This window comes from Urocitellus parryii, chromosome 6, assembly GCF_045843805.1.
Source record: "Urocitellus parryii isolate mUroPar1 chromosome 6, mUroPar1.hap1, whole genome shotgun sequence".
Taxonomy (NCBI): Eukaryota; Metazoa; Chordata; class Mammalia; order Rodentia; family Sciuridae; genus Urocitellus; species Urocitellus parryii.
The window spans coordinates 70,170,028-70,458,385 of record NC_135536.1 but is presented as its reverse complement, the minus strand read 5'-3'; the positions used below and the strand labels follow the sequence as shown (position 1 = coordinate 70,458,385).

At 40.9% G+C, this 288,358-nt stretch overlaps 2 protein-coding genes across 2 annotated transcripts; one reads left to right on the top strand and one right to left on the bottom strand.

Moving 5' to 3' along the window:
- Positions 1 to 31,638: 31,638 nt before the first annotated feature.
- On the bottom strand, positions 31,639 to 32,811 carry Tmem30b (transmembrane protein 30B). The gene has a single exon (XM_026385204.2). The coding sequence runs from the start codon at positions 32,698 to 32,700 to the stop codon at positions 31,639 to 31,641; it is 1,062 nt and encodes a 353-aa protein (XP_026240989.1). The 5' UTR covers positions 32,701 to 32,811.
- Positions 32,812 to 68,616: 35,805 nt separating this feature from the next.
- Positions 68,617 to 284,519, top strand: Prkch (protein kinase C eta). Its single transcript, XM_026385188.2, has 14 exons — positions 68,617 to 69,329; positions 132,919 to 132,982; positions 178,411 to 178,561; positions 180,798 to 180,832; positions 184,612 to 184,700; positions 186,222 to 186,351; positions 188,676 to 188,803; positions 192,237 to 192,380; positions 192,535 to 192,708; positions 216,833 to 216,987; positions 261,302 to 261,440; positions 262,089 to 262,277; positions 281,643 to 281,786; positions 283,238 to 284,519. The coding sequence occupies exons 1-14, from the start codon at positions 68,967 to 68,969 to the stop codon at positions 283,382 to 283,384; spliced, it is 2,052 nt and encodes a 683-aa protein (XP_026240973.1). The 5' UTR covers positions 68,617 to 68,966; the 3' UTR covers positions 283,385 to 284,519.
- The last annotated feature ends 3,839 nt before the right edge of the window (positions 284,520 to 288,358 follow it).

The window sequence follows — 288,358 nt, the reverse complement described above, 5'->3', positions numbered from 1 at the left end:
CCAGCAAATGCTCCTCACCAGAGTTCCTAAAGTCAACTGGGCACGTCTCAACCTCCAGGGTGTTTGAATGGCAGAGGGAACTGCAAAGCACACGTCTGCTCCTGGAATAATTCCGAGGTTTAGTGGGCTCTGGAGCCACTGAAGCAGGCATCTGGTAGTCAGCCTTCGCCTGTAATGAGGAGTTATTAAATATTCACATCAGGAATCGGGGCTTGTGTTGGTCCTCAACGGGTCTTCCAACCTGCTACCTATTATGCCTCACACTTTATATATCCCCGAATACAACAAGAAGGAACTTGTGAGCCTTCTATAAAACCTGCCACTGACATCAGGGTGGGTCTTTGAGGCTTATGGCTATCCTAATGAAACCAAGGAATGTGTAACAGGCTGTAGCCAGCAGACCACCAACTACTTTATTGTTTAAGCACAAAAGAAAAACTCTGGTAAACCTACTGTACCTGAAGCGCAGCGTGTGGCAGTTTCTTAACCCTTGAAGACTCGGCCAGGCACCCAACTTAAGATGACGTCTGTATGTTTCTTGTTTCCCTCCATGTGATGAGTCTACTTAGTTACATGCTAAGACAAGAAATAACTATTGATGGAGTGGTTATGGATTACAGATTGGCGCTTGCAAGTCAACTCAGAGTTGTTGTTTTTTTTTTTTTAAACATAAATTCAAACCAGATCTATGAGGCCAGCTTCTCCTTAGATAGCATAAGCATCAGGCAAATGAGAGGCATGAGCAGATGTGCAGTCAGGAAGTCCTTGATTGGTGGGAAGGTGGTCACCTGTGACCCCACTATCTTCTTTCTATATTTCTTCCTTTCCTGACCCTTATTCTCAGGGGCTCAATATCCTACTTCAACTGTGGTGCAAATGTAGGAAAGGACCCATATCAACAGGGGAATGGCAGGAGACTCTCTACAAGAGTTAATTGAGGAGAATTAAATAAGGAAGGGAAGGAGCTATTTAGAGATATGTGGATAAGCAATGGGAACAAGGAAGGGATGGGTGAGAGCCCAGGGACTATCACCAGTATGAGTTGGCTCCCATGCCTAAACCAAAGGGGACCTAACATGAATCTAGCAGGGGCTTCAGCAAAGGAATCCAGCAGTACAGCCTGCAGTCATCAGCCTCCTGAGGCCAGGAACAGATCCTGGGAAGGCAGAGGATGCATCTGAGGGGCCAACAGGAAATTCCCAGTGCAGATTCTGACATCATAATATTCCGTCTGTTGCCTTGCTCAGAAACCTAATAAATAGGAAGAAAATATTAAAAGTCATGCAAGTATTTTATTTTCAATCCCCACACTAAAGTGTTTTTAAGCGTTACTGAGAAGCATCATCTAGAAGGGGAGGTGGAAAGGGGATTCTTCTGTTTCCAAAATCACACCCAGAGGTTGATGGTGCCTGATCTTAGAGATGCTCAGTGGTGTGAGGGAGAGCATCCAGGCAAGACCTGACATACAACAAGGCACTGGGTCTCCCACCCCACGTGCTTTGATTCGGCACATGAATATTCTTAGTCTTGCAATATGTTTGCATATAGAAGAGAATTTTCTCATGAAGCTTGGTTAGTAATCATAATTTATAAACTTTTGACAAAGCCGTCTCAATAAATTCCCTGCCTCTGGTCTTCCTCTCTCCAGGTGATGACCTTCCACCTCACCATTAGAGGCTTTTATTTTATTTTTTAAATCTGTGCTGAAAATCCCTGCCACAGCTCCCCGTTATCTACAGTGAGAAGTGTAAACTCCAAGAATTTCTCTCAGCTACCTCTGCATCCTCATCTCTTTTCAATTCTCCTCCTTCCCCTTAGATACCAGCCATGTCAGGACTTTTGCTCATGTCCTTTGAGGCACAGGAGACTTTTGGCCCCATCATTGACCCACCTGAGTCCTCCTGGTTATTCTGAGAAGCAGCTCTGAGATGACACCTGCTAGTGTAATGCTGAGCCCCCTGTGTCACATTGAAATGCCACATCTCTCTCCTTGACTGGCCACTGTAAGGGCAGGAACCTATTCATTTATAGGTTCTCTCCAATACAGTGTCTGGTAAGAGGTGGCATTTGAATATTTTTAATGAACTAAATTGAAGATGACTTTCCAGAAAGAAAGTATCCTCCTAAATCAAATTCTCCTCATTTTTACACTTTTAAAAATGCTATAAGAACACAACATAAGTAAGTATTTAATAATTATTACTAGGTCTCTCTATATGTTTGTATACACCTCAGCCCCTCAAGAATTTACTTAAATGAAAAGTCTGCATCCCTAAATTTGAAAGCTGGTTGATCAAAGATATTTGATGGGTGAATGAAAGGAATTGAATGTGAAAAATAAGCCATAGAGCATCTGACTTATGGAGGCATTGAGATACCCTCCAGAAGAGGGGGTAAAGTTAACTGCAGATGACAGTAGAGATTATTTGAGATGCTGGCACTAATAGGCTGACCTCCCTGTCCCTGTGGACCTCATTTTTCTATAATTCTAAAATGGGTTCCAAACACAGGCTACTTCATCAGTTTAGAGGAGACAAAATCATTCAGTGTCATTTTACAATTGTGCAGCTATAGGATCAACTTGAATAGTTGCAGGGGGGGGGTCCATTACCTAGAAATGGGCGTGCTAATGACAAGAGTCAAACATACCTTGGTTCTCAGGAGCTATATCCACTGACAGCATGACTTCTCACCTAAATCAAAATCCCACCCATGCCTGTCTTCCTAACGTTCTCTGCACTCTTGTAACGGTGATTGGACTTAGTGGAGTACCTCCTCATCCATCTCTGGAGCTTTTCCACCTGGAGTTTCTGGGAAACTTGTATTTTTACTTTCAATGTGATATCTTAACCACCAAGGTAATCCCAAGTTGGTTTAGCTTTTGAAAAACTATTTGCTGCAAATCAAAATAATCACCAATCAGAGAAAGGATGTTAATGATAGGGAGACCAGAGTGGCATAAACAAAGCTGAGATATTGGCTGGCACCCCTCGGCCTGTGGAGGGGCAAATGCAGGGCCGGTGTTTATTGGCCAGGAGCTCTCAAACTTCATTCTGACTTACCAGTGCCCTCACCAGTGGCAACATCTGGAAGGATGGAACCAAGGAAAGCCATCTGGTCAAAAGGGGCAAAGACTTACCTCAGAAATTCCAACTCTTTTAAGAATGAGTCTGTTATGCTGGGAATCAAACTTACCACCAAATTATCCTATAAGGCATCACCCCCACTCCCACTGCAACACAGTATTGTCTTTTTTCTGGAATGTGAAGTTGAAACTTATCTAATTCAATGGTTCATGTATATGGGCTACAAGCAACTGGAAACCCCAGAATTCTAAGCAGTATATTTTATTGCACATGGTGTGGTCTAATTCTGAATAAACCACTTGTAAAACCACTTATCCCCTCATATGTCCCAGATGAAGAGGCTCAAAGAGACCACAGCCTCCTCTATTTTGCAGTTGCTTTCCCCCTGACAGTTATGGCTCACACACAGCACCCTTCTCCAGAAATGAATGCTGGATCCAGGGAACAAGGGAAGCAGGCAGTCCACCTCCACACCCACTCCAAACTCGAGAAGCCATCTGTTCTACAATTTTGAAGGTAAAGTATTAACAAACTGAAACATGAGAAAAAAAGTATGAAGAGCACCATTTGATCTAGCAATTGCAGTACTTGGTGTTTACCCAAATGAGCTAAAAACTCTTTTCACCCACACGCAAAAATATATCCGCCCAAAATAATCCGCACAAAGATGTTTAGTGCAGCTTTATTCATAATTGCCAGAGCTTGGAAGCAACCAAGATGTCTTTCACTAGGTGAGTAGAGAGACTGTTATTTTCAGACCATGAATATCGTTCAGCAATAAAGAGAAATGACCTGTCAAGCCATGAAAAGACATGGAGGAATCTTAAATGCATATGACTAAGTGAAGCCAGTCGGAAAAGGCCACGTGCTATATGATTCCAATTATATGACATTCTGCAAAAGGCAAAACTACGGAGATGGTAAAAGAATCAGTGGTTGCCAGGGGTTAGGGGTGAGGGGGGGGATAAACTGGCAGAACACAGAAGATTTTTTAGGGCAATGAAACTATTCTGTGTGATACTGTGATGGTGACACATGCCTTTGCACATTTTCCAATCCCAGAAACTGTACACCACCAAGAGTGAACCCTAATGTCAACTGTGGACTGTGGGTGGTGAAGGTTCATGGTAAACAAATGTGTCACTCTGGTGGGGGCTGGGATGGGGACGGCTGTGCCAGTGTGGGGCAGGGAGCATGGGAACTCTGCTTCAGCTCAATTTTGCTGTGGACATAAAACTGCTCTAAAAAATAAAATATGTATTCTTTAAAGTGTAACCTATTAGAGAGAGAGGGAGGAGAATGAAAGTTAGTGTTTAAGTAACAGAGCAGTTGAAAAAGAATGCTTCATTTTTAATGGGGCTTTGCGTCTTTATTGATGAAGTCCCATCATCAACAGATGGCTTTCCTCTCTACTGCGACCCCATGCCTGCTCTCTACAGTATCACATAAGAATCTGGCTGGTGTATTTCTGACTTGGTCTGCTCTATGGCTTCAGAGGAAGGCCAGCCATGCTGTATAGGAGGTAGGAAGACCACATCTCTCACCAGCACCTTTTCATACAGATACACAAACTCAGGACCCGGTCCCCACAGCCTATATGAACTTGCTCTGAGTCCCTAAAGGAGGAATTGCCACTGCTGAAAACTAACTTCCTCCTGAAATTGGACAATCACTATGGATGCCCAAAGGTTGGACTGCCCATTGTTGCTTTAATAAAGTTAATGGCTCGTGGAGGCCAGCTTCAACATTGTGATGGCATACCTGATTGAGAACTACCTGGACATGCATCTTGATTTCCTCTTTCCCTACTTGCCCAGCCTCATAACAACACACAGAAAAGAGACACAGGTCAGGCATAGGGGTGTACACCTATAATCCCAGCAACTTGGGAGGTTGAGGCAGGAGGATCACTAGTTCAAGGCCAGCCTTGGCAACTTAGTCAGACCCTTAGAAACTGAGCAAAACTCTATCTCAGAAGAAAAAAGTAGAAATGCCTGGGGATGTAATTCAGTGATAAAACACCCTTGAGTTCAATCGCCAGTTCAGAGAGAGAGAGAGAGAGAGAGAGAGAGAAGAAGAAGAAGAAGGAGGAGGAGGAGGAGGAGGAGGAGGAGGAGGAGGAGGAGGAGGAGGAGGAGGAGGAGGAGGAGGGTGGGGAGGGAGAGAGGCATGTGCGGGTTTAACAGCAAGAGTGGAGCTAAGCTCATCATTTTGCAATAGGAACTGACCAATTCATCCAATCAATTGAGAAGTTTAAAGTACAGACTTGGAGCCTACTCTTCATACACAGAGTCATTATTAAAGTATCCATTTCCCAAACATTGCAACCCCACCTCCAAAACCACAGATTCTTTTCTCCTCAGTCTCTCAGGCCTGAATGTCTTTGCCCATTTTTCTTCACTCTGCATGCAGCCTCACAGACAAAATCCCCTGGCACAGAAAGTAGCCAAGCAAGGGAGCGTTGCAAAAAGTATGGTGGGCAAGAGTGACCTCTGCTGGACAAAGGGGAACACACTAGCCCCGCCCTGAGCTAAGAGGAAGAGAACAAACATTTTTTAAAGTAATGCTTTCTTGGAAAAGAAAATTGCTTTGTCTGTTTTTAAATCTCCTTTTAAAATTTTTTTTGGACCAATAAAACACAAGCCATTAGACTCATCTTTTCAGGTTTCTAGAAACAAAACTTGTTGAGTGCCATTTCTACAGCCCTTTGATAATAAGTGATTTGTTGTTGTTGTTGTTGTTAATTAATTTCTTTACTTGGTACTGGGAATTGAACCCAGGGATGCTTTACCACCGAGCCACATCCTCAGACCTTTTTTTTAATTTTTAAGACAGGGTCTAAATTGCTGAAGTGCTCACAAAGATGCTGAAGCTGGCCTCAAACTTGATATCTGGCCTCAGCCTCCACAGTTGCTGGGATTATAGACATTCTATGTGCCCAGTTTAAGTGATTCTTAGAGAGTTCTGCATATTCTAGACACTAGTTCTAAGGGTCACTTCACTGCCCATTGTCTGCAATGCTCCAAGTTACTTGTGCCCAGGCAGGAATGTGTGAGGTATAAACCTGAAATTGTATGGTAAGTTTCAAGACTGGTTTTTACTACTCCTGAGCAAAGGGGAGATGTGCCAGAGACAGGTTGATAAGGGTCAAAAACACTAAGAGAAAACTTAATATGCCTTGCCAAACGTTTCCCCTTGGCTGCAATGGAATTTGGAAACTTTTAGAATCCTTGGTCCTTAATAGAATCTTTAGTCCTTAATTTGGGGTGGGGGGGAGCAGTGTGAGTGCTTTTGAAAAGAGTAAATTCCCTTATACACAGCCCATATCCCAACACATGAAAATCTGCTGTTGTGTTTCCCTCTCTCCTTGGTTTCAGGGCCATGGTAAAAGCAGTTTGTGGTTCACCTGGGCCTCTCACAGAATGCCTAATCACGTGGTTTCTCATCTGACCCTGCCACACTACTTATACAACTTTGAGCACATTTTCTAAATTTTCCAGGGCTCAGTTTCCTCTTCTGTAATATGGGTAGAGTTGTAGTGCTCTCTCCAAAGATTTGTTGGAAGAATTCAATGAGATAATGTATGATCTGTGCTTAGCATGGTAACTGGACTACAGTAAATGCCTGGTGAACATGACTTCTAGATATTGAAAGTGAGGGAAACACGCAAAATTTCCTCCCTCCCTTCTTTTCTTCCTCCTTCAACAAATAACTGTGGAGTTTCTATTGTGTGCAAAACCCTATGCTAAAGGAGTTAAGGAAGCTGAAAAGGACATATTTCTGTCTTTAAGGAGCTTTCAGTCTCCCTGATGGCTTGTCATGTGGATGTAGGTCAGTGATTCTAAAAACATTTGCTAACATCCCAGAATAATCCTGATTAGCTTTGGATGAAAATCCCCAAAATTCTCAAGAAAATTAAGTAATTAGAATTTTTTTGAAAAAAAGAATGAGCTTATGTCTTTCAAACCTTATAGGTGAAGACATTTAAAATAATAATAATAAATGTGAAAATTCACAATTGTATAATGTGAATTTTTGAGATCAAAGTCATTGATGGTAGGAAGTTTATAGGAAATCTTTTAGTTTTATGCAAGAATTAAAACAGTTAATTTTAAGATTTCTGTTGCCATATGAGCATCTCTACCAACAGACAGGTCCATAGACCTCTAGGGATTTCAGCCTCTTTTCTAGGGGGGATCAGGTCCTCTTGGTGCACACAGCATACCCTTCACCTCCTATCATCAGAGCAACATGGCTGCCTCCTTTATTACTTCGTCACCAGCTCTGCATTGCCACCTGCCAAGTACTAAGAGAGATGCTGTTATGATTTGAGTGCAGCTAGAGCCCCCCAAGGTCCATTGTGATTAAAATCTTGATCCCCAGGGGGCAGCACTGATGTGTGTGGGGGTGGAACCTCTAAAGGGTAAGGTCTGGTGGAAAATCCTTAGAACATCAGGGCTAGAAGTCAATTCTCCTGTGACCTTTTGTGTTCTTGGGACAGGGTTGTCATAAAGGAAGCAAGGCCAGCTTCTCTGTCCATTCTGCTCCTTGTTCTAGGTGTAATCACTTGCTTGTCCCCACCATTGCTATCTGCATCATGAGGGGGAGCAATCAAGGGGTGGCTCTTGCCATGGAGCCTGCTCTATGCCATTGGACTTTGAACCTCCACACTGTGAGCTAAAAAAACCTTTTTTTCATAAGTGGCCTGTGTCAAGTATTTTGTCATAGTGACATCAAGATGACTAACACAGATGGGGACACAGAAAAACCACGGAGAACTAGACAACATCCCTTGCCTATGAGAAGTGCGTGAGCTCTGTCCTTTCTCCAGTCCCAATTTCATGGCAGCCTGTCTCACTATGCTGACCAGGATTAGACTGGAACAGAACACACCAAGTCCTCTCAAACAATTTAGCCAACTGGTTTAGCCAAAGCAATTTCTCAACATCATCCTTTAACTGCATGACAGGATTAAGGGACTCTCTTTCTCTTCAGTAAGCAGATTGTGGACCTTACTTAAACCTAGCAGCAAAGAGGTTAATTGACAGGGTTTGGGTTGTTATTTATATGCCACATAAGTACCCAACTGGTCCTGGCCTTTACATTTGGCCATGTCTCAGCAGGGATTACATTACAGATTGAACTTGACACCTGTGAGGCTCCCAGGAGAGGTGAGAGTTGAGAATACATGCTTTTGAAGTATGCTTCCACTTCAATCTATTCTTTAGGCCAAATTCCAATAATCACACCTGTCTTCTTTGTGAGGCTGTGATGGTGTTTGAGGCAGTTTTTGCCCTTTCTCCCCAAAGAAGAGATTATTATCTTTAAAAAAAAAGTTTGTCTTATAAGAGGCAGGTTCAAATACAGACGAAAATAATAATACTACTTAGCATTTCCATCCCACCTTTCATCTATAAAACTCAAAGTATGTGGCAAACATTAATTAATTCTTAAAACAGATGTGGGGTGAGCAAGGGTATTATCTTTATAATAATATATAAATACTGCCTGATTCATGAAAGTAGCCACTTAAAAGGGACAACTCTCTAGGATCAGTTTCAAAAACAGTCTTCTCACCTGGTCTAGACTTAAAACTTTTGGGTAACACATTTGAGAGTGCCAACTTTTCTAATAATATGATCTCCTAGAATAAACATACCCTCCCTTTCAAAATGATTTCTTCAGTGGTTTTAGGCAGTCATATCTATTTGGAGGAACTTTTCAATGTTAAAAAATACTGATTGTGGCTTAGTCATTCAAAATGATGTCAGTCTCTACACATGAAAGAACTCCAAACTGCCCTAGTGCATAAAGTTTAATGGTGAAATAAGACCCCAGATCTTATTTCAAATGCATGTGGTTTGAAGGGGTTGTGATAATTTCAGGGTTTTGTGATTTTGAGCGTATTGCAAATCACAGTTATGCGACTTGTCAAAATGGGTATCAGTGTCTATGATAGACACTGAGATCTGGTAAACGCTGAGCAGGATTCAATACAATTGACTCCTGGATGCTTCATACAGAAAAGAGGTCTGTTTTTATTTTTAATCTTTTCCTTCTTTTGCTTCTTGCCATGACCCACCTTAGCAAATAGAATGATATTCTATTTCCTAGTTGCTAATCTGAATCTCTGAGTTGACTGCAGAGCCTATCTCCTGCAGGGGAGCCCACCATACATGAGCTGCCTCCTATTAGAACTTCTGTTTCATCTCATCTCCTTCTTCCTGACAATAATGTTCATCGTCGTCGTGAAGTTTGACTGGCTTTTTGATCCCTGAAAGTTAATTCTTTGGGTTAGTAGAAATTATCCTTTTTCTGTATCTTCAAACTCACTCCGCCTCTAGAATTATCTTGCCTCCAGGAAGCACTCAGGAAACATTAATTCAGGATTTACTTTATGTAAAAATTTCCCCAGACTGGCTGAAACCATTGTTTATTGTCTTGGTTGTATAAATCCTTTATGCTAAAATTTTATATATGTTGGCTGTGGATTTTCTACTTATTGATTCTAGTGAGTGAACTGTTCCACTCAACTGGGTAAGAAACCATATATACCACTTAACAGTGCAATATTGATCTGCTAAGTTTATCTGCTTGCCTCTGTCAATGGCCTCACTTAGTAGTCTCGAGAGAGAAAACCTGGTTTTGGTCTCATAACTTTGGTTGAGCTGATGGTCTCCAATCTCCAAAGTGGGATAAACCAGATTCCTTCACTGTGTTTATGTTGGCCCGCCATGTCTCTTTATGGAGAGAATGGTCCAAATAAAGTGCTTCCTCTGTGTATTTTGACAGGAAACACTACTAATATGCGTTCCTTTTGTTGTGTGCCTTGCTCTTTTCTCCCAGTGTTGTTTAAATATTTTCAGTACAATGACATATTTATTAATCCGCTATTCCCTGCATGGGGCATGAAATGATTGCTTCTTCTGGAAAGCCCTCTTAGAAAAAGTGGTTTCTCCAGTGAGAGTTAATAATATTACCACAATTCATGTAAAAAACGCTGAGACAATCTCTTAAAAATGGGACACATTTATCTAAAACAGCTGGTAAAGAAAGCACGCAGGCCCAGCCAGAGGCAGCGGGGTCAGGGGTCAGGGTTAACACCGATCTCGGTGGAACTTTGAAGCTGACGTTTTACAGATTATATGTGTCTCAGTGCACAGTGGGCATGGCATATAAATTGGACTTAGAGGCCCCTATTTGTTCTCTGCATTTTTATGAGCCCACAGAGCTCTTCTTTGAAGCAGCATACATAGAAAATAAAAACTCATTTTAATGTTGTGGAACTATTTACAATAAATCACATTTACATCCTGACTTGGCCTAAGTGTAAGCACGCGTGCACTCTCCCGCCCTCTCTCACCCAACACACACACACACACACACACACACACACACACACTCACACACTCACATTCACACTTTCATGGAATCTATTTTCCAACTGGGGTCACTTATTTTTTATCTTTATAATATTATAAATCCAGTTTTCTCTTTCTCTTTGCCTTGACTAAGGAATTAGACCAGAGACTTGGCTATATTTAGTACCACAAGGACACCTTTTGTAAGTCACGTGAGATGATTCAGCTAGAATGAGCTACACTTTCCCCCTAGAAAAATCCCCTGATACCATAAAATGCTTGCCATAGCATGGCACTTCAGCACTAGAAGAAAGCATCTGATTTCAAAGAGATTAAGTTCCACTCTGGAACTAATTATATCATTCGTTTTATGGATTTTTTTTTTAAGTTGCTAGGTGTTTTAACTGGAGAAGGCTGGCGACCCAGAGAGAAATGTGTCCTGGCAGAGACTCTGCCATGGGCACTTTAGCCACCTAATTAATTTTCAATAAAAGCTCACAATAGTTAATTTGCTCTCCACCCGATGTAAATCAAACAGAGACAAATAGGTTAAAATTAGAAATGTGTGATGGAAACCATGTTTATCGTCAAAATTACCTTTCACCCTGGAAATAACACAGATTGACAGGGAGAGAAAATGAGACCACACAGGTTTCTTGTTCAAATAGATTCTTAAGTGAATTAAAGATTTATTAAGGGGAAAACTGGACCCCCCCCAATTATCTGGGATCTATGAAATAATGTTATTTTAATATGAGTCTGGTTTAGAAAAAAGGTTACCTGAAAAAAAATCACAGAATTAAGATTTCTCCCCCATTATACCAAGATGCCCCTCAGTTTTTCCCAGGCTTAACATGGTGCAGGGTATAGTAATAAAAATACTATAAAGTTATTAAATTCCCAGGTCTAAATTGGCAGACATACCTACCCAGTGCCACATTCTTTTAGCTCCTTCATTTTAAAACATTACTTTCCAACATCAAATGACCATTTTTACTTTTATGAGAACACAGACATAGATTTCTTATGATTTTATAATGATACTTCAATCCTCCAATTAAAATACCCAGACAATATAGATATCTTTGGCCCAGTCCATAGGACAAATATTATTATTAAGCTTCTCTCCAGGACTTTATATTTGCAAAATATTTTGTGGCCTTTAATCATTTTAAATTGCCTAACTTTGCCCATTTTCTCCATGCCTTGCTGTTATTGCTCAAGCCACCATTTCATTTTAACCCTCCAGCTACTCGTGTGATACCAGGTGAAATAAGCTTAATTTTTCAACATACTGGAATGTTCGCCTCCGAGACTGTTAGCTCTTTTCTTGTCCTTTGCTAAACATGGCAATTTAAACCCCTCCTGGATTCTATTTTTATTTCACTTTTTGCCAAGTTCATGAAGTAAATTTTTCTTTCCCTCTCAATCTGGTTTTTCTTCCTGCCCCAAAGGAACGATGTTGTCACTGTAATGTCTTCTAATGCACTATAAATGCCGTGATGAATTGGAGGCAGGCTGGTTTCTTCTGAGTGGGAGTCCATTATCCTGTCACAGTGTTCCTTTCCTGTAACTTAATTTTTATTGTAACAAATGACTAAGTACCAAAAAATGAAACGATGTGATGGGCCGATCTAAAGTGGCCTTCCTCTGATGGTAAGTGGAGTGGAGTGACAATTGTTTGCAGCTGCTTTCCACTGGGCTCTCTGCTGACATTCACTACCCAAATTGGAGTTACCAAAAGCATTTTCTGGGCGTTTATGGAAGATCTTCATTTACATTGACTGACTAATGATACCTATATAAGTAAAGTGCTTTGCAAAAGAGGTAACGTTAAGACCAAGAGTGGAGGAGACGGATTCACAAACTTAACTGTGCATTAGAGTTGCCTGGAGATCTTGCTAGACTGAAATGCAGGGACCCAGCTCTCATCAAAGGACATACTGACTTAGTCTGCTGAGGCAGACCTAGGAACAAGCATTTTAAACCAGCTTCTCTGCTGATTCTGTGGAAGGAGTTGTTTAGGTTTTACTGTGAAAGACACTTTACCTAGAGCTTCTGGTCAATCAATGTTTTCAATAAATGCCCACTTATACACTTGACCTTTATAACAAGGAACATTTTTTTTCCTCTGCTTAGATTTCTAACTAAGAAACTAAGTTCTTTCAAATAGTTTTCAATTTAAGCCAGGTGCAATAGCCCACACCTGAAATCCTAGATACCCTGGAGGTTGAGGCAGGAAGACCACAAGTTTGAGTCCAGCCTCAGCAATTTAGTAAGGCCCTGCCTCAAAGTAACAAATTAAAAGGGCTAGGGATATGGTTCAGTGGTAGAACCTCCTAGGAGTCTGTCCTCTGTACCACGAAAAAGAAAAAAAAAGTTTCAATTTGAATATGATCTGTTTACTATTTATAACTGGTTAATTTTCTTTTCATTTATTTGATAAATGAATAACCATTGACATGTCAGGAGGATTAAAATTATTCCTCTGTTATAGATACGAGAATTTTAATCTGGAATTCCTAAATCCCCAGAAATTCAATAAGTGTGTCAATGACTAGAGTCCTTTCCTGTATCAGAAGGGTCACAGATTTCACCATCGTCTCAAGTGGGTCTGTGACCTCGGTCCCAGAACAGGGAAAGGACCACTTTCCTGAAAGTGGATAAACTTGATAATCTTAGCTTCATAAATATGAAGATTCCCCCATCGAATAAGTGTTTGGAATGTCTAAATCGTGAACTGATTCCATACCTAAATGACACAACTGATGTTTATAGTTTTATGATAGAAATAAAGCTAATGTCCACCCTTCTAAAAGGTCAGAATGTTGTCTGATATTTGAATTGAATATGTCATCGTGAGATCGCGTCCCAGGAAAAAGCACCTGAACTTCTGTCCTGAGTAACATTTAAGAACAAAGAACAGAATCTCTGGACTTACTTCAAGTGGTTTAAATGGAATCTATTCTGGAGGTAGAGCAGGACTGAATACAATCTAGAAGACCACAAATGTCAGCATAAATCTTTCCATCTATTACACATTTAGTGAGGCCCATTGAGAAAAATAAAACCTATCATATGGTTTCTGGCATCTGAGGCCAGCAGATTTTTGAAATATCCCAGGTTCATCCAAATACAGGTGCACTTGTGAACTCACATGGTGGAATTCTTCAGCCACTGAAATTTCAGTTGGTGAAATTTCAACAAAAATCACAAGAAAACTTTATCAATCCATGTAATCTGTGAGGACAAAGGGGATGGCTTAAAAGAAAAAGTTTGAATGTCGTGGTCTCACAGGCCAGGTGAGAGTGGGAGTTTATTGGGGGAAAGAAAACAATAGGATTGTTAATAAAAGCACAAATCTTTTAATCCATTGACTTTCACAGAATAAAAAAATCTATCCTTTTGGGGTATCATTGTTGATGTTTAGAAAACAATGGAATATACATCAAAGAAATATAAAGTATTCTGGCTATACCTAAGCTTCTGGTAATAAGACAAGATGCTCCTTTAAAGAGAACTCCAAGTATTTCATTCTGATGTCAAACCATGAGGTGTTAAAGGGGTTCATGAGGTCTAAACTCATTGTCAACTAATTATCTTTAAGTTGTTGTCATCAAATTTGAATTGTTATGCCTCTGCCAGCTCTACCACTGCAGGTATGTACCCCTGGAGCCACTGATTCCAAAAAACAACCCAGGAACAACCCAGGATGGCTTACCTAGCTGCTGTTTCATTGGTTAACCAAAACCATTGCTGTCACCAACACACACGTGGATACACACACACACACACACTTGCATGCAAAAAGCTTTTAGGAACTTTCATCTTTTTTTAAAAGGGCAGGGAAAAAAAATCAATAAAGTGGTAGCCTGACCAGCAGTATGGGCTGGCTGAAGCAGCATGGGTGGCTGAGCTGTATGAGAAACAGATGTAAGCTCTTTGGGACTAGGGTAGGCATTTCTCTTTACAACCAAATCAACTAGCCAATGGAAAGCAATTAATGTCCCTACCATCGGTCACCCACCCTTTCCCCCAAAGATTATTGGGTCTGGCTGTTGAGCTCAAGAGCAGAAAGAGGCATCCACCCAGCCAGAAAACACATGATTTAGGCTCGAACTTCACCCAAGTAGTATTCTTAAAAATGATTCATTTTTGTGGTCTGAATCAGCAGGGAAGTGCTTTCTCACTCTTCTGGTTTTGTACCTTTCTACCATCAGACAAGTCTAAATTCATCTGGTGCCATTTACATATATCTGTCTATCTATCTATCTATCTATAAATATAAATATAAATATATAATATATATTATCTTCGTTTTTTTTTTTTTTTATGTGGTGCTGAGGATCAAACCTAGTACCTCACACATGCGAGGCAATTGCTCAACCACTGAGCTACAACCCCATCCATATATATTTTTTAAATTTATTTTGCCTGGCTTCAGACTCCTTTTAAAGTTGGTAAAAAAACAAAACAAAAATGGACCTGATACAAATGGATACTTGTTGGTGTGGTTTCCTAACTGGAGTTAGATGTTATAGAATTAAGGATTTGGAATGATTCAACCACTTTGGAAAACTAGCAGTTTCTCATAAAGATGAACAAACATCTACCCTACAACTCAGCGATTCCACTCCTAGGTATTTATCACCCATGAGAAATAAAATGGTGTCCACAAAAATAATCATAAAAAATACTTATAGCAGGGTTACTCATAATAGCTCAAAACTAAAACCAAACCAAATGTGCATCCAAAAGAGAAAGGAAGGAGAATTAAATTTGCATTCCTATATCAGAATAAAGGACTGAACCATTGGTACCCAGCAACATGGAGAATCTCAAAAACATTATGTTGGTTTTAGGAAGTTGGATATAGAAAAATAGAGGCACTGTGACTCATTTTTAAGAGGTCCACACATGGGCAAAACTAATCGACAGTCAAAGAAGTCAGAAAGCAGGTTCCTGTGGCAGGGGAGTAACTGATTGGGAGGGAGACATACAAACTTTTGGGGGTGATGGAAATATTCTATATCTTGTTTCAAATGATGGTCATGGCTGTGAGTATAATTGATAAACTGCAACAAGCTGACCACTAAGATCTGTACAACTTATTGCATATAAATCATATCCCAAGGTTTTTAAAAATAAGAAAGTTAAGGATTGGGGAAATACAGATGGTGTAATAGGGAATGAAAACTGAGAAAATCAGGAAATAGGGGAAATTGATGATGCCAGGGCGGTTAAGCTAATTAAGAAGGAGAGTATATTTGGATATAGGTAAGAATACCCAGCCAACTATTGAGTGCTTACTAAGGGCCGTGCCCTATGCTAGTCACTTTATTACATGTTATCTCACTTATTCTTCTGTTTTTCTTTGACCTGTCAGTGCACAGAATTGGATTAGTCATATTCCTAGGGTCATGACCCACTGTCCTCATTTTTATGCATGACTAGTTTTGTGTAGTCCATTATTAAGTTTATAATATATACTCAGAAGCCCACTGCCCAAATGTGAACACCTTGACTGTAACCTATTATCTCACTCTCTTCCTCCCACTCTTTCACCTTCTTCCCCAGACATCATCTTGATCCCTGTGTTTATCATTCCTTTTCTTTTGATATATAATTTTGTTAATGCTCTGTGGTCTCATAAACATATAGAATTCCATGTTATCTAGCTTAACTTTATGAAAAAAATGTGCTGTACATAATCGTTGAGGATTTGCTTTTTCCCTTTCACATTATATTGCTAAGATTCATCTGATTTTTTTTGAGTTTCTGTATTATTTAATCATCACTGCAACCCTGAAAAATAGATATTATTGTCTACATTTGTAGAAGATACAGCTGGGGCTCAGAGAATCTAATTAACATGCCCAAGGACACACAGCTAGGAAAGGGCAGAGGCAAGATTCCAAACTGAAGCTTCACCAAGATGCTACCCTGCCTTCTCCATTCATAGTACCTGTCATTTGTAGCCATGTCTATATCTCTATCCATATCCACTGCTATGCCTGTTTATATGCAAACACAAATGTCAGCAGGGACACACATTATAGAAAAGAATCATTCAAGTCCACGTAATAATTTATAGGTGGTAGAGAAATGTAAATGTAAAAGGATTTAGCTCTCTAAAATTCAGAATGTGCAAGCAAAGAATATCTTAGGAAAAGCATTTAAAGACAGAGTAGGGTGCATTTGTGCACATGCACTTTCTGGACAATGTCTCAGAACAGCATCCTTATTTTATTTAATCTCATATGCTAAAAGGGACAATGCACAGGCATTGTTTAACCAAGTCCTTGCCCTGCACCTTATAACTGTGTACCAGAGGCCACAGAAACTGGATCACCCTCTCAGGATGCCATTACAGCCAAACAGAATCTCATTAAAAATCAATTCCTTGGGTCCATAAAGCCAGTTTATTTTATCTTCCTGGAGTGCCTGCTGCTAGCAGTCACACAGTTCCATTGTGTGGCAGTCTTGTCTGTTAAGAACATTGCACAAAAAAAAAAAAAAGCTATTTAAAGATTTCCCATTTTTATGTTAAACTTTATAATTTTACAGTAGTTTAAATTTACAGGGTTTGCTTTGCAAGCTTTGGGTATCTTGTTACCTGTGTTAGAATAGCATGGCCGGTCTGCTAATTGAGTATTTGCCTTTATAAACTGGATATTCTCTCATGTGAATGTACAGATGAATGGAGTAGCAGGGGTTCCAGAGCTAAGAGAGCCTGACTTGGCTGGTTTCAGCAATTTCCCATCTTTTGTGACTTTCTGATGGATGAGTGGTGTCCAGAGTCTTCACGGATAACAACACAAAAATCAGGTTGCAAATTTGCCCTCTGTAGTGATTTTAATCCTGGTACCTCTAAAATACCCTAGAAATCAATATGTATTGACCAAATTTTATAAATGGGGAGTTGAAAGCACATAGAGATTTAGTGACCTGTACAGGTCACACCCTGAATGAGCAACAGAAGTGGAAGAAATTGGAGAGGCTACTCTGGTCCCATCTGGAATCTTTTAACTCCCTCGACCCCCTTCCCATCCCCCTCCCCAGTTTAGGGATTGACTGATCTCAAAGATCTATGACCCTTTGGAATAGTGCCTGGCAATGAAACATAAAGACTTGAATTCCTTAGGTTTTGCCTGTTGGGGTCCATGGCACAGGCTTGGTTTGCATTTTAGAGGAGTCTGTGTTGTTTTCAAGGAGAATAAGAAGACATTGGATGCACTGGGAAGAGTTGGATGCATTGGGCTGGGATTGAAGTACAGACATCCAGTGCTCTGCTCTTAGCACATGTTGTGGAGTAGCATAAGCATGTCATTAAAAAATAAAAGAAAAAGTTGGACGTTGACATTGACATTGGAAAGAATCAAGTCCAATACAAACCTCAGTACATTACCTTTTCCAAATTCTCAGTAGAAAATAACAGGGATATTCTCTGCTGTGAAGTTTTGTAATTTTGAGAATTGCATTTCTTTTCGAGAAACCATCCCTGAAGCACCATTCCCTTGTGTGGAATGCTAACTCTGCAAGATGGAAATTGATGTAAGACTGAATAAGAGGCACTTATTCAAATATGTTTATCCAGCCCTATAACCTTGCTCTCCTTCAAGGAGATTCACAAACACCTTATCACACTCAGAGCTTTGAGAAAACCTGTGGGGGAAGAAATGTTATTTTAATTTGTTTGACCAGGAACTTTTCCCACACTACAGCAAAACGATACATGAAAATGGAAATAATCTGCAGAAGACATTTTGGGGAAATGAGTAATCTTTCAACATTAAATAAATCAAAAAGGTCTTATACCCAGTCCACTGTAAAAACTTCCACCTAAATCCTAAAGTGTAGCATTCTACTACAGGGAAAGAAACCAATGGTTTAGTCTGACCTCTTGGATTTAGAGGAGGGAGCATAGAATGTTAAATAACTCATCTAGATCACAGTGTTAGGCAGTGTCAGAAAATGGACCATCTCCCAGAATCACCACCTCCCAAACCAGTGCAGGTCCATGTCACAATTCTGCCTCTCAGAGCACCTCTAATTATCCCCCAAATTAGGATCATTTAAAAACTTAAAACCAAGTGTTGCCACATGAGTGTATTATAATGTTTGCCCAAGTTGAGATGAGGTTAGAAGACTAAGACCTAGACAGAGCTCCAAATAAGAGCCCCTGGAACTTGAAAAAGAGATGTTCCAGAGATGGAAAGAGTTCTTAAGACTACTAAGGCTTACTAGGTCCACGAAGTATGCAGTGACCAACAGACCCTGACACTGCACAAAGCAAGCAGGCGAGAAAGTGTTCAAAAGCAAGGTGCATTGAGGGTGCAGGGACGGTGGCTTGCATTGCAGGAAGACCTGTACAGAGGCCTTCATGAGACTCCTGACTCACTGGCTTGACTCAGCTCTGACACGTGGGTCTAGAGCAAAGACAGATGGAAACTAGTTTTACGAAAGACCAAAAGAATTCACAAGAATGTGAAACTAAAAATGCCTTTATATGCTTGGGCCCTCTGTAAACCTACTAGTCACCTATTTGTGTGTACATTTTATTCTAATAGAGCTTTAACATTGGCTTAGGAGTCTGTGTACAAAAAAGAAAAAAAAATCGGATTCCCTGGGCTTTGCTGAAATGGAGCTTAGGGTGGGAGATGAAGAGGTGGAGTTGGTTGGTGGGGAACAAGAAACAATTTTTGATGAAAAAACAAAAACCTGATTCCTGGGCAGGGTGGCAGAGGGTGGAGCTGAAGGAAGTCTTCATCCAAGCTGAGTCCAAGTAGACAGGGAGGCTTTTATTTGGAATTTGCCCTCGGCTATGTTTTATCACAGTATGGTTTCCATTCTTGGCTGAGAAGCAAACTTGGGAGGGAACCGAACTGGCTCAGTCTCAGCTCTGACACATTTACAATAATGGAAGACATCTTTTCCCTATAACTTTGAAAAACATGAAAGCAGATATTGGCTCTGAGTATGTCTGATAGGTGAACTTTATTTCCTGTCAACAGAAATAACTTTGATTTATATTTGGTCATCAACTTCACACACTCTCAAACAACTCGTATTGAGAGTGCACAGAGAGAGGTAATACTCAGCAGTGATGTATGCCTGCCCAGCCAAGCTTCCTGGTCCAAAGGAGACCTCAGGGACTGAGAGAGACACTTCAATATTCTCACTCCTCTGACACTCTATCCCCCTGTGCATCCTTCCAGTGAGGTATGTTGCATGGGCTGCAGATGAGCTACGTGTTGGCTTTGATCTATGCCCCCCTCACCTACCCTTCTCATGATCCAGAAGGTTGGTTGGCCTGCATCCAATAATTATAGTGAGATGCTGAGTGCTGAGGGGCTGATCCACACTGGCATCTGGCACATTATTTTATTCTTCTAATATTCAGGTACATCAGAGGAGTGAGAGATTCCATTTTCTTCTCAAAATTGATTGATGGTACAGGGAGCACAAATTGAGTGAATATACCTTTTCAGCTAATTCCATTTTAGGTAGTCTGGTTTTGAATTCAGAAGAATTCTTCCCACTGCCCTGCTAGATACTATATGATTTGTTGAATTTAAGATGCCATCAATCATAAGATATACCTTTACTTTATGTTCCACTAAGAAATAAAAAAATGCTGTGAATTGAAATATGACCTGCTCATTTCTTATGTTTACATGTTTGTACTTTGTTCCTTATCTAAAAGGTTTATTCTCCCCCCAACCCTCCAGAACTGGGGTTTGAACTCAGGAAGTCTCTCCCACAAGCTACACCCCCAGCTCTTTCTATCTGCTATTTATTTATTTATTTATTTATTATTTTGATACCAGAGATTGAACCCAGAGTCGCTTAACCACTGAGCAACATTCCTAGCCTTTATTATTATTATTATTATTATTATTATTATCATTATCATTATTAATTTTGAGACAGGGCTTCATTAAGTTGCTGAGGTTGGCTTTGAACTTGAATCCTCTTGTCTCAGCCTCTCGGCTGCTGGGATTATAGGCATGGGCCACCTTGCCCAGCTGTTATGTATTTATTTATTTATTGCTGTACTGAGGATTGAATCCGAGGCCTTGTACAGCCTTGTGCATGCCAGGAAAACTCTACTATTACACTATATCTCTAGCACCTTATTTTTAAGTTTTGAGACAGGGTCTTACTAAGTTGCTGAGGCTGGCCTCAAACTTGCCTCCTGTTTAAGCTTCCTGAGTCTCTGGGATTATAGTATGAACACTGCACCTGGCTTAAAAGGTTTCTTCTAAATTTATTTAGATAGATTTTTATGTATCGTGCTTGTGCAGTCATGAAAAGGGCAATGTGTGTAAAATAAATGGGCTCAAGTTTTCCAGAAGCTGTTTTTTTCTTTCTTTCTTTCTTTTCTTTTGGTACTGGCAATTGAACCCAGTGGGGGGTTTAACCACTCAGCCACATCTCCTTCTTATTTTTTATTTTGAGACAGGGTCTCACTGAGTTGCTTAGGGCCTTGCTAAATTGCTGAGGCTGGCTTTCAACTTTCAAGCCTCCTGCGTTGGCTTCCAGAGTTGCTGGGATTACAGGTATGTGTCACCAAGTCCATTTAGAGATGGAATGTTCAATGTCCATTTTATTGAACAAAATGCCATCTTTTCCCCAAAACATGATAGTATAGTACAATGACAACTCTATCAAGACTGTTACCTGATTGACAGTGAGCCTGGGAGCCAGCAATTATAAGATGCTATGGATTATAAGAAGCCAAGAATTTGAGACACACCCTGATTTTAGAGATGTTAAAATACAAGGGAAAAAAAAGTGAAACTTAGAATGGAAAAAATATGGTTTGGGTATCAAAGCATGGTACTAGACTCACCTATACAAAATATTTAAATTTCACACACACACACACACACACACACACACACACACACACACATATATATATATATATACAATCTCTTAAAATAAATATTTTACAAAACTTTCTGTTTGTCCAATTAAATATCAACCTTGGAAAAGTATGCAAAGTGCAAAATCATCCACATGTGAAGCATTTTGCTTAGATTGACTGTTTCAATAAAAGCAATTCACAGACTTCCAGGTGAGCAAACTTATTTTGCTTCTAGAGTCTCAAGACTTTCTTTGCAAAATGAGTGGCTGTTGGCAGGGTTTATCACTCAGTCCATCAAGCTGTGAAGCAATTTTATATAGTTCCTGGGAAAGGCACCTGCTGATATTTATCAGTCTTTCATTTTTAAAAAATTCAATTCTTTTTTTTTTTGTACTGGGGCTTGAACCCAGTGGTGCTTAACCACTGAGCCATATACCCAGTCCTTTTATGGTTTTGTAGTTTTAATTTTGAGACAGGATTTCACTAACTTGTGATCCTCCTGCCTCAGCCTCCCAAGTCACTGAGATTACAGGTGTATGCCACCATACCCCCCAAGATGCAATTTCTAACATAAAAAGACATATATGTGCCTATTTTGCAAAGATACTTGGTGAAAAGAAGAATATTATCAGTTCTTTTCTCTTTTTTTTTGTTCCTATGCTTGCAACAAATTGAATGACCTATACTTTTCCAACATTAGAGTCAAGAGTATTTTCTTTATGACATAGCTCTAAAACTAACACATTTTTTTTGAAAAAAGTTTTTATGGGGGGAAAAACAAAATTAGCAATAACCACTAGAATCATACTGAAAAATATTATATATTTGAATAAAAATTAAAGATAAACATGCCAGTTTCTCATTCAATTGTTTAATTGGAATGTGTTAAAACTCACAGAATTATTATCCAATTCATATTTTATTACTCTTAGGAACTTTAATATTTCACATATTTCACACACACAATCTCTTAAAATCAGACTTTTTTCTTTCCACTTGGATTAGATCCCATGGTAGTTAAATATTAAAGATTCTGTCTCTGTCCAGAAGAGGGCAGTAGCGCACATCAGTATTTAATTACGGATTGGAACTGCAGCAACCTGCAAAACAAACACTGCGTTCGGTCTCTGCAGTCAAGCTTAGGTCACAGTCCTTCGCAGGGTCAGCGAGACCCCGATGAAGTGACTTCAGGGGACCAGCTGGCATCATTGAAGTTTTCTCTTCCTAGCCTTGTGGAATGTTCTCTTCCAAACCTGAGGCATGCGGGTGCAACAAAAATGTGAGGTCCTAGGACATGCAAAGGAATTAGATTTCCTTCTGCTTTCTGCTCTGATGAAAGACAATAAGGAGATGTCGAGGTGTCGGTCCTCTGGCGGCATCCTATAACACAAAAGCCACCTCTCCACGCTAGTGCTGGCTGGAGTTTTGCTTTCTTCAGATGGTGTTTGCACCAACCTGGTATGCCAGCCCCACCGGAATTTCAAGGGACTGGCCAGCAGGCGTGTCTTTGTTCCTTTTAACTTTGAATTAAAATGAAGTGCATTGGGCAGTAGTCTACCTAATGTCATTTTTATTATTAAATTCAAAAAACATGGTAAATTAAAAAATTCCCAATCTCCTCAACGAGGTAACGAATGCTTAAGAATGAGTTATTGTAACTTTGTGGGTAAATTTAGTCTATAATAGTACTGGAAACAGTACAGAAATGAGAAATTAAACTTGTAATGAAATGTAGTCTCAGAACCCCACCACAGATTGTAACAGAGGAAAATGTCCAGGCTGTTAGTATTTTTTCAGTACTAGTAGTGCTGCATATAATATATGGATATATTAATATATTTTAAAATAATAGCAAAACAGATACCACTGTATCCACCTCCCAGCTTAAGAAATAGAATACTATTATGTCCTCCTCTCTCAGAGATTACCATACTCCTAAATGACAGCTTTCCTGTGTTTTTCCTTATGGATCTGTTCTGTTCCATTGGCCTAGTTGTCTATCCTTGCATAAAAATCACTCTGTCCAAAAGCCTTATAGGAATTCTTCCTTTGGGGTAGGTCAAGAGAGGATCCATTGCACCTCTGAGCTCCCCAACCCCCATTTTTTTTCCACAACCATCTAGACTGTTCTTGTTCTTTCATAGGATTAGTCTTGACAATTCATAGTTAACATGATTAGCTTGCCCCTCAGCCAGGGGACCTGGTTGGAATGCCTGCCTTCAGCTACTTTCTGTGCAGCCTTGGGCTAGTTATTTAATCTCTCTGAGCCTCAGCTTCCTCCTCTGTGAAATGCAGATAATAATAGGACCTACTTCTTAGATTTGTTGTGAGGATTACAATGTGATAATGTAGGCAACATGCTTAGAAGGTTGCCTGCAAAAGTGCCTGACAAACCTCAGCTATTTCCATTGTCTCCCCTGACTCTGAATACCCGGGAGGTTTCTGGAGTCTTATTTCCCTCAACTGGAATCCCAGCCTTCTCCCCCACAAGCTCTGTAACCTTGGACCAGATTCTCTCCAAACCTATTTCTGCATTTGCAAAATGGGAATACTATTCAGGTTGTTGTAAAGAGGAAGTGTGAAAACCAAGGGAAATCGCTTAGTCTGGCATGTGGTAAGTGCTCAACAATTTTATATAAGCATTTTAACTAGATTTGATTTTAAAAGTGGATTGCATCTTAATGCTAAAACTGTTTCTACATTTCCTAGTATCTACAAAAACATTTTTTCTGGAGCCCCTGGAAAAGAATGCTGGGGGAATGAGGGATTTGTAAAAGTACTCTGTGATCTTTCAACTTTTCTTTGTTTTCGTGTTTTTGAGGTTCAGGGAACTCAGGAGGAGAGGCTATTCCTTTTTCAGGGCCACACTCTCCTTCCTGATTTCTTTCTCTGCTTCCACAGCCTGCTTGGCTGGCTTAGGGAAGACTATGCAAAGCCATTTCTTAACTTGTTTTCCAGAATCAGAGGAAAGTTTAACATAACAGAATTTTATAGCTCCTGCCCAGGAACATATATTACTCTAAAAAAAATAGAAATACCTTTCCCTTATCATGCATTATTCTTTTACATGTACAATTTTCCTGACGTATTGAAGCAATATTCCATGGTTTGCTATGACTTGGAGGTTTATGGTCCTTCTGTGGCAGATCAGACTAAACATAATTCATTCATAGCTACTTAGTGCTCAGGGAAATAAACCCCTGAACTTAAATAACTATGGTGTGACCTCTGTAAAATATTATTTATGGTTTTAAAACTACTATTATGTAGACATCAAGATGTGCCAAATGTTATAAACCAAACACCAGCCAGCAAATGGGACAACTGCTATTCCATCCACTTTTGCCTTTCTTTGTAGTTATTTCTCTACAATGGTATTTTTGTTTAAATGGATCCTGGGGTAATTACCCAGCAGTGGAAAGCAATGTTCATTTACATTTTATAGAATAGTACAGTGCTCCTCTATAAAGAAGCACCACAAAAATGTAAACATTCCATTAACATACTACAGTTTAATAGGAAAGACATTGATTACCTTTGAGCATAAAGTAACTATCCCCACTATCAATGGACTAATGTAATCCATCTGCTATTCATTTCTGCAAATTAGTTTATGGAGGAAACCATGATTGTACATTTAGTTATCCAGATGGAAACTCTAAGCTTAGTGTTTCCGTGCTGTTAAGAATATATGAACATTCCCAGCAGTCCATATTCTAAAATTTTCAAACATTTAGAGTGCCATCTCTACTTCTTGTATGCTTCCAGAATTTTTTCCTATGCAATGAACTATACTGTGAAAAACAAGATTTTCAGTGGTAGGGAAGTAAGAGAATCATCAGTTTCCTAATTGTCTTTCAATAAATGTTTGAGGATTGACCATGCATCAGTCATGGCACTCAGTACTGGCAATAATAAAAATGAATGAGAAAGAAAAATCTCAGATCCTGAAGAATTCACAGTCTGAATATGGAGATGGTTATATAGATAATCAATTTGGCAGAGTGGTAAGTGCTTTAAGAGAGGAATAAAATAAGTACTGGGGAGGACTAGGCTAAGGACAGGAAATAGAAGAGGCTGAAGACAGGATGTAAAAGAGACAAGAAGGTTTTGCAGAGGGATGTCACAGAGGATGTGAGCATTGAGCCAAGCCTCAAGAAAGAATGAATGAGGGCTGGGGATGTGGCTCAAGCGGTAGCACAGTCGCCTGGCATGCGTGCAGCCTGGGTTCTATCCTCAGCACCATATGCAAACAAAGATGTTGTGTCCGCTGAAAACTAAAAAAATAAATCTTAAAAAAAAATTCTCTCTCTCTCTCTCTCTCTAAAAAAAAAAAAAAAAAAGAAAGAAAAAAGAAAAATTGTTGACCTTTTTTTTTTTAAAAAAAAAGAAAGAATGAATGAGTAGAATTGAGTGGTCAGGTGAATGGGCAAGACCAGTGCAAGCAAGGACATGAGGAGACATTGTGTTCTGGTCTTATCTAGTTATTTAATGTGGCTAGAATTTGGTGGGGTGTTAAAGAAAAAATGCATGAAGATTTGGAAAAAGACCATGCTTCCTGCTCAGGAGTCTAGACTTCCTCCTGTAGGCTGAACATAGACATAAGTAATTTTAAGTAGAGGGGTACCATGGTGAGGTTTGTGTTTTGGTAGTTCATTGTAGCTGTGATTAGAGAATCAACTGGAACCCAGTTAAGAGGCTCCTCCAACCTTCGAATGAGAAATAACAAAGCCCTGGGCCAGAAGAGTGATTAAGAGGAACTTGATTAAAAGTGTTTTGGAATGTTGAAGCAACAGAACGTCAAAACAGTTGGATGCAGGAAGAAACAGAGGAAGGAGTCAGTCAGGCATTTCAGGTTTTTGGCTTGAGTGATTCCGGGGAAGGAGGAGTCATTTTAAGCATCTGGTACCATACTTGGAAGGATGGATTTGGAGGAGAGGCCATTGAGATTAGTACTGACTTCCAAGAATATGTGGTGTCTGCAGGACATTCAAATGTGTCCAAGAGGTGGTTGGAAAATGTGAATCTATTTATTTATTTTATTTATTTGTTTATTTATTTATTTATTTATTTTTAAAGAGAGAGAGTGTGAGGAGAGAGAGAGAGAGAGAGAGAGAGAGAGAGAGAGAGAGAGAGAGAGAGAATTTTTTTTTTTTTTTTTTTTAGTTTTTGGCAGACACAACATCTTTGTTTGTATGTGGTACTGAGGATGGAACCCAGGCTGCACACATGCCAGGCCAGCACGCTGCCACTTCAGCCATATCTCCAGCCCAGAAAATGTGAATTTAAAGAGACAATAGGGCTGGAGACAAGAAGAATTGCCACTTATTATGTATATTCAATAATGTTTTTAAAGATTCATAAAAATGAGTACATGAGCTAATTTGCTCCATTAAGAAACATTTGAGAAATACCAAAGTTCAGTTGTTAGAAAAAATTATGTTGAAATAACACATAAGTCTTAATCCTCAAAGACTTGTAGGAAAAAAGGAGAAAGGAAAAGAATATTTTACATTCTATCACTTAATATGAAGAGGAAATGTTGCATCTCCCATATTGGGTGTTTTATCAAAAATGGGAAATGTGGGGCTGGGGCTGGGGCTCAGCGGTAGCACACTTGCCTGGCATGTGTGAGGCATGGGGTTCAATTCTCAGCACCACATATAAATAAATAAAATAAAGGTCTATCAACAACTAAACAATATATTAAAAATATTTTTTTAAAAGGGAAATGTGTTTTTACTTACTAAAATCATAACAAAAAAACCAATCCAGTCTTCCTTTAAAAATACTCAAGTGTTTCTTTTCAAGGACACACTGCTTCATCCAGAAGTTAAGCTTTTGGTTGGTTTTTAGAATACTACATATTTTTATGGTATTTTGAATAAAGCTGAGCAAAATAGGAAGGAATCTCTTTCTACCTCATTTTCTGGTCTTGAGGACTGTCTAAAACTCATGAGTTTTGATGGATAAGATTAATGAGACCACATAGTGTTAAGCACCTTGGACTTTCTGAACAAAGGGCTTTTAGAAGAACAAAGTATCATTATTAATGACACATCATTTACAGTTTTCATCAGTAATGTAAGGTTTCATCCACTTTAATGGGAACTTAGTTAAGAGATCCATGTGGAGGGCAAGTCTATTAGCTAAGGTTCTTGACAGTAATACCTTTTGCTTCTAAGGAAAAAGATAAATCACACTCAAATTGATCAAAAAGACAAGCTGAGGGGTTCAGAAGGAGGTGAGCCACTATCCACTTACAGAATTTCTGAAAGCCTTTTCATCAGAGTCCAGCTGGTGAGCCCTGCCCTCCGGGATGGGTTTCCTTAGCAGGCTATCCCTCACCTTCTAGGTACCCTTCGGCCTAGAAAAATGCCTTATGCATCTTCCCCTTTTATTCTTCCTCTCCTTTCCCTCTAGAGCCTCTAAACTGTCTAAACTGCCTATGTTTGATTCTATCACCTCAGGACTTTTCTCTGTCCTATGTGAGCTGGGACAGCCAGGTACCTTTTTTTTGGGGGGCGGAGGGTACTGGGAATTGAACTCAGAGGTGCTTAATCACTGAGCTATACCCCCAGCCCCTTATTTATTTATTTAGTGTGAGACAGGGGTCTTGCTAAGTTGCTTAGGGCCATGCTAAATTCCTAAGGCTGACTTTGAACCTGTGATCCTCCTGCCTTGGCCTCCTGAGCTGTTAGGATTACAGGCCTGCACCATTGCACCTGGCCAGGTACTTTAAATAAAGGAATGCTGGCCTGGTCCAATGACCTAATTGACATGAGGATTACTAATAATGGCCCTTCTAACACAAGGTGGCGAAGCAGCAGGGAAATATTTTTTCCTGAATACACATTTTTATCAGGAAAATCATGGAGGACACCTGTACACATAGCATCAATAATTATAAAATTGTTAGAAATTTTGCAAATTCTTTATAAAGTGCTGCTGTCATGTCAGATCTCTTTGGGACCTTAATGTGTTTCAGTCAGATTTGCTAATACCTTTTTAATGACTCTTTAAAAACAATCCTGTTTTTGTTGGAAGGGAAATAAGAGAAGTCTCCTAGAGAAAATAATAAAGTTAATTTTTAAAAATCACCATCCAAAATTAACTAAATTTTTATGTAAAGAAAAAATATAATAAACTTGGGGTGCAAAGAAATGTCCAATAAAAATAAGAGAGAATTTATTTTTATCATATTAACTGATGACTTGTTCCCAAGGGTTTATGTGAAACTGGTTGATGACATTGTAGCTCTATCAACAAACCTCTCTTGAGAAGTTATTAGAGCTATCCAAGATTATTGAGGTCACCAATGACCGGAAGAGGGCAAACTGAAAAGTGAGTGTATGTCCATATATACACATATATGGATATGTGTGTGTGTATGTGTGTGTGTGTGTGTGGTATTTGCTGATATTTATTTATTTATTTATACTGAGGCTTAAAACCAGGGCCTCACATGCTAGGGAAGTGCTCTACCAGTAAGCTCCATCCTCAGGCCTTTTAAAAACATTTTTATTTTAACACAGGGTCTCAGTAAGTTGCTGAGGCTAGCCTATAACTTGTGATCATCCTGCTTCAGTCTCCCAAATTGCTGAAAGTACAGGAGTATATCACTGTACCAGCCTGTCTTTGATTTCTAACAATTGTGTAGCCTGCAAATTGTTTAGTTGATTTGATTCTGTTTTGGGATTTCTCACTGACTACTTTACTCTCTTCTACTTGTACTTTTATTTTACAAGGTAGGTCAAAGCTCATCTCCAGTCCAATGGTGAAGTTCACTCTTTCCTAACCCGTTCTTAGAAAACATACCTGTAGCTAGGGAATGTTTACTGGGCAACATGGAAATTCAATCCCAATCAGAGCCCTGAAGTACCAGACAAAATGCTACACAGTACAGAGATAACTGCATTTCTAAAAATTATTTATTTACTTATTTTGTAGTGCTGGGGATGAATCCCAGGGCTTCATGAGTGCTAGACAGGTACTCTAGCACTGAGTAATAGCCCCAACCCTCTAGACTGTTGTACTCTTAAAGTTTCTGCTGCTTTGTAGTCCCAAATACATAAAAAAACAATTGCATTTCATGATTTGAGTAAAATGTAGAAGCAAGACTATTATCGCATTCTTTAATAACTTCTAATACTAAAACTTTTAAAATGTCACTCACATCTGAGGTGGTCATGGCTCAGTAGTAGAGTGCTTGCTTAGCACGCACAAAGCCCTGGGTTCAATCCTCAGCACCACATAAAAATAAATAAAATAAAGGTATTGTATTAAACTATAACTAAGAAATAAATATTTTTTAAAAATGCAAATCACATCTATCAAATTCAAATAATCATTGAGAATCATCTAATTTATGTACATGATATTGATATAAGTCAAATTCTATTTTAGGACCTTAACAATGAAAGATTGAGTTCACTTGGAACTTTATTCTGAAAGATGATTTTCTTGCTGCAATATAAATCCAATATTAACAAGTGGGGAAAATGGTTGGTACTGTGTGTACCTTTAAGATCATAGTTCAACAGAAATAAGCAAACTTGATAACAAAGGAAAGACAAACATAACCTTTATTCTCTTTCAAAAACCCAGAAAATAGGGCATGGAATTATACTCATTAACATTAATCAGAATATCTTAAGTTTTGTGCTCTAATTTAAACCTGTATAGTAATAGACTATTCTAAAAAGCAAAATACATGTTTTCTCTCAACTACCTGGCAGAAAAAAATTGTAAATTCTCTTATCCAACATAGCGGAGGACTGGGTTAGGGAACTGCTCAAATATTCATAATAAATAAAAATTACTAGAAGAACACATTTTCACAGCCTAAAATCACAATAATTGATTTGACAATCAAAGTGTGTCACATTCAGAAGGTGGGAAGCGAACACATTGGAATTACTGAAGCATTTCTTGTATATATATAAAAATAATGGGACAGAATATCCAAGGCAGATATCAATGACATACATGCATGCTGTCCATCCATCAGTAATTGACAAAGAACTAGAAGAGTATGATAAAAACAATGTAAACTATTTAATACAATTCAATATTTGACTACTAAAAACAATACATTCTTCAAGATCTTGTATTGTCTTGAAGGAATCAGAACAGTACTGGCTGGAGAATAGCTGTATATTACATCCAAGCATGCCCTGGAGAGTTCTGATAAATGCCAAATAACTATTTGCTCTCAGCAAATAAAACCTTTAATGATATATCACTTTTGCCAGTTTAAGTTGTTTTGCCATAAAAATTTTAAATAAAAATATGCTACTTTTTAAAATAAATTTAAACATATTGGTTTATTCTAGTTAATCAATAGTCAACAGAATGATTTTAGCATGATCTCAAAGGTTCAAATTAATCCTAAGATTCTAGTTTACGTATAAGATTTTTTCTTCAACATTCTATCCAAACATGATTATTAGAAACAAAAGTTCCATTTGAGAAAATAAATTTAGCATTTTCTAGAGATAGTAATTTTGTTCATTCATTCCATAAACCGAGAGCTTCCACTGTTTACAAGAGTGCTAGACCAAACTTGAACATTTTGAGTGTCACTGCTCCTGGCAACAAATTACTTCCTGAAAAACTGAACTCAGGTGACCGCTTTAGGCCCAACTAGTTCAGTGTGATGACCCCCATATTAGAGGGAATTGAGGAATCTTCTGAGGATCTTGTTAAAAGGCAGCGTCAAGGGAGGGGATCAATCTAGTCTTACTGTGTTGGAATGTCTGGGGTTGGAGCCTCCTAATCTACGTACATTTATAACATGTATGTTCTCCCTACCCCTCCTTGCCTCTGCAGGATATAAGTGGGCCCCACTCTCTATCCCACCTTACAGCCGTCCCCGATCCCTTGCCAAAAAAAAAAAGAAAAAGAAAGAAAGAAAGAAAAAGAAACCACCTGTACTGTAGTGGCAAAAGCTCCGGACTGACGCAACTCAGGAGCCAGTTGTTGGCTGCCTGCTCTTAATGATTTATTTAACACCGCTAGATCTCATCCCTTGGTCTGATAGAGGTTGACAAGGAGTGTCTGAGGTTCTTTCCACTCTGGAATGCTACAGAATTTAAGAACCTGAACTGTCAGCTGAGTAAATAATGAAGGAGTATTTGCACTCTGCAGCCCAAACACCCCAGCAGGAATCTGGCAGCCCCTGGGGAAAAAAGGGTTAATTCCTTTGTCTGCGCCGCTCATCCACAACAGGTGGCAAGGTGAGATGAGCTTGAGATTGGGCCAAAAGCAGCCCACAAGACTTTTGGCAAGAAGCAGGAGAGGTTTTTGAAAGGAGGCTTCACTCGTCGTCCTCCTCCTCCTCATTCTGGTCCTGATAGCGAATGTAGACCACCAGCATGACAAAACCCATGAGGATGCAGAGGGAGCCGACCACCAGATAGGCGATACCCAGGAAAGGATTCTTGCCACCCATCCACGAGATATTGCTGAAGATGATGAGCTTGTGGCCGCCGAAGATGCGCACCGGGTAGTTGTAAGTGATGTTGACACGGTAGGCGCCCCGGGGCAGCCCTGCGGTGTAGTTGCCCTGGCGGATGCGCGCGTACAGCTTGCGGAACGTGGGCAGCGCCGCGGTGCGCATCCACACCACGAAGTCCTGGTTGATGAAGCCGGTGTTGTTGGGGTCAGGGCTGAGCTCGTACACCGGCCGGTGCCAGTTGGGCGGGGGCGCCGTGCCGCGAAAGGCCAGCGCCAGGCTGCCATTCACCAGCGGCGGGTTGTGGAACTTGACGTGGTAGTCGGTCCACCAGGCGATGGCGGCGCGATCGAGTGGCACCTCGACGTAGGGCCCGCCTGGCCGGCGCTGGTGCCACAGCGAGAAGGAGTCATTGAAGAGGCTGTTGGCGATGGCGCCGCAGGGCGCGATGGGCAGGCCGGTCGCGCTGAACTGGTAGGGGGCGCACTCGTTGACCGGGTTGTGCAACGCGCTCTGCAGCCCGCTCAGCTGCGCGTCGTCGCGGGACACGCCATAGCGGCGGTTGTTCTGGTAGAAGTTGGTCAGCTCGTAGTAGAGGTAGACGGGGCCCGGGAAGAGCTCGGGCAGCGAGAAGTACCAGGCGCACGAGCAATTAGGCGGCGGCGCGCGGCCCTGGCCTTCGGCAGCGCACACAGAGCAGTTGCCGGTGCCTGGGTCGCCCGTGTAGTCGTACTCGAGCTCCTTGATGCCGTTGGAAGAGTAGTAGAGGCCCAGGCCCAGGCCGATGAAGGCCAGGCCTGCGCAAAAGAAGAGCGGTAGCGTGATGCTGGCGGACAGCAGCGGCTGCCAGGCGGGGAGGCGCTGCTGCGTGAACGCGGTGTTGTCCGGCTGGTGGGCGCCCCGGGCCGTGGCGCTCCAGGTCATGGCGGCCGCGCAGGGAGCGACGAACCGACCGGAGAAGGGTCGCTCTGGAGGGGCCAGCCGCGGGACTCCTCCCTCTCGGCGCTGGGCTAGCCCGAGGGCTACTGCCCGATCCGGTTTCCCGCCTGCTCAGGTGAGTTTTGGCTTTGGCCCCGCCTCTGTCAGACTCACCCAGGTGAGACTGAGTTCCAGGTTCCAGGACCAGACCTCTCAGTTCCGCCGCACCCCAGGTGCTCCGGGCCCGCTCCGCCCCAGCGGGCCACCGGGAACCGCGCCCCGCCCCTTCCGAGGTGAGCGGGCGGGCGTTCCTCACCTCACCTGGCTGGCCCAGGCTCGCGTTTCCTCTCCGTCGAGCTTTATCCCGGCGCCTGCTTCTCCTCTCTGGGAGGTGAGTGGCGGCCTCAGGCTGCTTCTGGGTGGTTCATACCTTGCTTAGGTATCACCTTCCCTTCCGCATTTCAGGTTGACTGCAAGTCCTGAGCCAGTTTTCCGGAAATCACATGCGCATCAGCCTCGGGCAGAAAGTTGCACTGAAAGATTGCACCGTGGTGCCTGAGGGTGGAAGATCTCAGGTTGTAATCCCTTTATATTTGGAGGAGGGGTGTCTGTAGATCCTTATGTCTTTGTAGGTTAACTTACCGACCCCCTTTCACTCAGTTTCCAGCCACAAATTGTAGAGCCCAGGGAATTAAGCTATGGCAAATCTGTTTCACATTCAACGCCTGCATTCAAATTCTAGTTTTTTTTTTTTTTTTTTTTTTTTGAGGGAAAATGATTTTCTGGCCAGATGCCCCAATCTGGCTGTGTAACTAGGAAAGGTGGAAAGTTCTCTAAAAATAAAATGACCCTTGAAAAAGACTGGAGAGGTTCACAGCCTTTAAATATCTTTCTAGCTGGTGGAAAAACCACCAGGGAGAAAAATGAGCAGGACCACATGTGATTTCTTTTTCTTTTCAGATTATTTGCCTGACTGGAGAAAGGCCTGATCCAAGGTTCTAGGGGACCTAGCTACTATCCACAGTCAAGGACGTTTGGAATGTTTGGCCTAAGAAGGAACTAACTACAAGGATTTATGGGTATATAAGAACTCCAATTAACTCTGAGGCTTGCCTGGGATTTTGGCTTTTGTGTCTAGGTTGGTACAACATACACTTGGGGGTCAGGGGCCATTTCATTTTGTGTTACATCTTTCCATCTTTCCTAGGTAGTGAAGTGTTCATACTTCTCCTCTAATCCATAAAATTCAAATAACTTAAATGTTTTCTCTATAGTACTTCCATAACTAGCATAATAAATTGCATTCAGGAATCAGTCAAAATCCATTGAAACTTGGAAAGTTAAAATCTTCATTAAACAATAGGATTTTTTTTTTAAATGCATCTTCCCAGTGCTGGACAATGCAGAAGACAGAAGAGAATTAGACTGAAAAGGATCCTGGACCTCAAAGCATTTGCAGTCTGATAATATATAAATAATATAAGTATATATTGCTTAGGAGTGAGAAACAATCAAAGTAGCCAATAGCCAGTGTATAATCAAAGTATATAGCCAAATTGTGCTTTACATGAGTCACACTAAAATTAAAAACTAGTATCATTTTAATAATGGAAAATTGATTCTGTTTTGTTGAATGAGTGCAGATTGGAAGCTTTAGCAACTAGAAAATACTGAGGGAAAGCCAAGTGACTTGAATCTCACTTCTTATACTCTAAGAAAGAAAATCCAACATTGTCAATAATTTCTCATAATATGATTCATTCATTCTCCATTTCACCTTTTTTGTTGTTGCTGTCAATAAGATAACAGTTCTACCCACCTTATATCATTGAATTGCCAATTTGCTTGATACAGTCTCCAAGAAGGAATTCAATTCTTACAACTTTATCTAGCAGATCCTAAGTCCACCAACTGCATGGCCACCACACCCCTAAGTATAAGCCTTCCTGTCCAGCTCAGTGCCTGTCTTTCTTTTCTCCTCTCCCTGGTACCTAAAGGCATTAGTTTATTCATTCCACAAATTAGGGTAATGCAAAGTTCCAAAGTAAAAAAGAGAAGAGTATTTCAAGACAGAGAATGGTCAACAGGATTAAGCACATTAACTGAGGGTTCAAGTAAGATAAGAAATAAGAAATAGCCATTGACTTTGATTTCTGTGGGAGCATTTAGGGTGATGGAGTAGGAGTGTTAGTCAACTTTTTATTGCTGTGACTAAAAGACCTGACATGAGCAACTTAGAGGAGGAAAATTTATTCTGGACTCATGGTTTTCAGAAGTTCAATCCATGATCACTAACTTCATTGCTTTGGGTCCAAGCACATCATGGCTGAAGGGTGTGGCAGAGGGGATGATGGTAAGGAAGCATAGGCTGTAGGAAGCACTGAGAGGAGGAGGACTGGGAGAAGGAACCAGCCAGGGATACATAAAGGGATACTGGCAATTTGATCTAGGGGAATCCTACAGCTCAGACTGGAGACAGCAAATGTCTGAACAAACCCAGCTTATAAGGGTTTTCAGGGCAGGTGGATTGAAAGCATAAAGCTTCAAGACATTGTGTCCTGTGGAGTGATGGCTCAAGTGACAGATCTTAGTATATAAGCCCAATGACAAAGAAAATGAAACTAAGCTGGTGGCTTAGAAGAAAACAATGGGACCAGTAGGCTGGTGACGTGAGTGGGCAAGGGGCATAAAAGCTGGAAGGGAAAAAGCACTGGTATGAGATGGATATTAAAGATTTTGGAGGTGAAGCAGTGCTGAGGCCTGTGTGTTCTCAGATTCACATCTGCAGATTCATTGAATTTTAGATTGAAAATATTTGAAGAAAAATATTGTGTTTGTACTGAACATTTATAGTTTTATCTTGTTATCACTCTCTAAACAATATAGTATGCCAACCATTTGCATTCCATTAGATATTATTAAAAATCTAGAGATGAGAATGTGCATAGGTTATATGCAGTTACTGTACCATTTTCTATAAGATACTTGAGCATCTCCAAATTTTGGTATCCTCCCAGGGAACAAGGGATGACTGTTCATATTTCCTCTACTGATTCACAAGTTCTGGGAGGTTAAAGACTGATACATATTGTCATGTCCCTCAGAGTTCATTGTATGATGAAGGTTTTGACCTTATGTCTTTCATTTTATTATACATGCTATTAAAGGATCTGTGGATCATGTAAACTTTTTCAGTACCAATAAAGTAAAGAAACAAGCCAGGCATGGTGGTGTACACCTATTATCCCAGAAACTCAAAGGGCTAAAGCAGGAGAATCTCAAGTTCAAGGCCAGCCTGGGCAACTTAGTGAGACCTTGTCTCAAAATAAACATTTTTAAAAGGACTGAAGATGTAGTCAGTGATAGAATGCTTGCCTAGCATGGGTGAGGACCTGGGTTCAGTCCCCAGTATGCAAAAAGAAAAGAAAAAAGTAAAGAAATTCATTTATTCTAAACAATTTTTTTTATTGTATCAGTATTATTAACAGGGAAAAGGAACGAAAAAGACATTTCTAAACTAAGTGCTCATAAAATCACTTTGTTTTAAAATTTTATCTTTTGAATTTCATCCATATAAATATTTAATTTTTAATTGGCTATAATTATGATAAAATACAATTATTATATTATTTCATTCTACTTGTCTAATTGCCTACTTTTGGAATGATAAGGAATGAAATCAATATTTGTCATGTTTCTCTTGTGTTTTTATTACACACACACACACACACACACACATTACTTTTCAGTGCTCAGGACGGAACCCAGGACCCTGCGCCTGCTGGGCAAAGGCTCCATCACAGAGCAACATCCCCAAACTGTCTTTATAATAAAATAGTTCCATAAATCATGGTCCTATCATATTTCACTGCTGTTTTATTGCTGAATGTGTAGATTATTTTCTATTTTTCAGTACTCCAAGAAATGTGGTTTTGAGCATTTCTATGATTAGAATTTTTCTTTTAGACTTTTTTCCTTAAGTTAAAAATTCTGAAAGTAGGGAGGAAAGGAGCTTAAAAGTCAAACTTTAAAAATACTACTAGTTTTTTAAACTGCCATAGCAATGTACAGAATATACTACTTTCACCAAAATTTTGCCATAAAAACCAATTGCTAACAAAGAAATTATATTTAGTCAATGCGAGTAAATTATCAGATACTAGATGAATGCTGTAGCATTGGGGAATGCTGGTCCTGCATTAAAGGAAGGTAAAATTTTAGATTTAAGAAATAACTGTGTGGTCCTGGTCAAATTGCTTAATTTCTCTAATTTCATTATTGCTTTTCTGTATGAGTATGTTTGCCAAAATGATGGTTAATATATCTTTCAATATAAGACTTCTTTCTGTTTTTAGTCATCTCAACGGGTCTTCCTTTTAATGACTCATTGAATAGTTAATATTTATTGAGTACCTTCTGTAAGCCAGTCATTTAAAAAGTTCTTTTTGATACTGAAGATTGAACTCAGTGATACTTTACCACTGAGCTACATCCCTAGCCCTTTTTATTTTTTATTTTGAGATAGAGTTTCACTAAGTTGCTATTTTTTATTTTGAGATAGAGTTTCACTAAGTTACTATTTTTTATTTTGAGATAGAGTTTCACTAAATTGCTTAGGACCTTGCTGAATTGTTGAGGCTGGTCTCAAACTTGCAATTCTGCTGCCTCAGCCTCCCGAGTTGCCGGGATTACAGGTGTGCACCACTGCGCCTGGCACTAATCATTCTTTAAGCACTTGACATATTTTATCTCATCTAATTCACATTACAAACCAAAAGGTCAGTACAGTTATCATACCCAGTGTACTGATGCAGAACCAAGGTTTAGGCTAATGCAATAGAGGCTGCCCAAGTTCTCATAGTGGTATGCAGAGGAAGGACGCAGAATTCAGTTTAATTCCAGTGTCCTTCATTTTAAATCACCTTGGCATATTTCCTCCTAAAAAAAAAAAACCTCAAAAGACTTCAACCTCAAACCAATTTTTTGTGTTGCAGTTCTCCTCTTATATCCTAAAGATAGGAGATTTATGTTCTATTTAGGCAAGGAGACCTAGAGCATCAGGGTTGCCTTTATTTTTGTTTTTCTAAAAGCTTTTGTTTTAAAGCCAAATTTAGTCTAGCATGCCTATTTCTCTTGTTAAAGTAAAAATAACTTCACTTGCCTGGCAGTTCTCAGTGTTTGTATTTATTTCACTTAATATATGACTATTTATCTTACAGTAACAGAACCTGGGTTTTTAATTGAAATTCCCTTATACAGGTTTATACTGCTGAAGATTGTTGCTTATTACTCTGCCCATGGGGCAGCTTTCATTTAAAAAGAGTCAAATTAAATTGCTTCATAAAATTACAGCATGTGTTCAGAAAAGTTTTTAAAAATTCAGTGTGCCTGCACTGAGCAGGCTTCCTGTTTCAAAGTTATGGGTTGGTACCCCCTAGTGGAAGATATACAGAACTTTAATTAACTAGCATTATAAATAGTAAAAGTACAAAAGACAGATACAAATTCTCTCAGCTCCTTGCTGCCTGTATTGATTCTTTGTCACTTAACTGCAAAACCGTGGAGGTCTTCTAACAGGTGAACTCAGAGTGCAGTTGGGTGAGTTGAGCAGCAGAGGGCAGTATAAAATAAAAAATGGAACTGAGATGAGTAACAAATTGGCCTTTTAATAATACATTCCACTATTGTCATGTATGTAAAAAATAAAAATAAATTTAAAAAATTAGTGCAAATTAATTTTACAGAAATTGGGCTTAATTATGGCATATTTGTATGTACATATAAGGTACTTTGGTCATTTCCTCCACTTCTTTATTCCCTAATTCCCTCTCTTAATAGTCTCTGTTAAACCTTCATGTCCTCTTTTTGTTCTCTTTTTTGTTTCCACTATGAGAAAGCATGTGATTCTTGTCTGTGCCTGACTTATTTTGCTTTATACGATGATCTCCATCCAGTTCTATCCATTTTCCTGCAATGACACAATTTCATTCTATTTTATGGCTGAATAATACTCCACTGTGTATATAAGCCTCATTTTCTTTATCTGTTCTTCTGTCGATGGGCTGTTAGGTTGATTCCATCATTTGGCTGTTGCAAATTGTAGCACAGTAAACATGGACATGCAGGTATCTCTGTGATATACCAACTTCAGTTCCTTTGGGTATATATCAGAGAGTGGTATAGCTGAATCATGTAATAGTTCTATTTTTAGTTTTTTGACAGACCTCCATACTGATTTCCATAGTGGCTATACTAGTTTAAATTCCTACCAACAGTGGATAAGCATTCCTATTCCCAGAATCTTCACCATCCTATAGACAACAGGTCTTCAATGGCATAGGCATTGGGTATGGGATGGCCAGGCTTAAAAATAGAGGACACAGGGTTTAGGGATGCAGCTCAGTGGTAGAGTGCTTACCTCACATGCTCAAGGCCCTGGGTTCAACTGCTGGCACTACAAAAACAAAACAAAACAAAAAAACAAGAGAACAGCAGACAGCCAGCAAAGGTGGGATTGGACTTGGACTGTGTGGATAAAGTTTGGCAGGGGAATTGTGCTTGGTGGGTTAGAGAGATCCAAACTAAGAGGAGGACAAGATTTAAGCTCCAGAAGAAGGAAGGGCTCTGTAACTGGAAAGGAGAAAGGAATTTGAATCAAAACGGGTACAAGGCCCCTCACTTGCCACCTGTTCAGGGTGGCAAGTGAGGGGCCTTGTACCCGAGGTGAGCACTGGAAGAGGGAAGGGTCTGTGGCACACAGAGCGGCTGTGGACACTAAGACACTAAGACAGCCCATCTATTGTAGTTAATGCATGTCCTCTGCCTTCCTATCTCTGATGGAATGAAACTTGCTGTTTGGGGAAGGCCTCACCTCAGTGATCACAGATTGATTCAGCCTTTTTTATATAGGGATAGAATCTATTTGAAAATTGAGGAATTCTTTAACTATGTATTAGTGGTAAATAATTGAATATTTTAATAATTTTAGAAAGTATCATATTTTGAAACAATAAATTATATATCAGGGCAAAGCCACGTTTTGTAACAAGCATAAACTAGGAAGAGGAAACTTTTGCTCCTTCCTTTAGGAAAACTGAGGCACCTAAGGCATGCTTAGTTACTCTTACTCTTAAACTGAATACAAGTACTTTCCATTTCATTATCTAGGCTGCTGATTCAGATGTTAAAATACCTTGGCATTCTGGGACCTGTGTTTGTCGTGTGTGCTGATCAATATTGACTTATTAATACTCATTCTGGAGACTGCATACCAGTGGGGGGCTGGGGAGGGTGGCTGACATTTTTCTCTGATTAGTAACTCTGAATTTGTGGTGGTTGGGTTGGATTTTTTAGTTTTCTTTCTGTAGGAAGAGAATTATTAGAATGGCTGCTTTGTATCAACTTCTAAACCAAAGTTTGGGAATTTTACTGGAACAAAGACCCTTCATTGATACCTTATTCAGTCGTTTCTAAAATGGCCAAGGAACAAAATGACAGGGAATGGAGGGACAGCTTTTAAAAATGCAAATTCCTGGGGGTTTCATTTTCCCTAACTCAGTCTTCAGGGCCTGGTGCCAGGAAGCTTACTCAGAGCAGTCTGATGATTGTCCAGCTTTGGGAGCTACTGGGGATTCTCTGGGATCTTAGTTGGGGGTTTCTGGGATGCAAAACACAGAAACACAGGAAGACAGCTTCAATAAAGAGGATTGTCGTTGTTTAGAGGTGAAGGAAGTACCAGGAGGCAGGAACTGAAGGGAGTATACCTGGCTCTCCCAGGAGTGGAAAGTCCACAGGCAGTTCCCGTCTCTTTGCAGTCTCTGACCTCTGCTTCTCTTAAGAGCCTTGCTAAAGATGGTCTGCCCCAGACACAGAGAGAAGCAGAGGTCCAAATCCTCCTTTGCACATCTTTGGGCACCTCAGCTCTCACTCTTGCACCTTACAGCTCCCGAGAGAGAATCCACCTAGGTCAGGGTCTGGCCATGGTCCAGTCAGTTGTGGTAGGGGTGGGGAAAAGGTCCATGACACACACACACACATTTGGCCACCACAATTCACTACTGAGTTCCAGCTTTGGAGATTGGGCTCCACTTGAACTCTCCTTTGACAAGCAACTCACCACTTTGGGAGGTCCAGCCCTTGTTGGAGAGTTTCCTTAGTAACCACATCAGGGATTTTAGGTCATTCTCTGGAGTAATACAGAGGAAATTTACTCCTTGACCTTCGAGAGCCATGAACAGCTATCATGTTCACCTCAATATTTGTATGTCCAGCTCAGACACACGTTGTTCCTGGTCCTCTTTGGATCTGGATCTTCATTGTTCTGGTTCCCTTTCTGTGCACATGACTTGAGTTGGTAGAGGTTCTTATTACGGAATTTTCTTACATCTAGTAGTGTTTTGAAAGAATTGGGGTGGTTTTAAACTATACAGTAGAACAACACACAATGATGCGCCATGGCACAGGAGTGAAGGCAAAGGAAATATGGTGAGCAGAGCTGAATGGAGCTGAGTTTGGAGTGGCCTTGCTGTGTGTGGCCTACAGAGCTGTTTCTTAAACTTTCTAATAGCTAGAAAAGGGCAGAGAGGGGGAAGAATACATCAGGTCATTCACAACAGAAAACCAATCATTAACTTTTTTTTCTACAAAGAATAGGAAATATTTTTCCCCTGGGGAGAAAAATCTTTAACAGCCTCGCAGTAACTATTGCAGTTATTTCCACTACAGTAAATGCCAGAGTGAGATGTAGTGGTGCTCAGTCAAGGCACAGTGCAGCAAAGCAATTTTGTGGGGACCCAGTGGTCCTGCCTGGTGGTGCCACTCTGGCTTTTTGCTCTCATGTCTGTGGTGGATGTTAGAGGACCCAGTAATGGTTTCCAAAATGTGCTCTGAAGAGCCCATCCCTTCCTAGGATCCCATTTTCCTGACCCTGGGCTTCTAAGTAAAACATGGTTTGAAGAAGGATTCTATTATTTAAAAACAAAGTTTGAGCTGGGCATGGTGATGTGATCCCAGTAGCTCAGGGGGCTGAGGCGGGAGGGTCACAAGTTCAAAGCAAGCCTTAGTGAGTCTGTCTCAAAAAATAAAAAGTAAATTTCTGGAGATTCCTTAGAAAACTTGGAATGGAACCACCATTTGACCAGCTATTCCACTCCTCCGTCTATACCCAAAGGACTTAAAATCAGCATACTATAGTAACACAGCCACAATGTTTGTAGAAACTCAATTCACAATAGCTAATAAGCTATGGAAGCAATGCAATGTAGATGCCCTTCAATAGATGAATGAATAAAAAGAAACTGTGGTGTATATACACAATGGAATATTACTCAGCATTAAAAGAGAATAAAATTATGGCATTGCAGGTAAATGGATGGAGCTGGAGAATATCATGCTAAGTGAAGTAAGCCAATCCCCCCAAACCAAAGGCTGAATGTTCTTTCTGATAAGTGGATGCTGATCCATAACAGGGATGGGGTGGGAAAAATGGAGGAACTTTAATTGAGCAAAGGGGTGGGAGGGTTGGGGAGGGGGCATGGGAGCAGGAAAGATGGTGGAATGAGATGGACATCATTACTCTAAGTATGTGTATGACTGCACACATGGTGTGACACTACATCATGTACAACCAGAGAAATGAAAAGCTGTGCTGCAATTGTGTACAATGAATCAAAGTGCATTCTGCTGTCATACATACTTAAGATTAATTAATTAATTAATTGATTCTTAAAAAAGAAATAAAAAGGGCTAGAGATTTTGCTCATTGGTTAAGTGTCCCTGGGTTCAATCTCTGGTACAAAACAACAACAACAACAACATAAAACAAACAAAACCCACACACAAAAAGTTTAAAAACTATTGACTGGAGCACTACTATTCTCCAGATGATTTTTCACAAAGAGTGCTCATTTCCCACAGTTTTCAATTATTAAGGAGCAACAGTGAGTTTTAAGATTAAGCATCCAGGTAAGTTTCTGGAACACAGAGCATCTCTGTTGCCAGTTAAATGCAGAGCCATATGTTTTAATAAGCAAACAAGGTAGGAAGGGATTGACAAGTTCTTATTAAATCTGACCATACCTAACAAGGACATATGGTGGACAGAAGGCTGCTGCACCTCCGCTTGGAGATGGGCTAAGAAAGGACCGTCTGGCATGTTCAGCTTCTCCTTAAGAGATAATTGATGTCTGCTGTAACAAAATGATACACAAAGTACAGCTTCAATGATTTTAGCCTGAAAAAAATTTAATTTCCTTGAACCAAATGTCTATTTTATTCATAAACAAATCTCAGTAAGTTACTCATAAAACTTCTAGCTTTTTATACTGAGAAGAGTACACATATGTTTAAAAATATAAACAAATTAGGAAGCTGATGGTTTTGCAGTTGAAACTCCTGACCCTTCTTTGTGCTAATAACAGCTAGGATCAGCTGTCTATTAATGACCTTCTGGTTCTTGATAATAAATCCATGGCATTGATGAAACAGAGAAAGCCTGTTCCTCTCTTCCTTGTAATTGGAGTAACCACTGTATCTGATCCATCAATGAATTGTTATTCTTGACCTTGAAACGCAGTGGTATTAAGTGCAGGTTTCTTATAAGCCTTTTGGGCTGAGGCCGGGAATGAGGATGAGAAATCAATATTGAGCTTGTGTATCTTGGCCTGTGACTGATTTCAGTCCTCAGAGTAAAGGATTATGGGAAGGTCAATAGAAATAGCAAGCACTCAGGTTTTTCTTATCAGAGTGCTTGGTGAAGATGACAAAGAGTGTAATAATGACAATGATGGAATGGCTGTGCCTGCATCTCACTGTGTGTAGAATGTTGGCCCAAGAGTCCCAGAACTTACAATTTATCAAACAGGAAAGTAGCATGCATTTTAGTGGACCACTGGTAAATGTGGAAGAAAATAAAAGATTACATGTAGGAAAAAACAGGACACATCAAATTCTAGTCCAATCAGGATGGAGGAATTTCTCATTAAAAATAATACCAGCAAGGGGTCTTCCTCATCTACTGGCAAAATCATTGCTGACTCAAGCTTTCTCTCAAGGGTTCTGTGGGACTCCTTGTTATTTATGGTAAAGAATGAAAGTCATTACACACATGTAAACAAGCACATCCATGTTTACAGCAGCACAATTCACAATAGTCAAACTGGAACCGGCCTAGGTGTCCATCAGTGAATGAATGGATAAAGAAAATGTGTATATACACGATAGAGTTGGATTCCGCCATAAAAACGAAATGTCATTTGCAGACAAATAGATGGAACTTGAGACAATTATTTTAAGTGAAATGAACCAAAGTCCAGGGTCATATGTTTTCTCTCATATGTGGAAGCTCGAGAGGAAAAAGGAAATGAAAGGTGGGGGAATCTCATGAAAATAGATGAAAGATCAATAGACTAGAGGAAAAGGGGATGGGAGGTTGGGAGGGAGGATGAAAGTGCTGGGGAGTGATGCTGGCCAAAATATATTGTTATTTTATGTGCATGTATGAAAATATGACAAATCCCACTCTTATGTACAACTATAATGTACCAATAAAAAATGTGGAAGAAGAAAAGAGTTCTGTGAGAAGAGTGTATATGTCTGAAGAACCGTCATGTATTACACCTGCAAGTAATTGAAGTGTGAGAGTGAAAAGTTGTAAAATTAATAAAATATAAGGTAAACATCCTCCAAGATGGCAAAAAAGAGGCACCAATGGTACCACTGTCTGTTAGTGCCTGGCTGACCACAGTAGCATGAACTGAACTTCCCGTCTTCATAGGGAGCCTGTCAGTTGCTGTCAAAAGCAGAAGGCCCTTTTTACCCTATCTCAGATGACAACAACAGGGACAGTGCATCAGAGCCTGAACATGACAATGACAAAGAATAGGCTTGTGAAGGATTGGTCCCAGGTCTGTATTCTAGAAGCAGGGGAACACACACACACACACACACACACACACACACACACACACACGCATGCACACAGTCCCCTTCCTGTTGGTCCACAAAGTCCACCTCTAACTGTTCTTACATCCAAGTGGGGATATGAAATCTCATCCCAACGTTAAAACAGCAAGGTTTCCTCTGTCAGCCATACAGACACACACCCAAGAGACCATATCACCCAGTTTCCCAAACACCTGAAGATTAAACAAGCAAAAACCCATCACTTTTTAAGTGAATAAGATCAGAGCTCTGTGTGAGAAGTGATTTGTGAGCAATAATAAATCTGAGTTTTCTTTAGGTTGATTTTTTAGAATGTGCTAAATAATAGAAGGCACTGCCACCTCCAGGTCTCTGTTCCTGACTGGTCCACAAACAGAACAGCCAGCCTCTGCTTGCAGGCTGTGATAGGTAGCCCCAGATAGCACCTCCATCCAAACTCTGCACCCTCTCCCAGGAGAGTCTCAACAGGACAGCTCTGCCTCAGAAACTGCCTGTTAACACACTGGATGACCAAGCTCTTTTGAGGAAATATGTTTATACCGAGTTTGACCTTTTACACATTTCTAGCTGGCCATTTCCAATTTTCTTTGTTTATGTTGTCCCAGTAATCTGACTATACTTGTTTGTTCCTGGTGCCTGACTGGACAGGTCAGTTGCGTGCCCTACCTTCACTCTCTTCCCAGAGAGTCAGGGTGTAACTCACTTGAGTGACACTGGAGGTATGCTGTTTGAAGTTTTACATTTGATATGAAAGTTCTTATCAATTTGGGGCCATAATTCCCATTCTTAAAAATTGTTTATGCTCTGATTCTTTATATCTAGTTAGTATACTAGCTATCCTTCCCAGCTTTGTGTCACCCAGGTATTTGATCATCATCCCTTTCATCAAATTCCCTAATAAAAATGTTCACTGTATGGAATATAAGGTGATGTAATTGATGGAAAATGAGTATTCAATATGTTGTTGTAGATCTTTTGGTTGTCATCATGAGATATCCATTGTACATTGAGAAAAATTCATCAAATATAATGTATTATGACATTATTTCGTAATGTGTTTGGGTCTATATCAACAGAAAAAGGTGCACCCCCCGCCCCCCAAAAAATAATTTCAGCATTTATCTCTAAATGATCAGGCTACTTTGATTTTTCATGTCTTTTTAATACCAATAGGTATCTTTTTATTTTTTATGTTTTACATACATGACAATAGTGGAATGTATTACAATCATAATTACCCATTCACAGCAACCATACCTTATATACAAACAGAGATATGATAAATTGTGGTATAAAGGTGTATTAAGAATTGTAATGGGGATTCCACTTCTTGGGTCCCCTTTTTCCTCCGGGAGAAGTCTTTTCTGCTGTCCTTTAATAAAGCCTCTACTTTCCACTCTAAAAAAAAATAAATAAAAATAATTGTAGTGCAAAATAATAATAATAATAATAATAATAAAGATCACGAGATCACGTATAATGGCGTAATTTGGCACGAACATACTTTTTTTGGGGGGTGGTTTTTATGCTGTGTCTTCAAGTTCACTATTTTCTCCCCCGTCAGTGTTCAACCTGTTATTAATCCCATTCTGGGTATTTTTTCATCTCAGACACTGTATGCTTCCCTTTATCATGTTTAGTTGGGGCTTTTTTGTATCTTCCATGTCTTAGCATACTCTTATTTTATTTTATTATTTTTTTTGGTTGTTCACAACATTACAAAGCTCTTGACATATCATATTTCATACATTACATTGAAGTGGGTTATGAACTCCCAATTTTACCCCAAATGCAGATTGCAGAATCACGTCGGTTACACATCCACAATTTTACATAATGCCCTATTAGTAACTGTTGTATTCTGCTACCTTTCCTATCCCCTACTATCCCCCCTCCCCTCCCCTCCCATCTTCTCTCTCTACCCCATCTACTGTAATTCATTTCTCTCCTTGTTTATTTTCCCATTCCCCTCACAACCTCTTATATGTAATTTTGTATAGCAATGAGGGTCTCCCTTCATTTCCATGCACTTTCCCTTTTCTCTCCCTTTCCCTCCCATCTCATGTCTCTGTTTAATGTTAATCTTTTCTTCCTGCTCTTCCTCCCTGCTCTGTTCATAGTTGCTCTCATTATATCAAAGAAGACATTTGGTATTTGTCTTTTAGGGATTGGCTAGCTTCACTAAGCATAATCTGCTCTAGTACCATCCATTTCCCTGCAAATTCCATGATTTTGTCATTTTTTAGTGCTGCGTAATATTCCATGGTGTATAAATGCCACATTTTTTTTTATCCATTCATCTATTGAAGGGCATCTAGCTATTGTGAATTGTGCTGCTATGAACATCGATGTAGCAGTATCCCTGTAGCATGCTCTTTTAAGGTCTTCAGGGAATAGTCTGAGAAGGGCAATAGCAGGGTCAAATGGTGGTTCCATTCCCAGCTTTCCCAGGAATCTCCATACTGCTTTCCAAATTGGACGCACCAATTTGCAGTCCCACCAGCAATGTACAAGTGTACCCTTTTCCCCACATCCTCGCCAGCACTTGTTGTTGTTTGACTTCATAATGGCTGCCGATCTTACTGGAGTGAGATGGTATCTTAGGGTGGTTTTGATTTGCATTTCTCTGACTGCTAGAGATGGTGAGCATTTTTTCATGTACTTGTTGATTGATTGTATATCCTCCTCTGAGAAGTGTCTGTTCAGGTCCTTGGCCCATTTGTTGATTGGGTTATTTGTTATCTTATTGTCTAATTTTTTGAGTTCTTTGTATACTCTGGATATTAGGGCTCTATCTGAAGTGTGAGGAGTAAAAATTTGTTCCCAGGATGTAGGCTCCCTATTTACCTCTCTTATTGTTTCTCTTGCTGAGAAAAAACTTTTTAGTTTAAGTAAGTCCCATTTGTTGATTCTTGTTATTAACTCTTGTGCTATGGGTTTCCTATTAAGGAATTTGGAGCCCGACCCCACAATATGTAGATCGGAGCTAACTTTTTCTTCTATCAGATGCAGAGTCTCTGATTTGATATCAAGCTCCTTGATCCATTTTAAGTTAACTTTTGTGCATGGCGAGAGAAAGGGATTCAGTTTCATTTTGTTGCATATGGATTTCCAGTTTTCCCAACACCATTTGTTGAAGATGCTATCCTTCCTTCATTGCACGCTTTTAGCCCCTTTATCAAATATAAGATAGTTGTAACTTTGTGGATTAGTCTCTGTGTCCTCTATTCTATACCATTGGTCCACCCGCCTGTTTTGGTACCAGTACCATGCTGTTTTTGTCACTATTGCTCTGTAATATAGTTTGAAATCTGGTATCGCTATACCGCCTGATTCACACTTCCTGCTTGGAATTGCTTTTGTTATTCTGGGTCTTTTATTTTCCATATGAATTTCATGATTGCTTTATCTATTTCTACAAGAAATGCCTTTGGGATTTTGATTGGCATTGCATTAAACCTATAGAGAACTCTTGGTAATATTGCCATTTTGATGATGTTAGTTCTGACTATCCATGAACAGGGTATATTTTTCCATCTTCTAAGATCTTCTTCTATCTCTCTCTTTAGGGTTCTGTAGTTTTCATTGTATAAATCTTTCACCTCTTTTGTTAGGTTGATTCCCAAGTATTTTTTTTTTTTGAGGATATTGTGAATGGAGTGTTTTTCCTCATTTCCATTTCAGAAGTTTTGTCGCTGATATACAGAAATGCCTTTGATTTATGTGTGTTGCTTTTATATCCTGCCACTTTGCTGAATTCATTTATTAGTTCTAGTAGTTTCTTTGTAGACCCTTTTGGGTCTTCTAGGTATAGAATCATGTCATCTGCAAATAGTGATAATTTAAGTTCTTCTTTTCCTATTTTTATGCCTTTAATTTCTTTTGTCTAATTGCTCTGGCTAGTATTTCAAGGACTAAATTAAATAGAAGTGGTGAGAGAGGGCATCCCTGTCTTGTTCCAGATTTTAGAGGGAATGCCTTCAACTTTTCTCCATTCAGAATGATGCTAGCCTGAGGCTTAGCATAGATAGCTTTTACAATGTCAAGGTAAGTTCCTGTTATCCCTAGTTTTTCTAATGTTTTGAACATAAAGGGATGCTGTACTTTGTCGAATGCTTTCTCTGCGTTTATTTTTTTTTAAGAGAGAGAGAGAGACAGAGAATTTTTTAATATTTATTTTTTAGTTTTCGGCAGACACAACATCTTTTGTTTGTATGTGGTGCTGAGGATCGAACCTGGGCCGCGCGCATGCCAGGCGAGCGTGCTACTGCTTGAGCCACATCCCCAGCCCCATGGCATGAACATACTTTATATACAGATTTACGAAAAATTGTGCTGTGAACCAGTAGGTAACATTTAAAAAGTAATTGAACTGGGCCAGGCATGTGGCTCATGTCTGTAATCCCAGTAAGAGAATTGCAAGTTCAAGGCCAGCCTCAGAAACTTAGCAAGGCCCTAAGCATCTAAGCAAGACTGTGTCTCAAAATAAATTTTAAAAGGATTGTAGTTCAGTGGTAAAGCATTCCTAACTTCAATCCCTAAATTAAATCTTTCAATACCAAAATATTAAAAATTTTTTTAAAAAATGAGCTGGGCACAGTGGATAAGTCTAGAGTCCCAGCTACTTAGAAGGCTGAGACACAACTTGAGTTCATAAATTTAAGAGTAACCTGGACAACGTAGCAAAACCAACTCTGTAAATAATTAAAAATAAGCTAATGAACATACATTACTTTTATAAACAGAGAACATAACGAAGAATTTTGTGCTTAAATATAATTAAAAATGGGCTGGGGATGTGGCTCAAGCGGTAGCGCGCTCGCCTGGCATGCGTGCGGCCCCGGGTTCGATCCTCAGCACCACATACAAACAAAGATGTTGTGTCCGCCAATAACTAAAAAATAAATATTAAAAAAATTCTCTCTCTGTCTCTCTGTCTCTCTCTCTCTCCTTAAAACAATATTTTAAAAAAATATATAATTAAAAAGCAAAACACCATAGAGAGTCCTTGGCCTGTTTTTAGTCTAAAGCCCTTCATCTAGGACCAATAGAGTGGCTCTCAGACCTTCCTGATATCAGAATTACTGGAAGGGCTTTTTAAAAACATCTCCCCCTGGAAAGTCAGCATATGATACTGATGTTGCCAGTCACTAGCTAGCTGGAGGACAGAGCCATTTAATTAGCTATGAGCACTCTCCTAACTCCTCTATTTCTTACCAGTTTGGGACTTCGGGTAACTTAAGCTTAAGAGAGAAAAACTGTTTTTTTTTTTTTTCTCCTGAGCTACACAATATAATATCAGTATCTTGAAGGGTGGTGGTGAAGCATGGGTGAAGTAATGTATGCAGTGTGCCCAATCCAGTGCGCTGACCAGGGTAAAGCCTTGTATATGGCAGTGTTGGTCTCCATAGCAGGCAGCCCGTGGATCTCAGCCTTTTTCCACAAGTCACTCCACACCACCCCTCTCCCTACTTTTCCCTTTGCAACACATTTCCCTCATTCTTCTTGGCTTTCCCATCACAAAAATCCCCCCTGAAATTCTGGTAATCCTTGATGCAACTGTGCATAAAGTAATCTCCTAGGTGATGTGTGAATCTTCATTCTCCAAATAACTTAAAGACAAGCAAAATAAACTAACCAGTAAAATATGAGTTTTCAGCATCATAATATTTTAGTGGAATTTGTTCATTTAAAATATCCCACTTGGGGGCTGGAGTTGTGGCTCATTGGTAGAGCACTTGCCTAGCATGTGTGAGGCACTGGGTTCGATCCTCAGCACCACATATAAATAAATGAATAAAATAAAGGTCCTTCATCATCTAAAAAAGATTTTTAAAAAATCCCACTCGATGAGGGAGAATGAAACAGCATACTTTATTTTTTATTATTGATTTATTTGTTTATACAGGGATTGAACTCAGGGGCACTTAACCACTGAGATACATCCCCAACTCCCCTCACCTTTTTTTTTTTTTTTTTTTGGTATTTTATTTAGAGACAGGATCTCACTGAGTTCCTTAGGACTGGCTTTGAACTCATGATCCTCCTGCCTCAACCTCTGATCCCCTGGAATTGCAGGCATGTGCCACTGCGCCTGGCTAGCATACTTTATTATTTTTTTAAAAATCTTTTTTCAATTAAAGCAGGATGTTTTCAAAGCAACTCTTCTGGGAGTTATCAATGAAAAAGACTGAGATCAGAAACCTAGCCTTGAACAGGCTACTGAGCTGGGAGTCCAAGTCTAAAATTTAGTTCTTGGGGTAACAAGAATGACTTCTCAACAGGGCAAACCAAGAAGATGGAACACAGCATGTTCCTTCCATCTCTTCTCCATATGGAGAGTACTACACTCCCAGTTATGCCCCCAGGGTTGGGTGGCATATGTGAGCAGAGAAAATTTCTTTTGACCCTATAGCTGAGCTATGCAAGGGTCACACCACAGGCTGTAGCTTTCCAATATAGAACCAACAGATCCCAGTTTCATTTCCCATCTTTAGAGTCTAAGATTCATTCAACAGCCTCATAATCCCCCCAGTATTGAGGGGCCACTGGGAGAGTGGTTGCAATAATTATATTCGTGCAGAAAACTGGGCACACATTAGTCTTGTAGAAATCAAAACCCTTCTAGATCCCCTTAATTTTATCCTCCCTTTAAAAGAAAAATAAGAAAGAACTATCCTAGTGGAACATATTATTTCATCCAAGATGTTTCTAATGATTTTGTGATTTTTTAAAAGTTGAATATGAGTTATGGTCTCAGATTTGCATGAGTCATTTAAATATAAAGTGTGATTCATAGTTAACCTACCAAATGTGATTCTTTAATAACCATGGGTCAATGCTTAAGGCAAAGGGAAAATCATTGTGTGCAAGGCCAGTTGACTAAACAATTTTGAAATTGAAATTTGCAAGATTTTGTTTTTATTATTATCATCACCATCATCATCATCATCATCATTTTAGTTTTGATTCTTTTTCTTCCTATTTTCATTTATGGTTTGTAGCCATTAGATGGCACTGTGTATTTCAAATATTTGAAATGCTTGAAATCCGCCTGCCAGGCTGGGCACAAGAGTCACACACTTTAGTTAACATTTTCATGTTGCTTCAAATGAGGATAGAAACATTTTATTTTTCATATAAAATTTACCAGTATTTTGTAGTTTATGAAACAAATCCAGGACATAATTTCATAGTCCTAAATGAAACTTGCATAGAGAAACTATTTTTCTATGTGATAAAGAATAATCTCAAAGGTAGATTTGGGTGTGGGACTCCAGAGTCAAATGAGAGCATGTAATTTCTCCCCTTCCTGCTTCAGAGCATGGAGCTGCTGGTTTTCTACAAATATTGATGACCTTGTATTAATTTAACTGTACTCTGTTATTTGGAGGTTTTTATCACCAGAAGCATTTACTTACAAAACAGGTGCAAACTCATTGACAGATTATTTGAAGTGATAGTTTTAAATCTGAAAAGAATAAAATTAATTGGCTTTCCTAGGGATCAAGGAGCTAGCTTCATTTCTCTCCTGTGTGACCAGTTAGCTAGTGGAAGGTGATGTAACTGAAGTTCATCCCCAGGTACCACAGCCTTTGCTATGCCAACAGTCTCCTTGTTCCCATTGATGTCCAGCCTTCCCTCCCTCCGTCTCTCCATTTACTCTACTTGCCGCTCTGTTGGCTGGACTTTGCATTCTCTCCTTCCTCAGCTCCCTGACCATCCTCACCTGCACACAGGACTTAGTTACCTAGTGTTGATGTGTCCCAGTCTGTGTCTTCCTTCCAAGTCTACTTTTATTTCAAGTCTCCAGGCACTTTTAAATGTAACTCATCTGAAACAAGACTCACCCTGCCAAACCTCAAACTGGTGTCTCCTTCCTTTTCTTGGGAGTGTTGCAGCTACCCCATGAAGAGATGGGAGGGTCAACCTCCCCCCCCCCTTGCTCTCATCCCCCAGCACAGAATATCCCCAGGCGTGCCTGTCCTGTATTCCACCTGGCTTTCTAGCCCTCCACTTGTTGACATTCACTGTGCTACTATATTGGTCATCGGTTGAACCACCTGGAAGAGGATCCATTGCTCTTTCTCTAGGTCTTGGTCCCTCACAATCCATTTTTTCATACTGTAGCCAGTGTGACCTTTGTATAATGTGAATAGCATCAAGTGTGGCTCCTTCCTGAAATTCCTAAAGGACTCTCCTCTCTCTCTGAAGACAGATACACACTCTTAACCATAAGGCACTAGACCCTCCCAACATCTCTAGTCTTATCTTTTCCACCTTAAACTCTGTACTCTGTCCTAAGACAAGCCTTTCAGCCCTTCAAAGCAGCTATATTTTCTCTAGCCTCCAGCCTCTGCACTTATAGTTCCTTGTGTTTGCAATTCTCTTCTCTCCACCCCCTCACCTGGAAACTTCTGCTGGAATCAGTCTTGACACCACCATCTTTGGGAAGGGATCCTACCACTGGCTTCTTCCCTGGATCCCTATCATAGCCCTTATCACATTGGGTTGTAATTGTTTGTTAGTCTGTCTACCCCTCTGACTGTAAGAAACAAATCTACCTATGGGTCATATTTCCACCATTCGGCCCATGCTTAACATACAGTAGGTGCTTAGTAAATGGGATCCACATGGCTCCCTGCTGCTCATTCTTCATAACCAGATCAGTTGTCTTCCCAGCTCCTCTGGGTGGGATGGAGCCTTTCCCCTCCATACTGTGGCACTTGGCATGGTCCTTCAGAGCACGAATGTTCTGTTGAAATGGCATCAGACGCTCCCATGGCCTCTGCCCTCCCTCATGCAGGAACAGTGTCTTCATCACATAGGTCCTGATGGTGTCCCTAAAAGGAAACAGATTTTCCTGCTTCCAAGGAAGTTTTCACCTGATTTGGGAGTTTAGGCTTTGTTTTGTTTTTATGGCTAATACCTCCCATTTTAGTGCTTTAAAAAATATTTTCCTTAGAATTTTGATGTGTGAAAACCTCAAATGTTCACTTGTTAAAAATTACTTGTGCCATCACTTGGAAACATCAACAGTTCCATAATATGTGAATGAGGTTATTAGAGTCGGGGTGCAGGTAGGGAATGTATGTCCATACTCCTGCTCACCTCTTCCAGCCACTCTAAGACTCACTTCCTTCGGACAGAACTGTTTATTTTTATGTAGTAATAAAAAAGTGTCTTGAGGAGCTGGGGATGTGGCTCAAGCGGTAGCGTGCTCACCTGCATGCGGCCTGGGTTTGATCCTCAGCACCACATACCAACAAAGATGTTGTGTCTGCCAGTAACTAAAAAATAAACATTAAAAAATTCTCTCTCTCTCTCTCTTTAAAAAAAAAAAGTGTCTTGAGCACATACTGTCAGACATCAGTGTAAATATTTTGCATGCATCACCTTATTTTTTTGAATAGTTGGACACAATACCTTTATTTAATTTATTTTTATGTGGTGCTGAGGATTGAACCCAGGGTCTTTTTTTTTTTTTTTTTTTTGAGAGAGAGAGAGAGAGAGAGAGAGAATTTTTTAATATTTATTTTTTAGTTCTCGGGGGACACAACATCTTTGTTTGTATGTGGTGCTGAGGATCGAACCCGGGCCGCACACATGCCAGGCGAGTGCGCTACCGCTTGAGCCACACCCCCAGCCCTGGACCCAGGGTCTTGCATGTGCTAGGCAAGGGCTTTACTGCTGAGCCACAACCCCAGCCCGAATTACTTTATTCAATCCTCAGAATAACTCTTTGAGAGAGGTACCATCCAATGTCATCATTCCTGTTTCAGAGATGAGAAACCCAAGGCACAGAAAGGGTTAGTAATTTTGTCAGGCATGAGAGGAGGAGCCAGGATTTGAGCTCAGGCAGTCTTGTCCCAGATCATGACCCCTCATCTACTACAGATAAATACAACTTTGTTGGGTGGACCTGTTTCAGTAAGTAGATATCTGTGAATAAAAAGGAATTTCATTTACACAACCTCTCTGCCCTGTTTACCCCAGCATCCTTGTCCCAAAACCCTGAAATAAACTTTGCAATCATTTGCTGGGTGCAGTGGTGCATACTTGTTATTCCAGTCACTTGGGAGGCTAAGAATTGAAAGTTCAAAGTTAGCCTCAACTAGTTAGTGAGACACTTTTTCGAAATCAAAAATAAAAAGGACTGGGGATGGGCTGGGGATGTGGCTCAAGTGGTAGCGTGCTCGCCTGGCATGTGCAGGGCGCTGGGTTCGATCCTCAGCACCACATAAAAATAAAGATGTTGTGTCCACCGAAAACTAAAAAATAAATATTAAAAAATTCTCTCTCTCTCTCTCAAAAAAAAAAAAAAAGGACTAGGGATGTAGCTTAGTGGTAAATCCCAGTACTGCATAAATAAATAAATGATAAACAAATTTGCAATCCTTTGCCTTCTTGCTTTTGTTCTATGAGAGAGGCAAGCAAAGCCTTGCTCCATTGTCTTCTGCACAAACTGTGCACCATCTTTATTGCTTTTCTTGATCATGTATCTCTAACTGCAATATTACTTTCCTTGTATCCTATAGATCCTAATTTAGAGACTCACCCCCACCCCTTAAGCTGGGGATTGAACCCAGGACCTCCCACTAGGTAGGCAAAGCTTTTCCATTGAGCTACATCTTCAGCTCCTCCCTTTTAAAATTTATTTTATTTTATTTATTTATATGTAGTAGTGAGAATTGAACAAAAATTGGCAAAAGAACAGGGAGAGCTTTAATGTTGTTGGTTCCTCATGTGAGGCAAGCGCTTTACCACTGAGCCACGACCCCAGCCCCATCTTCAACCCTTTTAAAACATTTTACTGTAAGACAGGGACTTGCTAAATTTCCCAGGCTGCCATTGAACTTGAGATCCTGTTACTTTAGTCTCTTGAGTAGCTAGGATTATAAGTGTGTGCCACTATACCCAGCTTGAGACTTCTTAAATTTTAACAGATCTCTTGCTAAAATTATTTATTGTGTCTAATAGTAAGCCACACATTTTGTATCTAAAGGGTGTGTGTGTGTGTGTGTGTGTGTATGAACATATATATACATATATATGTACATATATATATTTGAGAATAATCTATCATATATGAGAGATTAACTCATCTAATCTAAAATCAAACTAGAGCTCTGCAATCATAACACAGCTATAGAAGTTAACAAACTGCATTGTTATTTGATAACAAAAAAATCTGAGCATACAGATTTATGCATCATTAGAAAGCCTATTTTTAAAGATGTTTGGAAGAATAAATTATGTTTTTCATACAGTTGGAAAGTGATTTCACCTTTTGGAAAGTGATTGCATTTTAAAGATCCCTTTCTATATAAGTTTTTCTTCCTATTATAATCCAAAGCCTGTATGTATCTTTACCTTTTTTCCATCTTTCATTTTATATCAAACTGGAGCATTTTTGAGAATTTTGTTCAATATCTGATATTTAATATTTTTTTATATTGTATTTTACTTCTCCTCAGGGGTTCTCTGGCAGTACAGTGTTCTCTATTGCCATAGAATATCCTTCCTCAGATAACATGTAACAGGAAGGAAATCTTATTTAAAGGGAGGATGTTTAAGTACTATTTTCAAGACCAATAAGATATTCTGGCTCAAAAAAACTCCAAATGAATATAATTCAATCATTTGATCAACTAGCATTTATTGAGCACTTAGCTCAGCAACATGCCAGGCTCTGGGAAAATGAGATAAAAGCAAAGTCATTTGTTCTAAGATTACATAATGTAGAATAGGAGAGAATAACTCTATTAGACAATCTGAACACCTCATATAGGTACATAGGGAGATATAACTGGCAAAAGAACAGGGAGAGCTTTAATGTTGGTTCCAGAAAGATTACACTGGTTGGTCTTGCTAGGAAGTTAGAAACTTTATTAATCTTTCAATGAGCCAAAATGTTACTTTACTACCAACTACTACTACTACCTCCTCCTCCTCCTCCTCCTCCTCCTCCTCCTCCTCCTCCTCCTCCTCCTCCTCCTCCTCCTCTTCTTCTTCTTCTTCTTCTTCTTCTTCTTCTTCTTCTTCTCTCTCTCTCTCTCTCTCTCTCTCTCTCTCTCTCTCTCTCTCACCAGGGATTGAACCCAGCCAGGGGCACTTAACCACTGAGCCACATACCCATACCTTTTTTTAAGTAACAACTCTCACTGAGTTGCTTAGGACCTTGCTAAGTTGCTGAGGCTAGTTTTTAACTTGCAATCCTCCTGCCTCAGCCTCCCTAGCCACTGGGATTACAGGCATGCCCCACCACACCCAATAGCACCTGACATTTTTGAAAGATATTTTTAGTGCATATGGAATTCTTAGTCGATGACTTCTTTCAGTCCATTAATTATGTCATTCCATTTCTTCTGGTCTCCATCGTTTCTAATGAGAAGTCAACTGTAGTTCATAACCTTGTTTCCTGTATGTAATTGACTTTTTTTCCTGTTTTCAACACTTACACTTTATCTTTGATTGCATTTTTTGACTATGATTTAACTAGGTGAGGAATTTTGTGTGCATGTGTATATTGTGTGCATTTAGTTTGCTTGGGGATTTGTGGATTCTTCAGTATGTATGCTATTTTCTACCAATTAAAGGGAATTTTCAGCCATTATTTCTTTAAATTTTATTTCACTTCATTTTTCCCCCCTGGTGATTCTAATTATATATTTATATACTGGCTACTTAGTATTGTTCCAGAATTCACTGAAACACCCCCCCCCCCCCCCGCTTTTTTTTTTTCACACCCTGCAGCATGGGAGATTGAATCAGAGGCATTTGACCACTGAGCCATGTCCCCAGCCCTTTTTATTTTTTATTTTGAGATAGAGTCTTACTAAGTTGCCCAGGCTGGCCTTGAACTTGTGATCATCCTGCATAAGCTTCTCAAGTAGCTGGGATTATAGGGACACATCACTGCACTCAATTGGATAGTTATTATTCTTATTTATTTCTACCATATTCTTTCAGTTTATTTTTGTGTGGATACTTTTTATATGTTTACTAAATATATTCATCTTTTCCTATGCATCCTTAAATATAGTTATTAATAACAATTTTAGAAACTTATATACTAATTCCAACATCTGGGTCATCTTGGTTCTGCTTCTGTGAACTATTTCTTGTCTTCCTGCTTTTCACACATCTAATATTTTAAAATATTGTTGTTGAATATGGTTATAAAGGAGTTATAGAGACTGGATTATTGTATCTTCTTTTAAAAGATGTTGAGTTTTTTCCCTAACAAATCCTCTTGATTGTTCTAGGCTTTGCTTTATTGTTAGAGCAGTTCTATTTCAGTTTTTTCCTTAGTCCTAAGGCATGGCCTTTGTCTGGGGCATGGTACTAACTCCTAAGGTGTGGCTTCTTAGGAATTTCAATTGAATGTACAAGGCACTTAATAAGGTCTCTCCACTTTTGCTAGGTCAGTATTCTGGTATTTTCATCATTGCATTGCCTGTGATTGCTTGACCCCACTCCCTTTCTCACATTAGCCATTCTCTGCTGGGTCCCATGGTGTCTTGTCCTATAAACGGGCTGCCAGGGAACCCTCAAGAAGTCTTTATAGTCCTCTTAGTCTGCATAACTCCTTCCTTTTTGGTACTCTGCCCTACAAATTCCAGGGATGACAATCACTCTAACCTTTTGTTTGGATCTCTGCAACTCTGCAAGTCTTCCATATTTCTTTGGACTCTGCTTCCTTTTAGTCCAGTTGGTGTTCTTAGGCAGAAAGCTGGAGAAAATATGGAGATCACTTTGTATTTCATTTCTCTTAAGGATCACAGTCCTGCAATGTTTGTTATCAAATGCCTGGGATCATTACCTTGTTTCTGGTTGTTTTTACATGGGAGGGCAAGTCCAGCCCTGGTCATTCTACATGGCCAGAAGTGGAGGTCCTCTGGTTTATGTTTTGATATGGTACATATACCTTAATAAAGTACGAAAACACTAAGTCACGATGTTCTTCAATCTAAACTTAATAACCATTTGTTTATTGAAGTTCATTTAAATTATTCACATTTAGACAATTTAATGATTAATAATTAACATGAATATACATCTGCAAGATTCATTACAGTGTTTATCAAACATTGAAAGACAGTTGTTAAGGGTTTAGTACAAAATTATATTTTTATATGCTTCTATTTTTACAAATAGAGATACACTAAAATGTTGAGAGCCACAGTTGGTGTGACAAAGACGCCTGGCATTTTTGCCAGAGGGAATGGTTGAAAGGTGACCCTGCTCTGGGATTAGGGTGGATCCTGCTGGGAATAGGGCAGCTCTGGGATTAGGGGGGATCCTGCTGCCTCAGGTGCCTGCTACTTTGGAGTTCCCGTTGAGTTTTCGCAGGGTTCTGAGAGAATTGGGCGTGCGGAGCCCAGTGGAGGGAGTGTATACCCAGGAAGTGTGTGTAGAGTGCTGGTGAGAGTTCGGGAATAAAGAGTTGCTGTTTGAACCTACAAGGCTTTGTGGCAGCTTGGTTATTTTGTGCCCAGACAGACGGCGGCACTAAAATTACAAATTATCTATACAAACCTTGTTAACTGGTACAAAATTTAACTTTTTTTTAAATTCAAAAATAACTTTTTTTTACTGTTGATAATTTAACTGAGACATCAAAGGGAAATACCAGAAATGAATTTGCCTGACACTGATTTCTAAGAAAGCTGATATCCATCGCTGACTGCTTCATGACTTATGTATTTTACTTTATTGTTTAACAAAGCATATCAAAGCAATATAAATTATAATGCTGTTATATAAATTGATCAGTGATAAGGCCTGTGGAGTTAGTAAGTAATTTACTTGAGAATAGAATCTGCTCTTGGAAACTCTGACCTCATCTTCTGAAGAATCCAACAGCCTGGCAAATGCTCAACTTCTGATTCCACATCCTCATCTGTAAAATACAGGTATCATCTAGACTTTTCTACGCAACCTTTCTGTGTTCTTATGTCCTATAGTATTACAATGCTGTATTTTTGTCTTTTATCTTAAAATATTTATTCAATATTTATTTATTTTCATCTCAGAGTAATGGCAATCCTCAGATAGTTATCAATGGGAATAGCACCCCCACACACACACATTTGCAGCTAAATGCCAGGTTAAGTTTAATATTTAAAAGAAATCTAACAAGCCATGAATGTAATGCATTGAGTCTCTAGTTGTTGTTACAAAAATGAACCAAAACTAAGAGAAATAGCTTGCACGTTCACATGGAAACATAGATGCTAGAATGATATCACTGCCTGCCATCAGCTATCTCAAACAGAGTCCAAGTTTTTAAAGTCATTTCCTAACTAATGTTAACAAGTCCAGGTGTTTCCTGATTTCAGTTGCTCGAACTTTAAAAAAAATAAATAAAGAACTGAGTAACAGAGGGAAATGTGTAAGATTCCTTTGTTGGCTTCCTTTCTCCTGCATCAAGCCCTGCTTTCATCTTGGTACTCCATGGGGTTTTTGTATATCCATGCCCATTGAACCACAAGCTTATCCTCTCCCTTTCTTTTTTGTTACACTCAACAGAGTTCTTTTTCCTTTCATGCTACTCATGTTATTTTTTTCAAGTGTATCTCCATATTTCGACTCCATTTAAGTCACTATGGACTAAGGAGAACGTGCCACAAATCCTTCCTCTGATTTGAAGGGTCTTTGTCAGTGGCAGGGTTGGGCCCTCTGCATGGCTATGGGTCTATGCTTGGTCTGGGTCACCTCTGCCTCACTCTGGCGGTTGGGAGGGGGGGAACGGGACATGGCATTGAAAGTGAAGCAGCAAGGATGGGGTGGGGAAGGAAAGTGAGCAGCACGGTGAGGCAAGACTGATAATATTTACATAGAGCAGTGGGACTTTGCCAAGTGGTTTAAATTCAGTTTCTTATTTAAGCCTGTGCAGTAGTATGATTCGTCCAAGATCATCTAGTAATTTTGGAGGATGTAAACCCAAGTCTTTGAATGCTATCATTGCCTATGTTCTTAAACTTGAGTGAAGAAGAATCACCTGGGCTTTTCAAACATTGTTAAAAATGCCCATTCTCTAAATTCCCCACCCATCCCCCAAGGTCATGGTAGGAATAGCCCTGCTTTTTTGTGGCTAAAATTATGTTGACTGCATAGTGGGATTTCACGAAATTAGTGTGAAAATAAGCAGTACCTTGATTTACCTACTTTACTCTTCTGGTACCTAGAATAAACATTTGCTCTTTTTCTGTGTACAAAACAAATACCTCACTACAGTGTTCTAAAAGATCAGGCAGGAAGTCTGGCAGATTTTCAGGTAGAAATACATCTTCACTAGTTCTGTAGACAGTTAAAATTTTGTCTTTTCCATGAGAAAGATCACCAGAGTTGATGTGAAAATTTTACACTTTACCAGGATTTCAAGGACAAAACACTTTTCATGCCTTCTTACTATGAATGATTTGCTCTAGGGAACACAGGCCACCTGCTCTTTCACAATTGCAAAAGCAAGAAAACACTCAATTTAACCAGAAAGGTGACAGGAAATGATTAAAAATTGAAAAGGTTAAAGTCAACCTTATTGAGATTTGGTGTGCAGTTTTCATTTTTTTTAATATAAGCTTAAACATCTTGAGTACACACTGCTAAAACTTTCTCATTATTAAAAAATCACAAAATACAGGTAAGTGAAGAAAAAGCCACAAATAACAATAGACACTTACAAAATTTCTTACCATGTGCCAAGCCCTACCCCAAATGCTTTGGATAGAATAACTTCTATAACAGATGAGAAAACCAAGACACAGTAATGATAGGTGGAGCCTAAATTCATACAGTCAGGAAGGGCTAGGGATAGGATTTGGGTAGAGCTGGTCTAGCTCCAGAGTTCCTGCTTTCAATACCAGGTGGACTCTTCATTGTAATCTATGACCTGTGACAACCACAGTTAACACTTGGAGGTTAACCCTTCCAAATTTATACATACACACAACATGCTCATGCACATTTCACACCAAAGGAGATCCTGCTGAATGTGCTGTTCAATAGCCTGCTTTTTCTTCACTAACAATTTATTGTGAAAATCTACAGTGGCTTCAAAATTAATGATTACATTCTGGTGATAGTTAGGACTATATCCTAGTAAAATATTAATTTAAAGTGAAGCTCTCTCCCCTTGCATGACTATGAAAAAACAGTTAAGAAGAACAAAGTGACCTTGATATTAAGATCATTTGAGCTGATAAAAAGCATTTTGAGTATTAAATTTTATTACTATAAAACTATTCCATTCAAAGAGCATGCAGAAGTTCTTATAAATGACCCAAAAGGCAATACCACCAGACCCTGAAAATCCCAAGTATGAAGCCCAATAACCAGAATGGAACTTGTGATTGCATGAGCCATGAATGAACTAGAGACTTCCATCAACAAGGCACTGGGAAAACCCAGCAAGGAGTAAAGAGAAAGATGCTGTCAGAGCCAAGGTTCATCTTCCTTCACAGGTTTCTCACGAAAACCATACATCCTAATAACTTGGTTGCTACTTACAGTTAATGACCACTTGACATGTTAATGGACCTGAACCAAATGGGAAAAGTTAATGGAACAGCCTGACCATTAGCTATATTAATAACAGGTTAGAGAGGATGATTACTATATTTTAAACCATATTCACTTGCGTTCTTTCATTAATGCTTTTTAAAAATGCCCCAAATATTTAAAAATAGGAACTTGTAAGTACTGCATTCAGAATTAAAGAATTTTATACTATATTAGTTTGAAAAGATTTTTGCCTCATTTGGTAACATGTTTAAGATATTGCAGAAGAGTGGTGGAAAGAGAAGTTTGAGGTAACTAAGTGCAATTAGTTTTGGCTCCCCTACACTATCTTTTTTCAATCATGCACAAATTATGGTTTTTTTTTAATTGGCAAAACCATAATCAGACTTTTGTGAATCTGTTTTTTTATCCTTTTTTTGGTACTGGGGACTGAACCTAGGGCTTTCCCACATGCGAGGCAAGCGCTCTATCCCTGAGCTGTATCTCCAGCCTCTGAATCTGTTCTTAATAGAATGGCTGTAAGGTGTTCCGGGGTTCTGTATGACTACGAGAAAGGCATTTTAGTAATATAAATGATTCTGAATGATGATATTTTAATATGGGTAGATTCAGCGGGGTGAGTTAATTAAAAAAAATAAACCTAGTCATGGGAGAGATTTGTGTATGTGTTCTCTTTATGCACATAAAATATTTAACCTCATTTGATTTTCCTGTTAGAAAATAGTGGCAGAAATGTTTTATGGAGTCATTGCTCTGGATCACCAGGCTATGCCCAAGGAAATGTCAGTATCAAGTGTTACTAACTTGACTGCTCTTTATGGGAGTATTACTTTTATGTTTTCTCCTTCTGTTCTGATCCCCATCCCTGGAATCTGTCTTACTTAAGTGGATGTTTGAGGCAAATAGTAATTTAAGGCCTTTCCTTTGAGGAAGCCTGAGGAAGGGCAAGACGCTCTGCTTGTCCATTGGGTTTGCCTGCCCTTTTAGGACTTTTCCCCTTCAGACTTCCTTTCCTTTGTTTCCTCAGTACAAGTTGTTCATCCGATGACACCCTAACTGCCTGGTATGTCAGGACCTCTTGGTTAACTAAAGTCCCCACTACTCTGATCTCATTCTCCTACCCGCCCGCATGTTCCTGCTTCTTCCTTTATGTTACTGAAGCACTTCCCTTTCTCCACTAAGAAGCTCAGAAATTTCATAAGGATGTGTCTAGGTGTGGGTCTTTTCTTACTTGTTCAGCCCAATACACCATATTCTTTTCAACTATGAGATTAGTGTATTTTTCCATTTTGAGGAACATTACTGCATCTGTGCAAGATCTAATGTTTTCTGTTCTTTTTGGAACACCCATAAGTAGGAAGGACATTGTGGCCCCTGTAATTTAGATGTACCTTTCTTTGTATATTTGGAAATGGACAAGGAATGGCACTGTTATAACCTCCACCCTGCATACCACTCTCTCCTTCCCGCTGAGAGTCTCCATCTTCTCGTTCCTTTTGTATGCAGCACAAGCAGTAATTTTTAATCCTACTTTGGATTACAGTTAACTCTGGGAATGGATTTATGCAAGCATTTTTCAAAAACTAGGTCAAAACTCAGCTTCACTATGTATTAACTATATGATCCAAGTCACATAAACTTTCTGACCCTTGGTTTCCTTATCTGTAAAACAGAGATGTTAATAGTGTTCATATGATTGCCATGAGGATTAAAAGAATAATGTTTGTCAAGTGCCTTGTTATAATGCTGGTGGATGCTCAATAAATTATAATATGGCTGCCAACATAACAGCCAAAGTGCACCATGTGCCTGGCAGTGTATCAAATGCTTTATGTGAATTATTTTAGCTTCAAAGCCCTTTAAGGTAAGTGCATTTATTATTTGTTTACAAGCACAACACTCTAAGAACTGTTTCATTTATTTGTGTTGCATTCTGATCTTTATCCTTCCTTATACATATTTTATGTACTTCATAGTGTGTTTATACTTCTTATTCTGGTTTTTAAATGTTGTTTACTATTCTTTGGTTGTTTATTATATATAATTTTAATAATTACATAATATCTATTCAGTTGCTATTCTATAATTTATACATTCCACTATTGCTAGATATATGCAGGCATAAAACCCATTTCATATTGTGAACCTTTTCTTTATTGTTAATTGGTCTCCAAAAGCTGTGACATTTTATACTAACATGAAGTAGTTTTGACCTAGTTGTGTCATTCTCTAAATTCTCTAATTCTGGAAGTAGAATGGGGGTTGTGTGAAATGTTTCTTAAGAAATCAGAAAAAAATGATAGTGATTCAGTCAATCCAGCAACCCATCAACCAAAAAAGCATTTAGATAATATATTAGGAGTTATATATAAAGAAGTCCAAAGTTATGGTGTAACAAAGACAAGAAACAGTAGTGGTGATATGATCCTGTCAAAGGACCTATGATATAGATTTTAAACCAGTCAGTATAGATAAAATTGTATTGCAATATTAAATATTAAATATAAGTCACTAGTAAGTTGGGTGGGATGTGCAGAGAAAAGGGACTTTTTTGCTTTCCTGCTTTCCAGGGGGGTTGTCAGGGCCAACTCTGCATAAAAGTTGTTATATAGGTGAGGTTTGTATTGACAATACTTCTTATAGGTACCTTGTACCTGTCTGGTGTTCCCAGCTGCCACTTCATGACATGACATAAACTGGAGGCAATGGATTCATCCTAGGGATTGATTTAAAGAGGCTGGCTGAGAAAATCCTTGCTCTGCTGGGACTGTTAAGCTGGGACTACGGGAAGTTGGAGCTGTTAGTGATCATCTTTCCTGGTTGTATGGACAGAATCATTTGCAGGAGGAGAAAATGAGGTATGTAGGAGAGAGAAGCAAAAGAAAACCAACAGGTGATGCAGAGGGGGAAGGAAGAAGAGAAAATATAAGTTTGATAGAAAATACCATAGGTAACCTATTTTTGACATTTGGGGGGTTCAAAGAACTCATTCTAAATGTGTGACTTTAGTCAGACAATTTTGGACAGCAGGTTGACGGCCAAAGATTCTTATTTCCTCCTCCTCCTTCTTCATCATTAGCTAGGATCTGACTATGTGGCCCAGACTGGTCTTGAATTGTGAGCTCAAGTGATCCTCTTGCCTCAGCTTTCTTTGAAGTTGGGACTACAGGCATGTATCACTGTACCATGCTAGATGCTTCTTTTTAACTAGGGCTCCTCCCTTCAATTGTGTCCTGTATGGTACTCTCTTGTATTCTCAGAACTGTGATCTCTCTCCTCTCTTGATACCCATTCTAAAAAAGCCCTCTTCTTGCATTCTGTCTTCTTTTCTCAGCGTGCTCTCTCTTTCCTGTTCCAGCCAAAACTCTTGAAAAAGTGTTTTCTCCTAGTCTTTCCACCACCTTATTTTTCACCTCAACCAACTCCAAATGGTCTTTTACCCTCACCCGCTACTGCAACTACTCAAAGATTACCCAGAATCTGTCCACTGCCAACACCACCTTGTCCTTGCTTAATCTCTTAGCATCACTTGACCTAGCTCACCATTCCTCCCTGCTTGAACACTTTTTCTTTGATTTCTACAATGCCCGGACACCATATCCTTCTAATTTTCTTCCTACACCCCTAGATGCTGCTTCTGAAGCCCCTTGCCTGCATCTCCTCCACCTGTAAATGTTGGGAGTTTCCAGTGGGCTCTGTCCCGATTCTCTTCCTGACTTTTCCCATAACAGAATCCCACCCACTATTCTAGTTTCCATTACTATCTATATACACTGGCTTCTAAATTTATGTTTTTAGCTCAGACTGCCCCTCTGAGCATCACAACCACCTAGTCAATTGCCCAGTTCAGATTTCCACTTACGTGTATCACAGATATATCAAACTCGACAAGTTTTAAATTGGACTCTTCATCTCCTCCCACAAATCTTATCCTCCTGCAGGCTTTCTTAACTCCTTAATGACTTCTAAATTCACTCAAGCCATTTTCTGCAAGTCAGCCTTGATACTTTCCTCTTCCTCATTCTCTCCATTCAATCTATCCCCAAGACTTCAATTCTACCTCTTAACCACTAAATCTATTTACATTCATCTCCATCACCATCTTTCCTCCTTTTGGTGTTGGCAGTGTCCTCCTAACTGCTTTCCACAAACCCATGCTTTTTCCTTCCAATCCATTCACTGAATGGCCCCAGAGATATATTTTAAAACACAAATTGCATCTGGGCCTAGCTCTGTTTGACAGCCTTCTGGGGCTTCCAGTTGCCCAAAGGTAATGTGAAAAGAGTTTCCCATGACCTCCTACTCTGTTCATATGCCTATATTTTCAGGCTGATTTTATCCAATTGCCCCTTGCTTCTCTTGTCTTCAGCCACATAGAGTCCTCTCTGCTCCCAAACAGGTTAAATCATCCCTTCTTTCAGGTTGTCTGAGTGGTACCATACAGGGTACAGTTGAAGGGAGGGGCCCTAGTAAAAGTGTTGTTCACTTCTTCAGGGAATCTTTGCCTGATCACCAATGCAGGCTACATTCTTCTATGGCATCTTGAGCTTTTCCTTTACTGTACCCTACACATGTCATCTTCTATTTATTGTTCCTCCTTCCTATGGGACTGTAAACTCAGGGAGGGAAGGCACCCTGGCTGTCCTTCCTCCTATGACTCTGGCACTACTGTCCACCTGGATGCCTAATTGCCTAATTTCCAGCTGTGCAGGAAATCTTCAGTGGTTCTTAAAGTTCAACTCTTTGGAAGAGAAGGTGACAGTTGACCCAAACTATGAATTTAATCTTTTCCCCTGGAGCCCTAGGGCCAGAAGGTAGATGTCTTTACTTTATAAACTCCACCTAAAGCTATGGTGACTTTAGGGGGATGTATTATATCCCTGCCCTTCTCTTTAAAGAAGCTTTGGTGTTTTCAAGACAGGCCCTCCCCCCACCAATCCATTGTTCTTGTTTTCATTGTATAGTGTGCAGTTATTTCTGGCTAGTCCTCTATTCATTAGTGTGAAATGGCCAAGATCCTATTCAGAGAACCCATTAGGACACTGGAAGGAGGGGGCTAAAAGAAACAAACCACCGCCAAGAAAACCTATAGCAAGAAAGAGAGTAAGTATCTTAAGGATGGTGGAAGGAGACCCTCATCGTTAAACAAAATGCACGTATGAAGATGTGAATTTGGTGTCAACATACCTTATATACAAACAGAAATATGATAAATTGTGGTATAAAGGTGTATTGTAATGCAAAAAAAGAGATCTCATGTATAATGGCATAAATTGGCATGAACATACTTTATATACAGAGTTACGAAAAATTGTGCTGTGAATGGATAATTGTGATTGTAATGCATTCCACTATTGTCATGTATGTAAGAAAAAAAAAGAATGCTCTAGACTTTATGGAATATAAATTGGTTTATATTCCAGGCTGGCCCTCAGGGAGCACACCTTTCCGTGCAGCAGAGTAGACCAAAGTCCTCCCAGGGGACAAAACCTCCAGGAGCAGTTGGTGGGAAGGATCAGAAGGCTGCTCATTCTGACAGCAGTTAACACACTGTTCTTTGAAGAGGCATTTTTTCAGCCGCACGTGTTGGGGGACAGCCTGTGCATGAACATTTTCTGACCTTGCCAGGCAGGGCTGGGTGGACCAGGAACCACTCCGTAGAGGAAGAGACTTATTAGATCTCGGCCCTGTGTGTCTCTAGAAGAACCGACCTTTCCTGCTCTTTGTGCAAGGAGACACACCTCTCTGAGGAAGGAGGAGGACAGGATTTCCATCATTACTAACTGCCCTATTAAAAACAAAAACAAAAACAAAACAACTGTGTAATTACCCTCAGCAGGAAAGGCTCACAAACAGGATGAGCCATTCCTGTAAAGATTAGGAAAAAAAGAATCTCCCCGTCGCTGTGCTCCTGCCTTCGGCCAGGGCTCTCCCGGAGTGCCAGGCACAGTCACTAGTCTGTCGCAGAGGGTAGGAGGGAGGGTTCCCCGCTGTTTGTCTTCCACATCCTGCAGACCTTCCAGTCCTCCCCAGCCCTTCTCCTATGCCTCAGGTGTTTGATCGAGCTCGCTCACGAACCCTTCCCTTTTTTGGATCGCTCCTGGGGTGGCCCCTAGCTGGCCGCGAGCGCCAGACCTGGAGAGGGAGAAGGGAGCACGCAGCGAGGTGCGGGCGTTGGGCTCCTCCGCCGCGTGCGCCGGGGCACCCCACCAGCCGGGCTGGGTGGCGGTCTGCGCACCACGCCCCCAGGGTGCGGAAGGCGCGAGGAGTCGGCGCTGGGGTTCGGTGAACTTGAAGACTGGCGGCGGGAGGTTGCTGCTCGGGATGCGGCGGCAGCTGCTTCCTGGTTTGAAGCTCACCGAGTGGGGGAGAGCGTGAGCCCGCGGAGGCGGGGGCAGGAGGAGAGGCAAGAGGAGGCGGGGGAAGAGACGCTTGGGGCTGGAGCGAACCGGACGGGTCGCTCTCCCAGGAGAGGAGCTTCCCGGCCCTGGAGAAGGGGCGAGTCCCACGAGATCCTCCGGGAAGCGCCGCGCGCTCGAGAGGAACGGTCGAGCTTTCCCGGCCCGCGAAGGGCTCGGCGCCGGGCTCCCCTCCTTTCCACCTCGGGAGTCAGAGAGGGAGGGAAGGAGGGGAGGGGAAGGTCCCACGGAGGAGGCAGAATGGCCGGTCGAGGGGGGCTTTGGCGCTGCTTTTCCCTGGAGCTGCCTCCACTCCTGCGGCTGCCGCGAGGGCTGGCCTGAGCCAAGTCTCCGCGCTCTCCTGTGCGAGCCAGCGCGGCCCCCTGGGGCCAGGGCAGCAGCGCCGGCATGTCGTCCGGCACCATGAAGTTCAATGGCTATTTGAGGGTCCGCATTGGCGAGGCGGTGGGGCTGCAGCCAACCCGCTGGTCCCTGCGCCACTCGCTCTTCAAGAAGGGCTACCAGCTGCTGGACCCCTACCTGACAGTGAGCGTGGACCAGGTACGCGTGGGCCAGACCAGCACCAAGCAGAAGACCAACAAACCCACGTACAACGAGGAGTTCTGCGCTAACGTCACCGACGGCGGCCACCTTGAGCTGGCCGTATTCCACGAGACACCCCTGGGTTACGACCACTTTGTGGCCAACTGCACCCTGCAATTCCAGGAGTTGCTGCGCACGGCCAGCACCTCGGACACCTTCGAGGGCTGGGTGAGTAGCGTGGACTCCTCCTCTTTCTGTCCACTGGATCTCTTCTTCCATTACATTTTTCAAAAATCGCCCGGGTTCCGCTTCCCCATTGCTTAGCATCAGAGGGAATTCCCTCCAGACTTTGGTCCTCTCCCAGATGGCCGCGGCACTGGTGACGCGACCGCGGTGGGTGTGTGCGGGCGCAGGTGTGTCTTGAGGAAGCCGGCCTGGACCTGGTCCCTTTTCAGAACCGCGGTTTTGGGCTAACGGGAAGCTGGGAAGGGGCTAAGGTGGTCACCTCCCTCCTCCCAGACTTTGGGTTAGGCATCCCAACTCTCAGCCCACGGGTAGATAGGAAGGGAAAGAAAAGGGTGATATGAAAGTGCTCCAAGCGCTTCTTAGGAGAAAGCCGTACATTCTCGCGAGTATTATTCATAGTGTTTATGGATACATGTTGGTTCAGCCGTGCAGACGTGCACACGTGTTTCAGCATGCACATCCATTACATCCCAGAGGTACAGAAGCTACACTGGCAGGGATCAGATTGCCTGGGTTTGCATGTTGGCGAAGTTTTATTGTTTAGCAGTTTTCCAAGGAGATGAGCTTTTCATGGGTTAGCAACTAACTTCAATCTGATACGTGTGAGTTCTGCAATGTGTAGTGTCTGCAGCTGTGGGTCTGAGAAGAGACTACCAGAGCTCCTTAGAAGACTGTTGACCGCCCTGCCTCCCCGCCATCACCTGCTGGTTTTTCTTTGTATTGACACGTCGCTACCCGGCAACTTCTCACTTGCCTCTGCTTTCTGCATATTTCCCATGAGGCCAAAATTCTGCTGAAAATAAACTAAAATTTCTAGAGCACTCTACACAGTGTAGAAATGCTTTTGCTTCTTAATGCTAACTCTATCCTTGATGATGAAAGTGGTCTTGTTTGGCAAAGTGCAGTACCCGGGTTTGAAGACTAAGGAATTTAATGGTTTAAGTTGTGGAAGGGGTCAGTTTTGAACCCAGAATGGGAATCAGTATTGGAAATCTCTTTGAAATTAATAAATGATGAAATCAGATGGATAATGATGAAGATTCATTTAGATTTTTTTTGTTTTATACTTTGGGGAATTAGTAATTTCACCATGTGTTCTCTAAAATTAGAGATGGCTTGTGGAACTAACCCCTCTTCCTCTCCCCTCCCTTCTCCCTTCCTTCTGTCCTTGCTTCCTTTTGTGGAGCACTGAGGATTGAACCCAATGGCACTGTACCCCAGAGCTACATCCCCAGCTCTTTTTATTTTTTTATTTTGAGTCAGGGTCTTGCTGAGTTGCCCAGGCTGGCCTTGAGATCCTTATCCCTCAGTGTCCTGAGGATAAGGATCTTATGCCACAATGCTCCAGGCTAAAATCCACCACTTTTTTTTTTTTTTTAAACGTACTGAGGATTTAACCCAGGACCTCATGCATTGTAGGCTAGCACTCCACCACTGAGCTACATTCCCAGAGGCCCCCCCACCCCTGTCACTTTTTTTTTTTTTAAGAATTCAACTTTTTAAAATGTATTTGTTTTTATGTGGTGCTGAGGATCCAACTTAGTGCCTTACACATGCTAGGCAAGTGCTCTACCACTGAGCTACAACCCTAGCCCTCCCCTCCACCTTTTTTTAACAGAGGTCAAAAACCATCATGGCTGTTTAAGCACAATCATCAAATCATATTGAGTTCATTTTTCTTTTTTTTTTTTTTAAAGAGAGAGGGAGAGAGAGAGAGAGGAGAGAGAGAGAGAATTTTAACACTTATTTATTTTATCGGGGGACACAACATCTTTGTTTGTATGTGGTGCTGAGGATCGAACCCGGGCCGCACGCATGCCAGGCGAGTGTACCACCGCTTGAGCCACATCCCCAGCCCCTTGAGTTCATTTTTCTTTAACCAACTTACTTTGTGGAATTTAGAAGTGAACTAGAAAGGAATGACTAAAATACATGCATTTTATCCTGTGAGTTTCTGGATATGAAATAGAAGTGAGCATAGGAATCTGAATGGATTTACTGATTAGTGTCTGACTAGGAATTAGGTTGGGCAAAGTTCTATAGGAACTAGGTTCTGAGATAGGGTGGTACAGATGAGCCAGAGGTCATGAGAAGCTTGTCTCTTTGGAGAGAGCCTAAACTGGTACTTCTCACTCATGGTTTGAGGATTTGAATCACCAGGGAGCTTTGCGCCCACCTCCCCAATTCTTTATTCTGGGGATTGAATTAGGGCCTCTGCATACTAAGTAAACACTCTGTTGCTGAGCCACATCCTCAGCCCTTTTTATTTTCTGAGACAGGTTCTCACAGCTGACCTCCTTATTGTGATCCTCCTGCCTTAGCCTTCTGAGTAGCTGGATTTGAGGGCTGTACTATAGTGCCTGCTAAAGATCCCTACTTTTAAAGACTCTAGCTAGGAAGCTGTAGCTGTGGTACCCAGCAACAGTACTTACAGGATTCCCAGGTGATTCCAATGTCAGTCAAGGTTGAGAACCTGTAGCCTAAATGAAGACTAAGATATAAGACTGAAGATGGGAAGATGCAGGTCACTTGACTAGGTGGTGTACAGAGCTGGGTATTATACCACTGGATGAATAAAGATTTAAGTGTAAATTTAATTTCTATAATTGTCTAATTATACTTAAATGTTTAATACAACCGTTGGTGGTGTTTTGGGAAACATGAATGTTTGATAGGATAGGTTTAGCATTTAAATAAACCAACAATTTGTCATGCATTTATATTCAGTTAGAGGAGTGGTTTTTTTGGGGGGGGGTTCTAGGTATTTTGAAACTGAGGATACGGTAGATATTGTTTATTTTTGCTAAAAATATTCGAAAATATATAGAATGCTTACTTTTTAAACTATCCTTTATAGGTTAAAAGGTTCTTTGAGGGGCTGGTGATGTGGCTCAAGCAGTAGCACGCTCACCTGGCATGCGTGCGGCCCTGGTTCGATCCTCAGCACCACATACAAAGATGTTGTGTCTGCTGAAAACTAAAATAATAAATATTAAAAAAGATTCTCTCTCTCTCAAAAAAATATTTAAACAAATATTTAAAAGGTTCTTTGAAGTCAGAATTATAGAAATTCTTATCTTTGCCATATAAAAATGAAATATTTAGTTTATTCAGACAGTTACATGTGGAATAATTGAACTTACTCCACAATAAATTTGTGTGTTACAAGTGAAACGACAGATTGCTAACTTATAAAAAAAAACCCAAGCAATTTCATTTTTCCTACATCATAAGAAGAAGATCTAATGGTAGCTTTATTGTAAAACAGAAGATATAAAAACAGAAGATACTTTTATTATAAGACTATTGTTAGGCTTTCTTGCTTATGGTACTTTCTACTATCAAGAATATAACCATTAACATTGGTTTTAGTGTAAGTCCATTGGCATTTCTGCTAACCTTGATGGGAAGAAAGCATTAGATCTATTTTATGCAATATATACCTAGTGCCAAATTTTTGTTTACAGACTCTCTCTCTCTCTCTCTCTCTCTCTCTCTCTCTCTCTATATATATATATATATATATATATATACACACACACACACACACACACACATATACATGGATACATACACACACACACACACACACACACACACACATACACATATCATTTTATTCAATCCATATAAAACCCAAGGAAGTGGTGGGACACAGTTAAAGGAGTTCTTAAATGGAAATTCATAGCATTGAACACTTAAATTAGAAAAGAAGATCTTGAATCAAAGACCTAAGTTTCTACCTAGAAGACTAAATTAACCCAAAATAAGTGGAAAGAAGAAAATTATAAAGATAACAGAAATCATTGAAGTGGGAAATAGGAAAATGAAGCAAAGAGCTGGGTTTTTAAAAATAAAATTAATAAACCTCAAGCCAGAATGATGAAGGAAAAAAAAAGACAGGACAAAAATTACCAATATTAGGAACAAGAGAAACATCATTGCAGATCGAGGATAATGAGGGTATATTGTAAATAATTTTATGTCAGTAAATTCCACAATTTAGATGAAATGAACAAATACTTTGAAAGATGCAAACTACCAAAATTTCCTCAAATGACTTGAATAGCTTTATATCTATTAAAATAATTGAATTTGTAGTTAAAAATCTTTCACAATGCAACCTCAGCTCTCAGATGGCTTTACTAGTGACTTTTATGTTCATTTAAGGAAGAAATATTATCAGCTCTATATGGACTTTAATAAAATAGGAGATAATTTATTCCCAACTCATTTCATAGGTTGACTTTATACCAGTAATACCATTAAACCCAACACAGATGAAGACATTACAAAAAAGAAAGCCACAGACTGTTAGTCAAGAACATGATGCAAAAATTCCTAAGCTTTACCAAATCAAATCTAACACTAAAGTAAATGAATAGTGTCTCTTGATCGAGTGCAATTTGTGTGATCAGTACTTCATGGTTGACTTAACGTTTTCAGATTAGTCAGTGTATATTAATAGAATAAAAATGATCATCTCAATAAATCAGAGAAAACATTTGACCAATTCAGTGTCCATTCACAATAAAAATTCTCAGCAAATTGGAAATATGAGGGAACTTATGTAACCTGATAAAAGAAGGACATCTGTGAAAAGCCAATAGGTACCATCTTAGTGGTGAAAGAATGAATGTGATCAGGATCAAGGCAAGGATGTCTGCTCTTTCCACTTTTGTTCAACATAGTTCCTGCTCAGCAGGAAATAAAGCAATTTCAAGAAATAAAATGCATGTAGATTACAGAGGAAGAAGTAAAACTGTATTTATTTGCAGAAAAATGATTGTAGAAAATTCTAAGGAATCTACAAAAGAGCTATTAGAAATAACAAATGAGTTTAGCAGGGTCTCGGGATCCAAACTGAAATACAAAAACTGATTTCGTATCTATGGGCTATCAGTGAACAATTGAAAACTGAAATAAAAATGCTATTTATAAGAACATCAAAGATGTGAAATTGGATAAATTTGATAAAAGGTGCAAGACTTTTCATTGGAAAGGACAAAACATTGCTGAGATGAAGATATATAAATGGAGAGAGAAATACTGCATTCATGGATGGTATGATTCAATATTATTAAGAAATCAATTCTTCTAAGTATTCAATAGATTTAATGCAATCCCAACTAAAATTGCAGTGAGTTTTGTCATAGAAATTGACAGACTGATTCCAAAATTTATATTGAAATGTGAAGTACCTATACTGATCTAAGAATAGTTTTGAGGGAAAAAAAGTTAGGGGACTTACACTGTCTAGTTTATTGTCAATTATCATAACCAAAACAATGGGAATTGGAGTAAAGAATGTCTTATAAATCAGTGGAACAGAAGATGGTTTAGAAATAAGATCCACACATATAAAACCAGTTGATTTTTTTAGTAATAATTTTTTAATATTTTTTATTTCATTTATCTTTATGTAGTGATGAGGATTGAACCCAGTGCCTCACACGTGCTAGGCAAACGCTCTGCCACTGAGCCCAGATCAGTTGATTTTTGACAAAGGTGCCAAGAAGACAGTTCAGTGGAGAAAATATTAATCTTTTCAATAAGTATTACTTGAACAACTGGATAGTCACACACAGAAATACAAGCCTTGATCCTTATTCTCATACCATTCACAAAGGTTAATTAAAAATAGATTATATTCCTAAATGTAAGAATTTGTCAAATTTCTGTAAGAAAACATATAAGAAACTTTAAAACTCTTAGTCGGGCTGGGGATGTGGCTCAAGCGGTACCGCGCTCGTGGCCCGGGTTCGATCCTCAGCACCACATACAAAACAAAGGTGTTGTGTCTGCCGAAAACTAAAAAAAATAAAATAAAATAAAAAAAAATATATATATATAAAAGAAACTCTTAGTCACCTTAATTCAGGAAAAACATTTTTAAATCACACACACACACACACACACACACACACACAAACACAAACACAAATCCAACTTTTAAAAAAGCAAAAATTTGGACTTTATCAAAATTAAAAAATATTGCTTTCAAAGGATGCTTAAGAAATTGAAATCATAAGCCAAAGACTCAGAGAAAATACTTGCAAGATATAAATCAGACAAGGACTTTTAACATAACTATATGAAGGAACTCTTAACTGAATGAGAAAAATACCCAATTTAGAAATGGATCAGCTGAGGGTACAGTTACAGTGGTGCATGCACAATCCCAGTGGTTCCAGAGACTGAGACAGTAGGATTGCGATGCGAGTTCAAAGCCAGCCTCAACAATGGCAAGGTGCTAAGCTACTCAACTCAATGAGACCCTGTCTCTAATAAAATTCAAAATAGAGCTGAGGATGTGGCTCAGTGATCAAGTACCCTTAAGTTCAATCCCCAGTACCCGTCCTGCCCCACCCCCCAAAAGAAAATATGGATCAACTATTTGAATAGGCACCCTCTTGGCAAATAGCACATGATAATATACTTAAAATCATTAGTCATTAAGGCAATGCAAATGAAAACCAAAAATAACAATATGCTCCCACTAGAAAGGCTAAAATTAACAAGAATGAACATAACAAGTGTTGATGAGGAAGTGGAGCAACTGGACCTCTCACATGCAGCTGTTAGGATGTCAGATGGTACAGTCATGTTGGAAAACAGTTCATCAGTTTCCTAAATTATTGAATATATACTTACTATGTGACTTATCTCTTCCTAAGTATTTACCAAGAGAAATGAAACCATGCATACAAAAGCTTGTCTGTGAATGTGCGTAGCAACTTTATTTGTGAGAACTCCAAACTGAACACTTAAATGACAACCAACAAATGAATATTTAAACCAATCATGGTACATCCATACTTTGGAATACTTTCAATCAGTAAAAAGTGGTGAACTATTGATAATATGTAACAACATGGACAAATCTCAAAGTAATTAATGCTGATTGAAAAAGGACAGACCTCCCCCTGCTTCTGCCAAAAGAATATATACTGTATGATTCAATTTATTCAACTATCATGGGAAATGAAAGTGAGTCTGTAGTGATGGGAAGCTCATCAGTAGTTGTCTGGGAATGAGGGGTAGGGGTGAAGTCAGGATGAATTCCAGAGGAGACATAAGCAGCCGATGTCGGTGTGGGGGGGAATATAATCTGTAGTTTGGTTGTGATAATGATTTCACAGTTATATGTATGTGTCAAAGCTTATCAAATTGTTCAATTATGTGCATACTATGACAATCATGCATCAAAATGGCAATAGGAGAAAACAATAAGGATTTATCATTTTCTTTTTATAAAATCTATAAACAGATTTTTAAAAAATCTGTTAAATAAAATGCTAGTAAATAGCAGAATTATATTTGAACCAAGCCTGGCTTTTGAAGACTGCATTATCGTTTTAGTGCAGAAAACATTTTTCAGAGTAGGAGTGTAAAAAAACCAGCATCACAATAAAACAAATTTATTAAATTAGTTTCTGGTCTTTGGATACAGTTTCATTTTCTGAATTATCACTGTCAAGATTTTTTTTTTTCTGCTTCTAGAACTTGTTTATTTTGCATAATTTCTTGGACTGGTGAAGACTGAAGGTTTGCCTAAGTTAAAACAGTTTCCTCCTTTTATGTATTTGCTCTTGATTTGCTGACTTTTCAAATGGGGATTGGCATCTCCTACTTAATGCTGAGCGCTGTGGGGTGCGGGGAGCAAGGAGGAGCTGGACGCTGCATCATGGAAAGACCTTGGCGCCCCCTCAGGAAGGAAGCACCTTCTTGGCGGGATCCCAGGCTGTTTTCCTGTTCAACCCTCCTGAAGACATTCTGTTCTCTGCAGCCCTGTAGGACTGTTTTCTCTCAATTTCTCAGTAAGACACTTGTTTTGTAGTCCTGTCAGGTAAAGCCACCAGGTTACTCCTGAGCCATTGTTAGCCGTTCCTTGATTCTGGATCTAGGAGCATGAATTTATAGCACCGGTATTCTACCAGATTCTCTATCTAATGGCTCATTCTCTTATAGTTTATAGTTCAATTATTCATTCTCATAATTATATATATATTTTTTTTCTGAGCCAATTTGCAAGGAGTCCTAACACTGACTAACCCACAGTGTCTTAGAGGAAAAACTCATTCTAGAATCTCGAGGAAGGTCTATTCCAGTGTACGTGAATTGTATTGGTTATATGGTGTCTTTCATTTCGCTGCAGTGAGGTTGGCTTCTCCTCATCATGCAGGTTGTAGCTTAGATGTTTTCCCTCAGGAGCATCTTCCTGGCCATGTTATTATCTTGTCATCCTTTACTGTGCTCATCACTCTCTGAGATCATTTTGTTAATTGATTTGCTTATTACATCTTCCTCCTGTAGAGTATAAACACCTGGAGAGCAGGGACCCTGCCTCTGTTATTCACTGTTCTAACTCCAGCAACATGAGCAGCGTCTGGTACACAGTAGGTGTTAAATATTTGTCAAAAGAATGAGATTTGATGTGCTTTTTGGGATAAGTAAGGTATATGTGCTCTGGGAATGTCTTTCTGGAAGTAGTTTATTCATCTTTCAAAAAGAAATAACTGCAAATAATTGGGGAATAACCATCATCACAACACTTCTTTTTAAAATTACCTAAGACATTCTAATACGTACATGAAAGACTGGGCCAGATTTTAATGCCCCTTGAATATGGTAATGGTTGAAAATTCTGTGGATGAAAAATTCCCTGCCCTTTTCCTCTTAAAGCACACTTGTAATTCCAGTGGCTTGGGAGGCTGAGGCAGGAGGATCATGAGTTCAAAACCAGCCTCAGCAAAAGCGAGGCACCAAGCGACTCAGTCTCTAAATAGAATACAAATTAGGGCTGGGGATGTGGCTCAGTTGTCGAGTGGCCCTGTGTTCAATCTCTTGTACTGCCCCACCCCTGCCCAAAGTCTATGATTTTTAAACCACTAATATATGGTAAATTCCTGTGATTTTTCAATCCTAATGTTAAATTTGGGGTGCAGCAAGAAAAAAACCTCTTAAAGGTTGTGCTTCAGCCTTGGAGAACTAGTGAGGTTGGTGGGTGGAGCATGAATCATTTATCTTATGCAACTCTTAGCACAGTTTGGGTATCTAGCAAGTGTTTAGAATGGCGATTAGTGGTGATGGTAAAAGTGCTGTACGTTTTTATGAGATGGGTAGCATTTACTCAGAGTAAGAGAAGCACCTTGGATTTTCTGTAGTCTTTTTTCTAGTTTATAAAACAATTGTCAAGATCATATCCGCCCTGGGGTGCCCAGTTTGGGTTTGACCCTCTTCCTTCCTGTTGTCTCAGGATCTCCATGGCCTCCCTGCCTTCCATCCTGAAAGAATGGCCGTGTCAATGGATTGGCCTCACCTAGAACTGGGATGCATGTGGGAGTTCAGAGTATAATGGAATGGCTCTTGGGGCAGCTACCAGAAATGCCAATCCCTAGGTGAGCCTTCATTTACCACCAAGTCTCTCCTGCCTGGAGAGTCAAGCTGACCAAATAAACATGGCCCATTCTCTGAAGGGTCTTGTAGTTCCAAGTGAGAGATAGATTGGGGACAAAAAAATGAAAGCAACCAGGACGTTCTAGAACAGAAGTAGATACCCCGATGCAGGTAAGCAGCTGGTTTGGGAAGAAGATCAGGAACATCTTCCTGAGAGGGAAGATAGCTGATTCTTAAGGCCCCAGCATCGGCCACAGCCTACTTTACTTAAACCATGGAAAAAATCTTTCCTGGAAAGAAGAAAAGGAACTTTTGACCTGATAATGCTCCCCAGAGAGACATCACAGGTGCCCTGTTGAAGGGTAAATGTCTCTGACCCACAGATGTGTTTCCATCTTTGGAAAGTTTGGGAGGGAACTAAGTTTGTGAACAGGTACCCTGCCGGGACTTTTGACAAATTCCACCGTATTAGAACCATCAAATACTTACAGTTTTATGGATCATAAAAGAATCATAGATGTTGAACAGAAGGATCACCTAGTTCAGAACCACCACAATAAAAAAAAAATAAATCCTGGCAGCTCTTAGGCCCACAGACAGCCTGCAGGTGTATTCATTTGGCACAAATATTTTTAACATTGGAACTGAAGACTTTTAGTGCCACCCAGTTCACTACAGACCCCACCACTCCCTATTGTCAAACCAACCCTCTTGACTCATTACCGTGCTCAAGGTTTTGAGTTTGTGACACCATAGCTCAAGCCTTTGTTTGCAAATTTGTGGGAACCAAAGCTCCAGCCCAAGCATTATTAGTGCTCTGGCTCACAGGAAATGTGACACACACACATACTTCATATCTATTTGTATATTTATGAAAATGTAGATACACTTATTTAGATTTATTTAGATATGTATTAATTTGTAAATAATTCAGAGGCATATTTTTTAGATTTATATATGTATGTATATGTGTGTGTGTATATATACACACACACACATCCTAAAATTTAGAGAAAGCTAGCTTACTAGTACATATATAGGGTGTTACCTTTTATTGCCAAGTAGTATTTTATTAATTATCTCATTAAAAAGACTCTTTTTTTTTTTTTTTGGTGGTACTGGGGATCAAGCCCAGGGCCTTATGCAAGCTAGGCCAGTGCCTCTTTGTGTTTAGCAAGCAACTTCCAACAATATATAAGTGTTATCCATATTATACGGGAGTAGGGCGAGTTGGGCTCAAGGCATGACTTTGTCACTGATCAGCTGGGATCTAAGGCAAACCTCCATTTATCAGGGTCTCAGTTCCCTGACTTATATTATGAGGGAGTTGCACTAGAGTAGCTCTAAGGGCCCTTCCATCTCAAAACCTTCTGTTTCCATTGAATTAGGCAGTCACATCCTTTCTTCCATTTGGAATAATGGGCTTGGTTTTAATTCATTTAAAATGAATTATGTGTTATCAAAGTTAGTAACTTTCAAAAAATCAGTTGGCCCAAATCTAAATTGTTTGGAGACGATTTAGTGTGTATCCCAAGTGACTTGCTCAGCCCTGATGGTGATATTGGTATTATTTCCTTGGCTTAGAACCAGCCTTAAGGAAATACAGTGGGTCCTCATTTCAAGCTATGCAGTTGGATTTTCTTAGTTTACACTAATGCACTGCTTGCTCTGTGGAATGGTTGTAAGTTATTCCCGGTTATCTCGTGTCAGAGAGAGACTGAGAATCCCACTGCTTAAGCTCTTGCTAGAAGCCATTCTCACTAGCACAGTAATTAAATCTTTGTAGTCCCAAAGTGTCTGTAGCCACCAGTCTATATATTCACCCTAGGTGATGACAAAGACTATAAATCACTTGTTGGACAGACATTTTAATTAGATGGAGGAATGAGCCCAAGGGTATTGGCTATCACAGTGTTTAAATGCTGTGCTGAAGAATTTTATGAGACAGGAAATTTTTGTTGAGAATCATGGCACTATCCAGACTACTTTATCGAGATTGTTACGTTTGTGTGTTTCTGTAGCACCAGTAAATTAGAGCAATGATTGTGGAAGCTCATGGGACTTTTGTAGTAGGAAGACCACTTAACAAGGGACTCACTAGCAGTGCTTTTATCACATGCTGCCTTCTTGACAGCTCCTTTGATTTTATGTTTTACCTTTTCATATCATTGACCTCACAGGGAGAGAAATACTTAATAGGTTACCAAAGGTGTTTAGTTTGTACTTGTGGTAAGAAGTGAAGAAATTTGCCAGAGGATAGAACCATAGTGAACATGAGCACCTCATAATTGCTTTAATAATGCAAGTCATTTGGGGCCAGTGTGAGCATGTTCTGTATCCACCCCTGGATACCCAATTTCAGACCTAGGCCTTATTTTTCAGGCACCTGAACCCAGACCACAAAGCTGCATTTTCCTTTGTAAGTCATACGTATCCCTTATACTTGCATGATCTTTGCATCTCTCTTGGCCTCTGACCTCACACTGGACTTTGGTTTTCTTGTCTGTGATGTCACAGGGCTGGGCAGCCTGAGTGCTGTGCCCCTATACAGTGTCAGAGTTCAGTGGTTTCAATTAGGGTTCCATTGGACAATGGACATTTTGCCTTTCCCCTCTGTCTTTTGGAGATTGTTTTGCTGATACTGTTTGTCATGCTCGTGTTGACATCATTCCCTAAACAGAATGCATGTACTAAGTTTTGGGCCTCTTAGATGCTTTAATATGTATTTCTTTGTTTCATTGTGGTATAGAAAAGTTGAGAGCAGATTCTCAGTCAAGCAGTGCTTCTCAAAGTATTTCTGAGCTGTGGATCCTTTCTTTTTTTGGTGGAGGCAGGTACTGGGGACTGAACTCAGGGGCACTTGACCACTGAGCCACATCCCCAGCCCTGTTTTGTATTTTATTTAGAGTCAGGGTCTCACTGAATTGCTTAGCACCTCTCTTTTGCTAAGGTTGGCTTTGAACTCGTGGTCCTCCTGCCTCAGCCTCCTGAGCCGCTGGGATTACAGGTGTGCACTACTGAGCCTGGCTATGGATCCTTTCATTGATGGTGGAAACAATGAATGAATGCTGTTTCCAGAAAAATACACATATGTGCACATTGGCCATTTCTTGGAACTGTGTCACCAGATTAGGGGTTCTCTGAAGCTTGACATGGACATAGGGTCTTAGGTGAAGTCATTCCCCACTAAAAGGTGTGAAAAAATAAAGCTTTTATTAATTTCTAACTCTTAAGGCCTGATTCTAATATTTCCCCCTACATTTGAGGACATTTTTCATTTTAGTTACTTATGTAAGACAGTTAACTAGTAAACAAAAAAAGCTGTAAATTTTAAAGACATAAAGTTGTACATTAAAAAAAAATACAAAACGCATTCTCACCTAGTTCTGGCTCCTGCTGAAATACACTAGATGATGACCCACTTTAGGACCTATTTGGTTGTGTTATTTAGGTATTTTCAAAGCCTCTATTTTTGAAGGGGTTCTTTGAGGTTTGCAATAGATGAAAAGTTAAAAAAAAAAAAAACTAGGACAGTTTGAGTGACCTCGGCTTAGTCTGTTTTAGTAATATAATCTTTCCCCCTGTAAAACTAGATAGGGTTTATTTTTTTATAAACTTTTTCTTAAAACATTTATCCTTTTTTTGCAGCTATAATAGGCAGCGTAGTGCTCCACTGTGTTAGTCCAAGAGAGAATGATGAGATGAGTGATGATTGTCTGCGCCTCTTAACATCTGAGTCCTGGGTCCCTCAGGCCAACTACGTTTTCTGTTCTTCTGTTGAACTCCACTTCCCCTCACTGTAAGGTTGGCAATAACCTGAAGGTGGTGGACACTGAGCTGAATGGAGCAGCTATTAGTCAGAGGTGAAGCTGGAATCCAGCTCTCTGGACTGGAGGCCAGGATCCTTGCCTGACTGCAGGCTGGTGGTACAGGCAACAGGAAAGCTGTCTCATCACGGTTAGGTGTTTATGGAGCACCTGCTGGGTGCTGGGCTGTTCCAGGTGTTCCTGTAGGGCAGAGAACACACACCCAGCACTGTGACCCTCACAGAGCTGCTGTCCTCACATGAAAGGAGTCCATCCAAAGCAAGCAAACAAATGAAAAAAGAAAATAACACATGGTATGTAGGTGCTAGGTGGGAAATTCACACAGGCTGATGTGGTTGAGGGAGGCAAGGCAGCTGCTTACCTAGAGTGGTTAGAGGAGAACACACAGAGAGGGTGACATTTCAGCTGAGACGCAAGCAGCCGTGTGAAGATTAGAGAAGGCGTTCCGGGCAGAGGGAACAGCTCACGGAAGGTCCTCAGGGGAAGCAAGCTTGGCATGTGGAAGAACAAACAGAGGGTGGCAGAAAGAGGGGATGGCAAGCTCAAAGCCTCAGCCCAGCTTCATAGGAGTGTGAACAGTGAACACGTCCTTTAGTCTCTGAGTTTTCTGGTGCCAACGTTGGCTGCCTTATAGGCTTGGTGCCACAATTGGATTTCATACATTAATCATACCCTGCACAAAATAAGCCCCCAAGAAATGGTAGCCTTGGTTGCGTTTACTCTCCCAAGGAAACTGATATGTTGACAAAGACCTTCTGAAAAGATCACTGTGGCCAAGGAAAGACACCCTGCAGGTTGCCTTTAGGACATCTCACTTTAGGAGGGGGAAGGGTGGAGTCTTGTGTACCCCTCAAATGTCATCGCAGAGGCATTGGCTCATCTCTGTCCTCTTCAGTACCATGATAATGGAGAAAGAAAACAAGTCTGAAGTTTATTCCATATTTTTGAATTTCTGAAAGGTATATTGTCTTATACGTGCTCATAAATATCAATGGAAAATTTAATAATTCAGAGGGATTAGGGTAACTTGTATTGCAGTGGTAGAATTAATAGAGCCCTGAACTGTTTTTATTTTTTATAAAACTATAAGTTTATAGATGTGAGTTAATAAACATAGTGCCCCAAATCCTAAAGGAAGTAGAACCCCAGCCATTGAAACTAACTAGATAAAATTGATTCTTGCTTACTTCTGAAAATTCATTTACTTTGTTGATTATAATTTTATAAATTAAATCTTGATAATTTTGCCATCATGATTTTGAGTAACTTTGGGTAATGCCATTTTGGCTTCTCCCTGAACATTTCTGACTTTACCTTCAACATCCATTTGGTCTGTTTTTAATGTAAAAAGGCATATTAGCATTTGCCTATGCCACATAAATTAGGATGCAGAATATACAATTATGGACTAATAATACACAAATGTAAGCTTTGAGAAATATTTATTGGACAACAACCATAATTATCAGTGCATCATAGTGTGATGGTTTGATGTCACCCAGATTGGGGTTCAACTTATTAATTAGTTCTGCCTCTTAACAGAGGTCATTTAACCTCTGGGAGCCTCAGTTTTCTTATCCTCAGCATTGCATGGTCACTGGGCTATGTGGGAATGTAGCAAGGACTTTCATAAGGCATTAAGCACGGCCCATGACTCATACTACCACCATGGAAAATGTTATCAGTGTCACCATCACCACCACCACTCGACCCTCAGCACTTAAATATGAAGTCCTGGCCCAGCCCTTTTCTGAAATTAGCTTTGGAAACAGTAAGATATTTACTTACATAGAATTTGAGAGTTAGAAGGGATTTTTGAGCCTCCTGTTTTGGTTTTTTATTTAAGATTCTGGAATGCAAATCAATAGAATATGTCTAGGTACCAGAGGAAGAAAAGGCAGCCTCCTTATCCTGAAATCATAGGGATTCAGGGATAATTTCTGCACATATGTCCACTCTGAGAGATCTTGTAAGGAGCATGGGAAAAGGAGCTGGAATTACTATATAGCTACAGTGTTGCCCAGTTAGTCCATGGAAAATCTTGGAAGTGGAATCTGTTGGTTTGTTCATCTAACATTAGACATAGAGGGTTCTGAGTTGGTGCAAACCAACGAACAAGAAAAAAAAGTATAATATTTAGTTGCAAAGGACCTGAAGGAGCCCTTTGTAAAGCTGGACTGAACACTTTTATTGCTGAAATTAAGGGAAATGATGGTAAACAGCCTCTTTCAATTGGCATTAAAAGAGGTTTCTCTTCAGTTTGAACATCTCATAGTTGTTGAGCACGAATTGTTCGGTCAAGCTTTCAAGGAGGAAAACTCTAATTTTAAAAATGCATCATTTGAATGTGGATTTCTGGAAGAAATCAAGGGCACCAACAATTTTGACTTAGTTCACAGAAAATCTGAAGTTTTTGTTTGTTTGTTTGTTTTTTGATAGATGCACTCATTTTGAAGTTGAATATTTTTACTTTTGTCTGTTGACCAGCCACTTGTTTTGGGTCCTCCATGTTTCACAGTTGATTTTAAGTTTGAGGTTCCTGAACTGCACATATTTAATTTTTCAGAACAAAAGTTTCACTGGCTGCATAGGAAGGCATAACAGTGTTTGTATTTGATGTTTAGAACAGCCTTGGTTTGGGTGGTTCAGAAGTCTTTGTTAGCTGTTTGACTGTGTGGAGAATATATTGTTTTTGAGTCTCCCTGCTGGGCCTCCACGCCTTCTTATCATGCACATCCTGTACCTGAGTTGTGGTTGTATTGATTTGCTGGGGCGCTGCTGTTGCAGATGTCTGGGGTGAATGAGAATGTGTTTGTGGGTGTCTGCTCTTACTTTGGCCCTGAATTGCTATTTCAGCCCTGAAGTTCTGTCTGTGTAAACACTAGGGACCCTCAGCCTCCCCTACCCCTCCTGGCACTTGACAAAGTACCATGCACATGGTAGAGATTCAGGAAATAATGTTAGAAGAAATTCCTCATTGTTCTTATGTCTTGAATTTGAATAAGGATTCAAACACTATCATTGACACTCTTTGTTAAAACATTTTCCCTTTAAAAATTTGTATTTCAGGGCTAGGGCTGTAGCTCAGTGGCAGAGCGCTTGCCTAGCATGTGTGAGGCCCTGGGTTTGATCCTTAGCACTGTGTAAAAAAACTAAATGAATAAAGGCATGCTGTTCATCCACAACTACAATTGTTTTTTTAAATTTGCATTTCAGATACAGACATGACTACAGGCTTAGGAACAGTGTTCGTTTTCAGATAGAGTGAATATGCCAGAATGGTTGTTATTCCCTTGATTATTTAGGTAAGTGTAAATGACAGGTGAAAGGACTAGCCAAATCCCAGGCCCCCCAAATAAAACATTAGAACATTAGCAACTTTTGTTTGGGCCATAAGAGCTGGATTTCAAAACAGGAAAGATGGAGAGATTAAGTCATCACCTAGTGTACCAGATGTCAGGAATACATTAATGACAGCCAGCCTTTTTTTTTTTTTTTTTTCAGAATAGGACACCCATGAAGGGCATGAACTAGATTAAGGTACAACTGTGACCTTGAAGTGACAGTAGCTATGTAAACTCATTTTCCTTAAAATACCTTCTTCTGGCAAAATAAGTGACTCCTGAAGTAGCCTTGCAAGAGCTCCAGCGTTCATCTTCCCTTTTTACCTCTGAACTGAGTTTCGAATGGGTGCTGGTTGACTCCTTCTGCTGTGATCTAGTCCTGCAGAACTTCTAGTGGCCCAATCTCTGTTGTACTTCATAGTGCAGTTGTTCATTCCTAGAGGCTGGCCCTTGCCTGTCTCCCCAAATCCATCTCCCACTTTGTCTTAATGCCTGGTTCCAATAGAAAGATTAGGTTTTCTTGCCTCTGCTCATGTTTAACTCCATCCTCAGTAAATATCAGAGGAGGAGGGCGGTATGCCTTTGTAATTTGTGCAGAAGGACTTGTTGTATAATGTTAGAAAAGGTGGGAGGGATATAAAGGAGGTTCTATAGGAAAAAAAAATATGCCATTTTCTATGCGACTGCAAACACCACCTCAAATAGACCTGAGCATGCACAAGCACACAGCAACACACACTTCCGTGTTTCAATCCACAGCACTCACTGAGAGCTGCTATGGCCAGAGAGCATGTCTGGTGCTGGGGTAAAAAGCTCAAGGAGCTTGTGCTGTGGTGGTGGGGACGCACATACCTGCAGTTTCATTGCAGGGTGATTCAGGTCAGGAATAGAAACATACGTAGGATGTTGGGGACTGTGTGCCTGAGCATTCAGGGAGGACTTCTTGAAGGAGGTGATGCTCAAGGTCAGCCTTCAGGAAAAGTTAGTGTTAACCAGATTCATGGTGCTACAAACTCCTTTTCCTTTTTGGGATTTATATTTTCCCCTTGTAATTTGACCTATACTTGTCATTTTATACGGAACTAACACCTCAGTGCTTTTTAAAGGCAAAGTGCTTTGGTTCATACCCCTGGTAAGGAATTGCTTCACGAGGACAGAGCCTTTGACTAGGTCCCTGTCATTGAATTGTCATTGATTGAATTGGGCATCTTGAGGTGAGATGTGAGAAAGCATTCTCCTCTTTCCCCTGGAGGGGACAAATATTCATGTTACAGTTGAGTCTTGCCCCACCTCTTGACTGGGTGGCCCTGTGAGGCCCTAAGCCCAGTGAGGTGCTTCAGTAGAGCACCTGAGGTATCTAACAGGTGGGGCAGAGCCTGGTCTAGGTATTCGACTCTCTGTTCTGAACAGGAGTGCCAAAGTCATCTGGAGGTGAAGGAAAGGTCCTTTAAAGCCTCTACTAGTAATTAAATGCAAGCAGAAGGATGGAAAGGTGGAGCCAACTCATTTCTTAGCATATAATATGATCAACCTCTCTTGTGTAAATGTAGATTCTCATGGGCTGTCTTTTCCTAGTTCTCAAAAAGGCTTGGAGAGCTATGCTGGATTATGAGTTAGCCCATGGGCATCTGTTGGAAGATCTGAAAATGCTAGAACACGTTATATCAGCAGGCTTTATCCTTTGGTCACTCACAGATCTTCGTCGCCAGATGTGTGAAGTGGATGCTTGACTTGGTTTCGACTCTGAACCGTGGGCCCCAGACCTGCCATTCCATGGCACTTCATCACTCCATGCTATTGGGGGTGAGGCCTTTTTTTTTTCAGAGGCCTATTTCCACCCAAAGAATCGCACTGTAAGTGTTTCCACAGGAACTCTGCTCTTTGTCGGCGTTGGTGTTGTGGCTGTGCAGCAGAACCCACAGGGCGGAGGTGTCCTAGCTCTTGTGGGTAATGCAATAGATCTTTCCATCCCTCACTTCAAATTTTCCAGCGTGGTCTGATCCACTGTGGTATCTTAGAACCAGGTTTACTGATTGCCACCGGACTGATAATGAGAGGTTTTAGATGATCCATTGACAATCAGCACCCAGAAAGGTGGTTTAGTGTTTCCTTCTACCAGCAAACCTTAGGCAGTGCCATATAGAAGGTCTTGCAAGGTCATAGTGTCATTCTTAAGACAGCCAGGGAAGATGCACCTCTGGAGAAGGCAGTTCTGTGCCTCTGATTCCTCCATGGATCAACGGATAAGGATGCTTCACCAACTCCTCTTACATCACTTCTCTTTTCTTGGGTGGGGGGAACCAGGGATTGAACTCAGGGGACTCGACCACTGAGCCACATCCCCAGCCCTGTTTTGTATTTTATTTAGAGACAGGGTCTCACTGAGTTGCTTAGCGCCTCGCTTTTGCTGAGGCTGGCTTTGAACTCATGATCCTCTTACCTCAGCCTCTTGAGTTTCTGGGATTACAGGCATGCGCCACCGCGCCTGGCTGCACACTTCTTGTCTGTACTTTTCCTCCTTGCTCACAGGCTGACCTGGAATGGAGTCGACTCTTAACTGGACTTCATGGTTACTGTCTTGCTGGTGATGAGGGTGGAACAGTTTCCAAAGGAGTCTGGTATTTTGTATTGATAAATCAAAGGGCCTGGCTTGGAGGTTGGTGTGCTGTCAGCAGAAAGGACTTAATGTAACTCCAATTAAGAAATGAATGAATCTCAGATTATTACAACCCAGGAGAGAGCTCTTACAGAGGAATGGCCCTTTGAGCAAGAGTGACCAGCTCACTGAACAAGAAGCCCCTAGAATGGAAAGAGAAGGCTTGTGTGTTGTAAGCAATTGATTCTCATAAAACTGTGAAAGGACTAGACGATAAGGAAAAGAGGTTCTTAAATTTTGTGAGGGAGATTTTTCATTCATTCTGGAGCTAAATAGAATAAGGACTCTCAGAGAATGCAGGGTGAGTGACAAGTTTCTTTACACTTTTATCTTACACATAAAACATGTATCTTAATGTGCACAAGTAAAATATCATCTTTTTGTAATCAAATAATATTTGGAGTCATATTTATTATATAATAGATTGTGACATACTGTGAAAAAGTAAAAAATTGGCTTAAAAATATGTATGAGTGCAGAGATGTTTTAGAAGAGTCTGTAAATTGGTTAGGCTGAAATGGACAGCATTGCATTTGGCACCAGGATGCTACCTGGATAACTCAGGACAGCTGTCTTCCAGATTTGCCTCCTTTATGTGGAAGTACAGCTTGACCTACTGTTTTTTTTTTTTTTTCCCCAGTGTCCAGAATACTGACAGTTCTCATTCTCTGGCCCCAGAATCTGGTTACCTACATGCTGCCCAGGATCTATATTTTGTAATGATGGCTCTGGTAAAACTTTCAGGAACAACCCCTTCCTCATCCTAAATGATATTTGGATACCCTCAGAACATCGGGAAGCTTGTCATTTGAAGGCCACAACTTGCACATGATATTGCAGAAGAGTTATAGGTAATGAACCAAGCAGCGAACCGAGTGACCTCTGGAAGTTCCCTCAGCACTGAGAGTTCTCGTGTCAACCACTTCCACTGCTAGGGTGCATCTGCATGATACTGGATGTGTAAGAAGAAAGGGAACTGAATATGAGAGGCTAGTACCATGGAGTCCATGCGAAGCTCGAGTTGAGTTAGATGGTGCCTGGTATTTCTCAGCCACATCGGGTCAGATGTGTCCTGTGATGAACAGGAGGCAGGTCCATTATGCACAGGTGTTCCCGTGAAAATAAACTGAATGATGGCCTATTAGGCCAAAAGCATGGATTTTAGTAACAAATTTAATCCTTTTCCTTTCCCTCCCTCCCTCCCTTCTTTCCTTCCTTCCTTCCTTCCTCTCTCTCTGTCTGTGATTCATTGAAGTGCTTAATGTTTGTAGAGACAGAGCTCCAAGTGAGATCTGTGGAACATGCTAGATAGTTGCGTGGTGACTAGACTTGCTCTTTTGGGGCCTGTGGAGCCAGCTGTGGGACAACTTGTGAATGAGTTGGTGGAGGGGCCTCTCCCACTCAGAAACCTGACCCTGCGGATCATGGCTTGAATGATTGTCACTCAAGTGCTACTTGTGGAAGTTCCCCCCAAGGCCTGGCTGGCTGACCACCTGCTTTCACTAGATCAGGATTGTTAGCTTCTTAAACTGAAGGCATCTTAGAGGTCATCTAGGACAAAGGATTCTCCTCCTCTTCCCCCGCCCCACGTTCTTTTTCATTCCGTGATGACCTGATGACCGTGAGCTCCTAGTTGAGAGATCAAGGCCAGACTCAAGTGCATCCTATTTCACATGCTGGTTGAGAGAGTGACCTTATCATGCGGCCTGCTAAGAGGGATTTTTTCTGTTCCTGTCACAATAGTTGGCTGTGTGCTCATTCATCCTCAGTTCCCTTTTCTAGTTTATTTCCTAACAAATCGTTTCCCTCTTTCCACTATTTCTAGGGGTAGCAGGTCCTAAAATCTTCATATAGAGATGGCTTCTCTTCCCAAACTCTTGCTAGTAAGCACATTGAACCCAGGGCCTTATGTGTGCAAGGCAAGCACTCCCCCAACTGAGCTATATTCCCAGCTAGTAAGCACACATTTGGAGAATAGTTTCTTGCAGGATCTCTGTCACTGTGGTCCTTTGAGATTGACTAGAAGGAGCAGTATTTACAAGACTCTTATAAGCAACTCTGTGCTCACAGACATACTTAGCTTTTCCAGGCTATGTAGATTTTACACTTCAAATTAAAAAGAGAGAAATATAATCTGTGTCCATTCCGCATCCAGAAACTACAACTTTCAACGTCTGTATATGGAGGCAAGATGGACAGGATGACAAAGAGTAATTTGGTGATGGTGGCTCTTTGTGTGCATGTTGAAGAGGACAGATGATCTTCACCATGAATCTCAGCTTATTCTCAGCTGTTCCTTCGGCCTCCGAGCACTGCTGCGGTGTCAGGAGGGAGCAGAGAAGTGATGAATAGGGTGGTGGTGGGTGGGATAATGCACAGCAGTAGTAGGTACTCCGGAAAGATTAATTAGGTGTCAGGCTAAGTGCTTCCCATGCATGAACTCATTTAATCCTAAGAATACCTTTGAAATATGTGGATCATTTTATTACCACCCTCTTCATGAGGTAGCTGAGGCACACAGACGTTAAGGTATACTTGCTGCAGGGAGGAGGTGGAGCTAGAATTTGAACACCTGCAGGCAACCCTGGCCTGCTTTACACCTGCCCCAGATGGTGAATAGGAGGGAAAACTAACAACTTTGAGATGAACTCCTGGGTATTTGGCTTTTAAGGTTATATGTCTCTTAGTTCTGATAAGGTGTTAGGGAAATTGCTCAAGGGTTAGAGTTTATAAGACCTTGGATAGGAAGGACACATTGTATGCATTACCTGTATGTCTGCAGCAGATGATAGGTCCCTATTGTCATGTCTGCCCTGTGCCAGAAAGTTTTATCACCTAATATGTGTGTGTGTGTGTTTGGCAATTTAATGAGTGAAGAATCACATGATCACATATTACAAATTTGATTGAACTTCTTGCAGATTTACCTCCCTCAGCACTGTGCTGGCTGCACTATACATTTCTACCTTTGATTTTAGCCTCTCTAATTAAACAGTAAGGTCATGATTGAATTTACAGCACAGGCAGCTGCGTAGAACACTCTACAAACAACAGCTTGAGGTGGTGTGGAATTTCCCAGTGCTGAAGGCTATAGCCTACACCAGTTGCCTTTTTTTCTTCTTTGGAGATATTTCAAAATTAATTTTGACTTTGCCAGTAGGTTCAACACTTTCGTTTTTGGTGCTGGGGATTGAACCCAAAGCTTGGCACAGGCTAAGCATGCACTGTAACACTGAGCTCATATCCCCAGCCAGCCCTGGGTCCAACACTTACTTTACTGGAGCAAGGATTATGTGTCTGGGGTTAAGTTAAACACAGGGCATGCAGAAATAAAAAAGGTTTTCAGCCCTCAAGAAACTTGTCTTATAGGGGAAGCAGATACATAAACACTTTCATAGCACAGAGATTTTAATTGGTGTGTATGATTTTTGCCTCTGTGAAGGAATAGAGCTGTTACAACCAGAGCAAACACGAGCAAACATTGCACATTTTTCTGCCTGTGTTTGTGACCCATTCTGTTAACTTGGCTTGATTTGAAGTCTACCCCGCAGTCCTGGACTTCAACCAAACAGCCATTATAGGAATGAACATTTAAGTGAGTTATTTTTCCTGAGCATTATAGTTTTCCTCGTTCATCTTTTCATTCCAGCATTAGCTAATGATGTCCACGTTCATACGAGCCATTCTTGAGCATACTCTGGGAGTGGCTTAAGAATTTTGCCATCTATTTACTTTCGTTTGTCTGCTGCCCCTTCCTGTATAATGTGTTCAGTAGTGATTCCAACTGTCTTTGGGTCCTTTTGAAGATGGGTGGTGACAGAAGTGGGGACCAGTTGGAAGAGAAACCAAGGATAAGTATTCTGAAAACTAGGTGAAAATTTAGGAGAGAATGTCACGTTGCTGCTTCTCTATGACGATGGGTTTGTACAAAGCTTGAGGAGGGAAGAGTGACTGAATTAATTTTTAAAATGCAGTAACTTATTTCATTGCTTTCCTTGGGGTTGTAGGAATGCGATGTTGCAGGTAAAGAAGTTTTGGTGTGCTGGTAATTTTGGTCTGATTATCTTCAAGTCTGGAGGAAAATCACTGCAGGTCGATTCATGCTTTGAACCTGCTTTAGCTACCTTGTCGGGGCCGAAGTGCCCACACCCCGGTGGGTTGTCAGCCGCTGAAACTCTTATCGTGCTGAGCTTAACAGTGTTGTTTCTGAAGCTATCACAGTTGGAGCATCTGTACTTTATTCCCAACCCAATTGTGTGGAGGCTTGTGCACTGGCTTAGATTGAATTACTCCTGAGTGATGGCCGATGGCAAGTGGGGGCAGGGGAGGTGAAGACACCTGACATGGGCCCCTTCCAGGGAGGGGCCGGGTCCCTTCTGTCAGAAGTCAGCTCACCAGGCCTCTCTCTGCTTTACACACCAGAAGCCTAATATAACTTAGTAATGAACCTCATTAGTGCTTTATATTGGCGGATCTGAGGTGTTAGATATTAAAACTGTTTTACACCATGAGTGTTAACTTCACTCAGTCAGAGAGGGAGGAGGTAACAACCTTTGCCAAAATAGAAAGGAAGAGAGGACCCAGATTTTCAGGGAACGGGATGCAATAGCATTTTAATGGGCTTGGCTGAGGCGGTGGGAGGTGGAGAGGAAGTTAATAGGCCTGGGAGGAGACTGTCGAAGGTTTCTCAAAGCTCATCCAGGTGCTGGGAGAGTTGGGGAAACTCACAGGGGAATGGTCTGGTTCCTTTTCAGTTCCTTTTTCTTTCTTCCTTTATATATATATATATATATATATATATATATATATATATATATATATATATATATATTTTTAGTTGTAGATGGACACAATATCTTTATTTTATTTTTATGTGGTGCTGAGGATCGAACCCAGGGCCTCATGTGTGCGAGGCAAGTGCTCTACCCCTGAGCTACCACCCCAGCCCTCCAGTCCCTTTTCTTGATAATGTCCTAGTCCAGTTTATTTGACTGCTCACCCTGTCAGCACTGATCCCTTCTCACGTCCTCCTAAATGATAGGTGGTGCAATTGGTGTTTTCTGGAGAGAGTATGTCTCCCCATGGTTGTCACAGCCAGATTAGGGCACTGTAGAGGGGACTGATTGCTTGTGTGCTCCGGGTGAGCTGACAGCCTTTTACCCTGCTTTGAAATGCTCTGGGAGTATGTGGCATGAAACGGAGTTTGAATGACTGGAAGGAAAGGGCTGGGAGGGTGAAAAACATGAGCCCTTTGAACCACATGGTGTCTGCACATGCGAGGGAAGGAAACTACAGCTTTGCCACCACCTCTGATGTTGGGGCTTGGATGAAGCAAGCCATTTTCCTGTGTAGACTGTATAAAGATGGAGGGAAGCTTCTTTCGTTCTTTATTGGGTCCCATAAAATGGTGGAACTTTTATTACTGTGTTCTTAATTTTAATCAGCCACGCGGAGCTGGGCTGTACACAAGCCCTGGTATGTAACTTCTGTGGCTGACCTTTTCCTCTTCTTGCTCACCTGTCAGTCATCAGAAGCCACTTTCAGTAGCCATTCATTAGAGTTGCCTTTCCTCTGAGTCTCTAGGCTCAGTTAGGGTCACCCCTTCTTCTTGCTGCCTCCCTCTTTTATGCTCAGTAGCAACTGGCACTTCTGCCTTATAGACTTCTGCCATCATTGTTCACAACTAGTTATTCATCCCTTAGACTGTAAGCTTCAGGAAGCCAAGGCTCAGCAGCTTCTGCTCCTAGCATAGCACTTGGCCCATAGGAAGTGCCATATTTGTTAGTGTTTGTTGACTGACATACACGGCAATGTTCCCTGCTGAAGCTGAGATTCAGGTCAAATGGAATCCTCCACTGAATTTGATAAAAGGAGGACGGGGATCAATTTATGCTCTTGAAAGTCTGTTCTTGAGACCTGTAAGTAGAAGTTTGTTCGCTTAGCCCTTTACAGGGTTCAGGTGTTTTATCCTGTTTCCTTTCAGGAAATTTTCTACTTTGACCTTCATAGTGATTCTCGTAGGCAGGAAGGTCAGCATTTCATCCCAGCTGAGGAAACATAGGAGATCATACACCTGGTGACTTAAGGAGCATAGTCAGGACCTGATGGGTCTTCTGACTCCAGATCTTGTGCTCTCCTACTATGTGCCAGTTCTTCACATTTGTTATCCTACCTTATCGCCTATTAGTCCTATTGAGGTAGATATTATTATCCTCATTTTACAGACAAGGAAATGAAGGCTCAGAGAGATTAATTTAACTCTTCTAGGAACACATACCATTAACTAAGGAAAGGACGAGTCTAGGTTCAAGCTATTTTTCAGTCCTGGGGTTAGAGCCATTGCTTGTAGAGGGTTCTAATGAAAACTTTTCTGACCCTATTGGAAGGGAATGGGGATGATTGCTTGCCATCTTAGAAACTCTGGTTTATCTCAAGGTATATGCTCATTCCTATGGTCGTGGCTATTTCACAAATATCCATGCTCACCAAGCGTCCATGACATGTGGGGACTGCGCTTGGGATACAAAGGTGAAGAAGGTAACTATGCTGAGAATATTGACAAAAGAGTATGTTTTTAATGCCCCCAAAAGCTTTAGGTCAGGTGCTGCAGGAATGTACAGCTGGGGAAATAACCAGCATTTATTTGTACGGTGCTTTGTATGTGGTCTCTTGCTTCCATAGTGACTCCTACTTATGTTGTCTCCCTTTCTCCCTCCCGCAATCCCTGGAGGGCTGACTGTGAGACACTGGCCTGCCCAAAGACCAACCATTGGGTACCCTGGGCCCAGAAGGATGCCAGCATATGCACTTGCCCAGCCTGATTTTGGTGGGGACACAGAGGATACAAAAGCAGAGAAGAGAAATGACAGATATTGGGATCTATGGGTTTAAACCGAAAATAAATCTTACTTTTCTAACATAAACTCAGTGTTGATGCCTCTCTGCTTGCTCTTTACTGCTCTAGAGACTAAGAACATCTTGTGGCCTCTCAGAACCATTTCTGAAACAGACTAGAAACTGTAGCGCAGTCACCCCCGCCTCCCTGCCCTTTACCTCTTTGTTACCATCCGATGCCTGTTGAAGACACTAAGCTAATGTCCCCTCTCTCCTCATGTCTAGCTGAGGGAGGTCAGAGGGCTTTTCAAGGCTTTACCCAGCATGGGGAAGGAGGGGAAAAGGAGGATTGTCAGTTCTTTGTGGGGCAAGATAAGGGCAGGTAGGTGTTTAAAGGGATGCATCAGCCCTTTAAAAGACCTTCTTTTAGCCTAGACACTCATCTAACCAAGACTGATAACAAAAATTCCCCTCTAACCTTGCTGACTTAGATCTCACAGTGCTCAGGGATCTGTCCTTTGGTATCCATGGCTGGCAAACATTTCTGTGGAGGGCTTGTAGGTTATTTTTGGCCCTCCTTCTAACAGACAGTCTGCCTCTTCTGCCCTTAGCCAAGGAAATGAATGGCTCGATGCCCCCCTGCCCTGTCCCTTTGATCAAGCACCACTTTGCTCTGCATGGTAGGATCCCAGGGTGCCTGGTTTTTTACTCCATCCATTTGTACAGTTTGGACAGTTCTCATTTAGGGAGCTACAGAGGTGTCATAAAATGACACTCCATTACCCAGGATTAACATAACTATCAATTCCCCCAAATAATTGGGCTGTAGCGCCAGGTGTGTTGAGAGAGAACGGTATCACTCTGATTTATTTCCCCTGTCTTTGTGACGGGATGAGGGACACAGGATTCTGGAAGACTGTGTTTATAAATCTTCATTCTCCCAGATGGTGTTTCTGGCCAAGGCCCTGTAAAGTTGCATTCTGCTACTCTCTTTACTCTGAGCATGAAAGGTGCAGGCAGAGAAAAGCGCATGGCGGGGTAGGGATGGGGATATCTGGGAGGTGGGCAGGAACAGGCCCAATGGCTTCCTGTAGCATTGGTTTTTCTTTTCTCCGATTTTCTATATTCTGAATTTTGGGATTTGGATGCATTTGTACATTAAGAGTTATTAATACATGAACAAAAACACACTTTCCTGCTGGAGGGACATACTTGAGTGAACCAAGTGGTGTTTGAGGCGCAGTGAGGGGTGGCAAAGTTCTGGGGGAGATCCATCGGGTGCTGGTGGCTCTCCAGTAGGTAGAAGAGAATCATCATTCTTCTCTGATACAGGTTTAGTTCTTTGGAGCCCAAAGCAAGAAGGCAAGATTAGTAAAGAAAATGATACGCCCTTGGCACACTGTGGCTTGTATTGAGGAAAAAGTGACCCAAATTTGAACATCCAATTTGAATCCTTAATAATTGGCAGTGGCTTCTCATATCTTTTTCTGTTTAGTTGTCAAACTCAAAAATGCTTGCTGTGAGGTTTGGAAGGCAGCTGTTCACAGTGCCAGGTGAACAGATTTACATTCCAGCTTGGGTGAGCCCTGGGGACAGAGTGTGTGCCCCTTGCCAGAACGTGGCCTTTGCAATTTTTTGCAGCCACACTTTGTGCCCCCATTGTTGGTGGCCCCCACTGTCTGTGGCCCCCATTGTTGGGATCTCAGCATCTTAGACCAGCTGCAGAGTATGGTGGAAAGAGTCAGAAAGTAGGACTCCTGGGTATGTTCCCCAGTTAGTGCCAACCGACTGTGGGAATTCAGGAAATCGTCACATGTGTCGACCATGAGATGATCTTTTGACAAAAGAACCAGGCCACTAATCTCAAAAAGCCTTTTCTACCTCTCACTTATTTACCCTACTTATCCTTTCCTCAAAACCAGGGTTCTTTCATTCTTCGGATCTCTTACCTCCTTATTCATGCCCACATGGCTGTTAAAGAACACAGTGAACTGATGTAGAAAGATGTCCTTGATATGTTACTGAGGGAAAAAAATCTACTTGGAGAGTGGTATGCACGGTGTGACCTGTTTCTGAGATAATAATGATAATGAGAGTAACATTAGTACGAATCCACATCTTTTATTTGAGACTGTTTGGGGACAGATGTGTTTCTGAATTCAGGATTTTTTTCGGTTTCATGTAGAATCATGTATTAATTACATTTACTATTAAATAACACCTCCCGTGAGGCTGGGTGGCACCTGTAATAAAAACAAATCAATGCTTTTTCAGTAAAGTGTGAATGTTCACACTAAGTGGGATGAATAGATTGCAAATTGCCTTATGTCAGTTCAGGTCAGATTTGGACAAATGTTATTGAGTTTTAGAGAGTTTTGAATATTGCGGTTGTAGATAAGAAATTATGGACCAGTGTAGCCAACAAAACAAAACAAAACAAAAAAACTCTGCTGCAAGATTTTTGCATCAAACGCCTAGCATTTTTCCCCCACAGGGGTGGAGGGTGGTGGGGAATGGAGTAGAATAGAAAGAGATGGAAAGGGATTATGGGGACTTTCATTTTCTAAGCTGTATTTTTTTTCTAATAAGCATGTATAATTTTATAACCACAAAAGAATGATCAAAAATGTACATATAAGATAGCAAGAAACACATTTTAAAAATCTATAGCAGTGTTTATATATTAGACTTTTTTTTTCTCTTCAATTTTCTTTCTTTCCCTTTTTTTTTTTTTTTTGTACCAGGATTGACCCAAGGGTACTTATCCACTAAGAAACATCCCCAGCCAATTTTTTAATTGTTTTTAATTTTGAGACAGGATCTTACTAAGTTGCTTAGGGCCTGGCTTTGAACTGGCAATCCTCCTGCCTCAGCCTCCTGAGCCACTGGGATTACAGGCATGTGCCACTGTACCCAGCTTTTCTTAATTTTTCAAACTTTTGTAATGTAATTGTATTTCACATACACTTACAATATTTCCTAGATGATAATACTGGGAAAAAGAGAAATATGTGACAGTAATACAAATATCAATGGAGAAAAATAAGGCCCTTGGAGCCCCATGCAGGAAATCAGGTGCTACTTCTTCCTTGGTGCCTTATACAGGACATTATATGGACCTATTGTAATAAGGATCACATGGACAAAGTAAAAGATGACAGCCAAAATAAAACATGTGGGCGATGACTATGAAAACAGGGTTAAATGGCAATCTAAGGTGTTGCTGAAGTAGCACAGTACTTCTTAAAGGTCCTGGACTGAATGCAGTTGATCTGAATGGGTTTGTCCAAAAATTGGCAGGAATAATTCTTAAAGAATGGAAGGAACTTGTAATTCTATGTGTGGAGTGTAAGTGAGATGGTTGATAGATGACTGTTTAATTTTATCAGTCAATATGTAAGAACTATATTACTCTTTTCTTGTCTTTCCTTATTTCTGATCATAATATACTCATTTGTATGAGTATAGTTTCTCACTTAATTGTATAATGACCATTTTGCATATTGCTGCATCATAGCTGTATAATATTTCAGCCACTGACTTACATAATATGCTGGTTTCCTATTGCTATTTCTAATTTTTTTGTGTTACAAATAACACCTCTCTGTACCTGCAGCTCTTTCTTTTTCTTTCTCTATTTAGGTGTTTTTTTCTTAGGAGAGGTTTTCTGAGAACTTAAAGTTTATTCTGTAAGCATTTATTGAATATCTACTGTGTGCAAGGCTCTAGAGATACAAAGATGAATTTTAGGACCTATACACAAGCCGTGTGCCTCTTCAGAGACTCCCTTCTGCTCCATCCACCTGGCTAGTCCTTCAGTTAAATTCCACTTCATCAGTGGGGCCTAAAGTGTTCCCCAGAGTATTTTAGGTTTTCCTGTACTTTACCTTGGCATTTAATTACAATTGTAAATACATAGTTATTCTGGGATTATTTCCTTTATTTCTGCCTTATTAGACTATAAATTCTTACAATGGGTATTATGTGTAATTTGTTTCTCCTGGGCGTCCTCAAAGCCTATCACATGATACCTGGCACGTATTAAACACTCAAATATGCCTTTAGTAAGTAAATACTTACATAAATGAGTTAAATGAACAAATGTTTGAATATGATTCCTGCTTTGAGGAATCAAGGAGGCTAGAAGTGAGCAATGAGATGGCTTGATCATTTCAATGATGTGTTAAGTGCTTTATAGAAAATAAACTTTTTTCTGTCTATTCCCTTTCTGCTTTACAATGGAGTCCCTAGAGGAGGCCTCAATTCTGACATGTTATTCAAGACCTTATAACTGACTTCTGCTCCTACTCTGCAGTAGGAATGTGTTGTTTTAACATCTTTTCTGTGGACGCTATTGCTTTTCTGCACAAGCCCTACTCTCATTGCCTTGAGCACCGTGAACAATCACCACCATTTTTTTTTAAATATCTAGGTTTCCTTATTTTTATTTTATTAGAAAAACCTGATTTTTCAGCATCTCTTTTTGCAGAGCTTGTCTGATAGGGGGCCCTAATCTAGTCTTTATGACCTTTTAAAAGTTAGTTCCTTGAGGGAAGGGTTGGTGTGATCCCTAGTAGTTTCTAATGCAGAATCATGTGGAAGAAGGTTGGTAATAAAACTTTGGTAGGAGATTTTAGAAGATCCATTTTCTTACCTATGTTTTAATATATTCTTTGAATCAAATGGAGAACTTAAAAAATGATTATCAAATATTCAAGTATCTTGACTGTTCTTTTCATGTGTTTAACTAAAAACACTAAATAATTTTGAGGGAAAATTCTGTAGTCTTGTATTCAAGATCGAAAGCTCTTGACTACAGTGACCTTGATTTATGGATTGATTCCTGGGTAGCTTCTAAATTCATTTCTTGGAATGATATGACTCAACATTGTTCATACTGCCGTCAGTGATTTTATTTTATTTTATTTTTTGCTGCCTCCATATTCTAGCCAGCCTGGAAATCTGGGAGCTTCCATCAAAATACCTCATAATCCAGTCTGAGTTTAGATCCTTCACTTCCCAGAGAGGCCACCTCTGGCCCATGGGCCTCAAATGAAGTCTCCTTTAATCATAGATCTTCTTATACATGATAGAAACTGGCAAGTGAGTCACCAGGGGTGGAAGCCAAGCAAACCACCGGTAAGGAGGGCAGTCTTTCCGGTACCACATCACCGCCCTTTTGAAGCATCCAGAGAACCTGAAGAGCAGGAACTGCCAGTCAGACGGACCCAGCACTTGGCATTCCTTCGTGGAAAGATGACAGCTCATCCAGTGTGAAAGAGGAAGTTGGAGGACAGTGGGGTGGGGGCATGGAACAGGAGACTGACCTGACATTTCCATTGTTTTGTAGGCTGCCTGGTTTTGTATGGTGGGTTGTTTGGGGATTGGGAGGAATTGAAATCACACACTTCCACTGTTGCTGTGTGTCCTGTCCATTTTATAAAGTGGGGGAAACCGGGACCCATTTTACCCTTGCATTGCTTCCTGTGGCAGATGGCTGGTCATCCCTGACATGGCCCTCACTCTCAGTTAGCCCCAGACTCTACTGATTATAATCCTGATTTGTTAAGAACTGGGATTCTCCTGTGCCAAGTTGCTGTGGAACCTGAAAGGCAACAGGCTTTTCTTTACAAGCTATTCCTGGCTTGACCACGGACATGTTTTGAGTGTCAGTTAATTTTTGTCTCATTTTATAGGCTTATCTAGTAAGAGTCGAGGGATTGGACTGCAGCGGTGGTGCTATTTGGATGATTTACTAAGTGTTGTCTTGGGAGATCTTTGGGGGATAAGAGTTATCCTCTTTAGTTCTTTGTTGCTGTGGCTAGAACCTTCCCAAGAGTAAGACGAGGACTTTGGAGGATAGCCAGGGGTGAGTGGCTTTTCTAGAGAAAGGTGGGTCATCTGAACATTGGTCACTACCTTCCAGTCCTGTGGCTTATCTGTACATCAGCCTGCAGCCCTGCAGGTCCAAGCTGAAGTCAGTATCGCCTCCTCCTCGCCTGGGCTGCCAGGTGTACTAGGCAGTTTGATGTTGATGTTGTCCCTTTCTCTTCTGCTCTGTTGAGTGCTTAAGTCATGTTCTCTTGAGGTCTCTCCACATCCCTCACTCTTAACAGGTGACCTTGCATGATGTCATGATCTCTACCGATTTCCTGTTTGATGCCTGCAAACTTAACATGTAGTCACAGTTGTCTTCATTTGGTTTTCTCCAGGTCCATCCATCTGCTCCCACTTTTTTCTTGTCCTTGCTTTATTAGTCATTGTCCCTTCCTTGATCTTTCTAATTTTTTAACCATTGTGTCTTTTTTTTTTTTTTTTGGTTTTGGGGATTGAACCCAGGGGTGCTTTATCACTGAGCGACATCCTCAACGCTTTGAATTAATTAATTAATTGATTTTGAGATAGGGTCTCACTAAGTTGCTTAGGACTTTGCTACCTTCTAAATTATGGGGACTGGCTTCGAACTTGCAATCCTCCTGTCTCAGCCTCCTGAGTGACTGGGGTTATGGGAATGTGCCACTGAGCCTGGCAACCTTTGTGTCTTGATTGGTTCTTTCTCCCAGACCTCTCCTTTCAACATGTGTTTAGAGACTGAATTGCATGTTGGTTAAAATGTGGGCTTTGGAATCAAATAGAACTCATTTGAATTGTAGCTCTGGAGTTACAAGTGTTTGATCTTGAAAAAGTCATTTAATTCCCAAGCCTCAGTATCTTCTTTTTAAAAATGGGTATTAAAAATAATAAAATAGTCTCCTAAGGTTCTCATGAGGAAGACCATAATGCATCCATACAGTCAGGCTCAGATTAAGGGAGTAATGAGTATTGGTGGCTTCTGGTGGTGTCCTCTCTCAGTTACCCTATCCATTGAGTCATCCAAGTTAGAAGCCAGGGAGTCATCCTTCATGCTCCCCACATTTTTAGATCTTATATCCATCGAGTCACCCTCTATGTTAAATTTCTAATTATGGTTTATTTCCTAAATAATTAACTAAATAACTAACTAACTAAATAAATAAATAAAATTTAGTTCTGGAAATTTCTGAATTTTCCCTTCTCTTGATTCCTGTTACTGCTTTCTGTGTGCAGTCCCTTATCATTGCTTTCTAAGACAAAACCACAGCCTTCTTTTTGTTCCAGCAAATATACCCTCCTGTATGCTACCAGGCAGCCTCTGTCTGTCTGTCTAGCAGGGTCTCTGTTTTGTTGAAGCCCATGGTGACACCCCATCATATGCAAATCAAAGACCAAGCTCCTATCATGGTGCACCTGGCTCTTCTCCTGGTGCACGGTGGCCTTTCAGTCTCTCCTCCCACCACTCTTTGACTCTGACTTGATGAATGAGCAATACCTCTTGTTGCATTCCCTGTGCATGGCAGGTTCTTTAGGCCGCTTCCCACCTCTGTTAGCCATGCTATTTGGAATGCTCCCTGCCCTGCTTTTGCCTTACTAACTCCTTCTCATTCTGAGGACTCAGCTCCTCAAGTGTCACCTCTCTCCTTGACCCTCCCAGGATAGGTTAGGTAACCTTTTATAGAGGTCTATCATTTCCCAGGCTCATCATGTTGGATTGTAATCTGTTTATGTGTCTTTATTCCAATGTAAGTCCTGAAGGGCAGAGACTAAGTCCCTCAGATATCTATATCTATATCTATATCTATCTATCTATCTATCTATATATATATATATGGTATAGCTTTGTGCTTAACATGTAGTAAGTGCTCATGAAATGTTTGTTAAATGAAATGACTGAATTCAAGAATGGGTGAACCTCTGGATGACTGCGGTTTCCTGTTTGTGTGAGTGTTCTAGGGCAGGGCTGGTATTAGCTATTCAAACCATGGCCAAGGCAGCCACAACCGAACTGGACCTCCTGCTGCCCCATCCACAGAGTCCCTAGTCCTAGGCCTGGTGTGAGAGTGTCATCCTTGAAGTGTGAGAATATGCTGGAAAATTACTCCTATGCAGAATAAAATATTTAAAATTGTAGGCTTAATTCTTATGGCTTTCTTTCCCCCAAAACACTTTACTCTTTTGGAACCTTTTAGAATGTGACCATGCTAACATGTCTATTTGCATGGGAACTTTGCTAGTAGGAGATATTGCAAGTGTGAATTCTTTTGAGTCCTGTGACATCACGGTGGAACCACTTTCTGTGGATGTGAAGACAGAGAACACATGTTCTCTGAGAAGAAACTTCTTTGAGACATGGAATAGACTGACCTATTTGGGAAGCTACCTAAATCTTAATTTTCTTTTCACCTTTTTAGGTAATGGCTAAACATTGAACATATTAGGATATTTTAGAATTATCTTGACCAATACAATGGCCACTGACCTTATGTGGCCACTCAAGTTTAAACTGAATTAAAATTAAATGAGATAAATGAATTCAGTCCTGCAGGTTCATTAAACCCTTTCAGTCCTCAGTAGTCACATGTGGCCATGGGCTACAGTTTTGGACACCTCACATTTCTGTCATTGCAGAAATTCTGTTTAAGAACAGAAAAGGCTTGATGGATAATATCGAAGCCAACTTACCAAGATTTATAGAGCTGTGAAGTAAGAATTCTTACTGGGAACACCATATAATTATTATATCATTTTATATAGTGTGTGTAGCCTTATATTACCTTATCATTTGAACATGTCTGTTGCTTTAGGGGCAACAACATCCAGACACCAAATATGTTGTCTGTCTGGAAGTGTTTTTCTTACACAACTCAAAGGCAAAAGGAAAGAATGTGAGTTGAATAAATGCAATTGTTTTTTTTCTCTGCTTCATATTATCAGAAAAACTCAAAGAGGTTAAAATGTATCCTGGAACTAAATATCTATACTTCTTAAAGGAAGCCTACCATGTTTTCTTTTGGATGAAAGGGAAACAAATAATTTATATTGTTGGGTAATATAAAAACACTTTAAAATCAAAAGAAAGGCAAGATCTTTTTAAAAATATTTTTTTAGATGTTGATGGACCTTTATTTTATTCATTTACTTATATATGGTGCTGAGAATCGAACCCAGTGCCTCACACATGCTAGGCAAGCACTGTACCGCTGAGCCACAACCCCCGCACAGAAGACAAGTTCTTCTACTTGCCTTTATTTTCCTGCCCAGTTGCCTTGCCCACTTGTCTTCCAGTGGCCTGAGGAACTGCAGAAGTAAGCATAGGTTTTGTTCAACTGGAATCATGCTGGGAAGCTCTAGCAATCTTATAAACCATGGAACTCACTAGACTTTTCATTGTGGAACAGCTACTTTTTACACTGAATATCTCGGGACACCAGTACCTCAGAGAGATGGGCAGGATTGGAAAGATTAGACCAAGAGAGATGGACCCATACAGCCCATCTCAGATACACAAGTAGATTTACCTGCTATTACCAACACATGGGAAGGATGGTAGGAGTCATTTGGTGATGAATGACCCCAGGCAAAGAAAGAATAATGTGTAGAATAAAAAAATTAAGGCATATTGTCTAATTTTCAGGTGACTGTCACCTGATGGCGGATGGGATCTCTGGGATTTTGAAGAGCTGTTTGATTTCCTGTCAGTGGGCTATTACCCTAGACTGTTCAGAACAGTACCTGGGTTCTTAAGTTTGAACTTAATTGAAGGAAGAGAGTGAGCTTGAGGGCAGAGGAGGCTGACTTCCTACCCTTACCTTCCTATTTCTCTCTCCTTGTGGGCTGCCCTGCTCTTGAGGAACAGAATACAGGACCTGCCGGTGGAAACTCGTGTGGGCAACTGTGTGATATCACGTGAAGTACAAAAGGTGTTTATTCTAGATAATAGCCACAATGGTTGCTATAGTGCATGCAGAGAGGGTTTCTGACCACCATTATCCCTTTATTTTTACCCAAGGAACCATTTATTTACCAGTGAAGCATTAGAATTACATAGAGTTAATTACTTGTATGTTTTGTTCATGATCTTTCTACAACTTTTAACTCTGTCTTTAATTAGTTTCATATTCTCCCTGCCATATCTTCTTTTGAAAAGAGACAGGATATCCTATGTTTATTAAATTGGGGTTTGGAGCAATAGACCAGCAATGGAAACCCATGCTCACTACCTAGACACATTATTTAAATTTCTGAACCTTAATTTTATAGCCTGTAAAATGGGAATAATAATGCTTACTTCACAGGCAAAAAAAGAATAATGTGTAGAATAAAAAAATTAAGGCATATTGTCTAATTTTCAGAAAGACCTCTAAAAATTAAAGTTTGCCTTATTGCTTGATCATGTGTATGATGACATTCGGTCACGTATTTAAGTTTTACCATACATTTCTTTAGTGTTATAAAACTATAAGCAGGAAAGGTTTCTGGTGGAAATCAATGAGACAGTCTCAGAATATGTATTATTAGGGAATTAATCAGAAAATAAAATGGAATGTGATCAAAAGGATCTTTTTTTTTTAAATAGCAAATTCTCTTTGAAGAAAAATTGGTGGGTTATGTAAAGAAAAACAAAGGGATCATGGGAAATAGGAAACTAGGACATTCAAAGGATTTTTCATCAGCAATGAACCTCTTGTTTATTTGAACATCTTGCTGTTTTGAGTGATATTGTTGACTCATTTCAACCCAGCTTAAGAGAAACAACAAATCCATCTTTCAAAGAATTATTGAAGATAGACTGCTCAGTTATGATTGTTCACATACATTATTACAGATTTATAAAAGTCAGGTTTCATGTGACTCTGACACAGAGGAGGTGGAATAATCCAGTGTTCCTCTCTAGAACACTTTGCAGTGACAATAACAAAGGGAAATGAAGTTCCCTTTTCCTTCATGCCTGTGTTGCTTGCCAGCATTACTGAAGATGTGTGTCTTGTTGAAGCTTCACAACATGCTGACGACCCTCTTTGCTTCCAATAGTGAGTTAACCCCGAGGTACAAGCATGTTAGGTAAGGAGTAGTATCAGACTTGCAGACGTGCCTCATGCAGAAGGGGAAGACATCAGCACAGGTGATCTCAGTGTTACCTTGGTGTGATGAGTGTCATGATGAGAAGCAAGGAGATTGTAGAGCACAGCCTCTTGTCCCATGTGAAAAGGATGGTCAGATGCAGCTTCCTGGAGAAGTCAGCTGGACTTAGTCTTGAATAATGAATAGGATTTATTCAGATGATGAATGGGTGAGGGAGAAGAAGGGCATTGTAGGCTAAGGGAACAGCATGTGCGGTGTTAATGCATTAAGCACAGTCTCTGTATGCTTGCTAGCATGAGCCTTTCAGTGGTGGGGCTGTGAAGAGCCCAATATGCTCTGGGAGGCTTGGAGTACATGTCCTAGATGATCCACAGCCATTGAAGCATTTTGACCAGAAGTGTAAATGGTCAGATTTGCCTTTTGGATGGATTTCTATGGCAGCTCAGGTCATAGATCATAGATTTGCAGCTGGATGGCAGGAAGCGACCAGGATAGGCCAGATGTGAGAGGGTACATACATGCAAGAAGACAGTGAAAGTGAGGGCTGGAGAGAAGACAGGGTTGAGAAGTGCCTAGGATGTGAAGCTGATATGACATTGATGAATTGGCTATGGGGAATGAGTGATGTAGACGAGACCAGAATGACTCCTGAAGTTTTGGTGCCTTTTTAGACCTAGGGAATATAGAGGAACATGGAGGGTGTGGAGGCCAAGGTGATAAGCCAATTTTAAGGTGTCCATCAGGCAATCGAATATGAGTCCAGTGCTCTGGGAAGATGTGTGGCTAGGGATATAAATCAGGGAGTCATCTGTGGAGAGGTGACAGAGCCACGTGAGTAGTTTGATGGTCCAGAAGAACATTGGGAATGAAGAATCAGGAGGCAGAGGATGGAGGTCTATGGAACATCAGGCCGAACCAGAGGGGTGGGTGAACAGATGTTCCCAGAGGAGACTTAGAAGAACGTGTCTGAAGCTGAGTTCTGTGGTGTCACAGAGGCTGGGAGGGGAGACTTTTAAGAGGTTTGTAGTTGAAATACCCCAAGGCACCCTCAGTAATTGATGAAGTAGCAGGCAGGAGGAACAGGGGAGGGAGCTGGCAGGGAATGGAGACTATTTGGAGTAATTTAGTTGTTGGAAAATATGGGAGATAAGATGACCAAGGAAAAGTAAAAGAAATGTGAAGAGATGCTGAGATTAGCGACAGAATTTAGAGTGGCCCTAGAGTCCACGGCTCCCCAGCCTGTATGTGGGAACAGAGGCAGCAGACGAGATTGGTCTAGCTTGGGGTTTTAGCAGTGAGATGAGGCAGAAAAACAAGGCATGGGAATGTGTGTGTACACGGGTATGTGTGTACACGAGCTGTGAACAGTAGAGAAGAACGTGTGGCCAAGGGGCCTAAGAAGCTGGTAGGAAACAGTTCGAGGACTTGGAGGGCTCTGTATGGTCAAAGGCAGGTGGAATAGAAGGGCAGGAGCCTGTAGAGTGGCACAGATTTCAGGACTGAGGCCTTCCAGGGTGTGACTGTGGAAGTGGGTGGCAGGAGTGTCCTGACAGTGAAGGCCAGTGGACTGAAGGACAGCCCCCAGGGAAAGAAAGCTGTGGAAATGGGACAGTTGTTCCTCTTGTATTGACATTGAATTACAGACTGGTTGTATGTAATGAAGAACTCTATTTGGATGTTTCAGAGCATGGTAGATAGGTGTGTTTTGATAAAGTCCTAAATATTTTGAGCAGTCTTCTGAGATGCACGGGCAGGTGATAGAGGGACTGTATTTCTAAGGATTCCTGTTGTATTTCCAAGCCATTTATTTAAGGTATGGAAAGAAGTCTGAGTTTGTGTCTCCTTAAGGAGGAAAATAAGGAAAAGTTTAACAATGAATATAATTTCTGATAACATTTAATTTTTTCAAAGTTGTTTCATTGTTTGCTATTCAAGTTTAGTTCGGTGGTTCTGGATAGCTATTTACAGTCAACTTTTAGTTTGTTAGTTCTTGCTATAGGGGAAGAGAGAATACATATATTCTGTATAGTTCACTGGGTAAGAGAATGGATTATTAACAGAAAGAGTTGAAAATTGTAAAGTCAATTTAAGCATTTTCTAGTGCTGAGGGAAGCAGTATACTTATACTGAATTATATGCATTTGTATGCAGTCCTATCTAAAATTTCACTTTATATATCTCTGTATTTGATTTTTTTTTTAATTGCAGGCATCTCTGTCTTCTACGATGAGAACAAAATAAAACCAAATCACATAAGCATGAATCTTTTGGTCTACTCTGTGTTAGGTAGACTGAGGACAGAGAGATAAATGAACACTACTTGATTCTTGGCTCTAGAGAGCTTCAAAGTGAGTTGAAGAAATAAGACATAAGGATAGGAAAAGTTAGATAATTATGCAGGATTTAAATAGCAGGGCAGGACAGGACTAATGGGCAGATGCATTGTGTAGGCAGCAGTTCCCACAGGAGTTCAGAAGGATCATTTTAGGCTGTGGTGGAAAAGGAGGGAGATAAGGACTTAAAAGTAAAAAAGGGAAAGAGAAAAGGCTATGTAGAGGGGCTGATGTGGAGGCATTCCTGAAACCATGTTCTACAACTTCTGGCTTCCTTACCTTTGCCTCAGTTTTCCAGCGATGATGTGTGTTACCTCCTAGACTGTTGAAAAATGAGCCAGTGATTGCAAAGCTCTTTGCACATAAGGCCGGGTTCTCTGATGTGTGTGGGAGGTGAAAATAGCACACCTTTTGAAGGTATGTGAAGTTTTAGGTTACTGGGGTATTATTTCTGTTCAAATATGCTATGTAAGATTAAAAGAATTACCATATTGACCAAAGTTTGCCTCAGGAGCAATTCACGAAACTCCAAAAAAGTTTGCAGCAAACTACTAGACAAATGACTCCTTTGAGAAAATTTCTTCCATGGCTATGCATCTTTGTTAAAAAATTTTATTTCCTTGAGAAAAGATCATAATTATTAAGAAAGCAAAACAAAGAGAGGAACCAGAGCCAAACTTCAGAGGAAAATATTGTAGCTTCACCTGTTAGCCTGGCCTCCTTAAAGGAGTTCAGTGGAAATTGCACGTTGGCTGATGACCACCTTGGGTGAACCCAGCCTGGCACCGGCACTTTGGAGGCAATGGCCTCAGAGTTCATGCATTTTCTGAGTGTAAGGAGATGGGTGTCGGTCATAGTCATTCCAACCTTCTTGTTAATTGTGCTGGGAATATGGTACTCATTAGGTGAGGAAGCTTGTACCCAGCTCTGTAATTAATGTGAATTCTTCTTAAACAGTCAGTGGCCTTTTAACATCTCTGCATTCCAGGTTTGTGTGTGTGTTTATACTTAGCTCAGTTGCCAAAGACTTTGAGGTATTCGGAGGACTTTTTTAGATTACTAGAGTAATGGTGATGCAAAACAGACCAGAAAACCAGAGGACTCCCCATCCTTGAATCCATCCAGACAGAGTACCTCTCTCTCTGGGATTTTTTTTTTTTGTTTGTTCCTCTTAGTTATGCATGACACTAGAATCTCTGGGCTCTCCCTGCTGCCTTCTTCTTTTCTCTAAGGTAGCAGTAAGATGCACTAAACATGAGATTGCTGAAACAAATATTTTGATGAGTAGGGAAATCTGTTTTCCTGAATGTATCTACTTTTCTATATATTCTACCTCTCCTGGAACTGGCAGGGCCTTGTCCTACTTTGGCAGACTGGGGAATCTAGAGCTTCTTCTAAGAAAAGAGGAAAAAGACAGAAAGATGAAGAAAGCATGAATTATAATCATAGAGAAAGGGGTAGAGTCAGCTAGTAATTCTCAGAGGGGCCTATGTCCACCCCCGCCCCAATCTGAACATCTGACTCAAAGTCCTCAAAAGACAAGCAGCCTGAAAAACAACTAAGAGCTGCTGCTGTTTGGGTATTGCAAGTGGTGTGTGTGTGCAAGAGAGAGAGAGAGAGAGAGAGAGAGAGAGAGAGAGAGAGAGAGAGAGAGAGAGAGAGAGAGATGTTGGTCCTTATGTAACTGCCACCGAGGTCACCATGGGTGAGGTTACTGTGGGTGAGGTGACAGTGTAGAAGGCACACCCCAGCTGCCCTTGGGTGCTGCTCTTATCCCAGGGTTTCCCTATTCTTAGCACCCAACGTGATGCCTGGCACACAGTAGGTGTTGGATGGGTGTTTGCTGGATGAATAATTGGATGAATGAGTGAGGCTCCAATTTCCTAACTGGCTGATATTGGAGGGTCTGTGACCTGGAGTCATTCTACAAGGAATGAGACTGCCCAGGGTGGATTTGTGTCCTGCTTGTAGACCACAGTCTCTTTCTTTCTTTTTTTTTTTTTTTTAAGTTACTTTTTCTCCACATCCTCTCCAGCACTTATTTTTTTTTAAAGAGAGAGAGAGAGAGAGAGAGAGAGAGAGAGAGAGAGAAGTTTTTTAATATTTATTTTTTAGTTTTCGGCGGACACAACATCTTTGTTTGTATGTGGTGCTGAGGATCGAACCCGGGCCGCACGCATGCCAGGCGAGCGCGCTACCGCTTGAGCCACATCTCCAGCCCCACAGTCTCTTTCTTAATCTAGGGTCTTTGGAGGAGCTTCCAACTCTCTGAGAGCTTCATGAAAGGGGTGCAAAGTTAGGGTTTTCTAGGGAGAAAGTCAGAGGAGCCTGTGGCCCTAAACAGGCAAAGGAGCACTGCTTTAGTGCAACTTTCCTGTGTCAGCTGTGGACTGCTGAGTGTCACAGAGTGTCACAGAGGCCTCTGAATCCAACATCTACTGCAAATTCACAAACTCAGCCTAGCCTGAGCCTTTTCTCAGGCTATTACCAGCACTTCCCTAGATTACCTCTAGTTATGAGAAAAAGATAAACAGCCTCTCAAGATGATCTTGGTTAAGAGGCACTGTACTTGCCTGCACTCTGGCTGCTTCCTGCAGGGTCCTCTGCCTCATTCCTGAGCTGGGACACTCCACCAGGCTCATCTGTAAGGGAAGTCTTTAAAGACAGAACTGGCTCCATACACCTACTGCTCAGCAGACATTGGTGTTTATGAAATGACAAAGGAGGAATAACTAGGGCAGGGGTCAGAGGGCTTAAGGATGACATGCCCTTTGGCAACTCATGTGACTCTCCTATAGGTATTTCTCATCCGTCAAAATAAGGCTGGTACTAATTACTTCCTTTTACCAGCCTGTGAAGCTTAAAAGGCTGATTGGAGTGTGCTGTGGAAACTTGATGTGCTTTTGTGTGTGCAAATTTTATTTATTTTTAAAATTTTAAACAGGAAGATATTTAGTTATAGTGTTTTTTTTTTCCTTTCTAAAAAAATTTCATTAAAATTTTTTGCAACCTTTGAAATGACATACTGTATTTAATTATAGGTACCCCAAACCACAGTTGACAATAATTGGTATTTATGTGAAGTTGTTGGAAGAGTGTCCATTCATGCGTGTATTCAATAATTATTTATTCAGAAATACCTAGAAGACCATTTAGCATGTGTCAGACACTGGGAAACAGGGATCCTGCACCTTGTGCTTCTTTACAAACTTCTGTTCCAAACTATCTACTTGGTCCCATGAGTTTGGGCTTTGGAGTCTGCTTTACCCTCTTTACCCTGAAGAATGTGCTAAGATTTGGTGTATGACACACCATTGGCTAATGTTTCTTTTCTTTTTTTTTTTTTTTTGTACTAGGGATTGAACTCAGGGTCACTTGACACTGAGCCACATCCCCAGCCCTATTTTGTATTTTTTTTAAAGACAGGGTCTCACTGAGTTGCTTAGTGTCTCTCTATCGCAGAGGCTAGCTTTGAACTCGCAATCCTCCTGTCTCAGCCTCTTGAGCCACTTGGATCACAGGTGTGCGCCACTACTGTACTGCAGTTCAGTAGTGCTTCTCAGTGTGTAGCTTGCCTGAGGATCACCTGGCTCTGCACTGATTCAGCACCTCCTGTGTACATTTCTAACAGGTTCCCAGTGTAAACCCCTGCCCATGCTGCTGGCCAGTGAATCACATTAGATAACCACTGAATTAGAGACATCTTTTCAGATCTAATGACCTTGGAAACTGTCCTGAGAAATCAGTGGGATTTTGTTTTAAAGTTAAAATGACTTAGGTTGGTGATCCTGGCTCCCCTTTTTGCTTTCCTTCAGAAATTCAGATTTAAATAATTTGTGTCTCAACTTTAATAAAGTTTCACTTGAACACCATAACTTTAATTAATTATTTTTAAAAATTTATTTTTATGTGGTGCTGAGGATCGAACCCAGGGCCTTGCACACCCCAGGCGAGCACTCTACCGCTGAGCCATAACCCCAGCCCCCATCCATTGCAATTTTGTTACACAAATTCCTATAAGCTGTGAAAAATAGTACATACTAACAAATATGATTTCATTTAGTGTTATTTTCTTGAACATTAAGCTTTCAAATCAACTCTCAATTATTATATGTTTTGGACTATTTAATGTATTAGCTATGGATTTAATTTCCTAGGATTATTGGTTTATTAATAACAACTAACCAAAGAATTGAAAAGAAAAAAATGGGAATAAAATGAGAGATAAAGTTCTCAGTAAAAAAAAAAAAATAAAATAGAACTTTTAAAAAACAACCAGCGCATAGATAATATCACTTACAAGCAGACAGATGTATGTGTGTGCCTATGTATAGGTTGAACATTCCTAATCCATATCCTAAATTCTCCAAAATCTGAAACTTTTTGAATGCCAACAAGACATTACAAGTGGAAACTTTCACACTTGACCTCACATGATGGGTTGCAGTCTAAACACGGGTCCACTTAAAATATTATGTAAAATGACCTCAGGCTGTGTGTACGAGGTATATATGAAATGTAAATGCATTTCAGGTTTAGGCTTGGTTCCCACCCTCAAGGTATCTCATTATGTATATGAAAATATTCCCCAAACCAAACAATGAAGCGCTCTGAAATACTTCTGGTCCCAGGCATTTCAGAGAAGGGGTATTTAGTCTGTGTATGTTTTCTTAAATGGAGAACCTTAACGTCTGAATGGAAACTCTACCCTGTCTTTGGTGGGAAAAGAGAAGGAGTGGAGTCGTGGAGAGATTAGGGAAGGAAGAAGCCACGGTGGCTGCCAAACTTCAGTGGGCACGAGAGAGCTGCCCTAATGAGGAGTTTGCTAAATGGGGTGCTGGTGTGTGAGGCCTGGGGGTGGGGCCTGTGTCATTGTAATAAGTGTATCAGGAGATTCTGGCTGGGGAAGTTCTGGCAGTTCTTTCTCCCTTAGCATTGGGGAGATAAAGAAAAGGCTGGGGCTGTCCTGAAAACCTGCTCCAAGTCCATACCCACTTGTGGATAGGAGTTCCTGTCCAGGGCTTCTGCAACTTTCCCTGAAATCAGATAGTGTAATGGGCATGATATCATTGGTATTACTCAGTCTTAGCTGCAAACAGTACTTGTGTTAGATGTTGGAAGCTGTTTGTAGCACCCCTACCCCCCTGCTCCCTTCCTCTTGCTTTCTGTCTGTCTCTCTAGCTTAAGGGAAGGCACTTCCCCAATAGTCTGTCTGAAAATAGTTTTGAGAAAGGAAAACTTCTAAAAGGAAAAAAAAAAAGTTCTAGGGCTTTCCTCAGGGTGGGCCTTCTCCAGGAGTGTGAGCAACACTAAACACTTCAGTACGCAAATGGGCTCAGCCTGGGATGTACTGACTCAGTGCCAGCTGGGGAAAGTTGGGACAGAGACACCTTAGCATTAAGGTGGTAATGTGACATGCACACTCTGAAATGGTCAGGTTTTCTTCTGCACCACGCTCTCTGCCTTTCTTTTCACCCATTTAGCAAAAGAATCGCTTATCATCTGTAGTCATTAGTTTCTAATTCAGATTTTCATTTCTCTAAGAGTTGCCTGAATTTAGAGCTCAGTGGAGGCAGTTTTTTATTTAAAAGGTATATTAAATAAACACTGTAGATTAGTTTTAGCTTACAGAAGTATTGTGAAGATGGTGCATATCCCCCACTTCCTTCTGTTACTATCATCTTAGTGTGGTGCATTTGTCACAGTTTATGAACCAGTGATGCTACATTATTACTATTTAAACTTCATAGCCTATCAAATTTTCTTATTTTTTATGTAATGCTCCTTTTCTGTGTCAGAATCCCATCTCGGATACCACATGTCAGTTTCTCCAGACTTTCCTTGGTTTTGGTGAACTTGATGGCTTCAGAAATACTAGTCAGGCATTTTGTAGAATATCCTTTGATTTGGGTTTTCTGATGTTTCTCTTAGGTTATAGGGCTCTGGGGAGAAAGACCACAGAGATAAAGTGCCACATTTCATTACATCAAATCGTATCAATGGTATGTTGCCCTTTCCATACATGATATGATAAAATGCTTATCGCTGTTGATGTGATCCTTGGTGCCCTGGCTGAGGTAGGCAGGTGGTGTTGTCGGCTGTCTCTCACACTTACTCTTTCCTCCACTGTATTGTCTTGTTAGGAGGGAAGTCAACTATGCACAACCCACACTTAAGTTGTCAAAGATTATACTTTACCTCCTTAGGAGGGTAGGTTTATAAATCATCTGGAATTCTTATGCTTGGGAGATTGGTCTCTCCTCCTCATTCATTTATTTGATGACTTATGTCAGCATGGACTTATGGTTATTTATTTTATACTTTAGTTACTACCCATTGCCACACTATTTTGCTGTTCTAGCTTTGGGAGCTTTTTCATTTGGTTCCTATGTCCCTTTGTGACATATACCCCATCATTGAGTGTTTTTGTTGTTGTGTTTTGGATTTTTTTTTAAAGCACTTCCTATTTCTGCCACCACAGATTGCTTTAGACTCACTTTATTTATTTATTTGCTCCATTCATAGACTCAGACATTTCTCCAAGAACCCTTGGTCTTTTATTAGAGAACGACATTTAGAAGCCAAACTTTGCAGTGGGGTTTCCTTATTGCTATTGGGGTGTCATTGCTTGTAGAGTCTCTTAGTGGACAGAAAAAGAAACTAGATGTATATTACTAGCCCTTGAATATGCACATCTATAAATATTTCTGTATGTTTCTGTCTGTTGCCTATATTATGTTAAATGTGAGTTCATACTAACCTGTCCAACTCCCAAGACAGTATTACATGGATCATTCTATCCCGTCCCCTTGTCTGCAAACTCCCACTCCAACAGTAAGACATTGGCTTCCACCATCCATGATCCATTTACATGTATGTGTAGTAGCTTCAGCATTGTTAACTGGTACACTCTGTGAGAAACATCTTTATCAATAGAGTTCACTGCTTATGTGAAGTCCCTTTACTGTGGTCTCAGAGTCTACCCTCGTTCCCAAAGTTATTTCTACTTGAATCTTTTTCCTCACTCTCTTCAGTGAGGTTATTTCATACATTTTAATACAGTTGATTCTCAAGTTGCAGTCTGCCTTCCACATTCCATCCCAGCCCCTTGATGTCCTGAATCTTATTTTAATTGCATACTTTTAGGTTCACTGTGCTATGAATTTTGTAGATTTGACATCTTACTGTTCTGTATCTACAATCATAGTATCATTCAGGATAGGTTCATTGCCCTAAAAAAAAAAATCCAAATTCCTGTGCTAATTAGTGGCCTCATCATTTGGTTTGACAGCCTGGTGGAGAGTCTTGCCAACTGGTTGCATCTGAAATGAGTTCTGATTCTGGTTACAACTAATGTTCGAAAACAAGTCTGCTGTCAGACCATCACCTGGCTGACACACTAGTTGGGTTGCATCTGTGGTTGTGAAACTAGTTCCTGAGAACAGGCAAAGGTTGACTTGGTAAGATGTGAGAGAATGAGACAGGTGAACTTTATGAAACCTTCCTGTGTGGTGAATATTAATTCACTAGGCTTATTAAAAGGTCAGAAATGCATTAAGATTCTGTTCATAGAGTGACCGGAGGGGTACATAAGGTCCTCAAATCCAAACCTGCTTCAATCTGCCTGATAAGTCCCTTACCTTCAGGTGACTGTGCCATACAGTGGGGATAATGTGCTACCCTTTTCTTTACTCAGAAGATGATTGTGAAGATAAATGGGGGAAAAATGTAGCTTTTCAGGGAACCCGAAGTAGAGAGAGAGAGAGAGCTCTTCTGGACTTTTGCCTTGGCTGCTTCTGATTCTGCATTCTCTTAACATGGCTTTGCTCCTTGATCCTTTATTGGACTGTACCATCTCTCCTTGTGATTCAGTTGTCCTTGAGGGAATGGCTTCTATACCTCTGCCTTCAGTCTGACTTAAGTTTTTTTCAGTTCTCATCTCTCTTTTCGTCCAGCTCTTCTATCTGAAATTCTCCTTACCAAAATCAATATTTTTCAAAACCAGAGTCATCTCAAACCAACTGACCTTCCAGAGTCCTTTATGTATTCCAGGATAAATCTTAGGGTCCTGCGGGTACTGGAGCCCATTTGGGCTTTCCTTGATCTCTAACCCATAGCCCCCAAGTCTCACCGAGCTCCTTCGTGGTATTCCCTGGAGTCTCCTCCATCACACCCTTGCACCATTGAAACAGTTTCTTAATTGTGCTCACAAACCATGGCTGCCCCTCCCCCAGCCTGGCCTCCAGCCTCTTGTTTTAGGGTTGTTGCCAGTCTCATTTTTTTTTTAATTAAACTTTTAACTTGGTTTCTAAAAGTTTTTGCCCAACACTTCTAAATTTATCTTTTAATCTCCTAACCCAATTAAATGGCATATAGTTCAATATACTACACATTCTTTGCTGCTTCTGTGCCATTCCCCCCCCCGCCCCCACTCTCATCTTAACCAGGGTACGTTCTAGAGGTAAAATTAACCTTGCAATGGGAACGTGCATGGGAAGTAGCTTAATATAAGAAGACCTTTCCAGCAGACCTTCTAAATGTCTAAGAGGTCCACCTGTTACCTCCCAGACCTTATGCCTAGGAACCCGTTTAAGTCTTCATCTCCCTCCACTCTGCAGCACTGGGCTTCTCCCAGTTTTGAAGCTGCTTCCTCCTATGTCTTATGACCCTGAACTTGGGTGAGATCTCCCATCTTTCGGTTTGCAACTTCTCTGATTCTTCTTTCCCCCAAATCCTCACTGAATTTGCTCTTTCCTTTCTTCCTTTCCTGGGCTCTTTCTTGGAAGTTTCATGGCTCTTTAGTGATCACCTTTTTGAGAAAAATTTCCTAATTAATGACCCCAGCCCTATCATTACTGCACAGTTTGCCTTTGTTTCCAACTTCTTGCCAGATGTTTCTATTTGAGTACTTTTGTGTCCAAATTTAAACTCATTTCCTTCCTATTAAAATGTGTGCTTTCCCTCTGAGTTCCCTGACTGATTAATGGCAACAGAGGTTGGCAGATTTATTTTTACCGTAAAAGGCAGACAGTAAATATATACATAATTTATTTATTTATTTGTAGGTCATATGATCTGTCACCACTACGGTCATGTGTTGCTTCATGATGGGGATACGTTCTGAGAAATATGCTGGTAGATGATTTTGTCATAAGACATCAGAGTGCACTTACACAAACCTGGACGGTAGGCAGTCACTGAAGCTGACCTCTTGATGCAATCAGGACATGTGCAAGGCCGCTGCTGGGATAAGCAGTGGGCTGTGTCATGGTAAAATGTTTTGTTTGTTTTTATAAGTAAGAGTACACTCTAAAATAATAACAAGAAGTATACAATGGGCTGGGCGGTGGTGCACGCCTGTAATCCCAGTAGCTTGGGAGGCTGAGACTGGAGGGTGGCGAGTTCAAAGCCAGCCTCTGCAACACTAAGCAACTCAGTGAGACCCTGTCTCTAAATAAAATACAAACTAGGGCTGGGGATGTGGCTCAGTGGTTGAGTGTGCCCCTGAGTTCAATCCCCAGTACCTAAAAAAAAAAATGTACAATGAAAAGTGCATAAAACCAGTTAACACTTACTATGATCAAGTATTATGTATAGTACATAACTGTGTGTGCTATACTTTCATATGATTGGCAGTGTGGCAGTAACCCTGGTATCACTTCAAATAATGCATTGTACAGGAGCATTACCATGGCTAGAATGACGTTAAGTGATAGGAACTTTTCAGCTCCATGATTGTCTGGTGGGACTGTCATATCCTTGGTCTGTCATTTAGAGAAATTGTATTAAGTGGCACATGACTATAATCATTTCTACCTTTGGAACAAATTAGCCATAGATGTAAATGAAAAAGAAGATGACTATGTTTCAAACTTTACTCCCCAAAATAGCAGCACATTTTTGGAATTGGCCTGTAGAGCAGTTTACTGGTCCCTCTTCTGAGTCACCCAGGCTAAAATTGACTTCTCCCTTGACCTGCTGACTGCTTCTGTTTGTTCTCTTCAGAAGGTTTTTAATTTCCACTGATTTTCCTCTTCTGATTGTTCACATTTCTAGACCAGAGCCGTCTCCCTGTTCATTGGTCTTGCAGATAAAATGCTCCTCCTACATGTTAATCTCCATCATCATAGGTTATCAAAAACCTCTGCTGATTCCCCCTGGTCTGCATCACAAGGTAAAGAGCCTGTGGGTGCAGCTTTTCCTCCGATTTAGCCTCTGGCCTTCTCTCTTCTCTAAATGGCACGGCTATACCCCACTGCTCTAGTGTTGTGCTCTGATGCCGGCTGCCTTCTCAGTCAGAGCTCCTGACTCTGGGTGGTCTCACCTGCCACTCACTGAAGCTTGCCTTCAGGCCTCAATGCAAGCACTACCTCTCAGGTGGAGCCTTGCCCCAGCCCAATGATTGCTCCTTCTCTTAATCTGAGTAGTACTTTTGCTGTGGCCACTTGTCTGTTCAGTTGGGACCACACTGGTGAAAATTTGTATCTTGGTGCTGAATCTCCCTCTTCATCTGAATTTTGAGAGACTGCTAAGGATCACCCGCTAGATGCTCAGTCCAGATGGATAGTGATCATGCATTGAACTCCTTATCTTCCTCCAGATCTGCTCATTTCCTTGGAGCCCATCTCAGTTAATGGTGCCAGGAGTTGTTGTTGGACCTGGAGACTCCTTCTCTTTCAGTTTGTGTCCCCCGTCTGTCAATTACAATGTCCAACTGCCGCTTCCCAGCCCCATGTATTTCCCCTCGGACCCCTCTTCTGCTGACTTAGTTCAGATCCCCACTATCCTTCCTTAAGACCATTGGAAGAGCCCTTGACTGTGTATCCCCACCACCAACTTATCTCCCCTTATCACCCCACATTCTAGCCTTAGGGATCTGACATGCAGGTATGATGCTGTGACTTGGCTGATTGAAGCCCCTTCGTGGCTCCCCATCACCCCAGGGTAAGGCCCAGCCTGCCAGCATGTCATGAGGCCATCATTAATCAGATGTGCTTTCCTCTCCAGCCTTTTTACTGCCATGATCCCTGACAGATCCTCTGAGCATTTGTGTCTCCCCTTCCCTAGTCCCCTTCCCTAGTCCGCATAGTGTATCCCAAACCGGTCCACAGGGAATATTGCTCCCTGAATTTCTAGGCTTTGCATAAATATTCCTTGTTTTGTGGAGTTTTCCTCTTCTTCTCTCCAAAAGACTAAAAGGAATAACAGTATTACAACTACTACAGATCCTTGGCCTTGATGTATTTTTCTAAGCCCCCTCAGATTCCAAGCCTTCCAACCATGACTTAGAGAAAGAACAGTTAGCAGTTAAGTGGATGACTCTTTAAAACATCTTGAGATGTTTACATATGCAAAATATGTAGTTTGGGCTTTTGCTTTCTTTAGTTTCACTAGGGTTTTTACCTCCTTCCTCCATTACCAATGAGTGATAAGAACCAATGCTGTAGAATAATTCTGGGTTTATTTATAATCCTTTTTTTTGAACCCGACATCTTTAGTCTAAAATATGTTAGTATGGGGGCAGGGCAGGAAGGGATCATTATTTCATGGCAAATATTTGAGACACCTCTAAATTTTCTATAAATGTAACTTAGCATGAGTGGCAAAACTTACTAGATTCTCCATCGCCTAATATTTTTTCTTTCTTGTGGGGGTTCCCCTCAGAGAAGGAGGCTCAGTGTGGGGCTGACAGCACTCATCAAGCAACCCACAGAGGTGAAGTAGGAAGGGGCTGCGAGGCGAGGCTGCTGAGCAGGAAGAGCCAGCCTGGGTACATTCCTCCCCTTTAGCCAGGGTCGCAAGGAAACCTGTCCCTTTCATTGAATACCTGTTCCTGGCCGGGACAGAGTAAGTAAGCTTCCTTTCTGGAAGCAGGAAAAAGATGGGCTCATGCAGAGAGTGCCTGTTGGAAATGTTCTTTGATGTGCTGAAACTTGGTATGGGGAGGGCACACATCAGTGGGGTTCCCCTCTCTCACTTCAGTGCCTGCTGTGGCCTGAGTTCCTTAGGGGTGCCTTATTGGAGGAGGAAAGTACCTTCTTGGTTCTGGAGGGAGAGTCTTGCCTGGAGTCCTGGAGCTATTCTGAGTCCTCTGATGGTTTCTAAGATGAGCATTTGATTTTTTCAGAACTCTTCTTCATCCATGAGGGCCATTAGAAGCTCTGGACCTTTTGTTGGGCCAGGCACATCCCTTCAGATCCTCTGTCTTCATTCACCAAGGTGCAGAATTAAACTACTTGCATGATTAGGGGAAGGAGTTGTAGCAGAGTGTTTTGAAAAGGCTAAGATGTCCTTTATCTTCATTTAATTGTTACTTTCAATCTTTCAGATATTGGAGTCAAACATGTAGACAGACAAACCACTACCACCATGACACACACTAGGTCATTTGTACCTTTAATCCTCTCTTTGGAAAAGAAAAAATATCTTAGGGCTCAGAGGTATCCAGTCTTAACTATTTATTTCCTGACTTTTAATGATGGATGGAAGAATTTTGAAAATTTAATTTTATTGTAAATGAGTATTGTTTTTGCCAGAAGGTAAACTTTTTAAGCTAGGTCATAGGGAGAATGGGCTCTGGAGTTGAAATAATTCTAAATTTAAATTTATAGTACCTTCTTGGATATGTTTAGCTGGGGGCAGAGAAGAGTTGTCATGAGCCGCAAGTGTGTATTTAGAATCAGATTCATTAGTAGTCTTCAACTGCCTTTGTGTGTTCTGTGGAGTTCAGAAACTGTCTGACTTGAGTCATACACTGTTGGATACCAAAAGGACCAAAAAGCTCCATCCACCTCATTTTTGAGGTGCAGAAACCAGGTGATCTGCTATTAGTGTCATGACCACAGTCTGGAGCTCTCCCCATACCCTCCACCTCACACAGGGTCCAGACTTAGCAGGACAGGGATGGATTAAGGACTTAGTTGCCAAAATAATGCTAGTATTTTCTTTCATCTTCAACTGGTTGGATTTAACAAGCCTCACTTTTCTGTTCAGTTTGTGACATCATTGTTTTCCAGTTCTTTTCTTTTAAATCTGTGATACTTCTTAGCCTGCTTTTTTAACATACAAAACTGGGTTTGGTTGTTTTAGAGGTGAGAGTGGAAAGTCAGCAGGTGCTCAGTCACCCCCTGTTCCTCTAAAAGCCTTCCTACTCGAGGGACGGGTCATGTGTCTGCAGCACGTGGCGCTGACGTGGGCTCTCCGGTCGCTGACTCATGGGACCTGAACTGCCTGCACATTCCATCAGCCCCAGCACAGACTGGCTTGCTTAGCAACTCTAGCCTTGTGCTTCCACAAGGAGCAGTTGAGCAACACCATCAGGCTGGTGCCACCCCTGGCCTTGGCAGTGAGGAGGCAAGGCTAGCATGCTGGGCAATAGTTGGTGGGGAGCACCATTGGGAGCTGAGGACATGAGTCTTGCCTGGGGTCCGGGGAGATGGGTGATGTGATGACTTTGTGTGTCAGAAGCCGGGGCAGGCTGGCTGTGGGTTGAGCGGACCATAGTAGACAGACCTATAGGCCAGTGCAGTCACAGCAGCGTTGAGGGAGATCCAGCATTTGGATCTTGGCTTGCTTGGCCTTCACTGCTCGTGTGACCTCAGCCAATTCCGTAGCCTCCCTGAGCCTCCATTCTTTCCCATCTGTATGATGGATGGGGAGGTGACACGTAATCTGCAGGTTGGTGAAGGTAAAGAGATAATATAGATTAAGCACTTAGCAAATTGACAGAGTTTCAGATGAAGCTGTTATTTTATTATTAAAGAACAAGGTGTATCTCCTTGTAGGTTATTGGTACAATCCTGTAAGGTTTTTATTCTTCCTGTAGAAATTTGAACTCTCATTTTAAGCCTGTGAGTTTCAGCTTGAAGAGAATCACGAAATGCTTTATCATGTTTTTAGGTTCCCTTGTTATTAATCCCTTGTACGAGACAGAAAAGCAATAGAAAAGGGCTACCTGGCTAAGAATTTAAATTTTGTTGACTTTTCTGTCACAGAGAAGACAAAGCACTCTATGCTTATAGTCTGTAGAATCTAGGTGAACCTTCTAACTTTGGCCAAATAAAGGATTGTTTTTTCTTTTAATATGCTAGGCTGACATGAATATTGAGTAGCTAGGCTGATAGATACCAGGCTGAGATGAAAATTGAATAGCTAGAGGTTTCCTGTCTCTGATCAGTTCTAATGCCTTTTATGAAGGGCAATGGTTGTAAATTATTTCCAGTTAATTAAATGAGTTTTTCCTGGAACCCCATGTGTAGGACTGTATCCAAGCCTTTTTAAAATCATGGAACATTAGGGCTAGTAAGTTTTTTGTTGTTTTGTTTTAAACACCTTTGTTTCATGGGCCAGCGATATGTCTTGCCCACCTTCTGCAAAGTGATGCTAAGGCAGAGCAGATGTTGGCCAAGAGGGGTGGGGTGCTTGAGATCTGGTGGGTCCATCAAGCTAACTGAATGTTATTCCTAATCATTTGGCCTATGTAGTCTGTATGCCATTGATATTCCTTGGAGCCATCTTGGAATGCTTTTATTTATTTACTTTTTCAAAGTGCTGTCACATAATATTTTATCCTGTAGTAAATATTATCAATCCTATTTTAGATGTGAGGAAATCAAGGTAGTTATTTGGTCAAGGAATTCTGCTGGGCCCCTTGGGGCATATAGTGTCAGATCCTGACAGAATGGGCTTACAGATTTATTGCAAGCGATGAGATATAAATACATGAACATTTAGCTAACTGCGTAAGGTGTAGGAGTATTTAAATATTAGTTGATACAGGAACTTTGAGACGGGAGGGGTCAGTGTTAATGTCAAGATCTCTTTGGCAGTAGTTCCTTCCTTCTGCCCCTAGGCTGAATCCTCTTCCTCATGTGTGTTTAGTGACCTGTCCCACCTGCAATGCTAGGGAGCTGCTCTGGGAAATCCTGAGTACCTAGCAATGGTCCCAAACCTGGGAGTCATTCAGTGAAAGTGTGAATGAGTGGACAGATAGATAAAGTGAGCAGATAGAAACTTCCCAAGCAGAGCACACACCGAGACAAAGGTGTGGCTATAGGAGTCAGGCCTGACTAGAAGAGCAGGTTCACAGAATGGAATTTAGAAAAAGAGATTTGGGTATTTTAGGGGGGAATCAGCCCAAGAGGAGCCCAGTTACCCTTGAAAGCCTGATGGAGCAGAGGAGGTTTTATTCTGAGGGCCCTGTGAAACCAGAGGCTTTGATGGGGGAAGGATGACACTTTTGAAAGGGTCCCTGGCAGTCACTGTAGACATATTTTGCTTGTTTATTTGGGCAGGGGTGTTGCATTTATTTTCTTGTTTTGTTTTGCTTTATTTTGGGTACTGGGAATTGAACACAGGGGCACTTAACCACTGAGCCATATCCTCAGCACCTCCCCACCCCCTGCTTTTTTTTCCAAGACAGGGTCTCCTTAAGTTGCTTAGGGCCTTGCTAAGTTGCTGAGGCTGGCTCTGAACTTGCAATCTTCCTGCTTCAGCCTCCCAAGTTATTGGGATTACAGGTGCGCTCTACCACGCTCAGTTTCAAGCGGTGATGCATTTTTGGAGGACAAAGTTTGAGTGAGGGAGACAGATCCTCTACTGATAGAAAGACACAGATGCTCAGGGTATGTCCAGCTCCAGGATTTCTAGCCAGGAATCTAGAAGAATGGCATTCCAGTGATGACAACTGGATGCTTTAGGGGAAAAACATAGGATCAGAGTCATAAGAGCTTTGAAAATTGGGATCAGCTGCTCAGAGAGTATTTAGCTCAGGAGTCTTAGGTGATGGTCCATAATATGGCTATGTCAGAGTTACCCCTGGAACATTTAAAAATAGCAGATGCTTCTCCCCTACTTTCTCCAGAAATTTTGAAATCATCATATTGTTGGTGGAGCTGGAGGTCTGTATACTTGACATTCCTCTCCCATGATTCCATGCTACAGAGAGGCTGAATGGTTTGCCCAAAGTCAGACCAGATAGGATGGAGTTAGCGCTAGGGCCCAGGTCTCCTGTGGTGGTGTTGTTATTTGGCCACATGCAGCGGGTAAAGCTCCATAGGAGGTGTAACACTTGAGGCAGCATTGATTCATATAGGTGCAAAATGATTGCTTCTTCATCAAAGAGGAGGTTACTTGGGACTCAAACTCAAGGGACAGATTGCAATGAAGATGCACGTAAGGAGTCATCTAGCCATGAAATGCTTTCCCCAGGGGTTGCTGCAAGCCAGGCTCTGGGTTGATCTTCCAGGATCAAAGTACAGAATATGAGAAACAGAATTTTAAAAACCCAGAGAGCTGAAACCATGTGAATGGGCAGATTTTCTGATGGGTAGAGGGTGAAAGAAAGAGCACAAGGCAAAGGACTACTGGTGCTATTTATTTTGGTGAAGTATGGAGACAAATTACTCCCCTCATGCTTATCAAGAGGTTTTATCTTTTTTAAAACAAAATATTATTGATATACAATAAATGATGAATAGTTAAAAAATGAAAGTTTAGAATCCGTGTATTTGCAGTCAACTGATTTTCAATAAAGCAAGTATATACATTGGAGCAAGGAAAGTCTCTTCAGTGAATGGTGCTAGGAAAAGTAGGTGTGGATGCAGAAGAAAGAAACTAGACCCTGTTACCTGGCAGTGGTTCTAATTTTGGGAGTCATTTAGTGAAGGTGTGAATGAATGGATAGATAGGTAATGGAAGAGCTAGAAGCTTCCCAAGCAGAGCACACACCAAGAGGCAAACAAATCCAAAACATAATGTACAGACTGAAACTTTGAAATTATTAGAGGAAAACATCGGGGAAATGTTTTAGGACATTGGTCTGGGAAATTTTTTTTTAACATAATCCCCCAAATTCAGGCAACAAAAGCAAAAGTTGACAAATATAGAAATCTTCAGCACAGCAAAGGAAATAATCAACAGAGGGAAGAGATAGGCTACAGAATGAGAGAAAATATGTTCTGTCCACAAAAGGCTAATTTCTAGAATATATAATATACTCAAAGAACTTAACAATAAAACAAACAAACAATTTGATGGGGGAAGGATGACACTTTTGAAAGGGTCCTTGGCAGTCAATGTAGACATATTTTGCTTGTTTAATTTCGCAGGGGTGTTGCATTTATTTCTCAAAAGAAGATATACAAATGGACAACAAGATATTAAAAACATGGTCAATATTACTACTAATCATCAGGGAAATTCGAATCAAAACCAGAATGAAATATCATCTGATCCCAGTTAGAATGGTTATTATTTTAAAAAAAAATTCTGGTAAGATTGTAGAGACATGTTGGTGAGGATATGGGGAAAACACTCATATATTGCTAGTGGAATTTCAAATTGGTGCAACCACTCCGGAAAGCACTATGGAGATTTCTAAGAAAACATGGAATGGAACCACTCTTTGGCCCAATTATCCCACTCATAGGTTTATACCTAGAGGATTTCAAATCATCTACTATAGTAACACAGCCACATCAATGTTTATAGCAGCTCAATTCATAATAGCAAACCAACCTAGGTGCCCTTCAACAGATGGATGGATAAAAAAACTGTAGTATATATTTCTACAGAATGGGATATTATTCACCTTAAAGAAGAATGCAATTATGGCATTTGCCAGTAAATGGAAGGGACTGGAGAATATTATGCTAAGCAAAATAAGCCAATCTCAAAGAACCAAAGGTTGAATGTTTTCTCTGATATGCAGATGCTAATTCACAATGGGGTGGGAGTGGGGAATGGAGGTATTTTGGACTAGACAGAGGGAAGTGAAGGGAAGGAAGGCGGTATGGGGGTAAGAATGATAGTTGAATGGAATCAGACCTTATTACCCTATGTGCATGTATGATTACATGACCTGTGTAACTATATCATGTATAACCAGATGAATGAGAAGTTATACTCCATTTATGTATAATGTGTCAAAATGCATTCTGTCACGTATAACTAATTAGAACAACTAAAAAGTATTTTGAAAAAAGATTGTGGAGAAAGGGGAACTGTCATACACTGTTGGTGAGAATGTAAATTAGTACAGGCATTATGGAGGTTCCTCAAAAAAAAAAAAAAAACAACCCTAAAAATAGAACTACCATATGATCTAGCAAACTTTATTTTGGGGAATATATATCCAGAGGAAATGAAATCAGTATGTTAAAGAGCACATGTATTAACTTGTGTGTGTATTAAAGCACTATTTATAACCAAGATATGGAATCAACCTCAGTGTCCGTCAGTGAATACATGAATAAGGAAAATCTGTATGTACACAGTGTAATGTTGAATATTATTCAACCATAAGAAACAATAAAATGTTGTCATTTGTAGCACATGGATGGAACTGGAGGATATTATGCTAAGTGAGATAAGTCAGGCACTAAAAGACAAATGCTTCATGTTCTCACTAATATGTAGAAGTTAAGTTGATCTCAAAAAAGCAGAAAATAGAACAGTGGTTGCCAGAGACTGGGCATTTTTTCATGTGCTTAGTGGTCAGATGTGTGTCTTGTTGAAAAAGGGTCTATTCAAATTCTTTTCCCATTTTAAAAATGGGGTGGGGGATGGGGAGGAATGTCAAGAGGATGGTTCACAGGAACAGGAGAAATTATTTCTAATATTCTTTGGGATAAATATGATTGACAACAACTAATTGAATATATTTCAAAATAGCTAGTAGAGTAGATTTTGAATGTTCCCATATAAAGAAATACCTGAGGTGACGGTTATGCCAGTTACCTTGATCTGACCTTACACATTATATACATGAATTGAAATGTCACATAGGACCCCATAAATTTATGCAATTATTGTTTGTCAATAAAAAATATATTAATAAAAATATAACACAAGCAATTAAACATAATATTACCATGTGACCAAAAAGAAAATTTAGAACATTTTAATCTCCTTTAAAAGGAATGACATTAACAGTTAATCCCCACTGCCCTTTGTCCCTCTGGCCCAAAGCCACCGCTAATCTACTTTCTTTCTTTCACTATAGTTTTTTTTTTTTTTTTGTCTTATCAGAGCATTTCATACAAATGGAATCATATAGTGTGTGGAATTTTGTGACTTCTTTTATTTAGTAAAGTGTTTTCAAGATTCATCCATGTTATTGCATATATCAGTACTTTATTTGTATTGATGAATATTTCATCGTATAGATACATCATAATTTAATTTTTTTAATTGATAGACATTTAGGTTGTTTCCATTTTTTGACTATTATGAATAATGCTGCAGTGAACATTTTTGTATAAGTTTTTGTATGAACATATATTTTCAGTTTTTTGGGTAAATTTGGAGTGGAATTGCTGGGTGATGCATGCTAACTCTATGCTTAATGTTTTGATATGCTGCCAAACTATTGTTCAAGGTGGCTGATCATTTATATTCCCAACAACAATGTACAGGGTTCAAATGTCCACATCCTTGCTAACACACAGTGCTGTCTGTCTTTTTTATTATAGTCATCCTCCTGGGTGTGAAGTATGATCTCATTAGCATTCTCTTATGCTAAAATGCTGAGCATTTTCTCATGTGTTTAGTGGTCAGATGTGTATCTTGTTGAAAAAAGGTCTATTCAAATCCTTTGCCTATTTTTAAAATGGGGCTGTCTTTATATATTGAGTTGTAACTCAATATATATATTCTGAAACAAGTCCTTATCAGATGTGTGATTTACAAATGTTTTCTCCAATCCTATGGGTTGTCTTTTCACTTTGTTGATAATTTCATTTGTAGCACAAATGTTTTCAATTTTTAAAATTATTTTTTTAGTTGTAGATGGACACAGTACCTTTATTTTATTTTATTTATTTTTATATGGTGCTGAGGATCAATCCCAGTGCCTTACACATGCTAGGCAAGGGCTCTACCACTGAGCTACAACCCCAGCCCAAATGTTTTAATTTTGATATAGTTTAATTTATCATTTTTTGGGTGTTGTCTAAAATGTCATTGTCTAGTCCAAGGTCAGAAAAGTTTACTCCTATTTTCTTCTAAGAGTGTTTTAGCTATTACATCTAAGTCTTGATTGGTTTTGAGTTAATATTTAAACATCTTCTGAGTAGGAGTACAATTTGATTTTTTGCATGTGGATATCCATTTGTTAAAAAGCATGTATAAGAATTAAAAGAGGTGAGGATGCATGTAGCTTAGTGGTAGAGTACTCTCCAAGCATGTGCAAGGCCTTGGGTTTAAGCTCCTATACCACAAAATAGAGAAAGACAGAGAATGTGTGTGTACCTAGGATACTGGTTGTATGTGCTTGGGCTGTTGTGGGGAACTGAGGCTGGAAGGTCGGAAGGGGCATGGTATCTAGGACTATGTTGTATGCTAAGGAGTTTATACTATATAGTGGAAATAAATGGAAACAGTGATGGATTCTAAATGAGGGAATCCACATGCTCAGGTTTTAATTTTTGAAACATCACACTGGCAGCAGTAATCTAGATGAGCATGGCAATAGGAATGGAGAGGGAGGGGTGGATTTAGGAAGGATTTTGAAAGTAGACTTGATGGTGAGGAGCCCAAGCTTCCAGTGTGGGCTTTTGATTAAGTGATGGGGTTGGCAATGGAAGAAGGCATGTTGAAATGGAGTTTTTCAGAGAAGGCATAAATATAGGTGTGGAGGAGAGGTCTAAGTTGAGACTTACAAAATAACTCTGTCACAGCCCCTTGTCTTTAGGCTGCATGCTCTTGGAACTTCTACTATGTTTCTTCGTCCCACTTCTACCCCAAAGATTAAAAAAAAAAAAAAAAAGAACACCTCAGGTAGATGTTGCAATCATGAGTTCAAATCTTCCAATGGAAAGAAAAAGAGGCTTGAAGAGCAGCAAGATTTAAAGGCAGAGAGAGGTCCGTGGAAGAGCCTGAGAGAAAGAGAAGATCAAGAGGAGGACCAGGAAAGAGTGGTGTCTTGGGAGCAAGGAACCTGGGAGAGTCAGGAAGGAGGGAACTACCAAGAGGATCAGATACTGTGGAGGGATCAGCCGTGATGAAGATGGACCCAGCTTTGGATTCTACAATAGGCTGTGATCTGGGCACCAGAGTTGCTTCAGTGCTGGAGGGAGGCAGAGAGGCAGACTGCAGAGGGTGGCATGCAGGAAGGATGTGTAATTATTGATAAATGTTTTATTTATTCTCTTTTTTCTGACAAGATGGACCTATTGTGGGTGCAAGCAATAGAAAACCCTACTCAAACTAGCCAAAACAAAGAAAGAGGAATGTATGGGCTCAGATAACTGAGAGTCCAGAAGAATCCAGCATGGCCTGATCTATGGATTGAGTGACATCATCAAGACCTGGTCCCCTCTGTCTCCCAACTCTCTCCTTCCTTTTGACTTCATTCTCTAAGTAAATGTGGTGACAATAAGGGTGCCATACACTCCCAAGTTTATGACCTTCCAGACTGAAGTTTAGCAGAACTGAGATATTGTGTCTTCTTTATAGATCCAGGATTCCTAATTGGATCTACTTGGATTTTGTGCCCAAACCTGAACCAGGCATTACTGAAGGGAGGGAAATAGAATTCCAATAACTAGATAAAGGGAAGGTGCTAGCTCCAGGCCAGTCATCCTAGCTGGAGGGACTCAGTGCCCTGATCGACAGGGCCTGGGTTGCATATCTACTCTGGAGCTTAGGCAGAATTCCTACTAAACCATTTGGACTACATGCGAGGGAGGGATAGTTCTCAAATAAAGTGTAAGTGCTCTTTGCAGAAGCTGGAATGGCTGTGCTAGCTAGAGAGTGTTCATTAGAACTGTGGAGGACAGCACTAGGGTCAGTGAGTTTCTTAGCATTTCTGCTCATAGACAAAGAACTTTTGATGGAATAGAGGAATGAAATAGGCCAGCTGTCAGTTGGCTGTCACTGGGGCATCCAAGCAACCACCATGAATAAATGACAGCAGCACATCAACACTGTATAGATGGAGCACATAAGCTCTAAAGCCACATCTTTCTCTGTGACAGAGTAAGGAAGAAACACATTTTTACATCAAAACCCAGTACATTCTTATACGTGTATAGCAAACGGCAAGTAAGAGTTTCAGGGAATGGTGTTCTTTTCCTTATGTCTGAGGTATATTTTTATCTTTCATTCTTTTTCATCTTAAAAATCTCTGTTGTGTACAACCGACTGTTTTTTTTTTTTTGAATGCCCCTCTGATGAGTCACCTGCATTCTAAGGTCCTATATCTTATCACATCTGTCCCAGATGGACAAGGTTTGACGACAGTATTTGAATCTGGCTTGGCCATCCCAATGATGAGGAAGCAGACCTCTTCTGTGTGGGAGAGCGCCTCGTTCTGAGTTGTGGAATCTCCTACTGGCTGTCAGAGTAGCTCCTGGCCCATCCGGCTGGAGTGGCCACCTTTGCAGGCCCTTGGGGAAGTTTTGTAGGGAGTTTACAGGTTAGCCAGAGGCAGCCCAGCAGTCTGTCTGTCTGCAGGCTGGCAGCAACTGCCCCAGTGCCAACGGTAGTTTATGTTGCGAGGTCGAGTGTATGTGTGCTCGGTGCCAGGCCTTTATATTGAAGATGAGGGAGTGACTTTTAAAAATAACATGGTTTTGACTTGAAGCAAGTCAAGGCAGAGTAGAGACAATTAGAGACTGACATCCTGTTTAGTCATCTCTCCAGAGAGCTCTATTTTCAGAACTGTTCTGTGAAGGTTCACAAGTGGTGTCAAGATAGTTAAGGGCATATTGTAAGTTAGCATTAGTCATGATGCAAGTAGTATATTTGAACACACAGGTATTTTGTAGTGTGGTAACCTCCCTGGGAACAGATTTCATGCAAAGAAAGTTAGATTGGTAAGCACAGACTTATAGTACAGAGGTGAATCTTTCCAAGCCCGTACAAAACAGTCATCTTTTACTTTAAGAAGTATATAATTGGGGTGTGGTATTAGAATCAAAAAATATGTGGTGGTGACCTAGAGTCAAGAAAATGCCTTGGGGATGTCTGTGTTTGCCTGTGGGTACAATAAAAACTGTAATCTGTACTGTTAAGATTCTTCAGGATGATGTGATAGATGTCAAGTCAGAAATGCTGAATGGAATGAAAGAGCTTTCTACTGACAAGTATAATTAACTGATTTAGAACTAATAATAATAAAAAAGAAATGCTGAATAATGGCACCACAGACACTCAGAGAACAGGGAGTCCAGGGGTGGTGAAGGATCTCATCCAGCTGTGGCCGAGTCACCCTGGAGGCCATGGGCTGGTCTTATACAAGTGCTTTCTACTATACCATGTGATTTACAGCTTATTTAAATTTACTGACATGCCCCAAATGACCACCCAGGTCCACACTCAGCTTCTTTTGACCATTTTCTTTCAGATAGAAGGTCAAAGTTAGAAATGGAGCTGTGGGTTGAATCTAAGATTTATTTTAGGGTAGATGTATGTATTTGATCCCACAAGCAACTCACACTGTATGGCTTTGAAGTGTTTGTGGATAGTGAGGTTAGCATCCAGCGGGAAGGGGGCAGAGCCTGCTGGCCTGGGTACATGGGAATCAGAGCAGATCTGCAGGGCACTGTTCATCCTGGGCACCATGTGGGTAATGGGAGTACGCATAGAGGATGGGACCAGGGGAGGCTTCAGGCTGTCTGGATTATAGAACCCATGGCTTGAAATCTCAGCTTACTTATAACTTCAAGGGATGTTGATACTCCCATGAACCACTCAAGAACAGCAAATGAAAAGCTCCTTGACCTCCTTCTCTTGTGCTTCCTTAAGATTGACTAGAATTTGATGGAAATAGACTCTTTAAATTTTTTTACTCTGTAAAACTAAAGATTTGCAGTTAACTTGTCACATTTGTTCCTTACCTTGTATGTTGTCATTATTTCTCTATCTCATATATTTGCCACCTTGTTTAATAAAATGCTGCTCTTACTAGAGGTGAGCATGGAATATAGATGTCTTGAAAGGATTTCCAAGGAGGTAAGTGCTTCTCTATATCACAAAGAGCCACACATGGAAGATAATAAAATTCAGGAGGAAGGAAGCTCTGAGAAAACATAGGTTTTGTTTTAGATTTGCTCTTCAACCTTTATAACTTGAGTTTTTACTGGTTTCCTTGTTCTTGGACTATTTAATGAAAGATTTAGATTTGACTTATGGTTATAATATATACATTTAGACATTCCTTAAAGAATTATTTAAGGCTTACAAAAATCACCTTAACATTAAAATATAACTCATGGGATTTTTTTTCTCTCTTTCCAGGTGGATCTGGAGCCTGAGGGGAAAGTATTTGTGGTAATAACCCTCACAGGAAGTTTCACTGAAGGTAAGAATACGTTTTGGGTGGTTTCTGGTATCTGTGTAATTTTAGTTCATACTGAGTAGGAATTTTTATCATGGAAATTATTAAAGGGACATTTTATAAAATATACTTTAAAAAACATCAGCATCTTAAGTTGGGCTGCTGGACTTTGTTGTCCAACACTCTGTTGGTTTGGATTTCTGGATTAAGGTATTTGCTAAATATGGCAATCTTGTGTTTTGTTCACTAAGTTTATGTTTTTATTCCTCATCATCTTAGCTAAGTATTGTTTTACTGCCTCTTTTGATTCATGCCTATTCAAATCTAATTTGAATTTTTGGCTTTGTGTCAACCTTTTAGTTTGTCTGTGAATGTGTATGAAAGAAATGTAAACATGTTCTTATTAGTGCATTATAGGTAACATAATAGTAGGTCCATTTCGACATAATCATACATGTATGGAATATAATTTTCTCCATTTCATTCTCCAATGCTTCTTTTTTCTCTCTCCCCTTCTCCCTCTCCCTGTTCTCCTTCCTCTACTCTACTGGTCTTCCTTCTTTTTATTATTATTATTTTTTAAAATTGGTGATTTATAGATATGCATAAAGATAGAACTCACTGAGCTATGTTGGTATATGTACGTAGCATAATCTGGTCAATTTCATACCAAAGTTCCTCACTTTCTCTTTCCCTCCTCCTTCCCCAGAATGCTTCCTCTTTTTCACATCTCCCCTCTATTTCACAAGATCTCTCCCCACCTTCCCACCCCTTACTTTGCACCTGCTTCATGTGAGACAAAACAATCCAATCCTTGATTTGTTTAGTCTGGTTTATTTTGCTTAATATTATGTTCTCCAGTTTCATCCATTTACCAGCAGATGCCATAATTTTGTTCTTCTTTATGGCTAAGTAAAACTCCATTGTGTATATACCATATTTTCTTTTTTTTTTATTGTTGGTCGTTCAAAACATTACATAGTTCTTAATACATCATATTTCACAATTTGATTCAAGTGGGTTATGAACTCCCAATTATACCCCGTATACAGATTGCTGAATCACATCAGTTACCCTTCCATTGATTGACAAATTGCCTTTCTAGTGTCTGATGTATTCTGCTGTCTGTCCTATTCTCTACTATCCCCCCTCCCCTCCCCTCCCCTCCCCTCCCCTTTTCTCTCTCTACCCCTTCTACTGTAAATCATTTCTTCGATTTGTATTATCTTGTCTTACCCCTCCTTTCCTCTTATATGTCCTTATGTATAATCCTGAGGATCGCCTTCCATTTCCATGCGATTTCCCTTCTCCCTCCCTTTCCCTCCCACCTCTCATCCCTGTTTAATGTACATCTTCTTCTCAAGCTCTTCGTCCCTACCCTGTCCTTGTTTACTCCCCTTATATCAAAGGGGTCATTTGGTATTTGTTTTTTATAGATTGACTAGCTTCACTTAGGATAATCTGCTCTAATGCCATCCATTTCCCTCCAAATTCTATAATTTTGTCATTTTTTAATGCAGAGTAATACTCCATTGTGTATAAATGCCACATTTTTTTTTATCCATTCATCTATTGAAGGGCATCTAGGCTGATTCCACAATCTTGCTATCGTGAATTGTGCTGCTATGAACATCGATGTAGCAGTGTCCCTGTAGCATGCTCTTATTAGGTCTTTAGGGAATAGACCGAGAAGGGGAATAGCTGGATCAAATGGTGGTTCCATTCCCAGCTTTCCAAGAAATCTCCATACTGCTTTCCAAATTGGCTGCACCATTTTGCAGTCCCACCAGCAATGAACAAGAGTGCCCTTTTCCCCGCATCCTCTCCAGCACTTATTGTTGTTTGACTTCCTAATGGCTGCCAGTCTTACTGGAGTGAGATGGTATCTTAGGGTAGTTTTGATTTGCATTTCTCTGACTGCTAGAGATGGTGAGCATTTTTTCATGTACTTATTGATTGATTGCATGTCCTCCTCTGAGAAGTGTCTGTTCAGGTCCTTGGCCCATTTATTGATTGGGTTATTTGTAATCTTATTGTCTAATTTTTTGAGTTCTTTGTATATTCTGGTTATTAGGGCTCTATCTGAAGTGTGTGGAGTAAAGATTTGTTCCCAGGATGTAGGCTCCCTGTTTATCTCTCTTATTGTTTCTTTTGCTGAGAAGAAACTTTTTAGTTTGAGTAAGTCCCATTTGTTGATTCTACCATATTTTCTTTATCCATTCTTCTGTTGACAGGCACCTGGGCTGATTCTACAGTTTGACTTTTGTGAATTGAGCTGTTATAAATATTGATGTACCTGTGATGAATTATGCTTCTGTATATACATTATATACATTGTATGTGTACATTTTTGTAAACATACACTTTCATTTCTCTAGGGTACGTAACTAGGAATGAGATTGCTAGGTATTAGAGCAGGTATATATTGAACTTTATATAAAACTCACAAATGGATTTTGGAAGTAATTGTATGATTATACTCTTGGTAGCATTGTGTGAGAGTTCTAAGTGCTCCATATCCTCTCCAAAACTTGATGTGATCATTCTTTTTAGTTTTAGACATTCTAGTATGCATAAAATGGTGTTTTGGGTTTTAATTTGCATTTCATTTGCAAATTATAGTGGACACTTTCTCATGTGCTTTTTGGTCATTTGTATATTTTTATAAGTGCTAATTCTTTTGTTGTATTTTTTTAAAAGTTGAATTTGTCATTTTATTATTGATTTGTGGGGTTCTTTAAGTGTTCTGGATATGAGTCTTTTGTGTGAAACCTGTCTGATGAGTATATGGCTTGCTTTTTAATTTTCTTAATGGTGTGTTTGAGGAGAAGTTTTAAATTTTCATGAATTTCTATGAAGTTCAATTTAATCTCTTGTTTTATCATTTGTATATTTTGAGTCCTCTCTATGAAGTATATCATAGGGTCACAGAGATATTCACCTTATAGTTTTTTTTAGCTTTTATCTTTTGTCTGTATGTCCCTGAAATTAATATTTTTGTGTGATCTAACAGAGGATTTGAAATTTTTTTCGATAAGCTAATCCAGTTGTTATAGCATCATTTGTTGAAAAGACTTTTTTTTTCTCATGCAATAACCTTGGAACCCTTGTTGAAAATCAACTAAACACATATATGTGTCTACTTCTGGGTTATCTGTTTGGGTATATTGATTTATTTGTCCATCCTTATGCCAATACCACATTCTACCTTACTATTGCTTTGCAATAGTAAATAGTATGAGTCCTCCGACTTTGCTCTAATTTTTTTTTTATTATTTTAGCTATACTCACTATTTTAAGTTTTGATGGCAGTTTTAGAGTCAGCTTGTATGTTCTCACACAAAATTGAAATTTTATTGAAAACTATAGATCAGTTTTGAGCAGAATTGTTATCTTAATAAGTATAAGCTTCTTCATATCCATAAACATACATATCCTTTTGTTTACTAGTGGTCTTTAATGTCACTCAACAATTCCATCAGTATTACCAATATTATATAATTTTCAGTAGAGTTCTTGCATATATTTTAAAAATTTATTCCTAACTATTGTAAGCTTTTTGATGCTAGTATGAATGGTATTTAACAATTTTATTTTTAAGTTGTTTGTTCCTAGCATATAAAAATTGCATTTTATATATTGGTTTTGTACCTTATTAAATTAATTTACTAATTCTAGTAGGTTTTTTTGTAGATACCTTATGATTTTATATATAAACAGTCACGTTGTCTGTGAATAAAGATAATTATCGTTTTCATTCCTAATATTTATGATTTTTGTTTGTTTTTCATGCCTTACTGAATCCTGAGGCCTTTAGGGCAGAGGCCTATTCTTATCTCATATTCAATCTTAAGAGAAAGGAACTAGTTTTTCATCAGTAGGTATGCTAGCTGTATGTATTTCATAGGTTCCCTTTATCACAATTAAGGAAGTTTCTTTCCAGTTCAAGTTTTTTGTTTTTGTTTTTTTAATTAAGAGGGACTGATAAATTTTGACAAATGCTTTTTCTTACTTGAGATGATCATATGGGTTCCCTCCTGTATTCTATATTTATAAATTCTGTATTTCTGACGGGTATTTATGTTGCTTGTGGATCCTCTTTAAATTGTGGAGGATTTAAAGGCTTGGACTGTTTCACTTTTTCCCCTTAGTCCCTTAGTCTTTCACTTTTTTCACTTTAGTCCCAGGGCAGATTCCATAGTCTTAGGACAGTGCTTACTCAAAAAGTGTAGCCAATCTGGATTTTTCAGTGGAAATCCCAAATGTTAAGTCTTTCTGACTTGGTGGAACTCAAACTTCAAACTCTTCCCCTTACAATGGGAAGCAGATAAAAATCTCAACTCATGTTTTTTCAGTGTTTTAGCTTTTACACTTTCCTGAATCTCTTGGAGTCTCCCTGCTTGCCCAGGCCCAGCTTATGAGAGGTTCACAAACATGGAAGTTCACTGTGCAGCCCCATCCTTTCTAGGATCTCCCTCCTCAATCATCGTTAGTTTTGAATTTTGTCATTTCACTCCTGAAGCCAGTACATCTGTGGTTTCTGCTTGGTTCTGTTCTCTTAACCTCACTGGGGGAGAATCTGGGGGAAAGCCCAATAAATGTGACTCTCACCCTTCTTGCAAGTGTCAGATTTCCTCTAGTTTGTATCTGTTTTTAACTCTTCTCTGGTGCTTTCAACTTGTTATTTTTTAACATATTTTCTAGATATTTAATTATTTGGTGAGAGGAGTTGTTTTCTCTGTTCCTCTCAGCCAGCCATTCTTGTTTATATTCATGTGGAGGGATCGTTTTAATGTTAAAGTTTTTCAGTATTTGTCTCAATGAGTTAAATGAGGCCCTTTTAAATGCAATATTGAAATTAGCAGGAACCTGGGATACTTGAACATAGAGAAAACTATCCAGGTGACAGCTGGGGGGTTGACCACCTGCCCTTGGCTCTTTTTGTTTTGCTTAGTATCTTGCACATATCGAATCTGTGAGCAAATGAGTCTGCTCTTGGCTCAGTCAAATAAAATGACTGCAGTATTATAGAGCATTATTGATAGGTGCACATGGAACATGGGCCAACCATGATAGAAAGAAACCCAGCAATGAGAAAGGAAGCCAGAATGAGGAGTGGATGAGATTCTGAATGTGCTGAATCACCTTTCTACCTCATGTTACAAGGACCAAAGAATTAAGGCCATGCATGTTTAGATGCATGTTTAGACAGGTCTGACTGTGTCCTGAACATTACTTGACTTTTTTTTTTTTTTTAAGATATCTATACTAACTTTCTAGGACTAAATGCTATTAGGGTTGTTATCTTTCTTAATTGTCCTGATACTATAAAGCACCTGGATATTCTCATTGTATTTATTTCTTAGTTTTAGTGATAAGAAGGAAGAAATGACAAGTCATTTAGGGGATGAGTTCTCACTAGGTTATTGCAATACAGAACCGACCCTATGCAACAGGCTGAGTTTATCTTTGGTAATTTCACCTCCCTTTTAGTGCAGTGAGAAGCCCAGTGATCTCAGCTGTCCAGGAAGTTGCTAATAAGGAAGAACAAAGAATTTATGGATTAATTTGCACTACAGTGACAGTGATGATGTCTTAGTACTCTAACCTCTTAGGTGTGCTTGCATATTTTAAAAGATGCTATAGTGTTTTATCCATGAGAATAAACTTTTAATGTTGAAATTTCAGGTGCTATGGTATCTACATATAGTATATATTTTATAAACTCCATATCTCTTCTGTCTCTGTGGGAGCATTGTCTTTTCAGTTTGGATCCTAGACTGGGGCTCAGCTTGCACTTGGATGCTGCTTCTGCCTTAGAGCATAGCTCCCTTGTCAAACGTAAGAATGTGATGGCTGGTTCTGTGGTGTGTATATTACTCAAGGGGGAGAGGAGCCCCTCCCTCATTAGTGCAGTGGCCACAGCTGTGACAGGAGCTTGGGCCCAGCATTGTGGATACGTCCCTGGCTTGGTCTGATTCCTGACAGCCACCTTAGGTTATCCCCAGCAGTAAAATGACAGCAGTAGCAAGAAAGCCCTGAAGGTGGGGAGTGTGATGGGAGAGACTACAAGGAAGGGGCCTTATGTAGGTTTGCCTGTGACAGTCCCAACAAGATGATCAACAGTGCCGCCTTCCACTCTCACCAGGGTGTCAGGGTTGACAGTAAATTGCATGGTCACTCTTCTTCTAGGTTAGTGGATGTGATGTGACTCCAGGAAAGGGTTTTAAGCAGGGAGAAACAAGACCTAATTTGGTGTCATGTCAATAGGTTCCGGGACAGGGGAAGGGATGTTAGATCATAAGAGAAGCCCCGGGGTGTGGAGAGCCATGAGAAGACTATAAAGTTGTCTATGGGAAAGACTCTTAGGGCCTGAACTAAGTTAGAATATGGGGAATTCAGGAAGAGGGGACAGCTTTGAGAAATGTATGACAGTAAAAGCAATAGGGATGGGCAAGCCATTGGGTGTCAGGGGTAAAGAAGGAGGAGTCTCAGGTGATGCTCAGATAATGATACGGAGTCATCACCAGGGTAGAAACAGAGGTAGAGATGATGAATTTGGCTATGGACCAGTGGAGTTTGAGATGCTTGTGGGAAATCCAAGAGGAGATGTCTAGGGGGAACTGGAAATGAGTCTGGAGTTTGGCCAGATGCTTGGACCTGTGGCATAGCCCTAGGTGTCAGGTGAATTTATACTGACAACAGTATACCTCCAGAACGTTGGCTCATAATTACAATTTGTCCAAATAACTGAAACTACACTGAAGATTGACTTCATGAATGCTCATTTTCTAATGTATTCATTACAATATTATTTGAATGCCTACCATAGGCCAGTGACTGTTTTACCCAGTCATAGGTCTTCTTCCAAACTGGCATCAAACTGTTCAATAATGAAGATTGAACCAACAGCAGAACACAAAAGCTTTGAGAAGCCACATTCGCCTAGTGGTAATTGTAGTTCCTTCATATTTGATTGTACTGTGCGCTGAGGAACCGATGAACCTGCTCAAAAACCCAGGGAGATCTCTTCACTGAACTAAAGCAGACTAAGAAAAACTCTGATAATCATTGCTTTGTGGAAGTTTCTCACATAGCCTAAGCCTAGATCAGAAACCCTTCATGATTGTTCATCTTGAGAAATACATCATCACTCTATCAGAAGCAGAAGAGTTCCTCTAAGCACGAAGGCAAAGGAGAATGATTTATTAGTTCAAGAAACCAGTGTAATGTCAATCTTTATTCCTTTCTAAGACTTTCTGGAGTTGACAATGGGATCTGCAGTCTAATCAAACTGAGATTTCTGATAGCAATCAGAAATTTTTTATTTTATTTTTAATGAGTGTATTATAGTTGAACATAATTTAAGGTTCATTTTTATATTTTCATAAATGCATATGATATCATTTGCTCCATTTTCAATCCTTAGTATTATACCCTTCCTGCCTTCCTCCCTCTCCTGATCCCTTCTTCTACTCTTTTGGTCTTCCTTCTATTAATTTATTTTTCTTAATTGGTGTACTTTAGTTAAACATAAAGTGGAATTTGGTGTGATATATTTATACATGCACATGACATAGTTGGGTTAATTTAATTCTGTTATTACCTCCACTTTCCTGTCCCTCTTCCCTCCCCCTCATTCCCCTTCTTCTACTCTGCTGTTCTCTTTTCTATTTTAATGAGGGTCCCCCTTTAAAAAAAAATTCCTGATTTCTCTCGAGCTTCTGCATAAAAGAGAAAACATTTGACTCTTTACTTTTTGAGTCCAGCTTATTTCACTTAGCATGATCAGATGTGGATTTTTTTTTTTCCAGGGATTGAACTCAGGGGTACTCGACCACTGAGCCACATCCCCAGCCCTATTTTGTAGTTTATTTAGAGACAGGGTCTCAATGAGTTGCTTAGCACCTTGCTTTGAACTTGGGATCCTCCTGCCTCAGCCTCCTGAGTTGCTGGAATTACAGGTATGTGCCACCATGCCTGGCCAGACCTGGATTTTTAATGGAGACTTTGGATTCTGTCATTATGGCTGTGCCTATGCATGTCACTATGTTGAACTAGTTTTTGTAAGCACAGAGTGGGGAAAAAAAAGTCAAAATAAACTAATGAAAATGTGTCAAACTAAATTTGTAATTGTTACAATTGGTAAAGAAACAACAGAAAAAATATGATATCCCTTTGAGAACAGTTAAAAAAAGATGTTGTATTGTTTTGCTACTAAGAAATACAGTATAAGATTTTAAGATGTGGTGAAAATGTAGTTGGCACAAGTGAAGTTTGTCTGGACTAAGGGTAACTCAAATTTAGAAGGTTGGCCCACAGAGGGAGGACCAGATATGATGTGCCTCCCAATGGAAGAGTTCTACCAGCGATGAGGACTCTTGCCAGAAAATCAGGCCTGAGTCTGGTCAGGCTTGCAGATCCAACCACCAGCTCAAAGGAAACACAGAGAACAGGCAAACATTTTAAATGACATCATGGGATGTGATCAGCAAAATCCAGACTCAGGGAAAATTTTACAGGAAAAGAAACTTGGCTTCTTTGGCCATTCATTGGAGAAAAGAAAAAAGAGGAAGAGAAAGAAAACAAAGTAATAAAAGAGAGACATATTAACCAGTTGTAAGTGTGGGCCATACTTACCCCACTTGGAACACAAACTGTAAAAGAAACAACTCCCAGGGTACAAGTGAAGAAATGGGAATAGTGGTTGGATGTATCCTGTGTATAAGGCACTCCTTAATGTTAATCCGTCAATGTTATTTAGGTATGATTGTGGTATTGCGGTTGTTCAAAACAAAAGGAGTATCTACTAGAAATACATCCTGAAATATTTACTGATGAAATGATATGACTTCTGGGATTTGCTCCAGAATAATCCAGAAGTGGGTAGAAGAGATGGGATATAGATGAAACCAGATTAGCTGTGAGTTAATTATTCAAGCTATGTAATCCTCACATGTTGTATGTGGGTTTATTATGCCATACTGTTTAATTTTGCATATATTTGAAATATTCATTATTAAGAAAGTAAAAAGTAAGATAAAATAACACATTTAAAAAATATCTATTTCTTACATAAATCCAGAATCTGTGTTCCCTGGATAACAAAAATGATACTTTAACTTTGAATACATGTTACCTTGCCTCCTTTATATATCAACAAAAAAGATATTTTAACTTTGAATACATGTTACCTTGCCTCCTTTATACATTAAGCTGGAGCTGGATATGGTGGTGCATGCCTGTAAAACCAACGACTCAGGAGGCTGAGGAAGGAGGATCACAAGTTCAAGGGCAGCCTCAGCAATATGGTGAGACCCTATGCAATTTAGCAAGATCTTGTCTCAAAAAAAAAAAAAATTAAAAGAACTGGGGATTTAGCTCAGTGGTGCCTCTGTGTTCAATTCCCAGTACCAAAATAAATTAAGCTAGAGGGTTTTTTCTTGGCTAATTTTTTTCCTTTTTGCTTTTGTGGTTCTGAGATTGAACTCAGGATACATTACCTTTAAGCTACATCCCTATCCCTTTTAATTTTGAGATGGGGTTTCACTAAATAGCCAAGTCTGGACTTGAACTTTTGATCCTCCTTCCTCAGCCTCCTGAGTACCTGGGATTATAGATAGATGTGCTCACTGTGCTTGGCTATTTTATTCTTCCTTCTCAATTTTCATGTATTATGAAGAAGTAAGTTAAAAATTTAGATGTCTAAAATACTTCAGAAAGATTTTTTGAAAGTGCTAAATAAATACTAAGCTGTGAGTCAAAAACTGCAAGTAGGCAGAGGTGACTGAGCTAATTCCTTTTGTTCCATAGTGAAGTTCTCACTCACAATGAGCGACAAGTAGAGCATCTCCTACTAACAATTATATAATATTTTGCAGTCTTCATGTTAAGATGGGTTCCTGAGCTAATGGAGTAAAGCAAAAGTGTTAATAATAGAAGTACCTTTCTAAAGACAGTAAGACTAAAAGGTCCTGAAGAGCGCATGTCTCTTCTCTGGCACTACCAAAGCAAATATGATGGTGTTCTGTTCTGTGCCGGTTCTGGGGCGGAACGAACTTGTAGAACGGACAAAAGCAAAACTCTCATAAAATACTTTTTGTTTGTGGATTTGAAACTTCATTTAGGAGGCAAAAAGATGTTTTGTTTTGCTCTAAAGCCTTCAGTTGTTCTTCTCTTGGACTTTTACTACATTATTGGAACTGACACATTTCTCTGGGGGACAGTATGGAAAGGCACTTGAATTTTGGTGACTGTTTATTCTCTCTCAGAGGCAGTGCATTGTGCTGCAGAATAAGTTTGTGATCTTTTTCTTTCTGTACCATTGCCTCACTTTTTAACTCACATTTCCTGTGTCAAACCACTGGTTTATAAAAAATTTACTCTGTTCTAATTATTGTGGCCACAGGGACCAAGAAGGCACATGAAGCATGTGCTACTGCTCAGAGCTACAACCCACAATGTCACACTATATCTGACATTTTGAATACATGTCATTTTAAAATGAAAGTAGTTATCTCTACTGGTAGTGAATTTACAGCATTCCTTTCTTATCCCTTTCCCAATGACAACTTGTTGATTTTAATTTTTTTTGTGTTGGGGGGGAGTGCCAGGGATTGAACCCAGGGGCACTCAACCACTGAGCCACTTCCCCAGCCCTTATTTATTTATTTATTTTTAAATTTTATTTTAAGACAGTCTTTCATTAAATTGCATGGGGCCTCACTAAGTTGGTGAGGCTGGCTTTGAACTTGGGGTCCTCCTACCTCAGCCTCCTGAGCTTCTGGGATTACAGGCATGCACCACCGAGCCCATCTGATTTGAGTTTTTAAATTTTTAGTTTACAATAATTACTCCTTTCATCTGTGAGCTGAAGGAATGAATAACCACTTCAGGTTTTTTGTTTTTTTTTTGGGGGGGGGGGCTGGTCTGAGCAGTTTTATGGCTACCATTGGAAATGACTACCAGGTTGAAGTCAGGGTAGACAGAGAAAGAAGGAGGCATTGAGGGACCGGAAAAGGACAAAGTGATATTTTGGGGGAAGTGAGACTAATTATCCCTTGTCATGGTTTGCTTGCTCCTCTTCTCCATAACATGCAGCTGGCTTATTGAAGGCCTCAGGAGGACTGGACACTGTGCTACACTTGTAATTTAGCAAATAGCAACAGCAGCCCTTGTTTTATTTTCCTTCTGCTAGGACAGCCTCTTACCCTAGTAGTTGAGTTATCTCTGGGTGTTCCAGCCATCCCACACCTTATTTCATTTGCTCCCCACAATAAACTTCTGAGGCTACTGTAATTCTCGATTGTATGTAATTGGTGAGTCAATCCCAGAGACACTGATTTTTTTTATTTCCTGGAGAGTAACCACCAGAGCCAAGGCCTAAGTTCCATTTGCAGAGTGAAGGTACAATATCCTTCCAGGCCACCCAGCTCTCTAGGGAGATATCTTAGTCTGTCTTATGCTGCTATAGCAGAATATCATAGACTAGGTAACAGATGATGAAAGGAAATGTGCTTGGCTCGTGGTTCTGGAGGCTGGGATATCTAAGATTGATGGGCACGCATGAGGGTTTTCTTGTTGCCTTGTGACATGGTGGAGCACATCACATGAACAAGAGAGAGGGAAACAAGGGGCTGAACTCACTTTTATATCAAACCCACTCCTGTGGTAATGACAGTCCCTCATGAGGGTGGAGTTCTTACCTAAAGACCTCCCAGTAACACCGCCCACCCCCAGCATTGTTGCATTGGGGATTATGTTTCACTGGGGTTACATGTGAACATCTCAGCAGCAGGCATTATAGGGGTTTCTCTTTATTCTGTTTTGAGGAAAACTGTCCTCAGTGGTAGTCTCATCCCACCCTCCCCAGAGTTCTTTCCTTCTTTTCATGTGATGTCTTTTTGCAAGACTTTCCTCTGGTTCCTCTTCCTTAAACCTGACATTCACCTGGGAAAGGTACAGTCATTTCAGACCTCAGGCCCGTGTTAAGAACGCTGAGCAGATTAAAGATTGGCCCAAGTTTTACTACTATCAGTAGTTTTTCTTAATGTAGACCTTGAACTCAGAAGAAAATCAAGGTAAAGCATGTGAATTCAGCTTAGGGATTGATAGCTCTGTTTGCCTAGTTTTACCCCAGTAATGATTGGCATCACCCTTTTCTTTGTTTTGGTAGTGATAAAACCTAAGTAGTAGTTTTGTTGAGAATTTTTTAAATTGGGTTTGAGAGTTCTGGAGCTCAAAATGGTTTTTCTTGTGATACTATTTAGATACTAATTATCCTTATAACTATACTCATATTTGCCCCAGTGGTGCCAAAGAATGATGGGTAAAACTGCTGGCACCATAGCATGAAGCAGACTTCAAACTGTGTGAAGACTTCAGTTGACACTATGTTCTTTATTGCCACATATTGTAGGGAAAAAAAGCCTAGTTTCATTTAATGACTTTGATGCAGCAGTAAACATTATTAATGTTATTAAAGCTCAACCTTTGGTTCCATATCTTTGTAATATTCAGTGTGACAAAATAGGAAGTATGCATATTCATACTTAACAACTTTCTAACACTTAAAATCTTTTCTCATGAGTTTGTTGTTGATATTCATTATCAGTTGTGAATTATCAAATTGTGAAATGAAATGGGTCAACTTTTGGAAGATATGGATGACTTAATGAACACACACACACACACACACACACACACACAAAACACACATTACTGGGGATTGAACCCGGAGGCATTCTGAACTACACCCTACCCCTTTTTTCTGAGACAAGGTCTTACTAAGTTGCTAAGACCATCCTCAAACTTGTGATTGCATCCTGGGATGTTAGGCACATGCTACTGTGCCTGGCAGGATATATACCTTAAAAATGACCAATACAAGATGTTAGAAAACCATTTATCTGTCAGAGATCCACTGAAATTGTAATATAGACTAATGGATTTTAACGTAAACATATGAAAAGCTTTATATTCCACATTGCAACTAACGTTATAAAACTACCACTTGTTGAGTTTTGATGTAGTATCAAAGAATATTCTTAATTAGCTGAAAAAGCTATTAAAATATTCTCTGTTTTTACTATTCTCTGTGTGAAGCCTGATTTTCTTTATATTCTTCAATGAGAACAGCGTTGCAGTGGATTAAGCACAGAAGCAGATGTAAGACTGCAGCTGGCTTCAAGCCAGACATTAATTAGATTTGCAAATTGTAAAGAAATGAGCTCTTCTCATTAATTTTTGTGTTGCTTTGGAAAATACAGTTAACCTTTCATAATTTCATAAAATGTTTGTTATTACTGTTTTAAGTAAGTGAACAAATATTTTTAAATGTGAACATTTAAATTTCCAAATTGGGAAATATTAATAAAGCCCACATAACTCAAAACTCTTTTTGAGTTCTCAATAATTTTTAAGACTATAAAGGGGTCCTAAGACCAAAAAAATTTAGAATTTTCTAAATTAATTTTCTTCTTCTTAAGCCAACACTTTAGATTTTGTGATCATAGATAGAGGGAACTGAAAAATATTTGTGTATGTTTATTAACTGATATTAGGTGACAATTAGGTGAAAGATAACAAAATTAATCCAGTCATTTTTTGAAGCTGTAATGGTTTTACTGATTATTTTTACTGGGCAATGCACTTTTTCAACGAGTTTTCCTATTCTCATGAAAATAAGGACAGGAAGTAACACCAAAAGAACCCAGAAGCCTATGATGGTTTCTAATTTTAAAGATGCCTGTTACAGGTAGCTTCATGCTAAACCTCTGTTTAATTCAGTCAGAACAAGGCAGTGATAGTACTTCTGAGCAAATGTTTAATGCTATAAGCACTAAAACCTGAACCTCAAACAGCTCAAAGATCAGGACACTCACTTCACGTGTCACCCACTTATTAACTGGCATGCTCCTCTGAAATTAAATGTTCATGCAAAACACGGAGTCTAACCACTTTTTAAATTTATTTTCCCAACTTCTTCCTTTTTTCATTGAAATTCTGTTGACTTGGTTTTCTCAGTGGAACTGAGATTTGAGTAAAACAGGAATGATTTAATTTTTTGATAGAAAAATTAATTGCTCTAACATTTACTTTCATTATACTTCAATTTTATTTCTAACAACTCCTTATCTCTCTGCTCTTTTGGTTCAAATGAATAAGACAGCAGGGTTCTGTTTTCCAGGCTAGTTATATTGACATCTCTTTTCCTGTGTTTTCCCCAATAACATCCATGTTAGCGGCCAGGGAGGAGGTAGAAAGACCCGTTTCTTCCCTTCTTCTCCCCCGAAACTTGCCTTCAGCATCATGATTTCTTCCTGGCATCTGAGATTTCGGTTCTGCATCTCAAGTCACAGGGGTGGATGGATGACCCCCTGCATGAAGTCAAGAGGGGAGGTGTGTTAGGCAGCAAGGGTCTAGGGCTCTAGATACATTCTTTATGTATGTATGAGGTTGCCTTAGATATTGTAAGTGGTAACTTAGTTCTCATATTACTTAGGAGAAAACCAATTGCCACCACAATGAATTTACATTTGGCTACAATGAGCCATACTTCTAAATGACTACCATTTCAGTCCAATCGCCCACACTCAGTATTTATGTACGAAATTATATAATGGATATATTCACTTATGTGTGTGTGAATGCACTTATAAATGACACTGATATACAACAGAACTCAAAACTTGGTAGAGGCACAAATAATTAGGCAAATTTGCATAATATGCCAGGAGATAAGTACTATGGGAAAAATAAGACAGAGTAAGGGAACAGAGATGGGGGTTGTGTGTTTGCTGTTCTGTTCAAATCAGATGATCAGGGAGGGCCCCTCTGAGAAGGTGCCATTTGAGCCTGAGAGCTGAAGGAAGGAAGAGAGGAAGCGGACCTCACTGAGGCTCCCTGCGGGGGGTAGGGAAGGGGAAGTACAAAGAGTCTGGAGGGGAACATGGTTGGTGAGCTAGAATTGCAGCAGGGAGAGGAATGTGGCTGAGCCATGAGGCCCAGGGAGATGCCCATCGTAGTCACTGCCACAAGAGTGACCTGTTAAGGTCACTCCCTTATTTCAGAGATGTTCCCGTTTTTCCTTCCTGAGGTTCATTTTGGTTTGGCGGTGCTCCCCACTTGGCTGGTTGGATCTATCTTTCTGAGAATCTTTATTTAGCGTGGGACCTGAAAATCGCGACATCACATCCATTTTTAATGACTTCATGGGCGTTGCCAGAGCAAAAAGCGACATCATGAATATTTCCTCAGGTTTTGTGAATTCCATCATGGCTTCTCGTTGGCCTAACTAAATTAGAAACTATTACACAGCTTAATAAACATTCAGAGTTCAAATGGACTGTCTGGAGATCCGTAACAAGTCTGTGCACTGCTCAGTATAATTATTGGTAATTCGATTCTAGTTAAGGCTTATTAAGAAATGACTCTTATTTATGCACCTCACCCTTCTAACACAAGCCTAGAAAGCTTAGGCTGGAGTCTTCTGTTATTGAACTTGATGTGAACAATCATTTTAGGGGGTTCCGTTTTAATGTTAGGGACATATCTTTCTGTCCAACATCTGGAATAATAAATAGGTTGGAGCTCAGCGTGGTACACTATAGGGGTATAGGGATATACCTATTAGTGGATTAATTCTTATTGAATTTTGATGATACTTCCCGTTTCACATAAATGCAGATGCCTCCTTTATCTGAATCCTTAGATTGGGGATTTATCAATTACTGGTAACAGGTGTTTTAAACAAACAAGCAAAAAAACAAAGGAAGTGGTAAGAGAGAATTTGCTCCAGATGAAATGAGTTGAGAATTTAAAAAAATACAGATCCTCAGGCCCCAGGCTGACTCCAAATCTTTGGGGAAGAGGCCAAGGCAACAGAGTTCTAAGAAGCACTTTGGCCAATGCTAAGAGCTGGCCAAGTTTGAACACCCTCCTGGTTATCCTAAGTCATATCTAATTTGATTAAGGGAAAGTTGCAATTAGGAGATTTGCAAGTTGAAAAAACCACATAGAAAAAAAATATAGGGGAGGGTATTGCTTTGGTGTAGTCTCTTAAGAATAGAAAAAAGCCCAAATGTATTATTTTAAGAGCTTTTAAACATTCTGTGACAAAGGTCAGGTTATAATTTTTGCATTATTAGGAGGACAAAATGAAACTCAGGGGCTAAAGGCCTTGTTAATGTCTGCAAACACTCAGTTAATGCAGGGACTCAAACCAGGCTTGAAAGTGATAAAAATCAGCTGCCTATCAACTGCTGGACAAGAGACAAGTTCCAGCCACTTCCCTTTTCTCAAGGTAACTGGGACCGAAAGAAGGCAATTGGAAGTTTTCCAGTTAAAATCAGAGTCCAAGTTTTTAAGAGAGAGAGAGAGAGAGGGGGGGGGGGGGGGAGAGAGAGAATACACACACATATACACATGTATATGCACATAAACACATATACATACACATGTACATATACATCTTTTTTTTCAAAGTTTCAATTTTTACTTTATCTTTATAAACAAAATTTCTAAGGTCAGTTTCTTTCGTCCTTTATGTATTGGTGTTGACATTACAGTGGCACTTTTTTGGGCTAATTCTTAGAACCAAGAATGAATTAAATAACTCCGTGTGTACTTCTCTGGCTATTTTGAAAGCATGATTAACATCTTCCACTTCACATTGACTTTCTCAGCACCATGCCAAAGAAGGTTATTTTTGCAAATTTATTTGAAGATTCCATCAGTTTTTCCAGTTGCCAGGTGTGGTTCCATCGATGTTGATCTCCTCTTTGAGGATGGACCCTATGGCCTGGCTTTGCCTGGTCAGGCTTTTGCTGATTGGAGTGCCACTGGTCAGTCAACTTCACAACCTCCTGCATCAACTACAACATTTTATTTTTTCAATCTGGAACTGATTTTGACTGTGTAGGTGATATTTTGGGATGTACCTGATATTCGAAAAAGAAGAATGGCAGCCATTTACATAGCGGGCCAGGACAGGGTAGTTTTAAGCAGGGAGGGATGTCAGAGAAGGGACTGATTTTAAAGTGTATCATTAATCAGTGACTGTTTTTATGTTCTGATCCTTTAATCTTACAATTGTAGGAATTTTTGTCATGAATACTTAGATGAGGAGTTCAGGTTTCTCTAAAATGAATGATTTACTTATAAAAGGTGCTTAATATAAGCCTATAGTGCCCAAATACCTTCTGTGGGAGGAACTATGCATGTGGGTGCCTCCATCTCATCTAATGGTCACTTAGGGTCCACTCAGGCAAAAGAGCACATAATGACATCTGGAAGGGGCCTCTTTGATATTGGATTTCAGGAAGGATTCATCCTCAGTGACTAAAGCTTGACTCTGGAGGAACCATATTGAGTTTGTTAAACATATGCATGACAATTCTATGAATTGCCACTGTGCTATCTCCTTCTAGCTCTTCCTCACTGAGGACCAGAGAGAACTCTCAGCCAGGGTGTGGAAGGGTCCTTTTTCAATGTGTCTGACCTATCACATCTTTTCTATACTTCCTCCTTGGGCATTCTTTGAGACCTCTAATTTGTATGTCCTTGTCTTTGCCGCAGTGAATTGCTTGAAGGTCACTATGAGTATGACCTTTATGGGGCTTTCTGTCTAACTTGCAGAATAGTGATTGTGGACTGGCTGTATCTGTCTGGCCCCATGTCTCCCGCTAACTGGTGATTGCAAAATGCTTATGGGCTGAAATCAACAGCCAGACCCATTTTGTTTTGCATGTGGTATCATGTGACGCTTTTGAAGATTTCCAACTGGAACTCTTGGGTCAGGGCAGTGTTCTCCAGTGTACCGCATTCCCAGCATCCCCTGCTGTTTGAACCCCTCTAACTTCACACTTCATGCTTCCATTGCTGGCCTCGATTTGTCATTCCACATATGAGTCTTTGTTCCATGTACTTACTGGACAGTGTGCATGGCCATCAGGGACTTCTTTTAGTGACATCAGTTCGCCACTGAATGCCGTAAAGGCATCTCTTGCACCTTCCGTCATCCCATCCTGTTTAGTAGCGCCCTCACTTTTGGTTTGGGGTAGTGCAGTCTTACTGTTCTAGGGAGATTTTTGGGAAGGGTAAGGAGAGAAATCTCTATTTGATTCCAGAAAATAAAGTCAGGCTTTCAGATAATAAGTCTACTTTTAGTGATGCCTACAGCTCCTGGGAATGAGGAGTTAATTTCTGGTATCAGTGTTCATCTTTTCCTTAGAAGAACTTTATAGATGAAATCCTTGGGAATTGCTTTTGGGATCTTTCTGTATCAAGATATGGAGTGAGTGGGGGAAAGGTCAAGAGCTATAGGACCGACAGACCTGATTTTGCCACCCACAGTCACAAGCTGAGTAAGGGACACCTTGTGTATAAAACATGGAGCTGATGGTGTCTGTCCCAAGGAGTGCTGTGAAGGCTACACAAGAGTATGCACACAAGCACACACCTACAAACAGTGTTGTTTAGGGACCAATGCAGATTATGGGCCACCCACTCTTAAGGAAATCCGTACCCCATTTACTTCTAGGTACTTGATGGTGAATCATCTAAAAGGCACTGGAAAAAAACATGATTACATAAGCCCCACCTCTCAGCCATTGTTTCAAATTCTAGACAGCAATTGAATGTCACAGGATATATGTCATAGTGGGGTGGGGAAGGTGCGGGAAGGATTCACTGCCCGTGAGAAGAGCACTCTCTGCTGTGTCAGTTTCCTGCTTATGGGGCCTCAGGGAACATATGTGGCCCCTGTTTCTAAATCTGCCTTCCAGACCCCAAACCTCACCTTTTCCCAAGGTACTGCCTGAGGGTCCAGTTAATGTCTGAATTATGCTAATGGCACTGTCTCCTGAGGACCCTGGGTAGTGGGTGCTGTAAACCAGCCCTATTCATAGGCCTTCCTATTGCCCATTGTAATGTTGGTAGTGGAGCAGTACTGGAATCAGAGATCCTGGGAGCTGTAGGCCCAGAACATTGTTCTTTGAGTCAAACTGAAAACAGTTTCCATACTGGCTGGCTCTTTTAGCACAAATACAGAAATAAATGAGCACCTTCTCCCTGGAGCTCTGTTAAGATGAATAAGTTTAATGTTTATAAGACATTTCTAGGGCCCAGTGACAAGGCATGTTTCAACAGCAGATTGTATATGTTTCTTGTTATTAATTTTTTATTGTGAGAGGATTGAGTGTTCTGTGCAAGGGCCAAAATTGAACCTTGTCAGGCAGGATTGGCTCCCTGTCTCCTGTTTTTCCCCCAGTATCAGGATCTCTTTAGGTTTGATCATCTGCCTGATAACCTGACCTAGTGCTGCCTATCAACATGAGTAACTGTTTACTTTGTTATTTATACACAAATAAATGGCATTAGTTTACTCCATGCGGGTATTTTTATAGATTTTGGTATTTGAAAATATTTATCTTCCTTTATTAAATTAGTTCTCATTTATAAGTTAAGGTATGTGCTGACTTTTGTGGTTTTAACTTACAGTTTGGGTTGTCTTTGAATGTCCAGATAGCATCTCTTTCTTGAGTCCACAAGCTGGTTTTTGTTTGCTTTCTGGCTTGTTTTGTTTAGGGATTACCTACCAACCAGATCCTTCTTAAATTAAAGATGGTGTTTTGTTCGAGGGAAAATCCATTTACAAACTCAGTACTTGATTTTTTTTGAACTATAATTATTAACACATATTTACTGTGCAAATTAATGGGATTCACTGTGATATTTCCATAATTGTATACATCGTGCGTTGTTCACATCCATCTACTTGATTATTAATTAAAACATATCTTATTAATTTGGGAGGCAAAATAATAATTTTGCCTTTCTATGTGAAGGAGAAACATGCACAAACAGTTGATTAACTTTTGAGTGGATTTGGGTGATCTCTTTAATCTGCTCTGTGTGGCCTGTATATAGAGTACTATAAGCCTGATGGGCTAATGGAGGCCCAGCTGCTTCCGAGCAGCCTGACAAGTCTCATTAATGTGTGTTAAAGGGTCTTTTCACCTAGGGGTATTGGGAGAGCCTGCTGCATGTGAGGGTGAATGGAGTCTAGCTCAGGGTGTTTGCTTGGCTTCCAGCATCATTTCTGGCCCATGAAATTACAAAAGGAACTATAGTGGGTAAGTTACTCCTTCTGTAGGCCTCACTGTATTCTTGGATTTTTTCCTTTCCTTTTTCACAGAGATCTTATTGGACATTCCAAAGACAAGAATCCCTCTATCAATGTTTCTGACCTTTCTTCTGGTTGTGGGAGGTACAGATAAGTAGTCATCAGGGCCAACTTTCTTGGGTGGTCACATTTCTCATTGTTTTAATCACCTTGCACTTGTGACATTGACCAATGTGCCTGGTTATTTCCACCCTTGAATTCATGGTTTGGTCATCTGCCTGATAACCTGACCAGAAAGAATGGTGTTTAGATGAATTTGGGAAATGAAGGATGGCTACAAAGGTACAGAGAGTATATCATGGGTACTCTTCAGTCATTTGGCTGTCAGAACCTCCAGATCTCCTAAAGAAGGTCAGAGCTCAGCAAGGACCAAGGCCCAGTGCCCCCTAAGAGACAGTCACCATACAAGAGAGAGGGCCTTTGCTATTCAGAGCTTTGAGCAACCTCAGAGGCTACAACCTTCATGCCCAGTTTTATAAATGTCTCTTTGCTCATGTTCCAGTCCTGTATCATCTTCAGTGACCAAGATAATAGTGGTTTCAGTGGATTATACTATGAAATAAAGCAACTCTTCAACACACACACACACACACACACACACACACACACACACACCCACCCTTAGAAGGAACAACAAATGCTAACAGACAACTAACTTCAGGATCCCTTTTCCAATTAGCACCACATGCCTTTATCAGACTTTTAAGCTGGTGGAATAGTTCTTGGGTTTTTCAATTTAAGACCTACAGGGGGACTTCACTTTTGGGTAAGATGCCATAACAAGGATTGAGTTTACTTCCTCACCTGAAAAACAAGCAAAATATGGAAAAAATTAAATGAAACTATGATTTGGAATACCTTAGACATGACACAGAGAAGGTCAAGAATTCCTGAGAGATGGGAAACAAATGGGATAAGATCTGTGAGATCTTAAAACTGTCTTGAGGGTTTCCAGGCCATAAAACAGGAAAGGGGAGCCGGGTGGAACGCAGTGAACTCCCTGAATTGAGACATGGACCTGGGCATCCAGGAAGACCAGGGCCATTAACAATTATAGGATAGAGTACCAGAGAGGAGACGGCTGTATGTAGAGATAATACTGATGATTTGCAAAGTGTTCAGCTGTGTACTGATGAGTGTAAAGAAACTACCTGAGGCTAGAGAAAGAACCATCCAAAAGGATCAGAGATAAATGTGTTTGGAGACTACACAGAGATAGGAATAATGCCTGTCCCTATCAACCAGATTGGAAAACCTCAAGAGTTTTGGAGCATTGAATAGAGTACATAGAAGGGTCTTGCTTCCCTAGTGGGGAGTTAACTACCCCAGACTTTATACTACTCTGACCTAACAATCTTAAAAGCACAAAATCTGATAGTATCAAACTATTTCCAAATAACTGGGTCCCAGACCAAAGCTAAAGATTTATAGGAATATAAAACCAGCACTCAATAAGCAAAATTTATGATGTCTGCCATCCAGTCAAAAAATGACCAGGCATTGAAAGAAGCAAGAAAATATTACCCCAAATAGAAGCAGATCAGCCAGTTGAAACAGACCCAGAACTAACACAGATGTTAGAATTAGCTGATAAGTCCATTAAAACAGTTATGATAACTGTTTTCCATATGTTCAAAAAGTTAAGTGCAAATGTGGAATATTAAAAAAAAAAAAGTGTTCCAAATTGGATCTTGAACATAGGACACTTTTTTAGTGATTCAATGCTTGTTATTTCAGCCAAACCCACATGGTCCCAACCCAGCCCCTGCTCATTTCTCTGCTCTGTAAGGTCCTCCTGCTCTGCTCAATGTTTTTTTTCTAGCCCAGACTGTGTGGGTCCGCCATTACAGTGCTAACTCAGTGATGTCCAGGGGCCACTTGGCTCCTTAACTTTCCTTCACATCTCCACACCAGTTCCTGGCCTGACCAGTCACCCTATAGTGCCCTCCTGGGTCAAAAAAACAAAACAAACTGCTGCTCAACCCACTGGTGTATGAATCCTAGGTGTCTAATCAGGCACTGATTAAAAATCCAAACATGCTTCTTGTGTTGGTTTCTTAACCATCCCAAATTTTATGCCCATAAATCTTTTTTTTTTTTTTCTTAACCCAAATTCTGGCTCGGTCACTCTCTTGAGAAAATCTTCTTGTGACTTCTGTCTTTTTGTACCTGCTGTTCAATGTGGTCATGTCTCTTTTTCCTTTCTGCTGGTTATCAAGAAACCTTTCTTCTCACGAAAGGTGCACCTTTTCTGGGGTAGCTCTGTCCTCTCAACACATTCTTACTTGTTCACGTATCCTGTGTGACCACACTTTGTTCAACTCCTCACTCTCCTTTGGTTGCTTCTCTTTTGGTGATGTAGATGGGAAAAAAAATCCTTCACTGGGTCCTCACCTACCATCCCATTTCTTTCCCCTTTTTATAGCCAACTATCGTTACCGATCATTTTTATCTGTTCCTCTCCAGCCACTTTCCTCTCAGCCTCTATTTCTCTCTTGTCCAGACATTTCATCCTTACAAACCAATCTGCCCTTTTCCAGCCATCTTTTGCCATGACCTTGCTTCTGCATTGGCTCTGCTTACTATGTTTCTTTTGAGAGCCTCAACTGGCCACTACTCATTGGTGGCCTTATTTCAAGTGGTTATCAACACCCCAGCTTCTTCTCGCATTCCCTCTGGCGATGACTCAACCTTTATCATTCTCTTCAAGCCCCCATGTGTCCCTTGCCTTTATTCTAAGCAGGTAGCTCCTTCCTCCTTGATGAAGAAGATTGCATCAGGTGTGGTCCCTCCCAACTGCATCTTGCTCCTATCTACCTGCCCACCGTCCTCATTCCTTAGCCTCTGTTCCACAGGACAGCCCTCCTTGCTTTTGCTTAAGATCTATGCCTCAAGAGCTTTGCTTCTCTGTCTCTACCTTCTTCATTTTCTTCCTCCAACTTTTAAATTTGGCCAATGCTCTTCTTCCAGAAAATCCTTCCAGTATCCACTTGGGAAGTTCCTAACGCATCTCCTCCTTGTCATTGTTCTGATGTCTTGAGAGCATAGTCTTTATGCACTCTCCCTACTTCTTCGCCTTTAGTTTTCTTCCTCTAGCCACCATTTAATCTCCTTGGCTTCCCTCTCCATCTTTCTGCACAAGGAGCTCTTGATAAGGTCACTAAGGAGATCTGGATTGCCTCATCCAGTACTCAGTTTTCAGTCCCCATCTTACTGGACATCTCTGTTGCATTTGATGCTCACCGCTCCCTCCACCCCAGAATCCTTCACTTTTGGATGTCAACACCCTGGAGTCAGTACCTTCCAGACTCTTTCTTCTTTGTATTTTTGGGCCTCTCCACTTTCTCCTTTAGTTCACATTCTCCAAGGGTCAGTCTTCAGCCCACTGCTGTTCTCAACCACAGACTGTCTTGGCCTGGGATTTCTCTCTGCCAGCCACACTCTACTTCTCCAGCTCTGTCTGCAGCCTTGGTCTCCTTAATTCCAGCCTCTTATGTCCAACCAAATGCTGGGCGCTTCCACTTGTGCATGCATTTACTCTTTCAATTAGCAAACATACATCTGTGTTTCCACATTGAATTAAATATGAAATGTAGAATCTGACAGTGAAAGTAGCCCCCTCTGCTAGGCACTCTAATATTTTGATATTGCTCTGTCTCTTTGATTATCCTTTCTCTATTCCCTTCATGGGCTTCCATTTCTCCTTCTATATCTTAAAAGTGAGTCCTATTCTCATAGGGCCTTTTGTCTTCAGGGGAGCCTCTTAGTTATTGCTATCAACTTCAGTTCTTTCTACAATCTCTGGTTCTGTGATATCTTGCCAAAACCTCAGACTCATACCCCTGTCGTCATTTTCCTCCCATATCAGTATATCAGCACCTCTTTTTAAATTTCTTTTGTTGCTGCCTTCTGGGACCTCTGTGCATGAACTCAGAATATTTCCCCACCTACCTGATTTGCCTTTCCAACTAAATTGCTAGCAATTTGAGGTTAATGTTCTATTGTGTACTTCTGTACCACTCCCTCCCAGACATGGTGATATGTGAGGGTATAAGTGGGTCAGAGAGAAAGTCGAGAGAGAAGTGGTTCCCACCATTTCCCATTTCAACAAAGCAGTTGCAGCCACTCCTAAACTTTGATGATAAGTGATCATTTTAAATACCATTCAGTGGTATTTTTGGAAGAAAGTTCATCTATACTTCCATTTCTAGCTAGAAGGAGAGCAGAGGAAGAGGGTTGGCCCATGAAAGAAGAGGATACATGGTCAGGTCAATGAGGATTCCCATTGGATATACAGAATTCTTTTAATGTTTGCTTTAGATTATGCTCTATATGGAATCTTCCTTCCTCTTGGGGTAGTGAATCCCTTAACACCAAATATTGGGCCAAGTCCATAATTTTACCGTCACCTTCATTTAAAAAAATTTTTTAATTGTGGTAAAATAATGCATAAAATAGACACTTATCATCTTAACCATTTGTAAGTAAGAAAGTTCATGGATGTTAAGTAAATTCTCATTGTTGTGCAACCTTTGCCACCACCCATCTTCAAAATTCTTATTGCAAATCTGAGGCTGTCCATTAAACATTAGCTCCTCATTGCCTCCCCCTCTTGGTTCCTGTATGAATCTGACTATGTGCCTCATATCAGTGGAATTGCACAGTTTTTGTCCTTTTATGTCTTCTTATTTTACTTAGCGTAATGTCCTCAAGGTTCATCTATGTGGTAGTATGGTCATAATTTCATTGTTTTTAAAGACAGGATATTATTATATTGTCTGAACATACCACTTTTTAAAATCCATTCTTTCATCAGTGGACACTTGGAGGTTGTTCATCTTCAGTTTTAAAATATCCTCATATTAATATTTAAGATTGCATCTTGTTAATTTTGAAAATTTCAGTCTCAAACCCAACTGAGACTTCCTTGGTTCATCTCCCCTACTTTGGCCCCGCTGTTTAGTGTGAAGAGGGTAAGGCCCTGTGCTGAAATACAGCCTCCCCTCCCCTCCTTCCTGTCTCTCCTGTTCTTCTTCCCTCTCTGCTTCTCTCCCTTCATCCCCTTCCATGAATTTTTCCCCAGGAAGAATTCTCTTGGAGTTTCCTCCCTGGACTCCGGGTTGGGAGGGAATAGTCCCTGAAACACTGCCCGCAGGGTGTCCCCTTCCCTGCTCAGACTCATTCTGACTTTGAGGAAGTGGTACAGAAGTGGTGGTGGGGGTTAGCAGTCCTGACTCCAGGAAGCCCCAGTAAGGAGGGGGTTCTGAGAACTTAGATGGTGGGGTACTTAGGGCCTTTTGTTTTCAGCTGAAATTCTGGGACAACAGGAAAATTCCCACCCAACATCCTGTTACACTTAAAAAATTTAAGAGGACCTAGATTTACATGGAATTTATAAAAGCTGTACCCATTTTCCTATTTTCAGTAACCTTCATATGAAAAGGAGGGTCCAGGATTTTAAAGACCCGTTATTTGTCCAAGAAGGTGACTTAATTCTCTCCAGAGGCCAGACTGCTCCTTAAAGAGTAGACTTCTCTGAACAGGTTTCCTGGTTGTCAGAACCTCAAATTGCTTTACCAAGTAGAACCCTTGTTCCTTTTCTCCTTTTTGGCGCTCTCTCTCTCTCTCTCTCTCTCTCTCTCTCAACTGAAATCACTTAATTTCTATGACGGTTAGTGCAGCACAGCAAAGAAAACAGTTTAAGTTGGCTGGCTTAGTGGTTTCAAACCCTTTTGATTAAGGAGACCATTACTAAATATCCCAGACCCTCACATAAGCATCATGCTTTATGTCTCTTTCAGCTAATAATATGCTTAATGACAAAATTTAGAAAATTCACTGAAGCATTTGTATGGATTTTAGACATTAATAAAAGCATTATAAACACTAGATGTATAGATATTAGATTTACTCTTTAGTCTGAGACAGAGCTTGGTGCATTCTGGATTCATGGACTTTATAAGGAGAATTCTGTTTTGGAAGTTCTGTACCCATAGCTTGGGAATGGTCCCAAAAGCTTGTTTTCCAGAAAGGGGTTGGTGAGGGGAAAGAGAGCCTGTCTCTACCTCTGTAAGATAGAGAGTGATCGAATCCCTGTCTTATGAAACTTGACAGTCTAAATGAAAGCATCTAGGTTGAAAGTGTTCTGTGTTTGCAGTTGTTTTGTGCAGGAGAATTTTTTATAAATGTTTTCAAGGACTGATGGGGAAGCCACACTGGTGTTAATTCTTTGCTGAAAGGGTAATGGCAAGGCCATCTGACCCGCTGATTAAACTAGAAAAGGGAGAGTGTGTCTTTTGCCACCTCAGAGGCCAGCTGTTTATTGAATTTCTCCACCCTGTGATTGTTTCACATATGGAATGGTTCCTGGAGAAAGATCTAACATCTGCACAGGTCAATCCTGTTCTTGGGCTGTGTTTACCCAAGTGAGTTCTGGGCTTGTGTCCACACACTGCAGACTGCATCTTCTGTGTGAGGATTGGGCCTGCCACGTGGAGTGTGGGTAGATGATCCTTTGAAGAATGTTCTGTGATTGAAAGGTCAATCTCATCCATTCAGCAATATGTTCCTTATGGACTGGGTACCAGCCTATGTCTAGTAATAAAAAGGTGAATGGAACAGTATTTTTTTTTTTCAAAAATCTCAGTCTCGAGGAAGATGGTCATCCAAATACATTTCAGCATGATGTGTGATGATGGAGGTGCAACGGACCTGGGGGATCCTCCAGAAAGAAGAGGTTTCAGATGGAAGATAAAGCAGTGATCTCACGAGTTCGGATGCATATCCACCTCTATAGCTGAAGGATTAGCCTGAGCAGGGGATGGGTGTTCATTGCTTTTGCTGAGACATCTCAGGGAATCTTAAAGTAGCAGGAAGGCTTCCTGATAGGTTGGCCAGATGTGTATAGTTTCTTAACCCCAGAAGCAGAATTACTCTTTTTCTTGGCATCAAAAAGGTACCAGTTAGTTCCTGGGTATTTTTGTTTGTTTGTTTGTTTGTTTTTGTTTTGTTTTTACTGGAATTAGTAAACAGGGAGCTCATCAGCACTGATTGAAAAAATCTTTTGGGGTGTGTCTTAAGTGAGCCAGGCTCTAACCCTGAGCCTAGGCCTTTTTCCATCCTGGGAATTGTGCTCCGCCCCTTCCTCAATTCCCATTGTGGCTTCAAATGAAGAAACCATTGTTCACTTTCCTTCCTAAACGAAGCCATATATTTAACTTCTGGCTGGTTGCCTGACTGATGAAGAGTTGATCTCTATGCAGCCAACACACCCGTGGCTTCCCATCAGGACAAACCCTGTGCCCCTGTCTGAACCCCCTCTCTGATTGAAGTTGTTTAGATTCTACACTGGCTCAGTAGGAGGTTGGCCAGTATATCCTATTGGGCAGCTACAGGGCCCTTGATTCCTAACTTGTTTTGAGTATGAAAAAAATAAAAAGAAAGAAAGAAAAAGTCTTAGCTCTTTGTAGCATCTAGCAGTTCTCCAAAAGACCTTTGATTCAAATTTAAAAGCAAATGTCTGATGTGAAAATCTGTGCTATTTTAGGACTTTGAAGCACAACATAAAAGAATATCACTTTGTTGAATAGTTTGGGTCCAGGCAGGTGTCCTACAGCAGAAGTTTTCATTTAGCAACAAAATGCCTTTTTTCCAAGTGAAATATCCTACAGAATCCAAATTCTGTAGATTTTCTCCACTTTGCCTTGTTGGGTGTATTGGGCCAGATATTTCCCTTTATGTACATTATAGGATATTTAGTAGCTTCCCTGGTCTCTCCCAACCAGTTGCTGGCCGCACACCCTGCTCTCCCCAGTTGTGACAACTAAATATGCCTCCAGACATTGCAAAGTCTTCGGCATTTTTCCCTGGGCGGTGGGGAGAAATCACCCCTGGTCAACAAACAATGCAATAAAGTCTATGAATCTAGAAGGAAGCCATGTGTTGACAGTGGGATTACTCTTCTCCTTGAGAACTCTGCCCAAGGTTCCTACTGGTGATATGTGGAGCTTTGAGCTACACAGATGCACTATCCCAGAGAGGGATAGCTTGCAATTTTTAAAACCTGGGATATAGAGACTTTTGTAAACACAGCAAAAAGGCTAAAATTAGACCCACACAGATTTTGAAACCATATGCACACTAAACATATATGTATGGTTATGCACATATACCGTGTATACTTGGATTTGTATACTAGGGCAAAGGAGGAGGGTGTTGCCTGTCTCCTTAGGCACTGGGCTTTGGATACCACAGTTAGGCCTGTTTTTCCAGAGATGCCAACCACAGGCTGAGTGATACAGTCGGCCCTTGCTGCACAAAACCCCATCTTCCATGAGGCTCAGCAGAACTGGCCTTGCTCACTGGGGGCTTCCAGGGTGGGCTAATGCTTGTAGCCTCTTTTAACCAGACTCTAACTGGATCCCAGTTTGGATGAGGGTTGTTCCAAAATCATTGGTTGGATTTTTGTGCTGTGTGAGTAGTGTGTGCTTCTGTGCATATGTGCTCCAACAGCTGCTCTGCTTCTTCCAAAGCCTGGTGCTAGCTCCTCTCTCCTGCCAATCAGCATCCGTTGTCAGGGAACTTTGGGAGCTTGGCTCATGGCATTCCACTTTTTCTTCTTCTAATGGGGGATGATGAAAGTATTGTTGGGATCTGTCCCACAGACAGAAACAGCATCTTGCAAAAATCAAAAACAATACCACTAAGTAAACCACTAGCTTGAGGAGTGATGCCCAGGCTCAGGGAAGGAGAGAAGGGAGGAGGGAGGGAAATTGGCTGCCTGAGGGTCTTGACTTCATGTGTCTTCCCAGTGGACTCCTTCTAACCCTGCTCAGCAAGTGAAAGGCAGCATTCAATCAGTGGAAAGCCTGTGTCTAGCTTAAGGATGCTCCTCTCAAAAGATTTGTTTGGCACTGGTGAAGTTTTCTTGGCCCATACAGTAATGTTTTATTTTCCCTAAAGATCACATGGCAGCTACAGTTAGCTTTGGAACAAGGGAGTGAGCAAAACTCATTATTATCTATATGACCATCTGTGGGTTTCAACAGTTTGGAGAAACCCACTCCTGGAAATGCTTCATTTAACATTCCTGGAAAAGGCTGAGAGCTCACCACAGTCCCTCTGTCACCCACCTCACTCCCTCTCCACCATGCAGACTGCAGGAGAGGATCTCAGGTGGATGACTTAGGTCAGAACTTGGGTAAAGGACATGCATCTCCCCAGTTCCCTGTGGCCTGTGATGGGGGAGGTTACTTTGAGAATGAAACAAAACCTTGCTCAAGATTTGCAGTCATTTGATTTACTCAAATCTCTGCTGTGGATTATTGCTATCAGGTAAGTACACAAACCATTGGACTGAAAACGAGGATCAACAAAAGTTACCACTGGTAACACTGTTTTATAGTAGACGTTATCTGGTGGATGGTTTTATGAGTGACCCAGGCATGTGATTCGTTTGTTGCAAAAGGAGTGGAGTTCCTCGGGTGCTTCTGGCCTCTATGGTTCCCCAATGACAGCATTTCCTAAATTCTGCATATTGGTCATCTTTTGTATCAAAATATGCAACTATTTTTGGGTATAAAAGCTAAACATTATAAAATTAAAAGGCTTCAATTGCTAGAAGTTGCAGGAATTATTCCTATACTTCTACTTTATTATGTATAAATTGTAAATGTATTCATTTACTTTATTATCATAAATCAGCCTGGTAACCCAGGCTGTCTCTTGACCTTATCTTGACAAAACTTAGGGAACTGATAAGATTGCTACCTTCTAGACAACTCTCAGTGCCTTCCTGTGACCTGTGAAGGAAGGCCTGTATTTACTTCCTGTCCTGGTCTGCTATTGTCTTATTTGAAAATCTTATACCTACCATTCTGTCATATTTACTGTGGTCTAGCAATAGTAATCGTAGTAAACAACTCGTGGGTACCTGAATGTGGCAAACTTGTTCATACTGCTTCTTTCTAATTCATTGAAGCACGATTTCATCCACCCATTCTTTCATTCTGCATACCTGCTAGGTGCCCTCAGTCCCCTAGCTCCCATTCTAAGCAGGCAGATGTGATGCTGTGGTAAGAGCTTTGGTCTCTCTGCTGTGGGAGTTATCAAGAGGGTAATGAAACCCTGACTTCAAGGAATATGAGGCTTTGCCAAATAGGTCCTTTCAGTGGCAGATGGGGTGAGAGAGTTGGGAGAGGAAGGCAGAGACTAGGGCAGGAGTGGACTCCAGGCCAGGTGAGGAGGGATGAGTGATAAGTTTTGGTGGTGGGCAGGGCCAGCTGGAGGTGTCGGGTTTTGCTGACTTTGCCTAAGGCTTGATGTCCACCATTCAGTGGTTGTTTTTGGTTTGGTTTGGTTTTTGGTTTTTGGTGCTGGGGATTAAACCCAGGGCCTTGTGCATACAAGGCAAACACTCTACTGAGTGAGCTATATCCCCAGACTTCTCAGTGGTTTTTAAGTAGGTGCATGGTAGAGTGTGGCTCTCTGGGGCATTTCCTGTCCCCTTGGTACTCTGCTGCTTGGGCTTTAGATTCAATTCAGGCATCCCCTCTCTGCATGTACTTCAGATTACTAGGCACCATCGGGGCTCCGTCCTCTGTCTCCTCACATGCTGGACATGTGCAATAGTGTTAAAGCAACAATTGCTTTTGTATTTTATCTGTTTATTTACTTGTGTGTTCTTCCCTTTGGACCACCAGTGCTCAGGGTTTAAATGCAGATTCTTGGTTCCTACACTAGTTATTCTGACTCAGTTTGGGATAGAGTTTGGAAATCTCTGTTTTATAACAAGCAGAAGTCTCTGTGATAGGCTGTGAGTTTATTGAAGGTCCTGGTTTTACAAATGCACATGGACATACACACTTTCTCTTTTTCATGCTTACATTGGTATTTTCTAGCAGAGTTCCTGGTACAAATTTGCTGTGCTACAAATGTTTCCATGAAATTGCCCAAATTTATGCACCAAAGTGTGTCACAGCATGAGTTAAATCTTATAGATGATTCTAAGGCCAATCTCTCTCACAGCATCACTATGTCACAGTTGCCCCTTGAGATGGCCTTGGAGAAGCAGGCAGTCCCATTGAACCACAGCATCCTAGAGAATTGGGAACAAGAGATTTCAAACTTGTATTTTATAATTTTCAGCAGCACTTAGGAATAATCCACAAGGGCACCGCTAATGGATGTTAAACACTCATTATAATAGATCTCGGGAGAACACAAATTGTAAACTCTAGCTCTGAATTCCAAGAAAATTTGTATTGACTTCAGGGCAAAAGACAAATATACCCAGGGCACAAGCAATCGTGCAGGATTGTGACGGTCACCTGGAGCCCTGTGCACAGAAGAGAATCGGGATGTGCCCTGACTGCCCAGGGAAGGGAGAGAGCACCCAGCTGGATAGGTCTGCAGATGCCTTTGGGTGGGGAAGCACTTTGCTGGGAAGGTAAGAAGCCATTCTAGGTGAGAGTGATGTGAGCAGAGCCTTGGCATGAGGCAGGGTATGAGTGGCAAGGACACCAGTTTGATGGGAACACGAGTTTGTGCAGGGGGCGATAATTGTTATCTAGCGGGAGATGCTGGAGCAGGTGTCTCCCCACCCCCTGAGAGGGGAGGTAAAATAAAAGATTGGAAAACACTATAGTTGAAGATATATGGCACATTTGACAATTTAAGTCTTGACCTCAGATCCATTTAATTAACCAAGGTCACAAATTTTTCCATCTAAGATAATAAGCCGCACACTCCTCTTTCTGGAGAGCCCATACGACACTTGACTTCAGGTCAGTGGAAGGCAGCCCACGATGCAACCTGGGACGGTTTCCTTTGGTCTTTTCATTTGGAGGAATGTTTACATGTCCTTGCCTGTTCCGTGCATACGCACTGCCAAGCTGTCACAGCGCCTGTTGTGCAATGTGTTTGCCACCACCTCCAATGAAAACAAGAAGAAAGTCAGAACTGTGACTTCCTTAGTTATTAATCCAAAACAAAGTTATTCTAGACACACGATCTAGAGTAAAACTGTCATTGCTGAAGCGAGACTCGGCTTCTTCATGAGTCTGGGCAAACAGTGTCGGCAAGAATGTTTGCATGAGAGGTGTCACTTCTTAATAACCCCGTGATCCAGGGTATCTTCTTTTTCATGGTGCGTGGCAATTTTGCCCCAAGGACGTCCAAGAGGTCTTATGTGAATATTCCTGTTTTGTTTAGTTTGTCACAAATCCTGGAAAAAGACAGCCTTCTGTTGTTTACGTAGTTTTAAGTGGAAAGCTACATTTTAAAATAGTTTCCGTTCAGAATCTCTTACCTACAGTGACAGTGTGAAGCCACATCCCCCATCTTTGTATTCACATAGGAATTTTATCACACAACTACAAGAAAATGTGGAAAGTTCTGTTTGAGGAAATTTGACTCTTTCATCTCTCATGAGTTAGGGCTTCAGGAATGTGGTTTTCTAAAGTGGATTAGAAAGAGTTTGTGGTAGGGAATAGCTGAAAGCAGCAGAGGCTTTCTCTCGAAGTCCCGCTCTATTACCGAGTTTATGCCAGAGGCCGAGGAGAGCTAACCTACCTTTCCTCTGATTTGAGGAAAGGTTGTTTGACACCTGATCCGCTTTATTTCTGTGTCTGGGTGGAACTTTAACTTCACCCTTAAGCACCAGAAATGCTTTGCTTGGAGTTCTTAGTTTAGAAAAATGAAAAACTTTTATATCTTTCAATTGTAGAAAATATTCCTAATTTGATTCTGAGATTCAATCATTGCTCTATAAAACTTATATATATATATATATATATATATATATATATATATATATATATATATATATATAATTTCTAACTAGTCCTTTCCATCTTTAAAATACTCTTTTTGGAGGAGGCAAAGTAAAACTTTCAGTAATTATAGTTTTGTATTGTTTTATTTTTTTTTTCTCACTTAGATGGTTTAAGGACTTCTGAATACCCTAGTTTACTTCTCATTATCCTGTATTCCAGGTTCAAGGGCAAAGGTTAAATATAAATTCTTATAGAAAGCAAAATTAATTAATTAATTTTTAAAAAAAGAAAGCAAAATTAAAGCGAGAGGGAATTATCTTCTAATTGTCTTAGAGCTCCTATAGTGTTACACGAGTTTCCAGTTCATCTGGGGAATAGAAGAAAACACAAAAAACTGCATTCCTTACAAATCAAGTCAAACTGGCTCCTACCATCTCATTCAACACAAATACGAAACTGAGAAAAAGTAGACTTGGAGGCCAGAAAGAGGACAGGCATCTTTAGGCCTCTTTGTTCAGAATGACTATGTTAACATCAAGGAATGAATTTGTAAGTCTCCAGCTCAGATCGAAACCTATAAAATTGAGTTTATTCTGTTTTTCAAGGACAAATGGTGAATGTTTACAAATGTTTCACACTCACTGGAAGAGGCATATGTTTCTTTTCTCAACAGGAAAACGTTGCTAAATTCTTTGAACAAAAAAAGTTATACAAGACAGTCATGGCTTAAGTGAAAGACAAACAACTCATTTTGTTTTCTAAGAGCAAAAGATTTTAACAGACATTGTCTCAAAAGAAGAAATATGAATACCCAGTAAGCACAGGAGAGCGAGCTCTAGGTTTTTAGGAATTAGAGAAATGAAAATTCAGACCACAATGAAATATCCTAGTCCTGGCTACCTTGAACAGGACCGGCAATGTTAAATGGTGAGACTGCAGAGCGCTAGGAGTTTTCATGTTATTGGTGAAAGTGCAAAATAGTACAACCACTGTGAAAAATGGTCTAGCAGTTTCTTACAGAACTAAATGATCTAGCTATTCTCTTCTTAGGTATTTAACTAAGAGAAAACATATCTCCTTGAATGGAAAACTGTCAATCATGGCATTTTCTCCCCTTTTTTGCTTAGATGGTTTTAGTACTGATGGGTAAAAGAATGGAAAATTTGGAATATTTTCCTTAGAATGGTCCAGAGAAGACATGTAGAGAAGAGAATATCATCCTATCATTCCTCTCAGTTCTTTAGTGAATGATGCACGTTGTTTATTTTTTAATTTCATTGGTTATTATTATCTTGTGGTAGTCGGGTTGAGTGCAGGGATTCTGTACCACTGAGCTACATCCCTGGCTCTTTTAATTTTTTTCATTTTAAGACAGGGTCTTGCTAAATTGTTGAGGCTGACCTTGAACTTGCAATCCTCCTGCCTCGGCTTCTCCATTAACTGGGACTACAGGCATGCATCATCTCACCTGGCTATTTTAAAGCTCTGCCATTAAATATATACAAATATAATACTGTTATGGTCTGCAGTGGAACAAACCTTTCATTACTATGTTACCATAGCTACTCATTTCTAGTAATACTGTTTCTCCTCTAATAAGTTTTATCTGACAGTAATGTTGCTACTCTGCATTTCTTTTGGCTAGTGTTTTCTTTGTATCTTCTTTCATTCTTTTACTTTGTTTATTTTTTCTGTGTTTTAGATTTGTATCTTATAAATAGCAAGCAGGTTTCCTTTTTCAAAAGTTGATTGAGATTCTCCCCACCCAACTCACACTACCTATTTCACTCCCTACCCACCTCTAGTTTGTAAAACACAGCCTTTTTCAAGTGGTTATACCTGGAATTTTAACATGTCTGGGTGATGAAGTTAGCTACTACTTTACCTCCTACTGAGCAATATAAGAATCTAGAATGCTTTTAACTCTTCCTGGTCACATTCTTCCTGGCATGTGTGAAATTGTTTGATAGCTTAGCTTTTTTTTTTACTATATTATAGTAAACCTTTAGATTAAAACTCAAATATCCAGACTTTTGTTAATATGGTGTGTTGAGCTGGTACTAAAAATGCCACAGAAGATGAAATCATTTTTCACTTCTTTTTGTTGTTGTTGTTGTTGGGCGAGGGTGTACCAAGGATTGAACTCAGGGGCACTCAACCACTGAGCCACATTCCTAGACCTTTTTATATTTTATTCTGAGACAGGGTCTCACTGAGTTGCTTAAAGCCTTGTAAATTGCTGAAGCTGGCTTTGAACTCACAATCCTCCGGTCTCCACCTCCCAAGCCTCTGGGATGACAGGAGTGTGCCACAGCACCTGGCCATTTTTTTCACTTCTTTTCCAGCTATTTGTTTATTCGTTTGTGTGTGTGTGTGTGTGTGTGTGTGTGTGCGCGCGCACGCGCACGTGTGGTATGTATCATCTACTTTTTTCTAGAAAAGCATAAACTCAAGGCTAGGGCTGAGTTAGTATGGAAATAGAGGAAGAACCCTTTGAATGGACTTTAAGAGAATCCATTTGTCCTTGATCAGTGAATAGAATGTGCTCTTTTTGATAAAAGGGGAATAACAACAATGGATCAAAGAGGAGGAATTCATTGCAAGTCCAAAAGTCTACTTTCATTAGAGGTTCAATCCCTGTTATTATCAAACCTTGTTTATACTGCTTTTTGGATTTTTTTTTTTTTTTTTTTTTTTTTTTTTTTGGTACCAGGGATTGAATCCAGGAGCACTCAACTACGGAGTCATATCCCAGACCATTTTATTTTGAGACAGGGTCTTAAATAATAAGTTGCTTAGGGCCTCACTGAGTTGCTGAGGCTGGCTTTGAACTTGAAATCCTCCTTCCTCAGCCTCCTGAGCTGCTGGGATTATACGTGTGTGCTGCTGTGCCCAGCTATACTGTTTGATTTTAAAGAAAATCAAACAAGCTTAATTTATTCATCTCTTTTTAATATTATTTTGATCCTATTTAAGGCATCATGAGATTGTCCAAAAACACAAACAAAAATTCCTGGCAGCCATTATATATGTTCTGAGTTAGTTTCTGACAGGAAGTGTCCATATAATATAAATAAAATTTGATTAAAGCAGCTGTCTTTTTGCCTTTTTTTTAATGTACAAAAACAATCAACAAAAAGTAACAGAGGATGCAAGCCCTTATGCTAGCAATGCAGGAAATACGGTGTGATAAAGGTATTTTTTTACCTTCTGTATTGGGTTTTGAATTCATCTTTGCAGTGAGTAGCAGGGCAGCAGTTTTAAAAATGCTGGTGAACCAGCCACAGAAGGGAGCCGGCCTTGCTTCATTCCAACTATGCGATTGAGAGGGAAATGATTGGGAATCATGCTCTTCGTGGCTCAGATCTTGCAAGGTTTTTCCAGAATTATAAACCCAGAGCTTCAGAGCTCAAAAGGGACCTTAGAAATCTACTAGTGGAAAAGAAAAAAAAAAAAATGAAAGGGAAATGGAATAAGCCAAACTAAAAGGCAGGATTCTTTTAGTACTCAGCAGGAAACACATGTTTATCTGGAAAAGATTTTGGTTGGACAGGTTGTTTGTATAAGATTTTTTTTTTTTTTTTAAGTGAGGAAGGAAGACCAACCTGGGCTTGGGAAATGGGTTGGGGGAGGAGAGAGCAGTCCCTAAGCTTGAAGTGAATGAGAAAAACACACAGATTTCCAAGGGAAGCTTGATTTCCATGGGAGAACCTGTTCATACTATTGGATCTCTTTGAAATTATGTTGTGTGCTCATTTTGTAAGGTATGCTGATTAAACGGTAACTTCACTATTAGTGCTAAGAATAGAAGCAGTAACTTTTAAAAGGACATGGAAAGATGTTTAGCATACATGGTTGGCAAAGCTGCACACAGAATTAACATCGTTGATTTAAAACTGTGTCTGTATAGCATGTATGTTTGGCATGTTTACGAAGCTATTCAGGGATTATTTTATAGTAAGATTTAAGGTGATTTTTAAAAGGAAAATTTTCTTCATAGTCTTTTGTGTCATTTGCATTTTCCATATATTTTTATAAACAAGGACAAAGACAAAAGAGGAAAAAGAGAGATCTCATATATTGCCTGTGCTCTCAATCAACATCACAATAGCCACATTGTCCTCTTAACATTACAGGTATAAAGGTGTCAGGAGAACAGGGACTCCTGAATAGGGCATTTTCTCCCTGGTTCAATTTAGTAATCATGGATATAATTTTTTTTCCCAGATAGTTAGACAAGACTTACATTTTAAAGCATATAAAACCAAGATGCATGATCTAACTTAAGCTTAGAGCTCAGAGTGCTGTTTTGAGATACATTCCCAATGAGATGACTGAGGATAATCACAAGGATGTATCCCCAAGTGGTCCAATCCAAATTTGATGGAATAGGAGCTCTTTTCCCATTATCCCGAAACCTTGTGGGGATGTTTCACTGAGGAATATTTAATTTTCCCTTTTTAAAAAGTGAAGGATGAAGAAGTGGCAGTTGGAAGTCTATTTATGGATGAAATCAGTCAAGGAAAATGAAATACTTGTAGAATCACAGCAAGTGGGTAGAAATTTTTAACATTTTTGCAAAAGGGAACTGTAGGATTTTTACAATGAATGATAGAGAATGGGAGGGAATTTCTGTCATTAAATTAAGTGTGCAGAAAAGAGATCATTATTGTAAAAATGTTCTGCTTAAATTTTATTCCACAAAGAGCTTCAAGAAACTTATAGAAAAAATATATATGGCAGTAGAATATAAATAAGAAATCAGGACCAGGGTAAGTATCAATGTGATAGTGTAGCAGATATGGATGCTTCACCCATATTTCCTCTCAGGCCATAAAACAAGGCTGTAAATGCTGGGGAATTAGTGCCCTACTTCCCCTACAGCCACCACCAGCTGATGGTGAGTGGGAGCTTGAGGGTAAAGATCTAGTTTCTTCCTCCCCTGATTTTATTCCACCAACTCCTTGAAATCCCTAAAGGGGTTGAGCATTGGTTATCCACACTGGAAACCTGTCCAGTGATATATTTTTGTGGGTTTCCTTTCCTTCTCTCTCTTACTTCTGTAACTTTTTGTTGCTTCTGGGAATTATTTCCCAAATAAATTGAAGCTAACTCTTGATATCTGTGGAGGATTGGTTCTAAGATCCCCCATGGATACCAACATCTATGGACACTCAATTCCTTATGTAAAATGGCATAGTGTTTGCATGAAACCGACACACCTCTTCCTGTGTGCTTTAAATAATTTCTATGTTACTTATAGTACCTAATACAATGCAAATGCTATATAAATAGCAGTCATGTTGTTTAGGGGATAATGACAACCAAAAAAGTCTGTGCATGTTCAGAACAGATGCTTTTTTTTTCTTTCAAATAGTTTAATCTGAGTTTTGTTTGAATCTATGGATGTAGAATCTACTAACTCAGAGTGCTCACTTTACTTGCAACTGAAGTTCTTGTCTCAAACTCTGCTCCTGGGGGAATCTAATGATGACAGGTGTAGATGGAATATAACAGGATGCTCAGTGAGAGAAGAAGGATTGATCTGAAGATGTATCTTAGGATTTTTGTCTGGATAACTCCAAGGACAGTGGTCTTATTATGAAGGAGGAAGAGTGGGTCAAGGATATGGGAAAAGGGGTCCAGCCCATCAAATATGAAGTTCTAGATAATTTGGGGAATTGTTGAAGGGATGCTGGGAAACTACTTAGTAATAAGTTTAGTAGCTAGAAGCCAGAGCTGGAGCTGTGAATTTAGGAGTTGTCAGTGTTAAGGCAATTGTTGGAATTTAAGAGAATATATGAGTCTCTGAAGAGATGAATGGATATCCAGAAAGACCTGGAGGATGGTGTGCAGAGAACCTCTGGAAAAATGCATGTTTAAAAATTGGGTAAAGCTGGGTGTGGTGGCACATACCTGTGATCCCAGCAGCTTAGGAGGCTGAGGCAGGAGGATTATAAGAGCCTCAACAAATTGGCAAGGTCCTAAGGCAACTCAGCAAGACCCTATCTCTAAATAACATATATAAAAAAAGAGCTGTCATTATAGCTCACTGGTGAAAAAAAAAAAAAAAAAAAGATTGTGTGGAAGGCAAGGGCCACTGGAGAAAAAGAAATTGTAGAGTGAGGGGAACCAGATGCTATGGCTAGAGCCCAGGCTCCTTTCTTCAAGATCTGATATGGGGAGAGTGGAGTTTGTACAGATCCCAGAGGTGAAGTCAGGGCCCTGTTCTCCTAGAAGAGTGGCAAGAGGCTTTTCCTATGGCTCCTGATGGAACTTTGGTGCCGTGCTGGCAGGGAAGGCTGCAGAGATGGGAGAACAGGCTCAACTGAGTCCTACCCCAGACAGTCAAGATGGTGACAAATCGTCTTCCTTCTCTCCTCTTGCCAATGGCAGCAGTCTCTCAGCTCACAACATGATAGGTGCATGTAGGTGGTGCTTCATCAGAAGCCAAAGCTTTGCAGAGCACCTCTTTATACCTTCTGTAGAGCTGGATCTCAGAATATGCAAGTCTAATCCTCTACCTGAATTTGGAAATTACTATGAGTCATATAGTTAAGCTCCTTCCAAAAAACATAGATGGTTCTCTGCTACTCAGTATCCTGGGGGTGGGGGGGTTGCTGCCATTTGTAAATCGTAAAACCTTCAATGCCACCCTGATTACTGGTGCCGGCTTGAAATCCTGGAACCTGGTCTCCATCCCAGTTTGCCAAGTTCTCCTTCCTCCTCTCTCCAACTGCTCATATCAGTCCCTTTATGAAGGTTTATGGAATCAACCAGAGGCCTAGATGTGTAATTCTGTGATTTCTTCTTCACACTACATCTAGTAAATGCTCCCATCGCTGGTGGGTGTGCTTGTCATAAAGACTCGTTTATTTTATGGGTTTGCTTGATACGTGTTCTGGTCTTTCTCTGTTTATATCATTGTCTCAAACAGGGATCACCCATGTTTACATTTATTTTTTCGCACATTCTTCATGACAACAGCTCTGTGATCAGATGGTGGGTTTATTCTGTGTGTTTGATCATGGTAAGCAGAATTCTCTTGCATTAACTCATAACCTTTCAGAGTTGTATTTTGGAGGCATAAATAAGCATAATACTTTCTGGTTCTTTCTGGACTAGTATCATTTCCTTAACTCTGTAATTTTCCTGTTTATTTTCCTCGCAGTTGTTCCCTCTCATGTGCAACAAATGATAAAACAATTATCTCAGGAAGAAGAAAAAAAGACATTTGATAGTGTTACTTGGTAGTGCAGTAATAATACTGAGTCTGGCGTCCCCAATTATATCATCGGCTGCCTGACCTCGCTGAACCTTCCCGTTAGTTTCTGTTTCCAGAAAATATATTACTTTCCAGGGATGGCAGGAGACCCAGAGAATCTAATTGCGAGTCATTGCACTAATAAAGGATGCAATGTAGTATGGCATTACCCAGAGAGCCCTGGGATAAATTCAAGAATGGAAGAGCCCCAGGCTGGTCATGGCCCTGGTTAGCTAGATGAATCTTGGATATGTCATTCCACTTCTCTAAGTATTGATTTCCTAGGTAGTCATTCTTCTTCCAGACAATTAGACACTAAATTAAAAATTCTTTCTTTTTCTAGAACTGCATGGCAATGTGAGGTAAGGGTTTTAACAACAATTGTAATAGGTAACAGTTAATACCTGGCAGATACTTTTCCAATTGTGATACATTTATTAACTCATGAGTCCGCCAAATGACCCTATGAAGGACATACTCTTCTTGTTCTACAGATGAGGAAACTGAAGCATAGGACATTGAGCAACTTGCCCAAGTCACCCAGATTATAAGGGAGAGAAGGAGGATTCACACTCGGGCATTGTATCCCAATGCCTCAGCCACTGCACTCTCCCACCCTGCCTGTGGTTAGAAAGGCTGTTGGTCTTTCTCTGTACAACTCTTTATAAAGACAAGCCACAGAGCAGACCAAACCACAGTGCTATTAGGCAAATTCAGCTTCACAGAGTTAAATTGTATTTTACATGGAATCAAAGTTATTTCCTTTATGCATTTTATATCAGTAATTCTGGAAATGAAATGCCAACCCACAAATTTTCTGTCTCTGATTTAATTTGCCTACTATGATTTGAAAATAAGGAACTATGATCCATGTTATTGTCCCACATCGGAATGTTTCAAATACTTATTTCTGCTTAAATTTGGATAATCAGAACAAAAGACTAACAAGGGTGAAGTATTTGCTGTTTATTGAGATTAAAACAGTGTTACAGGCATTTCAGAGATACGGTCATCTTTCGCAAAAACTCATATGGCTACACATTTTAGTCTAGTACTTTTGCATGTGAAAACTTACCCTGGGGTAGTTTGGTGACTCTAATCACTTGACCAATTCTAAAGTTCTCAAAACCAGTGTGTGGGATGACAAAGTTTTATGAAATAGAATTTTAGTTAAGAACAGTTAATCTTCACTATATTCTGTGGAGTTACTCTGCACCCCGTCAATGGGATGGCTTGTCATAACCAACTCCTGGAGAGACATGGGGCCGCAGGGCTGCTGACCTCTGGAGACTGGAATGTGAATTCCCCTGTTGGGACACAGCCAGCTTCCTATTTACTTAGAGACATGGGGCTCCTTTGGAGCCAAGCAGAAGTTGTGATGCAAGTTTTGGCTGCAAAGCATGTCAGGGTTGCCTGACGTGTTCAGTTAAAATGTGATCTGAAAGATTTCTCAAAGCCCTGGTTGGTTGAAGGCACACCAGGATTAAATATTCTTTTATAATCCTTTTAACTGAGTCCTCAGTAAACAGGAGGCCAGGGTAATGAGGAGGCGCCCTCTGCGTTCCGATAGTGAAGTGGGTGTCGGTCTGTAGCTGGGTGAACAGAGCATGGGGAGAGCTCTCTCTTCCTGCCCATGGTGTCAGTCAAGAAAACAGTGACAAGGGGAGCCAGTGGGGACTGTTTTTTTTTTTTTTTTTTTATGTGACTCAATGTCTTGCAAATTCCTAGGAGTGTGTGACTGTGTTCATGAGTGTGTGTGTGTTTGCTTTTTAAACACAATGAGGCACATGTGCAAAAAAAATGAAGAAGAAGAAAAAGTCAAGTTTAGAGACTGTGGCTATGTGGGGTGCGTGGGAGGCACCTAGGGCAGAGGTGAAGGAGAGAAAGGTGGCCTACAGGGTGGGGGATGGGGAAGGGGAAGGACTGAAGGGGCACTCCCAGGCTTTGTGGAACAGGTTAGAAGCATTTCACCTGGTTTAGGATTTGGAGATGGTGCTTGGTCCCTGAGGCAGAGAGGGTGAAGATCAGTCTGTCTTCGTTAAGTGGAAAACAAAGGAAGGGGAGAGTTTTCCAGGAAGGGCCAAAGGCAGGAGTGAAGGTGTCCAGATGTGAACAGCATGGTGGACAGCTACAAGAAGGTCTTTCTAAATCCTTATGGCTAGAAGGAATCAGCTGGAAAATTCACAGGTTGCGATTCTGCTGTGGCAATAGCTACTGAGGAAAAAAAAATAGGATTCAATTAATGAAATATTAAAAATGCAAGTGAGCTGACCTTTCAGCCAATCTTTATAGTATCTGTAAAGGATTAAATAAGTAAGTTCTTGGTAATTAGAGCCCCAGGGAGAATTTAATTTGCATCTAGGTATGACGAGTGTTTAGTAATTCAATACCAAACTTGCTTTGGTTAATATTAAAGCTGGGTCTCCCTCAGGCTGGTGATGAGTTAGGTTCGCTATGGGGAGATACCTAATGTTATCACTTGCTAACCAATGAGTATTAAAATCTGCTCACTTTGGGCTTACTAAATGAGTTCTGAAGGTGTCATAGAGGAGGCCAGCGTACTATGGTGACTTCTATGCTTTTGTGATTTTTGTCCAAAATTTTAGGAACCTGTCAGGAGTATTGATTATGACACTATCCTCATAGGGCTGAGGACAGGGATATAGTTTATGTTCTTAAGACAGACAGGAAACCTGAGAATGATAGCTTGCCACCGATTGCGCACACCCCAAACACAAAATGAGGCAGGTATAATTTTAACTATGCTAGAGCCTCTGAAGACATTGTTTCCTTAGCCAAATTTATTTGGCTGTTCCTGAATTTTATTCTCTGGAATTTTTAATGTAGACCCTACTTGTATATGTAAGAGAGACAGGATCTTGCTGTATTGTCCAGTCTGGCCTCAAACTAGTGTACTCAACCAGTCCTCCCATCTCAGCCTCCAGAATACTGAGGACTACAGGTGTGCCATTGTGCCCTGCTGATCCTGCTTTTTACTGGTAGAAGAATGTAGCATTTGACACCTGGATTGCATATACATTCCTGTTTACTGGTGTTTTTATAGAAACAAAAAGTTGATTGCTGAATGAAAGGAAATGTACTTTTAAAACTTTGACAGCTATATTGTCAAATTGGCCTCTAAAAATTATTCCTGAAATAGCTACAGTTTTTGTTTTTTTTTTTTTTTAAGGTGCCTGGTTTTGTGCTATGCACTTTGAATGTGTTACTTCGGTTGGCCCTTGGAAAAACTTCAGGAGAACAGCACCCCCCCCCCTTAGTTTGTAGGTGGGAATCCTGAGGTTTGGTAAGGAAAATAGCCACTGGGGCCCAGTCAGGACCGTCGTAGCCCAGTGATATTCCTACCAACCCTGGTCAAAACGGACACTTTAGCAATTCTTGTAATATTTGTTAATTTTAGAGGTAGCAGATGACTTGTTTTTTTTTAATAGGTATTTTTTAGTTGTAGATGAACACAATACCTTTATTTTATTTATTTATTTTTATGTGGTGCTGGGGATCAAACCCAGTGCCTCACCCAGTGCCTCGAACCCAAGTGCTCTACTGCTGAGCTCCAGCTCCAGCCTCAGCTCCTGGTTCTTAAGTGTCCATCTTGGCCGGGATTGGAGGTCTTGGCCTGTGTGTTGGCTATTGGTGTTTATGGTCTTATGAATTTTTCTTCATATTTTTTGCCCCATTTTTCCTGGATTGTTCACTGTTTTTCTTTTCTTTTTTTTTTTTTTAGATAGAGGAGGGAGAGAGAGAGAGAGAGAGAATTTTTAATATTTATTTTTTAGTTCTTGGCCGACACAACATCTTTGTTGGTATGTGGTGCTGAGGATTGAACCCGGGCCGCACGCAAGCCAGGCAAGCGCGCTACCGCTTGAGCCACATCCCCAGCCCCCTGTTCACTGTTTTTCTTAACGATTTCTACACATTATAAATAGTGACCTTTTCTCACATTTTGCCAATCCTTTTCCACCTACTTGATTCTTTCAGCTTTCTGCTTTTGGTCTTTTGCCCAAATGGAACTTTAAATTTCTTAAGTTGCAAATCTGTGAGTCTATAGGCTTTAGACTTTTTGTTATCCTTATCCCATTCTAGGAGTATAATATTTTTGTGTGTTTTTTTCATTTTCTATAATCTCCTCCCTAACTTGTATTTGAGATTATTTTAGAAATTGAGTACAAAGTCATAGCCAAAGAGGAAGAATAAGTTCTGGTGTTTTGTGGCGCAGGGGGTAATTATAATTAATGATGTTGTACCACATAATTCTAGATGGGTAGAGGAGAGGATTTTTTAATGCCCTCTTCACAAATAAATGGTAAATATTTGAAATGATGGATGACCTTGAGTGTCCTAAATTGATAAATTCAGTGTATAAATGTACTGAAATATTGCGCTTACCCTTTAAAGTTGTACAATTATGTCAATTAAAAAAAAGAAAAGAAATATATTTCTTCCAGACTTTAAATTTTATAAGCAAATTATTCTTACATGATTCTTAAATCTCCTTTTCTATATTATTGATTTACTTAAAAGTATTATCAAGGATGTAAGTTTTGTTTTATTAATCATAAGTTTCTGCCAACATTGGAAAAATTCTAGTATAACAATATAGAAGACATAATTTATTATCTTAATAAGATACACAGTTTCCAGACTCTTCAGATTAGAAGCCACTATTTTAAAATGTGAGATTAGAAAATTTTGGACTGTCCAAAATTCTATCAGTCCAGGGTAACAGAGGTGGTTCTGTACCAGCTGCTCTGGGACACAGCTCTCGTAGCCTGTGCCATGGGCAGTTCCCTTATTCAGTTTGTGAGGACACCAGAAGTAAAGGGGAAAAACAGTAAGAAACTGCTTCACCTGCCAGCCATTACACTCCAAAAATGGACATAAGGACCCAGACATCTAAGCCGAGTCTGGGAGGCCATGTTGCTGCCCACAGGGGAGCCTAGGATCCTTGGGAAACTCGTGGTCTGGGCTGGGGGATTGGCCCTGAATAGCCAGTTATCATCAGGCACTGGGATCTCACATAGGTCTAACCTCAAAATGGAAGGGTCCTCAGGTTTAAGAAAAGTTAGGTGTTTTTTCAAGATGTTTTGAATCTTGAAGGAACAACAAACTGGGAAAGTATTGGAACTGTGAGACTTTCTATTATATTAAGTTTTTCTTTCATATATTAATTTTTCTTTCATTTTCCTTTTTTTACCTTTATTTTAATATACAGCCACTCTCCAGAGAGACCGAATCTTCAAACATTTTACCAGAAAGCGCCAAAGGGCTATGCGAAGGCGGGTCCACCAGATCAACGGACACAAGTTTATGGCCACATACCTGAGGCAGCCCACCTACTGCTCTCACTGCAGAGAGTTCATCTGGTGAGAGATCCCCTGGCTTCCCCCTCCAAGACCCTCTCTCTATCAGAGGCTCCCTTTGGTTCTGTGTGATATCAGGAGAAAGCATGATTATTAAGAACTATTTTTAGGATCTGATTTTTGCCTCCTCTTCAATAAGTTGACTGAGTAATTTTGAACCCCATCATCCCCAAGAAAAAAAGAAAAGATCTCAATAATTTCTAGATCCAAGTTTTAGATACATTTATTTTTCCAATTATTTTAGTAAAAGTGCTAATGAACTGGTCAAAAGGCATAAATTAGAGAAATAAGCTAGTGGGTCAATACAGAGATAATCAATAAATTAGGTAATTAGCCTGGGAGAAAAAAAATCAATGGTATTGATCTTAAGATGGCATGGATCATGTGATGCTTTATGGGAATTAATTGTTGCAAGGAAACTAAATACCCAGTAGTCTTCAGCCTCATGGTATGTAGTGGAAGGTAATGGCCTGAAGTGATCCTATACTGTCATTTAACCCCAGGCTATTAGGGGTTAACATAATTCAAATAAATTCTAAAGATTCGAGGCAGTATCCTTCAATACATAAAACTATAACATAATATAAATTTAAGCAGTGGTTATCTTCAGTTAGAGACAGAATTAAGGATGTTTGCTGTATTTGGAAAGAGAATAAAGAAACACCCCCCACCTACCCCCACAACCATACCCACACGGGTGAATTTATATACACAGCATCTCAGTAGGAGAGAGAGGTCAGTAGTACATGAGAGGAGGTCTGTTAGTGATACAGACTTTAATAATTGTATTTAATGAAGGCAGAAACACTTAATTCAGAGTAATTTCTGAATATTGATCAATTATTTTACACTTGGATTTTGTGATTACTTTGGATTTCTTCCTTTTAGCAGTGAGAACCCAGGGTTACTTAGTGTTTCTGGCGTTTTAAATCAAGAATAGAGTTTGAGGTCCTAAATGGGCTATTGCTATAAAGCTTACAAACGGGTTGTAACATTTATAATCTTCAGAAAAAAATCATATTATGTTTTTCATTGAAAAAATTAGTATCTATGGCGTCTTTGAGCCACGTTCCCTTCTGAAGAGTCGGCCCTCTGTAGCTGGCCACAGTCCCACCCCCTCTTTCTGGGTTGCCCAGCTGCTATTTTATTTCATGTCACACCATTCTCTTCTCTCTTTTGTGTGACCTGCCTGGTCCCTTCGGCTTTGGTGGTGATGACCTCTGAACTCAACTAATGTTCATAATAGAAACTTACTTGATAATACCTCTGAATTTTTCCCCCAAGAGAACATTAACTCCTCAACCAGCCTTAAAACCTATGACAAATGCACACACTCACACACATTCTTTCTTACTTAAAATATTGGTTTATTTTGTGTCTGTGTGTGTGTGTGTGTGTGTGTGTGTGTGTTTAATAGTATGAACTCTGACATTGAATCTTATCACCAACTGGGTATGTGAACTTCAGTTATATAACCCACCACTGTCTCCTCATGTGCAAAACAGAGACAATGGTTTCATTTTATTTACATAATAAACTTTTGCATAGTACTTAAAGTTTAAGGCACTTTAAGCATTTTAACAACTTGTTCTATCTTTGTGATAAACCTGGGAAGTAGATACTGTTATCATTATTCCCCTGTATACATGGGAAAACTATGGCTCAACAGAGATAACAACTTGCTCTAAATCACAGCATCTGGCTTTGGAGCATGTGCTCTTAACCATCTTATTATGTGTGCTTACCTCCCATGGATTTCAGGAGGATTAAATGAGATAGTAGCCACTTGGCCCAGGGCCTGATAAGTTTTGTAAAACATGGTCTTTGTTAATGAGAATGAGGATATCATCATCATCACCCAGAGAATGTATCAGGGACAAATCCAAAGTCCGCAGGAAGGGCATATAGTAGCAGCACTTCTGCCCCCCTGTGGACTCCAGGGGTGATGTGGGCACAGGGAAGAGGGAACTGTGCTGGACTCACTGTGTCCTTCTGTATGTTTACTTCCTGTCTGTTCATCTTTCTGTGTATGTGAGGCAGTAAGGTGATGGAGGAGCTGTTTGGTGAGGCTCAGTTGGGGTGGGCTCAAAAAGCTCATTGTCTTTGCCTCTTCCCTGAAATTGTGTTTTCATAAAGAACTGGAGGATGAAACTTATTTTCTTTGAAGGACTGTAATTATAAGAGGTTATTGCTGAAATGTTTGACTAATGATGATTTCTTTCTCTATTTTTTTGAACAGGGGAGTATTTGGGAAACAGGGTTATCAATGCCAAGGTAAGAACACATTTTTTTTTAAAAAAATCATGTTTAATCTTGTTCCTATGTTAAAAAATGATTATGTTAAGAGAAAACAGGATACGTTCCATTAATATTGTGATGAATAACTACAGGTCAAAGGAGACCCCTGTATAGTTATAACTCCTTAGTTTTGGTTAGATCTTGGCTGCATTTTAGACAGTGTAGAGGGGATGTTTTTATTTCTAAAGCCAGAATACCCGGTTAAGTTTCATTGTTTAAAGTTTTGTCTGTGCAATAACAAGAAAGTACTAAAAAGTATTGCTGTTTTGTGAGTACAACCTTGAATGTCTAAGATAAAGTTTTGTTTTTCACATTCAATTGTCACTAGGGTTGAGAAGTAGTACAATACTGTCTTCATTTAGTCTGCTTAGGGAATAGAAAGCTATTATCCAATTTTTAAAAAAATTTTCTGATTTAAAAACAATAAGAGAAATGTTCAAAATTAAACTATTAATGATCTTGTGTTACAGTAAATTTATTTTGATTTTCACAATTCTAAGATAAAACCCATTTGCTAGTGTTCCAGTTGAGGTGGGATGAAATGAAAGACCCTGTTCTCAAGTGGTCTAGCTGGGTGGGATCAGCCTTGGCCTATGCTTGGGTCTCCCTTACCATTGGCTTCTTTATCACCCCATGGTTCACATCTATAGCACTCGTTCTTTTGATTTTCACTGTGCAGATGATTGACAAACTAACACTACATATCCTACAGTGGTTGTCTATGTGTGAATGAGAAAATCTCACCTTCTCTTCTGCAGGTGAATTAAAACATTATTTTCCTTAGAAAAACTGAGTAAGATGTAGTGGATCTAACTTTGATTTTGATATTATGAAAAATTCCATTGACTTTTCAAAGTTAAAGAAAACTGAATAGGTAATCAATACAACAGTAATAATTGACTTAGATGCTATCATTTCAGTCCTCAATGAGAAGGTAGTCCACAAACCAGGTTAGTACCATTCTTTTGCCTGGCCTCCCCAGCACAGGATGTATAGTGATACTCATCTCACACATACCAAGATCAGTTGAGCAACTCTGAATAGACAAGACTGTAGTTTTGAGTGTAAAAGATGTGATTTAGAATATCTGTCTTGTTACTTTATTTTCTTTTGGGGTTTATAGTGCAAGGATATTTGGTCGCTATTTTCAGTGGGTCACCTGCTAGGAAAGAATATTAGTCAGGAGACATGAGGAGGGATAGTTCTTTGTTCACATCTTCCTAAGGTATATAAGACCAAGTGCTTGGTTGGAGAAAGGTGTACCATGCTAACACCCCTCAGAAGCAAAGCAGACTTTAGAGCAAGGAAAATTATTGGGGATAATGATATGTAATAATAATGGAGTCAGTTCTCCAAAAAGATACAACAGTGCTTAACATCTACATACTGTTATACACATATATGTAACATATAGGCCTCAAAATATATGAGATTAAAAACTGATAGAAACCAGGCCCAGTGGTGCATGCCTGTAATCCCAGTGCCTTGGAGTCTGAGGCAGGAGGATTGCAAATACAAAGCCAACCTCAGCAACTTGGTGAGGTACTGAGCAACTCAGTGAGACTGTCTTTAGATAATTTTTTTTTAAAAGGAGATGGGGATGTGGCTCAGTGGTTAAGCACCCCTAGGTTTAATCCCTGGTCCCAAACAAAACAAAACAAAAACCCTGATAGAACTACAAGGAGAAATAGATAAGTTCACTATTGCAGTTGGAGTCTTTGGCCTCTTAGTAATTAAAAGTCTGAGCAGGCATAAAATGAGTAGGGATGTATTTAACCTAAGCAACCCTGTCACAACTTTGTCCAATGGATATGTAATGAAATATGCCATCTAACAATAGCAGATGACACATTCTTCTCAAGCCCTGAGGAACATCCACCAACAGAGACCACATTCTAGGCTATAAAAATGTAAAAGAATAGAAAGCATATAAAGCATCTTCTCAGAGCACAAAGAAATTAAACTAGAAATCAATACCAGAAAGATAGTTGGGCAACCTCCAACTATTTGGAGATTAAACCACACATTCTAAGTAACATGCATGTGTCAAAGAAAACTCAGGAGAACATAAAAAAGTGCCTTGAATCAAGTGAAAATGGAATATATTGGGATGCAGCAAAAGCAGCACTCAGATGAACATTTATAGCAATAAGTGCATATTTTAGAAAAGAAGAAAGATTAAAGGTAATAGTCTGAATTTCCACCTTAGGAAACTAGAGGGAGAAGACAAATTTAAGCCTAAGTTGAACAGAAGAAAAGAAATAATAAAATCAGAGCAGAAATCAGGGGAGTTGGAAGCAGAAGAACAATCGAGAAATACTATGAAACCAAAAGCTGGTTCTTTGAAAAGATCAATAAAATTGATAAATCTTTTGCCAGGCTGACCAAGGACAACAAAACACACACACACAAGCCTCAAAAACCAAGTTCTTTCTTTGTGAAAGGCGGGGTTGAGATCCCCTGTAGAAAAAGACCAGCTCTCTGAGCACTTTCAACGTGGCAGTCCTCAGAATTCAACCTGGTGAAAGCTAGATGTGTGTTCAGGCCCAGTGCTGTTTGCTGACATGTCACCTGTCTTTGTGTGATTAATCCTAAAACGTTCCACATGTCTTGAGGGATCTTAAAGAGATGTATATTTTTTATACTGCTTCAACACGTGTGTTTATCCTTTAATGACAAGCTCAATTCCATCTGCACTATGTCAGTTATCTGGATGAAAATGAGGAAAAAATATTACTCAGAAAGTTCTAAATATTCAGGCAATTGATTGAGACATTCAGCAAACGTTTAGTGGATGCCTGCTCGGCCCAAGGCATCATGCTGGGAATTCTAGGCATGGTGAGGCTGCATGTGGAAGGCTTGATGTGAGGGGTCAGGCTAAGGGCTGTAGAAGATCAGAGGAGGGAGAGATGGTTTCAGTGTAGAAGGGGACCAGGCATAGGCTATTTTCATGGAAGAGGTGTGTCTGTCTGTTTATCTATTTTTGATATCAGGGATCAAACCCAGGGGTACTCAACCTCTGAGCCACATCCCCAGTCCTTTTTATTTTTTATTTTGAGACAGGGTCTTGGTAAGTTGCTTAGGGTCTTGCTAAATTGCTGGGACTGGCTTTGAACTTGCGATCCTCCTTCCTGAGCCTCCTGAGCTGCTGGGGTGACAGGTGTGTGCCACCATGCATGGCAGAAGAGGTTTTTTTCCTTTTATTAGTTGTACTACCTTATAAACTTAAGATTTAGTTAGTTGATAGGCAAATAGAATAGTCTAGAGATGGTGAAGGACATAGGTAGTGTTTAGAAAAGGGGGAAGATGTATTCTAAAAAATATTAACTAACTTTGTTTTTATTGGAACAAATGATTCCATAGAAGAAAGGGTAGCAGGTAGACTGGGGTAACTTCTAGAGGGTCTGAAACCTGGCTAGAAATTTTGAGCACTGTTGATTGGCCATGAGATGCCAATGGAAATTTTAAATCCTGGGGCAGAGTTATACTGTGGGAAGAGTCCTCTGGAGGGAGAAGTGAGATGGGATAAAGTCAGGGAGGAGGAAATAAGCTCAGGACTTGAAGAAAGATAATTTGAGCATGGGCGAAGATCTCTGTTAAGATATGGTGAAAGAGACAGGAGCATGGGAGTGCTGGCTGCCACCATGGGGGGCAGATGTCCAAGTTGAGTCTGGTGCAGCCTTCGTTGACTCTGCTGCAACTGGCGGGACTGTGAGCATCTGATAAATGTGTAATTGCTGGATTTAATTTCCTAGTGTGCACCTGTGTCGTCCATAAACGCTGCCATCATCTAATTGTTACAGCCTGTACTTGCCAAAACAATATCAACAAAGTGGATTCAAAGGTAAGAGGTTATTAGTTTGCTGATTAAGCACCTATGGGGTGTGTGTGTGTGTGTGTGTGTGTGTGTGTGTGTGTGTGTGTACACACATGCATGCATGTTCTCTCTCCCTTCTTCCCTCCCTCCTTCTGCATGTCTTTTTCTCCCCTCCCCAACTTCCCTCCCACAATCTGTGAGCCCAGGATGGTATTAGAATTGAAATTTCTTTCCTTTTTAAAAATGTTATTACATTTTGTATTTCTGTTCTTGTGTTGCATGGCCTTGCCTTCTGAGGGGCTCATTAGTGGTCAGCTGGGCAGAAGCTCTATGGATCCATTTTACTAATGTGGAGACAGCTGTAGGGCTGACCACCCAGATTGGCATGCCCAATCTAGCCTTTATTAGTGATCTTCTCTGTGAGCTCAGGATGGCCCATAACCTCTCTGTGTTGCAGTCAGAAAACAGGATCAATATTCCCCTTATGCTTATTTTGTAGGGGTTTAAATGAAATAGAATTGACAAGTATATTGTTAATTGTGCATTCTGCTTCCTAAGAGATTGTTGGCCTCCTCCAGCCTCTTAAGAAATTTCAGGAAGGATATATACCTGTATGTAAAAACAGGGACTTCATTTCTGCCCCTCATATTGCATTTGGCTAGAATAGGCACACATTTCAAATTCTGGAGGGAAAAGCAATGTCATCGCTGACACTTAGCAGTGGATTTGCAGATGCTTTGGAAAATCTGACTCTGGGACGCAGTGGTTGTTTAATGTACACATTCAGGATTGCTAAGGAGTTCATACAGGGAGGTGTGAACCACAGCTTTTATGAGAAAGAGGGCTGAAAAGACTCAATAGGAATAATAATTGCTCTCCTCCTTGTCATTTTCGGACCTGTCATTATTGCTTCAAATTACAATGTAGGCCATAGAGCATACAGCTAGTGTAATTATTTGCCAGAAACAGTATGTGAGATTAAACCAGGAACTTTGAGCTCTGCTTATTAGAATGCAAATGCCAGACAAAGGCTGGAAGGGCTGAATAATGTGGCCACTTTAATGTCGCTTTGGAATGACGCCCTTCTGTGATTCCATGTCTTCTGAGTGCCTTCTTTTTGTTCCCCCTTGTGACACAACATCTAAAACTTATAGTGATAACAAATTATATAGGGTATAAAAGACCCATTTAATCTTGAAGTCAAAACCTTCTAGGAAATAGGATTGGGTGTTGAGGGGATTGGCAGGGAGAGAGCTGTGGCTTGAACATAAAAGACAAAATGAAAATCTTGATTTCTATTTATCTCTACAAATGGTGGATGTTCTAATATACACCTCACATATCTGTCATGTCTTGTTCATTAGAAAATGTACTAAGTATGGTTAATGAGACCTGAGTAATTAATGGGAGCTGAGTATAGTAAAATAATATACCCAGCTCAAATGTCATTGTAACACTTTGCATTTGGTAGGCTCCTGTTATCCTTTTTATAAAAGAGTTGATATTGAAATTTTAATTCTTGTCCTCTCGGGATTTTTTCCCCTCCAGATTGCTGAACAGAGGTTTGGAATCAACATCCCACACAAATTCAGCATCCACAACTACAAAGTGCCAACGTTTTGTGATCACTGTGGCTCCCTGCTCTGGGGCATAATGCGACAAGGACTTCAGTGTAAAAGTGAGATGTTGAGGTTCTGGGTACCCACTTCTTCATGGGAACATCATCCTACTAGATTTCCTAGTTCTGTAGGCTCAGTATCTGTCCTAGGACTGAGAGTTTTAGATATGTTGTATGTTAGCATCTTAGTAGTTTTATATTATGTGCCCCTTGTCAAGCATGTGAAAAGAACTATATCCGATCCCTAAATTAACATAGAACATTAAGCCAAATGTTAAATTCAATGATCTAGCTGCCTGTCATCTAATTGTTGTTGAGTGCAGATAAGGCATTATGTTTTTAAATAGGTATTTGAAAGAAGAAAAATGGGATGTTGGTTAGAGGTGGAAGATGGTAGGAGGTGAGAGGTGAGATGGCCAAGAGAGAAGATTTCATTATGAGTAAGAACTGGTGGGAGAGTAGGTCTGATGCCCTCACCAGAAATAAGAGGAATGGAGTTGTCAAAGCCTAGCAGGAGCTGCCCTAGGTCTTCTGCAAGAGTTCTTTAAAGGAGGTTGGAGAGTAGGTGGAATAGAGAACACTGAAGCTTTGGTTGTGGGCTTGCATCTTACCAACTGGGCTCAGCACCTTTTGGAGCTTTTGCCCTTGCAAAGGCTCTATGGCATTGAGGGCTGACCCTTGTCCTATAATGAATTAGCCTTGAGTCATCTCCCATTGAGACATAATGTTCTGTTGTGGGTTGCACCTGAAGCCTCATTAGATGCCTCCTGAGTCTCTGGGCCAGGGGAGCAATGGAGGAGGTAGAATTGGTGTGTGTGTGTGTGTCTGTCTAACCAACTTCTATTTACTGCCTAGACTTACCAAACCTGCTTCTGTAGACAAAAGGATCAATCACATGTCATTTAAAAGAGCAAATTCTTCTACCTTTTTAGAACACCGTTTAATAATCATTTTTTTTTTTTTTTTTTTTTGCAAAACCAAAATAACAGCTTGCTCATGTATAATTTTTAGAGTTTGGGGTTTTGTTGCTGCTTGACCTCAGCTTGATGGTCTCACCTAGGTGTGAGTGTCCAACCCGCCAGTCACTGTCTGCTTTCCTGGGTTGTTGCTTGTGTGCAGAGCCATGCAGGGCTTCATCTGCATTGCTTTTGTACCTGGTGGCCTGAGGGCCTCAAGCTTGCAGTGCTCTAGCTCCTGTAATGTTTGTTTTCATCGTCCTGAGGTGGCTTTGAAAGGCCACTTGTACGCCTTTGTGTCTGCTCTAGTCTTCCTGAGAGAGGTGAGTTTTCCATGAAGCTATGAAGGTTAAATTTAAGATTCCCTCTCTACTTCATTTAGCATGGTTTTTCTTAGGGCTTCCTAAATTGCAACAATTCAAGTCCCATAAAACCTGGGTTTGTGCATGCTCCCAAAGAAGGGCTGACTCCATAAAACAGAAATTGGTTGCATGTAGCTTCAGTTCTACTTCCCATCAGCAGGGCCCATGTCAAGAATCTCTCTGAGCGGCTGGGGCTGTAGTTCAGGGGTAGAGCACTTGCTTAGCATGTTTGAGGCACTGGGTTCCATCCTCAGCACCACATAAAAATAAATAAATAAAATAAAGGTATCGTGCCCATCTAAAACTAAAAAATTAAGAAAAAGAGTCTGTCTGAGAATTTATTTCTCCTGATTGAACCTCAGAGCCTTCAATGTCCCAAGTCAGCTTCCTGAGCACAAGGAAAAGCTCACTTTGCTTGTTTCTTCCACCTGCCATTTACCCTGGTCTTCAAACGTTTGCAAAATTGCCTTTTTCTTCTGCCATAAAACAGTTAGAACTACAGGCTGCAAACTCTCAGAACCACAGCCCCACAGGATGTGTGGCTGAGCTCTGAGAGCTGCCCACCCACAACAATACTCAGAAAACTTGACGTCACGGCTGGCTCTTCTCTCAGAAACACCATTTCCATCCTGTTTGAACAGTGGTCTCTATTGTGGCATTTAGACTTCTGCCTTTCATTTCACTGTTGAGAGAGAGAAGGAAAAGAGTAGTCAGTGGACATCCTTCTTTTTATTTGTGAGCTGTCTTCATATTGGATCACGAAGGGAAGTCAGAAATGACTGTTACTTGTAATTTAGATGAATATGTTTCATCAAGTCACGATAGAATTAAAATATATTTGAAATCTTTTCTTCTTTCGAAGACCAGGATTTCTGCTTCTGCACGAAACAGAAATAGATAAAAATGTCAGGAATTTTTACAAGTGTGAGTTTAATTTTATGAGATGACAGTGTTCGTCTTGCATAATTCCTTTGTCCTCATCATTCAGGTTGTAAAGTTTCTCTGTTAAAGCACATGTTAACCTGGCTCTTTTCTGACTGTGTGTTTTATTTTCCTCTCCCTCCAGTATGCAAAATGAATGTACATATTCGATGTCAAGCAAATGTGGCCCCTAACTGTGGGGTAAATGCGGTGGAGCTTGCCAAGACCCTGGCAGGGATGGGTCTCCAGCCTGGAAATATCTCTCCAACCTCGGTGAGACTTTGCTTCTTTTCATGTATTGCAATTTAAAAGTTGTTAGATGTGGTGACCCCCACCATCAAAGTTTCTATTCTCAGCAGATACATTAAACAGAGGTTTTGCATTTTTAAAAAAGCATTTTGTTCTACAAATAAGAGCTTATGTATAGTTATGCTACTAGAAATAACAACCACGCAGAGATACCAGGAGGTAGCAGAAAGATTTTTGTTTTCTTTCTTTCTTTTTTTTATTAGTTGCTCAAGACGATACAATGATCTTGACATATCATACATTTGATTCAAATGGGGTATGAATTCTCATTTTTCCACGTGTACAGATTGCAGGATCACATTGGTTATACAGCCACAAAGCAGGGAAGGGGGGGGGGAGAGAGAGGGGGGGGAGGGAGGGAGGGAGGGAGAGAGAGAAAGAAAGAAAGAAAGAAAGAAAGAAAGAAAGAAAGAAAGAAAGAAAGAAAGAAAGAAAGAAAAGAATCATCTTACTGTCTGTATGGTCAAGTGAAAAGCTTAGAACTCAGCAGCCTTGGTTATGCCCTTGTCTAGGGACTGGGCAGGAGAGTTGATCAGTAGCCACCAGCCTCAACTTCCTCCTCTCTGAAGGGGTTGAACTTGAAAATCTCTGTGGTTCTCCACTGCCCTGAAGTCTAATAGCTCTGCAATTTTTGTTTATGGACTGTGAATTTATCTCTTGCATTCAGCAACTGACAGGAGTTCCTTCCTCTGGGCTCTGTGGAGTGGGTGGAGTTGGTCAGTGGCCCTGGATGTGTTTTGTCATGCAGGCTCCCTGGGTGACCTCTGTCGGCTAGAGCCTTGGCTGCTTCCCAGGCACATTCTTATTGCTGCCTTCCTGGCCAGCGTCTGCAGAGAAATAGCCATGGCTGTATGGCTGTGAGATCTGTAAGGTGTAGCCTTATACATGGTTCTGGAAAATTCTAAATCAAACTATTGCCTAATCTCTGGGTATGTGGGAAGGGAAGTGCAATCACTGTGAAGTTCTTAGTAACTTATAAAATGTCAACACTAACCAGCTCATTTCCTTTTTAAGTGAAAGGCTTCTGTCTAGTAGACAAGGGATTGACAAGGTGTTTCTTGATTTGACGAAAGTTACCAGAAAATTCCAAGTCCATCTGTCTTATGGGGAGAGGCATATAGGATGTTAAACCAGTGAGAGGGATTTCTAGTGCATAAGACAGCTGTTCCTAAAGAGAGGACATTGAGGATTTCAGCCTGAGCCAGGGGCTTCTAAAGCACAGAGGGAATGACATAGGCCAAATGATACAAACTCTAAACGTGGATAGTATCCCTTCTTGTTTGAACCAAGTATCTTTAATGTTATGCTAGTTAATGTTATGCTAGGAAAATCAGGATTACTTGCTATATGACTTTACAACATTAAAAGGAGAACTTTAAGTCTAAAAAAAGAGAAGAATGTGTTTTTTTTTTTTTTAAAAAAAAGATTGAGAAACACAGCCTTGGAGTTTTCTAGCTGTTGCACACCCAACAGGGCAAAGTATATAAGTGAAGGAAGTGAAATTTAAGCTGGTACCACTTTTCTATCTTTGAAAAAACTGTAATGAGAGATTTAAAGGAGGAACTGTTAAAACCACTGAATTTTTAAGATACCCATTTTGTGTCTGCAATCACTATTTTATGGGGTTGAATAAAACCCTTGAAGTTTCAGGCAGCTGAACAGTAGTTTATTGGCATCAATAGTTAGAAGCTGCCCCAGATAAGCTTTTTGTAGCTAAATAGGTCAAAATCTTCAGGGTGTTAGATTTTGATCTGTTATCTTGTGGTAGATTGCCTTATAAATGTCCCAAAGTGGGCAATTGCAAAAGTCACCTGCCTTTGGGTAGCTCCTCTCTGTGAAGGGGCATCAAGGATCCAGGAGCTGACCAAGGTGACCACATTTACTGCTGGTGCAGGGCGGTGAAACTGAAGCTGGTGGATACGTAAATTGGCCCATCTTTGTAGAGTGCAAGTTGGCTATGTATCAGAAGTCTTCCAAGTTCATACTTTGGCCTAAAAGATTTCATTTCCAAAAAGTTACTTGAAAAAAATAGATAATGGTAATGACGGCATGGCTGAAGTGTATTGACTTACAGGCACCAATCTGTGCTACATGTTCATTTGTTTCTCACGATAACTTATATGGCAGATGCTATAACTGAAATTTTGTCAGAAGAGGAAACTGAGGCTGGGTAAGGTAACTGGCTCAAGGTCACAGGTTAGGTTGCAGAGCAGTTACTTGAACCCAGGCAGCTTCCTTCAGAGCCTGAACTCATTAACCACCCTATTTTGAAGATTTGCATATAAGTATGTTCACTATGGTATGAGTGCATGTATTATGTACACTGTGGTTTAAAAAATGGAAGATGGCCTGTATTTTCAATAATAAGGAAATTACTAAATAAATAATGATATGTCCATAAAATGAATTATTGAACAGCCATTAAATGCTCATGTCCTAAGGATGGGGATATAACTTAGTGGCAGAGCACTTTGCTAGTAGGTATGAGATCCTGGGTTCCATCCTTAGCACCACAATAAATAAATAAGTAAATAAGTAAATAAATAAATAAATAACTTCCATATTCTGAAAGGATCCTTAAAGATATGTAAAATACACATCACCAATTTTTAAAGAAAAAAATGTGTTATAAAACATAATTATGTTTTTAAAAATTTACTAAAGTATGAAAATATGCATGTCTCTTTGTTTTTAAATTGAATATGTTTTGAGAAGTGGCTGATGAAATTTTAGGTATTTAAAATTTTATCCTTTGGACCTTTTATAATTCTTCCAATTTTCACATTGAATTTTCACTTCTCTCATATAATTTAAAATTCTGTATTAAAAACTTGGCATCACGGCTGGGACTCAGTGGTAGAGCGATTGCCTAGCATGTGTGAGGCACTGGGTTAGATTCTCAGCACCGTATATAAACAAATAGAATAAATGGAATAAAGGTCCATCAACAACTAAAAAGTAGTAAAAAAATAAATCAAAAAAACTTTGCAGGAACTTGATCCTCTGCACCAACATGAAAACCGCTCTTTGCATGAAGTGGACACTAGGTGGCGCTCCTAGACTCCAACAGCCCTATGAAAAGCCACAGCAAAGAACACAGAGGGACCAGCCTAAGGCATCCATCCATGTTTCCATACATTCCATTTGAGCTGCAAATTCCTGGCTTAGATATATTTTATGATGATTTTTTTTCCACATAGCAGTAGGCACAATCCAGAAGTTGCTGCTAAGGTAGTGTTGAGTTGCAGAACTTGATCATCAGCTCAGCTGAGCTGATCCAGCTATCCACATGTGCTGGATAGAAGGTTAGGAATGCCCCCAGTGAGGCCTTCTCCATCCAAGCATACTTCATGCTCACACTGTAATTTATGACTCAACATATTCTTTCTCTTTGCAGAAACTCGTTTCTAGATCGACCCTAAGAAGACAGGGAAAGGATGGCACCAAAGAAGGAAATGGGGTTGGGGTTAATTCTTCCAACCGATTTGGTATCAACAACTTCGAATTCATCCGAGTGTTGGGGAAGGGGAGTTTTGGGAAGGTGAGTCTTGATGGGTTTTGAACTGTCTGGGTTAAAGTAAGCATGCTATATGTGTGTTCTTTATGTGTGTCTGTGTGTATACCCATCCACTTGTGTGCCCCTACACTAAGAACCCACAGAGGCCTCCCTCACACTCCCTCCTGCTTTGCCCTAGGTGATGCTTGCAAGGATAAAAGAAACAGGAGACCTCTATGCCGTGAAGGTGCTGAAGAAGGACGTGATCCTCCAGGATGACGATGTGGAATGCACCATGACTGAGAAGAGGATCCTGTCTTTGGCCCGCAATCACCCCTTCCTCACCCAGTTGTTCTGCTGCTTCCAGACCCCTGTAAGTACCGCTCGGGTTCACTGACTCTGCAGCCTCCATCATTGGAGTTGAGATAATAAGATTTTGAAGATTTTATAAAGTTGAGGATCAGAAATTTTTTTTGGAATGGTTCTGAACGTAGGACCATCCAAAGACGTTGGGGACTTCTGGCAGCCTCTGGGAAAAGAGAGAAACTAATGAGTTCACCTCTCCTTCCTTCATGTTGTCCTGGGAAAGGTGTGTGTCCTAAGAATGAAGAACTCTTCCTATGTGTTTTCTCTAGCAGAGTGAAGGTTACAAAGACCAAGAATAGGGTAAATGTTCTAGGCTGATTTTTCTTGATGAATTTGGCCTTGATTTTACTCCAGACATAGGCACAAGAGGTCAGAAGAGGGGTCTGAAAAATATTGTCTTCTGAGAGAGTAGTCCCAAGAGGGCACCCTGATTTGGAATATCCTGAGGCATTTTTCCCAGCCTCAAACAAAACCTTTTGATTGATGCCACGGACTGATTTTGGGACTCGAGTCTGCCCTATCAGGGTTAAGGCAATTAGGAATGCTTTTGGCTGTGGTTAATGGAATACCCAACCAAAAGTGGTTGAAACAGAAACAGGATGGGTTCATTTCATTAATGCAGAGTTTGTTCTTTATTTCATGTGATGAGAAGTCTGATGGTAACAATGCTAAGATCGCATTCATTGCCCAGTGACATTGAGCCTGTCTTCCCCTCAGGGGTCTCAGGGTATTTGCAGCATCCCTCAATATCACACCCTCACATGACCAAAGCAGGAAGTACAGAGGCAGAGACCAAAAGGCTGCATGGACCACCCTTCTTTAATCAGGGAGACAAGACTTTTCCTAGATGTAGGCCCATTAATCTTAGTAACAAGGGAGGCTGGAAGAACAAATATCTGGTCAAGATAAACGTCAACCTCAGTTCATCCTGAGGCAGGGAACTCTGCTGCTTATTTAGAATTGGGCTCAAAATTTGAGTTTCTGGTATTGGTAAGAATGGAAATGGACCCTGAGAGGAGACCAAGATTCTGATGGATGAGTCGGAATTTCTTGCTGTCAAAAGGCATTCTGGGAGAGTGGCTTCTGGGTCTGCCCCATCAGGGAAGTAAAAGGTGCCCTGGGAGTGGAATAGGGGCATCTCACCTGGTCAGAGATGCTGATGCACAGTTCTACAAAAATTAACAGTGAAGCTGGAACCAGAAGGGTAAATTGAATTACTTAGGCAAAGAGAATAAAGGTGCATACGCCATGTCTGGTAAACAGTGCACACAAATCTGGAGGTGAGGGAGAACGTCAGGTGTGAATACAGCTCAGTACGTGTGGGGTACTGAGGCTGGGGAGGAGCCTGGTGGAACTGAGGATGCATTAAGGAGTTTGGATTTTAATCTTAGGCGCAATGGAAAGTCATGGAATAAATTGAAGCAGAGTGATGATTTTTCAGATTGCATTTACTTAACTGTAAGAAACTAATTTCTTACAATATACAAGCACCCTCCAAATATCTGTATCATTTATCCAAAAGAAATAGTATTTATTAGTTTCATGTGTAGCTGTTCAGAGAATGTTTTGTTCATAAAAAACATGCATACCACCTATATGCATGCATGTTTATTTTTTTAGAAAAATCAAAAGCAGTCATATACTTCATCATGATTCTGTTCTTTATTTTTAATATAATAGTATGTCTTGGAGCTTGTTCTATATTTGTGCACACCCAGCTGCTTAATTTTTAATGACTGTATGATATTCCATTCCATTTTAAGGACTTGCCACGTTTTATTTAACATGTTCTTTTGTGTGTTTTTTTTTGTTCTTTTTAGATATACATGACAGTAGAGTGTATGTTGGCATAATCTACACATATGGAGTATAACTTATTTTAATTAGGATTCCATTCTTGTGGTTGTACATGATGTGGAGTTTCACTGGTGGTGTACTCGTATATGAACAAAGGAGTTATGTCTGATTTATTCTACTGTCTTTTCTATTCCCATCTCCCCTCTCTTCCTTTCATTCCCCTTTGTCTAATCCACTGAAACTCTGTTCTTCCCTCCCCCACTTGTTGTGTGTTATTTAACCTTCTCTTTATTACCACTTGCTGTGCTGTGTTTTTTGAGTTCACACTCCCAAAGTGTGAGTGAGGAAGCCTCTTACCCTCACCTTCCCATCACAGCATGCTATGTATTGCTTTGGTGACCTGGGAGCTTTTTAAAAATGGTATCTTTGAAGGTCTAGCTTGCATTTCTCTGACTGAGGGTGAGACTGCACAGTCTACTGTTTAAGGATCACTTGCATTTATTGGGAAGGGATATGTGCAGACTGGAGAACAGGTGGAATGGGGAAGACTGGAACTTGGAGACAGGAGGATGCATTAAAGGGCATGCAGAGTGTGCATTCCCATGCTGCCTAAGTGTTGGAAAGGACGGGGGAGACGGCTGATGGCTTCTCCAGCCTCCCTCTGCACCTCGCGCTTCATGGTCTAGGCTCTATGAGACGACCGCCTCCTTGTCAGTGGCCCTCAGTGGCTCTGATGTCCTGGGACTGACCTGCCACCTTGCCCCTAATTCTTTTTTCCCATCTCCAGGGTCCTCAGTTCCTTTAGAGCTGCAGTGTTCCCTGCCTTCCACTGCTACCTGGAATATCCTCCAAACAATATTCTGTGCCCCGTCTTTGCCAATGCAAGCCCTTCGCCCATCCTCACCCCCCCCCCTCATCTAGCTGTTTTCTTGGAGAAGAGTGGGGTGACATTTTGGGGTCTGGGAGAGACAACTGAAAGATCAGACAGGTTGTCTGCGGGGATATCAGGCTCCATCCTCCTGAAGACCACGGTGAATACCATGAATCATGCAGCAGATCTGGGTTATCGCTCAGATTGCCTTGCCTAGGGTCTGACAAACAGATTGGGTGGTTTCCTATGATTTTAGGTTAATAGTTGTAACTGGATGATAACCCTGAGTCAGGCAGTTGACTGGTATTTAGGGACCCTAATCTAAATTCCAGTTGATGGGCTGGGGACATAGCTTGGTGGTAGAGCCCTGGCCCAGCACACACAAGTCCCTAAGTTTGATCCCCAACACTGAAAACAAACAAAAACTCAAGTTAGAACTGATTCAGGCAAATAAAGAAGTATGTCTGACCCAACTTCAAGGGTATTTTACTTATAAAAGAAAATCCTCGTGATTCTGTATAAGCAGTCAAATGTCTCACCAATAGTTACATCATGTTACAGTAGAGAACAAGAAACCAACCTGGGACAAATTAGGAACCCAAAGACTACAGAATGCATAGTTTTCCAAGAAAAGGTATAAATTATACAATATACGATTATAAATTTTAGCAGCCCCATGGGATTCCCAGAGTTTAGCAGCTCAAGCCTCTACTGGCATGTAGTGTATTTTTTTTTCCTAGTGAAAGTCTGATGTTTGGCCACAAGGTGGCAGTCGTTACTGCAAAGTGATTTTTATTTCTCCACCAGAGAAATATGAAACACATGTGACTGCCATTGGGGTTTAAAAATATATGCATTGCGATACATGTGTCTAACCCAAAGGATAAAGGGAATTTTCCCCTGCTTTAAATTTAGATGATAAATGAAATGGTAGGAACCATCTTGAAAGAATCAATTGAGTTTTTCTCATGCTAAGGTAGATTGCTGTTCTCATTTTTCTTCTCCCGGGTTCATAAGTTTTATGAGTCTGCACAGTGTCAGTGTACATGGCATTTCTTTACTGTGTGTCCATCTGCAAGAAATCCTCAGGAACTATCCCCATTCACTGTTATAAAGCAAACTCTAAAAGACAGAAAATGTTGGTTGCTTTGAGAAATGACAGCAGATGATGCCTTTTTAACTACTCAGTTCTTCGGGGCCCTGGCTTCTTGAAAGGGAGACTCCTCAGTGTTTAATGTTGTCCCAGAGGAGACTCCCCTGCAGAGCTGAGAAAGAGTCTAGGGGAGGCCCTGGAGTCACTCCCCAGCTGTCTGATCGTCTTTCCCTGGGAAGGCCCTTGTAGGAAAAGGATTCCCTGGTGTCCAGCCCTGTGGAATCTGCATTGCGGAGGGTCCCTGGACTGTAGGTGTGGAGACAAGGTGGGCCAGACTGACTCTGACCCTTTGGTCATCTGAAGTCTTACACCACATTTTGGGGTTGACCTAGCAGTTGTTTATGTGCCTCCTCCAAACTTCTGAGATTGAAACAGCATTGCTTCTGGGATCAGAAGACCTGAGTTCCATCCTAGCTTTGTTCCCCTCCATCTAAATAGCTTGACTCTGTCCTGAAATTCATTGGAGTCCTAAGGTTCCCATGATGAAAAGGGAAGCAGAATCGCCCTGAGGTCAAGTGAGGAAATGAACCAGAAATGCTTCCTACACAGTGTGAAGTGCTGCTCCAGAGTAGAGCAAGTCAACTCATTGTAACCTCAACCACCCCCTTACCCGTGCCAAAGACAGGTGCCCTGAGGCTTCCCAGTGGCCAGCAAAGTCCCCCACAGAGAGGCAATCATGAGCACCCCCAGGTAGGAATTTTGGAGCTTCTTTTGTTCTTAGCCAAAAAAAAAAAAAAAAAGCAAATTTCAAACATCAGAGACTATATTGAGTTTTCTACATAGATTGATAAGCCCATACATTTACCACCTGATTTTTTTCATTAGAGTACATATTGTTTGCAAGCATATAGTTAAATTGGCACCTTCATACATTTCTGATAGCATTATAAACTTTAATATTTTGTGAAGAATTTGATGATCTCTATCAAGACTCATAAACTGTACTCTTGGATCTGTTGATTTTATTTCTGACAATCTAGTCTGTGGCAATGGTGTAAAGAATAAATGTTATGCATAAAGATGCTTAATTTTCAGTTGTTACTTTGACACTTTCCCAGATTCCACATAAAAGAGAAATCATGTAGTATTTCTCTTTTTGTGCCAGGCCTATATCACTTAATGTCCTTCAGGTTCATCTGTGATGTTACAAATGACAGAATTTCCTTCTTTCTAAAAGCTGAATAAGATTCTGTCATGTTGAAATTCCAAATGTTCTTTGTCCATTCATCCGTATCCTCATTCATTCATCCATATTGTGAATAACACTTCAGTGAGCAAGAAAGTATAGCTATCTTTAACATACTGATTTCATTTTCTTCTAATGTATGCCTGGTAATATGGATCATATGGTAAGTTCCATGGTACCATTTTCCATAGTGGTGGGCTAACTTACATTCTCATCGACAGTGTGCAAGGATTCCTTTTCCTCCATATCATTGCCGGCTGTGTCATCTTTCATCTTTTTGAGGAGGTGATATCTCATTGTGACTTTAACTTGTATTTCTCTGATGATTAGTGATGCTGAGCATTTATTATGCACCTATTGGCTATTTTTATGTCTGTTTAGATTCTTTGCTTATTTTCAATTGAGTTGTTTATTTTGTTCCTATTAAGTTGTTTGCATTCCTTGTATATTTTGGATATTAGCTCCTTATCAGATACATGATTTGCAAATATTTCTCCCTGTGACCTCTTCACATTGTCAATAGTTTCCTTTGTTGCACCAAAGATTTTTAGTTTGACTGAATCCTGTTGTCTGTTTTTGCTTTCATTGCCTGTGCTTTTGGGGCCAAAACTTTTTGGGGCCAAAACTTTCTTAATAGAAAGTTATTGATGAGATCAACATCATGGTGCTTTCCTCCTATATTTTCTTGTAGTAGTTTTACAGTTTGGGATCTTATATTTTAAGTCTTTAATCCATACTAAGTTGATTTTTGTATCTGGTGTGAGATAAGGACCTAGTTTCATTCTTCTACATGTAGGTATCCAATTTTCCCAACATTTATCAAGGAGACTGCCCTCCCCCCATGTGTAAAAACAATTGACCATAAATGTGTGGGTCTGTCTCTGGGCTCTGTATTCTGTTTATTGATCTTTGTGTCTATTTTTATGTCAGTGTCATGCTATTTTGACTGCTGAATCTGGAGAGTAGATTTTGAAGTTGGGTAGGGTGACGTCTCTGGCTCTGTTCAAGATTGTGTTGGCTTCAGTGCATTATTTATAATAGGAAAATGTTAGAAATAACTTCAGCATCCAGCAATAGGGGCATACTTAAATAATAGACTGGGCTGGGGATCTAGCTCAATGGTATAGCATGTGCAAGGTCTTGGGCTCAATCCCAGGACCAAACACACAAAAAATACATGTATTTACACGTTCACCCACATACACTACTTGTCAAGGATTTTTAACCAATAAAAGGAGACAACATAATAAAAAAGATTTTATTGTATATTATTATGTTAGTGTATGTTACATATTAAGCAGTTAATTATTATGTTCCGACATTGTCGAGAGCACCTGTCACGTATTATTCTTTTCGTCTAATCCTCACAATAGCCTAATAAGATATGTGTCATCATTCTCTTCATTTTTGTCAAATAGTGAAGCAAAACACTGAAGAGTTAAGTTACTTGTCCAACATCCAACACTAGGAGGTTAGAACCCAAGAAAAAAATATAGAATTTATGAATTTGAGAAATTCATATCAAGTTCTGTCCAAGATGGCATATTGGTGAACCTGCCCTCCCCAAGAAACAAACAAACAAGGACTGGCAAAGAATTATGCCAGTGACGATCAGAGACTGTATTGAAGTAGTGGACTTATGGATTTTTTTTTTCTTTTTTCTATTTATCAAATTTGGTAGTGTGATTGTTTTTCTTAAAGATGGGGATGGGGGGCTGGGGATGTGGCTCTAGCGGTAGCGCGCTCGCCTGGCATGCGTGCGGCCCGGGTTCAATCCTCAGCACTACATACAAACAAGGATGTTGTGTCCGCCGAAAACTAAAAAATAAATAAATAAATAAATAAATTAAATGAAATAAAAAAAAGATGGGGATGGGAAGGAAAAAAAAAAAAAACACCTTCAGTCAGGGAGGAGGGCTCTTGGTCTTTAAGGTTCTGGGCCTAGGAAATGCTGCCTCCCTCCTCCTGCTTCCAGCTAAACTCTCTTCACACTCCTTTTATCCTCATCAGAGACTGTTGTGTCAGCAGCTGAGCCTCCTGGCATTTATGGCCTGGAATCTGGGTCTCGGCTGCCCTCCTCCCATGGGCTCTCCACTTGGGTTCTCCTGCTGGAGTCTCAGCTGATGCCAAGGGAGGAAGGGGGAGTGGGGAGGGGAGAGAGGAAGGAACAAAGACAGGGCCGTAGCAGGAAGGGGGAGTGGCAAAGTAAATATTGGTCAGATGCTCTAGTCTTTGTTCAGAGACCCAGTTTATGGGAGCAAAGGTTCCATTTGGAAAACACGAGACACTCTGCCCAGCGCCCGAGAACTGCTGCGCCGTAGCAGGCCCCGATGATGACTCCAGGGACGCCCCATTCCTTGGGAAGTTACTGGAGCACAAATCCACTGCCTTGAGGGTGGGCTGCAGACGGCTGTGACCCCCTTTGCAAGGTCGAGGCCCAGAGCTCTCCCTTCTGCTGGCTTCTGCCTGGGCTGCCGACAGGCGTGCTCAGGGCGTGAGCCTGCGAGGGTGGCGTTCCTGGCAGGATCAGAGCTTTCCACACCCCAAATGTGGGTCAGCAAAGCCGAAATCTAGTTTTGAAGGTCGGGGTGTCCAGGAATCTTGAGAACTAAATACCATCAATGTACACGCCGGCCCCAAGTGATTTCAGTCGACTTCAAAAATGTTGGGGAAATGACCTGAGCACATGAACTCAGGGGTAACATTCTTTCCTCTGTATTGTTTTCTCCATTGTTTTTAGGTTAAATATTAGCGAAGGAGTGTGTGTGAATGAGAGAAGAGGTGCAGCGCTTAGTCACTTGGACCCGGAATTCATGGGTCCACCTTTCCCCAGGAAAGTAATGCTGCTGCAACCTTCAGGGCAAGAGCTCTGGCTTGAAATTCTGGCTTGGCTCAGAGCCCACTTGTCCTCTGGAAGCACCCCCCGGCCCCCACCTCAGATAAGCTCCTCTTCCCAAACCTGTGTCCTTTTCCTCATGGTTGGCAGAAATACTCCCAGAAACGCTCCCCAGGCTGGCTGCAGACAGGCATGTGGGGACAGCAGCTCGCTTGCAGCCCTGTTCTGCCCCAGCTGCCATGTCCTCTCATGTGATGGCTGAGCATCTGCAGGACGGCTGGGCCTGTTGGTGTCCCAATTGCTGCCCTCCTGATGGATTGGGGGAGGAGGAGGCACACTTGTTCCTGCATTGTGAGTTACTGTGATGTCCTGGGCACGGGGAAGAGGCCCCGTGACGGCAGGGTAGTAGAGAAGTCCAGCCCCAAACTGGAAAACATTTCCCTCTGCAGAGGCAAGGGTTCTCAAGAGGCCTCTGTCACCCTCCTCAGAGTTGCTTGATGATGATTATTAATTTTTTTGACCCTGAATGGTGTGGGATTTGCAAAAGCCAAGGTTGAAAAATGAAAGAACAGTTCACTGAGACCCTAGCATACATTCTAGGTGCTTCTATTGATTACCGATGATATTTCTAAAACTGCAGACCGGTGTTCCGTGAATATCTGTGGAACAGAATGTCTTATTCAATACCTAAAGTGATTTAGGAAGATCATTTTAAAGGTCTGGAAACTGGGGTCCAGAGGAGTTAAACAATTTACCCCACATCACAAAGCGAGCAAGAGCTATTATGTGGATTTCTTGATCAGGCTGTCCAGCTTAATTATTTATATGTCACTTCCTTTATACCACAGCAGGAAATCTCTTCTCTCTGAAATATGTGTAGCTGAGCAGGATAGTATCATTAGGGAGGAATAAAAGCAGTTTTTTTCACAATATGTAGTTTGGGGACTTTGATGAAATACCTAAGGATATTTCCTCTTATCTGTTTGTAACTAGGTTTCCTCCTTTCCCTAAGCAATGACTGCTACAAACACAATTTGGTCTGCTTATGGTTCATTTGTTATAGTTTGCCTTTGGCTCAGATCAAAATAGAAAATGAGCCAGAACATGGTGTTTCCCATCTCTGCATGTTCCCAACTTTTTAATAGTGTTTCATCTTTCTTTGAGATTATTAATTATGGGTCTATATCCATAGTCAGGCTGGATCTGGCTCTTGGGGGGTGGTGAGGAAATGTGTGACCATCCTTCTTCTCAGCCTGAGATCCCTGGGGACAAGATGTACAGAGACTATCTCCAGGCTCCAGATCTGGGGGGATTTTTTGGGACCTTGTCTTCTGCCTTCTCAGGCTTCTAGACTTTCTGTTGCTAAATGGGGCCACAAAAATGAATGGTAAAAAAGAGAAGCTGAACTCTACACTGTTCCATTGTCTCTGTCTCTTTGGATAAGACTGCCTGCCAAGATATTTGGTCTGTTAAAAGAGTTTGAGACAGTGGCCTTGAGGTTGCTCAATTGGAACTGGCCTCCTTGCTGGCTGTCACCAACGACAACTCACAGGTGGAACAGACCTGCCACTTGGGCATTTGCTAAGATGGTTTGTGGACGTGTGTGTAATTTCCCTTGACGTAACTGAGACTCTGCCAGGGTCAGATGTGGCCCCGATGTGTGATGTGTTCGTGATGACTGAAAGCTTTTGGTGGTGGCGATTGCTTGGTCATGGTTTTTCCTGACCACAATTGGAAGCTCTTAGAATCTGCAAGATACAGAAAGTTAGAGATACCTTGCCCTCAGCAGTGTCCTTCATAGAAATATAAGTGACTTCTCCGGAGTGAGAAGGAGATGAGCTCTGTGCCACGCAGCTTAGTGAAAAGTTGGTCTGAGTGAGTGTTAGGCAAAAGAAGCAGCTGTTTTATTCCTTAGTCTTGAAGGAAAGAAAAGACCAACATGTGTAAAGTAGCAGTGTGCAGTAGATTGCATGTTCTAAGTGTAGTCCTTATACCACCAGAGGAAAGATAGTTGAAAATAACCCTGAATTCTGGAGAAGTGCCTACCTGTGTGCCAGCCTTCCTGCCCGAGTGCTTAAAGACCAAAAAACTAACTAAGACTTCAACCTTAAGCAGCACCTTGGGTACAACCCACAGGTGTTTCTACAGGAAGCAGGGTAGACTACTTCCTCGACCAACTGGGATGTCTGGACTGGACCTGAAGCTAATACCTGTGGGTGGCTAGCATGGGTTCACCCCACCCTGAAAGAAGAATCATGCAGTATAAAGCCTACCACCTTGGTTCAAAACTAGAGGCTGCAATATATTTTAGTTTTGAAATTTTGAGTTTTCTCTAATTAATTACTCACTGGTAAGAACCTGTCATATCTGTCTCTGGTAGGTCCCAGAACAATCCAGGGCCTCTCGTGAGTTGGAACAACCCTGTTAGCATCAAGTTAGGGTATCTGGAGGTTTAGAGAATTGCCCATTATAGTTAGCTTACAACAGAAGGCCAGGAAATGCTTATTTATTCAGCTCATGTGGACAGAGTACTTGTGAGGTACAGGCAGGGCTTCACACTCTGAGGTCCAGCACTGCACACAGCAGAGGGGAATCCCTGTCCTCTTGTAACTGACCTTCTTCTGGGAGTTTATAGGCCTGAAGCTCAGGAACAGGCTGTCCTACAAAGAAGACTCAGCTGGTAACCCTCTATGGGTAGCCGGTCCTGGTGGCATTTCATTAAAGACTGACTCAGAGCAAGACATCTGGTTGGAAGGAGGCCCATGGGGCTTATCTTGAAGCTGCATTTGCATATTAAGTGCACCCTTATTTTTAGGTAGGATGAGGTGAATTTGAGACTAACAAGACATTGTGTTGGGACCAGAGGGGCGTGGAAGTGCTTGGCAGTATCTCTGGGTGGTGTTGGGTTCTATTTTGCCCAGGTGTTGGGGGAGGGGGCTCACAGAGAGAGGCATAATGGGAAGAGCAGTCCCTTGATCACCCTTGCTGTCTGCATGATTTTCCCCTTCCCTCTGGGTAGGCTGGTCTGTTTTACCAGCAGCCTCTGCACCAGGCTGCAAAGACACCGTCCACGTCCCTTGCCCACCCCCATATTGACTGTGTGCTGTAAAGACCAACTCTGCTCCTCCTTGCCAGGGTTCCTTTCCCTGCCTTCTGTTGTAACCTAGTCCCTTGGCTCAGTCTTCCCAGCAGACCCTCCATTTCCTCCCTTTGTGGTCACCCAGGGAGTTTCTGTTTCCCTTCTGTGGGAAGCTCCTAACTTTCAGTGTGTTGGTCTAGCAAAAGAGCCTGCTGTATTTCGAACTCACTCCTGCTTGCTTCTGGTCTGTCATAGTTTACTGCTTACGTGGAATTCTTCCTAGAGCCTCTTAATGTCATCCTCATGGTATATGACATTTTAAACATAAAATGATCTATAATTCCCAATAGAAGCAAAAGAAGAGAGTTCTTTCAGCCAAACTGTCCCTTTATCCCATGCATGTTTTTCCATTTCTTTTTCCATATCTTGGAACACCCAAATTGGCTCTGGCCACTTTCCTGTTCAAATTTCCTCTGGTTCCCTCTGCCCCCAGGGAGCACAGAGCCATTAGTCTCCTTGGTGCTTTCTGAGGTGATAGAAATTGGGAACCAGCCCAAGCCCACCATGAACCTCGACCTTCTTCACTAATGTGTCTTCCCATGGCAAAAGTCAGCTCAAACTGAGTTAGATAAAAGCAGGAAAACTAAGGAACAAAAGAGGCACAGTGGACCTAGAAGTGGCTTTAAGTTTCTCTTCCAGAAGCCTGTAGACTCTAGGACCTGCTGGTTCACTTTGTCCCTCCTTCCTTGGGCTTTAGATCTAGAGAAAGTTCCATGCCACTTTGCACAGAACTTTACCCCCCACCACACTGACCCTCACCAGTAGGTCAGATAGTTTTAGTAATCTAGAGATGTGGGAATTTTCATCCTTTGTGGTTAAAAAAAAAATTAAAGACTCACTGGTTTGTATAATGCAATGTCGTTTGTCAGTTACTAACATGTGGGCTGGATAATTCTTTCTTGTAGGGATTATCCTGTGCATTTCAGGATTTTACTTGTTTGTTTGTTTGTTTGTTTGTTTATGCAGTGGTAGGGATGGAACCCAGAGCCTCACACTTGCAAACACTATAACCACGGAGCTGCACTCCAGCCCCACTGTAGACTGTTTAGGAGCTCCCCTGGCCTCATCTCTGGAGACGCCAGATGTGCCTCCCCAGTTGTGACAACCAGTGTCATCAGACATTGCCAAAGGTTCCATGGGGGTAAGGGGAAGAATCTCCCCTGACTAAAAACTGTAGCCTTATATCACTGTCAATTGATCTGTCCTCAATGTAAGAGGTCAAGTAGGCTAGCATATGTATATATTTTCCTTACAGATATCAAAATGAAATTTTGTATCAAATCTTTGTAAAAATAGAAACATTATCACTTTTTTTTTTTCTGAGTTTGTAGAAAGGCAGAGTTCCTGTTAGGGGCTCCTGATAGCTGTCAGTGGCTGCAGGGATGGGGCCTCTGAGCTGGAGGAGAGGGTAGTGGAATTGTGCAGGGTCTGTTCAGTGTGAGCCAGGGCTAGCCTGCTAAACTTCTCTGCAGAGCAGCCTGCCGTGCGATAAGACAGAGCTGTCAGAGCCTGGGGCATCAGGGAGCCAAAGATTAGCTCACTGAGCATGTGTTTAAAATGGGTTATGTTAAAAAGCAAGCCATGGAAATATGCAGCTTCTCTTGTGTTGGCGTTTAATCATTACACTTTCACTTTACCAACAAGGCATTGCATCAGTGGCATTTTATGAAAACCATCCTTTCACCCTGAAACACCTAGTTTTTCTTCCTGTGTGTGCTGCACATGGCTGGAATTTTCAAAACAGAAATCATCAGAGCTTTAAGAAACATTTACCAACCAGCATGGAAGTTATGCTCATAACATGAGTGTACTTTATGAGAGAGCAAACCGGCTGTTTTCTTTCTTTTGTTTATCTATGTATGGAAATGCCATTTCAACTTAAAATAGAAATGCCTTAAGTGCTATCTTCAAAACTCAGTGGCCTCCAAATATTAAAGATAGACCTTCGTAATCACAGGCGTTGGCTGTTTCTATTTTGAATGGTAATATTGAAGTAATCTTGCATTGTTAAATTCAGTAAATTCATTATTAAATTCAGTAAATGATGTCCACCGATAATGAAGAACAAAACGTGGATCTACTCTTTAATTGCCTACCATTAAAGGTCACATTATGACACCATATGATAGAGAGAAAAAAAGCCATAATCGAGTCTTGGGGAGATTGGATGGATTTCCCAGATGAGGTGCTATCTGCGCTACATTTTGAGGATGTATAGGGACATACATAGTCACAAAGTAGGAGATAACTTCCCACATAGGTAACAGCAGTGCAGAGTCAAAGAGGCTTAAAATTGCATGATATGCCTGGGAAACAGCAGAATTTTAAGAGATGAAATACAGGTATGATGAAGAAACGAAGTCATAATGTCCTTTGCTAAGGATTCAATCATGGAGGTGAAAGATCTCAAGTCAGGGAGCCACAGAACGTTGCACTTTAGAAGGCTATTTCTGGTTGCCCTCTGCAGAGGGACAAGGTAGCAGATCTGAAAAGCAGGCTGACCCAGGGGCCTGTCGATCCCAAGGCAGTGATCATGGGAATGGAGTCAAGGAAACACAAAGGAGGCAGACTTGACAGGACTTTTTAAGAGGAATGTCCAGGAGTCCGGCCAGTCGGGAGTCTATAATGAGTTCAGGGGAATCTAGGGAAAAGATTCTTATTTGTCAGAAACACAGTTCAGATGGGGGGCAGCGGCAGTTAGGTTTTTGAATCATCAGTGTCTTCTTGGTATAGCAGCTACTGTAATGGGAAAGGTTTTAGTATTTTCGAGGGAGAAGAGAGCTGAAGAAGCAGTTCTGTGAAAGAGTCCAGAAGTGTAAAATATCAGAAAGGAATCAGAAGGATGTGGGTTTCTTAGGAGGAAAAAGCAAGAACCAAGAAGAAGCCAGTTCACCAAAGGGCTCAGAGCACTGGATCTGGCATGAGGTCATTGGTGTTGCCATCTTAGTATCTGCTCTCATCTTGGGGTCTGCAGTGCCCATCAGAACTCCTCCAGTTAACTCAATGCAGCTTCCTTACAAAGTCTCTGTACCTCTACTGTAAGGCCTGTGTCTTTCTTTCTCAATGGACAGTGCAAGATTATTCTTTAGCCCACCTTGCAAAAAATGGTTTGGGAAGGGATTATGGGTGAATCATTTGTTTGAACAGATCTCTTTTCCCAAACAGAGGGCCAGAGAAGAGATTGTGTGTCTGCAATGAATGAATCAAACTCCAAAATAGCCTGTAGAATGTATATTCCAGATGGAAATGTCAATAAGTATATCACCATCAGAGAGCAGAGAAGGAAGGAGTAGATTGTCAGTGGATTCCCAAGCACCATTGCTAGACAGATATGGAATATTGTGGCCAGATTGTTTTCTAAGTGGGTAAATGTCTAATCAGACTACTAACCCAGAATCTCCTACCACAGATAAAAGTATGGATTCATAGATCAGAGGGAGAGATGAAATCTTGGCTTTTAAAAATGTTTGTAAAGTTTAGATACCTCTGCCATGAAAAGTGATCCAAGTAAATGAAATCATAATTTTACTCTATTCTGTACCCACATACCAACAAAGTCTATAAATATCTTCAATGAACCTGCTCTGATTTTATGCTAAGCCAAAGTTTTTATGGAGAGAATTGCACTATGTGAAATAATGACTTGAAGAATTCTATTGTGCATGCTTTTGTGAAGTGACTAAAATCTTTTTTTTAAAAAGTGAATAATTACCTAAGAGATCTTGGTGAATCTAAGTTTTAGTGTAGTTCAAATGGGGACATTTTCAATTAGGAAGCACTGGTTACATGCGCTTCTCAACAATTAGGGGGTGCTCCAAAGGCTAGTGATGTCTAAATGATTAATTAGCCAATCAAAATTAAAATACCATGTCTAGTTAGTAATCATCTGCCCTCAGAAATGGCTGCTTTACCAGGGCAATAAAAGTGATCTTTATCGTGGTGTAGAAACTGTGCTATTAATACCATGTCCTCTAATTTCCATTAACTTAATTAGCAGTCCAGCTAATTATAGGACTTCATAGAAATGGCATGAAAATTGTATGCAACTATTAAAATTGTGGTCTCTATAATTGATTATATCAGGGATTGTTATGTAACAGTAAGTGAAAAGAGAAGGATGTTTTTCATTTTCTTTCTTTAAACACGCTGTGGAGTGCTAAGTGTAATTAGGACTTAGGGGGAAATTAAATCTAGTTAAAATTACCTTGTAAGTTTCTTATCTGCCCTCAACTATCCAGTTCTTTGGAAGCTAAAGGCCATATCTACTTTGTTTCTCTTTGCATTTAGGTTTCTATCTATGATTGTCAGGATTATGGGCGGCTTATTTTCATTGTCCTTATTTTTTTCCCCTTAATTTTACTTTGTAATTACATTAAACTATGGATGGGCATGTAATCACTTTAATAAATGAAAAAACCAAAACCTTTTAAAGGAAAAATGAAGTGGCATCAGCAGACCTGATTCCCTTACTTAACTCTTCCACAAACTGTTTCAATAGTGGGTAAGGAACTTCACTTCTTTGTATTTTAATTACATAAAAGGATCTGGTAAAAGGAATCTTGGCAGTTTGTTTCAGTTTTTCTAAAGTTCTAGTTTAAATTTGATAAGCAATCAAAAATAGTCTCCTGCTGTGTTAGTTTTCTAAGCATTAATGGACCCATACCACAACCCAGACCTGGTGCTTGGTGTTCTCAAAGATGTATACCTCTCAGCGTCTGAGCTCTGCCTGAAAGGCTTCAGGTCCCCCATGGAAAACAAGACCAAGTGCGTAGAGCCAGCCCAGTCTAGCTCAGGGATAGCTGGGCAAGCTGTGTGTGGACCAGAGACATTAAAGGAGGCACCTGCCAGAGAGGACAGTGCTCAGACTTTGCCATGTCCCTGATCATATGTTTATTGCTTATTTAGGTTTTAAAGAATATCTGGCCTGGATGTTTCTTAGTGTTACAACCTGCTAGATCATTTCCCAGTCTTGAACACATGCCAGTAAGTCTTGTCAGGTTTTTTTATGGGTCCAGATTACCAGGAAAACACTTGGTCTTTGAAAAGAGATGTTTGTTTTTTTTTTTTTTTCCTCCAGGTTTGAAATGCAAGGCTTATTATACTGGAGACCTATCTCACCTTCCCAAAGACTAGTGTCTGTTCTCAAACAGGATGTATCTTGCCCATAGGCTTGATAGAGAAGTTGCTAGGTGATCAGATTCACTTCTGACATCTTCTGGGCTGTGCAAAATGATAAGTCAAAAAAAAAAAAAAAAGAAAAAAAAATGAAGTTGTTTGGCTCCCGTTCCTTGTTTCTTCCTTGAAGCCTCTTAATCGTGCTTAATGTGGTTAACTTCAAGTGATTTCCAGTTCAGACGTGGTGCAATCGATTTCCTCACAAGGGTGCTTTTCCACTGTGACCTCTTTGACGTCAGTTACTGTTTCCTGTTGACTTGAACTCCCCATTCACCCTGTAGATGACTTTTTCAGAGAAAAATAATAAAGCAATAGCTCTTAGGAGAAATTCAACATAATGCTATAACTGTAGATTTCCTTCTCCTTGCCCGCAGCTGTCAGTAGCTCTCTACAGCTTTGGATACTGTGGAGAGGATGTTATTCAGATAAAAATATTCCACAGCTACTTTAGAACTTGGGTAAAGTAGTATAGATGTGACTCTCAGATTAACATTGCCTTGCAGCAATAACTAAATTATTCATAACTATGTATTTTTTTTATTCTTTGAATTATTTCCAAAGGTAAGCTCTATCCCCACTGCAATCCTGAGTATCTTGACTGTTTTTTATTGCCTTGGTTTCCAAAAGGACACATTATCAAATGAAAGTTGCATCTGTAGCCGGGTGTGGTGGCAACAAGCCTGTATCCCAGTGGCTCGGGAGGCTGAGGCAGGAGGATAGTGAGTTCAAAGCCAGCCTCAGTAACAGCAAGGTGCTAAGCAACTCAGTGAAACCCTGTCTCTAAATAAAATACAAAATAAGGCTTGGGATGTGGTTCAGTGGTCTAGTGCCCCTGAGTTCATCCCCTGGACCAAAAGAAAGAAAGAAAGTTACACCTATAAGTCATGAGGACTGTAGATTCTTGGTTTAAACAGAAAAATCTCACTCACCTAGCATACGTGAGGTACTGGATTCAAACCTCAGCAACACATAAAAATGAAATAAAGATATTATGTTTACCTACAACTAAAAAATAAATATTAAAAAAGAATGAATCAACTTTATAGAAAGGGAGAATAGCTACTGTAAAAAGTCTCACAATAATATGTTGCAGCCCACAGGGGAGCACATTTGCTTTGCAATAATACTAATATTATTAAAAAGTCTATAAAGTAGAGAATATGAGTTATCATTCAGTATTAGAACTGAATTGGAACTGAAACTGTGGTTAATGTGTATTGGTTATCAAACCTAGTTTTGTAACCCCTTGCTAATAAGCAGGTACTTCCCAGAAAGGAAAGTCCTTATCAGGTCACGGCCTTACTATATGGTATCAGGCAATGCCCCTGTGCCCCAGCTGCCTGGCTAGGAGTCCATCCATCTCTGTGAACCCTTTAGCTTCCTGTCCCTGCACAAGAGGAGCTATTATAACTGCTGATGGCTGCCATTTCATTCCCGTTTATCTGTGTGTGTATATAAGTATGCACCTGTGTCAGTCTGAGAGGTCCATAAGGAGGCATGGCCTCCACATCCACTGCTCACAGAAGATCACTGCCAAGGGGCTGCAGCTCCATCCAGGGTACCATCCTACACCTAGTGCAACTGGGAGACAGCCATGGTGCCTGAAACTGTAGTGGAGGTGGCGATGATGATGAAGATAATAATAATAGTAGTTGCTAACATGTTTTGAGCAGTTACTGTGCACCAGGCAAGTATGAAACTCTTAGCTTAACGCATTTTGTCCTTATATGCCTGTGAGTTCAATCATCTTACTCTCCTCGTTTTGCAGATTTGAGTTTTGAGAGAGATGAAATAGGTGCAGCAAGAGCTGTGTGTACCTCCTAACATTGTAGCTCCAGAGCCCAGGTGCCTTCACTGTACTGTGCTCCTCTTGATGACTTAGCAGGGACTTTGGCACAGGACACAAGGTCTTCTCATAGATATAGCTGTAGTTCTACCCATAGCTTCTATTTGTTGAGATTCTTTTCCAGGCCTAGCACTGTGCAAGGCTCTTTGCTTCTGGTTAATCCTTACATGATCTTTGTTGTTACAGCTGTTATTATCCTAGATTTACAAATAAAGAAACCTTTCACCCCTTAAAAATTGGTTAAAATCTTCCTGGTAGCAAGAGAAAATTTATCTCAGGCTATGTAAAAAAGGTAGAACTAAAAATAAAGATTTGGATGGACAAAAGGTATCTCATGGAACCCAAGGGCAAAAACTGGCCAGGAGTGTCAGAGAAAGAGGAACCGAGGTCATTTGCTTCTTAGATCACTCATCCTCCCTGATCTCTTGTTTTTGTCTCACTCTGTTTCTACTTCATTCTTCCCTCCCATCCATTCATCCATCCACCTACCCACCCACCCATCTATCTGACTTTTCATACACCTGTCTATCTACCTGTCAATCATCCATCCACCCACCCATCCACCCACCCATCCATCCATCCAGGCCCTCACCACTCTGTTACACAAGGCATTTCATATGTTCATACCACAAAGGCAATCTTAGCTCCTTGAGTCACATTTTGTCATTTCCCATACACAGCCCAGACTAAATTAAAACCTCTTTTTCCCAGTTTAAATTTCCTGGGAAATAGATTCTGGGAGGCCCAGCTTGGTCCAATTAGTAGTGTACAGGAGGCTCAGCATTTACCCACAAAACCAGGATGGGGCAGTGCTCTAGAAGGGAATCACCATGCACTGAGTAGATATCTCCAAATGTGTCTGCCACAGTTGCCTTGCAGGATTTTGACTGGTCCATGTTCACACTACAATCACCCTCCTTAGAGATTGTCATCTTGTCACTAGTACCATCTGGGCATAGCACGTCCATTAACCCAGAGGTTTGATCTCTAATTTTTCTTCCTTTAGTTGTTTCAACTTCTAAGAAGAATCCATAAAGAGGAGCTTTAAGGAATGCCCACTAGTGATAGCCACTGTTAGTTCAGGGGATATTTTTATCCCTTTTGGCCTGGAGAAGTAGCAGCTCTGGATGGAGACCCAGGGCAGAGAGTTGGCCCAGGCTGCAGTGGGTTAATGGAACCAGGGCAGATGATGACAGGAATTCTGTTATTACCAGACACTGGCTTGTTGACCTCTGTGCCTGTAACTCACACCCAGGCGGGGAGACAAAGGGATTTCTGAGTTGTTTTATTCCCCCAGGTTTTCATCATCCCGTGTTAATGACTTGCATTTGTGGTCTGCTGAATCAGAGAGGAAAGAGAGGAGCAAGGGATAGACAAAGGGCTTGGCGACTTTAGCTTTAGGACTGAGATGAAACCAGCCTCCTGGACCTTAGGTTTGCTACCACACAGGTCAGGGCAAATTTACCTTAGAGCAGCCAAAACCTCAAGTGGGGCTGTGAAGATGTTGAAGCTCAGTTTCTAGGAAACTTGGACTTTAGAAAACCCAAAATGGCTAGGTACATAGGTTTAAATTCAGAAAGAGCCACCTTTGCCATCTCCGCTTAGGGTGGGATTTGGAAAGTTCACCCTGCCCCAAAAGTGACTCATGGCAGCCTTAATCCAGCATACAGTACCTCCCTAATGCAGGATTCCCCAAAAATGCTTCATCTAGTTGCTTCACAATTGAATTGGTAAAGCATGATTTAACATTTGGCAAGTAATAGGTGATACTAGTTCTTAAATAGCGTAGATGGCAAGTGGAGTTATGGGCGAAAGGTTATCTTCTCCCTCCTTCCAAAACTTCAAATATAGGTGTCTGCTTTGTAAAGAGCATCCACTAAATGTGAAAGGTTTCCTATAGGTCAGTGGAGTTAATGACAAAGGAGTAAAATTTTGCAGGAGTGATGCTTTTTTTTTTTTTTTTTTTTTTTTGTGGCTGATGTTGTTTTATTACATGCGGCATGTTCCAACGCTTACTGGAGTCTTTTACAAGCCAAATCCCATAGCTGCCACCTGTTTTACCCCAGGCACTGGCCTTAAAATTCTAATGCAGACTAGTAGGTGAGTGATCATGTTTATTAATAGAGCTGAAGTCCTGCAGCTCTCAGTTGTGGGTGACCTGGGATGGGGTCAAATAAAACACCCCTAAGTAGCCTTTTCTTCTTCTTCAAATGCTTGAGGATGAAAATAGCAGTACAGTGACAGTGGGGCCTCACACTGGGCCACCTCGGCACCTGACAGCTGGTCTTCCTATGCAGTCCCTTCACTCTGCCTCAGACCTTAGCTCCGATAATCCGTGTCTCTCTGCACCTTCTCCTTCAGTCCCCACTCTGGCCTGATTTGTGTATCCTCATCTTCAAACCTAGGGAATCAGCTCTTCTCAGCAGCTTCTTCCAAATCCCACCCTAGCCTCCAGTCTGCTCAGATGTTCTGCTCAGTGACCCCAGATGCCCTCTGACCCCGCCATGCAGGGTAATGCATGCTAGGTAATGCATTTTGTCCCTATGTCTGTGAGCAGGGGTGGGCTCTCCCCTGTTTTAGGGTACTTGGATCTTACTGAGGGCCTGGCAGATTGTGTGTGCCCAGTAAGCAATTGTTCTTGCCAGGAAACTTAAAGGAAGTATAATTGGCCTCTAAAAACTGCAATAGGTACTATGAAGCCTATGTACAAGAACTTAGACACTCTTGGGACCCAAACCAGAGCCATCGACTCTCATTCTGGATACCATTCCAACGTGCCTGATGGCCTGGTGACTTCAGGCACCAGAAAGGCATGGGAAAGGGTGATCCCAAGTGTCCCTTAATAATGGACAGCAGGATGTGAAAGTCCCTCTTTCGGCAGCCACTTTCTGATTCGTGCTTCCTAAATAACTGCTAAGACAGCTTCAAAGCCATATTTTCCTAATAGCTTTGATCTTTCAGATCAGAATAAGGAAACCATGGAGGAAGCACATGTGATCCTTGCTTCTGATGATAAGAGTAATAAACTCAGCAGAGAAACCTTGAGAGGAACTGAAAAATATGAAGAAATAAATGTCACCCCAGATCCCATAACCCAAAGCTGACATCTTTTACTTTATGGGTTTTATTTTTGGTTCTTTCCATGCATATCTGCATCTTTGGCTTTAAGTGAAGTCAGTCTACACACTCATATTTATAATATTTTTTTTAACTGAAAATATCTTCATTAGAGCCACCAGCAGTAGCACCATCAGCTACCATTCATTGCACACTTGCTAGGAGGCAGTGAGGACATGCTTAATAAAATTTTATTTCAACTGATGACCCCTCACTCACCTCCCCTACCTAGTGATAAGTGGATCTTATTTTCTGAGCAATGGATATTTTTGTCATTTTTCTCATTCTCTGCAATAATAATATTCAAGAAATTGATGCCAAATCTTTCCCCGCTCTGCAGCAGACTTTTAAAAATAAGGTAAACGGAAATGCAGGTAAATTAAGGGTTTCCTTGCAGCAAAAATCGTGTTGCTAGTTGATAGGCATATTTTTGTTTTTCTTCCTTGTGACATTACTTGAGGTCTTTGGTAGGATAGATCATTCCTTTTTCATTAAATCCTTATTGCATCTTGGGGCTTGTTTGTTTCCCGTTCCTGCCTGCTTCAAGGGTTGATTGTTGCCCCAGGGCTGTGAATTGTACCTTCTGTTCTAGGTGGTGCCAGACAGGAGGTTAGAAATGAGATTGAATGAAAAGACACAGAATGATGGAACTGTATTTTTGCAGTTCTGAAACTTATGACCCCTTCTTGCCTTGCAAGGTGGCAGGGAGAGGGCACAGAGTTATGAGTGTTATCTGAGAATCTGCCTCCAGGGCTATAGGTGGATCTGAGATGGAGGAGAATGAGCCAGACCAGAGGGCAGCATTTTCTCCCCCAGAGTTTTACCCAGAGTCTGATTTTTAAGACTTCAGATGTAAAAAAGATTGTGTATGTGTGTGTGTGTGTGTGTGTGTGTGTGTGTGTATGTGTGTGTACGCCCACACTGCATGCAGAATGTGTGCATTTGTGTACTAGAAGTGGGTAAAATTTCTTTTGGAATTCTCTTATCTTTTTGATGCCTACTGCCTTAGAAATCTTTGCCAAGGATGCAAACTGTGGCAGCCTAAGTGTGGCCATTCACCTACTGACCCAGTTGCAGTAATCAGATGTTCAGAGGAAGTGGAGGCTGTGTGGCTGCCAATCACATCCATGACAAAGCTGAACAGGCTTAGTTAACAAAAATGTATAAGGCTGACCTACTTGCCCAAGGATGCTTTGGAGTGACTTTTCCACCTATTCTTTATCAGGTGCCCTGCAGCTGCCCTTCCAAATGAATACCATGGTAGCTTAAAAACTTCCTGTGCAAATAAATGGATCTGTGGGAGGTGTCTCCAGCATGTGCTTATGCTCCCCACACCCATCACTAACCTGCTCCTTGCACCTGAGTCCTTCCCACAGAGGAAATACAGGGCAGCCATTGCTCATCAGAACCTGTCCCACCCAGTTCTGCCTCTCCCCTTGTGGGTCACACTCAAATGAGGGCCTCCAGCTTAGTCAGACAGCTCGAAAGATTCATATTGTTTCCCATTTGGCTTATGTTGGCCAATCTGAAGAGTTGTGTTGGTGGCCTTTGGTTCGGGGGAATCTTGCCATTCCCACTTCACTTTTAAATCTGTACTTATTTTTAGTAGAGATAGATATATTTAATAAACACAGAGGATTTTTTTCCCTTCTAATTAAGGTATTACTTAAAATAGGGACGAGGAGGTCACAAGTCACACTGCCTTCTGATAGGGATCTGCTTGATTGCACAGTGACACAATGAGAGGTGAGCAGGAGCAGCACATCTCCCTACCCATTGTTCAGCTGGGAATGTGTGGAAACCTGCTCAGCAAAGTTGATGGCACTTAGAACCCCAAATAAAGAGGGATTTGGCATAAACACAGCCTTTGGTAAAATACAGATTTCACACACAGTGACCTTCTACATCCTACCCCATAAAAAGGGCGTCCCTGTCCGTGAATGGATGGCACTCAACCCTGCTGATTTTGGCTCACAGGTCACTTGCTTAGAACCTCCCCCAACCTCACTCACGTGACCAGATGTCACTGCTTTCTCTGCTTTCCTTCTTTTTTTTTTTTTCTTTACCAGAATGTCTAGATTTGCCTTTTTTGAATAACTTTTTTTTTTTAATACTGTGAATTTCTTGCACCAGGCTTTCTATGGGTAGAACAATATGTGCTTTATGTCTATGCTTGTCTCTGTTGGGTCCTCAGGGCTTCATTCAGCACTAGCTCACTAGGAACTTCACAGATGCTCATGAGAGAGGGAGGAGGGAAGAAACCTGTTGATCTTAGAGGTCCTTGAATCAAAACCTTTTACCCCTACATCTCACAGCCACTCTTTAATTGAGATATACACGTTTCTTCTGATAGGCAGTCTAACTTTGCCCAGCACCTGCTATACCGCTTACCTTGTTCTTTGGAACTGCACAGCTAACTTTTTAAGAGTCTGTTTCACTGGGGTGGGGGTGGGGGGTGAGAGTCCCTGCAGTAGGAATGGCCCCCTGTTCATTTCACTTCTGACTCCTGATCTTCCTATGGACTGAAGGGACTTTCTAAGTGTAGGCTCCTCAGAGACCATAATTAGACCTCTGCTTGGCTGATTTACCTAAAGGGTTTTCCCTTTTCTTTGTTCTCTGCCCACTTATGAGGACCAAAGTGCCTGTTGGATGTCCTTTACTTTCTGTGGTTAACCTGCCATGGTCAGATGAAGGCATTTGTCTTTCAACTTACATCGCTCTGTTCCCTTATGTGGCCTTTAAGGTGCACAGTCACAGCCAGAACCAGGGGCTCCTGATGCCTTCTCTACTTGTGACTGATGAAAATTCAGTGTTGTGCAGAATGACCTGAAGGGGGTCCAGCCGTCACTCCTCCCCTGAGGGATGCGACCACCCAACCCAACCTCTGTTCCCTGACAGCTGTCTGGAGGGTCAATGAATACCTCCCTAGACAGTCTCTCTTCCCCTTGCCACACCCCTAGACAACATGATTGAACTCTAGGCTAATTGCTTCACCTCCTGTTTTAACCCAGGACCGCCTGTTTTTCGTGATGGAGTTTGTGAATGGCGGAGACTTGATGTTCCACATTCAGAAGTCCCGGCGTTTTGATGAGGCACGGGCTCGTTTCTATGCTGCGGAGATCATTTCTGCGCTCATGTTCCTACATGAAAAGGGAATCATCTATCGGTGAGTTTGAGTCTTTGGTTCCCCCTCTCCTGGTTCATTCCCTACCCCATATCCCTGCTTGATTCATCCCTCTATTTCTCAAGATAATCAAGCGAAGTCTTTTTGAAATCAAATTCACCAAAGGTCCAAGTGTTCATTCAAATAAATGAGTAGCATAGTGAAGGACCCTGCCTCCAAACTCAAACTTGGCCCATTCGATATTCACAAAATGGGCCAGAGAGGCTCAGAAGAGATTATTCATGAATTGGTTCAGTGGGGGTTTGCTAAGATCCTGTTACAGCCCAGGCATGTAAGGTGCTGAACACATATCGTCTCTCTCTCTCTCTTTTTTCATTTGAATATCTGAAGTGAACTGGTTAACATGGATCCATTCTATTTCAAGAAAGCATAAACTGCAGGGCATGGTGGTGTACTCCTGTAATCCCAGCAGCTTGGAAGGCTATGGCAGGAAGATAGCAAGTTCAAAGCCAGCCTCAGTAACTTAGTGAGACCCTGTTTCAAAATAAAAAATAAAAAACAGTTTGGCTCAGTGGTTAAGTGCTCCTAGGTTCAATTACCTGTACCCCCACCACCAAAAAAATGCATAAACTGGACACTGTGGCTAATGTTACTTTAAGTTGCTATCACAACAATTGTAGTCAAAAGGAGTGGATTTGCCAGTCAATGCCCAAGAGGTGACCTGCTGATGAGCAGTGTCCTATGTGATGATATTTATTACTTGCAGCCCCCTCCCAAATAGGATTAGATTCCATTTCATAACACACAATCTTTTAATCACAATATACCATAATTTGAATGGGCTTAAAATCTGGTTGAAGTTTTTGGAACTTAATGAACTTCAAAAGAAAGTTTACTCAAAGAGACGATGGAAAGGGTGAGAAATGTAATAATATTAGAGACTTTTTATTCAAATTTCCTTTTTTTTCTATTGTTGCTATCTTCCTACTCTTTAAGTCACATTGTGACTAAGTTGCCACATATACATTTTTTTCCTTCTTGAGATACAAGTGTTGCTTCCGTTGACAAAAAATTTTCTTTCATACTTCATATATGCTGAAGCGAAGACTTTCCTGATTGAAATTTCCTATTTATTAGCCTTGCTAAACATTGTTCCTGTTATGAGCTCACAGAAGTATTGGCAGCATTGTGAAAGAATAGAGAGAGCTTTAAAAACCACGAATATCCTCAAATGCCCTGGGAGTCAAAATAGGGAGAGACCAAGCAGTAAGACTAGTAAAGATGCCAGAGAAAAATGGGAAAGCAAAGCAGGTATAACAGGTCCTGTGGGATGCAGGGCGCTCAGCCCTTCAGATGTGGCCCCCCCATCACAGACCACAGACTCTGAAATGGAAAGGGGCGTGCAGCCAGGGTCCAGGCTGGAAAGCAACAGTGGGGGGGCGGGGTCTGTGGAAGGTCCTAAGGGGCCTATGCCCATTCTAAAGTCATGAGGTGGCCATGGTGGCTTTAGGCAGCTTGTGTTTTTAAGCTTTCTTTACTAGGCTGTGGTGCTTCCCTGGTGGCTCCTGTGGAATTTTACCTGTCTCCATGTGATTTGTGGAGGTTGCTGGTGGAAGGAGTCAAGAGTCCTTCCTTCGACGTGGTCTCACACCCAGGGCAGTGAGTTCTGCTTTCGTTCACCTCTCCCTGGCTTGTTCATCTATCTCTGCTCTATTTACACCAAAGAGCGCTTCTCCACATTGAATTTTTAAGAATGATGACTTCCCTGCCCAACAGAGACTTCTCTTTTAAATCAAAATAATAACATGATCAACAAAAGCTCCACTGGACACTGGTTACCGTTACCAATACTTTACCACTGTATCTCCCACAATGCTCCCAACAATATTATTATATAACAACATCACTCACTTTGTTTAGATGAATAATTGAGTCTTAGGAAGGCTTGATTAATAATTAGACAATGAACTGGTAGTGAAACCAGAATTTATAGCGCATTTCTAACCATTGGGCTACCCAGTCTCCTCAGGAATGATGTGGAGATTGAGGACACACTAGACAGCTGGTTTCTGATTCCCCTTTCAGCAATAGGACAACTTTAATTCATGAAAATACTGCAGACTGGGGATGAACAGTATGGGGTAAACTCAAGTTTTCTTGGATACTCAGGGGCTTAACATAAGTAAGCTCTGTATTGTATAGCTGAAGGCAGCAAGATTTTTTTCCCATGTTGGACATCTCTACCTCTGTTTCATTTGTCTTGAAATACAGATCACGGACATTGTAACTGATGTAGTTTCTGGTGAAGCAGTATCATCCTGCATCTTGAAGTTTTATTTCAATTCGTGGTACCTGTGGTTCAGTTCTGAGAATTGATTTTAATTTACTTTTAGACTTGATTCCCATGTTCAGGCTCTAACTAATATGACTGACTTTCAAGCGAGCACATTTAATTAGGTTAGATTCGAATGCTATTTTTGTCCTGTGGATTTATTTCACAGGATAATTTAATTCCATTCAGGCTATTGGCTGGGAGCAGTGTCTTAAGGGTAAAGTCTTTGAAAGCCAAGTCCTTGGAATTCACACACAGTCAAGGGTACATTTGGGTCACAGAGGATACAAATTTGATACAGGAACCCAGTGAGAAACTTGGGAGCATCAGACATCCTCGCTTATCATGGGTGTCCCAAGACAGCCTTGATCAGAGCCAAAATGATCTCTCCAGAAGATGCCACTGACCTACCCAAATAGAGTTTTTATGGATTTGTTTTGAAGTTTTCTTCTGGGGAAAGAGGAAGTGTTTATTTTCCATGAAGTAACAAGATAGTACCAATTATAAATCATTGTCAAAAGGGACCTTGGAAGGTAGCACCTTAGGCTCCTCCTGACATGAATTTCCCTTTTGGTTGACTTCACCTGTGCGGGTGGGTCACAGGCCAGTCCCACTTATGTACTTGTCAGCTTGTGCTCCAATCCTGACTCTTGGATGCATTACCTTGTCTTTTATGGAGATACACAGGAGATGGATCCCTCCATTTGCCTTTTGGTTGGAAAGTCTACATCCTTCCACTGCCCAGAAACCAAGGACAATTGGGCTAGAAAGCCAGCAGCCAGAGAGTCAGCTTTGTCCAGGGAAAATAGACTGCTCATTCCTGCATGCTGGGCTTCTTGGCAGACTGGGAGTCCAGACAGTGCTCACGAATAATTTCCTCATGGTACAGGCTTTTTTCCAGAGTCAAGCCCTAAAATAAATTTAGGGGGACAAAGGGGCATCCAGCCTACTTTCAAGCATGACAGGCACCATTTTCAATCATGTTTCATAAACTATATTAAAGCAGAATTCTGCCACTGCTGACCAATTCATCTCCAGACTCCTAAGCTGACCAGCACAAGTTTCATTTGCTATTTCTGACAGAGTGTGGAATGCATCTGAAAAATGTTGGGTGAGGAGGTTTATAGAGGGTATAGTTTGAATTTTGTCTCTTATTTACCACATTATACTTAAACACACAGCACGTCTCCACACACACTTTCCAGGCATGAGTCTGACCACTTGGCAGGCCACGTGTGTGGTAACCAAGCTCCAGGCCACTTCTGTGGTATTTCACTGTCCCATTTTCCAGATGTGGAGAGGAAGCTTTTACCCCACAGAGGTCAGCTGCCAGACCTGACTCATCGTCTTCTATTCTGATGCTTACGTAGCATGCTAACTCTTTTAGAGAAAAATCACCATTGGTTTCTCTTCAAAGTGAGAGAAAAATCTTTACCTCATTTGACCTTTTTCTTTTTTTTGTAAATTTAGAATTTGGGAAGATTAACAGAATCCCTTACAGATAAGTTTTGTTCAGCTAGACTCCAACATAGTGGTTGGATCTGTGTGCATATACCAGGGTCTAATATTTACTATGTGAGTGGTACAAGGGGCCACAGGGCCGTACAACTGCCTGAGTAATCTGAACTTATCTGGGTGTATCTCTGCCTAGTGAACCCCTGGCAAGATTGCCTCTCTGAGCCTTGCTGCCTTGGCTAAGAATTAATAAGTGTTATGTTTCCAAATCTATTTATGTGTTAGACTTTTTTTTTTCAATGCCTGAATCATTGCTCTCTGCAGTTACCCCTTTATGGAAGATTGAGGCAACATCCCTGTGATTCCCATCTTCTGGGACCTCTCTTATTCCTTAGTATGTTTCATCAGCAGATTTTCAAACTCCCCAAACGTCTTCATTTGAACTTGGAATTTGGGGATCTTACTGTTACTTCCCCTCTATTAGAATTTGATACCATCTTTATGTTTTTTTCTATTCATACTAGTGAGAACAATATTTTTAAATAGAGATGATAGTCAAATTTAGTAGCTCTTGCCCAGTGCAGTGGTGCACACCTATAATCTCAGCTGTCTGGGAGACTAAGACAGGAGGATTGCAAGTTCAAGGTCAGCCTTAGCAACTTAGTGAGACCCTTTCTTCAAAATAATAAAAAGGACTGGAATGTAGTTCTGTGGTAGAACACCCTTGGGTTCAATTCCCAGTGCTGCAGGAAAAAAAAAATGGTATCTCTATTTTCATTGTCCTCTAATAGCATCATTCTTTCTACTCTAATAAGTAGGTCTATTCTTTCTTGATCTACTTAACTATAAAGACAGCTATAAATGATCATTTGTTATTTTTATTGTCTTGTTTATTCAGAATGTGCCAGCAATGCGAATGCTCAGAACATGAGTAATTTTCACATCAGGTTTTGGCTGTGAGCTCTCCCAGGATGGATGCTGGAACTTTGAACTTCTTAGTCACATTCTTGTCTCCTTTCTTGTTAACTCCCCATGCTATGCTTTGCCAGTGATGGCCTCATTCAGTAACTACTCTTCCACTGTCACCAGAAAGCTGTCACCATCCCTGGCTCATTTTTCAAAGATGAGATAGAGCTCAGAGGTTTCCAGCCTTTTAGAATCATTTGACATTCCTCCCAAATGTAGTCTTCTCCTTTCCTGCAAGGAAACTCAGCCCTTTCTCTTCCTTTGCCCAGCCCTTGAGGACCATTTAATAAGGGTTCATCGACTGTCAACTCTCTGCCAAGGATATGGATATAGTGCTGAGCAAAACTAAAAATATTCCCTGGTGAAGAATGTGGTCTAGTGAGTCGGAAAGATATCAATCAAATGATCATACTATTAGAATGATACTCTAGAATAATTTCATATCACATTCTTTTTCATTGCACCTGTAGCCAGTCCAATGAAGACGAGAAGGAGAACAGTGCAATGATTGAAACCCCCTCATGGGCTGATCCAATCTGGTTAGAGAAAAATGGGACATTTTCTTAAGGAACTGACTCTTAAGGTCACTAGTAAGGAGGGCAGAGAGCATTTGAAAAAAATTCAGATGCTCAGTAGCAGGGAAAAGTAGGGTATGTTTAAGGGCTTTTAAGGGAAGCCAGGGTGGCCAGAATCTAGAGGCACCTCTTGCCACAGTTGGCATTTTATTATTCTAGAGTGTTCATAGTCACCTGACCTCAATATTTTATTAGACACTCCTGTAAAGAATATATTGCAAAAGTTAGGTAAGGATGGTTATGTTGCCGGTCTCTGAAGGAGACATCCACTCACAGCAAGTTTCTTGCATTCAAGTCTATGTGTTTATACTCAACAAGAGAATTATAAAGTATTATAGTCAGATATAATACCTCCAAGATTACCTAGGGCCAAATTCTCTTTTGCAGATGAGGGAATTCAGGTCTGAAATGTCCAATCAGTAAATTGCTTCTCAGGGCAGATGTTCTCACAAGATAGTTAGATGAACTGTCTAACCAGATTGGATAGTTCATTTGTAACTTGTTTTCTAACTCCAGAAAAATAAAAACACGATTAGAAAATTTTTTGTTCTAGTCTTCAATTTACTGTCAATAAGAGGAGTTAGTGAGGTGTTTTGAGGCATTCAACACTGTTCCCTCCATTTCAATGAGGAAAGTCCAGTTGAGATTAGAACACATTGACTGAGCTGTGACTTTGTACCTGGGCATTTTTTAAGGAGGTTTAAAGACAAAATGAGTAGATGGATATCTGCCCTTTGGGGCTCTTTCTGTGGGATGGCCCATAAATAAGTAATGACAAGTGGATTCCAAAATTGGAGTAAGCCTATGGTTTGGGAGGAGTACAGAGAGTGACTTCTTGGCATAAAATATTCAGGCAAAAATACAAAGGATCAATGAAACCAGGAGTTACTTCTTGAAAAGATAAGCAAGATTGATAAACTATTAACCAAACTTACCAAAAGAGAGAAGACCCAAATTAATAAAATTAAAAATGAAAAAGGAGACATCATGATAAATATCACAGAAATCCCAAGAATCATTAGAAACTATTTTGAAAACTTGTACTCCAATAAATTGGCAAATCTGAAAGAAATGGACACATTTCTAGACACAAATGACCTGTCAAAAATAAACAAAGAAGATGTAGAAAAGCAAAACAGACCAACAATAAAGCAATGAGATTGAAGCAGTAATAAAAAACTTTCCAGCAAAGATCTGGAACTGAATGGATTTTCAACTGAATTCTCCCACACCTACAAAGAAGAGCTAATATGAGTGGTTCTCAAATTATTCCAAAAAATAGAACAGGGTGCAGTACATCCAAATTCATTCAATGAAGCCAGTATCACTCTTGATAACAAAATATGATAGAAAGACATCAAGGGATGTAAACTACAGACCAATATTCCTGATGAACACAGATGCAAAAATTCTCAATAAAATATTAATAAATTGTATTAAACATTAAGATGATTGTACATAGTGACTAAGTTGATTTCATTCTGGGGATGCAAGAGTGCTTCCATATGTGCAAATCAATAAATGTAATTCATCACATCAATAGAATTCCTTAATTCTATTGATCATCACACAGTCATCTCAATAAATGCAATGAAAGCCTTTGACAAAATTCAACACCCATACATGATAAAAGAAACAAGGAATGGAAGGAAATTACCTCACCATCTTAAAAGCTGCATATAACAAACCCCAAGCCATCATCTTAGTGAGTGAAGAAAAACTGAAAGCATTTTCTCTAAAATCAGAAACAAGATAAGGGTATCTACTCTCATCACTCCTATTCAATATAGTACTTGAAGTTTTAGCCAGAGCAGTTAGGCAAGGGAAGGAACTAAAAGGGATACAAATAGGAAAGGAAGAAGTCTTTCATTTTTGTGATAATATGATCCTTTACTTAGAAGTTCCGAAAAGACCTATCAGAAGACTTCAAGAGCTAATAAACAAGTTCAGCAAAGTAACAGGATACAAAATTAATATATCACAACCAATATACACCAATAATGAATTCACTGAAAAAATTCCAGGAAAACAATTCTACTCACAATAGTCTAAAAAATAAAAACCTAGGAATAAATCTAACCAAGGAGGTGAAATACCTCTACAATAAAAAGTATAGAACACTGAAGAAAGAAGTTAAAGAAGACTCTAGAAGATGGAAAGATCTCCATATTCATTAATAGGCAGGATTAATATTGTTTAAATGGCCATATTGCCAAAAATGATACACAGATTCAATTCAGTCCTCATAAAAACATTAATGTTTTTACAGAATTAAAAAAAAAAGTCCTAAAATTCATTTGGAAGAATGAAAGACCCAGAATAGCTAAAGCAATTTAAAGCCAAAAAAAAAAAAAAAAGCAATTCTAGAGGCATCACAATACACAACTTGAAATTATACTACAGAGCTAAAGTCACAAAAACTGCATGATACTGACATAAAAACAGATACATAATACAATGGAATGGAATAGAATACACACAGACAAGTCCATACAAATATGGTCATTTGATCTTTTACAGAAATGCCAAAAACATACATTTTTTTTTTAAAAAAAGAGCTTTTGTTGGTCAATACTTGTAGTCTCAGCAACTTGGAGAGGGCTAAAATAGGGAGTTCACTTGAGTCCAAGAGCTCAAGAATAGTCTGGGCAACATAGTGAGACCACATCTCTAAAATGAAACAAAATAAACAGCCTTTTAAGTTGATTCTGTGAAAGAAGGAGTAATTTGATAGAAAATGGGGAGAATGGATTTAATGAAGATCTCATTTTGAGGGACTAGTAATTGCAGAGGTATGCCTAGTTCAATATTCCAATTTTGTGAAAAAATAAAGAAGAATATAAGATCCAAAAAAAAAGAGCTTTTTTAAACAAATGATGCTAGGAAAACTGGATATCCATATGTAGATTTCTATCACTCACCCTGCATAAAAGTTAACTCAAAATGGATCAAAGCCCTAGGATTTCAAACAGAAACTTTGTAACTGCTAGAAGGAAATGTAGGATCAACACTTGAACATAAATTAACAGGCAACGACTTCCTCAACAGGACTCCTAAAACTCAGAAAATAATGCTGAGAATTCATAAATGGAATCACATCAGATTAAAATGCTTCTATACAACGAAGAAAACAAGATCATGGGATAAAATCTTTGCTGGTCATTCATCTGACACAGGATTAATATCCAGAATATATAAAGAATTCAAAAAACCTTACCACCAAAAATAAAAATCCTATTCATAAATGGGAAGATAAACTAAAGAGACACTTCTCAAAACAAGAAATACAAATGGCCAACAAATGAATGAAAAAAATGTTCAGCATTTTTAGAAGTTAAGGAAATGCAAATCAAAAAAGCTACTCTGACATTTCATCTTCAGTTAGAATGGCAGACAAACACAAATAATGATAAAGTCTGGAGAGGATGTAGGGAAAAAGAACAATTGTATATTGTTGGTGGGTTTGCAAACTAGTACAACCACTGTGGAAATCAGTGTGGAGTTTTCTCAAAAAGTCTAGGAATGGAGCCATCATATTATCCAGCTATATCACTCCTCCTTATAGCACAATTCACAATAGCAAAGTTAGGGAACTAGCCTAGGAATCTGTCAACAGATGAATGAACAAAGGAAATGGGGTATAGACTTACACAGTGAAGTTTTATTCAGCCAGATAAAAGAATAGAATTATGTCATTTGCAAAAAAAAATGGATGAAATTTAAGAGCATTATGTTAAGCAAAATAAGCCAAACTCAGAAAAATCAAGAGTTGTATGTTTTCTCTCATATATGGAATCTAGAGAAAAAAGAAAATGGGAAAAATCTAATGAAAACAGAAGGGAGACCAGTAGAATAGAAGAAGGGGATCAGAGGAGAGGGGAATGGATGGAAAAGGGGAACAAATTGGGGAACAAAAATTGGCCAAATGATTTTGTTATATTTTGTGCATGTATGAAATATGTAACAATGAATCTCACTATTATGTACAACTATAATGCACCAAGAAAAGTTTTTTTCGAAAAGATGTTTAGGCAAACTTCCTGGAAGAGGTGATGTCTGAGCTGAATGTTGAAAATAAAAAGCTAGACAAAGAAGGCTGTTTAAGTGTGGGGTAGGGTGGGCAAGCTTGAACAAAGCAGAGAGTGTGGAAGTCCATGGTGCATAAGTGAGTGGAGTGGAAAACTACAAGAATTGGGGGAGCCTAAAACTTGAGATATGGTGGAAAATACAGCTAGAGAGGTAGCAGGAATGGGGCTATGAAGGGATTATCATTCTTGAAATGTTTGAATTCTGTAACACTTAGGATTTGCACCATTGCATCGCACAGGAAACATAAAAAAGATAGTAACTTGAACCAGATGGATGCATATTTCTCTCTCATATAAAAAGTCTAGAAATAGGCAGTCCATGGAGGCTCCTCGGAGGCATCTAGGACCCAGATTTCTGTGTTGTTTGTCCTGTCACCTTCAAGGCCACTTCTTGGTCTAATTTGGTAGCTGAAGCTCCAGGAATCATCTCTAAATTCTAGTTCCAGGCAGTAAGAAGGGCCAAAGGGCACTCTTCCCAACTTCCTTTAAGGAACTGAAATTCTGCATAATACTTACCATGGAATTCACCAGAACTGAGTCACATGGCCATATTTAGCTACAGTGAAGGCTAAAAAATATAGTATCACAAGTGACCATGTTTCAAGTAAAATTAGGATCCTGTTATTAAGAAGGGAGATGAATCTGTCATAGGAAACTCATGGTATCAGACACAAACTCCCTTCCATGGAGTTTGGGCCTTATGTAGCAAATAAAGGAGAATCTTTGAACAATTTTTGGCAAGTCCCATGGCATGAATGGATTTACATTTTACATGTATGGAGGGATGGTAGCATACATGGCCACAGGGATGATGTGTGACAGAGAGGGAGAAGTTCAATTTTGAGGTAGTTGCTGGGTTCCAGGTAAGAAGATAGTGAAGACTTGAAATAAGTCACTGGGAAAGGGCTGAAAAGAAAGCAGAAGTTCAAGAGATGCTTAGTGAGGAGGACATATAGGACTTAGTGCCTGGTGCATCCACGGGGGAAGGAAAAGCCAGGAGTCATTCCCAGGTATTCAGCTGGAAGGTTGGATGGATGGTGGTGCCATTCCTTAGCTAGGAGAGATTATGAGCCCAGGAAAAGATCTAGGCTGAAGAGGAAGACGAGTTTTAGAAATGTTATATGTTGGACACATGAGATATATTCCAGTGGAGATGATAATATTGGGAGGTAGATATGGGTTTGAAAGCCAAGGAAGGGGATAGGCTGGAATTAAATATTCAGAAGTCATCAGGATGTAGCCATTAGTTCTGGTCACCAGCAGTGAGGTCACCCAATGCATGTCTTAAATGGAACAGTGAGCCAAGGTCAAAACCCTGGGGAACCATTAGAAGTCTGCCTAGATTCTGTTCAAGGGTTAAAAAAGCAACTGATAGACTATATCATTCAGAATGGATGTCCCCAAAGTGAAATTCTGTTAAAAACATACTGCCATCAAAGAGTAGAAAAAAGATCATTTATTTTAAAGATGCCTATTTATTTAAAAGGCAACATGTATTCTTTCTACTAAAAAAAAAATATGATGTGTATGATTTTCAGAAGACCTGGGTGCTAGACCCAGCCTGTGTTCTGAGGATCTGGGCAGGTTGCTGAATGCTCTGAGCCTATTAGCCCGTCTGTGCAGTGGGGGCACAATTGGCAAGACATTGCTGTAGGGTATTTGTAAAACTCAAATCAGATGAAAGTGAAAATATGCAAGTTCTTTGAAACATGCCAGATGAAGATAAGAGATTCTTCGAAATCATGATCATCAGCTGATTGGGGTTTTCTTTGTAACATGGGTTTGGGCTGAAATTATCCTTAAGACATTGCCTCTGAAATGAGAAATTCTTTAGATAAATCATAGTTTTAGCTTGTAAAATTCAACCCTTTGAAGAACCATTCGCTCTCTCTCTCTTTTTTTCCTAATCAAATCATTTTCTTTATATTTCAGCAATATTTTGAAATTACATGTGGTTAATATACTTAACAATGCATTTATTATAAACCTTTGCATTAATTTTCTTAGAAAGCTCTGGACACGTGGGACAGGTTGTATAACCTGGAGATTTTATTCTTAACATCTTGTCTAAATTTCAGCTACGTCTTAGTTTTGGAGGAGAGAGTTGACCTCATTTTGAATTTACCTCTTTAGTATTGAAACTAAATATTAGTAGTGAATTTGAGGGGAGATTCAAGAAGCTTTGCAACCATTGGTGGAAGGAATATCCTGAAGGCTTAATCCCAGTAATGCAGGGCCTCACAAGACCCAGCTTTATAAAGCAGGAGAAAACTTAAGCCTGGGAATACTTTATTTGTACTTCATATCTGAAATTAAAATGCTGATCCTGGCAGGCCTCATCAGTGAGTGGACTTTCACATCTGTAAAGGCTGTGGTTATTTGGAACTAATTGATAAAATGTTAATGGCATTTCACTGGCTAATGAAATCAGACCACCAGTTTTGTTCTCCATCCCACCAAACTGATCCAGCAACCTATTGCTTCATTATAACTACAGGCAATCTCAGATTCATTTGCTAGGCAATAAAAATACAGTTAATTGAGTTTTAGGTATTAGACTAACACCACCATTTGTCAGAAGTGATTGAATTGTACAGTTTAGCAAATGTTGTAAAAGGCCTACACAACACTGCGCTTTATACCAGACTCCTGGGGAGTAAAAGGAGAATAAAGACAAACCCTTGCCCTCAAGCTTCAGGAATTTATTCATGCTTTTAACAAATGTTTGTTGAACACCTACTATGTGCCAGGCACACAAGCTCTGGGATAATAAAACAGAAACCCCTACACTCAGGGAGCTTAAATTCTAGCATAAGTGGTCAGACAAACAGAAATGGTAAATAAATCAAATGTTGGAGTGATAAGCTCTGTGAAGAAAAAGTTTGATAAGGGGGAAACAAAATTTGGGGAAAATCTTTTTTCTATTTTACGTGGAGGATTAAGAAAAGCTCTGATAAGGGACATTGGAACAAATGAGGAAACACCTAAGGATGGGAAGGGGCACCATAAGAATATCCAATGGAAGTGCATTCTAGGGGAAGCCTTGGGAGGGGAGTGAGCTCAGCATGGTCAAAAACAAGCAAAGGGACAGTAGGCTGGAGCAGAGTGGATGGGGGCAACATGGTAGGAGATGGCCCAAGCTCTCTTGCTTTGATTCTACAGTATTGAACCCCAGCTACATGTATTGAGCATTTGTCTTGTTCAGATAAACTGCTCTAATAGGAGCTTTTACCTATTTGATGTAATTTCTTATGGCCATTGTACACTGTATATGATGCTATTCTTATTTTATAGGTCATGACTCTTGAGCCGCATCATTAACCTCACATGACTACACATTTTTTAACCTGATTTTTTTTCCACTTAATATATCATGACCATTTTGGCTTATCATAAAATTATTTCTATTTTCTTTTTTTACGTTTGTCTTTAAAATCTAACATTGATACAGAGTGGTCTATCATATGAACCTACACAAGTTATTGTGCATGTAAGTTGATTTACTGTTGTTAGTAATGAAGCATTTATATTCTTGTACATATCTATTTGGATCAGTCTTTGATTCTTTCCCAAGAACAGATCCGTGGAGATATTACTGCTGATCAAAGGCACACATGTTGATACAACTTCTGAGGCTGGCGTCCTAGATAAGAGCTGGCTTCCAGTCTTATATCTACCGCTTCCCAATTGGGGTATCTTGAACAAGTTACTTAACCTCACTAAGCCCCTGTTTCTTCATTGGTAAAATAGAAGATCCTAGAAATGTATACCCAAGGGCATTTGCAGGAATGGAATGGGAGGTGCATGTAAACTCTTTAGCCCGGGGCTTGATATGTTGTACAGACTCAGCAAGATTCACTTTTTTGAACAGTCTGTCTGCTATCACTATTGGAAAAAGCATCAAAGCACACATTCTAACCATGGATGTTGTTTTTATCTTTTCAGTGTGCCCCTCCCCCATAGGCCTTAAGAGCATAGTTTGATAAATTTTGACAACCATATTCTACTGTGTAATCAACCCTCTGTAATATAGAGAACATTCCCAATATCCCAGAAAGTTTCCTGGAGTCCCTTTAAACTAACTCCCTCCCATAAGCAACCAGTGATTCTGTGCTGATAGAATGTGAATGTCCACAGTGAAATTATGGAGGGTCCTCAATGGTACAGAATAGAGGACACAGAGACTAATCCACAAAGTTACAACTATCTCATATTTGATAAAGGGGCTAAAAGCATGCAATGGAGGAAGGATAGCATCTTCAACAAATGGTGCTGGGAAAACTGGAAATCCATATGCAACAAAATGAAACTGAATCCCTTTCTCTCGCCATGCACAAAAGTTAACTCAAAATGGATCTAGGAGCTTGATATCAAATCAGAGACTCTGCGTCTGATAGAAGAAAAAGTTGGCTCCGATCTACATATTGTGGGGTCAGGCTCCAAATTCCTTAATAGGACACCCATAGCTCAAGAGTTAACAACAAGAATCAACAAATGGGACTTACTTAAACTAAAAAGTTTTTTCTCAGCAAGAGAAACAATAAGAGAGGTAAATAGGGAGCCTACATCCTGGGAACAAATTTTTACTCCTCACCCTTCAGATAGAGCCCTAATATCCAGAGTATACAAAGAACTCAAAAAATTAGACAATAAGATAACAAATAACCCAATCAACAAATGGGCCAAGGACCTGAACAGACACTTCTCAGAGGAGGATATACAATCAATCAACAAGTACATGAAAAATTGCTCACCATCGCTAGCAGTCAGAGAAATGCAAATCAAAACTACCCTAAGATACCATCTCACTCCAGTAAGATTGGCAGCCACTATGAAGTCAAACAACAACAAGTGCTGGCGAGGATGTGGAGAAAAGGGTACTCTTGTACATTGCTGGTGGGACTGCAAATTGGTGCGGCCAATTTGGAAAGCAGTTTGGAGATTCCTGGGAAAGCTGGGAATGGAACCACCATTTGACCCTGCTATTGCCCTTCTTGGACTATTCCCTGAAGACCTTAAAAGAGCATACTACAGGGATGCTGCCACATCGATGTTCATAGCAGCACAATTCACAATAGCTAGACTGTGGAACCAACCCAGATGCCCTTCAATAGATGAATGGATAAAAAAAATGTGGCATCTATACACAATGGAGTACTATGCAGCAGTAAAAAATGACAAAATCATAGAATTTGCAGGGAAATGGATGGAACTAGAGCAGATTATGCTTAGTGAAGCTAGTCAATCCCTAAAAAACAAATACCAAATGTCGTCTTTGATATAATGAGAGCAACTATGAACAGAGAGGGAGGAAGAGCAGGAAGAAAAGATTAACATTAAACAGAGACATGAGATGGGAGGGAAAGGGAGAGAAAAGGGAAATTGCATGGAAATGAAGGGAGACCCTCATTGCTATACAAAATTACATATAAGAGGTTGTGAGGGGAATGGGAAAATAAACAAGGAGAGAAATTAATTACAGTAGATGGGGTAGAGAGAGAAGATGGGAGGGGAGGGGAGGGGGGATAGTAGGGGATAGGAAAGGTAGCAGAATACAACAATTACTAATTGGGCATTATGTAAAATTGTGGATGTGTGACCGACGTCATTCTGCAATCTGCATTTGGGGTAAAATTGGGAGTTCATGGGGCTGGGGATGTGGCTCAAGCGGTAGTGCGCTCGCCTGGCATGCGTGCGGCCCGGGTTCGATCCTCAGCACCACATACCAACAAAGATGTTGTGTCTGCCGAGAACTAAAAAATAAATATTAAAAATTCTCAAAAAAAAAAAAAAGAAAGAAATTATGGAGGGTCCTGAATGTAAAGCCACTTCTCTGTGGCATCCTCATAAGTATAAATGGATGGGGTTCTTTAAGTGGACCACAAAAATAATGGTGCTTATGGTCAAAAAAAAACCACCCAAAACAAGACCCCTCAGGCAGGTTTACAATCTGTAGGAGAATGAGTTCCAGGAGGATACACACCAGCATGTCACCAGTGGGTGTCTGAGTGTGTCAGGCAATGTAGATGGTTTTTACTTTCCTTTTGATAGTTTTCAAACATTCTATATTGAACAAGTGTTATCTTTTTAATAATTAAAAGTGTTATTTTACTAAGAGATTCATAGTGATATTGTGCTTTTGATCATAATAATGTCAGAATAGGTTACCTGCTGACATACCAGTAAAGTTATGTCAAGCCTGGACATCTGGGCTGAGACCACTCCTTGACTGTGAATCCCAGTTCTATAGAAGTTACAAAGTCATTATCTTCATCAGTTTAGGCTACCGCAACCAATAAGCTGGGTGCCCTAAACGACAGAAAAAAAAAAAATTTTCCATTGTTCTGAAAGCTGGAAGTCCATGGATAAGGTGTTGGTCAATTTAGTTCCTGGTGAGGGTTCTCATCCTGGCTTACACGTGGCTGCCTTTTCTCTGTGTCCTCACATGGTAAGAGGGGAGAGAAAGCACAAGTTCCCTGATCCCTCCTATCACAGAGGGATCTCATCTAACCCTAATTATTCCCCAAAGTCACCTCCTCCAACTACCATCACATCAGAGGTAGGACTTCAACTTAGGAATTCTGCTGAGCCACAAGCCTTCAGTTTATACCAGTCAATCATTCTCACATATATTCAGTTATCTAATGTTTCAGTTACTCTGAACAAGGTGCTTTGCAGCTACTTGGTTTGATAGTGTAAAATCTATCTGGAAATTATTTCAGCCCTGTGAACAGCACGTACTGGAGTTGAGCACACAGTGGATTGACATGAGAGAACAGCTGAGGATTAGACCCAGGCCTTGTCATTCTTTTGGATCGCTGAGCCACATATCTTAGTCTTGGAGCTGTGCTTTGAGGTATGTTGAGACCAAATCCATTTCTTGGATCCCAGTCCTTAGGTCTAGCTGGAGAGAGAGCTGAGTAGATAGAATGCAGTAGTCTACTTGTGAGAGCTTATCATTTGGTAGCTTTCCCCCTCTGTCTGCAAATGTCAATTTTTACTTTTCAGTAAACTTCCTAAGCAGAAATATAGATTGGTACCAGTGCCCAATTACTATTTGGCAACAGATGTTCATATATGATGAATTTCAAGATCCAGTTGCAAAAAGAAGTTAGTGAAACCTGACAAGCAAACTGCCCCACTCCCTGGAGGACAGGATCCTGGGAGTCTGGTTCCAGAGGTGTGGGGCAGATGATGGGAAGGGGACGGTTTGACTGCCAGATCTCTCGTATCTCTATCCTGTCTTGGCACAGCTCCTCTGGCCTCCAGCGTGCCCATGCAAACGTGCCCTTTCACTGCAGAGTCACTTTCTGTACCATTCTCAGCATCTGCAAGGGAGTTGGCTTTGTCCCAAGATCAAATTCTAGAAGCTTGAGGTTGGAAGAAAGTTCAACGTTATATACCTCTCCTCTTTCAAAGATTATCTAACATTCTGCTGAGTGGGTCATTTGTCCTATACTTAGATACCTCCAAGCAAAACAGAACTTATTTCCATCGCTTTTAGGCACCTGTGACTATCGGGAATTTCTCATTTGTGCTGACTCCAGCAGGGTGTCCCAGTGGCTTCCATTCACTGACTGTGGGCTGTCTCTAAAGGTGATTTGAAAAAGAATCAGATTTCTTCTTCAAGAAAGCCTTTGAAGGTAATCTGAGTTTCTCAGTGTGTTTTACCTGTCAAAGAAGGAAGAGCCCTCAGCCCGGTATTGCTCAATCTGGCTGTCTTTTCACAATCACGGATTCCTGAGCAATCATAAACCCACCCATGTCATTAGGCATTCTAGATCCTGGCATTGATACCCCGTTCACTTGTTACATTCTTCCTTTCTTATGAAGCCAGGCCTGTCTTTTTTTTTTTTTTTTAGTGGTTTGTTTATTTTTGATTGGTTCTTTTTAGTTATATATGGGCTATCTTAACTAGCAGTTGGTTAACTAAACTAGTGTGAGTTGTGGTGTTAGTAGCTCACATACATCTCCCAAGTAACAGTCAGTCTTTAAATTGCATACCATTGATACCGAATCTAGGGTAGCAAGCGTGGTGGGAGGTTGATTGTTGGTGTGATTATCTCAGGACAGGTGTTTGAAATTTCCTTTTGTGTGAATCTCAGGGGGAATGTAATTTCTGCCAGCACTTGTGAGTATCAGGCAACCATTAAAAGAATGATCCAAAAGAAAGAATAAATCTAAATTTATTGATTTGAGTGGTTTATTCCTAGTTGATAATTAAGAGGGGAAAATATGTGTTAAAGAGTAGTGTGTGAGCTCATTTTAATCCTTTAAAAAATAGTAGCCTGGCACAGTACAGCACACCTGTAATCGCAGTGACTCAGGAGGCTGAGGCAGGAGGATCACAAGTTCAAGACCAGCCTCAGCAATTTAGCAAGGCCCTAGGCAATTTAGTGAGACCCTGTCTCAAAATACGAAATAAAATGGAATGAAAGTGGCTCAGTGGTGAAGTGCCTCTGGATTCAATCTGCAGTACCAAGAATAAATAAACAAAAGTGGGGGAAGAAAAAGATAAAAAAAATATAGTTGTAGAAGCCTGTTCATAGACAAGTGTATGGAGAAAGTTGTGGATCAAAAACAAGGCAATTTGGGATGAGGTGAATGGTTATTAATTTTCCCTTGCATATCCTCACACTGTCTCACTGGTTGTGGTGAGGAATATGTTGCTTTTATGATATTTGAGGATAATTGTTTTTAAAAAGAATTAAGCCAAAGGAATGGGGGATGGGCAGTGGATGAGGAGTGGTCAGTAGTGCATAAGCAGAGCAGGCAGACAGGGAGGAAATGTGTCCAGGTGGGACGCAGACTTAGAAGTCAGGAGATGGATGCTTTTTCTGTCATTTGTCATGGCTGCATTAGGGCTGCATGCTGAGTTTTTCTTTTCTTATTTGTTTTTATTGGTATCCCTCAGTATCTGGCACAGGGCATATGTAGCAGCTGAGCCAATACTAGGCCAGGAGAATTCAGTGGCATGATACAAGTGACAGAAAGATGGCGAGAAACAGGGTCTCTTCATTGACTAGAGCAGTGTTACCTTAATGTGTAAATCTCAAAATGCAAATTAATGCAAACACAGGACAACAAAAGGGACAGATTTTAATTACTTTAGGTGATTACAGTGAAAGTTAAATCCTCCTGATACCCATGTCCCCAGCCTTCTAATTCCTCTAGGCTCGTCCTTGTATGTCCTTCCAAAGATGGACTATGCATGTAGAAGCTGGGTTTGAATCCATTTCTTGTTGAAAAACAAATATTGGTATATTCTATACTTGAAGGATGGCTATTTTTCCCTAAGTCTTTTTAGTGAGATGAATCGATACCCATATAAAAGGCACTAGGTGAGAGTTCGAGCATTTTAAGAATTCTTGTCTCTTGTTGGAGAAGCTGTGCAGGTTTTTTGGGTTCATGAAACAGGCTTATGAAAGTTTACTGTGGTGCCATATCTCCAAAAAGAGATTTCTTCCTGCATTACATATAGAGCAGTTGTATCTGTTGTTAGTTTGAACTGGATTAAGGAGTAGCAGCATAGTGTGTGGTGCCTAGTGTTGGGCAGAAGGGGCTTGCTCATTCAATGGGGTCTTCTCAAGGCACCAGACCAGGCAGGTTGGAGAGATCAAAAGCTAATTTCTGTCCTCTGAGAACAGGTAGGAGCAGCACCTCCCACCCCAAATGTTGCAAGTAAAGCAAGAGAGGCAATGAAATTTTAGTTCAATCTGGCAGTGAGACACTAGCCCTTCCCAAGTTCACCTGCTGAGATTTTTAACACTCCTTTGACAAAGAAGTGGGACCAAGCAATCAAGGGAAGCAGGCGACACTGATTCATGAAATGCGCCTTTTACAGAAATAAGTCTTAACATCCTGAGCCCTTCTTGAGAGACCCACGGCTCTTGTGTTGATTCTTGAAAGAAGGAAGAAAAAGGATAGGGAGGAAAGAAAGAAGTGAGGCAGACCTTTTTTAGAAACTCCTACACTGAGGATGGAATGGAGAAAAACATACCGTGGCAGTGCACTTAATTTACAAACCTAGCTGGATATTGGCAAAAGCAAACAAGAAATCTGAATGCTGTGGGACTGTCCACTTCACTGCCACACGGAGGAGGGGACCCAACATTGTCCTGCAGGACGTTCAAGTCTTGTTTTCTTATCTGCAGACAGACAGGTTCAAACCCGTCCGAGGCTGTATCTGAGCTTCCTTGTGTCTGATTTATTTGTGTGCTAAGGACTTTTTTTTTTTTCCCTGTAAGAATCTGGTTGAGTAATTCAAAAGGTTAAAAAATAACAAAACAGAAATAAATGAGAAAGGTTATCCAAGGTCTTCTACCAATGCCAGGAAGGTACCCACAGACTGGGCGAATCTGTGAGGTCTTTGTTTCTCCTGAGCAAATGCTCAGGCTGTCCACGTAGCCTGAGTGCTCTGTCTGTTCCACTGCCATTTAAGAAGTAAAACTCTGTTCTCTGCAGCTTATTCCTGTAAAATATGAAGTGTGTATAATCACAGGCCAGGTTCCCAGCATTTCTTGGCATTTCAGCTTTGGCAGCCAGATTGGGAAAAACCAAAGTGTTTTATGGCCAGGAAGCCTGAGTGTAATGGTAGTGCTGGGTGCAACCCAAGGAAGCGAATCTGTTAAAAAGTGCTGTGCCTCTGAGTGCCTCAGAGGGGCTGCTGTGCTTTGCTTAATTTGCTGAAGCTATTGTATATATTTATGCAGTTTTCATAAGGCGAATGAGGTAGAGTCAGGGCCTTACCAGGCAGAGTATTTTGCAATATCTCTCATTCAATATATTATCCAGGAAGCATAGTCTCCAGGATGCATGGTCTGTGTTGTACTTTGTGTTTTGGTTTTGGGTTTTGGTTATTTTGGTGCTGGGGATCAAACTCAGGGCCTCACACATGCTAAGCACAAATTTTCCCATGGAGCTACCTGCCAGCTCCTATACTTTGTGTTTTGAGTTAACTCTAGAACCAAAAACTTACCAGAGGCTCAAGGTACTTTGCTTTGTAAGAATTTTCAGGATAAAAAACTCATCAGAGTTTCAAGATGAGAAGTCAATAAAACAACAGAAGAATTCAAGAAACAGCTTTAAAGTTGAATATACCTGGATGAACTCACTTGGTAAAGAGGTAGGAGAGACCCCATGAAGTAGTTCGCTCAGAGAAGTCCCAGTTTGCTCTGTGCCCCCTCTGAATAGACCCTTTCACTGTTAGGGCCCCATTTAGGACAGTACATCCACAGTCACCTTATGAAGAGGTGTCTGTATTTTAATCTTTTCCTGTGACATGTCAGAGCCAAAGCAAAAGGGTGTTTTTACCACATGAGAGGGGTCCTCTGTAGGAGTGGAAGTCCTCCCGCATTCTCCTTTCATGGACTATTCTCCTCTAGTCCATATATTAAAAATTTAGTTAATTAAACCTTTTTGTTGTTGCTATTGGGGATTGAACCCAGAGGCACTTTATCACTGAGCTACATCCCCACCTCATTTTATGTTTTGAGACAGTGTCTCACTAAGTTGCCCAGACTGACCTCAAACTTGCAATTTTCCTGCCTCAGCCTCCTAAGTTGCTGGAATTACAGGTGTGTATCACCACACCCTGTTAAACCATTTAAAAAAATTTATTTTTTCAGCATCTATTACTATCTTAGTTTCAAAGAAACATGAGGGGAAATTGACTTTCCCAAGTTCCTTGTTTTATTTCCTTTACATGATACTTTAATATAGAGATGTCCTTTGATGCCCATTGGGATTAGTTCCAGGACTCCCACAGATATCAAAATCCACACATGCTCTAGTCACTTATATGAAATGGGCTAGAATTTGCATGTGATCTATGCTTATCTTCCCATATGCTTGAAAGCATCTTTGATTTATTTAGAATGCTTAATGTAATATAAATACTATGTACAAAGTTACTATATGTTTTAGAGAATAAGGAAAAGATGTCTATATATTTTCAGTATAGACACAGTTTTTCCCCCAAATATGTTTAATCCATGATTGGTGTAATCTACAGATGCAGAATGCCTGATTATATTCACATGATATTTAAATTCATCTGTACATATAAATTTATGAGTCCACATACATTTATTTATCCATTCAGTCAGTCATTCAATGAAAAATTGAGACCTGCTTTGTGCCTGAGAATATAATAGTGACCAAAATAGGCCAGTTCCCTGCCCACAGGAGGTATGTATTCTAGTATTAACATATAAAGAAGTAAAAATGCAAGTACCAATTACAAAAATTACATGGGGAGCTGGGGATGTGGCTCAAGCGGTAGTGTGCTCACCTGGCATGCGTACGGCTTGGGTTCGATCCTCAGCACCACATACAAATAAAGATGTTGTGTCCGCCGAGAACTAAAAAACTAAATATTAAAAATTCTAAAAAAATTACACAGAAGGAAATAGTGAGTATATTATTTGTAGTTTTACTTCATGGAGTTACAAAAAGAGAAGACAGACAGAAACTTCACTCTATCCTTCTTTCATTGTTGAATGTTTAAATTATTCCTTAGTCCTTTGAGGCTACTTTGACATAATACCATAGATTGACTTGTAAGCAACAGAAATTTATTTCTCCCATTTCTAGAGGGTGGGAAATCCAAGTTCAAGGCACTAGTAGATTTGGTGTCTGATGAGGGGCCTCCTCTCTTATGGGGGCACTAATCCCCTAAGTGAGGACCCTGCCCTTATGACCTGATCACCTCCCATAGCCCATACCTACAAATACCATCATGTTGGCGATTCAGTTTCAACATGTGAATTTGGGGCATACATAAACATTCAGTCTATAGCAGTATGTTACCTGGTGTCTCAAAATCATACCTTCTGAGTGGGGACCAATGGGACACTCCATTTGTACAGTCAAACCATATAGAACTTACATATCTATATAACTAAAATTCACTTAAAAAGAAAGACAAGGAGCCCCAGGCCAGACCAGCAAGGAATGTTCCACAGATTGCGTTTGGCTCTGGCCCTAACTCACTTCCTCCAAAGCCCCCAGAAGTCCTTTAGCTCCAAATCAGCATCTACCATGTCTGGTTCAGTTTTATATTTCAGTAGGTTCCATGCGAGTCTCTCAGAGAAAATGAGGACAGTACTAGAGTTTTCTAACCACAGTGAGTTTTTCCATCTCACTTTGGAAAGATTGAGCTGTTCCTCTGCAGTTTGGATGACAGAAAGACTATGCTCAAGGAAATCCACTGGAAAATCTGAGTGCTTAGAGAAATGTCAAGAATATTGTCTTTCCTCATGGAATTTCTCCACACTACTATGGTGCTTCCGAGTGAGTAGCTTCACTGCACTGAGACTCAGGCCTCAAATCATTGGGGCTGTGGCAGTGTTCCAGCCAGACTGAAGTACGTGTGGATTAAATGGTGTCACCAAACCTGCCCATTAGGGAATGTGGCTTCTTTTTTGCCGTACGAACCCCTCATAAACCAAGTTTTAATGCCTGGGCTCTGGGGTGAGTTCTCTCTAGAAAGTGCAACCTTCTTTCTTCTTTAGCCAAACCCATCCCCTTCACTCTTCTCAATAGTTTCTCTTCAGTGACTTCCATTAAGGATAGGAGAGGCTCTCAGTCAATTGCCCTTAGCTCCCTATTCTCAAAGAAGAATAGAAAGTTAAAAAAAAAAAAAAGAAAAGAAAAGAAAAAGAAATTCTAAGAAGAGGGAGACTGAGTGCCTCTTCTTGCCTCTGATCACACTGTGGATCTTCCTGAACATTTAATGAAACAGTTTGATCTTACTAGAGTAAGAGAGTTCCTACAGGCAGTGACCTTCCAAGAGCCTCTTATAAAGCATGGGTATCTTCAAACGGAATTGCTGCAGACTCTCTTTTCTTTGAAGGTGAATGTATATGTATGTACCATAAATTTCCCTGTTAAAAATCTCCTTCCCTAGGACACCAGAAGTGCAGGTGACAAAAGCAAAGGGAAGGGTATCTCAAGCCAAGTTTTCTACACAGCAAAGGAAGCAATTCACACAAGGAAAAGGCAGCCTGTGGAATGAGAGGAGATATTTTCAGATCATGTTATCTGAGAAGGAATTAATATCCAAAATACATAAGAAACTCCCACAACTCAATAGCAAAAAACAAAAGATTAAAAATAAAACCAACAACAAATAACTCAATTAAAAATAAAATGGGCAAAGTTCTAGAAAGACATTTCTCTAAAGACACACAGATGTCCAACAGGCATATATGAAAAGGTGCCCAGCATCACTGATCACCAGGGAAATGCAAATCAAAACCACTGTAAGATATCACCTCATAATTTTTGTATTGTGTTCTCTTAAATGATTATGACTTAAATTTATGGAATGGAGGTCAAGATTATTATTTCTAAGGAGTGATCTTTAGATAAATCATACAATATTCTCCTAATGCAGTTGATAAATCCTCCAGAAAAGCTCACTGTATTGTTTGCTGAAATAGAATGCATATTATTATCTTTCAGATACTTTTATTCACACATACTAAGATATTATTAGTTTTGAGCCTGAATCATAAAAAATAGAAATCAATAGTCTTAATTGGTAGAAAATTGTACTGACTTTGATTCAAATATAAACTTCACATGAAAATATTTTTTATTTATTCTCATTAGTTATACATGACAGTAGAATGCATTTTGACACATCATAGATAAATGGAGTCTAACTTCTCATTTGATCCCCCAATCTTTAAAATGGAAATTGACAAGAGGAATGTATGTTAAAAACCACTCCATGTGCTTGATTCCAAGAAACCATAGATTTTAAAATTTTGATTTGTTGAGAATAACAGTATTGGCAGCTGGCAGGTTTTTTTGTTGTTGTCTTTTTGAGGGGTTGTGTTTCTATTTGGTTGGTTTGGGCTTTTTTTGGTCATGAGTTTTAAGGAACTACCTTGCTTCAGAGGCGTTAAAGGGGAGGGAGCAGACATGGATCTTAGAATCAAGGCAACACAGGGCTTGGAGTTTTGTTTCTACCTACTTAATGATGAAGCAATCATTTCCTCTCCAGGCAGAGTGATGAAGGGTAATGACTTGGTTACCAATATTATTATGGCCATCTAAGTGACACTGGAGGAGAAGTAGAAGATAGAGTCTAGACAGTTGATAAAATGTATGATCAGCAGGATTTGCAAACACTTCCCTCTCTTTCTGTTAAGGCAGTCTCCTGCAGAGGAGGATGCTAGAGAGCAGTGGTATTGAAGACATCAGCATTTTCCTGTGTCAGGGAAGCAAAATCAATCCTTCCTCCCCAACTTCCATCTAGTAGATTTGTGCTCAGAGTTGTTTCTTTCCCAGAAACCAGGTAATCTGATCTTAGATAAGAGTGGATTTGATATCCCAGTGTTACACAGGGTAAAGTTGAAAATGTTGATAAGGTAATTGAGCTTATCTTGCAAATGAGGTCCAGTAATGTAAACGAGACCTCCTTCTTCCTGAGCTATCTTGTCTCAAACAAACTCCAAGGTATTGTGTAAAGATTTCTTGAATAGCAAAGATTGGGGACACTATTTCACTCATTCAGAACTCAGAGTCCAAATTTTAAATGTTTATTGGTATTTTCTGAAGACAATGCTACTAGCTAGATTTATAAGCATCCCACGTATCCTCACTTGATTCCAAGTTATGTTCTCACCTTAGCTGAGGTGAGCCTTATTCCAATGAATGTTCTTATTCTTGTGATGTGTTTTTGGTTTTTTGATTTGGGGATTTTTGTTTCGCTTTAAGATTCTGGGGATTGAACCCAGGGATTCATGCATGCCAGGTAGGCCCTCTACCACTGAACTACACACCCAGCCCCCTGGAATGCATTTTTAGCATGGGTGGTGGGCTGAGCCAGTTCAGGATCTGGAGAGCTGGGCAAAGGCAGAACAGACCCCAGAAAGAATCCTGAATCCTCCAAGGTGCCAGAGCTTGCAGTTTCCAGGAATTGCATTTGATGAGGTTTTGAGTTGTGGCATAAATATGTGTTTGTGGTTTGACTGTACTCTTTTGGTTTGAACAGTACCCTTCATCCTGTACTCGGCATTCTGCAGTGTACTCATTTGCCCTTGCTTGGCTGATGCTTTATAAAAATCCAGGCTAGACCAGGGTTAAGTTGCCCATGGGCTTTGTCTGACCATGAGGGAAACTTCTCCACCACGCAGTTACCAGGTCAAGCAGGTCCTGAGTACCTGCTGTGTATTGGGTTCACCTTTGAAGATCAAAAGATAGATAAAATGGGATCTTTGCCCTCAAGGATTTAGTCTGTTGGGAATTTCAAACACACACAAGTTGACAGTGCAAGACACAATACCATAAAGGCTGCAGTGCTTTTCTGGACAGAGGCATGGAAGCAGGAAAGCATTTAGTGGTAAGGAATTATGAAGATGAAACATAACTCAGGGTGCCCAGGACGGGAGCCTGGAATGGAACAGGATGGAAATGACAGTTGAGGGAAGTTGGAGTGAGAACATGGAAAGTTTCTAATGTGAACTAGGAAGTTTGGGGTTTATTTGCCTGTTAGTAGAAGGCAATGAGGCATTTTTGAGAAAGAGTCTAGCAAGAAACAGTTGCAGTCTGTTAGAGGATAGAAGAACAAGCCACAAAGCCAGGAGTTAAAGGAGGAGATCTTGCCATAGGTCAGTGAGAAATAGCCACAGCCTGAAGCAAGCCATTGACAGTGGACAGAGAGAGGAGAAGAAGAACGGGAGCGGAACAGGGAGGAAAAGCTGAGAGGACCCTGTGATGAACTAGATGGAGACTAAGGAGAGACATTGAAGATGGTCCAGGGAAGGAGAACTCACAAGGGTTTAACCAGTGAAGACTGCTCTGGAGTAAAGTTCAGTTTTTGTTCTTTTGAATTTGAAAGATTGAAACAACCATAGTAGCCCACTAGACAATGCTGCTCAAAATGCAGGTCTGGCTCTCTGGAGAGAAGTGTCAGGGTAGAGGTTCAGATTTGGGAATCACCTGTGTAGGGTAATACATGAGCTCATGGGATTCAACTGCAAGGTAGAAAACGAAGCAGGGCGACAGTGCAGGACTGGGCAGACGGAGCACCGCCCGGCCTAGGAGCCTCACCCCACCAGCTCATCAGAGAGTTGCGCAAGGACGATGACTTTTCTGGCAGATGGCAGTTACATGTCTTGAGAAAGGGGTGTCTTTTTCTATTTGCACAAAGGTGCCATATGGTCTAGTAGGAGGGCTGGAAGTAAAACTAGGCAAGGCCACGGAACAGAGTCCTACAGAACCTCCCACCCTTGGGGGGAGGGTGGAGGAGGAGGAGCCTACACTGGAGACACTTAGAAGTGGTTAGAGACTTAAATAGGATTGTGCTTCCTTGCCTCAGATTCACCTGGAAACTGAGTCACCACTCAGGAGCACTCACCTTACTCTGGTTCATGACTCAGATGGAGCCTGTGTTTGTAGTCTCCATTAGTTCTCCTCTTTCACAAACCTGGTGTGTTTCCCTTGACCCCAGCAGGTGGGCCAGTTAACTGTCTCCATTTGGTTAAGAAGTAGAATTATCCAACTTATGCTGGGTGCACCTGAGAGCCAGCACTGGATAGGTGACTGTCTTCCAGGGTGAATAGCTACCTCCTCCTGAATGCTGACTCCAGAGCCTGCCCTGTGGGCAGCTTGGAGGGAAAGAAAGGACACCCCTTCGGGTCTGTCATCCTTCTGACCACCCAAAAGTCAGGCTGGGGCAGCTCCCATCCCACAGCAGGAAGAACTTCTCAGATAGCAAGTCCTGTCTGATGGGTGCCTGGCAGGGTGGAGGAAGCTTCCCGCCTCCATCACTGCTTAAAGAAGAAAAGACATCCCCAGAACAGTGGGGAACAATGGAAGCTGCCTTGGCTCTTTTATGGCACCCACTACAAAGGCTGGTGTGTGCCAATAAGATGGTAGAAATGACTCTTAAAGGAGAGAAAGTGCATCTCTGCCATGGCGCAGGATTCTCTGCCCACACAGACCTATCACTGCAGCCTCCTGGCCCTGATGTCCCTGTTTGCATTGGTGGAAAGTTACAAGAGAAGAGATAGCACCACCTTCCTGGCCAGTCATGTGCTACCTAATCCAGATTAAAAAATTCTGAGTGCAGTGGGGTCTAGGCCATTTCAGGGAAACATTGTTTGGAACGACCATAAAATTCAGAGTGAAATGGGTTTGTCTGAGTGAGTGGAACTCAACTGCTGGTACATTTCCTAAATCCATCAGTTGGAACATTTTGTTTTCAAAATAATGCCCCCCCCCTTTTTTTCCCCCAGATCTTGAATTTCAGTAAGTTTGTTTTAATTGGTTAATTATTTGCTTCTTAGTTTGAGTGAGGACCAGAATCCCTTCTCTATTCACTTGTCCTGATTCTGAGGCTTGCATGGTGAGTGTTTTCTGGACATTGGGTGTTTCTGGCCCCCTGACTCCATGGTCAGAATTCTTTAGGGAGCTCTGAGCCAGAATTTTATATACGACACCCTATAAATGGGCTAGGCCCTCTTTAAAGAAAGAGCTTTGAAGCAGAGAAAGGGAAAGAGAGTTTTTTCCTGTAGCCTCCAGAGGAAAACCTAGGAGTGGAACCCAAGAGGCCAAGGTTCTGGAACTCTGTTCCCAAACTACCTTCTCTGCAAAATGCAGGGAACTTCCTAGGAAAACTTAATGTATTTCTCAACTTTCAAAAAGAAATTAATTCTGTCATTAGAGTCATGTTCTTTGGCAGGGCTTGGGAGACTCTTCTAAGCTTTTAAATGGTTTCCTATGTAAGATTCCATCCCTTCTGACTTTTGGAGTTTTCCATGAAAGACCTTTAAAAAGTACATCAAATGAGCTTTTCAACTTGATGGAGGACTTCAGGAACCTCATCACTCCTTTTCTTCCTGAACTGACCTTTTAATTTTGTGCAAGGTGTAAAGGGGCGATTTGTCTTGTCTGGTTTATAATATACCACATTGCTGTAAGGATGGTTAATCACCCAGCCACACATATTAGTCACTGGTTGTTGTACCTACAAGCCCAATTTTCTTAGATTAGCTGTAGGACCACATTTAGAGCTTGAGAGGAAACAGTACAATTGGATGGGTGACAGAACAGATTTCCCACAAAATGCAGAGGGCAATGTTATCATTTCTTCCTCATTCTTTCTTCACCCACCTTGCACAGAACACTATGGAAGTCCTGGAGGGAGATAAACAGGATGAAAAAATTTTCATACTCAAGGGGTATGTGGATAGAGGCGATGCCTCCAAAGTCAAGGGTAAGAAACTTAGCATTTATTCAGTTCAGTCAACATTTAAATTACCACTCAGCACCCTGGCTAGGCACCTTGTCCTGGCTGAGAGAGCTGAAATAAGCATAGGAAGGGCAGTCACTGCAATAAATGCTATCATTAGACGTATGCACCAAGTAGCATTGGAGCATAGAGGAGAAAGGATAGCACCACTATCCTGGGCAGTCATATGCTCCCTAATCCAGATAAAAAATTCTGAGTTCACTTCTGTGCCAATGGGGGTCTAGGCCATTTTAGGGAAACATTATTTGGAATGACCATAAAATTCAGAGTGAAATGGGTTTGTCTGAGTGAGTGGAACTCAACTGCTGGTACATTTCCTAAATCAATCAGATGGCTTGTTCTAGGAAGGGCTGCAGACTTCAGAGACAGAGATGCTTCAGTTGAGATGGAAGTCATCAGCCCAGGAAAGAAATAGAAGAAAAGTGTAAGCCAGAGCTCCTCCAGCTCTCTGAAGTGATGACCCGATTGTGATTTTTTTTTTCTTTTGCAATCTACTTAGGACCAATACTTTTATAAAATGCAATAAGAATAAATTACTGGAAAAATGAAATTTGAAAAGGCATATAAAATAGAAGCCCAAAGTTACATTAACAGATTCAACAGACATAAAATTATTACTATCATGTGATTAAAGGGTTTATGAACACTCACTTTTTCTACTTACCTCTCTGCAGGCCTGTAGCTGTTTGCAGACAAGCAGCAGTCTGCAGACCACACTTTGAATAATGCTGTTCTAGCCCACAAGAGACATTTGGAAGGGTTGAAGGGGCACATGGGAAGCTGCAGCTTGGTGCTCCTCCAAGAATTTGATAATAAGCTGGAGAGTCCTGGGGAAGGAGACAGGCTTGAGGAGCAGCCCAGGCTGACAGTGGTATGCGATTGGCCCCATGAAAGCCACTTATAGCCTTAGACATTCAGGAGACAAGATCAGAATTATATTTTAGAAAACTCTCTGAACAAACAGAGAAGTAGAGATAGGAAATGAGGCTGAATGGGGGCCATGTCAGATCAGTGGAGAGAAGACATCTGCTTCTAAATATAATTAGAAGTAATGGTCAATTCTTAAGAAGTAGGGAGGGGTTATCATCTGGTCACATCCTATCATCTTACAGATGAAGAAACTGAGGGCCAGAGAAATGGAAAAGCTGAAGTCAGACATTTTGCTTTCTGGCTTAGTGCCCTTTGATTAATTTGCTGGACAGTGTACGATATAACTAGAGTATTCCAGTCTGTTCATTGGCCCCATCCAATCCCATGCTGCTTTTGAGAAAGGGGAAAGATCAATGTTCATCAGAAGATTTGTGGTGCAGAGAGATGCCAGCCTGCTGCCCAGTTGTACTCAGCCAGCCTGGCTGGCTCCTCTGTGCCCTCTGCTCAGAGTCAGTCACTGTCTAATGACAGAAGCCACTCCAAGAATTCACTGTGTCCTATAGTAACCAGTTAAATCCATGTTAATCCTGTTCAGGCAGTTGGTGGAATTTTAATGCCCTTCTCTTAAAGGAACAAAGGTTGTTCTCACCTGTGAGACAACTTTGAACAGCAGTTGCTAAGCAATGAAAATTTTCCTTTCTGGCCTCCCTTGACATTAGTTTGATTCTTAACTAATCTTGAAGAATCAATGCCTGGAGTAGGGTAGACTTGAGAATGTGTTCAGAGCAACTGAGGTTCCTGGGGTGCTGCCCTGGTTCTTGGACCATCCCCAAAGCAGAGGTCCTTGGTAGGCAATGGTAGCTTTATCATGGATCCCAGTGAAAGCCAGAGCCCTCCCATGTTCCATTAGTGCCCTGCACATCCTTCCTAATCTAGCTTCTCTAGGGTCTCAGACCAAACCAATCCTGATGGTCAGAGAGGGGGAGTTGCTGTTAAGATCAACAGCTACTTATTGGGGGTCTACTGTGTGAAAGCACTGAAGGAAACCCCAAATACAGAAGAAAGAAAATAATGAGGCACCTCTCATCAGGGAGATCATATTTTAGTTGGGAAAATAAGAATCATGATAACAGCCTAAGACAGGATTTTGGAATTCATGCTCTGCCTGCCTCCTCCCAGAATCCCCATGACCTCTATTGACTTTCTCTGGTAAAGAAAGGCAAACACCTGTGCAGTGACATTGATAGGAATTTTTAATCATGACCATGAGACTTGAAGTTGATTACTCACACTATCTTGCCTCTTGAAATCAGACAGGTGAAATAGGTGAGTGTCCTCCCCCAGATCACTTGCAGAAGAGAGAAGGAAGCAGAGTGAGAGAGGTGAATGAATGCTTTTTTACACTGTTGGAACATAGTTGAGAATGTGCCCTTGGCCCATCTGTCTGTGTTGTACAATCCACTCTTGGCCAAGCAAATGGATTTACTCTGTCCCAGAATTGATCACCCTGGCTTTGTTAGCAGGTAAAGTCATCACCATGGACCCTGGTTCCCTAAGGACACATAAAATACACCCCATCATTACTGCTACATTAAACCTTATATTTGTGAAAGGCCTTTAATTGTATCTGTAATGTACATGTAGATATCTAATGTTGCTGTGAAGGTTTTTTATGGAGTGAAATTCAGGGTTGGTGACTTTTTAGATTAAGGTCTATTATCTTGCAACCTTGATGTTCACATGAAGAAACTTGAGGTGCTGGGGAAGTTAACCAAACTAAAATAGCTATTATTTATTGGGTCAAGATTAGTCTAGCACTGGTCGGGATGTGGGGAAAAGGGACACTTATACACTTTGGGTGGGATTATAAATTAGATACAATCACTGTGGAAATCAGTATGAAGATTCCTCAAAAGACAAGGAATGGAACCACCATATGACCCATCTAATAACTCTCCTTGATATTTATCCAAAAGAATTAAAGTCAGTATACTATAGTGATACATGCATACCCACGTTTATAGCAGCACAATTTACCATAGTCAAGGTGCCTGTCAACAGATGAGTGGATAAATAAAATGTATAAATTCAAAACACACACACAACACCACACACACAGGAATTTTATTCAGCCATAAGAAAAGGGACAAAATTATGTGATTTGTGGGAAAACTGACAGAACTAGAGAACATCATGCTAAGTAAAATAAGCCAGACTCAGAAAGCCAAGGGTTGTATATTTTCTTTCACACATGGAAGCTAGAGATAAGAAAGGAGAAAAGGGGGTGAGGATCTCATGAAAATGGAAGATCAATAGAATAGAAAAATGGGTCCAGGGAGAGAGAAGAGGGGAGGGAAAAGGGAGGTACTGGGGAACAAAACTGACCAAATTATGTGCATGTATGAATATGTCACCCCCCTATTATATACCAGTAAAAAATTAGTCCAGCATTTTAGGCAAGAAGGACCTTAATTATTCCTCTCTCAAAAAGTCTCTTCATCTGCTCCTTTTGCTTACAGGCAGAGTAATGCTTTCTAAACTAAAACTATGACACATCAGCTAAAAAAATAAAATTTCCCCTGATTTGTGAATTCTCTTTACTTTTAAGTTCTTAGGAAATTATGGTGGCTCACACTAGTACATTGACAAGATTACTTTTATTAAGAAGAATACTGTGACAAAATTGGAAACTCTCTCAGGACGGTGTCCCCACAGATGAATACTCAAACATTTAAGGAATGAACAACTAAAGGCCTGTTTGGGGAAAACTATGCTCTTTGATTGCAAAACTAAGTGCTAGGGACAGGGTGACTACTCAGGAAGTTATTAGTAAGCTCTTCAAAAGGAGAATTTCTCCCAAGAGGAATTTCTTAGGGGAATATTCAATGTCTTTTGCATGTTTTGCTATGATTCTGAGCCCAGCATTAGTAGGAAATGAATCAATTTCCCTGAAAAGCAACTCAGGTGTATGTTACTGTCTGGCAATGTCCAGCCTGTGGTCAGTACTCTGGAGATGACCTGAGGAATACTCCTGGCCTGACCTTGGAGTCTGTAATCTAATTAGGGTAAGCAAGACTTTTTAAGCAAAACAAAGAACAAAAGAATACCAAACTATAATCCAGAGCTAAACTGTGAAGTACATTCCAAGGACCTGGGAGTGGTTCTGAGCTACAGGTGTCCTCTTGGGTTATTCAGAGAGTTCTGTTTAGATGGCTCAGGTTTAATCTCTGATGGGGATAACAGGTAACCAGATGAGACCTGCTAAGGTGGCTATAGTCCTGGTTCAGGTTGGAAGGCTGCTTCCCCTGCTTCCCAATATTGCATAAGACATTACTAATGCTGGCAAAGGTTTGTGTTTAGCTCCTTGCCAAAAACAGCCTGCACATCCCCTCTGGAGTTTGATTCTATAAACTCTCCTCCTTCCTGTCATAAAGCATTCCTCATCACCCCCTACCAACGGTACTTACACCCCTTTTCACACTATATAAGGTCACATGTCTGGACAGCAAATGGCTACAGTTTACCCTGCTTGTTTTTTCCAAGCCGAAGAGAAGTTCCAATCTTGGCAAAGCAAGGACACTGTTTCCCATCAACCAAATGTGTTCAGGCAATCAAACTCAGTGCTCACGGGGTCTCTGTCCCTAGAGTCAGAACCAGCCCCTAAACCTCACCTCCAACCCCCACTGATTTCCATCAGAAGAAACCAGCCATGGGAAGGCAGGCCAGAGTGTCTTATTACCCTTCACTTTATGCATTTTTTAAACAAATGTTATTGTGTATATCTGAGATTTACAACATGATATTATGGGATTCATAGAGACAGTAAAACTGGTTACCATAGTGAGGCAAATTAACTTATCTATCATCTCACATAGTTACTATTTTTGACAAGAGCCGCTAAAACGTAATTTAACAAAATCCCCTATTATTAACTGCAGTCTTCACATTGTGCATTAGCTCTCTGGACCAGCTCATCCTACACATCCACTCTGTGTATTTGTTTTGACAGCCCAATTTTGTATCTTAGCTTTCTGAAGAGGAGAGCCACAGCATTTATCCACTTAACAATAATGATGCTGATAAATTGCTAGCATTTACCTAGAGCTGTGTGCCTTCCAGTGTTGAATAGGGAGTCACTCCATTAATCCATTCGTTGGTATTGGGGCCATGTGTGGATTCTAGCATAAACCTGGTGGGATCCATCTTCTCCATCTGGCCCTGCCCATCCCCACTCCACAGTAAACCCTGATTGTGATTAAGATCTTATTGAGAGCCTGGCTTGGTGGCTCAGGACTATAATCCTGGATACTTGAGAGACTGAGGCAGGAGGATCACAGGTTTGCTGCCAGCCTGGGAAATTTTATTTTTAAAACATAAGATTTTTTTAAAATTCTTAGGGGCATGGATCAGTGGTAGAGAACTTGATTGGCATGCTCAGAGACTTAGGTGGAATCCACCCCAGTGGAAATTATTCTTTCCATCATCTTCCTGCACCACTTCCCTGTGAGCAGCCAGCCAGTAAGAAGGTCTCATCCTGTCCCTAGCTTGCAAACTCTCAGAATCCCTCATGGCTCTTTGATACTGTCTGTGCTCTTACCCTTGAGAAACTGACTATAAGAGAACCTCTCTTTCTTTGTTGAAGGAAGCAAAGCGGCCCACATGGGTGGTTTCCTATGGGTCAGCTGCTCTCAGCTCTCCAGCTGGGGAGCCTGAAGAATCGAGCTTGTTAACCACTTTATCCCCACCAGAATAGAAAGTCCACGTGTACTGTACCTATCTGTGTTGTCCAAGAGAGGCCCAGTGGTTAGGGGCCCCCAGCAGCCAAGGGCCTGTCATCTCCAGGTGTCTTTGTTGAAAACCCTCGGTCCTGCCTCTCTGCTTTCTCTGTGAGGGTATCTGCAAGGCGAAGGCTGCCAGGTGTCACGTAAGAAATATTTTGGCAACAAGAGTTGGTGAGAGAGGTTTTCTTGGCAAGTGCAAAATACAAGTACTGTAAAGAGCTACTAAATAAATTTGTGCTGCTTTGGCCAGGGAATTTCAGCCCCCGCCATTGGAGGTGGGTGGTAAGGGATGTGGCCTGATAAAAATAAATAAAGTGTAAGTCTCAACTGCCAGCCTAACGGCTCATTTATTTGACAATCCTAAGGAGGCATATGACCTGCACACTGTAAATGTTCATGAAACTCATTTCCTTCTGTGTTGGTCCAGAGACTCCATGAAGGTTTTTTTTGGTTTTGTCACCGTGAGACAAGGTGAGGGGAAATTTCTTGGTCCCTTTGCTCCAGTTTTAGTTGTTCCATGTATTCATAGTGGTGGAGGTGGGAACACACTGCCTGCACATCAAGAGCATCAAACACCCACAGCTGGATGGAGACCAACCCCTGGTCTGCAGGGATTAGTTTGTGAGTCCCTGGCCATGTTTTAAAGGGGGTATCATAACCAGGCTTACACAGAACTCATTTTTATCATTTCCCATCCCAGACAGCTGTTAGAAGGAGGTGTGAGGGGGTAGGATGGAAAGAGTCTCAGAACTGGGTTGGAAATTACCCCCTTGCTTCATTCATTACAAAATGAGTAATTTTGCATTCAACATCACGAGAATCATGTTCATATCTCATGGACGGGTTGTTAAGCAGATGTTCTAAGAGCTCAGGCCTTAAAATCACCAAAAAAATGTGTCACTTCATAAGGAGAAATGAAAAGGGACTTAATTTAACATTTAGGAGTGTTTCTTCTTTTAACAAGGGCCTCATTTTCACACCCAAGTTGGTCCAAACTTCATGGACACATCATGGACTACTGAAAACATAAACACCACCCATGACAATTACGTATATAGTAGGTACTAGGTCATTTCGGTGGTGAAAAAGGAGCTCGTGGCAACAGGTTGGGAATTCTGAGTCCACATACATGCAGGTTTTCCAAGTAAGATGATTTTTTTCAATATTCCCTTGAAATCTTTATCATTGCTCCCTGTGAGACATTTTCCCTATATATCTCTTGGCAAAGAAAAACCAAAGAAAAGAATTAAAGCCAGAATGTGTAAACATATTTTAATGACTTGGGTTATCCAAGTAATACCTGATTCCTATAAGAAATATGGAAAATACAAAATATAAATCGTTCATAATCTTGTCATTTGGAAATAGATTTTTAACCTTTCTGTTTTATCTCTTCTCTCCTTTTCCCCTCCTTTCTTCATTCCCTTTATCTCCTTGCCCTACAATTGTAACACAATTTTAAGAATATTGAAAATGCAAGTTTGTATTTGGTTCTTTGACTTACAGCTGTATCAGCCTACAAATAATTCACAAAACCCAAGTACTATAAATAAAAGACTCATTGATTTGACTCATTAAAAACATGAAACTTGGGCTGGGGTTGTGGTTCAGTGGTAGAATGCTTGCCTAGCATGTGTGAGGCACTGGGTTCGATTCTCGGCATTGCATATAAATAGACAAAATAAAGGTCCAAAAAAACAAAATTTTAAAAAACCAAACTTTATTTTAAAAACATGAAAGTTATCATAAACAAAACTTAAAATCAATAATATTTTATATTGATTTGTTCCATATAACTAAATTATTATTTTCTTTAATATGTAATGAGCCTCTTAAAATAACCAAGCTTTAAATTTTGTAAAATGTGAATAGACAAGAAAAAAGCACAAATGGTCATTATAACTATAAATATTAATGCCTTTGACATGGCTTTTCCATTTCTGAAAATTTTACTCTAAATAAATACTTAGTCAAGTATGTAACTAGTATTCATTACATTGTTTGAAGTTGCAAAAAATTAAAAACAACCTAAATGTTCTTGGACAAGGGACTAGTTAGATTATGGTGTATCTTTATATTGGAATTGTATGCAACCATTACAGAGAATGAGGCAGATCTATAAGATGTATAAATATGTTCAAGACATTCACCAAGGGAGAATCACAACATCATTTTAGTGGAACATGGAAAAGAAAAGATTGAAAGAATGTGAACCCATTATCATCTTCCCCATAATTTTTCAATATTTGAAATTTAAAATTAAAATACTGGACTGGACATGGTAGTGCATGCCTGTAATCCCAGTGGCTTGGAAGGCTGAGGTAGGAGGATCGCGAGTTCAAAGCCAGCCTCAGCGAAAGTGAAGCACTAAGCAACTCAGTGAGATCCTATCTCTAAATAAAATACAAAATAGGGCTGGGGATATGGCTCTGTGTGTGGTTGAGTGCCCTTGAGTTCAATCCTTGTACAAAAATAAAATAAAATAAAATACTACTTTTATAACCAGAAATCATTTTCAAAATACATAAATATTCTGTTATAAACATTTCCCTATGTTTTCAGTCTTTTTATAAAAATATTGGCAGCTTTTATAAATTTCTGCCAAAGAAGTACTATAATTTGGGCTGGGATTGTGGCTCAGCGGTAGAACGCTCTCCTAGCACTGGCAAGACCTGGATTTGATCCTCAGCACCACATAAAAATAAAGGCATTGTGTTGTGTCCATCTACACCTAAAAAAATAAACATTAAAAAAAAAGAAATACTATAATTTATTTAGCCATTCCACAAAAATTAATGTAGTTTTTCTCCAAATTTTGTTATTTGTATGATGTAGCGACAAATATCTTCCTAAAATAAAATATGTCATCTTACACTCACAAGAGCATTGCATCATGTAGTAATATTGAAGCTTAACCTAGAATTCAGTGGGTCATTGTGAAGGTACAAGGTTTATATTTTCTAATCCTTTTAAGTCTTGACATGACTATAATAGGTCCACAGGAAGGCAGAGAGTTGGTCTCCAGTTTCCTGAGCCCTTAGCTCTCCTCCCCGCACTGGGTATAATTTATCACTAGTGTTTGTGGTCTCAGAGTAAAAGAGATCAGAGGCCTCTCAGGAAACTCTTCCCCAGTCCCAGGCCCTCTCCTTCTCACTTCAGTCCCTCTCCCCAGGTGAACTTATCCACATCCAGGTAATAACTCTTAAATTTATACCTCCAGACCAGCCTTTCCTCTGACTTTCAGCTGTGTGTATTTGGCTACCCACGAAATACCTTCACTTGCATTTCTGAAAATTAGCTCAAATGTTAAAAAAAAAATGAAAATTTTTTTTCCTGTGAGCCAGAATCTGACATCTTCCCTTTATCCTTTGAATCTTTTCATTTCTAAATCCCATTTCTTTTCCTCCCTGATTGTTCTCTATCCATCTGGTTCTCTGTAACTAGTTACCCCCAGGGCCACCATTATGGATTTGTTAGATTCTCAAGTAGTTGCCCCACAGATCTGCTTAGGTTCCCTCTCAACCCCTCTAGTCCATTCTCCACGTTGAAGCTGGGGCCATATAAAATCCCAGTCCCTTTTCTATGTAAGGCTTTCCTCTGGGGCTGGAGATGGAAATTCTCACTGGCCCTTGTCTTGTCTGGCTCTGGTTACATCCTGCTTTCTTCTTGCCATTTGCGCCCCACTTTCCAGGACTGTAGCCATTTCTACTTTTCTTGACTGTACAGAAAACCCCTCACTCTGTTCCCTTCACCTGGAGTTCTCTGCCACACCCTCACTTCCCTTCCTTTCTTTCTCTTCACTTGGTTAATAATCTTCACAGCTCAGCTCAAATGTCACCTCCCAGGGGACCCTTCCCTTAGCTTCTCCTTTCACATACTCCCACATCTTCTCTTCAATGAGTTTGTCATAGTTCATAATTGGAAATTTAGTTGTGTGATGATCTAATTATCTTCCTCACCCACCAGACACTAACCTTCTTGAGAGTGGGGATGGGCTCTCTTTCCTTATCATTGTATCCAGAGTCCCCTGCATGTTGCGTGGCTCACACATGCTAGTCCAAGAATTGCTGGGTGGTCGAAGGGTAGAGTATCTTATAAACATGATACGTGAATGGCACCACTGTCTATTACATGATGAAACCAAATTTTAGGCTTTTGCTCTTTCTATGGTTTTTCAAAATTCTTTTGCCAATTTAGTATATCCTCTTGCTTTAAAATTTTTCCAACATAAACTCAGACTATCAAAACACAAGCTAGACCTGTTTGTCTTGAAATTAAGATTCTAATCCAGATTCACTCTCTTGACAAACGTCACCTCTTAGCACCCACATGCCAGCCTCTCACTCTTAGAAGAGGATTATAAAGTATCTTTGAATATTTGACCTCTAGGGAAGTTTTTGCTTTGCACTTCCTTATTGCTGAACTTTCAAGAATTGCATAATATCAATTGAACTCCTTGGCCATGCTCAAGCCAAGTGGGGAAAAAGGATTTTGTTTATTTTGCAGAATTCTAATTATGCTTTTCATAGTGATATTAATTGATACCGCAAATGGTTCTTGTTTTAATAAGTGAAGTTCTCCTAGAGTATTGGCTGGAAACATCACCACAAAGAAGTGGGCCTGGTATAGTAGATTATAAGCCCAGACCATGGAGGCGAAGAGACGTGTGTTCAAATCCTGACTTTACCCCTGGCTAACTATACAATCTTGGAGTGGAGCCCACTTCAAAGGATAAAAACAGAATAGTATGGATAAAGTACATAGCATTCAGTGAACGTTTAACATATGGTAGCTACTGATGACACAATTTTTCTTATTATCCACAGAAGAGGTTTTTTTTCAGGTTCTCTGGAAACACATAGCAAATGAACAACAAATTTTAACAGTACACTGACCATTGTGTACCAACTGTACATTTTATGAATACTGATATGAAAGTTGTATTTTTATTAAAGAATAATCTCTTAGATTAAGATAGTAAAATATAGATGAGATGATTTCCTGTCTTGGATTTTCTTTAAAATAATCTGAAAAAAAAGATGGGTCAAGCAGGAAAAGGAGTGAGGAGATGTATAGATGAAACAAGATTGGACATGTGCTGACAGCTGCTGACACTGTGGGATCAGGCCAGAGGTGGTTCTATTATTCTCTATACTTTTGTTCATGCTTAAAATTTTCCACAATAAAAAGTCAAAAAAATGCATTCAAAATGGTTCCTGTGAATAGCCTCCCAGATCCATTATTCAAGGAGCCAACTCACAACTCACTTCCTTTATTTCTTTTAGAGGGGTAACTGATTTCTAGTGATCTAAGCAGAAAGACTCACACTATTCTATTTTATTACTCTCAGGATAGTTCAGGATGGAAACAAAATAAATCCAATTTCTGAATCTTCTTTGTCTTCAACCACTTGGGAATTTTCTCTGAAACTACTGTGGGCATTTTAAGTAACCCTGATTACCCAGCAAGAACAATGTACCTTTCAGGCAAACAGAGAGGATAAAATAACCCTCTCTACCCTTCTTTGCTTGCATGACAAAAGCTTTAGCTATTAAATACCAGTGCTCAGTGAGCTAATGACTGGTGAGCCCGTAATTGTGTTTTTGGCATTTTAGGATCTGAGCCTCTGCCCTGTATGAACTTGTAATCTTCATTGTGCAGCCTTGTTAAGTTTGGCTGCTGAGTTATATGTTGGCATACAAGGTTGAGGAACTCCAAAGCCAAAAACTGACCTCTGCACATCAAATTAAATCAAGAGTCATAGAGTAATATTCTCTCTCTCTCTCTCTTTCTCCCTCCCTCTCCATCTCCCTCCCTCTCTCTCTCCCTCTCCCTCTTTCTCTTGCTTTTGCTTTTTTCCCCCCTAATAAAGGTATGATCTACCCTTATTGGGGAAGCTGACCATGGCTGTACATGGCTCAGTAACCTTTGGATTTGTTTGATTCATGCTTCTCTTGTTTGACTCCTCCATTTGGATGCAAGCCAGTGGAGGGGAGAGGTTTCTACTTGGTCTTCTTTGCCCTATGATTGCTCCTCCTAAATTAGTTTCTTTTCTCCAGCTTCACTGAGGAAATGAATCTGAGCTCCCGTTTCAGGTTTCTTATTTTCCCTCTGGAATCTATCATAGAGGGGTAAAACACTTGGCTTTTTATAAGTTTAATTACTTAAGAACAAAGGTCCCAGTTTTATGGAACTTCCTTCCCCTACAAATAAGAAATCAAGAAATGCTTTGAATTTGGCCAGGGTTGCTCCACTGGTGTCCATCTGAAATCCTTCCGTTGATCTCTTTGGTCAGCACCTTCTGCCAGGATGGAGCTAGATCTAGGAAGGAGTAAGACTCAGCTCCTGCTAAGGGGGTGACAGGTGCACACACAGAGCTTTCTGGAAGCCAGTACAAGGGTGCTGTCAAAGCAGTATGAACTCTGTGCTCTAGGGGCAGAGTTGACATTGGTATGTCTGACTGGGGACATCAGGACAGACTTCACAGTGAAGTGTGAGAGATTTGGGCTGAGGGCAGAATGAGCAGCTGGGGGTTATATAACACTCTTGACAGAATCATCTTGGGATCCCAACTGTGAGGTTTGTGTCCCATTAGATAGTACCTGGTGTAGAACCTGCTGCGGCATTTCCCTCAGGACTCGGTACAGCTCTGAGAATGCTTAAAAATAGACTGAAAAGTCAGGTTTAAGGTGTCTAACCTGCCTTTGTGGCCCTGGGCATCTTATGACCAGATGAGTCACATCCCCTGTGCTGTTCAGGTGTGTCTTTTGAGAGCTGAGTTCCGAGACTCCTCTGTGCAGAGGGGATTGTGGTGGGTGACGGATAAAGTGATTACCAAGCACTTTTCTCTCCCTGAGCGAGTCTGGCTCCCCATGACAGTAGCTGAGTAATAAGCAGTCAAACTCTTACCTGGGACTTGAGTCACGAGCTCTCTTGAGCAATCGCAGGTCGCTCTTTAGAATGCTGTGGGTTTCTGTCAACACTTGTCCCTCTTGCCCAAGAAGATCTTTCCCGAGACCTCAGTAGGCATAACGGCTTCGGGACAACTCGGAAACTCAGTAACCTTGTTTGGAAGTGTGAGTGAGAGCGCTCTGGCCTCAGGCCCACACAGGCCTGGACCACTGGGCCTGGACATGGTGTCAATAAAGCCAGCCTCACAGGTTCAGTCCCCCATGACCTTACTGTCTCCTGGGGCCTCAGACTATCATGTCTCACCTCAGCCAGCTGCTGTCCCCCTCATAGTTGGTGTCAGTCTCCTGGAGCCAGAGGACCAGGTATTGATAGGAAACCACCTGGCTGTGGTCTTCCTTGTGACATACCATATGGTCCTCATTCCTCACACCCCCACCTGTGCTCCCAAGTCCAGCTTCACGTGGAAGCCGGAATTGAATACCTTATACGTGTGTGTGTGTGTGTGTGTGTGTGTGTGTGTGTGTTGAAGCAGAGAAGGAAGCAGCATCCTTAAACTGCAGCCCACTGAAAACAGAGGCTTGTAGGGAAAGAAGGATTCCGCATGGAGGAGGGGTAGGGGCTGATTTGAAGGCCAGGTCTGGTTTAGAGGCAGAGAGGGGTTTGCATTGCTGAAATGGGTACATTCGCACTGCACACCCCTTGACCTTATTGTGCCCCTGTTACTGGGAGACCATGGCCGGGAGCAGAGGAGCAGTGGGGTGGGGGAGGTCTGTGCCAAGAAAGCTCTGCCATGGTCACTACACTTGTCAGGGATTCCCGGAAAATGGAGATGCGTTTTCATTTCTGGGCATTTTCCAGTGATGGCCATCTGTAAGACCTGTCTGGCCAGGCTGTATCACCTCACAGGGCACAGTCAGGGAACCAGTCATGCCAGCTCTGTCTTCACCTACCTCCTCAGCTGCAACGTGATCCTGGCTGGACAGAGACCAGCTTTTTCCCTGGGGCCTAAGCAGGCCAACAGGTCTCTTATTCTTAGTCCAGGGACAGGGAAATAGAAAGAACCACAGGTACCCAGATTCAGCCTTCTGTAAATGTGAGGCTCCAGGGAGCAGCCAGTTCCAGACACCATGAAGATACTACAGGGACGGGGACACCATGGCTCCCAAGCAAATAGCCCCTGGTGGCCTGATGCCAGGATAGCCTCACTCACTGGCCATTAACAGCAGATCTCCAATTGAGGGAATCTCCTGGTCATCTAGTGTCTCCTGCTTGACATGCAGCCTCCTCTCACTGGTGGGACATGTGATTTGCCATTGAGTACATGGCCCCTTTAACCAGCAAAAAACAGACCTCACCAACAGGTCAGGCTATTCTGTCATCAATCTGCTGTGCTCAGGAGGTATCCATTGGGTTGGTCTGCAGGACTTTCCCAGCCCACTCTGGCAACTGACCTCCCTCTCTAACCATGCACCTGGGAGAACCAGGTGCTAGAAGCTTGTGCTGGGGAGGGTACTGCTCTTTACCTACAGACAGTTTTCACAGTGTGTGGCCAAGTTCCCACCTACGTGGAGGGCTTTACCAAACAGCTCTGCTAGAAATTATTTTTGCTCATGTGGATTCTACTCCGTGGGGCTGGACAGGGGTAAAAAGTGCCCTTTGTCCTTAGCTCCCCATAATCTACTAGGCCTTCTGTGGACACAGGACACACTCACACAGACCCTGTTCTTTTTCCCTTTCCTGGTTATTGATATCCCCACTCATGCAGAAGCCATCTTTCTGCTACTTCTCCTTGGCCACCCTAAGTGTCCGTCAGTCCTCGCTACTAATTTTGCATTCACAGAAGCTCTGCTTACTTTCCCTTTCCTGCCTCAGACTTTCCACTCCTTATCACTCACTGCCTGGTTAAGTCCTCACCATCTCCCTAACAGTGTCAGCTGCCCAAATCCGATCTTTACCCTATCTGGGAGGGGCCTGCTTCTCCTTTAATTAGGGAGCTCCTTCCCTTTCACCTAATACCTAAATATCAAAATTCATTAACATGGCATTCGGGGCACTCCATAGTTTCCTCTCCAGCCCTAAGCTTTTTCATGTCCCCATGCTCCCACACCAGCCCCATTCTCCGGTCCCTCTCCAGAACATGTTTCTCTGAGCGGCCTGCACATCCACGCCTCTGTGCCTGCCTCTGGGCACCTGCTACATCCATCTGCCGCTACAACCTTCTCACACCCCCCTTCTTTGCCTGGAAGACTGTGACTCATGCCATCAGACCCTGCTCCATTTCTGCTTCTGCTATGAAACTATCTCACTATCTCTCTCTCTCTCTCTCTCTCTCTCTCTCTCTCTCTCTCTCTCTCCCTCCCTCCCTCCCTCCCTCCCTCCCTCCCTCCCTCCCTCCCTCCTGCTGGAAAGGATTAATTGTTCCCTCTTATGTTTCTTTTACAGCACTTGTTTTATATGCTATTTGTACTATACAGCAGTTGGTGTATATCTCTGTGTGTGTGTGTGTGTGTACATATATATATATACAAGTATTTATTTGGTACACTATTTTAGACATAATGGTGAACCAAATCAACTTGATCTCATGAAGTTTACAGTCTAGCAAATATCTGTGTCCCCATTGTATTGAGAGTTTCTTATGGACAAAGATCATCTGTACTCTTGATGCCTGCCATAGACCCAGGCAGGCACCCAGTGACCACTTTCTCCGTGAATGCTCACTGAGTGAACTCTCATGGGCAGATATGGGTGCCTGAGTAGAAAATGAGTGATGAGATAGGTGGATTTCTTTTGGGTACAAGGTACATGGAAAGTCATGCTCAGCCCACATTTTCTAAAGGGCAGTCTATACTTTTCTAAATGACTAGGCTGTTCATGGGGACCCATTGTCTAGGAACCTAGAGGCATGTTCTGAGATTTGAGATAGATTTTTTTTTTTATTATTATTTATCCAGACAACGCAGAAAAGTTTAATTCTTTCTGAAGCATGTGCAGAAAGCCCATGTGACAATTTTGTGGTCTGATGACCCATCTTGTGAGCCAGTTCTTCCAGGTGGGTGGTTTGAGGCCTGGCTGCCTTATCACATGCTGCTACCCTTGGTTTCTTTCAGAGATCTGAAACTAGACAACGTGCTGTTGGACCATGAGGGTCACTGTAAACTGGCAGACTTCGGAATGTGCAAGGAGGGGATCTGTAATGGCGTCACCACAGCCACGTTCTGTGGAACACCTGACTACATTGCTCCAGAGGTGAGTGGGCCTGCTTCATAAGGCTTTTGAGATTTGAGGTCTATAGTAACCCTGACCAGAAATGCCACTGGCTGTTTTTGTGTGGTTCAGCCCAGACTCATTTATAGCTCATTGGGTGAATGGGATTGAAAATGTCTGAGGTTTTTCTAAATAAGAATTTGAGTTTAAAAAAAAAAAAAAGTTTTTGTAAACTTTGCAGCTGTTTTAGGCCTTAGCCCTAAATAAGGACAAAGTGTGTTCTGCTCGTGACTCTTTATCCCTTTGTCTCTGCTCAGTGATTTAATTGCAGCCTCGCTGAGCAGATCTAAAGAAAAGCTCTTCAATCTTTCCCATATGAGTGAGTGATCTCAGTCTCCTCTTCCCTCTGCACTGATGGATTTTCAAAACACTTTCTGTGTTGGCTTTTCATGTGCCATCCCTTGGCTGAAATAGGCCATCAATTTTTGATCACCTAGAAGAGAAGGGGCCTCAGAGTCAACCACAGGGAAACAGACTACTCCATAGACATGGAATGGAGACGGCATACCAACACAGGGGATTCCATTTTTGTGGTTTGATATTTCCTAATCCATCATTGCCCCTAGACATGGAGAATACCTTTGATAACCAGATGCACGAAGCACCTGTCACATTGCCCTCTTTGCACAGATCCTCCAGGAAATGCTGTATGGGCCTGCTGTGGATTGGTGGGCCATGGGCGTGTTGCTCTACGAGATGCTCTGCGGTCATGCACCCTTCGAGGCTGAGAATGAAGACGACCTCTTTGAGGCCATCCTGAATGATGAGGTGGTCTACCCTACCTGGCTCCATGAAGATGCCACAGGGATCCTAAAATCTGTAAGTCTGGCTTCCCACCTACTGCAGACCACCTTGCTGTATGTGCTTCTTGTGTCTTTTTTGAGTACTTCCTACCAGTAAGCACCCAACCCTAACTCAAATTTGTGTTTCAACCTAAAGGATCAGAGAACCAGAGTTCTCTCAGGTCTTGTCTGGCTTCCTCTTATGCAATAGTGATGAAGGGGCCAACTGTGATAACAGTTGATAGCTTTGTTTGCCAGATATCAAGTATTTCTAGCATTATGGCTTGAGTTTAGGTGAAATGATGTCCCTCCTTCGTGATCAGGCCATGCCTCTGCAGAGTTCTTTGACCACCCTGTTATCTTTATGAAAGCCAGGTGCCAAGCCAAGATTTAGGTGGAATATGGTCATGCATCATGTTGGGAGACTTTTAATTATTTCTTAATGCACTCAAGGCATCATGTTGTATGCCTTACTTTGAAGTGTGGAAGAAACATGGATTTGATATCCTTCTGTTAAAACTAAGAAAGTATATATAATTTGGGTCAGTTCTGTAACCCCATTAGATTGAGTTTAAAAATTATGTATTGTCACCTGCTATGAACACAGGGGATATAGAAGTGAATTAATTACTTCTTTGAGTAGGGGAAAATCAGAACAATTCATTATCTGTTGGGTAAAGTCCCATGGATTCTACCCTCAGTTTATATTTCTTACAATTATCTTCCTCAAGTTATGTCCTTTCTAGTGATTGGAACAAAAATGTTAAATCTGGAAAATATTAGCAATCTTGTTGAAAGACTTGTCTTTTTAGCAGTCTTCAACTTTATAATCAATGCCATTTTGAGAATGGTCACTGTGTACTGGGACTGAAGGCAAGATTGTCCCTGAGAATTCCCTGCATCTCTAAAAGAAAAATAATCACAGAAATTGTTCTCAGGCAAACGTTGCCAAAGTGAATCATAATTCATAACTTGATTCTCAGGAGCTCAGAAGCCAAAAAAAGTCCTAAAATTGAAAAAGCACTAATCTCATATAGAAATTAAAACAAAGTATTTTGGGATTCCACCAAATGTCTCCTACCTAGAATGTTTTCATGGGAGTAATTTACAGTTAGTGGAAATTTTAGACTAAGAAGACCAAGAACATGGCTCTTATAATTGTGTAAAAAAAAAAAGGAGAAGGGCTTATCTTTGTGGACCCATGCCCTGAAGTTTCTTAACTTCCTGAAGGGAAATGTACTCACCTGGATTGGCCACAGCTAACCTTGATAATATAAGCTGTATCAGGCATACTTTGCATCAATATTTTCCAAGCTCCAGGGCCCAGAATCTGATTCTTCATGATACTAAAAACATCATAGCTTGACCCAAGACAACAGCCATCAAAAAACTAGTGGTTTTTCCAGGTGCACAAGTTTTGTTGATTACTGTGGCTGATTAGACTACTTTAACATTTAAAAGAAAGACCCTAGAGTTTATAAATGAAATGAAAATGCTTATTCAGCTATAATGAAATGTGCATTGTGAGCCTTGGCATATAAAGATCCCTTAGTTTGGTACTGTGGTGAGTGGGAAATAAAAGTTAGTCTAGCCAGGCGTGGTGGTGCAGGCCTGTAATCCAAGTGGCTTGAGAGGCTGAGGTAGGAGGATCACGAGTTCAAAGCCAGTGTCATCAAAAGTGAGGCACTAAGCAACTCAGTGAGACCTTGTCTCTAAATAAAATACAAAAATAGGGCTGGGGATATGGCTCAGTGGTGTCCCTGAGTTCAATCCCCAGTATCCCTCCCCAACCTCCACCAGAAAAAGTCAGTCTGTTCCTTGAGAAACTCTGATGTTCTCTATTTAGAGACAGACAATTTAGATGAGTACCCCTCTGATGAATAACTCATACCTTTGGAATCCAGGTCTAGTAGAAATCTGAAGAGGTCCCATCAATTTTTGGATCAGATGTCACTCACATCTGCTTTTCTTAATTTTTTCTTCCTATTTTTTAAAGTTCTCAAGTGCATTCTGGTACCTCAGAGTCCTCTTGAGAGAGTTCTTTCCAGCTAAATCTGAAACTAGATAACACTCCCTTGGCCAAGCTTTGTAGAACAGAGAGCAGGTGCTAAACAAGGTTAAGGTTCATGTGGAATTATTAAGACTTTCTCCTTAGATAAAACTCAATTTCTTAAAGCTATATCTTCCATGAAAATATTCAGCAAATCTTCTTGGTGATTAACATATATATTGTCTGGTCACAGCCTCCACAGTCTGTTCTGAAGGAACAGCCTCGAGTGCTTCATCTGTAAAGAATCTCAGCTTCAGTGGAGTCTCAGTTGTTCCCTGTCCTAGCAGGTCCACTTCCAGGGAACTGTGACTCTCTTCACTTCCCTCTAGTTCAGCCTCTTTCTAATGTCAGCTGCTCCATTGTCCTGAGTCAGCACCTGGGATTGTTACATGTCATTTATCTAGCCCTGATTTCCTAAATGGTACTCGATGTTCTCTTTGGGACAGTGTTCCCTAAGGAAGGAGCAAGTTTTCAGGCTCACTGTGCCAGGCCTGCTTCCCAGATCTATGACCTTCTGACTGAGTGACCTTGGTGATCTTTCCCTTTCTAACTCTCAGTATCCTTGCTTGTATTGAGAGGTAATAAAACTCACACCATAGGGTTGTTGTCAGGATTCAATGAAATAATATATATAAACATCCCAGACACACAACAAGCATTCTGCTTCTTCCCCCTCTACAGGGGAAGAAGTGCCTTCAAATTAATCTTCTGGAAAACACTTGAAAGCTATCAGATAAAATGACTAGGGAAAAAAAAATTCACTGAGGGAATTTTGAGGACCCTTTTGAACATTTTGGCCTTCGTGCCTGAAACTAAGACTCTTAAGTGCTAGAGATGAGGACACTGAGCTGGTCTTTGCAGAGGGCTGGGACATTTAAATAGAAATGTGGTAAATAAAAATAGTTAAAAGTTCTCCAGGCTTGAGGAGCCATGGGGGTAGCTTAATGGTAGAGCACTCACCTGGCATGTGCAAGGCCCTGGGTTCCAATCCCAGTCCCACAAAAGAAAATAAGAGAGAAAAAAGGAAAGACTCATGAGGAACACTGAGTGAGCAAGGAACATGCCTCAGAAAAAAACAAAAAGAGAAAGATAAAGAACCTGTTTCAGAGTAGAGCAGGCCAAGGACAGATCTTAGCTCTTTCACTGCTGGCTGTGTGGCCTTGGGCAGATGTCATAATTCTGCCATACCTCAGTTTCTTCACCTGTGGAGTTGAGTTCTCTGCACAGATGAACAGAGATAGTGTATGTGGGATGCTCAGGGCAGGGTACATGCTCAGGAAGTGATTGCCACTATTATGAGAGCCATGTGCATAAAATGGTTTTTAGAGTCTCTGCTCTTCTCTTGGAAAAAAAAAATATTACTTTGTTGTAATAGGAGGAGGATTCAAGTATCAAGTCATGCTCCATAAATCATCCAGACTGCTTTCTGGCCCTAATTTCAACTAGAGTTAATTAGGCCCAGACAGTTCTTTTACTGCTGTAAGAAACCTTACAGATTATTCTGACCTCCTTGTTTTGTAGATAAGGAAACTACAAGGCACAGAGTAATGGTGCCTCACCAGAGACCGTGTAGCATATTAGATGAACAAATAAAGGGGAGCCTTTGTGCATTACTAATGAAGATGTAAAATGGTGTAGCCACTGTGAAAAATATGACAGTGGTTCCTCTTAAACAGAATTGCCATAAGATATAGCAATTCTACCTCAAGGCATATACCCAAAAGAATAATCTCATACAGATGAGTAGAATCTCATACCAATATTGGTACATCATATTCATAAGCATCATTCACAATAGCAAAAAGTGGAAGCAACCCAAATGTCTATCAATGGATGAGGGGATAAACAAAATGTGGTATATCCATACAATGGAATATTATGCTATCTTGAAGGAAATGGCCCGGGGATGCAGTTCAGTAGTATAGCACTTCCCTAGCAAGCATGAGGCCCTGGGTTCGATCCTCAGTACCACAAAAAATTAAATTAAAATAAGAAGGAAATTTTGTATATGCTGCAACCTGGATGAACCTTGATGGCCAAGTGAAACAGAAACAGAAAATAGAATGGTGGTTGCCAAGAGCTGGAGGAAGCTGGGAACAGGGAGTTTGTGTTTAATGGGTATGGAGTCGCAGTTTGAGAAGATTTAAAGTCTGGAGATCAATAGAGGTGGTTGCATAACACATGAACATAATGTACTTAATGCTACTGAATTATGCACTAGAGAAATAGTTAAAATGGTAGTTGTATGTATATTTTGCTACAGTGAATAAATAAATAAACCCTGGGAAAAAATCCCTAAAATCTGGGACTAGAATCAGTTTCCTGATTCCCAGTCTAAGATTCCAAGCTGGACCTACACTTGACTATTCCCTATTTTTCTTCTATTTCCTGTTAAGAGGTGTCTTTTACCCCCAGGAGCCCACATTTCTAGTACTCACATTACTCCATGATGTGATCCTTTCTTGCTTTACCAGAAGGAAGGTACCAAGATGCTGGGTACTCACTGTTCACATAGCATGAATATCTCACTTATGTATCGCACTAAAGTAAGACATGTTATCTTTATGATAATAATTAGTTATAGTGTTATTTAAAGATTATGCATTTATTGTGTATGATGCCATATAATCAGAAATATCATTCTGTTGATCTGAGATGGGTATCTGAGGCCTTTGAAGGAGAAGCCATCATATTAGGCAGTCAGAATCCATATTCAATTCACTTTAGGAAATGCTCATCAGGTGCTTTTCTTTACTTGGTTTGTTCTAAGTGCTGGGAATTCGAAGATGAAACAGCCTGGCCTTCAACTGTTGCTCACACTTGAGTATAAAAATGAGAACAAATAAAGAAATGCTTAGCACACTACCAAGGAGGATTGATTGTTTTTCTTTTTCTTTTTCTTTTTCTTTTTTTTTTTTTTTTTTTGAGAATTTTCTCTGGAGGCCAAAAAAGGGCAGATAACATAAAGACAAAAGAAGTGACATTTAAGCTGGATGTTAAGGGATGAGCGAGGTTCAGTAGGGTGGGACAAGGGTAAGAAAAATATCCTAAATAGAGGAGATGACTTGTACAAAGCCTCAGAGACAGGAAGTAGCAGGTATGTTCCAAGAACCAAAAATATGAGTTCTCTACCGTTGGAGTGTTAGGTGCAGGGTGGGAAGCACTGGAAGATGAGTTTAGGACATGTGGATGTTGATGGATTTGGCAGACATTTGGAAAGTGGAATCAACATTGCGGGTGATTACATGGTCTGGAACTCAGGACAGGGTCAGAGCTCATCACCATGCACTGTGGGAGTAAAGACAGGGGAGAGGTGAAGAGTAAAGAGAACGGGAGACAGATGGGTCCTGGGGCAGTGCAGAGGATTCAGTGAGTGAGCCAGGAAGGAATGACTTCAGATTGTATAAACATGTAAAGCTGCAACATGTCTGCTGGTTTGACTTCCAGTGAAATCTGCCAGGGGTTATCCAATGGGATTGACCCGAAGCTGATGCCTCTGATAGCTCTTGAACAGCACTGGCAAGGTGGGAACAAATGGTCCTTGGCCAGACAGCCTAAGGCTTACGGAATGAATTTGTGTTAGGAATTAGGTGAGATGAGACATTTTTAAGGACTCCAAATAACTTTTTCTTTTGTTGTACAATGTCAGATCAAGGTGTACTGTTTACCAATAGAGAATTGAGACCTTTCTCAAGAATTTTGTGTCCACCTATGATCAGGTGTCCTGGGAGCTCGGTGAGTTCTTGATATTGAATGGTTGAACCCAACAGGTGGTGTCTTGCATAGTCCTAACAATAGGGGAGTCATAGCACAAAGGTCTGGACCATAATTGTTTGCCCTTGCTCTTGATGTCATAAGACTTTGTGACTGCTCAAAACACAAACCCAGAACTACAAAGCTGGAAAGTCCTAAAAATGTTCTGTCCAAGTTACAGATGAGGAAACTGAGGCCTAGGGAGGTGAAGGGACCTCACATGCTAGAATGGAATGAACACACTCTAGCCTTGAGTCACAAGACCTCTCTCTACATATGCCACTGGTTTTCAGTCTTTTCCTCTGTAAAGCCATAGTGATAACTGCCTACAGTGCCCACTTCAGATGAGGTAACATGGAAGCATTTTCAAAGTGAAGCACACAATGTAAGAGTAAGTTATTAGTGCTGTTAAATTACGAGTAGTAATTTCACAACGCACTTAGAGGTATCATTATCCTCATCCTCTTCTTGGACAATATAGTAACATCATCAAGCTTAATTATTGAGCACTTAATTGTATGTGAGGCTGTGCTAGACTTTTGCTCTTAAGAGATTCTTATTTTTGTTTTCCTAAGAGCTCAATCTGAACCAAAGACACGTAGATAGGGTATAAATGCCAAACAGATATTGATCCATTTATTCATTCAACAGGCTCTTGTACATGCATATGTGTATGTGTGGCAGATGTAGTCTGCTACATTCAGATTTTGTGCAAAATGCTGGGGGTTCCAGTAAGGAGCAAGTCAAACATTATCCCAGCCTTGTGGAATTATAGTCTAGTTGAAATGGGGAAGGAGAAAGAGGGTTAAAAGGAGCAATTTTACAATAACTATATATTTAACCATCTGATAAAAATAAAAGTCTAAAAATTGCTTTTAAAGCATAACAGGCAGTACAAACCTGATCTGGGCTGTCAAAGGAGGCCATCCCAAGGAGATAACATTTAAACTGAGAATAAAGACTGAGAAGAAATTGGCCAGGCATAAACTGTGCACCGTTCTTGAGAAAGAAGTGATTGGGATAACTCAGTGGCAGAGAAACTGAAGTGTCACGAGCCAAGGGACAGGGAAATGAGGGGTGCCAATGAGGCTGAAGGACATGGTAAGCATAGGAAGAGTTTGACTTTGAAGTGCCAAGGCAAGTCTGTGAAGAATTCAAGCAAGAAGGAGTGATTAAATCATTGTTTCCTGTTTAAAAAGTCACTCTGGCTTTGGCAGAAAGCATGGACTAACAGAACAGACTACAATATGTGCAGATAAAGTGATTTCTGGGATTTCTTTCAAAATAATATAGGACTGGGGGAAAGAAGAGGTGAAACAAGACTAGGTACATGTCAATCACATCAAGACTGACTGCTACGTGCCTAGAGTCCCTTTTACTGTCCTCTCTACTTGCATATATTTGAAATTTTCCATAATAGAAAATATAAATGGATGTCTTATACAAACTTAGCATGGTGTGCATGAAGATTGCTAGCCTGTGTAGAAGAAGTGAGTTCAGCCTTCATAAATGAAGGGAAACAGAACTTTAATAATACAAATATGCAGAAAGAGTAAATGATGTGAGCCACATACAAGCTGTCCTGTGAGTCTCAGCTACATGTTTGAGTCCAGGCAAGAGTTTATGCTTCCTTGGCTGGACGTCTATATCCCTCTGGTCTTTTTGTGCAACAGGTAAAATTAGCCAGTGATTTTTAACATGCTCATTTCTTCAGCACTCTTGAAGAGTCTGTTGCCTTCTCTGGAAGTATCCTTCAAGCCCAAGTCAGTAGCTCAGTACACCCAAAGAAGCATATTTAACAAGTAAAAAAGAGGAAAGAGAAGGAGTGAGTCCTTACAGGAAGTCTCTGTCCCAAACTGATACCATTGTAACCCTGTAAGGTCCTTTTTCTGCCTGACTGGGTGGGCCAGGAGAGGCAGGAAAAGCCAAGATCTCCAAACCACCCCGTCACATTCCCTCCCCTGGCTTAGTGTGGTGGGTCATCTTGACGTGGCTTCCTGAGATTTCCTGATGATTTTTCAAAATAGAACATCAGAACCATTCCTGTAATTGATGTCTACGAGATATTCCATTTTCCTTTTTTATTGTTTTGGGTTTTTTTTCCCTTCAAAAGGAAAACCTCTTTAAATTCCCTCTGTTTAAATGGAAGGCATTATTAGTGATCCTGGATCTGGAAACTGTTCACAGCCCCATTGGTATAACATGCCATAGAGTTACAGATTCCCTCAGTGCCTCCTCTGTGTAATGATGTCTGTGAGTTCCCTGCATTCGGAGTGGTGAAAGGAATGGTGTCCCTGTCCAGCATCCCTCTGAGAGTGTGTGGTTGGCCGGGAGGCTCCAGACTCTTTTGACTCCTAGTCCAAGATAGCTTCCTACGTCTGCCCTTCCTGTCATCACCTTCACCGCTCCCCTCCACCTCTGCCACCCCCAAGGTTGTGGACATTGAGTTCCTTGTGTAGGGCTATCCTAAAATCCCACATAGACACGGAGAGAGGACAAAGGACTCACTTGTAAGAACACCTCACATGGAACACAGGATCGGTGGGTAGGGCGGTAGTTAGAAGACACAGTTTTTAGCCAGGACTTCTGCTTGAAAAAAGAAATTCTCCAATCATTAACCAACGATCCTTACAATTAAAAATAACCCATGAGAGGACTATTTTCTTGCAACCCTTTCTCTTTCTCATCTTTGCTTAAATGCATCTGTTAAATTCATGTGCCTGCTCTGAATAGCCCACCTACTCCACTCCCAGAAATAGATATTAAAATTGGTGATATCCTTAGAAGTTAACACACACACAAAAAAAGATATCCAAAGATACACACTTTTCTATAATGAATAGATATAGGTTTTTCAGATTGCTGACCTTAAAGTTTGGGGGCAGGGAGGTTTAATATTTGGGGGGAGAAGGGCTTGCTTTTGGAATAAATACTAGATGTTTTCTTTTTTAACATTTATTTTTTAGTTTTAGGTGGACACAATATCTTTATTTTATATTAACGTGGTGCTGAGGATCGAACCCAGTGCCTCATGCATGCTAGGCGGGCGCTCTACCACTGAGCCACAACCTCAACCCCTAGACGTTTTCTATTGTCACCATGTTATCAAATTTCTAGGCTGGCACTAAATTATGCCAAAATGTTGATAACCATGACACAAAAGAAAAGGCATAATTTGCTTAGGGCTTCTGACTTTTGCCCATGTAGCTCCAGAAAAGAGGGCCTGGGAAGGTCCTCAATGAGTCCCAGAGCTTGGGAAGCTGATGCCCATCTCAGACGTTAGGCTTCTTTGCTGAATCAGCACCTGTGAGAAACCACGTGGCTTTGTGCTGATTCAGGTGAAGTCAGCACCCTGGTCTCTGAGCTCACACAGGTGTCCGGGTTAGATAAGTGCTGAAAGGTGTTTGGTGCATTCTCCTGAGTCACCTTTGTCAGCTCTGGAGTCCTCATAAATTGGCATCAGGAGGAGATTATAAAGTGCTTTTGTTCCAAAGCTTTACAGAGACTAATGGGTGTGTGTACATGTGTGGGGGTTATCTGTCATTGAACCTATCGGTTTCATCACCCTGAGCACTGCCTGCAGGAGCCCTGCTTGCCTCTGTGCACACAGGAAGGGGGAACCACAGTGAATTCGGGATTCTCCTATAATGTGTGAGTCCCACTACTGGGGACCATTGACTAGTACCCTCTCCCTTTCCCAGTTCTCTCCTGGCAGAGGTTGGAATGCTCAAGAGGGTGACCAAAAAGTGGTCAGCCATGAAGAAGCTTAGAAGGAGAGAGAAAAATTAGGACCAGAGTAATGCAGAGGGTCCAATTCCAGATCATTAAAGAAGCTGGTATTTCAAATCTGATATGGGGAAAATCCAAAAGAATTAACCAAAGACCCTGTCATGAGAGTGGTAATTAAGATGTTGCCTGCCAGTGCTTCCCCAGGACTGGAGTCCCCATGAGGGGATGGAGCTGTTCCCCCCTCATACTGAAGGTCCTGTTGGGGTTAAAACCTTCTAGAAGTGGACCATTGACTCTCAGATCAAGGCTAGTGTTGGCAAATAACAGAAAAGCACTGATAGTTCTAGAGACTTCATATATGGTGGGTTTTTTTTTTTTCTGATTAAAGTTACTGCTGTCAACTTTCCCCCCTCATTAGATTGTGCTTCCTGAGAATGGAGGTCCTAATGTTTTATTTGTAAGTGGCAATGTAATAGATTTCTTTTTTTAATAGAGTACTCCCACCATGTGCCTCTTTTATCTCCATCCCAACTAGGAAGATAAAAATGTTAAAGGCTTTCTGAAAGGAGTGTGGAAATTTTTCTGTGTGGAGATTTGCTAAGCCATGTCAGGTGGATCTGAAGAGCTTGTTTGCTTTAGATTAGAAAAACTCTTGAGAGCTAACACACTTTTTTTTTTTCTACTTTCCTTGCCAACAATCCAAATCTGTTGAGAGCCACAGCCAAGGGGCCCTAGCAAACTTCCAGCTGCCAGCAAACTTCCAGCTGCCAGCTGATGATTGGCTCACAGCGGCCCCAGCAAACTTCTAGCTGCCAACTGATTGGCTCCTCTGCGGTTATGCTCATTGGGTTATTTCCCCGCCCTTTCAGACCACGGAGCTGCTCATTGGGGAACTCTTTTTGGCTCCGCCCATGCGACCCAGCCAACCAGCCTCAAGAGCAGGAGGAGTGGGGGAGGTTGAGAGGCTTGTGGGAAGCCGGTGGTGGCAGTTGGGCTCTGAAGGTTTTCCTGAAGAGCTGTGTGGTTTGGCGTGTGTGGTTCTAAAAATAAAGTTTGTTTCTTTTGACAAGTGGCTCCTGAATTGTGCCCAGCCAGACTGCGGCACAAATCCATGATACTTAGCAGTTGATGATTAGGTTTGTTGGGACACCAGAGATGATGTATATCCAGAGTAAAGGAAGGCTTTGGCCTGGGCCTCATGAAGGACACTATGGAATGAGTCTCTGGAGAAGCCTTCTCTAGCACTCACTTCTTCCCAATACAACATTGGGAGGATGCGACCTAGACAGATGCAGAGGGTATGGCTTGGGCACTGGGGGTAGCAGCAGCCTTCAACACTTTTAAGTAATTGGGGAGCAATGGAACCAGCTCCATCAGTCAGAGTTGCTTGAGACTGGTTCCCCAGGAAGAAGACTGCATTAGCTCACAAAGGGAATGGCACTAGCACAAAGGCGTGACCTTGGGCTTCCATCTCTGAGATTCGCCACTGACCTTGGCCTGTTTTTAACCAACACTGTCACATGACTTGAGTGAAGCTTCGGAGATGGCTTTGGATTCAGGAAAGTAGTAATGTTTACAAAACACAGGAAAGACGGAGTTGGCAGCACTGAAAGGGGATTAGGGATGTGTGGATGAAAAGGCTGCTGGATTCAGTCATAGTCAGGATGGAAAAGACAGCCAGCAATCCACTGTGAATTTAGCACTGTTCCTGCTGCCTTACGGTAACAGGAAGAAGACAGGGCACTCATTATACTGGCATTTATTAGGAGGAGATAAAGCACACTGTATAGTGTCTCTGGTGATACTTCTCAGAATATTAGATCGATTTTTACCTGCCGGTTAAGGCTTTGACCCACACACACCCACACGTTCATGCACCCACTGCTTCATTAATAAGCTTAGGGAGAGCCACTTGTACTAGTTTTATTTTATTTTTTTATAAAGAAAAATCTACTTCACACCCAAAGAACATAAGGCATCTGTGGCTCAAGGAGGTACAGTCATCTCAAAATGTCAGCTCTTTTCTCCCAGAGTTTTCATGAAGGACAGATGCAGACTGAGGAAACAGGATAAGATCCTAGAATCTTGATATTGGCATAGACCATCAAGGGCACCTACCTGACACCTGAGGGCCCAGTCAGGTTCTCCTGTAAATCTTTCCAATAAAAGTCACATTCCTCCTAGGAAAGCTCTTTGCATCACTTAATGGCCTTGAGTGTTTTTTAAAACTTGTTTTTATTTTCTTTGTGGCATACTTACATATGCCTCCTTTAACTTCTATGCCCTGAACTTACGTCTCTGATATAAAGCTCCCAGTCCCTTTTCTGGCCAACAGCTCTTCAGGCACTTGAAAATATTAACAGTGCCCTTTCTTCTGCAACAGAAAGACCCTGGGTGTTGAAGTCAGGTGGTCAGACTGAAAGATTCCTCAGGTTCTCCCCGGGACTATTATTTTTCTCCTCCTTCTTTTAATGCCCATTTGGTCTCTTATGCAGTCCAGAATCAAGGGGGAAAGAATGTCACATGGGCCAGGAGACTGGTTCCCCAGGAAATGCTAGCTAAGGAAACCCACCAAGTGCTGTGGATCCTCTGGGGAAGTCCTCAGTGACTGTCAGGATTCCTCTCAACCTAAGTCTCTTTCTCTGCTCTTTAAGGCCAGAACCTAAATGATAAGATTGGTCACCTCAGGAAAAGTTGGGACATACTGGCAGAGAGCAAAGGCTTCTAGTGTCAGGCAGACCTGGACTCCAATTCCTGCTCTACCCCTCCCAAACCCTGTGGCCTGGGCAGGTTGTGAATGGGTCTATTCACAGTTTCCTAATCTGTAAAATGGGATTAACAATCATAGTTTCCCTAAGGGTTATATAGAATAAATTTGAAACACTTAAACTAATACTAGGTGCAATACAAGGGTATTTGGCTCCCACCTATTAAGGTGTTAACATTTACAAAAACTGCTCCCGTCTTTTCTCCACCTTCCTCAGTCGTGCAGCTGCCCCTTCCCAAACCAGTCTAGACCCCTGGCAGGGTCGTCCATTGCTGTAGCGTGCAGTGTGCTATGAATTCCATCCAGATCTGTTCTGAGCACACTGGAGCAGCTCTTCTCCCTCCTGGCACGTCCTGTGCGCCACAGCAGCACCATTCTGTTTCAGAACCTGGACTTGGGAAGATTGCACTTAGCTTTCCCAGAGCTACTTAGGAAATCCATTGCATGTCCTCCCACTCCTGCCCATCTCACTCCAGTGGACTGTGGTCAGCCTCACTCAGGAACATGTCTTTCTCTTCTTTCTGTGGAGGTCAAGGCTCTACTCCCCCTCCCCTCCCATGCTGCCTCACCTGCCAAGCCACATGCCCAGCCCTCTCCCTGTGTCATCGCCGCTCTGAGCTGGAGGGTGCCCCTGGCACAGGTTACCAGGTCTGTACCTCCCCACCTTAGCCAGTATGAAGGGAAATGAAAGAACAAGGTTGGTGACTGAGCTTCGCAAGTGGGTTAGACTCTACCTGTGGCAGTTGTACAAGACAGACAGATGCCTGCCATACACACACACGTTGGGGCCGGCATTTGTTAGCCCTGGGTGGCCTTCAGGCTGGGTGCCCATGGTGAGGTTGGCCATCTTGGCAGTTGAACCATACTCTGTTTTGTGTCCTGTGCACTTTCTTTGCCTCCCTCCCCAGGACTCTTTAGAACCATAAAAAGCCTTTTTCCCCTTTAGGACTGTCTCCCTGGAATATTGACGGGAATGTCCTGTGGCTTCGTTTCCTTCCCTTCTGGCTTGGCAGCGTCAGCGGCTGACTTTGTCTGCCTTTTGTTGAAGTTCTGAAATTGAATGAAAGAAGAAGGTCGTTTTGTTTACCCATCAGCCAGATCCCAGCCATTAGGTAGAAAATGCAGGGTTCTCTGGTTCCTGGAGGAAAATGTTATTAGACTAATTTCTCTATATAACTAGCCCTCTTCTGATGGACTCACACAGAGTTTGAAAGAAGAAAAAAATATGTTAGCCATGGCTTACATTTTAAGGAGTTTCAAAGTATATTTGGATCCTGTTATTTCAAGAATTACAATTACACAGGGTTAGTTTAAATTCTGTCATCTGGAACTTTTGACAACTCAAAACCAAAGCCTTCTCAGGTATAGCAAAGCCCCACAAGACATGATCAGTCCTGTACCTGACAGCAACTTGACAAGTGGCTCCGTTGCTCCCCTGTGCCTGCATTGGTATTTCCCTGCTGCTGTTAATGCAGATACAATTGCACATTCAAACCCTAGTGTCATTTGTCTTCTTGTTTTAAGATTGCCTTAGAAAAGATCTGCTGTCAGAACATTGTTTTCCAAAGACTATTCCTACCATCCCACGGTTGGGCCCTGGGACTATGAGAGCAGAAACAGATCTTGTTCTATCTCTCCTGGCTGCAAAGTAGAGTGAGAGGGAGGACCAGATGAGTCTCAGGGTTAAGGATGGCCTCAGATTTCAGTCTCTTCTCTACTAGAGGTACAATAAAATGGACCTATAAGGGGTTTTGAAAGATACTACTAATACTGTCATTTCTTGAGGGCTTTCTTTGTGTGAGGCACTTTACAATGATTTTCTCATTGTAACCTATTAGGTACAGGAAAGATCTATATTTTCTAGCTGAGGAATCTAAAGCCTAGAACAGTTAAGAAATTTTTTCCAAGACCACACAGCTCCTTAGAGCTGGAACTGGTACACAAACACGGATAGTGGAACCTGACTGGTTACCCTCTGTGTTCTCTGTATCCCATATCCTTTATGTTTCTTTCCCCAATTTGTAGTTTTCCCAGGACATTCTTAAACAAGCATCTACAAACATCATTGCGTACAATTCTCTTGAGAGCTGCCTCAGGAGGGAGCAGGGCTGATTGCTCTGCCCAGGAGTCATACCTCCTCCACAACGTGGGAAGAATTGTGGAGCTGGCATCTCATTCTCAGGGCCAGGTGTGTCTCTGAGTCCTTCTGTACCCTCGAGTTCAGTTCCACTTCTAGGAGGGCCGCAGAAGGAAGGAGAATACAAAGTAACTCTGGGAGTCCTTGACCCTGTCTCCTGCTCTCCAGGGTGAGGCCTGCATTTCGGGTGGAATCAGACTTTCTACCCCTGGGCCCTCACTCACACTCTGCAGCTTATAAAGTGCTTTTGTTGGCCCCAGTGAATGTTCTACTTCCTTTGGTAAATGTGTTCAGAATCTTCCACGAAGTCACATTATTTTCCTTTTTGGCTGACTTTCTCATTTGGACCACAGTCAGGCAGAAGGTCAGTTGAGGTGAGGCAAGTTTTAAGTGTGACCCTTCAACGTGGACCAAAGTGATGGCTCTAAACACCGTTGCTGTTAACTTTTTTGGCAGTCGAGTTCCATTAGGGACATAAGCAAACGGAGCAACTTCTCTGTAAAAGCATTATGCTGTCACCATTCACAGCAGCGGGAGCTGGGTGTTTGGGAGAATCCCGTGCTGGGCCTAGGACCGCAAGGCCTTCAAGCCTCCTACTCTGCACACCCTCACCAGTGTGTTACAGGACCAATTTCAGGCCTGCAACGGGTGTGGCATGTTTCCTTAACTCCCTGTCTCTGCTTCTTTGGAGAGGTGTAGTCATTGAGGGGATTTAAGTCTCTCTTCCCAAAATTACTATTCCTTTAGCACTCCCATCCCTACCTCATCCTTGGAATGGATCCTCTTTGTCTTCCCCCTGAGCTCCTCCAGCTCTACTCCAGTTGGTTTTCTTCTCTCTCTCTGGGTAGGGGCCAGAAGCCATGAAAGTCAACGAGTGATGTCAGCCAGGTTTGGTATTAGGGAGTGGAGTGATGAGTGTCCAACGAGGGACCTTATACCCCACCAGAAGAGGCAGGCACTGCTCTACTCCTTCTGTGAAGGAGTCTCAGGCCCAGGATATCCCATTTTCCGAGAGAAGTTGGACAACCTGACTTTCATGTGATGTGACATTTCCCAGTTTTAAATGTTGGATGAGTAATTATAAAATTATTTTAAAAGACACTATGTGGACTAAACAAATGTGTCTGAGGGCTAGAACTTGTCTTCCATTCATGTTCATTCTCTCTCTCTCACTCTCCACATGCACAGTCTAGCCTGCCCTCCCAGCTTCGGCTCTCCCCTCTTCCCCAAATGTCAATGTCTCTGAGAGGTAGATCCCTGGCCTGCTCCCCAGATTTACATGGACAGGCATCTCCATGTGGGGCCTGCCTGCCTCAAATGCAAAGCTGAGCTCATCAGCCTCCCAGATTTGGCAAGACTGTAAGATCTTGTCAACTCCAGTAACAAACAGAGAAAGAATCGCCAAAGATTAATAAGCCTACTTGAGAATTGACATTGCACCGGCCATAGTAAACTATGAGGTTATTCAAGGAGGTTGAGGCAAGGGAAGTTTTTACAGGCCAGAAGAGGATTACATAAATTAACTTGAAACAGTAATCCTTGGCTACCAGGGATAATAACAAGGTTGGCATCTGTCTAGAGTTGAACAGGCAGTTTTAGGGGTAGATGTCCTTGCAGAAGCATTTTGTCTGTTAGACTGTAGTGGCCTTTGTGCAAGGATACTGAGTCTTTTGTCAGAGTCTTTTGTGACATAGTCTCCCAAGTTTATTTAGTTTGTATTGTTAGAGTTTTGACACAGGTAACTCCATTTTGATCCTGACAACTTTTCACAATCTCACGAAGGGCGAGTTATTTTTGTCTTTGTTCCCCTGATAAAAAAACACTGTGACTGCTGATACTGCCTTTAATACGAATACTGCACAATAATCACCTGCTGCTTCTCTCTTGTTCCCTGCTTGTTACTCTATCAAACAGCCGGGGAGGACTCTGTGATCCTGGACTCTATTTTTCACCCCAGCCCCAGGCAGTTGGTAGACTGTGCTCCTTTTTCCACAAGCCTTCGAGGACTTGCTCCCAACTTTCCCTTCCCATTGATTAGAAGCTCTCAGAGTTTCTGGACTTCTGTGTCCCCTAGCCTGTGTTAGCCTCATGACTATTCACTTAGCCACCAATCCTTACCTCTCCATGCATAGTCATCTCCTAAATCACAGGACAGCTCTTGTCACTCACCTCTCTGTAAACTTTTGGTGGATCCGACTGGCCGCAGTTCCTCAGCAATCCCTCCGTGCCAGCCGTATGACTCCCTGCCCCTCTGCTCATACAGCAGGTGCTTCTGTGCATCTGTGCACGTGTGCTGGCTGCGTGCTCAGGCGTGACTGTGGTCTTCCTTCGTGCCTACAACTGATTCTATTCATCCTCTTCATCTCCAGTCAAACGCCACCTTTGCCCTGCTATTGTCACTTGCCTTCTCACCATCAGCCCAGTGCTGTCTGCCTAGACCAGCTCTAGATCTAGCAAGTCTAAAGTCTCTTTTTGTTTCATCCAGCTGTATATTAGAAGGATCATTTGCCTCTTCCCCTTCTTTTGATTTGCTCCTTAATGGAGAGACACTGTCTTTGGCATCTGCACACCCCCCTCCAAGCCCAGCATACATGCATTCAGCAGACCCCCTGCAAACCTTCGTAAATAGAATGAGAGTGTATGTGTTTGTGTGTGTTATTTAAAGAGGAGGAGGGCCATATCTAAAGGGCTTAAGCCAGTGTATTAAAATCAAAACAAAACTGCTTGGTTATTCAAAAGGATTTATAAGAATCCCAAGAGAGGGCTGGGGTTATAGCTCAGTGGTAGAGTGCTTACCTGGCATGTATGAAGCACTGGGTTTGATCCTCATCACCACATAAAAATAAATAAATAAGGTATTTTGTCCATCTACAACTAGAAAAAAATCTAATAGGTAAATAATATTTTTTAAAAAAGTATCCCAAGAGCAAATATCAAGCTTGTGAAAGGGTTATTCCAGATTTCCAGATATGTGGTTTTCAGAGGAGGAACTGCTGGGACTTGGTCTGCTTGTTCTCAGGCAATGCCTTTTCCGCAGTGCCCTAAGGAAGCTTAGATTTGGTACCAGGGCCAGGGAAGAATGGGCAAAGTCTCCCAGCCACCAGGACCTCTGCCCCCCTGGCATATTGTGGCCTGCACTGTTCCACTTGCCCAGAAGAACAAGTTGTACCCACGTATTCACACGATATCCTCTGCTCACGTCATTGGCATGCCTGGGAATTTCCCACAAGCCATCTGGCTGGGTTCTGTTGTCCTTGTCTCCTGAGATTTTGCTTTTTTTTAAATTAATTAATTTTTAAAGCATTGCTATTTGTCAATCAGTTCATAGACTAGCAAGTGCTTGTCCATCAGGGATTATATCCCACTGATTTTCCCAAGGAGAGAATCTGCTCATTTCATTCTTGCAAGCATTTCCCCTTCCTTCTTGGAGAAGGAAGTTTATCCAGAGAGATCCCAAGCAGTACCAGTTCTTACAGAATGGGGTAATTTATAAGACACTTACTTCCTGAGTCCATGAGTCCATGTTAACCACTCTAATGCCTGGAGTGGAAATTTCTCTGGTTGGACCTGTTCAGCTTTGAATGCGTATTTAGTTTTGGGTCAGCCCTTTAATTCTTTCTCACTTAGAGAGAGAAGAAGCTACTAAGCCCTATCAGTGTCCTCCTTTTTAAAAATTAATTCCCTTTCAATGCTTTTTTTTAAAGCATTTTAAAAAGTATATTCTGTCAGACTGGTTAGGAAGTGCTGCAGAGTCTCCTTCCTCAATGTCATTTTCATTTGAACTGGCGCTGGAGGCTCTTTAGTTTGGACACCTGCATGGCAGGGGTAGCCACCTCCAAATCCTACTTTTGTGTGCCTGCACCATCAACAAGATTTTCTTTTTATTTACTCTGTAAATTCAACTCCAGAGCAGTTTCTACAAACATGGCATTACTTTTGTGTTCACAATTCAAATTTGGAAAGGGTTGCTGCAGGGCTGCCATAAGTTGTCATAAGTCTGTTTAAGATAATTTGATTAATAAAGACAAAACTTTTCATCTAAGGTAGTTTTTTTTAATTGGAAATTGAATTAGTTTTAATGTCTTTAAAATTGAAAACCATAATCTGCCCATGAAAAAATTATCGCCCTATATGAGTCCTTGTCAGAAAGTAATCAAAACATCAAGGGCATTTTGCAAAAACACAATTAGCCTAGATATCTTGATGAGAGCTGCACACCAAGGAACTTTCCTCATTGATTAAAAAATGGGGGAGAGGACTTATATGCAAACATTGCTTGAATGTTTGACATCGTTTATTTTAGTTTTTTAGTCTATGTAGTAACAAATTCTCATTCATTAAACCCATTTAATATGGAAGAGGAGACATATTAAGAAAAAAAATTCATCTAGAACTAAGGTATCTTTGCCACATCAAGAAAATTATCCAACTTTGTTTTTCCTTGATACAAAACTTTTTTAAGTTTTTCGCCCTCACTGAGGCTTCATACAGATCTTCCAAAATAATGACTCTCACTCTTCTGAGAGTGGAGAATCCTGGCCAGCTGAGCAGGTCTCCCTGAAAAATGGCACAGCTGTTCCTAAAAGTAGCCCCATTCATAAGATGCTTGCAGTCTGTACACAACTGCAATTTTGGAGAAAGGCACATGATTTCACAAAGAGCTTCTTTTCTTTAAAGAGGAAAGAAAAATACTTGGTGTTTACAGAAAAGAAAACTGGCCCCTTTAGCCTTCGTTAGTGGCCATGTCTGAAATGGAAGTGGGGAAAGGCATAAATCCACACAGGCAATCATGCCTTTAAGGCATGATTCATACTGGCCGTGCTACCCGTGATGGAAAATCCAGCTCGCCAAGCAAGATGAGCTGGAAAGCCTCCCACGGGCTCGTGTGCCAGGACTGATGCCTGCTGTCTTGTGACATAGCTATTGTACATGAAGGAATGACTGACTCTCTCTTTCTCTCTCTCAGTTCATGACCAAGAACCCCACCATGCGCTTGGGCAGCCTGACTCAGGGAGGAGAGCATGCTATCTTGAGACATCCTTTCTTTAAGGAAATTGACTGGGCCCAACTGAACCATCGCCAACTGGAACCACCCTTCCGACCCAGAATCGTAAGTATCAAGACCATTATAGTCGACTTTCCTCTTTCTTCAGATGATCAGAGTCCACTGGGAAACCAGCTACCCCCTGTGGAATGACAGACTGAAAGTCACTTGACACTTTACAGGACAGCTTCACCCAGGGGAGGCTGAGCTTGCTCCTGAGACAGTGTCTCTCCATGTGCCCAGGTTCCTTATTATAAAGTTCTCACCCCTTGCTTGCCCTGGCTCTATTTTCCTTAACCTCAATTAAAATCTCCTAGAGTCTAAGATGCCTGAAATGTTCTAGGTTCCCCCAAAAGAGTTTGGTTAATTGATAAGTCATTGTTCCTAGCCAATTCCCTCGTGTTTCTTAGAACATCATCGGTACCTTCCCCCAACCCCCCCCCCAAAAGTGCAGTAAATGTGAAACCTTCTTTCACTGAAACTGACTCGTTGACATGGAGTGCCTGGGTCTGTATTAGACCCTGTGATGCAAAGCTTAGGCCAGAACTGGCCAAGCCCCTTTGACTGGTGAGATACTGAGAACACCAGGGGCAACTCTCCAAGCTCTACACTGAGTGTGTAACACTCCTGAGACTGGTCCAGCTCCTTGTCTGAGATCCACAGCAGGAAGGCTGAGGAATTCAGCAAACAATAAGATCAAGAGTTACAGGGAGGAGGAGCGATCCCAAGGCAGAGAGAGAAGCATCATTGAAATCAGGTATGAGAAGTGAGACATCTAATGCTGGTGGGAAGGGTCTTTTCAGCACTACTTTATTCAAATGTAAAATATACAACTTTTCCAAACAAAAAGTAAGCTTCATATGCTAGGCTTTGGACACCAAGCAGCTGGAAATAAAGCCACGTCCTTTAGTGGGCATCCCCCTGCCAGCTCCTCTGAGATTAGGGGAAGCTTTGCTGTCAGAGGCTGGCACCTGTAGTCCTGACTGCACAGCTAGCCCAGCAGGGTATAATGCATCTGACTGGTGAGTAAAATCACAGGCAGTTTTCTCCTAAGCCTAACATTTCCAAGAAGTCTTTCAAGAACACTCTTCAAGTGTGTAGAACTGTGTACAAACCAGTGTGACCTTACCCAACCCCTATTGACAAATTTGAGCCCCTGTGCCCCTGAGCCTCAGGCCTGCTGAGAAGTAGCACCTTGATGAAATGGAGAATAAAGGGTGAGTGAGCCAGCTGGTTTGGGTGATCAAATTAATTCCTTAGCCTCCCAGTAGAAGGCTGGCCTGCTCAGCAAGATTTTCATGGGATTAGTGAATTGGTAGTTACCAAATGCCATAATAATACACAATGCAGTGGAATTGCTATAAAGCACTGTTTAATCATAATGATCATAACTGTAAATAATGCTCCTGAACAAGCTGCAGAGCAATTCTCCAAACTTGCTCGAATGGGCTGAGTCCCATGCAAGATGAGCAAGCCTCAAGTGCATAAAATCTGACCCTTGTTTCCTTTTTTGACAGAAATCCCGAGAGGATGTCAGTAATTTTGACCCTGACTTCATAAAAGAAGAGCCAATTTTAACTCCCATTGATGAGGGACACCTGCCTATGATTAATCAGGATGAGTTTAGAAACTTTTCCTATGTGTCTCCAGAATTGCAACCTTAGCCCTATGGGGAGGGAAAGAGAGAGGGTGTGAGAATCAAAAGGGAACAGACACTTTTCCAGGAGTATCCTTTGTGGGGACTCCCCAGCATCCGCCTTAGAACACCAAGCTTACCTTCAAGAAGCGAATGTTCACAACTCTGTGAAGGACAGAACTTCAACAGAGCAACTATCTCAAGTCCCGAGGGAACTGTGGTTCTGGAGGTAGTTGATACTGAAATGAGATTTTCATGATGAGATTGTTCCACTCGGCCGGTGAGTTTCCGAGGCTGTTTGAGGCTTGGGATGTTAACATGACCCAAAAGGTGAGAAGTAATGAAGAAATAAACTAGGTCCTAGAAATTCTGAGCCAAAGAGGCTTTTTACTTCAAAAGACAAATGGAGACTTTCTGTGGACCACTCTGTGCTCTTCTTTAAGCTGCCCAGCCCCTAAGATTGCAGTCTGCAGGAAGACTCTAATGCTAGTGAAGGATCGAAAGGTCTTTTTCAAGGAAGTGAGCAGCTTTCCAAACAGAACAATTCACTCTGAGGAAAAATAAAGAAAATGGGTATCCGTGAAACTCCCAATGAAAAGCCCAATGTTGGGCCCCAAGACAACTGCCACAGCGTATTCTCTTACCTTTACTTTCATTTATTAGATATTTATTGAGTGTCCAGTGAAAAGGTGCCATGATCCACAGTAGCGTAAGCAGTAGATTTGCCTTCGTGAAGCTTCCATTCACTCTGGGTTCCACTAATTTACCTGAATGGTGATTGCATTCTGTGAAATGCCTCTCCACAGTACATATGTCACACTTTTTTGTCTGCACATGGCCCTCTTCTTCAAAGAAGGGTCCCTGCCCCAACAGCAGGGTCAGCAGGCCAACCTCAGATGCCTGCTGCCTGCTGACCTGTGGAACCTGATCACGTCAATATCACTCCGGACTCAACAGTGAAGAATTGCACGCCAGTCACTCCAGTGACCAGATGTATGGCTTATGCATTAGCAGTTTATTTAATTATGTTTTAAGAGACAAAGAAGTTTGTTTGACATACAGTTTGATAATCAGAAATGGATCTTGTAAACAGGGCCTCTAGCAAAGATGGACCTTATATTGTATAACCACTTATGCAGTTGGAGAATTTTATCTGTCTGGAAATAAACGCATTTTGTAGCAAAAGAAATTTGTTTTTGTCAAAAAAGATTTGTTTTGCCCCCATTCAGAGAGTAGATTTCCAGTCAAAATAAAAACTTTGAGCATAATGGATAGAACTCTTGCTTAAGGCAAATTTCTGAGAAGAAAGAATGACACATGCTTCTTCTGTATGACCCTGAAATGGATGTGGCCTGTCCTTTACTGACTATTACTTCTGTTCTGAATCAGGGCAATGGCTGCTGTTTATTGCTGCAACACGATAACCCTTGAAATCTCAGTGGCTAGTCATAAAGTTTATTTCTCATCCATGTAGAGTTCAACAGCCCTGTTCCATCTTCTAACCATGCCATCTGGCAAGCATAGCTCCCAACATCACCAGAGCAAGGGAAGAGAGAGATGGAGGAAGTGCTTGCTGCTTAACTACCTCTCCTCAGAGGAACACACATCACCTCTTCTCACATTGTTTAATTTGTTCTAATTAGTTATATATGACAGTAGAATGCACTTATGCACTTTGACATATCATACATAAATGAAGTATAATTTCTCATTCTTCTCTTTGTACATGATATAGAATCACACTGATCATGCAATCATATATGTACATAGGATAATTATATCTGATTCATTCTACTATCCTTCCTACCCCCATACTCTCTTTTCTCCCTTCACTCCCCTCTACCTAATCTAAAGTAACTCTATTCTTCCCTAGAGCCTTCCCACTTAATATGAATTAACATCCACATATCAGAGAAAACATTCAGCCTTTGGTTTTTTGGGATTGGCTTCTTTAACTTAGCATGATATTATCCAGCTCCACCCATTTCTGATAAATGCCATAATTTCATTCTTCTTCAAGGCTGAGTAACATTTCAGAGTGTGTGTGTGTGTGTGTGTGTGTGTGTGGCGTTTCTTTATCCATTCATCTACTGAAGGACACCTAGTTTTGGTTCCGTAGTTTAGTTATTGTGAATTGAGCTGCTATAAACATTGATGTGGCTGCATCACTGTAATATACTGATTTTACGGCATTTGGGTATAAACCAAGGAGTGGGATAGCTGGATCAAGTGGTGGGTCCATTCCAGGTTTTCTGAGGAAGCTCCATACTGTTTTCAGAACATGACTTCACTCTAACTACATGCATTTTAGGTAAATATCCTACACATCTTCTCTCCTCAGATATAAGTGATGGGATTTCTGGATGGGGGCATTATGGAGCAGCTGAGAAATATCCGACCAGTACTGACTCCTCCTCCTCCTCCTCCCCCTCCTCCCCTTCCTCCTCCTCCTCCTCCTCCTCCTCCTCCAAAAATTACCTTTGAATGAATAGCAACAAGAAGCCTCCCTGTAGATTTATTTAGCACTAAGCAGTTTAGAGACAACCTGTGAACCTAGGCAGAGCTGTGACCCTTGTAATTCCACATTCTCCTACCATTTCCACTATTGATAATCTGAATACTACAGTATATCAGTACATCTTACACATGAGAAAAAAGGGAGGCTCAGAGAAGTTGAGTTACTTTGCTTCCCATAGGTCTCAGACTTGGTAAGGTGTGGATCCAGATCTAGAGTCTAAATCTGCAAGTTCTAATCCAACAAGCCTCTGGGAAAGGAAGGGATCATTCTGACTTTGGGGCTTGTTCAGCCTTCATAGCTACTTGGCAGCTCCAGGTCTTCTTTTGTTCTGTCGTATTGATTGGCTTCTTGGTCTAGTTTGTTCCACTTTGGTGAAGAACCATGGAAAATAAAGCATGCATCCTTTATTGCTTACAAAATTCATTCTCATAGCCATGCACAGGACCCTAAATGTTCTCTTTGAGGAGTAACCATAGTCAGTTCTCAAGCCTGCCTCCTAGGTCCTCCAGTTGGGGTTAAGTCTATTCATTTGAGATCATTCCAGACCCATCAGATTAGCCCACAGCTAGTGATTTTGCTATGATAGGGTTTCTGGTCCTTCTTTCTCTTCCCTTTTTTATATGTAAGGAGAGAGGATGCACAAAATATTTACCTAAAACTCAAAATATCTCCAATTCCTGAGTAGAGTTCTGCTTCCTACAGTTTTCCTAAACCTTGCTCTCCCTTGAGATCACAAGATGCCCTGCCCACACTTCCTGGAGCAGCCTGCTATGAACTGGCAGCAAGCCATTTGGTCAGCAGGTACTGAGTCTGTTGGGACTGCCAGGCCCTGAGTTCAGCAAGCAGTGAGGAGGCTAATATGAGGTCACATTGTGACCCTTCACTCCCTTAGGACTATAGCCTCTTGGTAAGGAATCTCTTTTTTTTGGGGGGGGGGGATGGGGAGTATAAGGGATTGAACTCAGGACACTCAACCATTGAGCCACATCCCCAGCCCTAATTTGTATTTTATGTAGAGACAGGGTCTCACTGAGTTGCGTAGTGCCGTGCCATTGCTGAGGCTGATTTTGAACTCACGATCCTCCTGCCTCAGCCTCCCAAGCTGCTGGGATTACAGGCATGAGCCACCGTGCCTAATGGTAAGGAATCTTGAGATGCCCTCCATCCTTATCAACCTCCTCTCCCCCACCCAGCCAATCCTCACCCCTATACCATCTCTCCCCATTCTCCCAGGCTATCCCACACTAGCTAAATTAGGCATGTGATCTTAAGAGTTGAAAAAGAGAACTCCAAATCATTTTTTTTAACTAGTAGCCTTTGACTGCTAATGATGTTCTCAATTAATTATAGCTAACACTTATTGTGTTTATTAGATGTAAGGCCTTGTTCTAAATACTTCAATACTATGCCCATGTGTTGGGTACCCTCATCTTCATTGCATAGATAGGAAAACTGAGACACAAGGAAACTAAGTAATTTGTCCAAAGTCACACAACTAAAGCAACAGGTCCTGAATTGAGACCAGGCAATTTAGTTCCCAAGTCCCTACTTTTAACCCAAATTAGTGAGGTTCTTCAATTAAAACTATTTCTATGTTTCCCACCTTTGTAGGGTTTTGAGAGCTATTAAAAGGGTGTAATCTGTGGTGAACAGGGAGCTTGAGATAAACTGCCAGCCGGGCAGGACAGTGTTAGTCATCCTCTATGTAGACCCACATATCAGCAGTGACTCGCATGTTTTGCATATCAAGGACCCAGTGGGTGCTGCCAACCCTTTTCAAAGAACTGGCACAGGCCAGGATAATGCAATTTGGACTTCTACCTCTCTCCCAGAGGAAGAGGAAATGGTCTGGGTCACACTAGATCCCATGTACCCCATCTGGACCCCTGAGGTAACCTCTGAGCCTTGGTGGGGTTTCCAAGCCTTTCCTCACCCCTGCTAGTGACCTCTTCATGCTTCAGTAATTCCTGGCCACCCACTCCCTGGCTCAGTGCAGCATTGGGAAGAAGGCAGGAGGCTCAGAGCTACCTTGGCAACTGTGCTGCTACTACGGAACTAATGTGACTTGGTTGCAAAGACAAGAAAATAAAAACACACCCTTTGTCATATATTGATCTTAATTGGATACACAATGCCTTGAAAATACTCCAGCCAGACTTGGCCTTGACTGTTTCACAGACCAACATCGTAAATCCAGCTTTCTCTTTTCTTTATTCCCAGACTTGGTCATCCTGGCTATTTTATCTGGCATGTTGACTCAAACCAACCAACCAGACAGACCCACTGAAATTGCCCCTGGCTCAGAGGCACACTGAGTCCTGTAACTTCTCATTGTACGTCATCTGAAGATAAGGCTCAGATCCGACCTTAGACATTTGCAGTGGAAATGAGCCCTGTGGTCATATGTTCCTCTGAACTGAATTTCAGGTTAGACAGGGCGGGCCTGAGCAAGCTATAAACAGGGCTTTGTAGTCTCTTTTTCTT

Coding starts and splice junctions, on each gene's coding strand:
- Tmem30b (XM_026385204.2), bottom strand. CDS start 32,700: ATGACCTGGAGCGCCACGGCCCGGGGCGCCCACCAGCCGGACAACACC.
- Prkch (XM_026385188.2), top strand. CDS start 68,967: ATGTCGTCCGGCACCATGAAGTTCAATGGCTATTTGAGGGTCCGCATT. Junction 186,352..188,675: donor ACAAGGACTTCAGTGTAAAA/GTGAGATGTTGA, acceptor CTCTCCCTCCAG/TATGCAAAATGAATGTACAT. Junction 192,381..192,534: donor GGAAGGGGAGTTTTGGGAAG/GTGAGTCTTGAT, acceptor GCTTTGCCCTAG/GTGATGCTTGCAAGGATAAA.